General features: G+C 40.7%; 1 protein-coding gene across 1 annotated transcript; it reads left to right on the top strand.

The window, feature by feature from the left end:
- Nucleotides 1-11,099: 11,099 nt before the first annotated feature.
- On the top strand, nucleotides 11,100-13,089 carry LOC132405145 (D(1) dopamine receptor-like). Its single transcript, XM_059989848.1, has one exon. It carries the CDS (start codon nucleotides 11,171-11,173, stop codon nucleotides 12,533-12,535), a length of 1,365 nt encoding a protein of 454 aa, XP_059845831.1. The 5' UTR covers nucleotides 11,100-11,170; the 3' UTR covers nucleotides 12,536-13,089.
- Nucleotides 13,090-288,358: the final 275,269 nt, after the last annotated feature.

Here is a 288,358-nt window from a genome sequence, read left to right as displayed (position 1 = left end):
ACAGATTGCGAATAGTGGGGCCTCAACACCAGTCTCTGTGGCTCCACTCTAATCAAACGTAACTTCTCAACCTAAAGCTGAGCAGTATGTTCCTAATCTCCATTATTTGTCTAAATCAACATTCAGTACATTCTAACATTTTACCCCAATGCCATGTGCTCTAATTTTGTCTGACATCTTTTTAAAAGTCTTCTGAAAATCCAAAACGTATCATATAAGAACTCAAAAATATCAGAGTGGACCACTAGGTTCCTAATACCTGTCCTACTATTCAATGTGACCATGGTTAATCAACACCTCTTAATATCTGTAAAGGTTCTCAATCATCCAGGTCATTGTATATCAAGCAGTCGTAAATCAAGGCAACCGGAATTGCTGTGTTGTTATGTGCATATTGTTATCATCAATGAGAACTGCACAGATATGTATATTGGTGAGACAAAACAACCACTTCATAAATGGTTGGCCCAAAAGAGGAGGACTAACACCTCAGGGCAAGAGTTGACTGTATATCTAAACCTAAAGGACAAGGGATACTTCTTTGATGATAACAATTTGCACATTTTGGACGGGGAGGTCAGGTAGTTTGAAAGAGGGATTAAATAAGCCATCTTTGTCAAACTAGTGGCTCAAAATTGGTTATCCCTGAACAGCGGGGTTGGGGTATGGCACCACCTATCAGCTACTTACAATGCAGTCCTGACATCTCTACCCCGGAATCTCCACAACAGTTCACACCTCAGTTCATGCAGAAGTAAGAGTACTCTCATTACTTCTATGACTATTAATGATCCACAAATGATTGCTATACTTTTGAGTAACTCACAGAGTTTATAAGCTGGAAAACTACCTACCGTGGATCAGAACTGAAGAAGCCTCTCAGATGAATAGCAAAGCGGCTTCTAGATGACAAAACAAGTCCAGTTGCCTTGATTTACTGCTGCTTGAAACACCTCTAAAGTGCTAGTTCATCTTAATCCTCATTTCCACAAGACTGTAGACCATAAGACATAGGAGTAGAATTAGGCCAGTCAACCTATTGAGTCTGCTCTGCCATTCCATCAAGGCTGATCCCAGATTCCACTCAACTCCATACACTTGCCTTCTCGCCATATCCTTTGGTGCCCTGACTGATCAGGAGAAGACCAACTTCCGCCTTAAATATACCCATGGACTTGGCCTCCACCACAGTCTGTGGCAGAGCATTCCACAGATTCACTACTCTCTGCCTAACACAATGCTTACCTCTTTTCTAAAAGGTCACTCCTCAATTTTGAGGCTGTGCCCTCTAGTTCTGGATACCCCTACCATGGGAAATGTCCTCTCCACCCTATCTAGTCCTTTCAGTATTTGGTTGGTTTCAATGAGTTCCCTCTGTATTCTTCGAACTTCTAGTGAGTACAGGCCCAAAGCTGCCAATGCTCCTCATATGTTAACCCCTTCATTCTTGGAATCACCCTCGTGAACCTCCTCTGGATTTTCACCAATGACAACACATCCTTTCTGAGATATGGGACCCAAAACTGTTGACAATACTCCAAGTGCGGCCTGACTAGTGTCTTAGAAAGACTTAGCATTATCTCACTGCTTTTATATTCCATTCCCAATGAAATAAATCCCAACATCACATTTGCCTTCTTTGCTACAGACTAAACCTGTAAATTAACCTTCTGGGCATCTTGCATGAGGACTCCTAAATCCCTTTGCACCTCTGATGTTTGAACCTTCTCCCCATTTATATAATAGACTGCACTATTGTTCCTTTTACCAAAATGCACTATCATGCATTTCCCAACACTATACCATCTGCCAGCTTTTGCCCATTCTTCCAATTTGTCTAAGTCCTGCTGCAAACACATTGCTTCCTCAGCATTAACTACCCTTCCACCTATACTTGAAACATCCACAGTCTTTTCCACAAAGCCATCAATTCTATTATCCAAATTATTGACAAGGAATGTGAAAAATAGTGGTCCCAATACTGACTCCTGAGGAACACCACTAGTCACTGGCAACCAACCAGAAAAGCCCCCTTCTATTCCCACTCACTGTCTCCTGCCTGTCAGCCATTCGTCTATATGCCATATCTTTCCTGTAACACTATAGGATTTTATCTTGTTAAGCACCGCCATGTATGGCACCTTATCAAACGCCCTCTGAAAATCCAAGTAAATGACATCCACTGCCTCTCCTTTGTCCACCCTGCTTGTAACTTCCTCGAGGAACTCTAACAGATTTGTTAGGCTTTATTTCCCTGTACTGAAACCATGCTGACTTTGACTTATTTTATCATTAGTCTCCAAATACCCCAAAACCTCATCCTTAATAATAGACTACAACACTTTCCCAACCACTGAGGTTAGGCTAACTGGTCTATAATTTTCTTCCTTTTGCATTCCTCCCTTCTTAAAGAATGGTGTGATATTTCCTCTGGGAATATGTCAGAATCAAGTGATTCTTGGAAGATCATGACCAGTGTATCTGTTATCTCTTCAGCAACCTCTCTTAATAGCAATGACACTCAATCCTGCTTCCTGACAGTCACGGACCTCTAGCACACTGCTGGTGTCTTCCACAATGAAGACACATGCAAAGTACCCATCAAGTTTATCTGCCATTTCTTTGTACCCCATTACTACCTCAACAGCATCATTTTCCACTGGTCCAATATCAACCCTCACCTCCCTTTCACTCTTTATAAATCTGGAAAAACTTTTGGTATCCTGCTTTATATTATTGGCTAGTCTGCCCTCATATTTCATCTTTTCTCTTCTTACAGCCTTTTTAGTTGCCTTTTGTTTGATTTTAAACGCTTCCCAATCATTCAACTTCCCACTCACTTTTGCTACCTTATGTGGCCTTTCCTTGGCATTTATGCAGTCCTTAACTTCCTTTGTCAGCCACGGCTGCCAAGCCCTGCCACTTAAGAATTTCTTCCTCTGTGGGACTTATCTATCCTGTGCTTTGTGAACCATTTCCAGAAACATTAGCCATCTCTTCACTTCCATCATCCCTGCTAGTATCCTTCAGCACTGGGCAAGCTCCTGTCTCATGTCTCTGTAATTTCCTTTATTCCATTGTGATACTGATACATTTGAGTTATGCCTCTCCCTCTCAAATTGCAGTATAAATTTAATTATATTATGATCACTACCTTCTAAGGGTTCCTTTACGTTAAGCTCCCTAATAAGATCTGGGTTCTTACACAACACCCAATCTAAGATAGCCTTTCTCTAAGTAGGCTCAAGCACGAGCTGCTCTAAAAAGCCATCTCATAGGCATTCAACATATTCCCTCTCTTGTGATCTGATGGCAAACTGATTTTCCCAATCCCTTTGCATATTGAAGGACCCCATTACAATTATGTCATAACCTTTATTACATGCCTTTTCCACTTTTCTTTGCAATCTTAATCCCACATCGTGCCTACTATTTGGAGGCCTATATTTGATTTCCTTAATGTTGTTCTACCCTTACAGTTTCTGAACTCCACCCACAAAGATTCAACAAAGCTCTATCCTTATGTCACCTCATTCTAAGGATGTAATTCCATCTCTTATGCATTCTTTCCTGTCCTTTCAATACAAAATATACTTTGATATTAAGTTCCCAAGTATGGCCTTCTTTCAGCCATGACTCAGTGATGCTCACAGTTTCATACCAACCAATCTCTAGTTGCGCTATGAGTTCATCCACCTTATTCTGAATGCTACACGCATTTAAACACGACACCTTTGGTCCTGCATTCTTCGCCTTTTTGAATTTGCCTCTATGGTACAATTTAACTCTTTCCTCTGTCTGCATTTGTACCCAATTGTTGGCTTGTCCTTCCTTCCTTACATTTATGTTACACTCATCATCTACTTGTAAATCTGCTGGCTCATCCTCAGCTCTACCATAAAGGTTCCCATCCCCATGCCATAGTTTAAACCACTCCGAACAGCTCTAGTAAATCTGCTTGCAAGAATATTTCCTTTTAAATATCTATCAGTCTTCATCTTGAATATATCTAATAATTCGGCTTTCACCACTGTCAGGGACAGAGGTTTTCATTGATCCAACTACCTTCAGAGGGAAGAAATTTCTACATACCTCAGTTTTAAATGACTGACCCTTCCTTTTGTAACCGTGTCCACTCATCTGCGATCCTCTCACGGGTGCAATTATCTACCCTGTCGACCCTCCTAGTGTCACTATCTATTCTTCTAAACTCCAAAGGATCTGGACCCAAACTTTCTACCTCCTCTTGAAAGGATAAGCCTCTCCTCCCAAAAATTAGCTTGGAAAATCTCCTTTGAAATGTCTTCAATGCTGCAAAATCATTTTTTTTAGGCAAAGGGAGCCAAACAGTGTACAGATGTTGTGTTCCCATTTCTATCCTGTTTCTTACAGTCTCAGAAACCTCTGCCATATTTCATAGATTCATGTTGATTTTGCCTGAGCTGCCTTGGGATGTAAAGGGAAAAAATGTGTAGGAAGAGAATTGCAAAAGATTTTCTAATTATATTATTTTAGTGTTGGTGGGTGTGCTTCATGTCCATCAGAAAATTGAGTGGAGAGTGTAGCTTATTTACAGCAAATGTGAGGGAATACATTGAATATTGAGGATGACAAAAATGACAATGTTTTTGAGAATATTCATAACTGCTATGGCAACAATCTATCTCTCTTTACTAACTTCTTTAAATTTGCTGGGATCATGCATAGTACCATACTTGTTATCTTGTTTGTTGTAATGGAAATAGTTCCAGCATCTCCAATTTCTTAAATTTGTAGTTTCTCATCCCAGTATTCATTCTAGTGAATCAATGTTGGCTGACATTCCTGTTCTTTGTATAGTGGGCAACTAAAACCTTTCGGAGCATTCAAGAAAATGTAAGTTCATCTTTACATGAAGATCTAGCTTTTCCCGATAAAGACTCTGGGTTAATGAATTCAATAATTATGAGTTGGGTAAAAATTTCAACAGTACAGTATCACTTTCCTTATCAAGTTTTGAGCCAATTTACTTAAAATATCGTGGATTTTTCCTTTTAGATGATTTGAATTTGAATGTAATTTTGTGCAACTCCAAAATAGCTTCAGTAAGCACCTGGTTCTATTTCCACCTTCCCTTGTGGTTTAGTTGCCTGGAAATGGTGAAGTTGGTGATGTTCATTGAATGAGACCTGTTATAAGATTCAAATGATTTCAGTGCCAAAACATTGAACCCAATTACTTCCACTTAAGGTCTTATTTTGGTGCATTAATATTTTTCCTGGCACCATCCTTAATTAAAGTGGTTGCAATCCACAAAAAAATTAGGTAACAAAGTGACTTTATATCAATGTTGCTAGATGAATATATGTAATCAGTATTAATTGTCATATTGAGGAAGATGTAACTTATGATATCAGAAATAACAATATTGAAGCATACAATGCAAAGTAAGGCAGTCCAAAAGGTTAGAGTTTCCTCTCAGTTTTCCTGGTAGCTCTGCAGTTCAGCACAAAAGTTAAGTGTAAATCCTGCCTTATGCCTCAAAAATTGTATCACACTGTATTAAGCCATATGATATAGGAGCAGATTTAGGTCATTTGACCCATTGAGTCTGATCCACCATCCCTGCCTTCTCCCCATAATCTTTAACACCCTGACTAATCAGGAGCCTATCAACCTCTGCTTTAAATACACTCAATGATTTGGCCTCCACAGCAGTCAGAGGCAATGAATTCCACAGATTCACTAAACTCTGTCAAAAGAAATTCCTCCTCATATCTGTTCTAAATGGATATCCCTCAAAATAGGGGCTGTGCCCTCTGATCCTAGACTCACCCACCGTAGGAAATATCCTCTCCATATCTGCTCTATCTAGGCCTTTCAATAATCAATAGGTTTCAAAGAGATCACCCTACCCCCATTTTTCTAAACTCCAATGAATACAGGTCAGGAGCCATAAAACACTCTTCATATAGCATGTTAACCCTTTCATAACAAGAATCATTCTCATGAGCCACCTCTTGACCCTTTTCAATGCCAGCACATCTTTTCTTAGAAAAGGGGCCCAAAACTGCTCACAATACTCCAAATGCAGTCTGATCAATGTTTTATAAAGCCTCAACATGACTTATATTCCAGTGCTCTCAAAATGAATGCTAACATTGCATTTGCCTTTCTTTCCACTGACTCAACTTGTATACTAACCATCAAGGAATCATGTACAAGGGCCCTCAACTCTATTAGGATAGCCTTTGATTTTTGAATTCTCCATTTAGAAAATAGACTACACCTTTATTCCTTCCACCTAAGTGCATGACCATGCACTTACTGACACTGTATTCCATTTGTCACTTCTTTTCCTGTTCTCCTAATCTGACTAAGTCCTTCTGAAAACTATTTGCTTCCTCAACATTACTTACCCCTCCACCTATCTTCATAACATCTACAAAACTTGGTCAGAAAACCATGAAATGAAGCAGTCCCAACGTTGACCACTGCGGAAAACCAAAAGTCACGCGCAGCCTACCAGAGAAGTCCCCCTTTATTCCCACTCTTTGACTCCTGCCAGTCAGTTAATCTTCTATCCATACTCGTATCTTTCCTGTAATAGTACTGGCTCTTGTTAAGGCCATCTTGTCAAAGACCTTCTGAAAGTCTAAGTAAACAACATCCACTGACTCTCCTTTGTCTATCCTGCTTGTTACTTCCTCAAAGACTTCCAATAGATTTGCCAGGCAAGATTTCCCAGAAAGTCCAGCCATTGCTGTTAGGCCATTATTCCTGTCAGTGTCCTCATCCAATCAACTTTGGTCATCTCATCTCTCATGCCTCTGTAATTCCCTTTACTCCATTGTAATACTGATACATCTGACCTTTTCTTCTCCCACTCAAACTGCAGTGTGAATTCTGTCATATTATGATCACTGCCTCCTTAGGATTATTTAACTTAAGCTCCCTAATCAGATCTGGTTCATTGCATAACACCCAATCCAGAGTTGCCTTTCCTCGTGAGCTCAACCACAAACTGCTCGAAAAAGCCATCTCATTAGTATTCTACAAATTCCCTCTCATGGGATCCAGCATCAACCTAATTTTCCCAATTTACCTGCATATTGAAATATTGTTGAAAATCTTCCACTGATACACACACACAGCATAGTAGGGCTATTCAAACATGCTGACACAGCGGGCAGGCTGGTAAATCTACTCACTGGACCTACATCAGATTTACTGGTTGCAAGTACAGCAAACAGTTACAGTGGAAATGTAAGTAGGTGTTTCTATTATTTTATTAAGTTAGTTTAAAAGCTTCACCAACATTCAATTGATGGAAGATTTGACAGCTTGGAGCAGGACCTTACACTGAGTGAAAATTGTACTGTCAGACCAGTAGGCCATGGAGTGAGAGATGCCCTGAGCTGCCCTTACCCTTACAAATGAGTTGGATCCCACGCTCTCAGTAGAAGATTGTTTGAGGGACCATTGAAGAAAACCCACCAGTCTTGTCTGATTCTGCCTCATCTCTCATGCCTCAGTTATTCTAATACTTACACATACCATTCCCCACCAGCGCCACTTTCTCCACGGTCTCTTCCAACCTTACTTTCACAATCAAATCCTTTGTCCCTGGACAGTGCATTTCCTTATTTTGTGATCCATTAATGCTCATCCTCATAACCCTTTCATTTCCACATCTCTGGGTCAATGTTAACAATCCTACTAAAAAGCAAAAAAAGGTACTAAAAATCTGGAAATTAAAGAAAATGTTGATATACCTCAGCAGATCAGGCTGCATCTGTGGGGATAGAAACAAACCCATTGCTTCATCAGAAAATGATTTTTGATCTGCTGGGTATTTCCAGCATTCTCTCTTTTTTTACACTAAAACCTCAATTTTTATTTCCTTGTCTATTCATTCTTATTCTCCCTGTAGAAAAGATATTTGATCACTATTTTGTTTTTCCACAGGAGTTGCATAATCTTTGATTTTAAAGAAGTGTTGCCCATAAATGAAATCCTTTAATGTTGAAGAGGTATCTTCTTGACCTTTCTCCATTTACATTCTGAATAACAAGGCAAAGATATCCTTCAATTTTCTCAGGGCAGTTAATGGTGGCATCAATACCCGCCTTACTGTTAATGCACATATCAAGCACCAATATCAAATTAATTTAAAGGCAAGAAATATACAGCTGCTGCATTTTCATGATTATATCATAAATAGATTCCAGTAGTAACCTGTACTTATTAAAAAACATTGAGAGAAAAAAGATGAGTCCCCAAAACAAGGCAAAATAAATTTTTCATAATGTTTTAATCCTATGAGTTTCCGATAGTAGAATATTCAATTTGTGTTAGTATCAAATTACAAAGTCTTATTTTTAATTTTAGTTCAAAATAAAACAAACTTAAAAATTAAAAATGATCAATGGAGCTTATCATGTGAAAAGGCTGTGTTACTATTACTAGTATTTGTTGCGGGATATGATTTTGAAATCATTTACCTCTGATCAGATAAATTATGCATGTTATTTTTATAACAATAGATTTAAAATCTGTCAAATAAACTGAAACTGTTGCTAACCTATAGTAATTATTTTTCTGGATAAGAAAATTCCAAGGTTATTGGCAAAAGAATGAATTATTAAACTTGTTATCCCAAAAATTCTCAATATATAAACACTTTGTCCTTAGAGCTTTATCATAAATAATGTAATGTGGTGGCGGACTTGCAATATTCACTTCAGGGAGGGGGGGGGGTGGAATCTTGTGTTTCTTGCCCTTGTTGTACTTAGAATTAGAAATATTATAAAAATAAATTAAAAACTTTATTTGAAATAAACCAAACAAATGCAGTTAAGAGTCGTGATTGCACAATTCACAATATGGTCCAGAGAAGCTCGCAACCCGTGATTCTCTCTCTCAACCTCTGGAATGGGACAATCAATTTGGGCAGACTGTCCTTAAAGGTGCATGGTTTTCATAAAAAACAATAGACACAGCAAATATATTTCGTTAATCAGAAACACAAAGCAATAGTGCGAGTTATAAAAAAAATCAAATTGTTGAGACTGTAAACTAGAACGCTTTATGAAAGGACTGCTCTTTCAATCACAGCTTTTCTTGCACGTGAAAGAAAACGAAATACAAGTTGGAATTCAGACGAAGGCTTTGTGATCTGAAACGTTAACTTCGTTTCCATTTTCATAGATGCTATTTGACCTGCTTGTGCGCCCTGAATTTCTGGCTTTATTATTGACTGGCAACTTGTAAAATAGTCGGTGCATATTAAGCATGGTACGGAAATTTCAAGCGTAAGCTACTTTATAAATTGCAAACTGTTCCCCAACTGTATATAACGAATCTAGGAAAGGTAAGGTCATCTCGCCACATCACTGATGCCGTGACAAAGGAAAGGTGGTCACTCGAACTTTATAAAAGTAATTGCGTTAATAGAGGTTTGCCATACCTACTTGTATTCCGGAGTATTTGCTTACATGGTTAAGCTGTTGCCTTCATTATCACAAGAGATTCTGCAGATGCTGGAAATCTTGCAACACACAAAATGCTGGAGGAACTCAGCAAGTCGGGTAATATCTATGGAGGGGAATAAACAGCTATTGCCCTCCTCTTGACCGACAGGGTTGTTCAGTGATCCTCCTGCCACCTTCGCTGGTTGTAAGAGCCAATGAACTCAGTGTTTATGCATAGTCCCCGACCAGAAACGCCACTTTGCCTTCGAGAACATTGTCCGCAAACCGCTTGATGGCGCAACAAGATCGCGTCCGGTAATCCCAGATCTTAGGTCATTCATTATCGACGGAACTCGAGAAATAGATAAAAAGAGGTCGCAAGAGCTACTACGAGTCGCCACATTTTGTGAATGACGACACATGCACCAAAGCCGGCGACTTGACTGTGATGAAGATTTCTGGTGTCAGTGCTTGGCCGTGTGTGCTCCTCGACATAATTACAGGATATCACTAGGAGCTGCATTTTTCTCGACATGGACGTGAAAATCGCGACGACCGTGTATTTTCGCTTTAAAGCGAGTTTATACGATAGTGCTTAATGCATGGTCAACAGACACCCTCTCGGGAGAGAAGGGACAGAAGACTACGAAGTGTTTTTACGTAGGTTGGAGTACCTAACAGTTTTGCTTCCTGTGCAAACGCAGCCTAGGAAAACATCGGCGTGTCGAATCAAAGCTACACTGGAAAGATTAAAGGCACACATTCCGAATGGCGAGATGAGCGGGATTAACCGAATCACCGCGGATTGTACATTCCCCAACAAACTACTTCTGTTGAGAAGACTTCCTGCGTAAAGTTGTCTAAGATTTGGGATGTGGTGGAGATGGAGTGAGTATTATCTTTAAACACCATGCAAATGCTTCGTTACAAACCAACATCTTCAGTACATCGGAAATCTTTTCTGACATAGGATTGCCACCGTGAAACATTAACTCTGCCTTCCTTCCTGCTTAGAGGCTGTCCGACTTGCCGCGTGTTCCGAGCATTTTCGGCTTTCATCTTATTATAGCAGTTGTTGGGTGTAGACCTACCAGTGATCACAGCTGTAGTGCGAATCGAAGCGGATTGCTGTCTGGACGAAATTCATGTAATTTTATGGTTATTTAAAGGTTACATTTGATTTCTGATCTTTTGATATTTCTAAGGAAAGTCGAGTGAATGGCAGAGCGCAGAGTATGTGGACTTTTTTTTAATGCTGGAGGCGAGGGGAATCTAAATTGAGAAGTTCTGAGACAGAAGCTTTGAAAACTACAAAGAATCTCGCACCGCTACTAAATTAGATTTATACGCTCCGTACGATGCAAGAGAAGAAAAATAAATATGGACGTGTACAAGGGATCAATACCGTGTTAGTATGCAATATATAGGGGGTATTCTTTTCTGCAGAATTTTGGACTCCTGCACCTGGGAACGGTATAATAGTCATAGTTACTTTTTTCCCTCAGGCCACCAACGGGGAAGAAATGTTGCTGCACGTCGCGATTATGGATTTTAAAATAAAACTAAATCCGAATAAAATACGTTGACTAATAGTGGACCGAGCCACCGAGGGGTTGGTTTGAAGGTAGGTCTTTTTTTTGTTGGAAGTATGAAAGGACATTTTTCGGCATGATCGCATTTGTTAGGTTTAGTTGCGAAAGCCGATCACAGTTGGGGAAATGAACGAGGGGTCCTCCCTCCTTGGAGCTATGAGACTGAACACGACCGCCATGGATGGGGGCTCGAAGGATACTGAGAAGGACTCATCGTTTCGCGTGCTTACGGGCTGTTTCCTCTCCTTGTTGATACTTTCCACGCTACTGGGGAACACTCTGGTCTGTGCGGCTGTGATCAGATTTCGCCATCTCCGATCGAAAGTTACCAATTTCTTCGTGATCTCATTGGCTGTATCCGATCTTTTGGTGGCCGTCCTGGTGATGCCTTGGAAGGCGGTGAGCGAGATCGCGGGGTTTTGGCCCTTTGGATCTTTCTGTAACATCTGGGTAGCCTTTGATATAATGTGTTCCACAGCCTCCATCCTGAATCTTTGTATCATTAGCGTGGACCGATACTGGGCCATCTCCAGCCCATTCCGCTACGAGCGCAAGATGACACCTAACGTGGCTTTTGTGATGATCAGTGTGGCCTGGACCCTCTCCATCCTGATCTCTTTTATACCTGTGCAGTTGAATTGGCACAAGGCTAAACGCACCATAGTATTGGATTACAACACTTCTCAATACCCAGGGGAGAACTGTGACTCAAGCCTGAACAGGACCTATGCAATCTCCTCGTCTCTGATCAGCTTCTACATCCCCGTGGCCATCATGATCGTCACCTACACCAGAATATACCGGATCGCCCAGAAGCAGATTCGGCGCATCTCGGCCCTGGAGAGAGCAGCCGTGCACGCCAAGAACTGCCAGAGCAGCAGGAGCAGCGGCAGCAACGCCGACATCCAGCAACCCGAGAGCTCCTTCAAAATGTCCTTCAAACGAGAGACCAAAGTTCTCAAGACCTTGTCAGTCATCATGGGGGTCTTCGTTTGCTGCTGGCTACCATTCTTTATTCTCAATTGCATCGTGCCCTTTTGCGGGACCCAAGCCCATGCCAACAGCAAGGTGGCGCATCTGCCGTGCGTCAGTGGCAGCACTTTCGACGTGTTTGTCTGGTTTGGCTGGGCCAACTCCTCCCTCAACCCCATCATCTACGCCTTCAACGCCGATTTCCGCAAGGCTTTCTCCACCCTGTTGGGCTGCGACTCTTTCTGTAACAGCGACGCGGTGGAGACGGTCACCATCCACAACGGTGTGTCGGCCTATAACCCCGGTGGCTCCCTAGATAAAGTGGAGAACAGCGTCTACCTGATCCCCCATTCGGTGCCGTGCACTCAGGAAAATCCTATGGATCCCAACCGCTGCATAAAACTTTCCCCGGTCTCCCAACATGGGGCGGTCAGTCTTCTGTCCAGCAATGGAGAATATGAGACTGATGTGTCGCTGGAGAAAATAATTCCTGTCACTCAAAATGGCCAACACACCTGACGGTTTACAAACCAATACCAGGGAGGTGCCGCCTTTCACCCAAGAGGCAAAATACTGTACTTGCGAGCTGGTATTAAATTTAATAGACGTGGTTCACCTAGCATCCACAATTTGCAATGCACTGCTCTCTGTAGTTACTTGAAACAAGTTATATTTAACAGGATCGTTCTTTCCCCCAGATTCACTGATGAAGAGTAAACTGAATTAAATACTGCGGGTGTCTTCTGCGTCTAATTTCTCCTGGGTAGATTATTGTCTTTAGGAACTGCCCAGTGAGGGACTGAGATGACTTATTCAGTGCTTCGGTCCCATCGTACCAGCCATATTTCAAAATATTGTCCAGAATACTTGAATGGAGCCCTGCTTCAGGCGATGTCAATCGCTGTGGAATAGAGCTTGTACTGTATGTGGGCAGAAATCGGATTATAAATAACTGAAGCCTTTAATTGGGTTTCTGATAACCCCTATGCCCTTGATGAAATGGAGTTACACACTTTTATTTTCTTTTTATTCGAACACACCTAAAACTAAAGAATCTTAATTCTAAGATTAATATTTATAAAAGTCGGATATACAACTAAGTAACGAATACTCGAATATATTCTATATTCAAGATTGGAACTTGTTTATTATTTGGTTTGGCTGGCTGTTCCCATACACTCCAATAATAACAAATTCTTACACAGAGAAAAAAAACATACGAATAGTGCTAGTACTACGATGTTGATGTGAAAAAGGCTTTCGACAGTACTTTTTTCCCAAAGTTTTAACACATTGTACTCAAAATATAAGTATTTACTAACGGTTATAACGTTCCTGTACAACTCGTAATGGTACACATAATACACTAAATGTGAGGATATAGCTAGTATATAGATTTTTTTTCCGCTGAAAATTCCCATTACTTTAACTTGTCGAGGTGCGGATGGATTGTGTTGTCGGACTGTAGAAACCATTCTGCCCGTTTGTTAAACAGTAAATGAACTGCACATCTTTATGTGACGTGGTTTCTGTGCTCATTCCTATATCGAGATGTTATCGCACCAGTTCCAAGCATCCATTTGATATCCGATAATCATTGTTCATATTATATTATATAGTATATATTATCAAAATGCTTTTTGTTGCCCTTCAGTCTGTTTTCAATCATTACTCTTTCAATAATTAATATCTCTACTTCTTGCCTTCGCTTCCTGTAATAATATACCGAAGCAAAGAAATAGTACTACGTGGAAATTGTTCATTGTGTGCTGTTGGATTGGGTGCTGTGCGCACGCGTGGAAGCTTGGAACTGCGTCATGTATGATTTATTTGCTTACCTCAAAACTAGCTCTTTTGGAAAAAAAAAGTCACTGTGTGCCTGTGTCATCCTAACCTGAATCTGCAATCACCACGCACCCTGTTAAATCAAGAAACAAACATGGCTTAGAAGCTCAAAAGCCAAACGCACGGCGATTTCATGTTTTCTGATGTTTATGAGACTGTTTTGACTAGAGGGCTGAGCAATTCTGATACCGATAGCGAATGTACAACTGAATGTCATGTAATTAAATGTTTAATTCGACAACTGACAGCGGCACTGATCCTGTGTATTGTTAAAAGGCCAGTGTTTGGGAAACTTGGGCACGGTAGAATTATTGGTGCTGGAAATGTATTCGCTTTCTTGGCTATAAAGATCAATCGTGGTATAGGCCCGTCACGTTAGCATTTTAATACTTATTGCAAGTAAACAAAATCAACTTTAAAGTATCTGTGGTATGGAGCCATACAGTATCTGCCTTTTAAAAATGCCGGAATTAAATCCCTAGGACTTAACTCTCGTTTCTCTACAGGTGGTACGTTTCCAATAAAACATCACCCTCACAGACACCTCCAGATGCAATCTTCATCAACGGACACCATTCACTGCTGCAGGTTCAAAGTTTCTAGCCATTATTCTACAAACCATTTGCAAAACAGGGTATCAAAGTTAACTCAGTATGACAAAATTCCCACATAATCCTCATGTTTTCCATACTATTGATTTACTTACTATTTGCTTTTTTTACTGGCACAGTTTATCCTCTTTTGCATATTCATTGTTTGTCAGCCTTTGTGTCTGGTTTTTTTTAATTGATTCTGTTGTATTTCTTTACTATTACCTGCAAGAAAATTGGAACAAGTATGCACTTTGATACTTAATTTACTCTGATCTTTGAACTTTGAACATAACATTTGCATTTTGAAAGCAAGTCTAATCAGCTTGTACTCACCAACAGTCCGGTTAAACATCTGCCTTGACATCACCCACGTTCTCTAATTTAAAAAAATGCTGTCCAAGCATCCTATATGTGTCTCTGGCTTTTCTTTTTCAGGATATATGGAACTTACTTTGTCCATTCTCAAGTTCCCTCTTACATCTTTTATTTCAAGTTCATCAGTCTGTACTGGTAGCATTTAGTTTGTTTTGAAGTGTATAACTCTTGAACTTTGCTTTTACCTTAGTGTACTTGCAAGATTTTGCTTACTTTACACACTTCCATATTTCCACTTTGGAGAAAAGCTGTCTACTGACTTGAACAATTAACTCACTCACTCCATAGCTACACTTCCAGCTCAGTCCACATTCTGTAACTATAAACACAAGAGGGACTGAGGATGCTGGAGTCTGGAGCAGCACATGAATCAATAATGGATCTCAGCAAGTCAGATAGCATCTCGGGAGGGTCCAGATGAAGGATCTCAACCCGAAACATCATTTGTCCATTGTGCTGCACAGATGCTGTTTTGTGTGTTACTTCGCTTTCTGTAATTAATTTGCTCCATTCCCTCAGTTTTCCCTCTCCATTAAATGCATTCCAGTGATGCCAGTTATTACACTTTTGCTTCCCATATAGTTGCCTTCTATCTCAGTCAGTGACTGTTGTTTTCACTCTGGTTGATAGGGACCTTCACGTTCCATTTCCTAGCCCTTTGCTTTCCCCTCCTTCCAGTACCCATTGGGGTTCCCTACAATTATCTTCCATCCCAGCAGAACTATGTTCAATGGATCATCATTTCTGCCACTTCAATCAAAACACAATAGTCTCCTTCCTCCTATTTTAGCATTTCAACCAGTCTGTGATACCCCAGTCCATTCCCCCATCACCTCTCCAATGCCATGGAAACCCTCTTGTGGAAGAAAAGGAAATTCTGACTTTGCACTGATTTCCTCTCTTTTCCTACCACAAGGCCCTACACAGTTGTTGCAGGCAAAACAGCATTTAACTTGTATTTCTTCAAGCACAGGGTACGTATTCACTGCATACAGTATAGTCTTTCCTACAAATTACCAATTAGGAGTTAGTTTGCTGTTCAGTGTGCAAACCTCTGGTCACTTGTCGTTTTAATTCACTGCCATATAGGAATCTATTTTGACTTTTTTATCATCACTGTTCTAACTAAATACAATGTGAGCTTGAGGAGCACCATTTAACTGGACATTTCCCAACTTCACAGTCTCCTCTTTGCATTCTGTAACTTCAATTCATGGTCATGATATCTATGATGACAATTGCTCTGCTGTTGGTATTTGCACCTCATCTGAACCCTTTTATTTCTTTACCTGCACCATATCTTTCAACATTCTTACCCTTTATCATGGTCTTTCTCTTTTGTCATTCTGCCTTGCATCTAAATTCCTTATTACATCTTTATAGCTTTTCAATCAGGATGAAAGTTCATTCACCTCTGTTTCTTCAGTTTATTTTCTCATGGATCTGATTGCCCTGGAGTCTCAGCCTTTTTTCTTTTTATGTCTTTCCAGTAGAGGTCACTCTAGAGCAGTTGTGGATGAGGAACCAAGAATAATACTTTTGCTTTCCACTCCTGGGCTGCTGAGACCTGTTTAAGTGCCCATCTGTTATTCTGACTGAGATCAGCTAATTTAACACAGCTTGGGAATCAAAGCTGTGATCTTCTGGTTTGCCTAGATTAGTGCTGCACCAGGTAGTGCATTTACTTGCTGGGTCGGCACCCGAGCTTAATGCACAAATTATTTCTATTTTTAGTCCATTGCTGTGGTATTTTTGATGCTTTTGGTTTAAACATTGACATATAAATATATTATCAAATGGGATGGTTGAGGGTCCGATACAGCAAAGGAGATTAACTAAACTACATACACTCCTCACTAATGCATCGTAGGATAATTATTACATCTCTATAGCTAAATACTGAGCTCACATGTTCAGTTTTATTTAGTAATTCCTCCACTTACAAAGCACTGAATTTACTGGTCAATAGTCAGCAGTATGTATGACCTTAAAGGCAAAAAAGATAATTATAGTTTTCAAAGTTGTTTTAGTGATTATGGCATTTGCTCCTCACTCATTTAAAACACAGTCGCATATAAGATTTTCTGTCTGACAAGAGATAACTTTAACTTAAATAGTTAATTTTCTTTTTGTTCTACAGCTGTGCTTCCAGCTGCTGGTAACTTGTGTAGGTCCTGTGTTGACTGGCCAAAACTTCTACTTGTTACAATTACAGTAATAAATACTTTGGGTGTCAATTGAGATCCTGTCACTTGCTGTCAAGGTACAAGTTGGGAGAACATATACCATGCAAGCACAGTAAATGTTTAGGTTTAGTAAATGTGCTGGAGTTGTTACTGGTCCATCTAATATCCCCTTCAGGTTATCTCCAGTTTCCCTGCTTCCAGCTCCCCTCACCATACTATGATTGAAAAGTTGCAACGGAGATTCTACATAGACCTACTGTTTACCAGAAGGAAAACTAAAGCCTTGAAATTGATAAGTCACTATGCTTCCCTACAAATAGTCAACATGAATCCTAATATCTCAATAAAGTAGGAGGGGGAGTCATTTATCCACTAAATTACACTCATATTCTCTAACATACAATTTTGCACCTTAGAATGCTTGACAAGCTAAGACTTTGAGTGTAGTTCAAGCTGAGATCAGTAAGTTTTGGACAGTAAGTGAAGTAGCACAATGATTAGGAGGCACAGGATCAGCCATGATCTTATTGACTGGGGGCATGTTCAAGAAGCTGAATGGCCTATGCCTGTTTCTGTTTCCTAGGTTCTTGTGTTCTCACATTAACTTTTAGCTTAGCAATAGGGTGTCTCCACAAATAGCATAATTTAGAAGGAGACCTGCTCTGTACATACAAAGGTATGGGAGCAATCCTCACACTCTAGAATCTTTAAATGTCTTTATTTAAGAATCTTTAAATTATAATCTATAAACACAAATAACATTAAATAACAGAATTAGAAATATAAAAGGTTGAACTGACAATATGAAAGAACTGTATTGATGACTGAATAGAAGCATTTTGGGCAAATGGTTATATATCTATTGATATTAATTCAACTTCAGAATTTCATTGAACTCAATAGCCCCTCAATCCAATTTCCATTAGCATTCACAGTGTAAATAGAAATATTTGCCAATCAACAGAATTCAGGAAATAAAATGAAATGATAATATGCTACAAACTATAATTTTTGAGCAAGTTTGGCATTGAGCAGAATAGCTTTTTTCATCATCATCTTCCCCCTGCCTATTTCTTTTTCAAAATTATATTAGTAATTTTAACAGGAGCTTGGGAATATTTCAGAGTATGTCATTTTTGAAATGACAAAAGCAGGTATTAACTCAATGTTCACAAAGGGAAAACTGCAATGTACTTCTTCATTATACATTGGTCACTTTCCCAATCATTTAGAAATTCAAGAAGAGGCAAAACAAAACAAAAAAAAATCTGAGTCATTGGTTTATCACCATCATCATTATTATTATCTGCCATGTTATATGATGTGGGCAATCATAGATTTCCAAGAGCATGATTGTTCTTGGCAAATTTTTCTACAGAAGTGGTTTGCCATTCCCTTCTTCTGGGCAGTGTCTTTAGAAGGCAAGTGACCCCAGCCATTATCAATACTGTTCAGAGATTGCCTGTCTGGCGTCTGTGGTTGCATTATCGGGACTTGTAATATGCATCAGCTGCTCATATGACCATCCACCACCTGCTCCCATGGTTTCACCTGACCCTGATCGGGGGCCTAAGCAGGTGCTACACCTTGCTCAGAGGTGACCTGCAGGCTAGTGGAGGAAAGGAGTGTCCTACAGCTCCTTTTGTTAGAGACATACCTCCACCCAATGATTTTTAACATGCAGCTAAGCCACTAAGTCAGGATGTAAATATTTGTTTCACATCGGTGTGATGTTTCATTTTCAGAAGCACATGGCAGTGACTATTTGCAGTAGGGAGTCAACCTTAGAAAGTGCTTTTCCTCAAAATAAGCGAACCAAGGAACTGAGAAAAAATCATAGTAAAAAAAAACTGCTCTTGAAATGCATCAGCATTTAACAAAACGGAAGGAAACCTTCTCTGCACTAATTCTAACCTCACCATCAAACCTGCAGATAAGTGTGGGTGCTGTAGTACCTTGCTAAGGTCAGACACCTCCTCTTACTTACCCCTGAAACAGGACCCCACTAAAGAGCGCCAGGCCATTGTCTCCCACACCATCACCAACCTAATTAACTCTGGGGATCTCCCATCCACTGCCACCAACTTCATAGTTCCCTCATCCTGCACCTCCCCTTTCTACCTCCTACTCAAGATCCACGAACCTGCATGTCCAGTTGGCCCACTGAACTTATATCTGCACATCTCGACTCAGTCTTATCCCCCCCGGTTCAGTTTCTTCCCACCGACATCTGTGACACTTCATACGCACTTGTTCTTTTCAATGATTTCAAGTTTCCTGGCCCCTATCATCTTACTTTCACTATGGTGTCCCATCTCTTTACACCTTCCTCAATGCTCACTGTTTCTTTCTGGACACCAGATCTAACCAGTACTGCTCCATCATCACTCTCCTCCGTCTAACGGAACTTGTTCTCACTCTCAATAATTTCTCCTTCGGCTCCTCCCACCTCCTTCAAACAAAAAGTGTAGCCATGGGCACTCGTATGGGCTCAGCTATGCCAGCCTTTTTGGTGATGACATGGAAATCTACATTCCAACATCTCATACGCTACATCGACGACTGCATTGGTGCTGCTTCCTGCACCAATGAAGCACTCATCGACTTCATCAGCTTTGCCTCCAACTTCCACCTTGCCCGCAAATTCACCTGGTCCATTTCTGACACTCCCTCCCCTTCCTCCTCCATCAATGCTGACCTCAACTGCATCTCTTCTATTTCGGGCACGTCTGCCCTCACCTCATCTTCCCAGCACCCCACCAGGGATAGGGTTCCTCGCCCTCATCTGCCACTCCACCAAACTCCGCATTCAGCACATAATTCTATGGAGCTTCCGCCATCTCCAATGGGATCCCACCATCAAGCACATCTTTCCCTCCTACCCTCTTTCCACTTCCTGCTTTCAGCAGGGATTGCTCTCTACACCACTCCCTTGTCCATTTGTCCTTCACCACTGATCTCCCTCCTGGCACTTATCCTTGCAAGCAGAGCAAGTGCTACACCTGCCCCTACACCTTCTCCCTCACTACCATTCAGGGTCCCAAGCATCCCTTCTAGGTGAGGTGACATTTCCCCGTGTGCCTGTTTGGGTCATCTACTGTATCCGGTGCTCCCGGTGTGGTCTCCAATATATTGGTGAGACCCGATGTAGATTGGGAGACCGCTTTGCTGAACACCTATGCTCCATCTACCAGAAAAAGCAGGATCTCCCAGTGGCGACCCATTTTAATTTCACTTCCCAATTTCATTCCGACATGTCAGTCCCTGGTCTCCTCTACTGTTGCGATAAAGCCACACTCAGTTTGGATGAGCACCACCTTATATTCCATCTGAGTAGCCTCCAACGTAATGGCATGAACATTGATTTCTTGAACTTCCGGTAATGTCCCCTCCATTTTCACCATTTTCCTCTCTCACCTTATCTCCTTACCTTCCCATCACTTCCCTCTGGTGCTCCTCTCCCTTTTCTTTCTTCCATGGCCTGTATCTCCTTCAACAATCAACTCCAATCAACTTCCCAGCTCTTTACTTCACCCCCCACCCTCCACTACCCCTTTCCTGGTTTCATCTGTCACCTACCACCTTGTGTTTCTTCCTCCCTACCCCACCCCCACCTTCTTCTCTGACTTCTCATCTTTTTCCCTCCAGTCTTGATGAAGGGTCTCACCTGAAACTTTGTCTGTACTTTTTTCCATAGATTCTGCCTGGCCTGCTGAGTTCCTCCAGCATTTTGTGTGTGCTGCTTGGATTTCCAGCGTCTGCAGATTTTCTTTTGTTTGCAAAAGTAAATTTGATGTTTTAGATTGAAAACATTCAAATTCTACACTCAAAATGTGACTCTTTATTTCTACCTTAAATAGTTGTAGAAAATTCAGATAATGAATGCTGTTGTCACATTTCAGATCGATTCTCATTGATTATTTAACGTAATGATGACAAATCTTACTTGATTAGTAAGGGCATCAAAGGTTGCGGGTGAATAATAATAATAACTTATTTATTATCAAGCACTTTAAAGACTTTATTATTTATTTATAGAGCACTTTCAAATAGACCATGTAGTTCAAGGTGCTTTACAATGGGATAAAGAGCAAACATGAATATAAAAGACAAACATATATTAACTAAAAGGGAAGTTATATACCTAGGTTTTGAGCTGGCATTTAAAAGTGTCAACTGAGTCTGCATCTCTTTTAGTTTTAGGTATTGAATTCCACAGTTCAGGAGCGTACTTCAATCAGGTGATCTGTCAATTATCTTTTGAGGGAGACTGTTTAAATGTAAGAGACTGGCAGAAGACCTGATAGCTTGAGCAGGATTATAAAACAAAAGCGATTCTGTGTTGTACTCTGGTCCCAGATTATTGAGAGTTTTCAAACAAGGAAGAAAATTTTAAAAACAGTTCTAAAAGATACAGGAAGCTAATGCAGAATAGTTAGAGTGATATGCACTCTCATCTTGGTTTTAGTTAAAAGTCGAGCAGCAGGAGAAAACTAGAGAATGGGTTTGAGAGGGATACTAAATCAGCCATGATTGAATGGTGAAGACTCAAAGGGCTGAAAGGCTTAAGTATGGTCCTACATCTTAAGGTCTTGTGGTCTGACATAATTTTAACAGTATTAATTTTCTCAAATTTATTGTGCCTTTACTTATCGTAGTTAGGGATGAACAGTGCCTGCCATTTGTTAGACTTGAACTGCCTGATACAAGTTCAGTAACCATCCACCTTGCAGTTTCTGTAAATTAGAAGTTCAAAGTATGTGATACCCTCTGAGAAAGCAGCTGTGTTTCTCCTTTACCAATCAGATCAGGGTAAAGTACAGATCTTAAACTAGAAAGTATAAATTAGAATAATGAGTCAATTTAAAATCAAAGCAGAAGAGCGAAAGGAAAGAAAATCTAGATCAAGAATGAGTGAGAGGAAGTAGAGACATCAAGGTAAAATTACAGAGAAAGAACAATTTTTAAAATCTGAAAAAAAAAACTGAGATTCAATATTAAGAGGGATGTTATTTATCACTATGTAAAACTTATTCCATGTTAATAAGGGTACTTGGACAAAATGTACAAGCTCTACCTTACTGTGACAGTCAGTCAGTGTCTACTATGCAAATACAGGAGTCTCATATTATTGATGCAATTGGATGATGGTTAGAAAGTGAGTTATCACTTTTGTACAATTCATGGAGAAACAGAACATTTTGTACAGCAACTTCATGGCATTTTTTCAGTTAATTGGCAGTCCACATTGTTTAAAGTTGTCTGAGGGTTATTAGTCTCAACTTGAAGCTTTTATTGCATGAACAGAATAAAACTGGTCAGTTTTTTAAAAATTATCTCGGTTATCAAAGAAAGGAGAATCTTTTATAAGTAGTTGATCAAAAGAATATGTAAACTATAAGAGCTCCCTGGCCTCAACTATTGTGCAAGTTTGAATATCAGAAAATGTTGTCAGAGGACCAGAAAATTGTTTTTTTTCCCTCAATAGTTTCAAAGTTCGTCATTCCTCAGATTGTTAGATTGTTTCCTGACACAAAAGGTTATTTCTCAGAGTTAAGAGAACATCATTGCCCCTATCAAATTTTTGTCAGGTTTCTGCTGGTAAGAGTAATAATAGATCTGTGACTCAACCCGGCTGAATCCAGATGAAAGTGTTCTAGAGATTTTCTTCAGGATTGTGGCCAATTAAAATAATAATATGATTTGGAGCACTATCTTAAAAATGGAAAATTTTAATTATAATACAAAATGTAAAATTACTTGCATTTAATCTTTAGTGGGTCACAATACGTCACCAAGTGCTGAAATGTTTGAAACGAGTATTGAAGTGCTTCAGTGCTTCAGTTTTCAGTATTATAAACCATAAGACATAAGAGCAGAATTAGGCCATTCAGCCCATCGAATTTGCTCCACCATTCCAACATGACTGATTTATTAACCCTCTCAACTCCATTCTCCTGCCTTCTCCCCATAATCTTTGAAGCCCTTTCTAACCAAGCACATAACATCTTCCACTTTAAATATACCAATGGCTTGGCCATCACAGATGTCTGTGGTAATGAATTCCTCAGACACAGCACCCCCTGGCTAAAGATATTCCTTCTCATCTGTCTAAATGGATGTCCCTCTCTTCTGAGACTGTACCCTCTGGTACTAGACTTTAATTTATCTATCTAGGCCTTTCAATATTTGAAAGGTTTCAAGGAAATCCCTCCTCATTCTTCTAAACGCCAGCAGTACAGGTACAGAGCAATCAAACTCTCCTCATTGGGAGAATCATTCTTGTGCTAGTCCTCAACACTACCTGCCCATCCATCTAGACTTTGCATCATCCGCTGACTTGGTCAGAAAGCCATTAATTCCATCATCCAAATCATTGATATATAACATGAAAAGAAGCAGTCCCAGCACCAGCCCCTACAGAACACCACTAATCGCTGGCAACCAACTAAAGAAGGCCTGCTTTATTCCCACACTTTGCCTCCTGCCAGTCAGCCAATCTTTGATCCATGCTAGCTTCTTTCTTGTAATACCATGGGCTCTTATCTTGTTAAGCAACCTCATGTATGGCACCTTGTCAAAGGTCTCCTGAAAATCCAAGAACACAATATTCCCTGACTGTCCTATGTTTATCCTGCCTGTTATTTCCTTAAATAATTCCTACAGTTTTGTCAGGCAAGATTTCCCCTTAAGGAAACCATGCTGATTTTGGCCTATTTTATCATGAGCCTCCATGTAATCCAAAACCTTACCCATAATAATAGATGTTAACATTTTCCCAACCACTGAAGTCAAACTAACTGGCCTATAACTTCCTTTCTTCTGTTTCCCTTCCTTGTTAAAGAGTGGAGTGATATTTGCAGTTTTCCAGTCCTCTGGAACCATTCCAGAATCTAGTATTCTTGAAGGGTCACTATTAATGCCTCAGCTACCTCTTTCAGAACCCTGGGGTGTAGTCCATCTGGTCCAGGTGACCTATTTACTTTCAGTACTTTCAGCTTTCCAAGCAGCTTCTCCTTAGCAATAGCAACTACACCCACTTCTATCCCCTGACACTCTTGAATTTCTGGCATTCTGCCAGTGAAGACTGATACAAAATACTTACTTTATACTTCTTTGCGCCCCCCCCCCCCCCCCACTACTACCTCTCCAGCATCATTTCCAGTGGTCCGATATTCACTCTTGCTTTTTTACTCCTTGTTTATCCTAGCCACCATTCAGAATGCATTGGTGCTCAGTAGCATGATTAACAAATACTGTAGCTGCTTGAGGAGAAAAACATATTTATTTCGATTGAAGGAATTAGGATGACTCCAAAAAAATTCTCCGTTGCATCCCATATTCCTCTTCAATGTTTTAATTTCTGGTAACCCTTTCTAGCTAAATTCTCTCTAAAGCTCTGCACATAACCACTTCGACCCTATGTAACATTTCTTTCAGCCCTCTTTAAGTTAATACAGTACTGTGAATTATCTCACTTCTTTACTGGCACCTCCCACAATGCGCAAGGAGCTCATGAACTTCTTGGCCATTAAAATTGAGAACTGGCTCTTCAGTTTTCCTGGCTTCCTCAGGATACTAAGCCAGACATCCTCTTTGTTTCTCCTGTTATAGAACTACATTTCTGCTGCCTTGATTCATGGGCTATCAGAGTTTATATTTGCGACCGTATCCTTTTCTTCACCAAACTTTTGACAACGCAAGATTTGTTCATAGACTTCTTGAATTTCTCTGAGGCTTCCTACCATTATTCAACTACAAGCAGCTTTTTGATGACATAATCTGTAAACACATTAATTTCCTTCTTTCCATAGTTAATCTGTTTGAATTAAGGAGGACTTGCTTTAATTCCAGTTCTATCATACTCCCAAAGTTTACCACCTCACATTTTTGAAGTTACATTCCATCTGCCGTTTCTCACCCCTTTTCAATAGTGTCACATAGCCTAAGGCTCCTCTCAACAACATCAACTTCTTCACCAGTCTTGCTTGTTCTTCAGCAAACCAATTTCAAGATTATTGGCTAATGTTCAAATATTTTCATGTTTTATTTGATTCACCTGAATGTTTTTAAACCCTGTCTAAATGCCAAGTTCCTCTTCTGTTTTGATTCTAGATCACTGTTCACCCTATTTTGCCTCTGTACCACATCTGAGCCTAATCAGTTTTTGGACATTTGTACTCATTAATTAATTTTACTTGTAATCTTTTTGTATTCAAACTTCGTTTTATGATTTAGTGCTTTTACTATAAACTTTTGGTCCCATCTTAAGCACCATCTGTCCACTTCTCTAGGAAAATTTTCACATAAGCTGAATGATACCTCACTTTTGTCATTATTTGCTGATTCACAGCATGGGATTATGATCTGGGACTAATATTTAGTAAACTCTTTACTAAAGTCAGTGCTCAAAACAATGATACTTTTTGAAATTAAATATATTGGAAAATTTTCTCTGTAATACACAACGAATACATGAACCTATTTAAATGGGGAAGATTTATAATTATGATTCATTTATCATATAGAAGCCACTTTCTTCCTTGGTACTTGCTGAAAGCATAATTTCAATATTTTATGTCAGAAATTTAGAATTTTGTACCTCTGTGCTTCTAACATGAAGAAGTTGATTGAAATTTTGCATTCTCTAGTTCACTAATTAATATTACAGATTCTTTATACCCACATAATAATTTTTAAAAGTTTACTAGGAAAATTGTCAAAAAAAAAACACCCTTGATTGGAAAATAATGGATGATTGGCAGATAAATTAAAAAACTATTTGGAGTATCGCATACAGTATCATTTCAGATTGACATATGAATGATACAGCCACTTAGTTACCTATATAGTGTACATATTATTGGAGCCAAATGAACTGAAAACCCCATAAATCCTCCCCTGTTGACTTGGCCTATTGATTCTGGCAGCTTAAGGGCTCTTGCTTCTTAAATTCTATATGCATCTACTACTAAGAGCAGTAAGCTGATTGCTTGCAGTATGTTTCTTGCAACCAAATTGTTCAGCCCTCATGCTGTCAAGATAGAGGAGAAGGGTAGATGCTTCACTCACTGTTCTCATGATTTATTTCCTGTTCCCATTAAAGACTAAGATTAATTTCTGTGTGGCATTATATTTTATTGGGATGGGAGTAATTTGCCTTTGAGGAGATCTCGTATACAATATTCTTGACACAAATAATGCAAATTGGATTGTAAGAGACTAATGTGCTCAAGGAATATCTTCAGCTAATTTTGCCTTGTTAGCTTGCACCCTGTAATATCATGTAAGAGGTCATTATGCAGCTGAGAAAAGCCAGTCTGGATAATAAATCCAGATATTGATTTCTGAAGAACACTTTCAGAGTATAAGAATTGGTCACATTGAAGTGAACTACAAATCATAGTTGTTAACCTCCATTTCAGCATTTCAGACTAATCTAATAAAGTTCTTTTGATAGGTTCTCTTGTGGATAGTAACATTTTTTGATTTGATCTTGTTATGCTCTTTCACGTCATCACTGGATTTGATTTCCTCAATATTATTCTTCTCAGACTCTATTCTTCAACATTTATAATTTCCAATTCATCCAAAATGTTATTACTTGCATTCGCTTATACTCACTCACCCAAACTAAAACACTCACAAAAAATAGCTGCTGTTGGAAACTTAAACCAAGACTGCAGGGCTTGAGTTGTAAAGAGAGAGTGGACAGATTGAAACATTTTTCCCTGGAACTTACAAGTCTGAGGGCTGACTTTATAGTGGTATATAAAATCATGAGGAACACAGATAATGTGAATAGTCACAGTCTTGGTTCCGGTGTCGGGGAGTCTAAAACTAGAAGGCATGTGTTTAAGGTGAGATGGGAAAGGTATATTTAAAAGGTACATGTACCTCCAAATAGTAGCCAAGATGTGTGGTTGAGATTGCAAAGGGAGCTGGAAAGGGCGTGTAATAAGGGTAATGTCACAATTGTAATGGGGGATTTCAATATGCAAGGGGATTGGGAAAATTGGGTCGGTGTTGGATCGCAAGAGAGGGAATTTGTTGAATGCCTATGAGATGGCTTTTTAGAGCAGTTCGTGCTTGAGCATACTCAGGGAAAGGCTCTTAGATTGGGGGTTGTGTAATAATCCAGATTTTATTGGGAGATGAAGGTAAAGGAGGCAGTAATTATAATATGTTTGAATCCATACTAGTTTGAGAGGGAGAAGTATAAGTCAGATGTATCAGTATCACAATGCAATAAAGAGAATTACAAATGCATGAGAGAGGAGCTTGCCCTGTTGGATTGGAGGGGGTTACTGGTGGGGATGATGGCAGGGCAGAGGTGGCTGAAGTTTCTTGGAATAGGTCATAAAGCGCAGAATAGATATGTCCTACAGACAAAATTGTTCTCAAAAAGCAGGGGTAGGCAATCGTGGCTGACAAGGGATGTTAAGGACTGCATAAAAGCCAAGCAAAAGTGAGTGGGAAGTTGGACGATTGGGAAGTTTTTAAAATACAGCAAAAGGCACATAAAAAGGCATAAGAAGGGAAAAGATGAAATATGAGGGCAAACTAGCCAATAATATAAAGCAGGTGTTATGAAGGTACCACAGCTCTGAGGGGCCGAAGGAGCGGGAGCAGCCCCCTCCTTCTGGAGAATCGCAAGATCGCTATTAATTCGGGACTCGGAAGTGAGAGACAATGCAATGGTTTTGACCATTTGTTCTTAGAGGCACCTGTGTCACGTGCATGTCCCGGCAACGTGACGACTACCATGAACATGAACACCCTCGGGCCATGTGGGGGTGGAGATTGCATCCCCCTACTTTGATGGACAGCCACAACTCTGCAAGTAAAGATAAAAGGGGACTGCAGGAGGCGGTACCCCCAGAGAGAGACGCTCCCAAAGAACTCGATCACTCAACGCTCCCGTGAGAGCTGGAAGCCACGCAACGCCACGTGCGCTCCTAACTCCTTTGGCCTAGGGAGTGGGTGGCTGATACCGAGAAAGACCTCGAACTAACAACGGGGAAAACAACGCTCCCCTGATTTAACGGAGTGGCTGTGTAAAGACCCGGGCAAGTTTTCTTTTCGTTTTCCACCAATCCCTCTAAAACACGTGAAACCCAGCGATTCCCCGGAAGGCAAAAGTCTGCAGACTCCTGAGTGACTTTTATATTTCCAACGGACAATATATTATCCCCTAGACAACAGTTGAGATTATTTCATAATGATGATTATTGCTATACCCACGTTTTAGATTGAGTTTTTACCGACATATATGATCTGAATGTTTGTGTTAACCTTGCTTTTTGTGCTCCCCTTTTGAATAAAACGTTTGAAAATAGTCCCATCAGACTCCAACGGACCTCTCTATCTTTGCTGGTGAGTTATCCAGTTACGGGCTACGTAACAACTTGGGGGTTCTCGTCTCGAGATTTGACACCAAATTGGGAGGCCAGTGAATCGGGCTTGCAAATCAAAAACGTGAATCTGGTTACGCGGGTAGCCAGACGGGAAACCAGCAAAGATGGACGTGGGTGAATTTATGGAAAACCCGACAGTGGGGGCTCTAGAGGCGGCCACCAAATCAGATTTGATAAATTTAGCGAAGGGGTTGAACCTCACAGAAGCGAGATCGTTCATGAAAAAGCGGGAGGTACGAAGGGCCATAACCCAGTATTACATTTGGAAGAAGGTGTTTGAAGCTGAGGTATTGGGAGATATCCCTGAAAAGGTACCATCAAGTGGGACGGTTCAGTTAGAGGTGGAGAAATTAAAGTTGGCAGATGAAATTAAGTTAAAAGAGCTGGAAGTGGCAGAGAGAGAGAGAGAGAGAGAGAGAGAGAGAGAGAGAGAGAGAGAGAATACAATTCACCTAAAGGAGCTAGAAGCAGACGAGAAAGAGAAGGAACGGGCCGGGAAAGAGAGGGAACGGGCTGAGAAAGAGAAACAGAGGCAACATGACCGGGAAATTGAGAAGATGAGGAACGAGCAAAGAGATCAAGGGTTAGACCAAGCAGAGCGCTTTAATGTTAGTAGGGAGTTGAGATTGGTGCCCCTGTTTGAGGAGACAGATGTCGATAGTTATTTCTTGCTTTTCGAAAAGGTGGCAGTAAATCAGAAGTGGCCAAAAGAGCAGTGGGTGGCGTTGTTACAAAGTGTGTTAAAGGGGAAAGCCCAACGAGCATATGCGGCCTTGTCCCTGGAGGAGGGAGGAGCGGAGAATTATGATGAGGTAAAGAAGGCCATTCTCCGGACTTACGAATTGGTACCTGAGGCCTATAGACAAAAGTTTAGAAATTTAAGGAAAGGGTGGAATCAAACATATACCGAGCTAGCCCATGAGAAGGGGGTGCTCTTGGACCGTTGCTGCACCGCAGAAGGAGTGGACGAGGATTATGGGCGTCTCAGGGAGTTACTTTTGATTGAGGAATTTACAAGTTGTGTTCCGGAGGAGATCCGGATGTATTTGACCGAGAGGCCGACTAAGTCGGTCTCAGAATCTGCTAGGTTCGCAGATGAATATGCCCTCACTCACAAGACAAGGTTTTCCTCAACAAAAAGTTACCCGAGAGACCGTGGGAACGGTAGGGAAAGCCCGCCGGCTAAGGTGGAAACTCAGCCGGGAGCTAGCCGGAAAAGTGAGAATACCAGGCCAGAAATCTGGAGATTTCCTGGATTGACCTGTTTTAATTGTGGGAAGGTGGGGCATATTGCATCAAAGTGCTCCGCTCCTAGGAGGGAGCCAGAAAAAGGGAAAGCAGCTATTCCTATAGGATGTATCGCGTCGATTGGGAAATCGGCGAGAGGGCCCCTGGTAGATGGACTACAGGAGGGGCGTGAGACATTTAGTTCCGAAGGAACTGTGTCCCTGGAGGAGGGAGGCCCACAAATTCCAGTACGGATCTGGAGAGACAGTGGGGTTGAGCTATCATTGATTAGCCGTAAAGTGCTCGAGTTTGGACCTCCGACGGGAGAGGTAGCCCTGAAAGGCATAGGAAAAGGGACCGAAGTGGTACCCTTGCATAGGGTCATTCTAGATTGTGAGTTGGTGTCGGGACCAGTAGAGCTGGGGGTCCTGCCGGAGTTGCCGGGGGAAGGCGTGGATGTCCTTCTGGGGAATGACCTAGTGGGAGGGAAAATGGGAACAGCCATGAAGCTGACAACCCAGCCTGCGAGGATTGAGGCCCCTCCCTCAGATCTGAAGGTATACCCCGCCTGCACGGTCACTCGCAACATGTCGAAAAAGACAGCTGAGAGAGAGAGCAGATTAAATCCGGCCGGTTTTGATTTGGCCGACACATTTTTACCAACTCTATACCAGCGAGGGTTCGAGGAAGGTAAACCGGAGAGTAAGGAGGGGGAGAGAGAGTAAACAGGGGGAGGCAGACCTGCCCTTAGCCAGACGAGAGTTTGTACGGGAACAGGAATGTGACGAGGAGCTGATAGCCTTGAGAGAGTTGGTTCTTTCGGAGACCGAGGTTGAAACCGAGCCCGAAGGTTACTACCTGAAGGAGGGTGTGTTGATGAGGAAGTGGAGGCCCCCCAACGTGTCGGTCGATGAGGACTGGGCGGTGGTACACCAGATAGTAGTCCCGAAAGCGTATCGGGAAGAAATTTAGCTCATAAGGGACCGTTAGGTGGGCATTTGGGAATAACGAAGACAGTGGATCGGGTTCAAAGAGAGTTCTATTGGCCAAACCTGAGAAAGGAGGTTATTGAATATTGTAAAAGGTGTCATACCTGCCAAATGGTGGGTAAGCCAAATCAAGTTATCCCTAAGGCACCCCTACGACCCATCCCCGCGTGCGAGGAGCCCTTCTCCCGAATCATTGTGGATTTTGTGGGACCCCTACCAAAAACTGTGAGGGGGCGGCAGTATATCATGACCATGATGTGTGCCGCTACACGATTTCCAGAGGCTGTGCCTCTGGGTAATATTAGAACTGCTGTGGTGGTAGGGGCCCTCATCAAATTCTTTACCACAGTGGGGCTGCCTAAGGAGATACAATCGGATCAGGGGAGTACCTTCACATCTACCGTATTTAGGCAGATGATGACCCAGCTAGGGGTAGAACAAATTCTACCCTCCGCGTACCACCCAGAATCCCAAGGGGCGTTGGAAAGGTTCCACGCTACGCTAAAGACCATGCTTAAAACTTATTGTTAGGAGAACGTTCGAGACTGGGATGAGGCTTTACCCCTTCTGTTATTTGCCATCAGGGATACAGTCCAGTGCTCACTGGGGTTCAGTCCGTTTGAGCTCGTTTTCGGTCACAGGCCCAGGGGCCCTCTAACCCTCCTGAGAGAAAAGTGGTCTAGCCCGACCGTTCAAGTCAGTGTGATCGACTATGTTCTGAAATTCCGGGAGAGGCTGCATAAAGTACGCGCCTTGGCAAGGGAAAACCTTAAAGATCCCAAAAATGAGCCAGTGGTATAACCCGAAAGCGAGAGAACGAGAGTTTAACGTAGGCGACAAGGTTTTGGTCCTATTTCCGGTAGTTACCCATCCCCTTCAGGCGAGGTTTCAAGGACCATATACCGTGCGTAAGAAAATAGACTCGCTGAATTACGTGATTGAAACCCCCGATCGGCGAAAGCCGACCCAGTTAGTTCATGTGAACATGATGAAAAGGTACCATGACACCCCCTCCGCGGCGGTTGGGGCGGCCATGAAAACCGATGAGGTAGGGGGGGATGGTCAGGAGGGACCAGAGCGGTTTGAAAAGATAGGTATAGTCCCCACCAGATTGGAGAACTCTATGGTATTGGCAAGCCTTGCGGATAAAGTTAGACACTTACAGCCTGAACAGAGGGAGCAGATAATACAGCTCATTCACCGGCATGCAACTTATACCCAGATGTTCCCCGAAGGTGTAGTGGGACGCAACATGATGTGATAGTTACCTCAACTCAGCCCATAAAACAGGCACCTTATCGTATGAATTCCGAAAAGAGCCAGCTAGTAGGGAAGGAGATTGAACATATGCTAGCTGCTGGGATAATCAGCGAATCCTCTTCCGCGTAGGCTTCTCCTTGCGTGGTTGTCCCAAAACCGGACGGTACCATAAGATTCTGTACCAATTACCGGAAGGTCAACGCGGTCACCCAGACAGATGCTTACCCTATTCCCCGGGTGGATGATTGCATTGACCAAGTGGGGAAGGCGAGGTACATCACAAAAGTTGACTTGCTAAAGGGGTACTGGTGTGTTCCTTTAATGGACAGGGCTCGAGAGATTTCCGTCTTTGTCACCCCGTCCGGGTTGTACGAGTACAACGTTATGCCGTTTGGGATGAAAAATGCACCAGGGACATTTCAGCAGATGATAGACGCTGTGATAAAGGGATTAACCCACACCAAGGCTTATCTTGACGATGTGATAGTGTGGAGTGACACCTGGGAGGAGCACCTGGAGGCCGTGGAAAATCTGTTTACCCAAATGTCGACAGCCCACCTTACAGTAAACCTCACCAAGAGTGAATTTGGTCATGCCACTATCACCTATTTGGGGTATGTGGTGGGAGAGGGGCAGTTGGCTCCTGTGCAGGCGAAGGTACAGGCTATTTCTGAGGTTCCTGTAAAAGGGCTCTGAGGAGGTTTTTGGGCATGGTGGGATACTATCGGAAATTCTGTAGAAATTTCGCGGACATTGCTCTCCCCCTTACAAAACTCCTGCGGAAGGAGGAAAGATTTGAGTGGGGTCCCTCTTGTCAGAGTTCTTTTGAAAAGTTAAAAGCCGTATTGTGCCATCACCCGGTGTTAAAAGCACCCGATTTGTTAGCACACTTCTCCTTGGCAACGGACGCCAGTGATGAGGCTGCAGGAGCGGTCCTCTTACAGCAAGCAGGGGATGGAGTGGAGCACCCGGTAGCATATTTCTCTCGGAAGTTCAATGTACACCAAAGGAATTACTCTACTGTAGAAAAGGAATTGTTTGCACTTGTGTTGGCGATACAACATTTCGAAGTGTACATTTGTCCCGCGCAAAAACCCCTAGTGGTCTATACCGATCACAACCCGTTGGTGTTCCTGGCCAATATGAAAAATAAAAACAGGAGGTTATTGAGCTGGAGTCTGATGCTGAAGGAATTCAATATTAAGATACAGCACATTAAGGGGAGTGATAATGTGCTAGCGGATTGTTTATCTAGATGCTGAACAAAATGTGGAACTGTATGGCTCTGTAAAAAAAAACAAGCTTGGGTATTGTAAAATAAAACCCTGTAAGACACTGTACAACTTCGTTTTTTTAACCGCTGGTAAAAAAAAAACGCTGTTTAGAGGGGAGGTGTTATGAAGGTACCACAACTCTGAGGGGCCGAAGGAACGGGAGCAGCCCCCTCCTTCCGCAGAATCGCAAGATCGCTATTAATTCGGGACTCGGAAGTGAGAGACAATGCAATGGTTTTGGCCATTTGTTCTTAGAGGCACCTGTGTCACGTGCATGTCCCATGAACATGAACACCCTCGGGCCATGTGGGGGTGGAGATTGCATCCCCCTACTTTGATGGACAGCCACAACTCTGCAAGTAAAGATAAAAGGGGACTGCAGGAGGCGGTACCCCCAGAGAGAGACGCTCCCGAAGAACTCGATCGCTCAACACTCCCGTGAGAGCTGGAAGTCACTCAACGCCACGTGCACTCCTAACTCCTTTGGCCTAGGGAGCGGGTGGCTGATGATACCGAGAAAGACCTCGAACTAACAACGGGAAAAACAATGCTCCCCTGATTTAATGGAGTGGCTGCGTAAAGACCCGGGCAAGTTTTCTTTTCGTTTTCCACCGATCCCTCTAAAACATGTGAAACCCAGTGATTCCCCGGAAGGCAAAAGTCTGCAGACTCCTGAGTGACTTTTATATTTCCAACGGACAATATATTATCCCCTAGACAACAGTTGAGATTATTCCATAATGATGATTATTGCTATACCCGCATTTTAGATTGAATTTTTACCGACATATATGATCTGAATGTTTGTGTTAACCTTGCTTTTTGTGCTCCCCTTTTGAATAAAACGTTTGAAAATAGTGCCATCAGACTCCAACGGACCTCTCTATCTTTGCTGGTGAGTTATCCAGTTACGGGATACGTAACACAGGATACCAAAAGATTTTCAGTTATATAAAGAGTAAAATGGAGGTAAGAGTGATATTGGACCACTGGAAAATGATGCTGGTGATGTAGTAATGGGGGATAATGAAATGGTGGATGACACTTAATAAGTACTTTGCATTAGTCTACTCTGTGTAGGACACCAGCGGTATGCCAGAGGTCCATGTGTGTCAGGGAGCAGGAGTGAGTGTCATTGCTATTACGAAGGAAAAGGCGTTAGGCAAACTGAAAGATTTTAAAGTGGATAAGTCACCTGGACCAGATGGACTATGTCCCAGAGTCCTGAGAGTGGTTGTTGAAAAGTTAGTGTATGCCTTGGTTATGATCTTCTAAGAATCATTTGTTTTTGGCGTGGGCCCAGAGGAGGGGAAAATTGCAAATATCACTCCACTTTTTGAGAAGGGGGGAAGGCAAAAGAAAGGAAATTATAGGCCAGTTAACCTAACAGTGGTTGGTGAAGTGTTGGAGGCCATTATTAAGGATGAAGTTTCGGAGTACTTGGAGACTAATGATAAAGTAACTCAAAGTCAGCATGGTTTTTATAAATGGAAATCTTGCCTGACAAACCTGTTAAAGTTCTTTGAGGAAGTAACAAACAGGGTGGCCCCAGGAGAGGCTGTGGATGTTCAGAGGGTATTTGATAAGGTGCTTCATATATGGTTGCTTAACAAGATAAAATCCTATGGTGTTACAGGAAAGATACTCACATGGATAGAGGAATGGCAGAGGCAGTTAGTTTGAATAAAGGGGGCCTTTTCTGGTTGGCTGCCAGTTTCTCAGGGGTCAGTATTGGGTCTGCTGCTTTTCACATTGTTTGTCAATGATTGAGATAATGGAATTGATGGCTTTGTGACAAAGGGACTTAGGAGTCCTCGTGCAAGACTCTCACAAGTTTAATTTACAAGTTGAGTCTGTGGTAAAGAAGGCATATAAAATGTTGGCATTTATTTCATGGGGAATGGATATGAAAACAAGGAGATAATGCTGGGGCTTTATAAAACACTAGTCAGGCACACTTGGACTATTGTCAACAGCTTTGGACCGCTTACCTCAGAAAGGATGCATTGCCATTGGACAGAATCCAGAAGAGGTTCACGGGGATGATTCCAGGAATTAAGGGGTTTGGCAGCTTTGGGCCTGTACTCACTGGAATTTAGAAGAATGCGGGGATCTCATTGAAACCTACCGAATATTGAAAGGACTCAAAGGTGGATATGGAGAGGATGTTAACTACGGTGGAGGTGTCCAGAACTAGAGGGCACAGCCTCAAAATTGAGGGGCGATCCTTTAGAATGGAGGTAGGGAGGAATTGTTTTAGGCGGAGAGTAATGAATCTGTGGAATGCTGTTCCACGGATGGCTGTGGAGGGCAAGACGCTGGTTATACTTAAAGTGAAAATTGGCAGTTTTCTGGTCGGTCGGGTCATCAAAGGGTATGATGAGAAGGCAGGTGTATAGGGTTGAGTAGGATCTGGGATCAGCCATGATGAAATGGTGGAGCAGACTCGATGGGCTGAATGGCCTAATTATGCTTCTATGTATTATGGTCTTATGGCCTAAAAGAGATCAGAGGAGCAACTTTATCACAAGGGTGGTGTGTATATGGAATGAGCTGTCAGATGAAGCTGCAGAGGCAAATACAATTACAAAGTTTAAAAGACATTTAGACAGGTACATGGATAATAAAGGTTTAAAGGGATATGGGCCAAATGCAGACAAATGGGGTTAGTTCAGGTAGACAACTTTGTTGGAATTGGCAAGTTGGTACAGCACAGAAACAGGTCCTTTGACCCATGTAGTCCATGCCAAACTATTTAAGCTGCCAAGTCGCATCAACTAACATCTGAACTTCAGCCGTCCGTACCCTTGCAATCCATGTACCTATCCAAACTTCTCTTAAACATTGAAATTGATTGCACATGCACCAACTGCGCAGGGAGCTTGTTCCACACTGTCATAACTCTCTGAGTGAATAAGTTTCCCTTCATGTTCCCCTACACATTTTACTTTTCACCCTTAACCCATGACCGCTCGTTGTAGTCCCACCCAAACATAGTGGAAAAGCCTGCTTGCATTTACCCTATCTATACTCTTCATAATTTTGAATAACCTCTATCAAATCTTCCTCAGTCTTCTATGGTTCAAGATATATGTGTACAAGATAACGAGAGGCATTGATCGTATGGATAGCCAGAGACTTTTTCTCAGGGCTGAAATGACTAACATGAGAGGGCACAGTTTTAAGGTGCTTGGAAGTAGGTACAGAGCATATGTCAGGGGTAATTTTTTATGTGGAGAGTGGTGAGTGTGTGGGATGGGCTGCCGGCAACGGTGGTCGTGGAGGCGAAAATGATAGGGTCTTGTAAAAGACTTCTGGGTGGGTACATGGAGCTTAGAAAAATAGAGAGCTATTGGTAGGCCTTGGTAGTTCTAAGGAGAGGACATGTTTGGCACAGCTTTGTGGGCCAAAGGGCCTGTATTGTGCTGTAGGTTTTCTATGTTTCTGTTTCTATAAAGCCCTAACTTATTCAATCTTTCCTTATAACTCAGGTCCTCTACTCCCAGCAACATCCTTGTAAATTTTCCCTGTACTTTTTCAACCTTATTTACACCCCTCTTGTATGTAGGTGACCAAAACTGCACACAATACCCTAAATTATGACTCACTAATATCTCATACAATTTTATCATAACATCTCATCTCCTGTACTCAATACTTTGATTTGTGAAGGCCAATATACCTAAAGTCTTCTGTAGGACCCAATTTATCTGTGCCGCCACTTTCAATGAATTCTGGATTTGTACTCCCAGATCACTTTGTTCTACAGCACTCGTCTGAGCACTACTGTTCACTGCGAAGACCAACCCTGGTTGCTCCAATTGAAGTGAATCACCTTGCACTCGTCTGCCACTTTTCAACCCATTTTTCCAGCTGGTCCAGGTCCTGCCGGAAGCTCTGATAGTCTTCTTCACTGTCCACTACATCCCCAATCTTGGTATCTTCTACAAATTTGCTGATCCAGTTAACCACATTATCATCTGGATATAGATGTCAAACCACACCAGACTCACCACCAATTCCTATGGCACTCCACCAGTCCCAGGCCTCCAGTCAGAGAACCAACCATCTCCTACCACTCTCTGGCTTCTCCCACGAAGCCAATGGCTAATTGAATTTACTACCTCATTTTAACTGCCAAGCCTTTGAATATTGTTGATCAACCTCCCATGTGGAACCTTGTCAAATACCTTGCTAAAGTCCATGTAAGCCATATCCACTTCCTTACTTTCTTCAACTTTCCTGGTAATTTACTTGAAAAACTCTAAAAGGTTGGTTAGACACAACCTACCATGCACAAAGTCTCCTGACTAACCCTGATCAGTCCCTGTCTCCAAATACTTACATATTCAGCCCTTTACAATACCTTCCAATAACTTTCTAACTACTGATGTCAGGCTCACCAGCCTATAATTGTCTAGTTTATTATTAGAGCCTTTCTTAAATAGTGGAACAACATTAAGATTCTCCAATCTTCTGGTATCTCACCTGTCACTAAAGATGATTCAAGTATCTCTGCTAGGGCCCCTGCAGTTACCACACTTGTCCCCCACAGAGTCTGAGAGAATACCTTGTCAGGCCCTTGGGATTTATCCATCCTAATTTGCCTTAAGACAGCAAACAGCTTACCCCCTGTAATCTGTATGGGGCCAATGACCTCGCTGCTGTTTTGCCTTACTTTTATAGCTTCTGTGCCTGAGTCTCAAATACAAAAATCCATTTAAGATCTCCCCCATCTGTTTTGACTCCTTGCATAGATTACCACTTTGTTTTTCCAGAGGACAATTTTGCTATCCTTTTGCTCTTAATGCATCTTTAGAATCCCTTGGGATTATACTGCACTTTGTCTGTCAACCTCATGCTTTCTTGTAGTCCCCTGGATTTATTTCTCAAGTCCTCTTGCATTTCTTATATTCCATAAGTACCTCATTTATTCCTACCTGCTATGCATCTCTTTTTTTTTCTTAACTAGGACCTCGATATCTTTCGCAAACACAGATTCCCTAGGCCTGTTACCATTACCTTTTATTCTGACAGGCACATATAACCTATATACTCTCAAAATTTCACTTCTGAAGGCCCCCTACCAAGAACATCTTTACCAAAAAACAGCCTGTCCCAATCCGCACTTGCCAGATCATTTCTGACATCAAAATTGGCCTTTCTGCAATTTAAAATCTCTCAACCTGTTGACCAGACCAATGTTTTTCCATATTTACTTTGAAACTAATGGCATTGTGATCGCTAGATGCAAAGTGTTCCCCTACAAAAACTTCTATCACCTGTCCTGTCTCATTCCCTAATGGAAAATAAGGTATTGCACATTCTCTTGTTAGGACTTCTATGTAGTGATTAAGGAAGCTTTCCTGAACACATTTGACAAACTCTATCCCATCTGTTCCGTATACAGTAAGGGAGTCCCAGTCAATATGTGGAAAGTTAAAATCACCTGCTATAACAACCATATATATTTCTTGCAACAGGCTGTGATATCTACACAGATTTGTTTCTCTAATTCTCTCAAATAGTTGGGTGGTGTATTATACAGTAGCTATAAAAAATAAGCCCCCCCAGAAGTTTTCATGTTTTATTGTTTTACAACGTTGAATCACAGTAGATTTATTTTGGCTTTTTTTGACACTGATCCACAGAAAAAGACTCTTTCGTGTCAAAGTTCATTTCATAGCTTGTCACACCAGACAGTCACCCATTCTTGTCTGGCGCGTAGTGTCAAGATTAGTCTTCTTTCGGATTAACCGGGTCATAGTATAAATGTTCCTGACTCGACCCTTGTTTTTTGACTAGGCCGAGTGGCTAGCTCAGCACTCAAAATGTTGCAGATGGAAAGTGTGACCGGGGAGTGGTGGGGAGTGCTGACTGGGTGCAAACTTGGGAGCCTTCGCCGAATTAAATCTACAGTGATTCAATGTCGTAAAACAATAAAATGTGACAACTTCCAAGGGGGGGGGGGTTGAATACTTTTTACATCCATTGTATAACCCAATTAATGTGCTCATCCCTTTCTTAATCTTTCTTATTCCTTAGTTCTACGCATAAAGCTTCACTGGTTCTCCAGTTTTTCCTGTCTGAGCACTGCTGTGACATTTCCCTTAATTAGTAATGCCCCTCCCCCTTTAATCTCTTCCACATTGTCGTGTCTAAAATAATAGAACCTAGACATATTGAGCTGTCAGTCCTGCCCCTCCTGCAACTAAGTCTCACTAATGGCTACAGTACTGTAATTCCATGTGTTGATTCATGCCCTGAGCTCAACTGCCTTTCCTAAAATACTTGTTGCACTGAAATATGCACAGCTCAGAACATTAGTCACACCATGCTCAACTTTTTGATTCCTGACCTTGTCTGAGGTCCTAACAGCATCTGTATCCTCTATCTCTCTATTATCTGTTCTGGCACTTCGGTTCCCAACCCCCTGCAACTCTACTCTCGTTTGATTATCAGTATGTCAGTTTATGATTTTCCAATATACCAGACTGTTTTTATGGTTCATGGGATATTCACAGGGCTTTAAAGCCATCACAGCTATTTTCTCATGTTGACACTATCTAGATGATTCAATGTTAGAGTGACGCCCACTTCACATAATCACATATCATGCTGATCAGGTGACTTGTTTCCAATTCTTCTGTTGTTGTGGGGTAGATTCTGAAATTACAGGAGACTCTCAAGTACACTACCAATGGTTATGTTAATGAAGAGTCATCCAGTATAAGAGGTTGGTTATGACATATATCAACTCTTGCCTGAGAAGCAACTTGGATCCATTCCAATTTGCCTACTGTCATGATAGGCCAACAGCAGAGGCTATTTCATTGTCTCTTCATTCAATCCTGGAACATTCAGACAGTGAGGATGTATACAGCTGAATACTCTTCATTGACTGTAACTCTGCATTTGATACTATCATCCCCTCAAAACAAATCAATAAGCTCCAAGTCCTAAGCCTCAATACCTCTTAGTGCAATTAGATCCTCAAATTCTCAGACCCCAGTCCATTTGGATTAGCAGCAACATTGCTCCACCACTCTTCCTATATATGGGTGCACCAAAAGTTTGTATGTTTATCCCCTGCTCTACTCACTTTATACTTATTACTGTGTGGCTAGGAAACAGCTCCAATGCCATATTTAGTCTGCCCACTCCTCCCTCCTTCTTTTTCCACTTACCTCCTCTGACACTTTTAGTCTGGATGCAGGGTCTGGACCAGAAATATTCACAATCCCTTTGCCTCCATAAATGCTGCCTGTCTTGCTAAGCTCCTCCAGCAGTTTGTTTTTATTTGATTCAGCCTACAACACTTGACCCAGAAGCCACTGTTTTACTGCCTTTGAAACATTGAATTTCCTTCATGTAGTGCTGTGTGATCAATTTTCCATGTTAGTAAAATGGTTATCCTCATGTCAAAATGAATTGAAAATTATTTGAAAACTAAAAGACAAAATGAAATAGTGTGAGTATGATTAAGGCTGCAGATCTAACATGGATTCAATGTCAAAATGACTTTAAAAGATTAACTGATAAAATACAGGCTTTATTTTTATTCCTTGTACATTGAAATATACAGTAAAAGAAGTTATTAACCAAATTAATCAATTTGTAGTCAGAAATGAGTTATTAACTTCTGGTGGGTCTCCGATATTATAAAATATAAGTTATTTGCATTAAATCAGAACTGTGATTTAACTGTGATTTTTAACTGTGTTGTAATTTATATGGTTCTATTCTTCAGTGTCATAGTGCAAACAATTTATGCACTAATGATTTATCAATAAATGCATGTTTGACATTTATACACGAAAACTGGACATTGTTTGAATCTACCAACATTCAGGATAGTGAAGGGTCCAATACATTCTTCTATCATCCTCACTAAATTCATTGTTGGGCCATTATATTAACCAATCTTAGCTGAAATAGCAGGCTTTCTTCTGGTTGGTAAGGTGGTGAAAATAAAATGCTGGAGCAGGAACATGAGAAACATCAAAAGCTGGTACTTCAGTGCAGCCCGGAGGGAGGCCCATCCTTTCAGACTGACTTTAAATCAAAGCCTGCCTCTTAGATTTGATAATTCTGAGGTGCTGTGGTGTTACTTAAAGAGAATATTAATTTTGAGCTTATCTAAGTCTCCATATACTATTCTATTTCATTACAATTTGTAATAAGTTGACAAAAGTATGTGATAGATATGTGTGTTGCTAAGGTAAAATGCAGATATAATTTCCTAATAAAAACATTTTGGCAGTTTCTCTATATTATGTGTGATAAAGTTTGAAGCTTCAGCTGTTACATCCTCACGAAAATATCATCTAGCTTCATAGATCAACATTGCATTAATAGTTGGCATCAATGCTGACAGTAATTTGCAATGCAAAGATTTAAAAAACAGATAAAACTCTCATTTCTCAATAAATCAATGCATTAATTACAGCAACAAATACTGGTAAGTAACTACAAGTTCATAATTTAACCTAGTGATTTACAAAGGAGGGTGTTGAGATAGATAACATAAAATGTAAAGGAAGACTATTGTTTTATCATCATTCTCAAATATGTGTGGTTTATTCCAATCTGCATGTCCTTTATATAAAATAAGTACACTTAATACAGACATACACTCAGTGGCCACTTTATTAGGTACACCTGTGCATCAGCTCGTTAATGCAAATATCTGTGGCAGCAACTCTATGCATAAAAGTGGACATGGTCAAGAAGTTCAGTTATTGTTCAGACCAAACATCAGAATGGGGAAGAAATGTGGTCTTAGTGACTTGACCGTGGAATGATGGTTGGCACCAGGTTTGAGTATCTCAGAAACTGCTGATCTGGGATTTTGAAACACAGCGGTCTCTAGAGTTTGCAGAGAAACATCCAGTGGCAGCAGTTCTGAGGGTGAAAATGCCTTGTTAATGAGAGAGGTCAGAGAAGAATAGCCAGATTCGTTCAAGCTGACAGGAAGGTAACATCGACTCAAGTAAGCACGTGGTACAACAGTGGAATGTAGAAGAACCCTCTGAATGCACAATGCATTGAACCTTGAAGTGGATGGGCTACAGTAGCAGCAGAAGACCATACTGGATTCTAGTCCAGACGCCACTTTGCATTCCTGTATCTACAGTAATAAGGTGTCCACTGAGCGTAAGACCACATACATTAGTTTATTTAATTTGTTTGATTTTTTTTGTACTTTAGCGAGTTGAAGAATGCAAGACAATATGATAAGTTGAAGAATCCTAGGGAAAGTTATTTTATATGCAAGTTATGTCTTTTTACTATGCATTAGACTTTTAGGGCAACTTGTTTCAATTTATGTTTATATACTGACAAGTGATTTCTGTCTTTTGATAAGTTGTTACACTATACTGGTTGTCTTTTTGTTTGTTCAGGCAATATTGTTAAAGTGAAATAAAAACATTCTTGTAGTGTCGTAGACAAAGGTTATTTATTGATTGACTGGGGCTTCCAGAGTTTATTTAAGAATGCATGGATCAAATCTGGCAGGTTATATTTACTCTGTGTTTGGTTAACTTGGTTAATATACCTTTTTATATTTCAAATGTGATTAAATAGTTTTAGTCATTGTTATGTTATATTCTTCTGCTCCATCTTCCTTCTAAAGAATATAACCCAAAGCAAAATAACTCTTATTTTTTTCATTTCTCCAGTATTCTATTTAATGGTTTTCTAATGGCCATTCTGCCATCCTAATATTTACTTTTATTTGTGTTGTGGTGACACACTTTCTACGCAGGCGAACTGGCTCACAAAATGGCGAGTGCGTCTGCAGAGAGGCCAGCCCCAAAGTGGCGCTGGGCCTTCTTCACCAGCAAGGGGAGAAAGCCCGCGCATGGGAAGAGACTTTTGTAATGCACCTCTGACGTCATTTCTGCCCAGAGAGGGTGGGAATGGGACTGTGTAAAAGCCAGTGCCGCGAAGTTTGAATAAACTAGTCTGGAGTACAACTTACAGACTGCGTGTTGTTATTTCTAGCTCTGTGTGTAGCACATCGCTACATTGGCGACCCCGACGGTCCAAACGGGATTTGGACCAAAGATGATCGACTCTTCATCTGTTCACGCAGTTTTGCTAAAACTGTCAACTTTCTGGATGCTGCGACCACGTGTGTGGTTTGACCAAGCAGAAGCCCAGTTCCAGATTTGGCAGATATCTTATGATTCCACGCATTACTATTACGTGGTGAGCTCCCTTGACCAGGAGACAGCTGCCCATGTTAAGGATTTCATATAGTCACCCCCAGAAGAAGGCAAATATGCAGCCTCAAAGGGATAGGGACCTATATATAGACCTTTGGCCTCTCACAGAGTGAGCAGGGTGCCCGCCTGCTACACCTGGATGGTTTGGGAGACAGGCCACTGTCAGCATTAATGAATGAGATGCTGGCCCTGGCTGACGGACACAAGCCCTGCCTCATGTTCGAGCAAGCGTTCCTAGAGCGACTGCCCGAGGACACATCTGCTGCTGGCCGACTCAGATTTCAGTGACCCCTGGAAGGTGGTGGCCCGGGCAGACGAGCTGTGGAGAGCCAAGAGGGAGAGTGTGGCATCCGTCAGTCAGATTACCAGGCCACGCGCCCAACAGCAGACCAGACCAGGCCCGGCAAGGGGGGCGCACGCAACACAGAGGCATGAGTGAGGAGGCCAATGAACAGTGGTGTTTCTACCACCAGCAGTGGGGCACAGAAGCCCGCTATTGTTGCCTGTCCTGCAAGTTCCCAGGGAACGCCAGGTCCAGCCGCCACTGATGGCTATGGCAGCTGGCTACCAGGACAGCCTCTTGTATGTCAGGGAGAAACAATTGGGACGCTGCTTCTTGGTCGATACCGGAGCAGAAATCAGCGTCTTACCCCGACAGGGTACGACACCCGCAAGAGGAAGCCAGCACCCACCCTGAGGGCCACAAACAGCAGCACGATACGGACCTACGGCACCCACACAGTGCAGCTGCAGTTCGGCACCAGCTGGTTCACGTGGAACTTCACATTGTCCGCCGTGGCCCAACCACTCCTGGGGGTGAACTTCTTGCGAGCTCACAGCCTGCTGGCCGACTTGCAAGGGAAAAGACTGGTACATGCCGAGACTTTCCAGACATTCTCCCTGGGTGAAGCCAAGTTGCCGGCCCCACACCTGGACTCCATCACGCTGTCGGACAACGAATTCACCAGAATCCTGGTGGACTTTCCATCGATTCTGCCACTGCAGTTCATGGCAGCCATGCCCAGACACGGGGTACAGCACCACATCCCGACCCAGGGACCACCCCTCCACTCCCATGCACGAAGGCTCCCCCCGGAAAAGCTCCGAGTGGCGAAGGAGGAGTTCAAGAGGATGGAGGAATTGGGGATCATCCGGCAGTCCGACAGCCCATGGGCCTCCCCCCTGCACATGGTGCCCAAAGCAGCCGGGGGTTGGAGACCATGCGGCGACTACCACAGACTGAACGAGGCTACCACTCCAGACCGCTACCCCGTGCCACACTTACAGGACTTTGCAGCAAACCTGCATGGGGCAAGAATCTTTTCCAAAGTAGACCTCGTCCGGGGATACCATCAAATCCCGGTGCACCCTGAAGACATCCCCAAAACAGCACTCATCTCCCCGTTTGGTCTGTTCAAATTCCTTCAAATTCTGTTCAGCCTGAAGAATGCAGCACAGACGTTCCAGCGGCTAATGGATCCAGTGGGACGTGACCTGGACTTTGACATCCTCATAGCCAGCAGTAGTCGTCAGGAGCATCTGTTCCACCTCCGCCAGCTCTACTCCCGCCTGAGTGATTTCGGCCTCACGATCAACCCGGCCAAATGTCAGTTTGGACTCGACACCATCAACTTCCTGGGCCACAGGATTACCAAAGACAGGGCAACACCTCTGCCCGCCAAGGTAGACGCGATCCACCCCTTCGCCCGGCCCAACACAGTCAAAGGCCTACAGGAGTTCATTGGTATGGTGAACTTCTACCAACACTTCCTCCCCTCAGCAGCCCGTATCATGCGCCCTTTGTTCACCCTGATGTTGGGTAAAGGCAAGGACATTACTTGGGACGAGGAGGCCACGGCCGCTTTCGTTAAAGCCAAGGAAGCCTTGGCAGATGCCGCGATGCTGATGCATCCCAGAACAGACGTTTCAACCGCCCTCATAGTGGACACATCCAACACAGCAGTTGGTGGAGTGCTGGAGCAACTCATCGAGGGGCACTGGCAACCCCTGGCATACTTCAGCAAGCACCTACGACCACCCGAACTCAAGTACAGTGCTTTCATCCGGGAGCTGTTGGCATTGTATCTGGCAATCCGGCATTTCAGGTACTTCTTAGAAGACAGGCTGTTCACCGTGTTCACGGACCACAAACTGTTGACCTTCACATTCAAGAAAGTGTCTGATCCCTGGTCGGCTCGCCAGCAGAGACATCTGTCCTACATCTCTGAGTTCACGACGGACATCCAGCATGTCTCGGCAAAGGACAACTTCGTGGCGGACGCACGCTCCAGACCAGCTATCCAGGCCCTATCCCTGGGGGTGGACTATGCAGCACTGGCAGAGGCACAGCAGGCAGACGACGAGATGCCCAGATACAGGACTGCAGTCTCGGGTTTGCAGCTGCAAGACTTCCTCGTAGGCCCAGGTGAGAGGACCCTCCTGTGTGACGTGGCTACCGGCCAACCTCGCCCCATTGTCCCAGCAGCCTGGTGGCAGCGAGTTTTCGGCTCCATACACGGTTTGGCGTACCCATCTATCAGGACAACTGTCCAGCTGGTCTCCAGCAAGTTCGTGTGGCACAGACTTCACAAGCAGGTCAGTGAATGGGCTAGAACGTGCACCCAGTGCCAAACAGCCAAGGTGCAGCGGCACACCAAAGTCCTGCCGCAGCAGTTCGAACCCACCCACCGGAGGTTCGACCACATTCACGTGGATATCGTGGGCCCCCTGCCAATGTCGCGAGGAGTGTGGTACCTCCTAACTATGGTAGACTGGTTCACGAGATGGCCAGAGGCGGTCCCGCTCACCGACACATCTGCCGATTGCTGCGCCCAAGCACTGACTGCAACCTAGGTAGCACGCTTCAGGGTACCGGCCCACATTACCTCCGACAGAGGCGCCCAGTTCACCTCCAGCCTATGGTCGACTGTGGCCAGCCTGTTGGGAACACAGCTACACCACACAACTGCCTACCACCCACAGTCAAATGGACTAGTGGAACGTTTCCACCGCCACTTGAAGTCGGCTCTCGTAGCCTGCCTGAGAGGACCTAACTGGGTGGACGAGCTTCCCTGGGTCCTGCTTGGAATCCACACAGCGCCCAGAAAGGATCTGCACACCTCGTCAGCTGAGTTGGTGTACGGCGCACCCCTGGTCGTCCCAGGAGAGTTCATACCAGCCCCAAGGGGGCAAGAGGAAGAACCCGCAGCAGTACGCGAAAGGCTCGGCAACCTGGTCCCTGTACCGACTTCATAGTACGGACAGATCCCGACCTGCGTACACAAAGACCTGCAGAACTGTAAGTTTGTATTTGTACCAAGGGGTGCACACTGGACATACAGCGGCCATACAAGGGGCCATTCAAGGTGATCAACAACAACAGGTCCACATACGTTCTGGACATTGGGGGGAAAGAGGAGGTTTTCACGGTGGACCGACTCAAACCAGCCCATGTGGACTTGGCGCAGCCGGTCGAGGTTCAGGCACTGCAGCGCAGAGGCAGACCGCCCAAACAGAGGCTGATCCAGACTGTGGACATTGGGGGGTGTATCGCCGGTTCTGTGGGGGGGGGAGGTTATGTGGCGACCCACTTTCTACGCAGGCCATCCGGCTCACAAAATGGCGCGCTCGTCAGCAGAGAGGCCAGCCTCAAAATGGTGCTGGGCCTTCAGACTGTGTGTTGTTATTTGTAGCTCTGTAGCACATTGCTACTGTGTCAATAAAGAGTGTTATTTTCTTGTTAATTCAATTTCACTCTTCCACTTTGCCTTCCTTATTAATTTTTGTATTTCTGTCTGAACCTCTTTGTGTTGTCTCTTCACTGCCATTTATTCATGGAGCAGTTTGTTGGCTTCCCTTGCTTGCAGTGTCAGATTTAAAAAGTGAGTGGGGCTTGTTGACACTTCCTGCAGAGCTTGAGATCATTTGTGTTACTGGACAATTGGAAATGGCCAATAACAAGAAGTTAGGTTTTACTGGAACAGCCACAGCCATTGTTGAATGGGACAGACTTAAAGTGGAGATTTAAGACTTTGGCTCAAGAGGTTTCAGCAAGAGAGGCAGAGGCTAGGTTGAGGTTTCTGTCATGTTTCTCCTTCTGTCTTTATTAGCTCCTAGCTAGAGTAGTGAGAGCTGATCCAAGAAAAATGGTGTGCTCCTCTTGCAACATGTGGGAGATCTGGAAGATCGCCAATGTTCCTGATGACTCTGTCTGTGAGGAGTGCATTTGGGTGCACCTTTTTGCAGACTGTGTTAGGAAACTGGAGCTGGAGCTGGATGTCTTACAGATCATTTGGGTGAATGTGGAGTTCAGGGATAGAAGCTACAGGAAGGCAGTTAAAACGAAACTTCATGAAGCAGGTAGCTGGATGACTATCAGGAAAGGGAAAGGGAACAGGCAGATGCTGCAGAGTACCCCTGTTGTTATTCCCCTTGATAAAAAGTATACCGCTTTGAATATTGTTGGGGGGCAGGGGGAATGACCCTGTAGGGGAGAGTTGTAGTGAACAGGTCTCTGGCACCGAGTCTGGCTCAGAGCAGGGGAAAAAGAGGCATTTCAATAGTTAGTGGAACAGATAGGAGATTCTGTGGACATGAAAGAGACTGCTTGATGGTATTTTTGCTCCCAGGTGCAAGAGTCAGGAATGTCTCAGATTGGGTCCATAGCATTCTTAAGGGGAACGGTGAGCAGCCAGACGTTGTGATGCATTTTGGTACTGGTAACATAGGTAGGAAAAAAGATGAAGTCCTGAAAAATGAATATAGGGAACTAGGTAGGAAGCTGAAAAGCAGGACCTCAAAAGTAATAATCTCCAGATTGCTGCATACACCATGTGTCAGTGAGGGTAAGAATAGGACGTTAAGGTGGATGAATGTTTGACTTGGGGCAGAGTTTCACATTTGTGGATCACTGGGATTTCTTTGGGGGTGGTATGACCTGTACAAGAAGGATGGGTAGCACCTGAACTCGAGGGAGACCAATACCCTTGTGTGAAACAGAATGATAGTTCAGACGTTGAAGCATTTGGTGTAAAGGTAGATGCAACATGTGCTGAAACTGTGAGGAAGGATGGGCAGTAGAGTATTCTGTTGGGAGTATCCTGTACTGCCCGAAAGGCAACAGACACACTGAGGTGCAGATCGGGAAGCTGACATTGGAAAGATGCAAAAATAACAAGGTTATTGTCATGGGTGACTTTCTCTTTTCGATATTGATTGGCATCTCCTTAGTGCAAAAGGTTTAGATGGGGCAGAATATGTTAAGTACAAACAAGACGGATTCCAGACCCAATTTGTAAGCAGGCTGACTAGAGGTGTGGCCATACTGGATCTAGTACTTGGCCATGAAACTAGTTAGGTGACAGATCTCTCAGTGGGTGAGCATGTCAGTGAGAGTGACCACAACTCCTTGACCTTTACCATAGTCTTGAACAGGAATAGGAGATGATAGTATGGAAAGATGCTTAGTTGGGGGAGGATGAATTATGATGCTATCAGGCCAGAACTTGCAGCATAATTTTGAAATAGATTTTCTCAGGGGAATACACACAGAAGTGTATTTAAGGAGCACTTGCTTGGGTTTCTGGATAGGTCTGCCCCACTGAGTCTGGAAAAGGGTGGGAGGATTAAGGAACGATAGTTGACAGGAGATATGGAATATCTAGGCAAGAGGAAGAAAGAAGCACTCTTAAGGTTTAGGAAGCAAGGATCCGACAGGGCTCTGGAGAGTTATAAAGTAGCCAGGAAGGAGCTTGAGAATGGACTTAAGAGAGCTAGAAGTGAACATGAGAAGGCCTTAGCAAGTAGGATTAAGAAAAACAACAGGCATCCTAGACATATGTGGAGAATAGGAGGATGATTAGAGTGAGGGTAGAACCGATCAGGGATAAAAGAGGAAACATGTTCTTGGAGTCAGAGGAGGTAGGGCAGACAATGAATACTTTGCTTCAGTATTCACTAGTGAGAGGGACCTTGATATTTGTGAGGATGGCATAAAACATGTCAACATTAAGAAAAAGGATGTGCTTGACTCTTGAGAAACTTTAGGATAGATAAGGTTGTAGCGCCAGACAGGATATATTGTATCATAGCTTACTATGGGAAGCCAAGGAAGGGATTGCTGTGACTTTGCTTCCTACTGGCCACAGGATTTTCCTTTGAGCAAGTGGAAGGGTGAATAGTATGTTTGCAGATGACACGGCGGTCGGTAGCATTGTGGGTAGTGTAGAAATTTGTCTTAGATTAAAATGAAACATTGATAGGCTGGGCTGAGAAGTGGCAGATAGAGGCCAACCTGGAAAAGTGTGAAGTGATACAGTTTGGAAGGTGGAACTTGAAGGCACAGTACAGAGTAATAGTAGGATTTTTAGCAGAGTGGTGGAACAGGGGGACCTTGGGGTCCATGTCCATAGATCCCTCAAAGTTTTCATGCACGTAGATGAGGTGGTTAAGAAGGCGTATAGTATGTTGGCCTTCATTATCCAGGGATTAAGTTCAAGAGCTGTGAGATAATGTTGCAGATCTATAAAACTCTGGTTAGTCCACAATTGGAGTATTGTGCTTGGTTCTGGTTGCTTCATTATAGGAAGGATGTAAAAGCTATAGAGAGGATGCAGAGGAGAATTAGCAGCATGCTGCCTGGATTAGAGAGCACATCGTATGAGGATGAGTGAGCTAGAGCTTTTCCCTTTGGAGCAAATGAGGATGAGAGGTTATTTGATAGAGGTGTATAAGATGGTAAGAGGCATAGATAGAGTGGACAGCCAATGCCTTTTTCCCAAGGCAGAAAGGGCTAATAAGAGAGGGCACAGTTCTAAGTTGACTGGAGAAAAGTATGTCAGAGGTAGGTCAGAGAATTGCGAGTGTGTGGAATGAGCTGTCAAGAGTGGTGGTAGTGGCAGACACATTAGAATCATTTAGGAAACTCTTAAATAGGCACATGGATGATAGAAAATGGAGGGTTATACAGGAAGGAAGTGCTAGGTTGATCCTGGAGTATGTTAAAAGGTCAGCACAACAAATTGGGCTCTAAGGGCCTGTACTCTGCTGTGCTGTGCTATATTCCATGTTCTATGCTTTCCCTTAGCTCATAGTGGATCACTGGTATTTTGTTTGTTTCTGTTTATTAACTGAATATCTTTCTCATAGGGCTTCTTGAATGCACTTTTGGATAATTCTAGCTAACATCATTGTTTATCAATACTGTTTGTCCACTTGTATATTTTCTATTCTCAACCTTTCAGAATTTGCTTTCAGATTCTGAGTGTCAATCTCATTGAGGATCTAACCCAGACCCAACATATTGATGCAGCTATAAAGAAGACATGGTAGTGGCTATATTTCATTAGGAGCTTGAGAAGATTTGTTATGTCTCAAAAAACACTCAAAAGTTTCTGCGGATGTACTGTGGAGAGCATTCTGATTGGCTGAAACACCATCTGGTATGAGGGGAAGGCGCTATTGTACAGGATTGAGGTAAGCTGCAGAGAGTTGTAAACTTAGCTCCATTGTGGGCACTAGCCTCTGTAGCAGCCAGGACATCTTCAAAGAGTGATGCCTCAAAAAGGTGACATCCATCATTAAGGACCCCATCACCCAGGCCATATCTTGTCCTCATTGCTACCATCAGGAAGGAGGTACAGAAGTGTGAAGGCACACACTCAATGATTCAGGAACAGCTTCTTCCCCACTGTCATCCATTTTCTGAATGGATACTGAATCCATGGACACCACCTCTCTACTTCTTGTATTTCCATTTTTGCTTTACTTATTTAACTATTTTATGTATATTTACTGTAATTCAGTTTTTTCTCTGTTATTAAGTATTGCATTTTACTGCTGCCACAAAGTCAAAGATTTCACTACGTATGCCAGTGATATTAAACCTGATTCTGATTCTGATTCTCATCTGTAATCTGGGTATTGCCATACTTGCATCATTCGCAAAGACTTTCCTAAAGTCTATTGTATGATATTGTGGTCATTATTGCCCAGATTTCATCCCCCATCCCCAACCACCAATTCTCTTTTCTATTGTTATTGATTCCCCATTATTAGGTCTGGAAATAAATCTTCCCCATGAACAAATTCAATTAGAAAGAAATTCTAGGGAAAATTTGCCCTTTTATCTATCTTATCTGGCCCAAAGAAGTCTTTTGTCTACTTAATGAGGATGTGACTAAACACATTGATGAAGGAAGAGCAGTAGATGTAGTGTATATGGATTTTACCAAGACATTTGATAAGGTACCCCATGCAAGATTTATTGAGAAAGTAAGGAAGCATGGGATCCAAGGGGACATTGCTTTGTGGATCCAGAACTGGCTTGCCCACAGAAGGCAAAGTGTGGTTGTAGACAGGTCATATTTTGCATGGAGGTTGGTGACCAGTGGTGTGCCTCAGGGATCTGTTCTGGGACCCTTACTCTTCGTGATTTTTATAAATGACCTGCATGAGGAAGTGGAGGGATGGGTTAACAAGTTTGCTGATGACATAAAGGTTGGAGGTGTTGTGGATAGGGTGGAGGGCTGTCAAAGGTTACAGTGGGACATTGATAGGATGCAAAACTGGGCTGAGAAGTGGCAGATGGAGTTCAACCCAGATAAGTGTGAAGTGGTTCATTTTGGTAGGTGAAATATGATGGCAGAATATAGTATTGATGGTGAGACTCTTGGCAGTGTGGAGGATCAGAGGGATCTTGGGGTCTGAGTCCAGAGGACGCTCAAAGCAGCTGGACAGGTTAACTCTGTGGTTAAGAAGGCATACGGTGTATTGGCCTTCATTAATCATGGAATTGAACTTGGGAGCCGAGAGGTAATGTTGCAACTATATAGGACCTTGGTCAGACCCTGCTTGGGTACTGTGCTCAGTTCTGGTCGCCTCACTACAGGAAGGATGTGGAAACCATAGAAAGGGTGCAGTGGAGATTTACAAGGATGTTGCCTGGATTGGGGAGCATGCCTTATGAAAACAGGTTGAGTGAACTCAGCCTTTTCTCCTTGGAGCGACGGAGGATGAGAGGTGACCTGATAGGGGTGTATAAGATGATGAGAGGCATTGATTGTGTAGATAGTCAGAGGATTTTCCCAGGCCTGAAATGGTTCCCAGAAGAGGACACAGGTTTAAGATGCTGGGGAGCAGGTACCGAGGAGATGTCAGGGGTAAGTTTTTTACTCAGAGAGTGGTGAGTGCGTGGAAGGGGCTGCCGGCAATGGTGGTGGAGGAGGATACGATAGGGTCTTTTAAGAGACTTCTAGATAGGTACATGGAGCTTAGAAAAATAGAGGGTTATGAGGAAGTCTAGTAATTTCTAAGGTAGGGACATGTTTGGCATATCTTTATGGACCGAAGGGCCTGTATTGTGCTGTAGGTTTTCTATGTTTCCATGTTAATTAGCAATGCCAGCTCTCCACCCCACCCCCACTTCAGCCTTATTCTCTGCAGAAAATCCATCACTCTCTGACTTAAAAAGAATGTTTTAATCCAACTCACATTTATTTGGAATGTGAGAAGAAAGTATGAAAACCTGGGGGAAACCCAGATGATCATGAATGTGCAAACTCCACACTGATAACGCTAAAGGTCAGGATTGAACTCAGGTCATGGCAGTTGGTCTTCAGGCTGTGCCACTGTGCTCTTCTTGTTTGAATTCTTTTTCCTCTACCTAATCCCTAGCTGGACTGTTCATTCCTCACATTAGTGAGACAGATTCCCCTCTATATGTGGGAACCGCAGTCCAGATGGCTTCAATGTCAGCCAGTCTAAACTTTTAAAAGGGTCCAATCCTACTTTCCAACTCTTACTTTTAAACACCTCCTCTTATTTTCCTCACACTTTTTAAAAATGTCCTGCTATTTTTAACTTCTGTTCCTGATTATATCTGTAACCATGTGCAATAACCAATCATAGATGTTGATTTGTTCCTTTGAACTACATGCAAAGCATCATTTGCTGTAGGGAGAGTTGAACTTGTTTATAGCAGCACCCCCCCACCCCCCAGTTAACTTTATACTGCCTTTTCATTTTGTGTTCTATAACTGTTTATTACCTGTGGATTTATGATGCATGCACATGTGCAAGTCTCTTGAGCAAGGTTGACAACATCATTCTGTGCTGGGGTGTTCAAGTCTGAGGTTCCCAGCTGCTTCAAAAGGGCACCAGTTCTACCAATGCCCAAGAAGAGCAGGGTGAACTGCCTCAATGACTATCACCCAGTAGCACTCACGTCTGCAGTAACGAAGTGCTTGGAAAGGTTAGATATAACTACAGTTACCTTCTGCCTGAGCAAGGGCCACATTGTTGGGTTCACAGTGTAATTCGTCTTCTGCCTCACATACAGTGGACACAATCTCACTGGCTCTGCACTTGGCTTTGCAACAGCAAGACATACATCAGGCTGCCGTTTATTAATCACAGCTCAGCTTTCAACCCTGTTATCTCCATCAAACTTCAAAAGCTGGGCATCTGGAACTACATGTGAAACTGGATCTTTAACTTCCTTATTGGGAGATGACAGACAATGCAGATCAGTGATAATGTCTCCTTCTCACTAACAATCAACACAGGTCCACCTGTTTGCTTAGCCCACCGCTCTACTCCCTCTACACTCGAGACTATGTAGCTAAGCACAACTCAACACTGTAAAATCTCATATGGCAACGAGGATTTGTACAGAATTGAGATAGATCAGCTGGTTGAGTGATGATGCAACAGCAGCCTCATATACAATGTCAATAAGACCAAGGAGCTGATTGTGGACTTCAGGAATGGGAAGACAAGAGAAGACACACCTGTCCTCATCAAAGGATCAGATGAGCAGATTCAAGTTCCTGCACATCAGCAAATTGGAGGATTTACCCCGGGCCCAGCATATTGATGGAATAACAAAGAAGAAATGGCAGCAGGTCTTCTCCAATCAGAGTTTGAGGGGATTTGATATGTCACCCAGTACTCTTGGCAAATTTCTATAGATGTACGGTGGAGAGCATTCTGTTAGGTTGCATCACAGCCTGGTACAGAGGCTACAATACACTGAATCGCAAGAGGCTACAGAGTGTTTAGACTCAACAGTACCACATTGGGCACAAAGATCCTCACCATTGAGGATATCTTTAAGAAGCAGTGCATCCATCAATAAAGACTGTCACCATTTGGGACATGCCCTCTTCTTGTTACTGTCATTAAGGAGGAGGTGCAGGAGCGTGAAGACTTGCACTCTGCACTCAAAGATTTAGGAGCAGCTTCTTGCCCTCTGCCATCAGATTTATGAATAATGAAAACTACTCCATTATTTCTCTTTCGCACTGTTTGATTATTTTCTAATGTATAGTAATTTTTATGTATTTGCATTGCACTGCTGCTGAAAAACAACACATTTTGTGTCATATAGGGCAGTGATTATAAGCCTAATTTTGATTCTGATCATTAAGATTTGTCCAAGCATTTATATATTTACTGGTGACAAACTGGCACTTGTTCAACTGCTCAGCAAATTTTGAGTCCATGGCAAAATTCCTGAATTTAATGATATTTGGATAAAAAGGCTAATGGATCTAATGTACTTTCACTAATTTATTTAAATAATCTGGGTTAGAAATTATTAGGTGTATCTATCTTTGAGAAATGAGTCAACTGTGTAAGATGCAAGATTTGAATGTTCCAGTTGTTAAATTCTAATACTGCGGATGATTTTCCAACTCTCCATCTACTGTTCTGGCTGAAGTGCACAGCATATGTACTGAACTCTGTGAGATATTCACTGCTGTTCCATTTGGTTGCTCAGTTTATTATAGCATTCTCGGCCATAGGCTAACCACCAGGTTTTGAGATTCGCTAAGATTGTTCCAACTCCTCAAAAAGTGATGTCATTCAGCAGAAGCATACGGGCACTGGAGAGGAATGCAGGTAGTGGCTACAAATTTAGGGTAGCCACAGAGCTTGAATCCCTTCTGTTCTCTCTCCTGGCACAATGACACTCTGGGTTTGGAGTTGACCAATAGTCGGAAAGGTGCTCAGGGACATAAGCCAAAATCCAGGTCAGTTTAGGGCCCTAAAATCCTGAATGAAATAAGATACAAGGGTACCAGAGTCAGAGACATGTTAGGCTTAATTTGATTTTCTTGGTTTCTTTCCAGCTTTAGAACTTGAGCAAGTCTGAACTTGAGGGTACAGTAGGACTGCATGTACACCATTGTGTTAGATTACTGGTGGCCACAGATCTCTTCTAGGTGTACTTAAGGTTTAGGAAGCTAAACTCAGACAAGGTCCTGATATGTGGATAGTCCATTAAGAGGAGAGGCCATACTGGACCCGGTGCTGGGTGATAAGCCTGGCCAGGTGAATGATCTTTCAGTAGAAGAAGAGTTAAGGAACAATGATCACAACTCCTTAAGTTTTAAGATAGTTATAGATAAGGACGGATTGGCACTGAATGCTGGCTGGGATGACGGCAGAGCAGACGTGGCTGAAGTTTCACAAGGCGCAGGATAGGTATGTCCCACAAAAGAAGAGGTTCTCAAATGGCTGGGGTTGGCAACTGTGGCTGACAAGAGAAGTTAAGGGCTGCATAAAAGCCAAGGAAAGGGCATATAAAATAGCAAAAGTGAGTGGGAAGTTGGATGATCGGGAAGCTTCTAAAATGCAATAAAGGCAACTAAAAAGGCTGTAAGAAGGGAAAAGATGAAATATGAGGGCCAACTAGATAATATAAAGTAGGATACAAAAGTTTTTTTCAGTTATATAAAGAGTAAAAGAGAGGTGAGAGTTGATATTAACCACTGGAAAATGATGCTGATGAGGGAGTAATGGGGGACAAAGAAATGGCAGATGAACTTAATGAGTACTTTTGCATCAGTCTTCAGATGCAGTATGTGCCAGAGGTCTGTGAGTATCAGGGAGCAGGAGTGAGTACCATCGCTACTACAAAGGAAAAAGTGCTAGGCAAATTGAAATGTCTTAAGGTGGTTAAGTCACCTGGATCAGATGGACTTCATTGCAAAGTTCTGAGCAAGATTGCTGAAGTGATAATGGATGCATTGGTCACGATCCTTCAAGAATCACTTGATCCTTGCATGGTCCCAGTGGAATGGAAAATTATAAACGTCACTCCGCTCTTTGAGAAGGGAGGAAGGCAAAAGAAAGGAAATTATAGGCCATTTAGCCTAACCTCAGTGGCTGGGAAAGTGTTTAAATCTAATATTAAATATGAGGTTTTGGGGTACTTTGAGACTAATGATAAAATAAGAGAAAGTCAGCATGATTTCTGTAGAGGGACATCTTGCTTGAGAAATCTATCAGAGTTCAAGGAAGTAGCAAGTATAGGGAATAGAATAGGAAAATAAGGAGATAATGTTGAGTCTTTATAAGATATTAGTCAGACCGCACTTGGAGTATTGTCAACAGTTTTGGGCCCCATATCTCAGAAAGGATGTGTTGTCAATGGAGAGAGTCCAGAGGAGGTTTGTAAGGATGATTCTAGAAATGTAGGGGTTAACATATGAGGGTCTTTTTTGGTAGCTTTGGGCCTGTACTCACTGCAATTTAGAAGAATTTAGGGATGGGGGGCAGGGGGGGTGGATCTCATTGAAATCTACCAAATGTTGAAAAGACTAGATAATGTGGATGTGGAGAGGATGTTTCCAGTGGTGGTGGTATCCAGACTAGAGGGCATAGCCTGAAAATTGAGGGGTGTCCTTTTAGAACAGAAGTAAAGAGAATTTTTTTTAGCCAGAGAGTAGTGAATCTGTGGAATGCTGTGCCACAGACTGTGGTGAAGGCTGAGTTCGTGAGTATATTTAACGCGTAAGTTGATAGTTTCCTAATTGGACAGAGTATCAAAGGATATGGTGAGAAAGCAGGTGTTTGGGGTTGAGTGGAATCTAGGATCAGCCATGATGGAATGGCGGAGCAGACTCAATGGGCTGAATGGCCTAATTCAGCTCTGATGTCTTATGGTCTAAGGATAAGCATGGAACTTGTAGAAGAGTATTAAATTGAGAAGTGCAAATTATAAGAATATTAGGCAGGAATCAGCGAGAATTGTTGAGAACAGCTACTACTGGACAAGTACACATCTGACACGTGGAGAGTGTTTAAAGTCCATCTGATCCAGTAAGAAGGAATGACAAGGATGGCAAGGTACAGGAGCCTTGGATGTCAAAAGTGGTGGTCAATATAGTCAAGAACAAGAAGAAGGAAACATTTGTGATGTTTAGAAAATTAAATTCAAACAGATTGCTTGAAAATTATAAAGAAGCCAGAAAAGAACTCAAGAAAGGAATCAAGAAAGCCAGGAAGGGACATGAAAAATCCTTGGCAAGAGGGAGTAAAGGGAATCCCAAATTATTCTATACATATACCAAGAGAAAGAGTGTAACTCCACTGAAGGAGGGAACATGTGCTTGGAAGTGGAGGATGTGGGTGAGTCCCTAAATGAGTACTTTTGATCAGTATTTATCAAAGAAAAGGATGTGGATAATATGGAGATCAGTGTGGAGGTTGCTCATAGAAGACAGAAGATTGTGGTCAATGGGACTTACTCTGGCTGGTGGTCTGTGACTAGCAAGGGATCTGTACTGAAACCTTTGCTGTTTGTAATATCTATAAGTGACATGGGTAATAGTGTAGTCAGGTGGATTAGTAAGTTTGAAGATGGTATGAAGATTGGTAATGCTGTGGATAGCATAGTGTAGAAGACTGGAAAAAGATACAACTGGATAAGGATCAGTTGCAGATATGGACAGAGAAAAGGCAGATGGAGTTTAACCCAACTAAGTGTGATGGGTTGTACTGCAGGAAATCAAATGTTAGTGGCAAGACACTTAACAATGTTGATATGTAGAGGGATCTTCAGTCCAAGTCCACATAGCTACTTGAAAGTGGCTACCCAGCTGATAGGATGACTAGAAGGCATGTGGCATGCTTGCCTTTATTAGTCAAGGAATGGTGTTCAAGAATTAGGAATTTATGTTACGGTTATATTAAGACTCCAGTTGGGCTGCATTTGGAGTATTGCATTCAGTTCTGATCACCCGATTATGTTCAGAATCAAATTTATTAACACTGAGATATGTCATGAAATTTATTGTTTTGTGGTGGCATAAAATATACAATAAATTATAATAAAAACATAGATCAAAGTTAAATTAGTAGTGCAAAAAGAGAGCAAAATAGTGAGGTAGTGTTCATGGGATAATGGAGTTCAGAAAGCTGATAGCAGAGGGTAGCAACTGTTCCTAAGGTTGTAAGATGGAGATGAATTAGGCCATTTAAACCATCAAAACTTCTCCATCATTCAATCATGGTTTCTTTTTCTCTCAGCCCCATAACTTTAATGACCTTATGCTTCCTGATTAATAAGGGCACCAAAGGGGAGAGGGCAGGAAAATGGGTTTGAGAGGGATAATAAATCACCCATGATGGAATGGTGGAGCAGACTTAATGGCCTAATTCTGCTCCTATGTCTTATACTCTTCAAATCATTGTACCAATGATTTGAATGACAATAAAGATGCTGTCATTTGCAAGTTTACAGATGATATCAAAATTTGTGGAATTGCCTGTCATAAGGAAGGTTGTCAATGGATATAGCAGGATATGGATCGTTGGAAGTCTAACCTGGACAAGTGTGAGGTGGTGCATTTCAGATGTCAAATGCAAGATAAAAATATACAGTAAATGGCAAGACCGTCAGGGGCATTGACATGCAGATGAATTTTGGAGTGCAAATAGGTAGGGTGGTAAATAAAGCATACAGTTTACCCGCCTTGATCGATCGGAGCTCTGAGAATAAAGGTTGGGAAGTCATATTAGACCATAAGATGATAAGACATAGCAGCAGAATTAGGCCAGTTGGTCTATTGAGTCTGCTCTGTCACTTAATCATAGCCAAATTATTTAACCTCTCAGCCTCATTCTCTGGGCTTCTCCCTGTAACCTTACTAATCAATCTCTGTTTTAAATATACCCAATGACTTAGCCTTCACAGCCATCTGTGGCAATGAGTGCCACAGATTCACAACCCTCTGGCTAAAGATGTTACACCTGTCTAAATTTTGGTTAGGCAGCTTTTGGGGCTTTGTGGACATATTGCAGGAAGGATGTGTAGCCTTTGGCAAGGATGTTCAGGAGCTACACCTGGATGTTGCCTGGATTGGAAGGTACTAGTTAGAAGGAGAGGATGGATAAACTTGGATTGATTTCTGTGCAATGTTGGAGGCAGAGGAGTAATGTAATAAAAGTATGATAGGCATAGTTAGTCCTTTCCCCAAGACAGAAATATCTAATACTAGAGAGCATAGGTTTAAGCTGAGAATCAGAATCAGAGTTAGAATCAGGTTTAGTATCATTGGCAAATGTCATGAAATTTGTTTTGTGGTAGCAGTGCTTTGCAATACATAATAATAAAAGCTATAAATTATGGTAAGAAATATATATACAAATATATATAAATTAAATTAAATAAGTAGTGCAAAAAGAGAGAAAGAATAGTGAGATGATGTTCAGAATTCATTGTCAATTCAGAAACCATATGGAAGAGGGGAAGAAGCTGTCCTGAAATGTTGAGTGTGTATCTTCAGGCTCCTGTACCTCTTCCTTGATAGTAGCAATGAGAATCCCCTCCTTCTAACTAGTACCTTCCAATCGGTGATGAATGTCCTTAATTATGTATACTGTCTTTTAATAGCATGGTGTTTTGAAGGTGTCCTCAATGCTGGGGAGGCTAGAGGATACGAAGGAGCTGGCTTTCTGCAGCTTTTTCCAATCCTGTGCAATTCCTCCATAACCGGATGGTGATTCAACCAGTTAGAATTCTCTTCACAGTACATCTGTAGAAATTTGCGAGTGTCTTTGGCGACATATGAATTCTCCTCAAACTCCTAATGAAGTATAGCCGCTGATGTATCTTCTTTGTAATTGCATCAATATGTTGGGCCCAGGATGGATCTCTAGAGATGATGACACCCAGGAACTTGAAACTGCTCACCCTTTCCACTGCTGATCTATCAATGCAGACTGGTTCTCCCTCAACTTCCCCTTCCTGACGTCCACAATTAATTCCTCAGTGCAAGAATGTTGTTGCAATACCACTCAGTCAGCAATCTGTCTCTCTTCTGTATACCTCTTTATCACCATCCAAGATATTGCCAAAGTAGTGTCATTGCCAAATTTCTAGATGCTGTTTAAGCTGTGCCTAGCCATACCATCAAGGCTGTAGAGAGAATAGAGCAATGGGCTAAGCACGTATCCTTGAAGTGTGCCAGTGTTGATTGTCACTGAGGTGGAGATGTTATTTTTAACCTGCACTGATTGTGGTCTCCCATTGAGGAAGTCAAGGATCCAATTGCAGAGGAAGGTACAGAAGCGCAGGGTTGGAGCATGTTGATTAGAACTGGGGTTGTGTTGAGTGCTGAGCCGTAATCAATAAACAGCAGCCTGGAGCAGGTATTACTGTTGTCCAGGTGATCCAAGGTGGGTGGAGAGCCAGTGAAATTGCATCCCCTGTAGACTTATTATGTGTAGCCAGTTGGTCATGTCATGGCATCAGCACAGGTCTTCGGGGCAAATGCTTCTGAGTTCAAATCCGACTGGCTCCTTGGACACTTTCCATCTGTGCTGGGTTGAATTCGAGCTAGGAACTCGGCATTGTAAAAACAGACAGATGCTACAGGATGCAACCACAATAACAGACCTGTTGTGGTGAAAGGCACATTGTAGTGGGGCCAGGTCCAGGTCCTAGCTTACGGAGGACATTTAATTGGAATTTATTAGGCAGTTTTTTTTTTGCACAGAGGGGCAAGGTGGTAGAAGCAGATATGATAACAACATTTAAGAAGCATTTGGACAGGCACACAACCAGGTCGGGAATAAAGGGATATGGACCCTGTGCTGACAGATAGGATTCATTTATTTTAACATCATGGCAGGTGCAGACATCATGGGCTAAAGCGCCTGTTCTATTGCTGTACTGTTTGATGTCTACAATTACAAATACAGTTTTGAAAAGTTGTTCTAAAGAACTTGTACAGTAATAATTGGCTGAACAGTTTTTATCTCCACCACACCTTCCCTCTCAGATGTAACTCTTGTTCGTAACAAGCTGGTGTAAATGAATGTAAGTGCAGTGATTACAGAGGACAGACAGGGAGGGAGTGCTTCATCTTTGATGAGTGGGAACACTCAACGTGGTTCTGGAAGGAAAGCGTGATGAGCTAGCTTTTATATTTTTTTCTGAATAGCTTTGAAAATATAAAATGTATTTTTTGAGTAGCTTTTAGAACTGGTTTGGGTTGCTAAGAACTGTTCTGGGAAGTACAAAACTTCATTAAAGCAAAGAAAAATTCTCCTGCCTGGGTGAGCCTCGCAATCTCTCACTTACTGATTTGATGATCTGCACCACACACAAAATCATTCGATCTTGACTTGTGTGTCAGATGATCTTCTTTCTGTCTCATTACTCTCCAATGTAATGATCAATTTTACTTAGTTTCTTCTTTGATTTATTTTTCGGTTGATAATTCTTCTGGTACTTTATCTCTTCTCCCCCCCCCATTGTAAAGATGGATAAAAAATGCTCATTTAATATACTGCTTTATTCTTATTGTCTGTAATAGTCTTACAAGTGCTTATCTTTAATGGGTTTATATACCCTTTTCCCATTGTTACTCTTAATCTATTTATGAAAACCCATGTTCTTAGCTAAAAAATTACCCACAACTGTTTCTCATCTTTTTGCAACTTTTATTACTTACCTGGGAGCTTTTTTGTAGCTCTTTGACTCCACTGGATTCCCAGTTTACCCTCCTTCAAGCTTAAAGTTTAAAAGATTAGTTGCATGCAGACTAGTCAATGACGAGATAAAGAGATCCACCTTAGTCAAGTGGCCTAGATTGTCCCGTCAATGTCAGAAATGTAAATAATTGGGACATAGAAGTCAAATTTGAATGGATATGTATTTGATACAAATGAATAAGAAAATGGTATTTGGTTTAATGCGTAGTCGCACTACGTAACATTCAGAAAATTATTCATGCAGATACTCCATGGAAGAAAATTATTTAGAAAGCTACGAGGATCTTCCATTGCACAATAATTATCATATGACAAGCTTCGTGGATTACAGAGGTTCTTTCAGTAGGCAAAAAGTTATATATAAGTATTATGAATGCAGGCATCTTAAAGAATATTATGGGCTGCATTTATTGATTAACATTTAAAGAACTTTAAGCTGACTACTAAAATAGACTTTTTGAGTAAAGGAAAGCTAATTAATTTTATCGTTATACTCAATTTTTAAGCATGCACGTTGTCACCTAGGCCCTTTTGTAAAATCCCAGGCGTTTAATGTAACAAATACATGAATGTACAGAGGAAGTCCTAACATTCAATTTAAGATTTGCAAGGGTGTTACATGGTTGCTGCAATAAAAGGATTGTAATACTCAACCAACCTTTCCCATTGAAAAATGTTGCTGGGTGGTTCCTGGGAGATATTATCTCACACCAGTTACCACATTCATTAGCCACTTTTATTAGATACTTCTCATACATAATAAAATGGCCACGAGTGTACGCTTGTGATCTTCTGCTTCTGTAGCTCGTCCACTTCAAGGTTTAACTGTTGCGCTTGCAGAAGTATACTTCTGCACACCACTGTTGTAATGTGCAGTTATTCAAATTCCTGTCGCTTTCCTGTCAGTCTGGTCATTCTCCTCAACACACACTGCACGCCGGAGGAACTCAGCAGGCCAGGTAGCAGCTATGGAAAAATGCACAGTCGATGTTTTGGGCTGAAACCCCTCAGCAGGATTGGAGGAAAAAATGCTGAGGAGTAGGTTTGAAAGGTGGGGGAGAAGGGAGAGAGAAACACCAGGCGATAGGTGAAACCTGGAGGGGGAAGGATGAAGCAAAGAGCTAGGAAGTTGATTGTGAAAAAGACAGAAGGTGGGTGGGAAGGTGATGGAGAAGGGAGAGAGAAACACCAGGCGACAGGTGAAACCTGGAGGGGGAAGGATGAAGCAAAGAGCTAGGAAGTTGATTGTGAAAAAGACAGAAGGTGGGTGGGAAGGTGATGGGAGGTGATGGGCAGGCAAAGAGTTAACATGAGAGAGAGAAAAGGGGATGGGAAATGGTGAAGGGGGAGGGCAGGCATTACTGGAAGTTCGGGAAATTGATGGGGTTAATGAAGTGGCGAATGGAACCAAAGGGTTTCGGTCCGAAATGGCGACGATGCTTTTTTCCATAGTTGCTGCCTGGCTTGCTGAGATCCTCCAGCATTTTCTATGTTGCTCAGATTTCCAGCATCTGCAGATTTTCTTTTGTTTGGTCATTCTCCTCTGAACTTCCTCATTAGCAAAGTGTTTACACCTACGGAAATCCTGCTGACTCGATTTTTTTTTGATTTTCGCACCATTCACTGTAAACTCTAGTATGAATATCCTGGAAGATCAGTTTCTGAGATACTCAAACCACCTTGTATGGCACCAACAATCATTCCATGGAGAAAGTCACTTAGATCACCTTTCTTCCCTATTCTGATGTTTTGTCTGAACAACTCTTGACCACACCTGCATGCTCTTATGCATTGAGTTTCTGCCACATGATTGGCTGATTAGATTTTTGCATTAATGAGCAGGTGTACAGGTGTACCTTATAAAGTGGACATCGAGTGTATGATTCTTTCATACTTCAGGTGATAAAGTTCTCCTCAGAATGAACTTGTGATGAAATAGTGCTAAATCAGTAAATGCATAATGGATGATAGGATTGCCTCACTACAAGCATACTAACAGGAATAAAAACTCATTACATAACAATGTATGTAACATATACATGAAATTTATGTAACACTAAAGAAGTAGTATGAATGCTTTTAGAGTTATTTTCTGGTCTACTAGAATGTTACATGAACATCCCATTTTTACAAATAAAGATTACAAATTCGTGGGAATCATTTTGTCATTGATTCTGCTCATTCATTTTTACAAATAATTCCATTTTTTGATAATATTTTTTGTTTGGAGAAAAAGACAGGGAACGATAATCAGAAAGTAATTTCATGTTTATGTCTTCCTATTTATTCTAACATTATAATTATGGGACACCCAAATTTATGAGCTGGACTAAATAGGAAATTCAAAGTATTATCTACATATATTCAGGTCACTGGAGTTTTAGGTATTGCCTTTTGCCAATGCATCAATTGGTTAGTGACATAAATGAATGGATCACTGCATTAAAGCAATTTCTGGTTTAATAACTCAATAGCTGTGTCAGCTGATTTAATTTGTTTATTTGCTAAAGAAATTAAACACAAAGAAGGGATTTAATAAAGTGACCCATGTAAATAATGTACCCAACTCTGTAGATGGTGTAATATGTAAATTTCCATCTGTGACGCTACTGCCAGTAGCCCTGTATACATTAATTATAAAAGCTATCATTTAATTGATTCTGCCAGATGTGCAAAGCCAAAGAAAAGCTGCTTAATGTAATAGTCTGATGGCCAAAGACTCGTTTGTCAGACAAATCTTTATGGAACACAATTGTTTTGTTAATGGACCACATGGATAGCCTTGTCAATTTGTATTATTTTCTCCCTGTAACAAATACACCTACATTTAAATTATATTCTTTCTAAAGCTTGAAAAAAATAGAAGTATAACTAGCAGTACTGAAAGGTGCATAAAGGAACAAAAAGATCATAATTGTATCATGTCATCGTTGTTAATTGTATAAACTGGGTTATGCTGTACTGAATGTGAAAAGAATGATTGCAGTCGGGGGTGAACTGATGTGTAAAAAGTCAGGTCATTTTTCTGGGGACGACAAGGAAAGGAGGGTGTTGGTTGGGAATTGGCACAGCATGCATGAAAAAATAACAGATGGTGAACATTTGCTGCTCATTCTGGTCTCAAGTCCTTTGAATAATTGTTGTGGAGATTATTGAGGAGCTATTGATAATCTACAGTTACCCAAGAACAAGCCACTTTTTCTTTAACACGGGTGCTTGTTGAATAAGGGACTGTTCCACGAAGTGCTACGGATAATTTACAGTGAGACCTATTTTCAGGAACGTGCATTTTTTCTGAGGTTATGTCAACATTTTCCTGTTTCTGAAACTGTCAAGATAATGTTCAATGATAATATTCATAAACTGCAAGACGATTCCACTGGTGGTGGGCATATCTCCTACATCAGCAGCTTATAACCATATAACCATATAACATATAACCATATAACAATCACAGCACGGAAACAGGCCATCTTGGCCCTTCTAGACCGTGCCGAACCCTTAATCTCACCTAGTCCCACCTACCCGCACTCAGCCCATAACCCTCCACTCCTTTCCTATCCATATACCTATCCAATTTTACCTTAAATGACACAACTGAACTGGCCTCTACTACTTCTACAGGAAGCTCATTCCACACAGCTATCACTCTTTGAGTAAAGAAATACCCCCTCGTGTTTCCCTTAAACTTCTGCCCCCTAACTTTCAAATCATGTCCTCTAGTTTGAATCTCCCCTACTCTCAATGGAAACAGCCTGTTCACGTCAACTCTATCTATCCCTCTCAAAATTTTAAATACCTCGATCAAATCCCCCCTCAACCTTCTACGCTCCAATGAATAGAGACCTAACTTGTTCAAACTATCTCTGTAACTTAATTGCTGAAACCCAGGTAACATCCTAGTAAATCGTCTCTGCGCTCTCTCTAATTTATTGATATCTTTCCTATAATTTGGTGACCAGAACTGCACACAATATTCCAAATTTGGCCTTACCAATGCCTTGTACAACTTTAGCATTACATCCCAACTTCTGTACTCAATGCTTTGATTTATAAAGGCCAGCGTTCCAAAAGCCCTCTTCACCACCCTATCTACATGAGACTCCACTTTCAGGGAACTATGCACAGTTATTCCTAGATCTCTCTGTTCCTCTGCATTCCTCAATGCCCTACCATTTACTCTGTATGTTCTATTTGGATTATTCCTGCCAAAATGTAGAACCTCACACTTCTCAGCATTAAACTCCATCTGCCAATGTTCAGCCCATTCTTCTAACCAGCATAAATCTCCCTGCAAGCTTTGAAAACCCACCTCATTATCCACAACACCTCCTACCTTAGTATCATCGGCATACTTACTAATCCAATTTACCACCCCATCATCCAGATCATTTATGTATATTACAAACAAAATTGGGCCCAAAACAGATCCCTGAGGCACCCTGCTAGTCACCGGCCTCCATCCCGATAAACAATTATCCACCACTACTCTCTGGCATCTCCCATCTAGCCACTGTTGAATCCATTTTATTACTCCAGCATTAATACCTAATGACTGAACCTTCTTAACTAACCTTCCATGTGGAACTTGTCAAAGGCTTTGCTGAAGTCCATATAGACTACATCTACTGCCTTACCCTCGTCAACATTCCTCGTAACTTCTTCAAAAAATTCAATAAGGTTTGTCAAACATGACCTTCCACGCACAAATCCATGCTGGCTACTTCTAATCAGATCCCGTCTATCCAGATAATTATAAATACTATCTCTAAGAATACTTTCCATTAATTTACCCACCACTGATGTCAAACTGACAGGTCTATAATTGCTAGGCTTCCTTCTAGAACCCTTTTAAAACAATGGAACCACATGAGCAATATGCCAATCCTCCGGCACAATCCCCGTTTCTAATGACATATTAAAGATCTCCGTCAGAGCTCCTGCTATTTCTACACAAACTTCCCTCAAGGTCCTGGGGAATATCCTGTCAGGACCCAGAGATTTATCCACTTTTAAATTTCTTAAAAGCGCCAGTACCTCCACCTCTTTAATTGTCATAGGTTCCATAACTTCCTTACTTGTTTCCCACACCTTAGACAATTCAATATCCTTCTCCTTAGTGAATACCGAAGAGAAGAAATCATTCAAAATCTCTCCCATCTCCTTCGGTTCCACACATAGGTGACCACTCTGATTCTCTAAGGGGCCAATTTTATCCCTCACTATCCTCTTGCTTTTAGTATAACTGTAGAAACCTTTCGGATTTACTTTCACCTTATTTGCCAAACCAACCTCGTATCTTCTTTTAGCTTTTCTAATCTCTTTCTTAAGATTCCTTTTACATTCTTTATATTCCTCGAGCAATTCCTTTACTCCATGCTGCCTATATCTATTGTAGACATCCCTCTTTTTCCGAACCAAATTTCTAATATCCCTTGAAAACCTTTAACCTTTCCTTTCATCCTAACAGGAACATAAAGATTCTGTACCCTCATAATTTCACCCTTAAATGACCTCCATTTCTCTATTACATCCTTCCCATAAAACAACTTGACCCAATCCACTCTCTCTAAATCCCTTCGCATCCCCTCAAAGTTAGCCTTTCTCCAATCAAAAATCTCAACTCTAGGTCCAGTCGTGTCCTTCTCCATAATTATATTGAAGCTAATGCTATTGTGATCACTGGACCCGAAGTGCTCCTCAACACATACATCTGTCAGCTGACCTATCGCATTCCCTAACAGGAGATCCAACACTGCCCCATCTCTAGTCGGTACTTCTATGTATTGTTGCAAAAAACTATCCTGCACACATTTCACAAACTCTAAACCATCCAGCCCTTTTACAGAATGAGCTTCCCAGTCTATGTGTGGAAAATTAAAATCTCCCACAATCACCACCTTGTGTTTACTACAAATATCTGCTATCTCCGACTCACGCGCCCCATTAGGTGGCCTATAATACACTCCTATCAGTGTTACTGCACCTTTCCCATTCTTCAATTCCACCCAAATTTTTCCCTAGAGGAGCTCTCTAATCTATCCTTCCAAAGCACCGCCATAAGATTTTCTCGGACAAGCAATGCAACACCTCCTCCTCTGGCCCCTCCTACTCTATCACACCTGAAGCAACTAAATCCAGGAATATTTAGTTGCCAATCACACCCTTCCTGCAACCATGTTTCACTAATAGCTACAACATCATAATTCCAGGTATCAATCCACGCTTTAAGCTCATCCACCTTTCTTACAATGCTCCTAGCATTGACATAGATACACTTAAGATACTCTCCATCTCCTCCTCTCTTTCCATCCCTAACAATGCATTCAAATTTATTATCCTTTTCTTTCTTCTCCCCTACATCTTCGGGCTGAGCGCATCTCTTCTCCACCACCTGCCTTTCCTCCCTCACACACTGTCTATTTACTTGCTCCACTGGTGAACTAACCTCCTCTCCCATAGTCTCCTCAAATAGTCTCCCGCCCCCCCATCTTACTAGTTTAAAGTCCGCCCTGTAGCCCTAGCAAACCTCCCCACTAGGATATTGGTCACCCCACGATTCAAGTGTAACCCGTCCTTCTTGAACAGGTCACTCCTGCCCCAGAAGAGGTCCCAATGATCCAGAAACTTGAATCCCTGCCCCCTGCTCCAATCCCACAGCCACGCATTCATCCTCCACCTAATCCTATTCCTCCTCTCACCGTCGCGTGGCACAGGCAGTAATCCCGAGATTACTACCTTTGCGGTCCTTCTTCTTAACTGCCTTCCTAACTCCCTACACTCTCGTTTCAGGACCTCTTCCCCTTTCCTTCCTATGTCATTGGTACCTACATGTACCATGACCTCTGGCTCTTCACCCTCCCACTTCAGGATATCTTGGACGCGATCAGAAACGTCCCGAACCCTGGCACCAGGGAGGCAAATTACCATCTGGTCACCTCCACAGAAACGCCTGTCTGAGCCCCTGACTATTGAGTCCCCTATTACTATGGACCTCTTTCTTCTAACCCTACCCTTCTGAGCTACAGGGCCGTCCTCTGTGCCGGAGGCTCGGCCACTGTCACTCCCACCAGGTAGGCTGTCCCCCCCAACAGTACTCAAACATGAGTACTTATTGTCAAGGGGTACAGCCACTGGGGTACTCTCTAGTACCTGCCTCTTCCCCTTCCTGACTGTAACCCACCTATCTGCCTCCCGTGGTCCCGGAGTGACCACCTGCCTGTAACTCCTCTCTATCACCTCCTCACTCTCCCTGACCAGGTGAAGGTCATCGAGCTGCAGCTCCAGTTCCCTAACTCGGTCCCTCAGGAGCTGCAGTTCGGCGCACCTGGCGCAGATGTGGATGTCCGGGAGGCTCGGAGACTCCAGGATCTCCCACATCCGACACCGAGAACAACAAGCTGCCCTCACACTCATACCTCCCAAATAACTGAAAATACAAGAACTAAAAGATAAGCCTACTGTGCCCTCCTCCGCCTAAGCCCTCTGAGCCCAAGCCCTACACTCTGCGCCCGGCTCACTCCCAAGCCCTACACTCTGCGCCCGGCTCACTCCGCTGCCCGCTTCTTAAGGCAGCATTCTTTATATACCTTCCCTCCTTCCCGGGCCTCCTTCACGTGCCTGCGCAGTCCCGCCTCTCAGAACTCCGATCTGAGAAGCAATTAGACAATTTGAAAATGGCCGCCGCCGCACTTCCTCTCAAGCCTCACTGTCCTCTTCCAAAAGAGAACTACCCCACTCAGTATCTCCTTTATATATCTTCCCTCCTTCCCGGGCCTCCTTCACGCGCCTGCGCAGTCCCGCCTCTCAGAACTCCGATCTGAGAAGCAATTGGACAATTTGAAAATGGCCGCCACCGCACTTCCTCTCAAGCCTCGCTGTCCTCTTCCAAAAGCTTGTGGACGCCTCTTCCAGCTTGTGGACGCCTTTAGCTATAAGGAATTTATGAAGCCTTGGCAACACTCAGGAACCAGCACCAAAGAAAGGGAAGAAGTATTTGAGAGGAGGGAAAAAGAGATCAGGCTAAGCCAGGTATCTTTCTATTTGCCCCATTTCCACTCTTCCTCACATATCCTGATCACCATACATAACATTCCCAAAAAAGAGAGGGAGGGTCAAAGACTCCAATACCTTGCATGAATGTAGTCAGGCACAATCTTGGCATGGGAAAGGAAACAGGGAGATGACTGGCTCTCTTCCAGCCCTGCATACAAATATACTGCATCTGCAACTCTAGCATAGACCTGGTAATTCAACAAGCACATATGTCCACTCCCTGTTTCTCTGTTCACGTGTTCAATACACTACCAATTGTGGCTGCAGCTGTTAATTTTGCATAAAACCATGAACAGGATGAGAGTGAACTTGAGAGAAGCCCTGCTTAGTGAGTCCTTGAACCTACTCAGGGGTTAATCTGAATCAACACCTGAAATGGAAAGCTAACTTTAGTTGCGAGTTTCAACATAAATATATTTGGATGTCAGATATAAAGAGGTAGTGAGGGTGGAGGGGTGATAACGATAACAACAACAACAACAACAATAATAATAATAATAATAATAATAATAATAATAATAATAATAATAATAATAATAATAATAATAATTTATTGATCCCAAATAGGTAATACTGTTGTTACAGCAGCAATGTTTAAAAACACTTAGCAGTGCACTTAATGAATAATAAATAGGAAAATAATAGTGTAAAATAGTACTAATATGAAAATAGTGTACCAATGTGCAATAATATGCAATAATAATGTTCAAAATATTAAAGCAGAGACTACTGTACTATGATGAGTTGCACAGTTGAAACAGTATTTCTCACAAAGTTACCTTTCTTGGATGAAAGGTTATTAAAAGCAACTTAAAAAATTCTACTGTGTATTTATTTACCCTGTTTAGCCCTGGTCAAATAGGATTTAGTTTATTTAGTGGTGCTGCCAGGTCAGGACACAATGGTCAGTCCTCATGTCCTGTGCAGGGCATGCCTTATTCTGATTGTCGAAATTTGCTTTATTGTGATTGGTTAGATTAGAAGTTGCTGCTTTTCCCATTGGATAACTTCCTGGTGTCCAGTTTCAAATATCCTGAGTATGTAGAAAGCATGTGAAGGAGGTTCTCTCACTTTGTTTAAGGCAAGTGGTGCACATATCCATTGGGAAAGTATATGCTCTGCATGTACCTTCAGCTAAGTATATTTGTTGAATATACTTATGTTTGTTGAATATTCAGCTTTATAGTTTCTGTAACTTGGGGAACGTAAATATTAAAAAATTTACTGTTTGTAAATAAATGATTAATATGCCTATTTGCAGTCAGCATTTCCTATCTTTCTTGCTGGACCCACAAACCTGATACAACATTACATTCTGGTGCTGCAAGTAGGGTACGAGCAGAAATGTATTTCTTTAAAAGGTTATTTAAAGGAGTGGACCCACTGTTTGGGAGATACAGAGGCCCAGGGTGGACTGATAATAGCGCAGGCTTTGGAAGTCTCGCTAACCTACTGATGGGTTATGGGATGCCGGTAGATTGGTCAGACCAGTTAGATTTTGCTGAGGTTGAAATGGGCAACACATTGTTTCCATTCTTAAGTCATTGGGTTTTCCCAGAAGTAAGGATAGCCGATGGGATGCTTTCTGGCTGTTTGTGGTGATTGTAAGACATCTGTATAAAAAGATAGTGGATCTTAAGAATGAAATGCAGGATCTCTGTCAGGGCTGTATTATTCTTGGAGAATCACTGTTGATGGTTCAGAGTAGGGCGACAAGGTAGAGGATACAGATATTGAGATAGCTTGTCAGCTGATGAAACAGCAGAACTTCCAGATGCGTCAAGCTGGTTGGCAGCCTGACCCTGTTAAAGTTCGAGCCATGAAAAGGTGGGCTGATGATCTACTGTGAGGCTGGGAGATGGGGATCTCTGGCTGGTTAATGAAAATGAGGGAGAGAAGATAGCGTGGACATCTTGGTTTAATCCTCAAGAAGCTCACCTTCTACCTTACAGGTTTGAAACAGGCCAGGCCAGTGATCACACATTCCCACACCCACCATGAGGGGTGGGGGGGGGGGCATTGGTCCTCGGCTTCTTCTCAGGAGGGAGAGGGGGAGGATGCTTAGGAACATGTGGGGGATGGTATAATGGACACCTTTGAGACAACAGAGCTTAGAAAATTCTCTGCTAAGGAATTAGCAAGTTAGGGGATAAGCATAGACAACAGGCTGGGGAGTCTTTAGCCGCATGGTTATCGAGGAAATTAGATAAGGGGGTATTGGAGTGATCCTATCTAACAGGTGCTTTAGGGAGCCTATTGTGAGGTGTGACTATGTGCATCAGTGTGTGTGTGTGTGTGTGTGTGTGTGTGTGTGTGTGTGTGTATGTGTGTATGTGTGTATGTGTGTGTGTGTGTGTGTGTGTGTGTGTGTGTGTGTGTGTGTGTGTGTGTGTGTGTGTGTGTGTGTGTGTGTGTGTGTGGACTTTGCCTTTAAGAGACACTGGATGTGTTGGGATCTGCCCAGTTGTTTTTTCCTCCTCAGTTGTTGTCTTGTTAAGTTTGCTATTTCTCTGTAAGAAATTAACTGTCTGTTTTAAGTTTTTGCAGTTCCACATGAAGTTTTAGAAGAAGAGGAGTACAGTCTGGCCTTAGTGTTTTGTGTTCTAATCTGTTACTTTGTTTCTTATGTTTAGTTAGTTTCCTTTTTTCTTGTTTTCTTAATCTGTTACATGTTTACTGTGTTCTAAGTTTCTACTTTTTATTTGTTTCCCCATGCAATTGGTTTTAGGGATGACTCGCTTTTCATACTGGCCATATGAAATTTGGGTGGATTTAGTAGAAATCCGAGCAACTTTATTCTAGATATGAGATGCCCACATTTCAGAGGGTATTTAGCATTTTGGGGAGCAATTCTAGTAGTTCTATTATTTTTGTGATTTCTAAATACCCAGTGACTAATCACGAACGACTGCATTTTGTATCTCCCTGCATCACAGATTGGCAAAATGGTGGATGCTGATTTGTGGTGGGAGATCCTGCCTGGGATTCCTGGGAATGGTGTTTGAATTTGCACACTGGCCCAGTGGGTCAGATTGCTGAATTTGTGTGAGATCTCCTTACTACATCGCAGAAGGGATGCCACTGATATTGATCCCTTTGACAAGGAAAAGATGGTAGGGGGAAATTATCTGGCTTCTCAGGTTTTGACATTCTGTTTTGTGGGATCTGAGAGGATTAGTTTATTCCAGCCAACCCCAACCCAGAGTACATTAGCAGTCTTAAGTGACTTGAGCCTTAACAGCCATGGTGGAGTGAGTACTTCAAGGAATGGATTAACCCAGGTTAATTAAACCCAAAGATTTCATGTTAAAGAGTTCCACCTATGAAAACAAAGTTTATCAATTTAAAAAAAAGAACTTGGAGAAGAAAAGGCTATGCGAGAACGCAGCATGGCAGACACAGCATGGTAAAGCAAGAGAAATACAGCAAACTATTAGAAACTAAAGATATAAACTGTTAAAAGTGGAATTAATAGTGAGTATCACTACCCTACTTGAAAACCTCAGGGTAAAACCCCTGGAGAAGAGATGATAATGATAAAAAATCTGTTAAAGCTATGGCTATAGCAAGCAGCAGCTGTAATGAGACAATATCGACAGAGATGACTGTCCAAGATCTCTACCGTGTAACTGGGAATTAGTTCAGTTAAATCACACCAAAGGATTTGGTGAGTTAAAACTTTCACTGTTCCGAGTGTATACATTTGTGTGTGAAATATGTTCAGTAATGTAACTGAGAAATGTTTGGAAATGAGAATGTGATATTGAGTTATTTTGAACTAGAAAACAGAATGTGTATAAAATCCTACAGAGTGTAATCCTGTTGTATTCAGGTCAGGTTTTTTTTTGTGTAAGTATTGTGAATTGACTTTCTGTGGATGATCAACTATTTCATCCAAATAAACGAGAAACTAGACGACGAGCCACCCAAGATTACTTGCTGCATGAGCAACTGCTGGTTTTCCATACAACCTTGCCCAGGCCTGCACCATGGAGCGGGCGCAGATCCATGGTCTCGCAAGACTAATGGATGCCACCACCAGTCGGAGTTGTAAGTCTGATGGGATGGTGTGGCTCAAGGGACCAATAAGGTCTACTGTACACTGTATCCTTGAATAAATAAATAAATAAATAAATAAAGCTTGGATGCTGAAGATCATTACTGGGGTTCTAATTATTCTGCATGGAAGAAATCTACTAGACTCCCAATGAACAAACACAAAAATGTTTATTTATTTAAATATGTTTGTTAGGTGTGTTCAGGAAGATTTCTTGACACAATATGTAGATAAACCTACAAGAGGAGAGGCTGTACTTGATCTGGTATTGGGAATTGAACCTGCTCAGGTGTCAGATCTCTCAGTGGAAGAGCATTTCGGAGATAGTGATCACAATTCTATCTCCTTTACCATAGCATTGGAGAGGGATAGGAATAGACAAGGCAGGAAAGCGTTTAATTGAAGTAAGGGGAAATATGAGACTATCAGGCAGGAACTTGGAAGCATAAATTGGGAACAGATGTTCTCAGGGAAATGTATGAAAGAAATGTGGCAAATGTTCAGGGGATATTTGCATGGAGTTCTGCATAGGTACGTTCCAATGATACAGGGAAAGGATGGTAGGATACAGGAACTGTGGTGTACAAAGGTGGTTGAAAATATAGTCAAGAAGAAAAGAAAAACTTACAAAAGGTTCAAAAAGCTAGGTAATGATAGAGATCTAGAAGATTATAAAGCTAGCAGGAAGGAAATTAAGAATGAAATTAGGCAGGCTGGAAGGAGCCGTGAAAAAGCCTTGGTGGACAGGATTAAGGAAAACCCCAAGGCATTTTACAAGTATGTGAAGAACAAGAGGATAAGACGTGAGAGAATACGACCAATCAAGTGTAACAGTGGAAAAGTGAGTATGGAACTGGAGGAAATAGCAGAGGTATTTAATCAGTACTTTGCTTCAGTACTCAGTACGGAAAAGGAGCTTGGCTATTGTAGGCATGACTTGCAGTGGACTAAAATGCTTGAGCATGGAGATATTAAGAAAGAGGATGTGTTAGAGCTTTCGGAAAGCATCACGTTGGATAAGTCACCAGGACCCGATGAGATGTACCCCAGGCTACTGTGGGACGTGAGGGAGGAGATTGCTGAGCCTCTGGTGATGATCTTTGCATCATCAATGGGGACAGGAGAGGTTCTGGAGGATTGGAGGGTTGCGGATGTTGTTCCCTTACCTGGTGAGTCTTACCTCAGTTGTTGGTAAGTTAATGGAGAAGATCCTGAGAAGCAGGATTTATGAACATTTGGAGAGGCATAGTATGATTAGGAATCGTCAGCGTGGTTTTGTCAAGGGCAATTGAATTTTTTGAGGATGTGACTAAGCACATTGATGAATGTAGAGCACTAGATGTAGTGTATATGGATTTCAGCAAGGCATTTGATAAGGTACCCCATGCAAGGCTTATTGAAAAATTAAGAAGGAATGGAATCCAAGGGGACATTGCTTTGTGGATCCAGAACTGGCTTGCCCACAGAAGGCAAAGAGTGGTTGTGGACTGGTCATATTCTGCTTGGAGGTTGGTGACCAGTGGAGTGCCTCAGGGATCTGTTCTGCAACCCCTACTCTTTGTTATTTTTTTAAATGACCTGGATGAGGAAATGGAGGGATGGGTTAGTAAGTTTGCTGATAACACAAAGGTTGGAGGTGTTGTTTATAGTGTGGAGGGTTGTCAGAGGTTACAGCGGGACATTGATAGGATGCAAAACTGGACTGAGAAGTGACAGATAGAGTTCAGCCTAGATAAGTGTGAGGTGGTTCATTTTGGTAGGTCAAATATGATGGCAGAATATAGTATTAATGGTAAGACTCTTGGCAGTGTGGAGGATCAGAGGGATCTTGGGCTCCGAGTCCATAGGACACTCAAAGCTGCTGTGCAGGTTGACTCTGTGGTTAAGAAAGCATACGGTGCATTGGCCTTCATCAGTCGCAGGATTGAGTTTAGGAGCCGAGAAGTAATGCTGCAGCTATATAGGATCCTGGTCAGACCCCACTTGGAGTACTGTGCCAGTTCTGATCACCTCTCTACAGGAAGGATGTGGAAACCATAGAAAGAGTGTAGAGGAGACTCCCAAGAATGTTGCCTGGATTGGGGAGCATGCCTTATGAGCTGAGTGAACTTGGACTTTTCTCCTTGGAGTGACTGAGGATGAGACGTGACCTGATAGAGGTGTATAAGATGATGAGAGGCATTGATTGTGTGGATAGTCAGAGGCTTTTTCCCAGGGCTGAAGTGGCTAGCACGAGAGGCACAATTTTAAGGTGCTTGGAAGTAGGTACAGAGGAGATAACCATATAACAATCACAGCACGGAAACAGGCCATCTCGGCCCTCCTAGTCCATGCCGAACTCTTAATCTCACCTAGTCCCACCTACCCGCACTCAGCCCATAACCCTCCACTCCTTTCCTGTCCATATACCTATCCAATTTTACCTTAAATGACACAACTGAACTGGCCTCTACTACTTCTACAGGAAGCTCATTCCACACAGCTATCACTCTCTGAGTAAAGAAATACCCCCTCGTGTTTCCCTTAAACTTCTGCCCCCTAACTCTCAAATCATGTCCTCAAGATGTCAGGGGTAAGTTTTTTATGCAGAGTGGTGAGTGCGTGGAATGGGCTGCCGGTGATCGTGGAGGTGGATGTGATAGGGTCTTTTAAGAGAGTTTTGGTCAGGTACATGGAGCTTAGTAAAATAGAGTGCTGTGAGTAACCCTGGGTAATTTCTAAGGTAAGGACATGTTCAGCACAGATTTGTGGGCCAAAGGGCCTGTATTGTGCTGTAGGTTTTCTATGTTATCCAATAACGTGAATGTACATTTACCTGTAAGAATGAGGGGAGATCCAGCCCAAAGGGCTTCAACCTAAGTTGTTCCCAGATTCCAGTGTGTTTTCCCCTGTTTTGTTTTCTTGCGTACCTCTTCCGATGGCCTTGCTGACAGAGGTCTGCAGCAGGCAATGGTGTGCGCAATAAGCCTAGGCTGTGGAGCTCCTCTGAAGTCCAACAGCTCACCAGCAAGGTGGAATTGCTGTGCTCTGTATATTTAAAAGCCAGCAGCTTTTTCTGATCCTAACAAAGACGTACGGGACATGGACAAACTGTTACATCTGGAGACAAAGTGATCACTGCATCTGAATGCACCGCCACCTTAGACTAGAAGAGAGTAATGTTAGTGTGAGGAGCAGTACATCACAGTGTTCTTAGATGAAGTTTTGCTTGCACTTCAGTTCTGTGGCCTCTGAGGTGACTGATGAGGTAAACATGGACATCCAGGTAGGGCAGGACGTGGTTTGAAAGGCAGTGGTCTCCTTCCATCCCTTATTTTGAATTAGTGTAGGCTCCCATCACACGGTCTCAAAGTCTTATCCAAAATTCTCTTTCCCTTAAGTAGTAATAGGCTTGGGATTCCCAGGAGTTGTTGGAGATGTTCTACTTTTTGAAGGATGTTTTTAGAATATCCTTGGAACTTATTCTCTGTCCACCTGTAATAAAGTTCAAAATAGAGTGTTTATTTCCAGGAGTCTGTACTGGGCATGGGTAAATGAGACAGACTGGTGTACTCAATGTAATTAGGGGTAGAATGGTAGAGGTCAACAGCTTGCTGTCCATATTGTACTGCCTTGGCTTGAGTATCTAGACAGCTAGGATGTAACATCCCTGAACAATGGAGGCTTTAATTAAGTGGTGGAGATATTGACCTGGAAGAGATGCTAATATTGATTTGCTTATCCTATCTGTAAATTTAGATAATTTTGCAGGACTGGCAGTGAAGGTATCTTTCCAATGCATTGAAATGCTTGTTATAGTTTCTCAATGCCTCAGTAGAATACAGGAGAATAGATTCCTCTGTTGCCTGGCAAACCAGAAGTTTTAGGCTGGGTTGAAGTCTTAGTCTTCAAACACCCTTTGTCTTGCTGTCAAATATCTATGTACAAAAGATAATGATGAATATCATCATGTTTGATGATTTTCACTGAGAAGAGACTCCCTACAATTAGTATACATCAGGCAAGGAATTGCCTGTGACTTGGAACTTGCCCTCTGAACACTCTTGTATGCAAGCGTGCCAGTATGCTGCAGATTTACTCCTGAGGTTGGACTGACCATGATTCTGCAGATTCGATTGAACAGGTTCCTACTGAAGGCCTTTTCTTTGATCAACAGGTAATGCACAATGTATGCAGATGTTCTAGTGTGTTCACCTTTCCCAATCCAGTAAGGTCAAGAAGCGGCTTGGTCTGAATCCAGGAACAGCCAAGTCTGCTCCTGAAGCTCAGTGCCATCAGGAAGCTGCTTCTCTTGGTCAGCAGAGGCTATAGTTAATCTGTGGCCAGTTACAGACTCCAAAATAACATCTTTGATATGTCCACAGTTAGTTTTCTGACTTCCTTCTGTCATGTGCCTGACTCCAGAACTATTTTGTAATCGTATTGTTATCTGACAGCTTTATTTTTGTTTACAAAGCAGCGCACTATCCTGTATAGTATTTAGCTAATTAAATAAGTTGGTTTATTGGCATTCCATTTCCCATTTATTGTTTAAATGCAATATATACCTAAATTTTGAATAAGAAATATGTTTTAACCGATGTTTTGATGTCAGTTAAAATCAATATCTGTACCCGGCTAGAAGCCCGAGAAGAGTTTATTTGTCATATACATCAGGAAAGCACTAGGTACTTTTTCAAGAAATATTTAATCCTATCCATCTAACTAAACTCGTTGATTTATACAACTATAGAAAATTATTCATGCAAATGTGTTTAATGCGTGGGACGGCGAGTCTGTCGGGACCTTGGGGACTTGTGGAAACTGTGGTGATTTTTCTTTCGAACTCAGTCCTTTAACATCTTGGATTATTTTTACTGTGCCCATAGTCTGTTTTTTTAAAATCAATTATGCTATTGTTTGCACTGTTGTAACTATGTGGTTTTGTGCAGGTCTTGTAGCTTTATTTTTTGGTCTTGTTTTTGTCTAGTGGATTTGGAGCTCCTTTCCTGGGAACGCGCTAGACGGTAGCGTGATATTAATACGCAGCAGCCTCTCCGGACTTTGGATTGGGGATTGCCAAACGTTATGTGGATTTTCTGGTGTAATCTGTTTTGTCAAATGCTTTTGTGATATCATTCTGGGGGAATATTGTCTCATTTTTAAACTGCATTGCATTTGTGGTTTCTAAATGACAATAAACTGAAATCTGAATCTGAATAAAATTGTATTCAATGCACAATGAATTGCCTCTATCTATGCATGTTCTTTTCAAATAGCACATATGAAAAATTTTCTTTTGGGATATTTTATCTTTTTAGAAAATACACACAGTCCTATGCAAATTTGTTTTCCTAAAGAGATACAGGACAACACTGCAATGTAAGGCAAACACTGGAACTGCAATATCTGCAGGCTCTTAATTGATGTTCTAACTAAAGGCAGTTGTGATTTCTAGGTTGCTTGCTAATTAACCTTTTAATGAACTCCCCCAGTGTGTTTATCAATTAGACTTTATTTTTGCCTCAAAGGGATATATATGTAAGCACAAGCCACAACATAATAAATAGAATTTTAATGTTCCTCTCTCTGAAAAAAACATCCTCTGGCATACCATGAGTAACTTCATAAAGGATTTGCAGGTTAAAAATAGAAATCCAGCTTGTATTCTGTTTTAATTGTCATACGTGGAAAAAAAAAGCATCAATTTGTTTTGGCATTTGGTACCATAAAATGTGTGAACTCTGAGTGACGTAACAAGTAGCATTTATAAAAAAGCAAACCAAATGCCGTATTAACCTTAATCTCAAAGGCAATTAGATTCTTCACAGTGCCGTTTGCTAAAAAAACCCTTTTTAAGTTTAGATGTGACACTGCTTCATTTCAGCATTTATGTAAAACCTATGGTGCTTACAAGTCATAACCAATTATTATAATACCAGGTACAGTTTATGAATGTGGACAATAGCAGAGAAGACTGAATAAATTGCATTAAGTCTGTGTTTGGTGTGTACCCATCATGGTAGATAATTGTTATGCTAGAGTTATTTCTTTAAGAAAAAGCAATGGTCAATTTGAAGACTTTGTAATTTACTTATCTTTGGTCAACTTAACTGCAAGTTGCAAGTAACTACTGTTATATGGATCTGAAACACAATTAATTGCACTTGAAAGGTGTCATTCAAAGGAGATCTTTGGAGTTTGATATCGTTGGAATGCTCTGAACAACACTTGGGTATTATTAGATAATCCAGTCAAACTTCATGAAATATGTAATAATATTTTTACACTATTCAATCTGACATGACTGCCTGTAAGAGTTTGAATGCTCTCCCCATGACTACCTTTGTTTCCTCTGGGTACTCTAGTTTCCTCCCATATTCCAAATGTGTATGAGGTAATGTTAGTAAAGGGCAGGCTATGTTGCTGACACTTGCTCCCAGTACATCTTGGACTATGTGTTGGTCGTTGACTGAAATAACACGTCTCACTGTATTTTTTGGCGTACATGTACAAAGCTAATCTTGGAATCTTCTATTATTGGAATGTTTTTGTATGCCCAGATCTTCTTTATTAAAGAAAAAATTAATAAAACATTATCTAATATTTCACCATATTAGAATTTGCTACAAATTAGTCAACCATCTATCTTTCTGCGCAGTTTCCAATTCCAGAGTGATTTATTTCAAACAATCAACATATAGAAGAGACTAAGACAGAAAGTAGGGAGAAGGAATTCCATATAGCATCCAAACACTTTTATGCATGCATTTCTCAAATTGTTCTAGCTGGCCAGGAAAACGTAACTTTTGAAGATTGAAGGACAGACATGAAGTTAGTCATCAGTAAGCAAATGAATTTCAGATTTACAAGTAGAGAATGATGGGCATTGGATATATAGTTTGTATTGTGAAGTACTCTATGTATTGAGGACTTAATAAAATGGTAGCATTTGAAAATCTAATTGTGCTTACTGCTAAGCCTGAGTTGAGGGTTTTACCAGAACACGATAATAGGAAGAAGAATGTTCTGTGAATTGACTTCAATGTAAATGTTCGTTCATTTTACACTGGCTCCACTCTGGGTTTTCCAGAGGGAAATGCTTACATATTCAATGAGAAGCACAGTAGTTTGTTTGGCATTTTGAAAGATTTGTTGTATTATTTGTCCTCTGCTCTGTTGCTATTAGCCTGTAAATTTTCTTTTTTAAGTGTTTATGCTAAAGTTTAGAATTTAGGAACTGCTGGAGTAAATCTTTGTTCTTCAGGAATGCTAGATTTAGCTAGCATTCATTTTCAAATCTGGCAGGTTATGTGATTTCTATGATCTTACAATTAATTTGGAATTCTGAATGTTTGTTCTATCATTTATAACTTGTACACAATATTTTTATGAGTGATGATCTATGAGAGATGAAACTTCAAAAGAAAATTCACTGGTAACCAGATTTTCAATAACATCACTGTTCCTACTTCTTCTCCAGGGGATCAGCTAATTTTTGCTAAAATTTGATCATTTACGATGACCAATTACTCTACCAATTGGTGCATCTTAGGACCGTGGGAGGAAACTGGAGCACCTAGAGGGAATCTGCCTGATCTCAGGGAGAATGTATGAACTCCTTACAGGCAAGGGTGGGAATTGAGACTGGGTCACTGATACTTTACAGTGTTGTGCCAACTACTATACTACATTGCTGCCACATGTGGACCCCAGGTTGGAAACACTTGCACTAGAGGCAATTTACAGATGCCAATTAACCTACCAGGCCCCATGCTCTCTAAGATATGGGATGAAATTGGAACACTGGTAAGAAACTCTTCCATTCATAGGGAAAACATGTAAACTCTACCCATCCATTAAAGGTAGGAAAATAGGTTGGAAGTTCAGGGTATTTGAAAATGAATTAATGGATGATTATTTTTTTTAACTCCCCAGCCTTTACACTCTGGTAGTGTTCACTATTTGTTTTTTAATTTTCCTTTTGAAGGAAGGCACAATTAACTCCAGACATATGATTTTTCTTACAGTGATACCTTTCCTTGCTGTTCCATGCATATATTCCTGTAAATATGTCAAACAAAAAGCAATTAATCTTCAATACGGTAGATTTCAGTTAATTGGCCTATCAGTTAACTGAGGCAGCTGTTTATTTGGGACAATTTTTGAAGAACAAAAACAAATCAAGAAAATAGCTCGGATTCCCTTTGTTTATTTGGGACACTATACCACTTAATTGGGACAGGAAACTGTTGCAGAACATTTTCTAACTTGTGTCAGTTGTGTATACATCGTTTGGCAGTTAGCCCCTTTTAAAACAGTTTTTAAATAATGCAAGTTGCCTGTTAGTGTTCAAAAAGCAGTGACTTTTATCACTGATAGTTGGCAAGTAATAAACAGACAATTCAGAACTGTTTTGCTCACCGTGGTTTCAAGTATTCAGGCTTGGAGATACCTGAACTGGCTGGGAATGAAAATGAAACAATTTCACGATTTCAACAAGTTAGGAACTACGAAGAGTTTGAAGGCATTGACAATCATCTTATATGTTATAATGAAAATGAAGATAAGGAGGGTGTAATCATTGAAGGCACAGTTTGAAGGAAATCCGCTATCTGCACTAGGTGTCTGCACTGATCTTGTTCATTAACAGCCAATGAAAATAATGTCAGTGTATGTTAATGAATTTTGACTGATAAACATTGATAACTATTAGGAACTAATATATAGCTTTATAGTACTATAGTAGTTTTGGCAGTGTTCTAATTTATTCTGTACTTCATTTAAATACATAATTTGTTTCTCAGTTAAATGGTAGTTGCTCTTTTTTATACCTTTTTAATTATTTGAATGAAACTTCAGTTAATTGGGACAGCTGCTTAATTGGCCAAAATGTAGTCATCCGGATTATGTCCTAATTATCCACTGTATATGCATTATACTGGCTGTAAGAAACTCGTTGAGCATTCAGAACAGTAGAAATATTGAAGAATTTTCTTCAATATTTCAAATTCAGCTTTAATCCTAGGTTTATATTTCAATCTTTATTTCACTTCCATAAAATTGCTTGGAAGCTTGAACTCAAATGAAGACCTTTTAATTTATGGTTTTCTTTTAACTGAGAATAATTCTCTGTGATTTGCTGCTCAGCATGTATGATGGCATCAGTGTTAGTGATCCACAATATTGGTATTAATTCCAAACCACATTGGTATACAGCTAAACCTCTGGTATGTAGTCTGCTAGTTCTGAAGGCAGGTTTCTTCAAGATCAGCAGCTAAACCTGTTCCGTGCATTGCTGAGAATTGCAGAAAAATTAGTTCTCTTCTGTTTAATTTCTGTCTGTGTAATACATAGAAGAAAATAGTTTCTTAGCTAATACACTATCATTTATTAGTAGAATGTAAATATAACAATATAAATATTTTGCAGACTTGATTTTACAGGCATTAAGAATACTTATATTACAAGAATGTATCAACAGGAGAGTGGAAAGACAATATTGTAACATTGAGAAGACCAAATGATTTTGTTTAATTGGTGCTCATTTAGACTAATTAGTGAGCTGGTGACTTTGAAGTTTAAAAGTGGTAATATTTGCTGATGATTACGTTTTTGCAATGTCTTGGTAAATAAATTAGGCCCAATATGCATGGAGTAAAACCAGATTAACTTTCAGACATGGACTGACTAATGGCAAGCTGTGCCAGTAAGTCTCACCCCTCAACATTTAATGCTGAATCTCCTACTACCAACATCTTGAGGGTAAAGGTTACTCAGAAGCTTAACTGGATAGATAGTGTGACTAGAAGAATAAGTTAGAGGCTGAAAATTCTTCAGTACATGATACCTCTCCTGAAACACTAAAGCTCCAAAGCCTTTCTTCCTTTTACGAAGTACAAGTCACAGTTCATTTTGTATGAACATCATTTCTTTATGTAAGCTGTTTTTTTTAACCATTTCTGTGCGTGGGTTGATTTAATCAGATTTAAAGCACCTGTTGGAAAAACATTCATCTCCATCCACTCTTTATTTATCCTTAAAACAGCAATATCTTTTCCACAAAAAAAGCTAAATCTCAATTCAAAAACACCCCGAAAGAATGTCTCCATCTTGGGTGATTTTTGAGAATTTGTTTACTTTGCTGCATAGCTGTGCCCACACACACATTAGAAAGAGTGTGAAAGAATAATCTCCATTTAACTGAAAGATTGCAATGCCAACAACAATCTACAAGTTAAGTACCCTTCAAGAGAATTCTGCTTGCTTGACTGCCTATCCTCTAACCTTTCAATCCTCCCACAACTAGTGAACTACAGCTGTTGTATGTATAGTCTACGAGATATATTGCAACACACACAAAATGCTGGAGCATCTCTGGGGGAAGTGGGGGAGATAAACAATTGGCGTTTCAAGTGACTTTTCATCAGGACTGCAAAGGAAGCGGGAAAATCAGAATAAGATAGGGGAAGGAGTACAATCAGCACCAAGATGGTAGGTGAAATTAGGTGAGGGGGAAGGTGGGTGGGTGAAGTAGGGAGAATGAAGTGAAAGCTGGAAGGTGATAGGTAAAGAGGTAAAGAGCTGAAGGAATCTGATAGGAGGGGGCAGTGGACCATGGAATAAAGGGAAGTAGAGGGGATGCAGAAGGAGATGATGGGCAGGTGAGGAGAAGAGAAGGGTTGAGAGGGTACTTCAGAATGGGGAATAGATAAAGAGAGAAGAAAGGAGTGGGAAGAAATCATGAGAAGTTGACAAAATAATGTTCATGCCATCAGGATGGAATCTTCCCAGATGGAATATGTGTTGTTATACCTCCAACCTGTGATTGGCCTTATTTGGGCAGTAGAGCAGGCCATGGACAGACATGTCAGAATAGGAATGGAAGACAAATTGAAATGGGTAGCCTCTCCTATATCCTGCTATTTTCAACAGACAGAGCAAAGGTGCTGAACAAAGTGGTCCCCCCAATCTGCGTTGGGTCTCACCAATGTAGAGGAGGCCACACCAAGAGCACCGGATGCAATACATTACCCCGGAAGGCTAGCAGATGAAGTGTTGCCTCATCTGGAAGGACTATTCGGGACACTGAATGGTGGAGAGTGAGATGTAGCACCTGTCCCACTTGCAGAGGAAGGCTAGTGGAGTAGAATGCATGGGCAAGGGATCAGGTAGAAACTGATCCCTGCAGAAAGCAGAGACTGGCGTAGGAGGAGGGAAAGATGTGTTGATCATCATACCCATCCCACTGAAGATGGTGGAAGTTACGGAGAATGATGTGTTGAATACAGAAGCACGTGGGGTGGTAGTTAAGGACATAGTGGAACCCTCTCCTGTTATGAAGATGAGAAGATGGGGTGAGGACAGATGTCTTGAGAAATGGAAGAGATGTGGGTGAGGGTAACATTTTTGGTAGAGGAAGAGAAATTCTGAAGAAGTAGGACACTTCAGATGTTCTGGAATGGTGAGACCAGATGTAGATTGGGGGGCTACTTCGCTGAGCACCGTCACTGCATCTACCACAAGAGGTGGGATTTCCAGGGGATACCACTTTCAATTCAACTTTCCATTTCCATGCTGACATATCAGACCATGGTCACAAAACTTTCGGGTTGAAGGAGTAACACCTCATATTCCATCTGGGTAAACCTCCACCTGATGGCATTAACATAGATTTCCCTAACTTCCAGTAATTTCACCCCACTCTCCATTCTCTTTGCATTCCACATTCTGACTCCCTTCTTACCTTTTCTCACCTGCCTATCACCTCCCTCTGGAGCCCATTCTCTATCTCCCTGTCCTCCTATCATATTCCTTCTTCTTCTGCCCTTTACCACTTTCACCTATCTTCTCTCAGCTTCTTACTTCATTCTCCTCTCCCCCACCCACCCACCTTCCCATCACCTGGATTCACCTATCACCTGTCAGATTGTACTGCTTCCCCTTACCCAAACTGATTATTCTGGCTACCTTTTCTTTCCAGTCCTAATGAAGGGTCTCAGCCCAAAATATTGACTGTTTATTCTCATCCGTAGATGCTGTCTGACTCACTGAATCCCTCCAGCATTTTGTATGTATAGCTCTGGGTTTCCAGCATTTGCAGATCTTTTGCATTTAAGCTATACTGCAGCAATTTTCCAAGACTCCTTCAACCCTCAGCCCATGATATCTGACACCCAGAAGAACAAGGGGCAAATGTGAACATCAGCACTTTCATCCTCTCCTCCAAAGTCGTGCACCACTCTGTCTTGGAAATAGTTTGCTGTACCTTCATCATTAATGGAGCAAAGTACATGTTCTTTCATGATTAATAATTGAGTAATATGTGCCAGATTTACCAGTGACACTATATTCCTTGAATAAATAATAATAATGATTTGTTTATTTTGCATCATAAATTGTGTTCCTCAAAAGATCCACAACAAAAAGTTTGTACAAGCGCTTTGATATACCTGCCATCAAATGTATTCTATTGTCATGAATTAATGATTATATTTTGTTGGAAGAATAAATAAATAATAAGGATATATATAAACTAGCAGTTTGCTTGCACATGTAATATAGATAATCTTTATTAATTTGTTTCATAAGACTATAAGATATAGGAGCAGAATTAGGTCATTTGGCCCAATGGGTCTGATCTACTATTTCATCAAGGCTGATCCATTTTCCCTCTCAGCCCCAACTCCTGCCTCCTCCCTATATCCCTTCATACCCTGACTAATCAAAAATCTATCAACCTCTGCCTTAAATATGCTCAATGACTTGGCCTCCACAACCACCTGTGGCAATGAATTCTATAGGTTCAGTGCTCTCTGGCTAAAGAAATTCCTCCTCATCTCTGTTCTAAAAGGACGCCCCTCTATTCTGAGGCTGTGTTCTGGGACGCACCTTGCATTAGGTGATCTAATACCATTAGTTTCATGGTAATTGTGGAAAAGGATAGTTGAGATTCTAAATTGGAGAAAGGACAATTTTAATGGTATGAGAAAGGATCTGGCAAGTGTGGACTGGTATAGGTTGTTTTCTGGCAAAGGTAATTGGTAAGTAGGAAGTCTTCAAAAGTGAAATTTTGAGAGTACAGAGATTGTGTGTTTCTGTTAGAATAAAAGGTAAAGATAACAGGTTCAGGGAACTTTGGCTTTCGAGAGATAATATGCCCCTGGTTACGAAAAGGGAGGTGCATAGCAAGTATAGGTAGGTAGGAAGAAATGAGGTGCTTGAGGAGTATAAGAAATGCAAGAGAACGTTGAAGAAGGAAATCAGGAGGGCATGAGGTTGTTCAAGCAGACAATGTGAAGTAGAGTCCTAAAGGCATCTAGAGATATATTAAGAGCAAGAGGTTAGCAAGTGACACAATTGGTCTTCTGGAAGATCAGAGTGGTTATTTATGCATGGAGCAGAAAGAAATGGGGGAGATCTTAAATGGATTTTTTGCATCAGGAGACAGACAAAGTCTACAGATGTGAGGCAATGCAACAGTGTAGTCATGAACCCCATACAGATTATGCAGGAGGCCATGCTTGCTGTCTCGAAGCAAGTTAGGGTGGGTAAATCCCCGGGGCTGAACAATGCATCCCCTCAGAAATTGCAGGGGCCCTAGCAGAGATATTTAAAACGTCCTTAGCTACGGGTGAGGTGCCAGAGAAGGATAGCTAATGTTGTTTCGTTGTTTAAAAAAGCTTCTAAGAATAAGCCAGAAAATTGCTGGTGAGCCTGAAATCAGTAGTGGGAAAGTTATTGGAAGGTATTGTAAGGGAAGTGATATATAAGTTATATCTGCTTGTCCAGCAAGTGAAAGGGAAATATGTTTAGGTAAATATGCCTGTTACAGCTAATTTGCTGGCAGATGAAGAAGATATGACGTGTGGATTTGAGGATTTCAATGGTGCCAGGACATGGTGCTTCATTAAATGTCAACCATGAAGCATAGACAGGAGTGCTGGGGATATGGTACATTAAGCAGTGTGAGAGGCTTATGCTACAATATGTGGAATATGGCATTTGTAGACATATTCACTAACACATGACTGAGGTAATTGAAGTTCCTGCATGACAGCAGCCAGGTTCTCAAGATTTGATTTTTGGCACTGGCTTCAGTCTAGTCCCAGAGCCTTCACTGTGTGTGTGTCTGAAAGTCTCTATGGGACACATCACCTCTTCTGTCTCTAATGTAGCTTGAAACATGCTTCTATCCACCGAATTACCAGGGGCTTTCTACCAAACTGCAATCATCCCTGTAAGGAATTCTAAAACCTGCTGCAGTGTACTTTCACCTTTAAGAGGTACAGATAGGCATTAAGCAGTGCAGAGAAACCCAAGTAATTATTGAATCACAATATTGGTCTTTTCTATCAAACTGAGTGGTTATTGTTGACTGGGGGTGTTGAAAGCCTTAGGAAGATCAGGGAGGATGAACTGATTGCACTCGGTTAAGAGGACTAAAGACTGATTTCTACTTGTGCATAGGGGCTATATAGCCCTGATTTTCACTTCTGCATCACTCTACGCCATAGCAAGCATGTGTTGGTGTGTGCCAAAACACTAGTTGGTGGTGGGGATTCTATGCCACTAAGAAGTTTCTTCGTGAGAGACATGGACGAGGAAATGCAGTTCAAACATTTTCGCATGTCGGCAGGTAGATTTGATGATTTGGCCTATCTATTTTGCATCAGTGTACAGACATGGTGGAGAAGAAGCAACTGGAAATGTGATGCTACCAAGCGGACTGATAACAATTGTTGTGGTCTGCGTTGTTGCGACACGTGAGTTACTTTTTGGAGAGGTGCACGTCACTCTACGGCGTAGGGTATGAGGTACTTACGGTATAGATGCGACGCACAAGTATAAATCAGTCTTAAGGTTAATCACATATAACGATTCTCACGTTCAGTTTTTAGAACCGTGTTTGAGCTGTGAAGCATGAATTTGGAGCACCACTGGGATTTCTTTTGCTTGGGCATTGTGGATTCTTACACTTACTCCTTTTAGCCTTGTACTAAGTGAAACCTGGATGACGGAAATTCTCAGTGCTCATCAAGTGTATAGTGTGGTATGTATAGGAATGATTTAACTGATAACAACAGCTCTTAACAGGTGACCTGCTACTGAGGCGTGATGCAATTTCTCAGCAGTTGCAAAGGGTCAAAGATGAGAGGTAGGCTTGTTTAACATTCACCAGTACTAGCTAGTGGTCCTGTGAAGAACACTTGCTCTTTTGCTGACCAGGGATCAAAAAGGTTAGTATAAAAGCACGACGAATTAAGATGACAGAGAATAAATTCTATCCCAGGCATTGCAGATAAATCAGGGACTTACTAGGCTACCAGGGATGTCCAGTATTATTATACTGATGTTCTGTGATTTTACAGTGTGGGTTTATAAGCCAGATTAATTACAGTTTGTGAATATTCATAGTGGGAAAATGAATGACATATTATAAACAGTTTTATCACGAGCTTCCTCAGGTTGTAACAGGCTGGTTAATTCCTTTGCACTTCAATGTGTTTAGCCTTGAATCTATTAATTACAACAAGCGTTACATGGTATTTGAATATTGCATATTTTAACCAAACTGGTGGTTGTTGACCTCAGGACCTGCTGATACAGAACTCTTCAATTCATCCTTTTTATGTAAAGCTCCAGACAGAAAGCTGCAGCTGAAACGAGGTAGCACTTGCATTTTGAAGGCACTCCAGATGTCAGAGCCAGCAAAATCATATGCCTTCAATTTTTTTCTATTTATAATCCCACTTAAAATACAATTTTGCTTTTAGCTGTGTATGTTCAGGAGAGGAATGAAAGTAAGCTTACTTCAATATTTTTGGGCAGTATGAACGTTGTTCAGTAAAATTATTTTTTTCATTATTTATGTAATCTTTTATTATGCTTATATGCACTTGAGTAACTCAGAGTTGACTAACCTTATAACCATTTTGTTGAACTAAATTCCAAGTGTTCAATGAAGTGAATTGTAAATGTAATTTGCATGTTTCCTACAAAGTGATACTAAATCTACTTTCTGCAGATGAAGTCTCATTCAGTAGACTTGACACCATGCTGTGACCAGATAGTTTTAATTCCTGATGAATGAGTGCTTGTTTATTCAGACATAAAGCAACAATGGAATTCCATTTAGTTTAAATAAGCAGGTTTCTTTTAAACTCTGTTAACAGCAGACCGCTGCAAATGTTAGTTATTCTTTCACAAAGGTTACAGCACTTTCATAAAAGCAAACCATGTTTTATATGTATTCTGCCTTTCTCTGTATTTTAGACTATTCTATCAACTTTGAAACACATTGTTGATTTAATGCTGATTTGTTTATCTGGAGGATTTCATGTATCTGGTAGTTTAAAATAAAGGGTCAGAGTTCGCAGCAAATTTTTAACAAAGTCTAGACTTCATGAAAAATAATAAAGGAACAAGATATTGGAGGCTTTGAAGAACTAAATGGGCCGGTTGGGGGCAGGGGTGGATTTGCAAAATACCCATCCATGCTTGAGAAGGGTTTATTGTTGAGATGATGGTCATTGATTTGGTTTAGCACAGTTCAGGTTCTGATTGCTCGAAATGTAGAATACTTCAATAATCTAGAAATGTAGATATAATGGATCCAAAGTGTAGATGAAATATTACTTTTAATCAGTTAAATTAACATATCATCTGTGGAAAAGCAATGCATTATCACTGCCAAAATAGTCTTATCATCACTAACAGGATAATTTTGGTCAAAATTTAGCTAATTAATTAATGCATCAGGAGTTCTATGGTAGAAATTATTTGCTTTCTCCTCTGAATATTTCAATAGCCTTTCCAAATACGATTGAAGACAGAGGTTTCTTTTGTGTACCCATATCACTAGATACTTGGATAAGGCAAAACCATATCAGAGAGGACAAAAAACTATAAACAGCTAGCATGAAGAGCACTAAACTAAATTTAGTTTATACATTAAGATATGGGACACACTCAACTTCGCCAGTTTCCGGGGTTTAGATGCTCTAACTCTCCGGAGTACAGAAGGGTTCAGGACTGTCCCACTCATTGGCAATCATATTTTGCGTGTGAAGAATTCATTATTTAATGAGCACCTGAATGCTCAATCACATATTCTACTTGGATTATGGTATAACGTCTTGTTAAATTCTCAGTTCTCATTTCAATCTAGTATGATGTCTCAGTTCCAGTCTCGGATACTGCAGCATCTGGGTCCGAACCATCCTTGTCAAGGTCCCTTGTCACAGTATGATTGAGCCACCATGGATGCAGTGTGGTATTAGAGGCTCACGGCAGCTGTAGCCAGCCGCAGCGACAGGATTTCCAGACAGAACCTGGAGATATTCACCTCCAGGCCGCCGCCTACCAGCTATCACAAGGAGGAAGCTAGAGTCGCCGGGGTGAGGCTGTCGGTTTCTCTGCGGGGACAGTACATCTTCTGACCCCGGAGAGGTTCAACGGAGACCCGCGTTCTTGCCGCGGCTTCCTCACTCAATGCTCACCGGCGTTTGAGCTCCAGCCATCTTGGTTCCCTTCAGAGCATGGAAAAGTGGCCTTCATCATCTCTCTCCCGACTGGGCTACCACACCTTTGAAACGAAGGTCAGAGATTTGCGTGTGTTTGGAAGAGTTGGCCACCATGAGAAAGATATTTTATCATCCCTTCGGCACAAACAAAGCCTTGTACAGTTCTGTTAAAGCTGCATCAGGGAAGTCGGTCAGCGGCCCACTACAATCGAGTTCTGAACTTTGTCCTAAGAGAGTGGTTGGAATGGGGAATCTTGGCCACTCTGTTGTTTTACAGACTCTTGGAGAAACTAAAGGATGCCCTTGCCTTGGGGGAGCCAGCAGGGACTTAAAGGTCCTCATCAAGCAGTTCATCTCTATTTGCCTTACAATCATCTTGAACAGCGCAAGAGGGACCACATCACATGGCCAAAGAGGGCTTGCCTAAGCCTGGCCTCAGCTCATCAGTTTCACTCATTCCCCCAATCTCAGACCATGACCAACCTGTCTCCTATTTGGGACTCTGTTGAGCGCATGCAGATCAGTTGCACAACGCCAACAAGAGGTTCCAGCATCAGAATCAAGGCTGCTCAATTTACCATGGAAAAGCAGGTCGCCTGTGGGCCAAAAGTCTGAAGCTGCAGCCACCTGGGAAACTGCTAAGACCGTCCATTGTTGGGAGGACTGTGACAGTAGCACCTACCATCTCCAACCAATGGACTTGGGTGTCACATTGAAGGCAGAGATCTCTTGGGGTAACAGAAGACAGGTGGAGGCTTTTTTGGACTCTGAGGCAGCTTGCAATTTCCTGGACTTGGGGACCACCCATCAGCTCGAGCTGCGAGAGTTGAGCGAGTCTATGTCTGCAACTGTCTTGGACAGCCATCCCCCGGTTCTGGGCAGATTCAGCACCAGACTTTGGTCTTGCAGATGAGGATTGAGGATCACATGGAGGACATTAGTTTCTACAATCATTGACTCACCGCTCAAACCCCTGATCCTGGGATATCCTTTGCTGTCTCAGTATAAGCCTTTTGTGAAATGGAGGGAGGGGAAAATCATTAGTTGGTCCAGTTATTGTAAGAGGTATGTTTGCAGCATGGTGTTCCTAACCCCAGACTCTCCGAAGACCAATGACAGACTTCAGTGTGAGGTAACTTGAAGCCTAGGGGGTCCAGCCGACAGGTCCCGAGGGAAGAGTTCTTAATCACAGCCCCTTGGAACCTGTTCCTGGAGTGCAAGGACCATCTGATACACCTTGTTGTCATCACCCGAGGATGTGACAGAGTCTAGTGAGGCTAGGCAGGAGACTCAGAGGTCGGTCAAACCACCCATGCCACCTACGAAGCTTCAGGAGTTGTCCTTGAACGAGGGTTCAGCAGAACATGTTACACCCAGACTTGTCGAAGTTCCCTCCAAATACAAAGATTTGGAAGGGGTCTTCAGCAAGGGAAAAGCTTTGACTCTTCTACCACATGGACCCTATGACTGCTATAGATTTTCTGCCTGGCACTTGTCGTCCACGTAGTCAATTATATGCGTTCTCAGACCCAGAGAGAAGTGCAATGAAGGTCCAACAATACATGCAGGCATGAGAGGTGTGCGCCTGGAACAAGGAGTCCCATACTCAACCTCAAGGGCTCCGCCATCCTCTTCCTGTTCTGGATAGACCAAGGGCGCAAATCTCTATGGGCTTTGTCATGGGTCTTCTGCCTTGCAAGGGGAGAACTGTCATCATGGTAATTGTCGATTGGTTTTCAAAGGCCTGCAGATTCATTGCCTCGGACAAGCTTCCATCTGCAGTGGAGATGGCTGAGATTATCCTGACCAGTTCTACAGAATCCAAAGTTTTCTGGTGGACATAGTCACAGTTCATTGTCCACAGTTCACATCACATTTCTGGAGAGCATTCTGTAAACTGATTGGGACAACAACAAGTCTCTCCGCTGGGTTTTGCCCATAGTTTAACAGCCAGACAGAGCGGGTCAACTAAGATTTGGAATAAACCATAAGGTGCCTGAGCTAATGAGTGCTGCAACTATTTGATGTGGGCAGAGGCTGCCCACTACACCTTACAGCGTTTAGCGCACAGGAAATCTCCGTTCAAATGTCAATATGGGTATTTTCTGCCACTCTTCCTCTAACAGGAGGCCGAGGTTGGGGGTTCCTGCAGTAAAAGAACTTGTCCAATGCTGCAAGCTAAAATGGACTAGGGCAAGGGAGGTCTTGCTGGCCTCTACCCAGAAGGTAGAAACCAAGGCTAATTGAAGGAGAACACAGGAACCTGCCTGCAGCCTGGGCAACACGTCTGGATATCTATTCAGGATTTACCTCTCTGGGTGGAGTCTAGAAAGCCGGCACCAAAGTTCATCGCACCCTTTAAGGTCCTCAGGAAAGTAAACCTAGTGCTCCTTGCAGCTCCACAAGACCCTGAAGATCAATCCCAGCTTTCATATCTCTGAATTAAATCTTGCCAGCACCTGCCCCTTGACCCCACTGTTACCTGCCCCATCACCACCTAGGTTTGTTGATAGGGAACAGGTAAGAAGACTTTCATGGTAAGAAGACTTTCGGACTCACGTACTTTTTGGGATGTTTGGCAATACCTTGTGGACTGGGAAGGATTTGGGCCCAAAGAGAGGTGTTGGGTGTCTGAAAAAGACATCTTGGATCTGATTCTCTTCCACGATTACTACCACCATATCTCCCAGCAGGCAGAGCCATCAGGAGCGGGGGTCCTGTTATGAGATGCACCCAACCACACCAGTTTCCGGGGTTTAGATGCTCTATCTCTCCACAGTATGGATAGCTGGTGCAGCCCCTTTAAGAGTTCAGGACCATCCTGCTGATTGGCAATCATGTTTTGGGCACCAAGATTTCAGTATTTCAAGAGCACCTGAACAGAGCCTCAATGCTCAGCTATAAATTCTACTTGGATTATGGTATAATGAAGCTTGCTAAGTACTCCATTCTCATTTCAATCTAGTATCCTGTCCCGACTCTAGCCTTGGGTTCTCCAGCATTTGAGTCCAAATCATCCTTGTCAAGGTCTCTCGATACACATTGTTTGAGACTTGAAAGGATTGAGTGCTACAGAAGGACTATAGTGTCTTGGAGAATTGTTTTCAGTAATAATACACCAAGGTTAAAACATTTTAACCACAATGATAATCTGACAGGCAAATCACTTGCATTTTATGGAACAATTGTACTACTTCCTCTACCTCCTGCAGCCATTTTCATTCTATTAATTCTCATTGTAAATTAACCACACTTAGTTTATTTAACAACTCTTTTTTCACGTTTTATCAAAAATGTTTAATCATGAAGCTTTTTAAAATACTGTAGATAGGACAATATCAAAGGTAGATGTTAAAATGCTAATAGGGTGAACTGTGATTTCTGCCTGAGGGTAATGGAATACTGTAACCTGAAATATTGATTATTACTGAGTCTGGAGAGAAAGTGAACCTTTAAATACCCTTCAATTAAACACTGCATCAGCATTTTAACACATAGAGGTGACATACTTGAAATCCCAGAAGGAGAATAAGGTTAAAATGAAGGACTAAAAGCTCCCTCAAAGCATTGCAGCTAACTAATTTAGGCCTCTAACTCTGTCACCCAGTTGTCATTTAATTCTAAATGTGGTAGAATCTAGGCTGTAGCATCAGCATTTCTGCCCTATATTTCAGTACCTTTGCCAAGGATACTCTGCATGATAAGACCCCATCATGCCCTGGCTCAGCCACGTAGATAGAAAACTGCAGAGCAGTGAACATTGCTAACAGGAGTATGATCTTGAGAAATAATTGCTTGAGAGATATGGAGTTACAAACACATTCTCAATACTGGGACAGGGATACTTAATGGTTGTCAGGAATTAAAATAATAAGAGCATCAATTCTATAACTAGTTAAAGTTACAGTCTATTCTTTAGGCTCATCAGGCTGTTGCTTATGCCGGTTTCCGTTGCGTGAAGCGACTGAGAGTACGAGACCTCCACCCCCCACCCCGCCCCCACAGATAGGATGCCAGTATATCACGAGGTTAACCCCCAGCATTTTGCCGTTACCAATTTTCAGCTGGGTGGTCTGGAGCATTGTGTGGTTAAGTGCCTTTCTCAAGGACACAACACGCTACCTTGGCTGGGGCTTGAACTCATGACCTTCAGATTGCTAGTCCAAGCCTTAACCATTTGGCCACGCGCCACACAATTCTATAACTATACCGATCAAATTCTGGAAATTCTTTGTTAACTCTTATCTGCAGGGTTAAGCACTCACTTTACATGTCAAACCCCAATTGGTTTGAGACTTTCTAATCTAGCTGTAGCTTGACAGAGCAGGATATCAATTAATTGTATTTATTAATAGCTGAATGTTGGTGAATATCAGGTGGCAGGAGAGATAGCCTCCTGAGATTTTTATTGTAAATATGTCCAATTAAATAAAATCCAGTTGTGACATTAACATGATACAACCATTCTCAACGTTCAGCATCACTGACACTATACTGATAGTTGTTTGACCAGAAACCAGAAGAACAGATCAAACTAGTTGAACGAAATTTGGATTTAAGTTGGAGTCATAGAATTATTTGCACAGGAAGAGGTCTTTCAGCCACTTGAATCTGCACCATCCTTCATTCCAGTTTTCTTATCCCCCTCATATTGCCATCAGCTCACATCACTTCTCTGGCAACTTCTAGCTTCATTTGTCACTGGTTTTACTCCAACTTTTTACCATGTTCTAATCTGACCAAAAATGAAAAATCAAATCTAAAAAAAATCTGTAGGATTGGAAAGAGGAAATAAAACAGAAATTTCTGGAATTATTCAGCTGGTCAGGCAGCTGCTGTAGAGGGAGAAACAGAGACCTATTGAATCCATACAGAGATATGAAACTGGACTTGGGTCAGTCTCCTTGAAGTATTCCATCCAAGACTGCAGGAAACACATGCACAACTCGTCAAGTCAAATTTATTGTCATTTACAGGTATACAGGTATATAATATCATATGTAACCAAATAATGTATATAGAAACAAGCCAACGTTTATTCAAACCAGGGTGTAAAGCTTAGTAGTACATTTAACACAAATAGCACACAGTAACTTATGAAGGTAAGGATAAAATCTAGAGAATCATACATAACAAACATAACTTTAATACTAAATACTGTAAAGTACAGAGCAGGTTATCCAGTGACACTTCGAATACAATGCAGCAGGGAGTTCAGAAGCCCAATGGCCTGGGAAAGAAACTGCTACTCATTCTAGCTGTTCTTGTTTTTATACATCATGGTATCCTGCCTGATGATAGAATGGTAAAGAGGATGCTGGATGGATGGATGGGATCCTTAATAATGCTAATGGCCCTGTGTATTCAGCGCTCCTAATGGATGTCCCTGGTGGATGGTGTGGAGACCCCTAAGATTCTCTCAGCTATTCTCACTGTCCTTTGTAGGGACTTCTGGTCCAATGCTCGACTGCTCCCACACCAGATGGAGATGCAACTTGTCAGGAAGCTCTCAATGGTGCTCCTGTAACTCTTTACATAATGCACAGTTTGAATCTTTTGATCGTTACAAGCTGGTTTGCAAATCAGGCTAAAATAGTTGAAGAATTCACTATGCACCAAATCTGTGTGTTATATTCTCCAGCCCTTTACCTCTTCCACCACTCAACTTCAAAGATCTTTACTTCATCAGCCCCTCCCCCACCTTCTTTTCCTGACTCCTTCCCCCTTCTTGGCAGTCTGAATGAGGGGACTTGGCTGAAATTTTAATGTTTATTCCCATCCATAGCTGCTGGCTAAACTGCTGAGCTCCTCCAGCCCATTATGTGTATTGCTCTAGATTTCCAGCATTGGCTGTACCCCTTTTGTCTATGTTATATTATTATTGACTTGATTTGGATAAGCTTGAAGCCTGAAAGCTAGGGCACGTGAATATTTTTTATCAGTAGGTCCATCTTTATTCACAATTGTTAATAACTCATTCAAAAATAGTGTACAAAACTGATGAACCCTATGTTTCTACAATTTTCATCTATATAGTGCCATTTTGGGCATTATCCAGATATGTATCTAGGTCTTTGCTTTTCTTGGCAAATTTCATGACTTCTTTATTAAGCATAAATGAAATTTTTAAGAGATATTTTTGCCTGAGGTCAATGATAGTTGTTTCATTCTATTTATAATTGGACTTGAAACGAATAACATTCTATTTAGTATTTAACAGAAATTTGGACAGTATCTAAGATCTAGCATTGTTAGGATTATCTTGCCTTTATTTATGATTCCTCTTATCACCCTCAGCTATTTAATCACTTGTGGTAGCCAAACATTCACAGCAGATTACTCTCACCAGCCCACTTAATGGCCTACTCTACAGTCCGTGGGTACACATCAGGAACTCATCAGTGGGCAGTCTGACAGTTCTGTGCACTGAAATTACTAAATGTCTCTCCAGAGACCAGTGATTGATTAAGCACAACAGGGGGGCTCTGTTTTATCTTTAGTGCATATTACATTTCCTTAATAATTTTAAGACATTTTCTTCCTATTTTCTGAGAAGATTAAATGTAGACTGCACATTTAAGCAGTTTAAGTAAATGATTGCTTTTCTTTATCATGCTATCCTGTCATGTTTGAACATCCTTATTTAACTAGAGCATTCTGAGTCTATTAAAATCCAAATTAATATTTTGTGCTTTGTTTATCCTCTTGATCCTAATCCTATAATGCATTGATTGCTGTACCTAGTTATTTACAGACAATGAAGCTCAGAATCTATCATCGTATTATCAATTGTTCATCAGGAGCAATGGCAAAATATTATGAGAATTTAGAAAATGAATAACTTTAGACTGAGATTTTCCACATGGTGGGTTAAAAATTGGAATGCATTTCTTTCAGAGTTAAACAGGTGCTAAGTGCACCAGTTTAGTCGTGCTTTGTGTGCATTGGCATAGATTCCATTGTCAAATTCGACAGCCTGTTTTAACAGAGAAGTTTTGTAGAAATTTGGAATAGCTTTCCCAATTGAATTTGTATACTGTACTAGCCTTCTGAATTTAGCAATTAATTAATCAGTTTCACATAATCAAACAACCCAGTCTTTCCATTTCACATTTCCAGCATTCATGCTTTCTCATCTTTTGATAATTTCAGATAATTATTCATTTCCTATCTGCATCTCATCTGCAGATTATTTACTCATTTCTTCACCATTCTCTTTCACATCACTCTGATTCAAGCATTTTCCAGAAAATGTGAGGAATTCACAATAATTCTTCTATAAAATTACTTTCATTAGGGAGAGTATAGGTACAGATACTGGTAATCTCTACAGCCAGCCTTGCAAAAAGATGACAGCCATGTCAAAATTTATGAGTATTTCTGATTAAGAACTCTATCAAATTGTAACAAAGAGTAAACTGCCTACTTCCTGTACATACCACTCAATTTAAGAGCTCTTCTAACAGTGTTTTCAATTCCATTAGAAAAATTATTAACTCATCCTTTCAAACTGGATTTTCTCCAGATGCTTTCAAAACTGTGGTTGTCAAACCACTACTTGAAAAGCCAAACCTTGACAGTGAAGTACTAGCTAACTACAGGCTTATATCACATCTTCTCCTCCTGGGCAAGATTCTTGAGAAAGTAATTTTCAACCAACTCTAAACTTTTTGAATGAGAACAATATTCTAGGAAAGTTTCAGTCAGGCTTTAGAGTAAACCATAGCATGAGATGGCGCTTACCAAAATTGTCAGCGACCTTAGTCTCAGCGCTAATGACAACGGGGTCTTGGTCATAACTCTGCTAGATCTAAGTGCTGCCTTCAACACAGTTGACCACAACATTCTCCTAGAATACCCACCTTGAAAACTAGGTTGGCCTCTTTGGTGGTGCCTTTAATTGGTTTTACTCATATATCTTAGAAAATATTTTGTCTGTCTTGAGACCAGTTTTCTAAGAGATATGGTGTACCTTTTGGCATTGCTACAGGAAGCTGTCTTGGTCTCCTACTCTTACACATGCTCTCCTTAGGAGACATCATTAGAGATCACCAATTCTGTGCTGTATCTCTAAACAAAATAAAGTGAAATAAATAAATATCCTGACTACCACAGCTATGCAGATTGGCACCCACCATTGAACTTGATGTTGATATGCTCTTATCTTCACTGACTTCTAGTATGGCAGCAATAAACAAATGGGTGAGCCATAAGTTTCTAAAATTAAATGACAGTAAAAGATAAAAGAGATAAGCCTCTAGATAAACTTGGGAATTTGGCTCCCCTTGTAAAATCAGAAGTAAAAAGCCTGTGTTTTATCCTTGATTCAGATTTGAATTTTAAATCCTCCATAAAGAAAGTGACGAGATCATTTCTACACTTAAGAAATATTGCAAAAGTGCATCTGTTTCTGTCACATAATGAAGCTGGAAAATGAATTCAAGCCTTTATATTGAATAGACTAGATTACTGCAATGCACTTTTTACTGGCCTTCCAAAGCAATCTATTGACAAACTTCAACTCATTTAGAGTGTGTTGTTAGATTTTTAACTAACAGCAGGGTGAGGAAACATATCACTCCCATACTAACTACTCTGCATTCACTTCCTATATCTTTTAGAAACAATTTTAAAATGATCTTGTTTTTAAAGTTCTCTGTGGTCTGAAACTGGAGTAAATCACAGAATCATTTTTGTTTTATAATCCTGCTTGAGCACTCAGGCCTTCTTCCATTGATGCCTTAAATTTAAACAATCTCTCTCAATAGATAGTTGGCAGGTCATTGTTTTTGAATGATGCCCCTAAACTGCAGAACTTAGTACCTAAAGTATAAGGGTTACAGACTCATTTGACACTCTTAAATGGCAGCTGAAAACATATGTATATAATCTTGCTTTTAACTAACATCTTTGTGTCTTTTATTTTCATATTTGTACTTTATCCCAGTTGAAAAGCACTTTGAACTATGTTGTTTGCATAAAAAGTGCTCGATACATGAGTTATTATTTTTATTGTTGTTGTTACTGATTTCATCATTTAATCATTCCTGTCATCACAGATTTTACTTTGCCCCTCTCCATTTTCTATACACATTAAGACAATTTATTCTTGTATTTCCTCAGTTCTGGAGAAAAGTCATTTACTATTAAAGTCAACATAATTTATTTTCTCCACAGGTGCTGTCCACTTGATGAGTATTTCCAGAAATTCTTTGTTTCATAGTTGTCTCATATTTCCTGTACCTATTGTATTTTAATTTTTTGACTAACTTTTTCATCATCATTATTAGTGGGAAATCTTTTCTGCTGCTGAATGAATTTTTTTTTTATGAGAAGATGTTTGCTGGAATAGTAAATTCAGAAAAGGCAACACTGGTATTGAATTGGAGTTCCATATTGATGGTCAATATGATCTACCTCCTGTATATATTTCTGGCAAATGAAATCTGTGCACATTCCCCATCGTATTTCCAATGTTGCACATATACCTGGCTCAGGCACTATCCAGGAACAAACCTTGTTTGCTAAGTACCCGGAATCCATATTTTTTCCTGTCTAATCTTTTGCCTATACTTATTATAATGAAGTATTTTGCCTTGGTTAATGTTTGATTTTTTTTCTCTGCATATAAGTGAAGTACAAGTGAAGTTTGAGATTTCAATTTTCCTCTGATGTTATCACTGGTTCTAAAAAATTCCAACTGAATCAAATAATTCCACTCAGCAAAACATATTTTTTGTCCCCCACATCATTTACTTAACTTCATTTTTATTAACTTTCTGCATGTTCTGAAGTTCTGCTTCTATTTTTTTTTGCTGAATGAACTGTAAGTTAAAGTGCTTTGAAGTCATGTACCAATTTGTTGGCATTTAGTTTGTGATGTGATAGGCTATTGAAATAGAATTGCTAAAAAATACGTTAACTGAAGTTAACTATTGATTATGAAGTACAGAGGCTTACGTGAGAGTGTATATTGTACACAGGCTTCTTCCTTACTGATTACTGAGTTCTACAACTAATTGGTGCTTTAGACATGCTGAAGTTTGTATGATGTAAAGTATGTTAAGATCTAAGAAATGTTATCAGGATTATTTCTTAATCTCCTGCTGTTTAGATTCAAGATTTAAAACTGTTTAATGTTATTTCCAGTATACAAATGTAAATGAGAACGAAACAGTTGATACTCTAGATATGCTGCAGCACCACAAAAACAATCAGCTGAAGAACACAATAATAATAAAAAATACAATGATAATAAAACACAAGAAATATAAATACATAAGATAACTTTAAAACATTGATTGATTATATGTCCATGAAGTGACACTAGGCATAGGACTGTCCGTACATAAAGTGACAAACAGGAAATGATAAAGTAGTCAAGACGTACAAAAAGGCTGGATGAACTCAGCAGGTCGGGCAGCATCGTCACGAAGGGTCTCGACCCGAAACGTTGACTGCTCATTTCAATGGATGCTGCCCGACCTGCTGAGCTCATCCAGCCGTTTTGTACATCTTGATTTGACCTCAGCATCTGCAGTGTACTTTGTGTTTAATGATAAAGTAGTGGTGGTTGGAAGTATGGTGGAGATTTGATCAGCCCTACTGCTTGGTAAAAGTAACTGGCTTTGAATTTGATGATCCTGATGTGGATGCTATATAGCCACATCCCTGATGGGGTGGGATCCTTCATGATGTTGCTAGCCCTTTTCTGGCATCGTCTTGTATATATATATATCCTTTATGGTGCGTAGGCTGGTACTGTTGATGTGTTGGGCAGTTTTGTCTACCTGTTGAAGAGCTTTCCTGTCTACTACAGTGCAGTTTCTGTACCATCCAGTAATGTAGCTTGTTAGGATCTACTGCACATCTATAAAAGTGCATAGTCCAGATCTCTTCAACTTCCTCAGAAGGAAGATGCTTTGGTGAGCTTTACTCATTGTGTCGAATGTGTCCTGAGATCACGAGAGGTTGTGCGAGATGGGCACTGCCGAGAGTTTGAAAGTACTTGCATTTTCCACTGGTGTGCTGCTGCTGTAAAGAGTTGTGTGAGTGGTGCGAGTTCTCCTGAAGGCGATAATCATCTCCTTTGCCTTGTTGACATAGTGGAAGAGGTTGTTTGCCTGGCACCAGGCCTTGAGTTCTTCCACTTCCTCCCTATAGTCTGTCTTATTGTTGTTGGTGATGAGCCCTACCACTTGGTGTCATTGGCAAACCTGACAATGTGATTACTTTGGTGTTTGCCTGTGTAGTCCCGTGTGAGCAGAGTGCACAGCAATGGGCTCAACACACAGCCTGGGAGAGCACCTGCATTGAGGGTGATGGGGAGGGAGGAGTGGTTGTACACCCTGACTATCTGAGTTCAGTGGTTACGAAGTCCAGCACCCAACTGCACAGTGGTGTACTTACACCAAGGAGTAGGAGTTTGTTCACAAGGTCTGTGGGATAAGAGTGTTGAATGCTGAACTAAAATCCAGAAGCAGCACTCTGACAAGTTTTCTAGGTGTGTCAGGGCCAGGTGCATACTGTTGAGGGTCTAATGTGGCAGGAATGGAGTTTTTGATGTGTGCCACTCAACACACTCCTGGTGATTGGTGTCAGTGCTACTGGGTGGTAGTCAAGTTCTTTGGTACAGGGATGATGGTGGCTGATTGGAAGTAGAGAGAGTAGGAGGGCTTTGGCTCACCAGGGCTTCAGCGATAACCAGTCAAGACGAGGTAAGTTACATGTGAATAGGAAGTATGTCTGTGAGGCTGGTGTTCTGTACTGCGTGTCAGATGTGGAATGTCCGGCAGCTCCCAGATTCCCAGATGGCCACATCTGCACCAGGTGCATCAAGTTGCAGCTCCTTAGGGAACTGGAGATGCAGCTCAATGACCTTCGTCTGGTCAGGGAAAGTGAGGAGGTGATAGAGAGGAGCGATAGGCAGGTGGTCACTCCGGGACCTCGGGAGACAGATAAGTGGGTAACAGTTAGGAGAGGGAAGGGAAAGAGTCAGATACTAGAGAGTACCCCTGTGGCTGTCCTCCTTAACAATAAGTACTCCTGTTTGAGTTCTGTAGGGAGGAACAACCTCCCTGGAGGAAGCAACAGTAGCTGCACCTCTGGCAGAGTCTGGCCTGTGGCTCAGAAGGGTAGGGAAAGGAAAAGGATGGCAGCAGTGATAGGGGACTCTATAGTTAGGGGGTCAGCCAGGCAATTCTGTGGATGCAGGAAAGAAACGCGGATGGTAGTTTGCCTCCCAGGGGCCAGGATCCAGGATGTTTCTATTCGTGTCCACAATATCCTGAAGTGGCAAGGTGAACAGCCAGAGATTGTGGTACATATTGGTACCAACGACATAGGTAGGAAAAGGGAGGAGGTCCTGAAAACAGACTACAGGGAGTTAGGTAGGAAGTTAAGAAGCAGGACCACAAAGGTAGTAATCTCAGGATTGCTGCCTGTGCCACGTGACAGTGAGTAGAGGAATAGAGTGAGGTGGAGGATAAATGTGTGGCTGAGGGATTGGAGCAGGGAGCAAGGATTCAGATTTCTGGATCATTGGGAACTCTTTGGGGCAGGTGTGACTTGTACAAAAAAGAGGGGTTGCACTTGAATCCGAGGGGGACCAATATCCTGGCAGGGAAGTTTGCTAAGGCTGTTGGGGAGAGCTTAAGCTAGAATTGCTGGGTGGTGGGAACCGAACTGAAGAGACCGTAAAACGGACGGTTGGCTCACAAATAAAGGATGCTTGTAGTGTGAGAGGGAGGATAGGCAGGTGCTAGAGAAGGGATGCGCTCAGACTGATGGTTTGAGATTTGTCTATTTTAATGCAAGGAGTATCATGAACAAAGCGGATGAGCTTAGAACGTGGATCAGTACTTGGAGCTATGATGTTGTGGCTATTACAGAGACTTGGATGGCTCAGGGGCAGGAATGGCAACTTAGAGGGCAGGCTTTGGATGTTTCAGAAAGGACAGGGAGGGAGGCAAAAGAGGTGGGGGCGTGGCACCACTGATCAGAGATAGTGTCACGGCTGCAGAAAAGGAGGAAGTCATGGAGGCAATGTCTACTGAGACTCTGTGGGTGAAGCTAGGAACAGGAAGGGGTCAATAACTCTACTGTGTGTTTTTCAAAGACCACCCAGTCATGACAGGGATATTGAGGAGCAGATAGGGTGACAGATTGTGGAAAGATACAATAATAACAGGGTTGTCGTGGTGGGAGATTTTAATTTCCCCAATATTGATTGGCATCTCCCTAGAGCAAGGGGTTAAGATGGGGTGGAGTTTGTTAGTTGTGTTCAGGAAGGCCTCCTTGAGGAGAGGCTACAGGAGAGGCTGCACTTGATCTGGTATTGGGAAATGAACCTGGTCAGGTGTCAGATCTCTCAGTGGGAGAGCATTTTGCAGAGAGTGATCACAATTCCACCTCCTTTACCATAGCTTTGGAGAAGGATAGGAACAGACATGTTAGGAAAGCATTTCATTGGAGTAAGGTGAAATATGAGGCTACCAGGCAGGAACTTGGAAGCATAAATTGGAAACAGATGTTCTCAAGGAAATGTACAGAAGAAATGTGGCAAATGTTCGGGGGATATTTGTGTGGAGCTCTGCATAGGTACGTTCCAATGATACAGGGAAAGGATGGTAGGATACAGGAACCATGGTGTACAAAGCCTGTTGTAAATCTAGTCAAGAAGAAACAAAGAGCTTTTGAAAGGTTCAAAAAAATAGGTAATGATAGAGATCTAGAAGATTATAAGGATCACAGGAAGGAGCTTAAAAATGAAATTAGGAGAGCCAGAAGGGGCCATGAAAAGGCCTTTGTGGGCAAGATTAAGGAAAACCCCCAAGGCATTCTACAAGTATGTGAAGGGCTAGAGGATAAGACGTGAGAGAATAGGACTAATCATGTGTGACAGTGGAAAAGTGTGTATGGAACCGGCGGAGATAGCAGAGGTACTTAATGAATACTTTGCTTCAGTATTCACTACGGAAAAGGACTGTGGTGATTGTAGGGATGACATACAGCGGACTGAAAAGCTTGAGCATAATAGACATTAAGAAAGAGGATGTGCTGGAGATTTTGGAAAGCTTCAAGTTAGATAGGTCATTGTGACTGGATGAGATATACCCTAGGCTACTGTGGGAGGTGAGGGTGGAGATTGCTGAGTCTCTGGCAATGATCTTTGCATCATCAATGGGGATGGGAGAGGTACGGAGAATTGGCAGTTTGCAGATGTTGTTCCCTTATTCAAGAAAAGGAGTAGAGATAGCCCAGGAAATTATAAACCAATGTGTCTTACTTCAGTGGTTGAAGTTGATGGGGAAGATCCTGAGAGGCAGGATTTATGAATATTTGGAGAGGCATAATATGATTAGGAATAGTCAACATGGCTTTGTCAAAGGCAGGTCGTACCTTATGAGCCTGATTGAAATTTTTGAGGATGTTGCTAAACACATTGATGAAGGTAGAGCAGTAGATGTAGTGTATATGGATTTCAGCAAGGCATTTGATAAGGTACCCCATGAAAGGCTTATTGAAAAAGTAAGGAGGCATGGGATCCAAGGGGACCTTGTTTTGTGGAACAAGAATTAGCTTGCCCACAGAAGGGAAAGAGTGGCTGTAGATGGGTCATATTCTGCATGGAGGTCGGTGACCTGTGGTGTGCCTCAGGGATCTGTTCTGGGATCCCTTCTCTTCGTGATTTGTACAAATGACCTGGATGAGGAAATGAAGGGATGGGTTAGTAAATTTGCTGATGACATAGAGGTTGGGAGTGTTGTGGGTAGTGTGGAGGGCTGTCAGAGGTTGCAGCGGGGCATTGATAGGATGCAAAACTGGGCTGAGAAATGTCAGATGGAGTTCAACTCAGATAAGTGTGAAGTGGTTCATTTTGGTAGGTCAAATACGATGGCAGAATATAGTATTAATAGTAAGACTCTTGGCAGTGTGGAGGATCAGAGGGATCTTAGGGTCCGACTCCATAGGACACTCAAAGCACCTGCGCAGGTTGACTCTGTGGTTAAGATGGAGTATGGTGCATTGGCCTTCATCAACCATAGGATTGAGTTCAAGAACCGAGAAGTAATGCTGCAGCTATATAGGATCCTGATCAGACCCCACTTGGAGTACTGTGCTCAGTTCTGGTCACCTCACTACAGGAAGGATGTGGAAACTATAGAAAGGGTGCAGAGGAGATTTACAAGGTTGTTGCCTGGATTGGGGAGCATGCCTTGTGAGAATAGGATGAGTGAAGTTGGCCTTTTCTCTTTGGAGCGATGGAGGATGAGAGGTGACCTGATAGAGGTGTATACCGTAAGATGATGAGAGGCATTGATCATGTGGATAGTCAGATGCTTTTCCCCAGGGCTGAAATGGCTAATATGAGAGGGCACAGTTTTAAGGTGCTTGGAAGTATGTATAGAGGGGACATCAGAGGTAAGATTTTTACGCTTACGAGAGTGGTGAGTGTGTGGAATGGGCTGCTGGTGACTGTGGTGGAGGTGGATACGACAGGGTCTTTTAAGAGACTCCTGAATAGGTACATGGAGCTTAGAAAACTAGAGGGCTCTGCATAACCCTAGGTAGTTTCTAATGTAAGTTAATGTTTGCCACAGCATGGTGCTATAAGTTTTCTATGTGTCTATGTTTTTTCTACATAAGAACATAAGAAATAGGAGCAGGTATGGGCCTGTTAATCCTGCTCTGACATTCAACAAGATCATGGCTGATCTGGCTGTGGATTCAGCTCCACCTACGTACTTTTGCTCTATAACCCTTAATGCCCCTGCTATGTAAAAATCTAACTGTGTTTTAAACATATTAAATGACTCTCTGAGTAGAGAAATTCACAAATTCACTACTCTCTGGGAAAAACATTCTCTCCTTATTTCCTCCTATAGCTAGATGTAATTCATTGGATTGAACATATAAGTGCGTGATAGTAGTTCATTTTACTCTATTTTAACTGATAGGAATATATTTAAATAATTGGATGAGTTAGCCTGAGGGGCCTGTTTCCTTGCTGTGTTACTCTTTATTCATTTAACGAGCTTTTCCATAAATGTTTTCTTCCTATAAAATATTTTGAAATTCTTTAAATTAGGTAAATCCTTTTAAATTGATTTTGAATGCCTTGATGATCTTGAAATTTGGAAACAATTAGGAAGGCATTTGGCACAGGATGCAAAGCAGCAAGCCTGGAGCTCGACTAATCTTGTGGAGTCGCAATAGGTTAGTAACTGGACAGAGTCAGGTTATTGAATGACTAGCTTTTCTGAGCTTGCTCTCCTGATTAAAATATCAGCTCTGGATGTTTATGAGGAGGCTTATGCCACGTTGACTAGGCTGTGGGTGACTTTGCTGTGTTGGAATTTGGTGTCCAGATTGATGTTTATTTTTACATCTGGCTCATCATTTTTTTTTTGTCTAAGTCTAGTATTTTGCAGCAATCCTTTCAGAAGGCAGTTGCAAGCCAACTTCCGCTTGAGTTAGATGTAGGCCAAAATGAGAAGGGGTAGCATGACCTTCTCTGAAGAATATCAGCTCAACTAATTTTCCTATGGGACTCATTTTCAATTTTTATTAAAGCAGTTAAATTTTTATTTTATTAAAACAGTTATTTAATTAAAAACAGTTAATTAAACTGTTTTGTTAACTGTTTAATAAAACAGTTAAAAAACTGTTCTCCAACAGCTTTTTTTAAACTGTTGGCTATCCAACAGTTAAATTTTATTAAAACAGTTAAATTTTTATTCGATGTTACACTATGCTGAATATGATATTCACCACTTTAAAATGGTAGCTTTGCAAATTTAAGTTATCTCTTTGTGTTTCTCAGTGAGAAAAGTCTGAGAGAGCAGAACAACATTTTATTTATTTTTGTGCTATGACAGACTGACAGACCATGGTTTGGTTTCCTTCTCCCCAGAAATGCCCTGCAGTTTTGTTGGCTTATTTCCCCTGTGATAAATCAAATGTCTGATAGCTACTGTGATATTATTAAAGATAACTACATGGTCCTCCAGGCAATTTAGCAGGCAAAGAGATCCTATAATGTTAATAGAATACCCTTTTTCATTTCTGGACTAGTGGAGTAAGGTGCATTTATTAATAATGTTATATTCTATTTGAAATAATTTACAATTGGTGAGAGGTTGGCCTACCCTATAGATACTTTGACTGCTTTAAGTGAGCACGACCATAACGTTATCTTATGCACTCTGTGGAACAATAGAGTCTGTATCTGGATATTGTTGGCAAGCTCAGTCACATTACCCAGTCCCATCTTCCTTGAGCTGAAGCGGTGGACAGACTTTACAAACAGCGGTAGTTGAAGTGGTTAATCTATTGTAAGGGAATTCTAGAATTTTGGTTAAGTGTTGATGATAGGGCAGTCTATCACTTTGATGAGTGTTTGCAACTGGTGATGCCCTCACTGTTGTTGCCTTTGCCCTTCTTGTTGGAAACTCTCATGGGTTTTGGAGGTGCTGTTAAACAAACCATGTGAATTGGTTTAGTAATTTTGTAGATGATACATGGTGCCGCCAGGAAGCACCAGAGGTGAAGAAATGGAGTATCTATGGCAGTGGAAAAGCGTGTTGATGAATTGAACTGCTTTGCTCTGGATGGTGTCAACCTCAAGTGTTTTTGAATCTGTACACATCGAGGCAAGTGGGAAACATTTCATTGCAACACATAAGGTGCTAGAGAAACTCAGCAGGTCAGCTGCAGCTAAGGATGGAAATGGGCAGTTGATCTTTTCAGTGAAAACTGTTCATCTAGACTGCAGGCTAGAGGAGGGATAGCAAGTATAACAATTGGAGGGAGGGAGTGGAGCAAGAACTGGCAGGTGAATGCAGGGAATAGTGTTGACAGGAAGATGAGGGAGGAAGGAGAGCAGGAATGGTGTCTGAAGCTGGTTGGTGATAGGTGGAAGTGAGAAACTACTGCAGATAATAGAACTTGATAGGAGAGGAAGATGGAACCTGGAATAAAGGGGGGTGAGTGGGGAGGGAAGCCAATTGCTTCAGATTTCAGCATCTGCAATCTCAATGTTTAATGTTCTCTTGTTGGCATAATATTTGTGTGGTTGGCCTTTTTAAATTTCTAGTCATTGTTGATCCTCTGGGAGTTGATAATTGGGGTTCAACAATGACACTGTCATTGAATATCCAAAGGGAAGATGGTAATCCTTAATACATATAATCTGACAAGCATCCATCTGAAGTATTCCTTGCAAGTTTGTAGTCTTGGCCTGAATGTTGTCTAGGACATGCAACATGCCAATGTTGACTGATTTATTGTATCACGTGTTATGAATGGAAAAAAAATGTTGTGTGTTCATCAGTGAATATCCTCACCAGTGATCTTATGAAGAGGACTGTTGAAGGGTTACAACTGCCCTGAGGAATTCTTGCAGTTGGCCGTGGCGTGTGATGATTGTCCTCCAACAAACAAGATATCATTATATGGATTTATATACTGTGCATAAGATGCATAACCAACCTCCTGAGTCACTCCCTAGATTTCCATTTCCTAAGAATCAGAGTAATGGTACTGGCATTAAACAGCTGCATAGCCCACAGCAGGAAAGATGATTGAAATGACTTCTTCTGCTACCAAGAAAAATCCAATTTCAAATTTGTGCCTTTCCTCTCTAAAATTTCCTTCAATTGACAAAAGGTCACCTCTTTGGATGCAATGTGTGGATAAATGGTAGTTAGTACCTTATTAAGTCTAAATGAGCAGGAAGTTAACCTGTTAATTTACCATGTGAAATAGTTCTCCTTGTGGGCTCTGGACTGAAGGATCCCTGGCATGTTAAGGGTCATGAGTTGTAGATTTCCCCTGTTACCATGGCTTCACTTCATTCACTGCTTGGTTTAATGCATTTGAGATCACTGGTGATAAAAAGGCATAGCAAAACAGCTTTTTTCCAGAGAATATTATAGCTCACTGTGCTCATTCAGCAGCTGCTTCACATTTCTAACACTTAATTTGCCCTTCTTTGGTTATTTTTAAAGACCTTGGGATGGTTTTTTTTTTACTTGTGTTCTGTGCATCCTACTGATGGAAATATGCTGATGTATTCAGAGCAGATTTATAACACTATTTTATACTGATTCACATTCAGACTTGGATTTAGTTTAGTTTGTTGTCATATACATCAGGGTGCAATGGAACTCATTGCTTGTGTCAAGCTCAGAGAGTAAACAGTATAAATAGTAGAAATAAATTCAACAATAAATACAGCGACAAGCGCATAACAACGGAATAGTCATAGTCATACAGGCTCTTTGGCACAATTCATCCATGTTGGCTGTGTTGCCTACATTTGGACCACAGCTCTCTTTATCTCTGCTATCCATGTACATAGCTAGAGGGTTTGTAAATATCACAAATGTGCCTGTTTCAACCACTGTTTCTGGCAGCTCATTCCAAGTATGCACCACCCTTTGTGTGAAGCTGGTGCCCCTTTTAAATCTCATGTAATCTTATGTACCTCTGTAAGGTTACCCCTAAATCTTATGCATCCAGGGATTAAAAGTTAAAAGTTGTTAAAAGTTGTGATAAATTCTATATTGACAATATTCACTGCCATACCTTCATCTTCTCTCTTGGCTACCTCCTCCTTCTCCAACCTCTCCTTGCAACTTAGGATCCAGTCCAGGCAGCATCCTTGTAAATCTTTTCTGCACTCTTTCTAGTTTAATAACATCTTTACTCTAACTGAGTCACCAAAATCCATGGGCAGAGTAGGTGAACAAGGGAGACTTAAAGCAATAAGCAAATGGAAGCTCAAGACCATCATATTCCAAGAGAGCTTTTGGCTTCTCCAGTGTAAAGAAACTGAACGTTACAAGTACTGAACATAAATCATTAAACTGGATGAACATGTGTTTTGTTATTCCATCTGGAATGGATGTTTGGCTCTCTGCTTGGTGGGGATGAAAGATGTGAAATGGCATTTGCTATGTCTCCAGCAGTTTCATGGGCAATGCCATGGGAAAGGGAATGGCTGCTGGATGGAACCAGGGCAATAGCCGAGGCAATGAGTCTTCCAGAAATTTGGAAGGGAAAAGAATAGGAATATGCATCCACTGAAATCAATGCATGATGGAGCACATAAAGGCGCCCAACCCACTAGCTATCCAAGTAAGTATTTTGCTAGTCAAATAGAAGTAGTGGAAGGGAAGTTCACACAATATTTTGAATTAGCAATGAAAGTAAACCAGAACAAATATGACAAAAATTATTATCATAGTTCATTGGTCACAAAGGGAAAGAATTATACTATACAATAAAACCTTCAAATGGCCCCTTTAAAATGAAACAGTTGAGTGACCTGCTTTCTACACTCAACTTAAAGGAAGAAAATAATTTATTGTCACAGAATTGAAGGGTTCATTCATCAAAAGTTGGATATTTAAGACATAGGAGCAGAATTAGGCCATTTGGCCCTTAGAGTCTGCTGCACCATTTCATCATGGCTGACCAATTTTCACTCTCAACCCCAGTCTCCTGCTTTTTCCCCTTATCCCTTCATGCCCTGACTAATCAAGAATCTATCAGCCTCTACCTTAAATATACACACTGGGTGGCAATAAATTCTGTAGGTTCACCACTCTCTGGCTAAATAAATACCTTCTTATCTCTGTTCTAAAAAGATGTCTGACTGTGTGCCCTCTGATCTTAGACTACTCTACATTGGAAATATCATCCACTCTATCGAAGCCTTTCAACATTAGATAGGTTTCGATGAGGTCAGCCCTCATTCTTCTGAATTCCAGTGAGTAGAGGCCCAGAGCCATCAAATGCTCCTTAAATGATAAGTCTTTCAACCCTGGAATAATTCTCGTGAATTTGAAGAGTCCGGCAGTGTAATTAATTTCAGAGAAGTGCATATAGACAAGATTCAAAGGAGCAGGGATATCCAAGGCCTGGCCAGTAATATGGAATGGCTAACAAAAGAAAGAATCTGCAGCGAAGTACAAGACAAAAATCAGAAGAGATTAAAGTTCTGCCAAAGTCGTGTAGATGTTGCAAGTGTTGTGGACTCTAACATAACTAGCAAGAAAAGAAGAGCTCTACAAATGCAGAAAGGTGGATTGGAAAGCCATTCCTGTGAGCAGTGTGTAATGGAATATACATTGAAAGCCTATGCTGTGGACAAGATGAGGTATACAAAGATGTAGAAAGGGTCATTTTCACAGTAGCAGTTGATCTCAATGAACCAGGTGCAGTTAAGGTCAATGTGGAAGGAACAACCCTTAAATAAATTGATTTCAAGTTGTTGCTGCAATGCCACCCATTAACCAGTGACTTTTTAACTTGTCTTAGGAGCATCTGAAGCACGCTTTTCTGAAGCACGCTATCAGTCTCAAGATGGTGCTGTTAAATCAACAAATCTGTGTGTACCATGTTTAAGAAAGTGACAGTGAAGACTGGAAGGTGTTATTCTCTGAAGATAGTGAAAGCACAGAACCAGAAAGGTATAATATGGATTTCACTGTAATGGAGTGGAAAAGATATCATGCCATCACTCGGTTGTAGTACAGTCTGGCAGATGAAGTAGCTTACTGTGCACCCGCTAGATGATCATGAAATTCTCCTCAATGCAAGCAGTCACATTGGGTTCATAACTACAAGTGAATATCTGACGTTCCTGAAAATCAATAACCACAAGTACAAGCAGTGCACTGCTCTCAAGAAAGCAATCCCATTGGTCCCATTGTTTCTTCTTTAATTCCGGTGACATTGCAACTTATATGCTTATGTTCTTCAATTCTCTTTCCACTTGCCTCCATGAGAGGTTACATCTAGTAGTGATTATCCTGTCAAGAGACCTTTGGAACGTGAGGGGAAACTGGAACACCCAAGAAAAGCTCACATGATCACAGGGAGAATGTGAAAATTCCTTACAGGGAGCACCCTTTTTCATGATTAAGCCTGGAAGTCTTAAGCCAACCCAGGGTTTTGGAGTAGTGACAGGTGACAGTATTAACTGGTTCTTCTTGTTCCTCAAATGACTGGGAAAACTCTTGTAGTATCTTACTTAGAGGAGATCGAAAACCAAGCCTCCCATTTTCTTGCATATTCAGCCATTTGGCAAAGGCAATCAAAATGATCATGTTATGGTGCAGATACAGTGTTCCTTTGAGAAGTAAAGTAGCAGTAGGCGATAGTGAAGGCTCTAGCTGAGAACCTGCAATCAGCAGGAGAACCACTGACCATGTATAGAAATCATTCAGAAGTGAAGGCAGCTTGAATGGAGCATTATGAATATGAGGCTTTAAAAGATGTTAAATGTTTAACAGTGTATGAAGTTTAGTTTAATGTTGCTAGTAGCAGATTCTGAATAACTTATGTAATTGTAGAAGTTGCAGTAGGACAAAGTGAGACCTTTGAAGTGAGACCTCTGGAGACATCTGTGCTTGCTACGGACCAGATAGAATGTACTCAAGCCAAATGAGTGAAGTCTCTGTAGTGAGACTTTTCCAGAAAGGTCTTCCTGACATGGAGTCACTTTACACAATAGGGGTTCCATAGACAGACAAGATAATAGGAGGATGTGAAACATATCCAACAATTAAGGGTCTATTGTCTTTCATCATCATTATGTGCCGTGTCATTATGACATAGGCGATCATGGTCTCATGACTATGATTGTTCCTGGCAAACTTTTCTACAGAAGTGGTTCGCCATTGCCTTCTTCTGGGCAATGTTTTTACAAGATGGGTGACCCCAGCCATTATCAATGCTTTTCAGAGATTGTCCGTCTGGCTTCAGTAGTCGCACAACCTGGAATTGTGATATGCACTAGTTTCTCAAACAACAATCCACCACCTGCTCCCATGCCTTCATGTGACCCAAATCAGGGTCTAAGCAGGTGCTACACCTTGCCCAAGGGTGATTTGCAAGCTAGCAAAGGGAAGAAACACCTTACACTGCCTTTGGTAGGGATATATCTCCACCCCACCACTCACTATTTTCTTTACTAACTTCAACATATCATTGACCATCAGATCATAAGACAGAGAAGCAGAATTAGGCCATTTGGCCCATCAAGTCTGCTCCACCATTCAATCATGGCTATTCCTTTTTTCCTCTTCTCAGCCCCACTCTTTAGCCTTCTCTCAGTAACCTTTGTTGCCATGTCCAGTCAAGCTCTGCCTTAAAATACACTCAACAATCCGGCCTCCACAGCTGCCAGTTGTAATAAATTCCACAAATTCATCACCCTCTGGCTAAAGAAATTTCTCTGTGTTTCTGTTTTAAATCGATGCCCCACTATCCTGAGGCTATGCCCTCTTGTCCTAGACTCCCCCATCATGGGAATAATCCTTCCCACATCTACTCTGTCTAGGCTTTTCAACATTTGAAAGGTTTCAGTGAGGTCTCCCTGATCCTTCTGAATTCCAGCGAGTCCAGACCCAGAACTATCAAACATCCCTCATATTATAACCCTTTCACTCCCAGAATTAAATTCCTCTGAATCTTCTCCAATGCCTACCCGTCTTTTCTTTGATGAGGAGCCCAAAACTGTTCACAATACTCCAGGTGAGGCCTCACCAGTGCCTTATAAAGCCTCAGTATCACTTCCCTGCTCTTGCATTCCAGACCTCTTGAAATGAAGGTTAACATTTCATTTGCCTTCCTCACCACAGACTGTACCTGCAAGTTAACTTTTAGGATGTTCTGCACAAGGACTACCAAGTCCCTCTGTATCTCTGATTTTTGGATTTTCTCCCTGTTTAGAAAATACACTGCACATTTATTTCTACTACCAAGATGCATGATGTGCATGACTATGCATTTTCCAACATTGAATTTGTTTTGCCACTCTCTTGCCTATTCTCTTTATCTGTCTAAGTCCTTCTGCAGCCTACCTGTTTCCTTAACACTACCTGCCCCTCCTTCAATCTTCATACTATCTACAAACTTGGCAACAAAGCCATCTGTTCCATTATCTAAATCATTCATGTACAGCATAAAAAGAAGTGGTCCTAACACTAACCCCTGCAGAAAACCAATAGTCACTCGCAGCCAACCAGAAAGGGGTCCTTTTATTCCCACTCACTGCCTCCTACCAATCAGCCAATGCTCTAACTATGTCAGTAACTTTCCTGTAATGCCATGGGCTCTTAAATTGGTAAGCAGCCTCATGTGTGGCACCTTGTCAAAGGCCTTCTGAAAGTCCAAATATACAACATCCACTGCATCCCCTTTATCAATCCTACCTGTAATCTCCTCAAAAAATTCCAACAGATTCTTCAGGCAAGATTTTCCCTTAAGGAAACCATGCTGACCTTGTCCTATCTTGTCACCAAGTACTCCAGAACCTCATCCTTGACAATTGACAATCTTCCCAACCAAATTAGTTTAAACCCTTCCCTCCAACTCCAACAAACCTACCCATGAGAATATTGGTTCCTCTCTGGTTTAGGTGTGACTCATCACTTTCAAACAGGTCATATCTCCCACAGAAGAGATCCCAATGATCCAGGAATCTGAAGCCCTTCCCCCTGCATCAGCTTCTCAGCCATGCATTAATTTGGCAAGTCATCCTGTTTCTACCCTCACTGGTGCATGGCATAGGCAGCAATCCAGAAAATACTACCTGGGAGGTCCTGCTTCTCAGCTTTCTACCTAGCTCTCTAAGTTCTCTTTTCAGAACCACTTTGCTTTTCCTTTCTATAGCATTGGTTACGGTATGTACCAAGACATCTGGCTGCTCTCCCTCCCTCTCCAAAATGTTGTGAACGCAATCTGAGACATCCCTGACCCTGGTACATGGGAAGCAACATACCATTTGGGTGTCCCATTCACATGCACAGAACGTCCTGTCTGTACCCGTGACTATTGAGTCCCCTATTACTACCTCTCCCCTCTTCTCCCTCTTTCCCTTTTGTACCATGGACCCATGCACAGTGCCGATTACTCGGTCTCCATGGCATTCCCCTGAAAGGTCATTCCACACAACAGTATCCAAAGCGTTATACTTATTTTTGAGGGGAACGGCCACAGGGGTGTTCAGCACTAACTGCCTACTCACATTTCCATTTCTCCTTACAGTCGCCCAGCTACATGCCTACTGCAACTTCAGGGTGACGACTTCCCTGTAACTCCGATTGATTATCTCCATACTCTCCCATACAGGTTGAAAGTCATCCAGCTGCTGTTCCAGATCCCTAACACGGTCTTTAAAGAGCTGCAGCTGGATTCACTTCACACAGATGTAGTTCCCTGGCGACTCTGGGTCTCCTAGGACTCTAAATTCCGGCACGAAGAACACACAACAGCCATTTACTACACTAGGTACAGTAAGAGAAAAATAAAGGAACCTTAACAGAGGCTTACCCATAGCCAACGCCTCTTTCGAGCCTAAGCTTCTTTTGAGCCAAAGCCTGACACTCCTACTCTCATCACTGGCCAACTTCCAACAATGGCTTGTCCATACTTTTAAACAAGCGTCGCTGACCTGTGAGAAACTTCGTTGCTGTGGTCTGCTCCTGCCGTTAACTGGGCCGTTAGAATGAGCCTGCAAAGTTCTCCTTTTAAACAAGCATCGTGGGCCTGCGAGAAATCCCGTCACTGTGCCCTGCCGCTGATTGGGCCGTTGGAATCATTGGCTGTCAGCTTGAAGTTTCAATTGCCCTTAACAACTCCATTGTGAATGGTGATTTATTTTGAGAGTAATGAATTCAAACATATACAATTTGCAGTAATCAATATCCATAATTGATATTCCAGTTCCGTGTAAAAATAGTAGTTTTCTGTTCAGACCAGAACAGTGTGGGTGACAGGACCACGTTGTTCTCCTTGTGCACAAATAAAAAGAATGCTTGAGTCATAAGAGTGTGTGTGTTCAGGGCCCAGTTATTTTAGTTATTTTATTTTATTATTGGTGATGACATTTAATTTGACAGTAACTTGGAGTTTCACTGAGGTGTCTAATCCTTGGCTTTGTTATACAGGAGAAAGGAATTCAGTCCCGGTAGCCAATCGATCCTAAATCCTAGGGGGCTCCTATTTGAGCAAGGGACAGATCCTGCTGCTGGGATGTAAATTTCCTTACGTGTGGAGTAGTCAGGGTACACCACCTTAGTCACTGAAAGAGAAAAAGAGTAATGTGAAACAAACAAGGATGAGGTCACCATGGGCTGAGTTGGAGTTCCACATGAAATACCAAAAATTCACTGAGCGTGTTGCTTAAAAAGAAAGGAATTCCAAAATGTGTCTGTGTGTGTGTGTGTGTGAATCATAGCATGTCCCAGACACTAAAGAATTCTGCTTGTGTGCATGTTTGTACATTATGATCCAGGAAGCATTACATATATTGGGAAGCACAGTATATTGTATGGTGAAATGCACTAAGTGAGTGTCTGCAGATGTGTTGTTAGAGAAAGGAAAAGGTGGGAAGACTGTAAGGTGGTTTGCGTTTGTTCAACAGAAGGAAGAAACTTAGAAATAGTTAGACCAGTCCTTTAGACAAAGTAGAGAAAATGAGTAAAAGCTGGAGATGGAAAAGATACAAATAGAACAGGCAAAGATGATGGTAGCTGCTTTAAGGGGAAAAACAACAGCTAAATAAATAGTACGAGAATCTGAAGATGAATTAGATGACATTTCCAATTCTCTGTATCCCCAATTACTATTACTACAGAGCCCATAACAGGGGCCACCTCTCAATTATCCAGGATTGTTAGTGCTAGCTAGTGCTCCCACACTTCCTGTGGTCTGCAAGTGAGGAAATCAAGGATGTGGTTGGACAAGGAGGTATTGACGCCTAGAATTTGGACCTTTTTATTAGCTTTGAGAGGAGGATGGTACTGAATAGTGAGCTGTAGTTAATGTAGAGCATCCTGATGTATGTATCAGGGATAATGAAATAACAAAATGCTTGCTTGCTCAAGCGTCTGAAACACCGTGGGTAAAAGGAAGTAATGATGTTGGCTGAGTACTTCCTGCAGAATCTTTTGAAGTAGGATTGGATTTGGCAAAACCCCTCCCATGCAAATCTCAGTAACTCTTGAACCCAGAAGCAGCGAATGGCATTAAGCCTGTATTAGATGATTTCTACAAAGGGGTATTGTCATTCCAATGGTGAGTCCATGTAATACGCCTATTGCCAGGGTGGAAGCTAGCATTTTGTCCAAGAGTTCAGGACTGTTAATGAATCTATGATAGCAACCTATCCCAAAGTCCCAAACCCAGCTATGATCCTCAATTGTATTCCCGTTAATACTAAATAAAGTTGTTGACTTATGTGGGCATTATTTTCAATCCCAATTCACTCAAGTTCCCAATATTTGTTTGCTTTTACTGACAATATACTGTTGCTGGAGCTGCCTCCCACAGGGATATACTGAGAGCCCAATGGTCTTTTCCTGAACTCAGATGGAAATACATCTTGACAGATGTATTCACATCTGAATTCATGCTGCTGTAATGTGTAGAATATCTGTTTTTATGTTCCTCGGATCATGAAGCCTTTTTTACGTGACTCCATAATCCTTATGCACACCCTGGCTGACAAGCGCCACAAAGTGTCCAGAGAAAAACTGAAGCTTTGTCAACCCAAAGTGCATTATTTATGTTGAATCATGAGAGGGGCCCTTTTATTTTCTGACAAAAGGGTGAAGGCCATTGTGAGTTTGCCTAAATCAGTTCTCAAGAAGGATCTTTTCCACTTCCTTTGTTTGACTGGGTATTGCCGACAGTGGAATTTAAACAGTGCTAAACTTCAGGACTTTTACAGATCTGATATTTGCCCTGTCCCTCAGGCTCTCAGATTTTAATAAGTCTTTCCATCCGTTTGTGCTCAAAGCCTGAGGTTTTTCTCAGGCAGCACCTACTCAATGACGTGGTGACACCTATTGTCTGGTAGCCTATTACAGTACTCACCTGGAGCCTGTAGCTCAAGGTTGTCCTGGTGGCCTGAAAGTTGTGGCTGCAGATGACCATGACATATACGCATCTCCAAATCTGACCTTGGGCTACCCAGTTGTGTTATACATACCCCATGCTGTCTCTGATTTACTTAATCTAACATTTAACAGCTGCCCAAGTAACTCGTTACTGGACAGCTTTGCTGTCTGACTAGAACTAGGGGACATTGCCTCAAGATTCGGGGAGAAGATTTAGGATGGAGATGAGGAGAAACTGTTTTTCCCAGAGAGTGGTGAATCTGTGGAATTCTCTGCCCAGACAGAGTTAAGACACAGTTAGATAGATTTTTACATAGTAGGGGAATTAAGGGTTATTGAGAAAAGGCAGGTACATGGAGCTGAGTTTACGGACAGATCAGCCGTGATCTTATTGAATGGCAGGGCAGGCTCGATGGGCTGGATGGCCTACTCCTGCTTCTATTTCTTATGTTCTTATGTTCTGACATCCCTTCCCATTACTATCAGCATCAAAATGGTGATATTCCACATTGTAATCATTCAAAATCGATTGGCATTAAACGTATTGTTAGCCGAAAAAGGTGGTACTTGTGCTCATTGGCTGTGAGTATTGTATGTACTCTACATCACTACTAATACGTCCGAGAATATCACCAATTTAGCTGTGCACAACTGAGTAGAAGCTGATAAGGTTAGGGGGATTGAGAGAGAGCTGCACACTCCACTCTCTAAATGAGAACCCTTTAGTTGGCTACACTCTTAGGGGCTGGGACAACTTCATTGTACAGTGGGCAATGAGACCTGTATTTTTATTAGTTGTCATATTCCTTTTAGTCTCTTGCCTGAGATTTTACTGGGGAATGTTAGCCTGCAGTGCAGCTGCCTCCAGCATGATATAACAGCCAATTGTCTGTGACAAAACTGTCACTGAGTTTCAGAGACTCTGTGCTACTAAAATTCAGTAAAAATGTATGTTGTCCTCAGCAGGACAAAGAGGAGGGATTGTGGAAGTTGCCGTTAGGCATAGAAAGCCTGGGGCAATTGTAATGAAGCAAGACCTTTGAAGTGAGACGGCCAGAGACACCTCTGCTTACCAGATAAATTGTGGCAGTGTGTATTCAAGTCGAATGAGTGAGGCCTCTGTAGGGAGACATTTCCGGAAAGGTCTTCCTAAAACATGGTGTCCCTTTACACAAAAGGGGTGCCAGAGACTAGCGCGAACAGAGAAGGATGTGAAATGGTAGTGAGGCATAGTGCAGTGGTTGTGAAACAGGATCTGAAATGGTAGAGTAGTGGTGAGCACAATTCTTTGCTGTACAGGTAACACGAGTTCAATTCCCGCCGCTGCCTGTAAGAAATTTGTACGTTTTCCCCGTGACTGCATGGGTTTCCTCCGGGTGCTCTGGTTTCCCCCCAGTGTCCAAAGACATACCAGTTGGAATTGGTCATTGTAAATTGTCCTGTGATTAGCCTATGGTTAAATTAAAAAAAATTATTGAGTTTTCAAATGACTGCAAAAGAAAGAAAGAAAAATTATCAACCCTTCCCCCCTCCCCCTAACATATCCCTATAGAGAGAAAGAAAAAGAAAGAGAAGAAGAAAGAAAGAAAGAAAGAATGCCTGGATATCAGAAGATCCCCACAGGCTCCACGAAGTTCATAATAGCTTTAGTATATATATTTATTTCTTTCCCCAAATAACCAATAATTTTATCTTCTGAGCACCTATATATTCAATCCTGTCTTTTGTAAATAAGGGTGCCAAATTTTCAAAAATGTTTCATATTTATCTCTTAAATTATAAGTAATTTTTTCAAGCGGAATACAGCTGAAAAATTTTGTTCTTCCAACGATGTATACTTAAGTATGAATCTGATTTAAGTAACTGCAATAGCCTTTTTGGCTACTGCCAATGCAATTTTTGAGAATTCTTTCTGATATTTATTTAATTTGGGTTTCGGTTTTATCTCTTCAATATCACCTAATAAAAATAATATTGAGTTATGTGGAAGTTGTGTTCCAATAATTTGTTCCAGTAAAACTCTTAAATTTGTCCAAAAAGGTTGAATTTTAGAACAAGACCAAGTAGAATGTAAAAAAGTACCAATTTCTTGATTACATCGAAAACATTGATCAGATAAATTTGGGTTTAATTTATTTATTTTTTGTGGTGTAATATATAATTGATGTAAAAAATTATATTGCACTAATCTTAACCGGACATTTGTTGTATTTGTCATACTGTCAACTTGACCAACTTGTTTCTTCAATTTTAATATTCAAGTCAGTTTCCCATTTTTGTCTTGACTTATGAATTCCTTGTTTAGTTGCCTGTTTTTGAATCAAACTATACATACAAGAAATAAATTTTTAAAATTTTCCTTTTTGAATTAAAGTTTCTTTTTCGTTAGGTTTTGGCAATAACATTGTTTGACCCAATTTATCTCTTAAATAAGCCCTTAATTGGAAATAACAAAAAAGAGTGTTGTTTGATATTTTGTATTTCTTCTTTAATTGATCAAATGACATTAATATACCTCCTTCAAAACAATCTCCTATATATCTAATCCCTTTTTGAAACCAATTATATAAAAGTTGATTATCCATTGTAAAAGGAATAAGTCTATTTTGGATTAAAGATCTCTTTGCTCATAAAGAATTCCTTATTTCATTATCAACATTTATTTTATTCCATAGATCAATCAAATGTTTTAATATAGGAGATTCTTTCTTTTCCCATATCCATCTAGATTCCCATTTATATATAAAATCTTCTGGTGTATTTTCTCCTATTTTATCTAGTTCTATTCTAATCCATGCTGGCTTATCTTTATCAAAAAAAGATGCAATAAATCTAAGTTGATTTACTTTATAATAATTCTTAAAGTTTGGAAGTTGTAACCCTCCTAGATCAAATTTCCATATCAATTTTTCCAAGGATATTCTTGACATCTTACCTTTCCAAAGGAACTTCCTCACATATTTATTTAACTCTTGAAAAATCTTCTGGGGTAGTTGTATTGGTCGTGTTTGGAATAAGTATTGTAATCTAGGGAATATATTCATTTTTATGGCATTTACTCTGCCTACTAATGTTATTGGTAATATCATCCATTTATCAAGATCTTCTTGAATTTTTTTCAATAATGGTAAATAATTTAATTTATATAGGTTCTTTATATCATTATCAACTCTTATACCGAAATATTTTATACCATTTATCGGCCATCTAAATTGAATTATTAATCGACATTATCTATAATCTCCTTTAGTAAGAGATAGAATTTCACTTTTATCCCAATTTATTTTGTAGCCTGATATTTTCCCATATTCTTCCAATCTAGAAGATAATTTATGCAGCAAATATAATAAAGCAGAACATTGTCAGCAAATAAGTTAATCTTGTATTCCTCCTGGTTAACTCTAAAACCCTTAATATCTGGGTCCGTTCTAATTAATTCAGCTAATGGTTCTATCGCCAACATAAATAAAGCAGGTGATAATGGACAACCTTGCCTAGTTGACCTTGTTAACTGAAATGGTGTTGAAATTTGACCATTTGTTATTACTTTAGCTTTGGGATTAGTATTTAAGGTTTTAATCCATTTTAATATGGATACTCCTAATCCATATTTTTCTAATACCTTAAATAAAAAATCCCATTCCAATCTATCAAATGCTTTTTCTGCATCTAAAGCAACTACCACACTCATTTCCTCCCTCTTTAGTGCCAAATGAATTATGCTAAGTAACCGGGTTACATTATCTGCCAATTGTCTATTTTTGATAAATCCCGTTTGATCCATATGTACTAATTTTGGTAGGTATTTAGATAATCTACTAGATAAATTTTTTGCTATTATTTTATAGTCAGTGTTTAACAAAGAAATAGGTCCATATGATGTTGGCTTTAAAAGATCTCTATAGTTTTTGGCAATACTATTAAAATAGCTGTCGAAAAAGGTTCTGGAGGTTTATGCATTCTTTCCGCTTGATGTATTAACTCCATAAAAGGAGGAATTAGTAAATCTTTAAACTTTTTGTAAAATTTGGGCGGAAAACCATCATCTCCTGGGGATTTATTACTCTGAAGTGATCCTAGAGCTTCTTCGACCTCTTTTAATGTAAAAGGCATATCTAATCCCATCTGTTCTTCCGAATTCAATTTTGGATGAGTTATTTGTGATAAAAACCTTTCTATCTTGACATTATCATTTTGTGATTCTGATTGATAAAATTCGGAATAAAAATTCTTAAAAGTTTCATTAATTTCTAAAGGTTTATGAGTAATTTTGTTTACACGTGTTCTGATTGCATTTATCGTTTTGGAAGTCTGGTCTGTTTTTAACTGCCAAGCAAGCACCTTATGTGATCTTTCACCTAGTTCATAATATCTCTGTTTAGTTCTCATAATTGCTTTTTCTGTTCGATATGTCTGAAGTGTATTATATTGTAACTTCTTGTTAACAGGTTGTCTTTGTTTTTCTTCTGTCAAATATCTTTGAGATTCTTTTTCTAATTTTGTAATTTCTTTTTCCAATTGATCTATTTCTATCATATATTCCTTCTTAATTTTAGAAGTGTAACTTATTATCTGGCCTCTCAAATATGCCTCCATTGCTTCCCACAATATAAATTTATCATCAACTGAATGTGAATTTGTATCTAAAAAAAACTGAATCTGCTTTTTCATAAAATCACAAAAATCTTGACGTTTTAATAATATTGAATTAAATCTCCATCTATAAATCGATTCCTATTTATCTATCATTATCATTGTAATTATCAAGGGAGAATGATCTGACAATATTCTTGCTTTATATTCCATATTTTTCACTCTGTCTTGAATATTCATTGATAATAGGAAAAAATCTATCCTTGAATAAGTTTTGTGTCTATTTGAATAAAATGAGTAATCTCTTTCTTTTGGATTAATTTTTGTCCATATATCAATCAAATTTAAATCTTTCATCAATGATAAAGTTAATTTTGCTACTTTTGATTTTGTGACAACCTTTGTTGATCTATCTAGAACTGGATCTAGACAAAAATTAAAATCTCCACCTATCAATATGTCATGTGCGTCAGCCAAATTCAAAAAGACCTCTTGTATAAATCTTACATCATTTTCATTTGTTACATAAATATTCATAAGAGTCCATAGTTCAGAAAAAATTTGACAATGTGTAGTTACATATCTCCCTGCCGAATCAATTAATACATTTTGTATTTTAATTGGTAATGTGTTATTAACCAAAATTGCAACTCCCCTCGCCTTTGAGTTAAATGAAGCTGCAATAACATTTCCAACCCAATCTCTTTTTAATTTCTGTTGTTCTATCTCTGTTAAGTGTGTTTCTTGTAAAAAAAGCTATATCTATTTTCATTTTCTTAATGTATGTTAAAATCCTTTTTCTTTTCACTGGTCCATTAAGCCAATTAACATTAAAACTTAAAAAAATCAGTAAATTATTCATTGTTTTTAATAGGGTTACTCCAATCTATAATAATACCTAATCTTTCAACTTTCGTGGTACCTTGGGGAATCTTTTTAAAATTCTCCATGTTGCTATGTGTCTCCCCACTGATCATCCAGGCAAAGAAAGGATGATAGAAGAAAAATAGATTATAAAGAAAAAAACAAAATATCCCCCTACTAATGTTGTGGATAAAAAAGAACACAACATTACCCCCCTCTGTTGTACGGGTCGTGGCAATCACCATGATTACACACGTGAATCCCATAGCAATCGATCCGAAGTTCCCCCAGCTCCCCCGCAACACAAAAAAGTATATATATGAGAAAAAGAAAAAAACATCACTACTCTCAATTAATATTTCTCAAATTTTTACCTTTCTCCCCCGTATCATATAATTAAGAATATCTTTAAATATTCTCCTGTCCTTAAATGTCCATCAATTCCATTCCCTGTCCCTGTCTTCATCTTTAATCCATTTCGCTTTTAAATCTTTGGGTGTAGTTAGCGAATATTTGGGAGTTTTTGTGCAAACTCTTCCACGTCTTGATAATCAGTAAAAAATCTTCTTTTTCCATCATCCAAAAAAATTATTGCCGGGTGACACATTATAAATTTATAACCCTTTTCCCATAAAACTGTTTTTGCTGGGTTAAATTCCTTCTTTCTCTTCAAAAGGCAATAACTTATATCAGGATAGAAAAGAACTGTTTTCCCTTCTATCATCAATGGCCCATTTCTCTTTCTGGCACATTGGGCAGCCGCCTTCAGGATCTTTTCTTAGTCTTGATATCTTAAGCATTTTATCAAGATTGATCATGGATTTTGATCAATTTGAGGTCTTGATCTTAAGGCTCAGTGAGCCCTTTCAATTTCAATTAACTGAGTTCCTTCTTCCATTTCCAAGTTTTCCGGGATCCATTTTTGAAAAAAATTTATTGGATCCTCTCCTTCTATACCTTCTTTAAGTCCAACAATCTTAATATTATTTCGTCTGCTAAAATTTTCAAGCATGTCCGCTTTTTCCAACAACTGTTTTCTTTCTGATGTCCAGGCAGAAATATTATCTTCCATTTTATTCATTCTTTCAATGATGTCTCCCTTTGTTCCTTCAAAGTCTGTAATTCTCTTATCCATTTTGTCCTGTCTTTTTATCATTTCGTCAAACATAATCTTCAAATTTTTAATATCTTTTTTATTGCTTTTAATGCATTTAATTTTTCTAATTTATGCATTATTTGCATCAAAGTTTTTCCTATATCTCCAGAAAAACTTTTACCTCCATCTTCATCTGATTTATCCAGAGAATCTGAATCTACCTCAGATTCACTTTCACTTCTGGTTTCGATCGTAACTGGGATTTGTAGTTCAGGATGCTCGCGTTTGCACATGCTTCTTCCTTCACTTTTGCACAATTCTTGTTGGTCCTTTTCTTTAGAAATGGTTGATGTTGCCGCAGTTACCTGTTCTGTATTGCCGGAGGTAAGATGTACTTGAGCCCGCAGTTCTTTCGTGGCGGCGGGCCTTGATTCTGTTCCAGCTTGCGTTGTCTTCAAGGTAATAGTTTTCTTCTGCTTCTGTTTATGAGACATAGTTTGAAACAATCCTGAGTAGTTTATAAGTAACTTTTAGAAAGTATTTACTAACTTTTCTTCATTTAAACATCAATGTATTGATTCTTTATGAGAGAGCTGGATTTCCACGTCTCGATCCTACGTCATCATGCGACGTACCCCCCCAGCCTATGGTTAAATTGGGTAATTGCTGGCTCAAAGGACTGAAAGTGCCTACTTTATTGCAATCAACCAATCAGTAAGTAAATAACTAAATAAATAAATAGATAAATAAATAGAATATCCAACAACTAAGGCTCTATTGTTTTTATGGACTTCAAGATACCATTGGCTGTCTGCTTGAAGTTTTGATTGGCTTTAACTCAGGATGATTGATCTTGTGAGTAAAGAATTCAAACATATACAATTTACAATGACTGATAAGCCAATTCTGTATAAAGAAAGAAGTTTTCTGTTCAGACCTGAACAGTGTGGGTGACAGGACCACGTTGTTCTCCTTGTGCACAAGAAAATAAAAAGAACACTTGAGTCGTAAGAGTGTGTGCGTTCTGGGCCCTGTTATTTTAACTATTTTGTTTTATTATCAGTGACCACTGTTACTTCAACATAACTTTGAGATTGTTTTCAAGTTTCTTCCAGGTCCATAATCCCTTCTGACTGAACTTCTGTTTTGAACTTTGAAGGAATTTTTTTTGGGGTTTGCAGCCTTTCCCTTTGAGGAGATTACTATGCATACTATAAATTATAGCTACTTTCATAACCCATTTTGGCATCACATTTTGAAGAACTATTTAGCTGCGTGAAATGACATAACATTATGTTTGTGATGGATGATTTCTTGAGTAATATAGTAGAATACTGCCACTATTGGATAGAGCTGCACTCTTCAAATTCAGTGTTTGGATACTAGGGGGTTGAGAATTTCCTGCCATTGTGATTAGGAGTTTATAAATAATTTTAGAAATTAATAATTGTTTCAAGTGTTTTCACTGTGGCGAGAAAAAGTCTCAGACATTTTATACAATGAATTTGGTTAGGAAATTGACAAAGAAGGCCATTTCAATTATGAAAAACAATATTAATGCTATTTCTTCATAATGGATTCAGGTCATTGTCATTAACAGTTAATAGGTTGCTCTGTCAGATTGGATTTAGTTTTATGTTTGGTAAAATATCTGAATCTATTTAGACATGGACAGGTGAGGGCCTGTAAGAGCTCTGCATTATTATGGATGTTGTGACTGCTGAAGTTGCAGGATTCAGTGAAGCAATTCATGCACACATCAAGGTATAATGGTGTAATTCATCCTGGCATCAAGTCTCCAGTCGATTCCAATCCAGGGACAATGGCTATAGATAACTAATATCAGATTATCAGCTGCTGGCAATTGGATCAGAAAGGTAAACATCTGCGATTTGATACAACTTGTAAGGAGCAACATTTCTCTAATATTAGCATGAACCTATTTTCATCATTCTTCAAAGTGAACATTACTGTGGTATGGATGCCAATTTGAAAATCCTAAAAAGCTTTTGAAGTCTTGAATTAACAGAGCCACTGACACACAGCTTTAACACAGGCTGCATGCTGAAATTCAACCTGATCTGCATTTTGTAATCTATGAAGGTACTGTCTGGTAACACAAGTATGGAAGTGACTGGTCAGCAAAGAAAATAAAATTACTGATACTGCATGTTTACTTTGGATATGTGTGATATATTTGTTCTTCAATGCTATTATATAGTTTCCAACTATATTTAGTGTCTCTGAGGACTCTGCAGTTATGCTTATATCTATTAATACAGCTACAAACATAGAGTAGGCATTTGCTAAGCACAGGGTTCGATAACTGGAAACATACTGCAACATTTTATGCATTTTTAATGCATCTTTTAATTTTCTTTTACGGATATGAACATAGTTTGATCCATCTTCACGCAAATAGCAGATTTACATTGACAATTTGACTGATCAATAAGCTTAAGCAGGCATTAGGAATTGTTATGTATAAGGAGAGTTAAATAAATGCCTGTGATTTTCAAGAAACATTTTGTTTCGATTTAAGTAAACAGCCCTGTTGATGCTCCAGTTTACAATTCCTGCAATCATGAAGATTAAAAAAAGTAACATTCATTCTAGATCTCACAGTGCAAAAATAATCGTTAATCTAGGATCCAATGACAATGTTTTATTCTTTTAAATGTGAGTACTAATTCACATCCTTCCACACCATTAGGCTCAATGTAACCTCAAATGCAATTTAGCTGTAATCAGCACTCTCCACTTTGACAAGAAAGATTATTGAAAATTTTGAAAGAAACAAATGCTATATATTTAATCCATCATGATCTCAGACTATCTCAAACAGATTTGCAGCTAATGAAATACCTATGAGGTAAAGCCAGTAGTACATCTCAGTATATGCAGCAGCCAATTTGCACAGAGTGTTATAATAACCAGTTTTTGTGATGCTGATTTGGGTGAAATATTGGTCAGGATCTTTCTCTCTTTTTAGGAATGCTTCCTACTGAGTCATGACTGGCATCATTATAATTCTTATGGCGAATTTAAAGAAATACAATCTTGCGATTACAGCTTTCCACCTCGTCATCCCAGTGCTCTCTCACACTGAACTTTCATCTGGAAAAAGCACTGAGAGTACTAAAGGGATAAGATGTGTCCTTGCTGGAGGCTTCAATAAGCAACAGGCATTGGTTGAAGCACCTCTGAGCTAGCCGAGTCTTGAAGGAAAGATCAAGCCGGTGAAGGGTGGTGAGGGTATCAACATGGAGGAAATGCCTACTCAGGTTCATGCACTCCAGTCGATCTACTTCAGATGCATCCGTCCATGACTTACCATCATTCCTTTCGGAAGTCAATTTTTGACTTTCACACAGAGACCACTCTCTGATTTATTGAGCGTTAGTGTCTTCAAAGTAAATTCAAAACAAATCTAGTGTCTTAGATTTAGATAACTATAAGGTGCCATTTGCAGCAACAGAATTATATTCCTCCCAGTCTGTAATCTCACAATATGCTTTATTTTTCATACTACCATATCCTTCACACTACCATTGCGTTTTAGTCAGATGATCAACTCACCAGGCAGACCTGTACATGAGATGCCAACAGTATGAAGCTATAATACAGGATTTCCCTGACTAATGGGAGAAGGCTTCAAGAACATTCACATCCTTGTTGATGGTGGAGTTCCTTATGAGTTAAAAGACAAGGTCAAAATATTTTCAACCACCTGCAACTAGAAGAGCCATGAGAAAGATCAAACCTATTCTCTGTTGTGGATATACAGTAAATACATGATGTAAACATATCCCCAACTGCTCTAGAATATCCTAGATCATGAGAATGCAGACTGAGGAGGAATACAGTATAATTCTGACACTGAGCAATTCATAGCATCTCATGATTGCCCAGTTCTAATTCACTGGACTTTTTTGCTTTTACCTTGGTACAAGAACAATTTAAGAGTCTAGCGCAGAAACAGGCCCTTCTGCCCAACAAGTAAATACCGCCCTTGCACCTCTCTACACCATTTCCATCAACTGCATTGATTTGTGCTTCACCTGCAACATCGACACACTTTCTACATTGACCAGTTCACCTGCTATTTTCCCATCTCTCCTTGTGGCTGATTACTCTTGCTAATTATTTGTTTGCTGATAATATCTCCTCCTTGCTGACGATCAACACTAGCACACCTCAGGAGTGTGTGCTTAGCCCACTGCTCTACTCTCAATATACACATGACTGTGTAGCTCAAATAACATCTATAAATTTGCTGATGATACAACCATTGTTGGTGGAATCTCAGATGAAGATGAGAGGATGTTCAGGAATGAGATATGCCAACTAGTGGAGTGGTGTTGCAGCAACAACCTTGCACTCAATTTCAGTAAGACAGAAGAGTTGTTTGTGGACTTCAGGAAGGGTAAGATGACGAACACATACCAATCCTCACAGAGGGATCAGAAGTGGACAGAGTGAGCAGTTTCAAGTTCCTGCATCTCTGAGGATCTAACCTGTTCCCAACATATCGATGCAGTTACAAAGAAGGCAAGACAGTGATTATACTTCATTAGGAGTTTGAAGAGATTTGGTATATCACCAAGAACACTCAAAAACTTCTATAGATGTACTGTGAAGAGCATTGTGACAGGTTCCGTCACTGTCTGTTATGGGGGGGGGGGGGTGGGTGTAGCTACTGCACAGGACCAAAAGAATATGCAGACGGTCATAAATTTAGTCGGCAATTCAGGAACATCTTCTTTCCCTCTGCCATCGGATTCCCAAATGGACATCGAACCCATGAGCACTACCTCACTTTTAAAATATATATTATTTTGCATTATTTTTAATCTATTCAATATATGTATCATGTAATTGATTTATTATTTTTTTTTTCTTCTGACATTGAACTGTTGCTGCTGTGTTAACAAATTTCATAATATATGCCGATGATAAAAACCTGATTCTAATTTGGATTCATCTGAGGATAGCATATCTGTCTGGAGTTATTAACCTTCTAGATCACTGTTAGAATAAACTACCTCACAGCATTGCAGTAGAAATCTTAGCCAGAGCATTACACTTATTTGCTCTTTCATTCTGTCTGTCCCTGCTCCTAGATGACCCCACATGGTCCGCCAGGCCACTACCCTTTCATGTCTGGCTGAGCCTCCCCCTTCCTATTCCTTTAGACATCTGCCTGGGCTCCTGCTGCATCCAGCACCCCTTTGCATTTCCACTCTGGATCATCCTGCTACCTCTGCACTTCTCTCTGATGTTCACTAACTCTGCACCCTCAAAGTCCAGAGTCGCTTCACTCTGCTCAGACTGTTCACTTTACTTGGTGTGCTGCCTCATTACTCTTCACTCTCCACAACCCATTTCTAGTCACCCTGCTCCCCCTGTGGCCAATTTACTGCTGAACATCCCTCTCTTTGTTTCCTAATCTCTCTGTTCATCCCTGTTTCTGGTTTGCTAGGCCAACACCCTTTCACACTCACCTAGTTCTACCCTTTCTGCTCCCTTTCACGTCTGCTTGGATCCAATGCCAGTTTGCCATTTCCCTGATGGAGCATCCTCCTACCTGGGACACTGACTCATCCCCCTGCACCTCTTCACCTTCTGCAGGCCGCCTCCAGTCACTCTGCCCTCCTTGCTTCATCCTGTGGCCATTTACCGTTGCGTTTTTGTTCCGTAGATTCCCTTTTGCTCTGTCTATTCCCTGTGTCTGGTTTGCCCTGCTCAATCCACTAAGCCATGAGCAAGTCAGGACTATCCAAGACCCAGAGTTGAATAAAGAAGATGCTGTCATTTTCTGATTTTAAATATTCCCTGCATTAATCACTGCTCGAAAAGGGTTCACAGATAGGTGTGCTGCTAATACAATCTCTTTCCGAGAGTGCCATTATAGCTGCCATGTGATTTCAAGAAATGGCTGCATATACTGGACAGCAGTTACATCCTGACCAGAAACACAAACTACTTTGCCACACAAGACTGAACAGATGCAGTAGCAATATTGATACCTACTCTACAACTGAGAAAATTGCCCACAGAACAACTCCAACTGGATTCAGGGTATATAAGGGTAACTATAACTGATGTGGAACAATAAACTGCACTTGTTGGAAGTCCAAAGTAAACCTTAGAAGGTGCTGGAAACACTCAGCAGGTCAAGCAGCAATCAGTGGGGAGATAAACAAAGTTCATGTTTTGTGTCAAGTACCTTAATCAGAAATGGAAAATTACTAAACTACTGCAGAGCAAGGGAAGTGGCAGAGAGGACAGTGGGAATGTTCTTTAATCAAGTGCAGACAAATATTGTCGAGTTAAGAATTAGTTTAAAAACCAGCAATGGGAAACAGACAGACTCTGCAACCAAACAGATTACAGAGGAGGAGGAATTTGCTGTCCTGAGGCAAATTAGGGTGGATAAATCCCCAGGGCCTGACAAGGTATTCCATTGGACCCTGCGGGAGGCGTGCAGAAATACGATTTAAGATTTTTAAATTATCCTTAGCAACAGGTGATGTACCAGTGGATTGGAAGAAAGCCAATGTTGTTCATCTGTTCAAGAAAGGCTTTAAAAATAAAGCAGGAAACTATAGGCCGATGAGCCTGACATCAATAGTAGGAAAGTTATTAGAAAGTGTTCTGAGGGACCATATATATAGGTACTTGAATAGACATGGACTGATTAATGATAGTCAGCATAGGTTTGGGCATGGCAAATCATTTCTAACCAATCTTAAAGAGTTTTATGAAGAAGTTACCAGGCAAGTTGATGAAGGCAGGGCACTGGATGTTGTCTACATGGAGTTTAATAAGGCATTTGACAAGGTCCTGCAAGGGGTAAGAAGGTTCCGTCACTCGGTATTCGAGATGAGGTAGTAAATTGGATTGGACATTGGCTTTGTGGGAGAATTCAGAGAGTGCCTCTCTGACTGGAGGCTTGTGACTAATGGAGTGCTACAGGGATCAGTGTTTCATCTGTTGTTGTTTGTCTGGATGATAATGTCCTTAACTGGATTAGCAAATTTGTGGATGACACCAAAAACAGGGGTGTAGTTGACAACAAGGAAGACTATCAAAGCTTGCAGCAGGTTCTGGATCAGCTGGAAAAAATGAACTGAGAAAATGGTAGTTGGAAGATAACAATACAAGTGCAAGGTGTTCCACGTTGGATAGGACCAGCCAGGGTAGGCGTTACACAGTGAACGGTAGGTCACTGAGAAGTGTGGTAGAACAAAGGAATATGGGAATACAGGTCCATAATTCATTGAAAGTGGTGTCACAGGTAGATAGGGTCATAAAGAAAGCTTCTGGCACATTGACATTCATAAATCAAAGTATCGAGTACAGGAGACGGGATGTTATGTTGAAGTTGTATAAGACATTGTTGAGGCCTAATGTGGAGTCTTGTATACAGTTTTGTTCACTTACCTACATGAAAGATGTAAATAAGGTTGAAAGAGTACAGAGAAAATTTGCAAATATGTTGTCAGGTCTGGAGGAACCGAGTTAAAAGGAAAAATTGAATAGGTTAGAAATTTATTCCTTGAATGTAGAAGATTGTGAGAAAATTTAATGGAGGTATACAAAATTATGAGGGGTAAAGACTGGGTAAGTGCAAGCAGGCTTTTTTCACTGAGGTTGGGTGGGATACCACCTGAGCTCATCGGATAATGGTGATAGGTGAAAAGTTTAAAGGGAACATGAGGGGAAACTTCTTCACTTAGAGGGTGGTGAGAGTGTGGAATGAGCTGCCAGCACACGTGGTGCATGAAAGCTCAAATTCAACGTTTAGGAGAAGTTTGGATAGGCACATGGATGGTAAGGGTATTGAGGGCTATGGTCCCAGTGCAGGTCAATGAGAACAGGGAGTTTAAATTGTTCGGCACGCACCAGATGGGTCGAAGGCCTGTTTCTGCTGTCTTTTTCTATGACTATGGCTCTATGTTTGTTTTCTTACTTTTCCTATTCTGACTTGAAATTCTACCTCTGATTTCCTTCCTTCTGATGTTGTCTGATCTGCTGAGTGCTTTCAGCTTTTTCTGTTTTTGTTCTGGTCATTTATCACCCCACTAGCCTGCCTCAGATTGACACCAAACAAATGAATGGTAGCCTTGACAATGGTTTAAAATGACACTTACCCACCGAAGATCTACCTGATGAAGCTCAACTTAGGTTACAAGAATCTAGATCTCATTATGACCATAAGCCATGGGAACAGAATGAGGACATTTGGCCCATTGAATCGGCTCCACCATTCTATCAGGGCTGATTTATTATTTTTCTCTCAACCCCATTCTCCTGCTGTCTTACCATAACTTTTGACACCCTGACTAATCAAGAAACCATTAACCTCCACTTTAGCTATATGCAATGACTTGGCCTCTACAGCCATCTGTGGCAATGAATTCCACAGATTCCCCATCCTCCGGCTAAAGAAATTCCTCCACATTTCCATTCTAAATGAACGTTCCCTCTATTCTGAGGCTGTGCCCTCTGCTCCTAGACTCCCCACTGTAGGAAACATCCTCTCTATCTCGGCCTTTCAACATTCAGTAGGCTTCAATGAGATCCTCCGGTGAGTATAGGCCCAGAGTGCCTCATACATTAACCCTTCCATTCCCAGAATCATTCTCATGGACATATAACAACAACAACAACAATAATAATAAATTAATATATAAAATAATTAATATTATCATAAAATTCCATTCTAGAGTATCCACTTCTTTATTCCCAAGTTTCTTTCAGTTCTGTTTGGAATCCCATGGCTCATATCCAAAGGCGTAATGGCAACAAAGTCACTAACAAATCAGCAGTTTTCTTTCAAACTGGCTGCAGACCTGGTATTCTGTACATTAATTATTTAAGGAGCTTCTGCTTTCCCTCTGCACTTGATTTCAAAGTGTGAGTATTTTGGACTAAGAAAAGAAAATGCTGGAAAGAGCCTTTTGGGCTACATAGACTAAATTTTGCTTTGCACTATTATTTTAGTCAGTTTTGGATAGACTTCATTAATTGTTCTTATCTCATTCATCTGTATCAAGTAACAAAATGGAAAATGATCCTGGAAAGGGCAGTGCAGCACTATTCTGCTTTCTCATTCCTGTTTACACACCAGTGACCATTAGTCTTTTACCTTTATTTAAAATTTTTGTCCACCTCCGACTATGTGCAGATTACTATCACAATGAGATCTTATCTCCCCTTTCTCTGGTGTTTTCTCATTTCCTGGCTGCCTCTGTTTCCAACTCTGCAAAAAGTCCTGGCCCATTTCTGATGCTCCTTCTCTGTCATCCCGTTTTTCTCTCAATCCCAATCATTCTTCCAACCCCAACACAACTCCCATCCTACCCAATCCTATCCTATATCCTCCAGACTCTGTTTAGCCTCTTGCTGTCTGGGCTGCTTGCTACAGTGCAAAATTAAAAAGAAGTGGCTCCCCATGTATACTGGAGGCAGAGATAAAGGGCTTCAAATCCTATTCAATAAAATACAGCACAGCTTGGATAACTGTTCCAAGGATCATACATTGAACAGTCTTAATAAGAATCTGGTTGTGGTGTAACACTGTATGTAATTCATTTGTTAGACATAAAATATTGAAACAAATGATGTCATTGACTTGATGGCCAGATGGCCTAATTTTGCTTCTATGTCTTATGGTCAAATAAATCTCAGAGAGGCAAATCTATGGATCCAAATCAGTTTTTCTGCTTGTTGTTAGACTTTTATGTATTCTCAGAAATTATAGTACCAGTCTTGGGAATCTTTCAAGAGTTACAGTATAGATGTAGCAGGTATTAATATAAATAGGAACCAACCGATTTTCCAAAAGCCTTGTATAGTACAAGCAGTAATCATTTTTAAATTTAGAAAGTGCCTACAGAGTACAAGCTGCTAGCTTACAGTGGAGAGCTGACTGCTCACGAGTGATGATTTGTAAATGAACGTAACTAATGAGACTGGTCTCATATGCGTCAATCAAACATAAGACATTGGGGCTATATTAATTGGCTTACTTCAAACCAGGCACCAGCTAAGTTATTTTGATGATGATCTGAGAGTACAAAAGTACTCTCATGAAGATGATCCCACGGATGGTCTTCTCGTGGAGGATCATTGTTTTCTTCAGACTGACCGTTAACCCTAAACGCCCTTGCAGCCTTGGCAAACTGAGTACCTGCAGCTTGTAGCGTGTCCTCTGAGTGCATGAGAAAACCACAGGCGTCCGCATATAGTAGCTCACAAATGGGCTCTTGCATTGTTTTTTTTGGGCGAGAAGGCAGCTACTCTCAAACAATGCTCACCAATTATCAGCCTTCCGTCCTCGCCTCCGTGCAACACAGCACTCACTAATTATCAGCAGCCTCCATTGTCTCTCATCAAAAACTGAGAATGGACTGAACACTACTACCTTAAAAATAGCCCGACTACACACTGCCATATTGGGCTGAGAGACCTATAATGAGATTGCTAACGGCTCTGCTCCGTCACTGCCCACCACAGCGAGCGCTAGCATCATGCACTGTGCGTTCAAAAAAACGATGTATTTTTTAAAATCACGATCTCTCTTGGAACCCTGAGCAGCGTCTTACAGAACCCCAGTTGAGAAGCCCTGGTTTAGACTAGCCATATGAAATACTTTTTCCAAACAAAGGTGTCTGAACATTCAGGGGTATATTGTCAGTTACACCGTGCTCCAGTTGAAAATACTGTATGTACTTCAATGGAACCATTTGTTAGACATAAAATATTGAAACCAATGCTGCCATTGAAATTATATTGAATCACCCACTGTTACCTGTTCCTGAGAGTATAAATAAATTTTGTACTTTGAGCTTGGAAGATTCTACTGAGAGGATCTCCAAGAGAATATTTGATCGTCATGATGAATAAAGACTTTCATATCTACCAATTTCTCACAATTACAATACCATATTTTCAAGATTTGCTCCAACCCAGTGAAAACACAAAACTGATTTTTATATATGGTAAGAGAACTATAGATTTTTAATTGATATTTAAATATTATTCTGTTTTTTATAATCATATAACCATATAACAATTACAGCATGGAAACAGGCCATCTTGGCCCTTCTAGTCCGAGCCGAACGCTTACTCTCACCTAGTCCCAGTGACCCGCACTCAGCCCATAACCCTCCATTCCTTTCCTGTCCATATACGTGTACAATTTTACTTTAAATGACAATATCGAACTTGCCTCTACCACTTCTACTGGAAGCTCGTTCCACACAGCTACCACTGTCTGAGTAAAGAAGTTCTCCCTCGTGTTACCCCTAAACTTTTGCCCCTTATGTCCTCTTGTTTGAATCTCCCCTACTCTCAATGGGAAAAGTCTATCCACGTCAACTCTATCTATCCCCCTCATAATTTTAAATACCTCTATCAAGTCCCCCCCAACCTTCTATGCTCCAAAGAATAAAGACCTAACTTGTTCAATCTTTCCCTGTAACTTAGGTGCTGAAACCCAGGTAACATTCTAGTAAGTCTTCCTATACTCTCTCTATTTTGTTGACATCTTTCCTATAATTTGGTGACCAGAACTGTACATAATACTCCAAATTTTACTGTTTAACTGAGTTATGAAACCCTATCCATTCTGAGTTTCAGTAACTCTTTGAGTAGAAAGAAGTAGCCTGGAATCATTGGACTTGACTGCATTTGGGAGAGTATTTGGGCTATTAAAATTCGATTTTCAAATGTGATGCCTTGATAAACTTTTTTTCCCCACAGCTCATACCTAATTACGAATGAGAATAACTTCAAATTATGATACTATTAATGAGACCTGAAATGCTGATATAACAAATAACTCGGTGAAAGTTTACTTGACTTACTTGTTACATTAACATTCTGGTGAGGGACAATGGCACACTGCACTGGGACTTCGAATTGTCCTCCTGTTCAGGTACTGCCCAGTTCTCTACTTCCTGAAAAATTATAACTTTATTACATTTGATTTTTGAAGATGTGATTTTGGGAACAGATCAGCTAAAATTTAGTTTGTATGCTGATAACAATGACTATTAATTGAATCTCCAAATCTTTTTCAAACACAAAGGACTGCATGCATGTCACTACATACAATTCTGAGATTCTTTTTCTGCGGGCATACTTAACAAATCTTTAGAACAGTAACTGTTAACAGGATCTGTGAACTGTAAACATCATGAACTGTAAACAAACTGTGTGAATGCTGATAATAAATAGCAATAAATAATGAGTGTGAAAAAAAATACAAGAGTCTTCAAGTGAGTGTAGTTCATCTATAGAAGTTTGGCAAGGTTTTTGATGACATGCTGAATCTCTGCAGACTCCTGAGGAAGTAGAGGCACTGTTGTACTTTCTTCACGATTATATTTATCTATATGATGGGCCCAAGCCAAGTCCTCTGAGATAGTGACACCCAGGAATTTAAAGTTACTGACTTTCTCCACCCCTATTCTCTGATGATCACTGGCTCATAGACCTCTGGTTTCCCTCTCCTGAGGTCTACAATCAGTTCCTTGGTCTTATTGACATTGAGTGAGTGGTTGTTGTTATTACATCACTCAGCAAATTTTCAACCTCTTTCTCTACTTCATTTCTGGCATAACTGAAACTAAATTGCTTAATTTTCTCAGTCACAGTCATAGTTTGCATAGCGTTTCAAACTGTGATCATGGAGATTCACACAGAAGCAAGTTGCATTTATTCAGCACCTTCAACATAGCATGATAAGTCCCATGACATGTTGAAGTTTTATCAAATGAGCCACATGTGGAAATTTTAGGTCAGATAAGCAAAAACTTAAAAATGGATTCTGAAGGTGAAAAGGAGGGATGGAAAGACTGAGGTGCCCAGGGAGGGACTTTCAGATATTTGGGCCTTGGCAGTTGAGCACAGTCTGATTAAAGTGGAAGCAATCAAAATCAGAGGCATCCAAGGGGCAAGACATGCAGAGCTTAGATATATTTGATGGCTTTAGGGTTGGAGAAGATTAACAGTAATATATTCAGACAGAATTTTAGATACTAATAGAATCAAAGGACATGGGTTTAGGACTGGAAAACGATGCTGAGGTAAATGATCAGCCGGAATCTTTTTGAATAGCAAAGCAGGCACAAGGAGCTAAATGGCTTACTCCAAATTGTCTTTCCTATATTCTATTGTTTGCCTTTTTGAATCTGAAATGCATGATTTTACACACTCCTTTCAGATTACTTTTTCTGAGACTAACTATCTCAGGGACCATAAGACCACCGGACCTAGGAGCAGAAATAGGCCATTCAGCCGATCAAATCTGCTCCACCATTCCATTATGGTTGAGTTATTGTCCCTCTCAACCCCATTCTTTGATGCCCTGATTAATCAAAAATCAATCAACCTCCACCTTAAGTATACCCATTGACTTGGCCTCCACAGCCATCTGTGACAAACAATTCCACAGCTTCATCACCCACTGGCTAAATAAAATTTTCCTCATCTCTGTTCTAAATGGACTTCCCTCAGTTCCTCAGTTCTGAGGTTGTGCCCTCTGGTCCTGGACTCCCCCCACTATAGGAAACATCCTCTCCATATCCATTCAACCCAGACCTTTAATTATTTAATAGGTTTCAATGAGACCATCCCCCACCCCCGCATTCTCCTCAACTCCAGCAAGTGCAGGCCCAGAGCCATCAAGTATTCCTTATATGTTAACCCTTTAATTTCTGGGTTCATCCTCTGAACCCTCTTCAATGTCAGCGCATCTTTTTTTAGAAAAGGGCCCCAATACTGCTCGCAATACTCCAAGAGCGGTCTGATAAGTCACTTATAACGACTGTGCATTACATTGTTACGTTTGTATTCTACTCCTCTTGAAATGAATGCTAACATTGCATTTGCCTTCCTTACCATCGACTCAACCTGCAAGTTAACCTCTGGAGAAACCTGCATGAGAATGCTCAAGACCCTCTGCACCTCTGATTTTTGAATATTCTTCCCATTTACAAAATAGTCCATGCCTTTATTCCTTGTGCCAAAGTGTATGACCATGCATTTTCCTACATTATATCCCATCTGCCACTTTTTTGCCAAGTACCTATATGTCTTAGTCCTGGAGACACCCTGATTTCTCAACACTACCTGCCCTTCCATGTATCTATGTATCATCTCTAAACTTGGCTATAAAGCCATCAATATCTTCATCCAAATCATTGACATACCACATGAAAAGAAGCAGTTTCAACACTAACCTTAGTGGCACACCACTAGTCACCTGCAGCCTACCAGAAAAGGCTCACTTTATTCCCACTCAGCCAATCTGCCAATCTTCTTCTCATTCCCATTTTACCATGGGCTCTTATTTTGTTTTGAAGCCTTGTCAAAGGCCTTCTGAAAATCCAAATAAACAACGTTCACTAACTCTCCTTTGTCTACCCTGCCTGTTATTTCCTCAAAGAATTGCGACAGATTTGTCAGGCAAGATTTCCCCTTTACAAAACCATGCTGAGTTTGGCCTATTTTATCATGTGCCTCCAAGTACTCAGAAACTTCATCTTTAATAACAGACTTTCCAATCACTTTCCAATCACTGAGGTCAAGCAAATTGACTTATAATTTCTTTTCTTCTGCCTCCCTCTTTTTACTTCAGGTTATCCACATAACTGAAGTCCCCTGTTCCTACAATCTTCATAAATTGTGGTGCCCAGAATTGGGCAAAATACTCCATCTGTGGGTGAACCTGTGTTTTCAAAAGATTCATCATAATGTCTTTGGTCTTTTACTGTATTCCTCTATTATTGAAGCTCTGATCATATATGATATTTTAACCACTTAGAAGTGTCAAATTCTGAAAAGACAAGGGACTGCAGATGCAGGAATCTGGAGTGACACACAATCTGCTGGAGTAACTTCCACGAGTTAAGCAGCATCAGTAGCTGGGCACTGCTTGACCCAATGATTTCCTTCAGCAGATTGCATGTTGGATGTGAAATATTAGCTGTTGGTAAGAAGACTGAGAAGAGATAATATAAACCAAGGGGTGCAAGATCAGGGAAATCTGGAGATATGCATGGTTTATTGAAAGAGCAGGTCTGTTTGAAAACGTGTAGAAAACTTGTTTGTGTTGTTAGCTTTTCCCTCATCTTCAAAATATGTGACTTGAAGGTGAGGCAACAACCCTAGGTGTCTGGAGGAATCCATGTGCTCTTCCCCCTCTGCACAGAAACTGCACAGGTTCTAAGCAGTGTCTCTATTAGCATCATTAAACTACATGAAACAGGCCCTTCTGCTTACTGAATCTGTGCCAGTCATCATATATTATTCTTGCAACATTCTCATCAACATCTCATAGATTCTAACACTCACTTGCAAACCTGGGGGAATTTATAGTGACCAATTGACTTAGGGGTGTATCTTGGGGATGTGAAAAAGAACAAGACCAGTTAATGGAAACCTATGTAAAAAATTGCAAACTCTACGTAGTCAACATCCTAGGTTAGGATTGAACCTTCATTATTGGCAACAACTTTACTTGCAGTGCCATTGTGCTACACCATTGTTGAGAAAGATCATTATTCAACCATCATTATCATATCAGTTAGTCAGAACCAACTTACACATTGCATAATTATTTGTTTCTTCAGTCAATTAAACCTATTATCTTATGATAATTGAGTTATGTTTTGAGTTTTTTATATGCTGCATAGGAGACTAACCTACAATTTTCAAATATTTCTTGAGACTTTTTAGACTGAACATTACAAGTACATAATTATGTTCATTTCTCATTTCAGATATTTTTCTAAATAAAGCTTTTTGTAGAAAAATGATAGCAATAGTTATTTAATCTTTTTTATGAAGTTTTCAGTTTGGCATCATAACATTTATTATTAATGACTACTGAAAGGCATTTCTTAACAGATAATTAAATTCATTATCAGAAAATGCGAAAGATAAGCCTGCAAATTTACAGAAGCTTACCAAGGCTCTTTTGCTGTAAATTTCGTGTTTACTTAGGAAGCACAATTATAAAGATGCTCATTAGTTTTCTTCAAGCTGAACAATGCACATGAGCACCAGATTTTAATTTTCTTTTGAAGTGTAGAAAAACTGGTGAAGATTTAGAAACAGTTTGAAAAGCTAAAAGTTGTAAATGCCGAAAATTTCAATCAGTAATAGCACCGTCAGTCAACATCTGTGAAGAGGGAAACAGAGTCAAGATTTTTAAGTTGAACTTGCATCAGAGCTGGAAACTGAAGCGCTTACATTCTGTTCCTGGGTTATGAACATCCCCACATATGAATGAACTCCTATATTATTAAATTCAAAATTTTGACATACTAATAATCTTTGTTCCAATGAATGGCAGAATGAGTTTCCCCTCACTTTCCACTTTCAGGACTTGCTTCTGTAAGATCAGTTTTATGTACTTTGATACCATTTATTATAATACTGTGGTGGTATGGTTACTAAATTGAGTGATTTCTATATATTTTCAAACACAGAAAAGATCATCTGGCGGATGTCTGTAAAAATGGAACCTGTTCATTTCTTGGGGCAGCCTGAAGATTGGACTTCATTGGAGCAGTATAAGAAGCCAAGGGGACAAAGGTTAGAATGAGAGTTGGATGGAGAGTTAAAATGATGGAATCTTGAAGCTCAGACACACCCTTGCAGGCTGAATGGAAATGTTTTGCAAAACAATCTGTATTCACTTTCTTTCATGTCATGGCGACCATTTTCTGCCTAATGAATCAGATGAAGTTTAAGCAAAGTTGTCTGGTGGGATGGAATATGAAGACAAGGGGAAGCCCATCCTTGGTCTTGGAGTGGGAGGAAAAATATGGAAAATGGAAGAAAGCATTCAATTTCCAACATTTCCTAATTCTCATAAAAGCTAATAGATTGAAAGGTTACCTTTCCTTCTTTTTAGGGGGCCAGTTGCCCCCTGGGTAAGCAGGTCAGCAAGTCTGGAGTTTGAGGCCTGAAGCTTGGGATCTTGTCATTGGTGAATCTGGAGATTGAGGGCTGGAGATTGGGGTCTTTTAATCAGAGAGTCCTGGGGTCAACACTGAAGAGCAAACCCTAAAGGTCAATTGGAAGTCTAAAGTTGAGACCTAATGGTCAAAGCCCAGTGTGTCTGTGAGCCTGCAACTCCACTGGGGAAGTCATAAGCCCATTGTTTACAAGTCTGTGAGTCCAGTGGAGGCTGCAGGCCTGGACGTGGTGTGTCTTGGGGTTGGCGGACTGTCTGTGTGTATGTGAATGTGCGTGAGTGGGTGGGTGGATAGATGGGAGGGAGGAGAGGGGCTTGTTTTGCTGTTGCTGTTGTTGTGCTGAACATCGTGGGCATGCTATGGTGGTGACTCTTAAAGGCTGCCTTTAGGTTGTGTTGGTTGTTAACACAAATGATGCATTTCACTTTATATTTTGGTGTGCATGTGATAATTAAATGAATTAGAATCTGAATATCTCTCCACAGATGCTGTCTGACCTGGTGAGTATTTCCAGTATTTTATGTGGCTTTTCCTCCTTGACTGTCTTTCTTTTCCATCAGATTTGGATAGAGACTTCCATCAGAAGTCTCTATTGTTCTGCAGAAGCAGTCATAGGCAGACTAAATTTATTTATCTATCTTTTATGTTTTAATGTTGCAGTGGTGGACTTGAATTTTGTCCAACAGACTTTTCCCAAGATTTTACGATTCATGTTTGGCTGAATAGAGATATTTATCAACTTTGTTTTCCTATTAAGAAGCTGATAAAACAAATATAAATTCTTGTCCAGAGTAATTGAAACAAACTGAAGTTTCATATAACTTCTTGAGTAAACGGATAGACTGCTATCTGTTACTTGCACAAAATGAAGCTTTCCCAGACTATATATCTGGATAAACAATAATGCTGCATTCTACTTCTGGCTTTCAAATGTCTGAGTATTATTTTGCATTACCAGAAGCTCATGACCCAAGAGAGAGTAAAGCTCCTAGTACAGTTTATTCTGTTATAACTGTTGCACATTATCTCTGTTTAGTGATTCAATTCATGATCTAAGTTTCAAAAACGTAATGTTTGCAAAAATGTAAATGCATAGTACTGAAAAGAATTTATTGATGGGCAATTGGGAGATAGGTTAAGAATCCTGATTGTTACCATAGTTTCTAGCTAATGAAGAGATTACCAGGCAGCCAGACAGGAAAGGACTCAAGGATGTGTTGAATAAATGCAACAGGTCACTGACTCCTTGGGGAAAAGGAATCTTAAGGATGGTAATCAGAACCTTGAAGCTAGGCATCAAGAAGGCACAAAAGGCTCATGTAAAGGGTAGAAGGAGTGCACCAGTTCACAAATTACCTATCCACCTGCCTTGTCAAGGCAACTCCTCCTCTATCCACAGAAGACTTTGTCATTCCCACATTGATCTTGAAGTACCCAACTGTTTCAAGCAGATTTCACTCATAATGGTGACCAAGAAGTATGTGGTAACCTGCCTTAATGACTATAATACAGTAACATTTACAACCACAGTGATGAAGTGTTTTGAGAGGTTGGTGATGAAATATCAACTCCTCCCTGAGATGTGACTTGGAGCAACAGGTCCACAGCAGATACCATCACATTGGCTCTTCACTCAACCCTGGAATATCAGGACAGCAAAGATGCATACAACAGAATTCTCTTTATCGACTCACCACAGCATTCGGTACCATCATCACCCAAAGATTATCATTAAGCCTCGACCTTGGCCTCAATACTTCCTTTTACATTTGGATCCTTGATTTCCTCACTGTAGATCCCAGTCAGTTTGGATCAGCAACTAAACCTCCTCGATAATCTCTGTGTGCTTAGCCCCCTGCTCTGCTCACTTTACACTTAAGACTGTGTGGCTAGGAAACAGCTCCAATGCCATATTCAAATTTGCTGATGACACCATTGACATAGACCTAATCAAAGGTGGTAAAGAATCAGCATATCGGAGGGAGATTGAAGACCTGGCTGAGTGGTGCCACAACAACAACCTCTCACTCAATGTCAGCAAGACAAAGGAGCAGATTATTGACTTCAGGAGGAGGAAACCAGAGGTCCACGAGCCAGTCCTCATCAGAAGAGCAGAGATGCAGATGGTCAGCAACTTTAAATTCCTTAGCAGAGGACCTGTCCTGGGCTCAACATGAAAGCGCAATCATGAAGAAAGCACTACAGTGCTTCTGCTTCCTTAGGAATTTACAAAGATTTAGTATGACTGCTCAAATGTTGACAAACTTATATAGATATGTCATGGAGTATACACTGATTGGCAGCATCACAGTTTGGTATGGAAACACCAACACCCTAGAACGAAAAATCCCACAAAAAGTAGTTGATGCACCCCAGTCCATCATGGGTAAAGCCCTCCCTACCATTGAGCACATCTACACGCAGCATTGTTACAGGAAACTTATGTGATTTTTCATGTATTGCACCACTGTATTACCACCACAAAACAACACATTTCACCACATATGTCAGCCATAATAAGCCTGATTCTGATTCTATTTCCTCATTTGCGAGTGGCCATCTGTGGAGATGATGATTGTTCCTGTTTGTGGTTATAACTAAATTGTCAGATTGTTCATTTTTCAAAGGATTCCTGTACATATGAGACACACTATACACAGAAGCCTTAAAACAGAGTGCTTTGGGCAAAACCACTGGTCTTAAACATCTGCTTCTTCAGCTCTGTCCACAGCATGTAGTTGATGAGTTCCTCCCCATCTCCTTTGTATTGTGCAATATTTTATCCTGCAGAGGGGAAAGGGCAGAATTAGGGAATGAGTTCCACACTGGAACGCAAAACAATGTGGAGAGTTGAATGGATGGTGGTGCAGATTCTGCAAGTGCAGAGACACAAGCCCATGAAGAAGGAGAGACAGGAAGAGCTGGGCAGTGAGGAAGGTGTTGCGAGAGAAAATGATTAAGTTGTCTATTGTTTTATAAAAAAGATGCAGTTGTCAGATATAGGCAGCTACTCGAAGGTCAGAACAATAAAAATTAGACACAATCTTATATTATGACATCTAGCAGCAGCTTTTGAAGGAGTACAGGGGAGTCTGAGCTTATTGTTGACATTTACTAGTGTTACGAAGCCCCGTAACTGGGTCACTTACCAGCAAAGATAGAGAGGTCCGTTGAAGTCTGATGGTACTATTTTTAACAGTATTTATTGATAAAGGGGCACAAAAATAAGATTAATGCAAACATACAGATAATATACGTCGTCAATACTAAATCTAAAAGCGAGGGTATAATAATAACCAATAAGAAATAGCTCTATCGCTGTCTAGGGGATAATGTATTGTCCGATGGAAATATAAAAGTCACTGTTAGTTCGTTCAAGCTGCAGCGTTTTGGGTTTAAGAGAGAGACGGGTTAAACTTGCCCAGGTCTTTTATGATGCCAATCCTTTGAGTCGGCAGTGGTGGTGGGGAGTTGGTTTCCCCGTTGTTAGCTAAAAGCCGTTTTCCGTGGAACAAGCCACCAGTTCCAGGCAACGGAACTGAACGCACGTGGCCTCCTTCCAATGACTTCGCTTCCGCTATTACCGGGTCGCTAGCGTTTCTTCTGGTGCGTCTGAGGGACTGTTCCCACAGACCCTCTTTTATCCTGACTCGCAGGGTCGCAGATGTCAATCAGGTTGGGGTGAGGCAATCCCTCCCTCAACCAGCCCACTTTGCCTGAGGGCTTCCACGTAGCACAGTATTGCAATACACAAATTCGTCTTCCAGAGACAATGGCCATGTCCCGTAGCTTTATATCACCGGGGGAACGAGACATTCCGCACGTCTCCCTCTCATTTCCTGGGTCTCCTGACCCAACCCAATAGTGATGTTGCGATTCTCACAAAGGAGGGGGCTGCAGGCATAACACCCCCTTTCTTCAACGCATTTTTACCAGCGGTTAAAACGAAGTAGTACAGAGTCTTACAGGATTGTGGAATCTAACACAATACAAAAGCTTTTCCTTTTTACTACAGAGTAATACAGTTATACATCCAATTCAGCATCCAAACAGTTAACGATTACAGTGCCACTTCCTTTAATATCTTAACATCTTGTACCTTACTAAAGTTTTGTAGCATCAGACTTCAATTTAATAACCACCTATTTTTATTTCCTCCCTTCAGCAACAAAGCTAAGGAGTTGTGATCTTAGCTTACGTGCATCTACAAAAGTTTAGATAAATACTAATCTTTCGGTCATTTTCAAACTTAACAGGCAGGCTTCCATGGGGTTGTCCTTATTATTCACATGCTTTGTCGAAATCCTGTGCAACTGGCTTTGCTATTTAAAAATGGCGTCCCCATTAACCGTTGCCTCTTTTCCGGTTAGTTCCCACGTGGGGAGCTTGGGTACTTTGGCGAAATAAACTCTCTCCCGCTTTTTCCATAGGAATTAGTTTATCAACACCATGTCCCAAACTTAGACCATCTTCTGAATTTCCACCCAATTCTTTAATGTTACACAGGTGGCTAGCCCTCTCTTCAGGACCCTTCAGGCTATTAGTATTCAGTTTGAACTTGTTGTTCAAGCAGCATTTCAAATTCTCCCTTTTCACACCACACTCTGAATAACAATAGCACGCCCCCCCCCACCCCCCCCGTCATCTCCCAGCTTAATCTGTAAGCCATCCGCAGGGTTTAAAATTTCTTCATTTGATTTGGGAACTACATATTTCCCGTTTCCTTCAATAATAATATTTATCTCCCCATTTTTGAGCTCCACATTAACGTTTAACACACCTTTGAGCACAAACACCTGGGAACTCTCACTTCCCACTATTACCAAGGTTAACCCTTTCTTCACTGAACCAAGTCTATCTGACCCACGAGGATGGTCGTCTCGTTCCAATGAATCAAATACCTCAGACTTTTTCTGAGCTCCGTTACCAGGTTCAGTATCACGTGCATTCCCATCTTGGACACACTCAAACGGGACATTGGCCTCTTCCAGGCTTTCAATACCTGTACCCTTTTCAAATTCTAAGTTCTCCTGATCCTCCCAGTTACTCTCTGGGCAACTCCCTTCCAGAGTAAACTCAACCCCGTGGGCTGAAACAACCTCATCTGCCAACCCAGCAGACTTCTTCAAGGCAAGGGCACCCTTTTCATCCAGGACTGCCCTCATTTCATTATCGGGAACACCTTTAGAATTTTCAACTTCTTCAAACAGTTCTGCCAAACCAGACAGATCATCCATGTCCAACTCTGGACCTCTTAACCGTTCTATCGGTTCCTCATCTTTATTTTCTGCCTCTAGGACCTTTCTCCTCGCTAAGGGCAGATCTAACTCCTCTCCCTTACCCTCTTTCACTTTACTACTCTTCGTTTTACCACCCTCTAAACCCTCGTGGTACAGGGCCAGTAGAAACATCTCGGCCAAATCGAAACTGGCCAGATTTAAACTGCTCTCGTTCTCAGCTGCCTCTCTCGACAGGCTGTGAGTGACCGCGCATGCGGGATAGATCTTGGAATCTAGGGGCAGGGCACCAGCACTCACCGGTCGGCTGGCCAACGTCATGGCTGCCCAAACCTTACCACCTGCCAAATCGTTACCGAGAAGGACGTCCGTGTCAGTTCTCAGGAATTCTGATTGCACCCCTATTTCAACGGGTCCAGATACCAGCTCACAATCCATAATGACCTCATGTAAGGGCACCATTTCTGTCCCTTTACTTATTCCCTTCACAGCTACCGTTCTCGTCTTGGGGCCAAACTCTAGTACCTTACTGCTGATCAATGACAGCTCAGCCCCCGTGTCTCTCCAGATCCGTACGGGAACTGGTGTGTCTCCCTCCCTCACAGACACGGTTCCGTGTGACAGACAAGTTTCAGACCCTTCTCGTACTCTGTCTACCTGGGGCTCTCTTGTTGATTTACTGATTACCACGGCACATCCGATAGGGACTGCTGCTTTCCCTTTTCCTGTCTCTTTCCTCGGAGCAAAGCACCGAGATGCAATATGCCCCACCTTTCCACAATTAAAACAGGTCAAGCCCAGAAATCTCTGGCCGTCTGGCCTTGCCCCCTCAACCTTACCATTAGCTCCCGGCGGGACCTCTGCCTCAGCCGGCGGACTTTCTCGATCATTCCCACGGTCTCTCTGGGAACTTTTATTTGAGGAAAACTTTGTCTTGTGGGTTAAGGCATATTCATCTGCGAACCTAGCACATTCTGAGATGGACTTATTCGGCTTCTCATTCAAATACATCCGGATATCCTCCGAAACACAACCTTTAAATTCTTCAATCAGAATTAACTCCCTGAGATGCCCATAATCCTTTTCCACTATCTCTGCTGTGCACCAACGGTCCAAGAGCACACCCTTCTCATAGGCAAACTTGGTATATGTCTGATTCCACACTTCCTTTAAATTTCTAAACTTTTGTCTATATGCCTCAGGTACTAGCTCATAACTCCGGAAAATGGCCACCTTTACTTTGTCATAACTCTCCTCCTCTCCCTCCTCCATGGCCAACGCCGTATATGCCCGCTGTGCCTTCCCTTTTAACACACTTTGTAACGGTGCCACCCACTGACCTCTGGGCCACTTCTGATTCACTGCCACCTTTTCAAAAAGCAAGAAATAACTATCAACATCCGTCTCCTTGAACGGAAGTACTAACCTCAACTCTCGACTAACATTGAACCGCTCCTCTCGGTCTGACCCCGGAACTCGTGGCTCCTGCCGTTACTTCTCCATCTCCAAGTCATGTTTCCTCTGTTTCTCTTTCTCAGCTGCCTCCAGCTGTTTTAACCGCATTTCATGCTCTCATTTCACCTCTAACTCCTTTAGCTGGAGCGTATACTCCCTCTCTCTCTCGGCTCTTTCCCTCTCATTCTCGGCTCATTCATTCTCCTTCTCAGCTGCCTCCAGCTGCTTTAACTGAATTGCATGTTCCAACTTTAATTTCTCCAACTCTAACTGAGCCGTCCCACTATCTGGTACCTTTTCAGGGATATTTTCGAATACCTCAGCTGTAAACACATTCTTCCCAATATAATACTGAGTTATTGCCCTTCGCACCTCCCGCTTTTTCATTGACAACCTCACCTCTACGCGGTTTTACCCCTTTGCCAAACTTATTAAGTCTGATTTGGTGGCCGCCTCTAGCGCCTCCAGAGTCGGGTTTTCTATAAATTCACCCACGTCCATCTTTGCTGGTTTCCCGTCTGGCTACCCGCGCAACCAGATCCAAGTTCTGGACTTACAAACCCGATTCACTGGTCTCCCAATTTGGTGTCAAATCCCGAGACGAGAACTCGCACTTTGTTACGAAGCCCCGTAACTGGGTCACTTACCAGCAAAGATAGAGAGGTCCGTTGAAGTCTACTATTTTTAAAAGTATTTATTGATAAAGGGCACAAAAATAAGATTAATGCAAACATACAGATAATATATGTCATCAATACTAAATCTAAAAGCACGGGTATAATAATAACCAATAAGAAATAAACTCTATCGTTGTCTAGGGGATAATGTATTGTCCGATGGAAATATAAAAATCACTGTTAGTTCGTTCAAGCTGCAGCATTTTGGGTTTAAGAGAGAGACGAGTTAAACTTGCCCAGGTCTTTTATGATGCCAATCCTCGGAGTCGGCGGTGGTGGTGGGGAGTTGGTTTCCCCGTTGTTAGCTAAAAGCCGTTTTCCGTGGAACAAGCCACCAGTTCCAGGCAACAGAACTGAATGCACGTGGCCTCCTTCCAATGGCTTCGCTTCCGCTATTACCGTTATTATCACTAGCATTTCTTCTGGTGCGTCTGAGGGACTGTTCCCACAGATCCTCTTTTATCCTGACTTGCGGGGTCGCAGATGTCAATCAGGTTGGGGTGAGGCAATCCCTCCCTCAACCAGCCCACTTTGCCTGAGGGCTTCCACGTAGCACAGTATCTTCAATCCACAAATTCGTCTTCCAGAGACAATGGCCATGTCCTGTAGCTTTATATCGCGGGGGGAGCGAGACATTCTGCACGTCTCTCTCTCATTTCCTGGGTCTCCTGACCCAACTCAATAGTGATCTTGCGATTCTCACAAAGGAGGGGGCTGCAGGCATAACACTAGCTACCTACTTGATCAGATTCTGCAAAAACTTTAAGCGTAAAATAGTGTTTTTTCAACATGAAATGTCTACTTTAATCTGATTATTTGACCTGATTCCCCAAATAGGTTTGAAGGACTGGTCCCATATGTTGAGAGAGATTGAGAAGTCCTGTGCTCAGCTTTGCTGCGTACTTGAGATAATTGAAGCATTTATTGCATTGGATACAAGTTTTGTGGAGAAATGCTCACAGATCTTCATCTCTGTAATGTATAGATCTATTTCCTTTAGAGCAATGATCCCCCTAGACTACGTATTGATCTGTTGTCTGCGCATATGCTGTTGTTTACGCATGTGCCCTGCTCTCTCTCTCATTGCAATGTTAATACGCCAGTTAAAGCCATCTCCCGTGTGCCTGCTTTTAATTAATTAATGTGTAGTTGGGCACAGACTCAACAAGTTGGCGACAAGTATGAATCTGAATGTCAGAAAATATCACGGACAGCACTGAAAATTATGGGATGAAACAGCGAGAGATAACCCGCAAGAGAAAACCATCTTGGATACTAACAAAGGAATGTGTGAGTAACAGTGAAAGACACGCTGAATTTAAATTGAAAATAACATGGCAGGAAAAGCTGATGAATTTGATAGCACTAGTGAAGACTGGTAGTTGTATACTGGGTGGGTTGAACTCTATTGTAATGTGAACAACATGGAAGAGCAAAAGAAAGCCCGTACACTCATTAGCTTAATGGGCCCAAGAACTTACAGTCTCTTACACAACTTAGTAACCCCTGAAAAGCCATCAGGCAAGATGTTCGACAAAATTGTTACAATTTTACAAAATTACTTGAGCCCTAAACTGCTGGCAATAGCAGATAGATATAGATTTTACAGAAGAAATCAGTCAAGAGATGAAAGCCTTTCTGAATACATCGCAGAAATGCACAAACTTTCCCAGTGCTGTGACTTCAGAGATGGATTTTCTGATGCATCAAGGACAGGCTTGTATGTGGCATGCATAGTTTAAGCACTCAGACGAGGCTACTGGCACAAAGAGACCTAACGTTAGAATGGGCATTGACCATTGCAATATCATTAGAAACTGCAGTAAAGGATGCAGCAGAACTACTGAAAAGGAGGTTCGAATGTGAAATGGACAAAATGTCCCTGAATGATGCAAAAAGCCAAAAATGTTAATGATGTGGCAATCATCCCATGATGCCAATGTCTGTTGGTTCAAAGAAGAAGTCTGCATAAAGTGTCACAGACAAGGTCACTTAGAGAAAGTGTGCAAGGCAGACAAAAAACACGACTGAGGGAAAAGTCTCAAATATAAAACTAAGCAGATACATAAAGTTACCGAATGTAAAACAGAATCAGACAACATAGAGTCTGAGAAAGGTGAACTGTCATGCCTAGAACTGCATTGTATAGCTGAAGCAGATCACAAAATAGTCTGGATCACAATAGAGGTGTAGGGTGTAAAGCTGAAAATGGAGCTGGATCCAGGGTCAGCTTTATCCATAAATCCAGAGGCTGGCACTTACTCGAAGCTCTTAGTGTGGCATCAACAGGTAATGGCAGCCTAAATGGTAGCACTACCCAGGGGTTGGCACCTCTGCTCAATGCTGATGAGAAGGTGTTTGAGAAAGGGATTAGTAAGCTCAAAGGTAAGACCAGAATTGAACTAGATGAATCAGCAACACCAAGATTCAACAAAGCATGTCCAGTGCCTTATGCCCTACGTCCTAAAGTGGATGATGAATTGCAGAGCTTGGAGGCATCTGTAATTCCCTCCTAGGTTGAGTGCAGTGATTGAAAGTGCTCAAGAAAGGGAAGGCTGGAGCCATTGTGGGGATTTCAAGGTGAGCATCAGCCCAGTACTGCATACTGTGTATTAACCCCTGCCACAAATAGAAGATATTTTTGCATCTTTGGCATGCATGGAGAGGTTTTCAAAAATTAACTTGTCACAAGCCTATCTGAAAATGGAGTTTGAAGAGTCAAGCAGGAAGTTCCTCACAATCAGCACTCACAGGGACTGTTCCCGAATAATCGTCTTACCTTTGGTGTTGCATCAGCTCCAGCAATTTGTCAAAGAGCAATGGACGAAGTGCTCCACGATATCCCAGGATCACAGTGTTACCTTGATGACATCATCAAGACTGGCAAAAATGCTGAAAAGCACCTCCAGAATCTTGTGAAGTGCTTACCAAACCGAGTGAGTGTGGTCTGTGTGCAAAGAGAGAGAGTTTTTCAAGAATGTTATCTCATATTGTGGACACGACATTGGCAAGCATGGCTTACATAAGTCACAAGAGAAGACTAATGCAGTGCTACAGGCACCCAAACCAGAAGATGTGTCACAACTCAGGCCTTGTAAATTACTACCACCGGTTTGTCCCAAACATTGCTATATCCATTGAATGCATTATTACAGACAGGAGAAAAGTGGGAATGGTCAGAAAGGTATGATAAAGCATTCAGGGAGACAAAGAGACTAATATCATCCGATGAACTGTTCACCCATTATGACCCGTCCCTGCCCATCAGCTTGGGAAGGGTGTGTCCCCTTAGGGCATTGGAGCCATTTTGTCACAGAATATGAAAGATGGATCTGAATGACTGATTGTGTTTGCTTCAAGATCACTGACATGTGCAGAACGCAACTTCACACAGATCGATTGAGAGGCCCTTAGTCTTGTATGGGGAATAAAGAAGTTCCACCACTACCTCTATGGACAAAGGTTTATGCTAGTGATGGATCACTTGCCCCTTGTGTCTATTTTCAAACCGAGGAAGGGAATTCCAGTGATGACTGCTACCAGGTAACAGCTTTGGGCACTATTCCTAGGAGTGCACTCATATGACATAGAATTCAAGGAAACATACATCAGAGCAACGCTGATGGCTCGTCACTGGCAACTGAAGAAGAAAAACCTTCATGATGTGACCCAGTAGAGGTGTTCTACTTCGCATTGGTGGACCAGTTCCTGGTCACAAATTCTGAAATATAAAGGGAAACAAGAAATGACTCGACATTGTCAAAAGTCTATGAAATCTCCATGCAAGGATGGCCAGCTCATGTAACCCTATGTTTCCAGAGTTCTCAATGAGACAAAGAATGCTGATGTGTGGATCTCTTGTAGTGGTTCCCTCTAAACTGTGCACCAGAAAGTTCGAAAATCTGCATGAAGGGCACCCCACTGTAGTCAAGAGCTACATGTGGTGTCCAGGAATAGATAAATAGATTGAAGATTTTGCCAAAAGTTGTTCGAGATGCCAAGAAGTTCAAAATGCACCCCCACAGGCACCATTACACCCCTGGGAGTGGCTGTCATCACCACGGTAAAGAGTACATATTGACCTTGCTGGGCCATTCCTGAACTCCATGTTCCTGATTGTTGTGGATGGTCATTTGACATGGCTGAATGTTATACCGATTAAGTTAACTACCTCAGCAAAGACTGTCTCTGCCCTGAGAACTATTTTCTCCAGAAACGGCTTACCAGAACAAATTGTGAGTGACAATGGATCACAATACATGTCAGAAGAATTCCAACTATTCATGAAGGAAAATGGCATCAGACATTTCAAATCAGCTCCCCACCACCCAGCAATGAATGTGTTAGCTGAAAGGTTTATCCAAACCTTCAAGAAGTCAATTAAAGTGGTGGACAAGGAGAACATTTCTCTACAGCACAAGGTGGACACTTTCCTTTTTGTGTATTGGAACTCTGTTCATGCAACAACAAATCAAGCACCTGCAGTGTTGCTCATGAACAGGATTCTGAGATCTTGCATAGACCTCCTGAAACCAGCCCTCCAGAGGGAAATACAGAATAAGTAGTTTGGTCAGTTGCCAAGTAAAGCAGCAAGGAGCTTCAAGATTGGACAGGAAGTCCTAGTGCTTGATTACCAAGAAAACAAGTGGACACCAGGTAGGATAGCTGAAGAACTGGACCACTGATGTACACAGTGGATGTTGGAGATCAGATATGGAAACATCAGGTGGACCAGATACTGGATGTTTAATCCAAGAATACTCCTCAGTCAACTGCACCCAAAAAGACAGACATATTATAGTCACCAGACTTAACTCTCAGTTAACTCTCAGTGATGATGTCACTGACATCAACCAAGAACATTGTCTTTTACAAAACACCTATCCAACTTCAAGAGAAGAGAAGATGGCGGCGCAACAGCAGCGCGCAGCGGCCGCTCCGGGATGAATATCTGTTATCTGTCAAGTAGGATGCCATGTCCAATCCTGATTTGATGGAGACAACGTGATAAGCACAGAGGAACATCTGGTGAAACTTCTGACGTGCCTGTTTCGCTGCCGCTGCTACCGTGCGATCGAAAAATCTCCAGAGAGGAAGGCCCCGAATCCTCAGCTTTGCCTTTTGCTCGGCGGCCAGGGCCGGGGTTGAAGCGCTCGGCAGAGATGGTGCTCGGTGTCGGAGGGCTGGTTGGAGGCTCGAAGTTTTTGGACGGACTCGGAGTTGGCTGTGGTCGGGTGCTTCCAGAGTGTTGCATTGGCAAGGCTGCGGCACTGGAGGTTCATGGCAGGAAGAGATTTTCTTCCTTCTACCGTCTGCGTGAGATGATGGGCTATCGAGGACTTTGAGACTTTTTTTTACCGTGCCCATGGTCTGCTCGTATCAAATTACGGTATTGCTTTGCACTGTTGTAACTAAATGTTATAATTATGTGGTTTTTGTCAGTTAGTCTTGGTCTGTCTTGTGTTTCTGTGATATCATACTGGAGGAGCATTGTATCATTTCTTAATGTATGCGTTACTAAATGACAATAAACGAGGACTGAGTGTCCTCATAATCTAAATCTAAAATCTGATGCCACCGCACAGGTCTGGTGGTGCTACCCTAAAGAAACAGAGCTCCACCCAAAAGACTGAATCTTTAGAACTGTGAAGCTAGCTGTGGGCTGTTATTGTGAAAGCATGTTTACGAGGGTGATTGATAAGTTCATGGCCTAAGGTAGAAGGCGATGAGTTATAAACTTCAAACTTACAGCACAATCACTCAAGAAGCTGACCTGCATGTGCATGTAATGAGAGCTGTGTAACTCATTCCTTCTACCTTAGGCCACGAACCTATCAATCACCCATCTGTGGACACTTTCTGGAGGTCCAAGATCCGTATGCTCCACGACCACTGGACTAAGTGTGTAAATGTAGGAGGGGAAACTATGTTGAAAACATAGTTGTGCTAGGTTTTCTAAAATAGAGTCCTTCTACTGTGGGCCACGAACTTATCAGTCAACCCCCCCCCCCCCCCCCCCGTATTTGGAATGTGGGTTATGAAAGGGAAATTGAATGTTTTTTTCATATACAGTGTTATGTTGCATTAATCTAAAGGGGGAAGAAGTGTAATGTGTGGATTTATTTATTTTAGAGCAATGATCCTCCTTAGCACTACGTATTGATCTGTTGTCTGCACATGCGCATTGTTCTCTCTCTCTCCCTCCCTCCCTCCCTGCAATGTAAATACACCAGTTAAAGTAATCTCCTGTGAGCATGCTTTTATGTTATATATATATATAGTTGTGTACAGGCACATCAATCTCCATCTTACATTTGCGACATGACTGCTATGTAAGCTATGATCTTAATTGACCAGTCAACAGTAGACCCAACATCAGTGTAGACAGCTGTCAGTCTTTGTTGGCACAATGCTGCACCTCACTTCTAGAAGGCTTCCCACTAAAATAGAATTGATCGACAGGACAAATGCAGATGCAAGGTCACCCCACCTTCAGGTCACTGAGCTACAGTGTGCAGAGGATGCTTGCGTATGCACAAAGTGAGAGTTTCATGTCATCATTGATTAGTGGACCATACATTTAATATCTGCAGTGCAAAGTAAGTGTATTAACCTGAACACATTTTCACCTCGTCTAAAAGTAAAATATAATGTAAGTCCATAACATGCATTACTTTTTGTACAAGAGACCTGTCAACAAAAGCAAATACTCAGCATTACCTTTAGAGTATCATTACAGGCTCAGGGTATCTAAGGAAAAGAGTGTCTGAAAATCAAGACTTTAAACCTCATGCACCACTTCAGAGTAATAGTGATCTTTGCTCTTCTATGTATTTTCTACATTTGGTGCCTTAAAGCATTGGAGGGTTATCAGCAAAACTGTCTCTGAAGAATGTTCCAAATCCACTGACAAAATTAGTGAACCAATGTTGACATTTTCCATCATTAAGTCTCAAACTTTACTGAGCAGTAAACACAAAATGTTGGAGGAACTCAGCAGGTCAGGCAGCATCTATGGAGAGAAATTTTGAGCTGAGGACCTTCATCAGTCCCAATAGTCTTGGTCCAAAATGTTAACTGTTTATTCCCATCCATAGATTTCCAGCATCTGCAAAATCTCTGGTGTTTCAAATTTTACTTAATTGGCTTGATGGCCAGGCCAAAGTATTTACAAGATTCCTGACCCAGACATTTGATCACAAACTTTGTGGCAAGAGGTGACCAAGTGGACAGAGGAAACTTTCCAAGTATGTTCTCAAACCAACCACCTCCCGAAAAATATTTCAACTTATGAGATTCAAAATGGAGAAGAAGCAGATGGAACACCTTTGAGAACTTCGGTCCATTTGCTGGGTGTGCATAGATACAGCAATGCACCATCTGTGAAAATATCCATCCATTCATACATTATACAGTCTCTGCCCTACCTGTGAAAGAGACTGGAACCCCACATTAGCTTCATCATCCACTTAAGAATCAGAATAGTTACAGAAGTGGAATAGAAGCAACCATCCTCAGGGCTGTGAGATTACTTCAGGGAGATGATTGCATTCACAATAGCCTCTGCGATGTGTCTTCTTGCCTGGTGAATTTGATCACAAGGGACCCTGATGTCATTGTTTTCTTTACCCTGAAATCCTGCGGCTAAATTAGGGAGTTTTTAGAGAATATGGGGTCAAAGAGCAGTGAGGCTGTCTACACGAAGGGTCAGAGCCGACTCTATTTCCTGAGGAGACTGAGGTCCTTTAACATCTGCCGGAAGATGCTGAGGATGTTCTACGAGTCTGTGGTGGCCAGTGCTATCATGTTTGCTGTTGTGTGCTGGGGCAGCAGGCTGAGAGTAGCAGACACCAACAGAATCAACAAACTCATTCGTAAGGCCAGTGATGTTGTGGGGGTGGAACTGGACTCTCTGACGGTGGTGTCTGAAAAGAGGATGCTGTCCAAGTTGCATGCCATTTTGGACAATGACTCCCATCCACTCCATAATGTACTGGTTAGGCACAGGAGTACGTTCAGCCAGAGACTCATTCCACCGAGATGTAACACTGAGTGGCATAGGAAGTCATTCCTACCTGTGGCCATCAAACTTTACAACTCCTCCCTCAGAGTGTCAGACACCCTGAGCCAATAGGCTGATCCTGGACTTATTTCCACTTGGCATGATTAACTTATTATTATTTAATTATTTATGGTTTTATGTTGCTATATTTCTTCACTATTCTTGGTTGGTGTGGCTGTAACAAAACCCAATTTCCCCTTGGGATCAGTAAAGTATGTCTGTCTCACAGTCTGTCTGTCCTTTCCCAAAATGCCATGATGTTCTTCATCTCTACCACAGAAAATTTACTTCAGAATTTGAAGGGAACGTAACTTCACATTGATGAGCAGATTGCTGCTTGATTGGGCTTTTGTTACACAGATGGAGAGTGCATTCTGTAAATGAGTCAACATGCTAACATATTAGATGGGGAGTCTGCATGAAATATGAGGTGGAGGAATTGAAAATATATTGAGTTTGTTTGTTGAGGTGGATTTCAAATCTATTTCACCATTTTATTTCATAAAGCTCATCAAGGGCAAATGATAATTTCAAGTTCCAGGAAGTAGCACAGGTTCATTAAAAGGAAACATTTTATGTTGTGCAACACCTTTCTGAGAATATACATATTTTGTCGTAAATTATTTAATATTCATGAGTTACCATTTGGATATAAGGGAGGTGAGGAAGTCCAATACAATGCATCAAGTAAAACTGAAGATCAGTTTCAGGCTTATTCTCTCCCGTTCATGTTTATTTTGTAGATGATAAAGTGGATCATGCACAGTTTGGATGACAAAATAGATTCAGGGCAACTTGATCCAGTCTGGTTCTTATTCATGTCAGTGAGTTAGAAAAATGAAGTTGCCTACAGAAAAAAATTGCAAACAAAAACTTGTGTGAACAGTTTGCCTGCTTCAGTGATACTTCAAGATTGTTCATTTGTTGCATTTTGGTGCTTGGTGGTTGCTAATTATTAGGTGTTTGTTGATTTCCTGGAGCATGCTGAGCTTGTTGACTTCATTAACTTTGCCTCAAACTTTCACCCTGCCCTCAAATTTACCTGGTCCATTTTTGACACCTCCCTCCCCTTTCTTGATCTTTCTGTCTCTATCTCTGGAGCTGGTTTATCTATAAGCCTACAGACTCTCACAGCTACCTGGACTATTCCTCTTCCCACCCTGTCTCTTGCAAAAATGCCATCCCCTTCTCGCAATTCCTCCGTCTCTGCCGCATCTGCTCTCAGGATGAGGCTTTTCATTCCAGGACAAAGGAGATGACTTCCTTTTTTAAAGAAAGAGGCTTCCCTTTCTCTACCATCAACTCTGCTGTCAAATGCATCTCTCCCATTTCACACACATCTGCTCTCACCCCATCCTCCCACCACCCCACTAGGGATAGGTTCCCCTTGTCCTCACCCACCATCCCACCAGCCTCTGGGTCCAACATATAATTCTCTGTAACTTCCGCCACCTCCAACAGGATCCCACCACCAAGCATATCTTTCCCTCCCCTCCTTTCTGTTTTCTGCAGGGATCGCCCCCTATGCGACTCCCTTGTCCATTCGTCCCCCCCATCCCTTCCCACCCATCTCCCTCCAGATACTTTATCCTTGTAAGCAGAACAAGTGCTACACCTGGCCTTAGACTTCCTCCCTCACCACCATTCAGGGCCCCAGACAGTCCTTCCATTCCCATTCTGATATGTCTATCCATGGCATCCTCTACTGACAAGATGAATCCACACTCAGGTTGGAGGAACAACACCTTATATACCGGCTGGGTAGCCTCCAACCTGATGGCATGAACATTGATTTCTCTAACTTCTGTTAATGCCCCCCTCCCCTTCTTACCCCATCCCTTATCTATCTATCTATCTATTTATTTATTTATCTATCTATTTATTTATTTATTTATTTATTTATCTATCTATCTATTTATCTATTTATTTATTTATTTATCTATCTATCTATCTATCTATTTATCTATCTATCTATCTATTTATCTATTTATTTATCTATCTATCTATTTATCTATTTATTTATCTATCTATCTATTTATTTATCTATCTATCTATCTATCTATCTATCTATCTATCTATCTATCTATCTATCTATCTATCTATTTATTTATTTATTTATTTATTTATTTATTTATCTGTCTATCTATCTATTTATTTATCCACCCATCCTTTTTTTTCTTTTCTCTCATTTTTCTCTCTGTCCCTCTCACAATCACTCCTTGCCTGCTTGCAATCTTCCTCTGGTGCCTCCCAGCCCATGATCTTCTCCCTTCTCCAGCTGTTTTGCCAATCAGCTTTCCAGCTCTTGGCTTCATCCCTCCCCCTCCTGTCTTCTATCATTTCGGATATTCCCCTCCCCCTCTCACTTTCAAATCTCTTACTGTCTCTTCTTTCAGTTAGTCCTGACAAAGCATCTCGGCCTGAAACGTTGACAGTACTTCTTCCTATAGATGCCGCCTGGCCTGCTGAGTTCCACCAGCACTTTGTGTGTGTTGCTTGAATTTCTAGCATCTGCAGATTTCCTCGTGTTTAAATTTATTATAGTTTATTCTGCCTACTTAACTTTCGCTCTGATTGGCATTGTTGGAACAGTGATAGAAGTGGCAAGTATAATTTGGTGCTTTTCAATGAAAATTAAATCCAATTAAGTTGGCTGTGCATTTGAAATACTTTGATGTGTAATGAATACATTCATCATTCAGTGTGAGGGGACCAGCTGAAAAAGCACCGATATATTTATAAATAAATTTTTAGGACATAATGTTCTATTGCTATGAGGAGGCTACTTTCTAGCTCATTGTTTAATACTTAACATGGTCCTGGATAAGCACCTGCACCAAACTTAACTACATTTACAGCTGGAGATGATATAACTGCTGCACAAATCTTAAGCTAAGTAAATTAACAATAACAGCCTTGAATTTCAACCATGATCTACTTTTACTTAAGTTGAGAGTTTTCAATAACATAATAATTCTTTCATTCTCTAAATTATGAACTTAATCCTGCATACTCATGGTCACTTTGGTCAATTCACTGAAGACAATTGACAAAGATCCTCTGGTGATTGATCTGGTCACCCTGATTACTCTCTCTCTACACATTTCCTCAGAGTAAAAAATTAAAGCTTTATTTTATTAGTAATACAAGAGACTGCAGATGCTGGAATGGAGGATACTGGAGGAACTGACCAGCTGTATAATTTCATTACATCCCGTACAAAGTATCAGCTCAGAAAAGGTGGGTTTATTTACTGCTGATGACAGTGTGGCTGATGAACCTATTTCATTCCTTTATTTTTCTCATCCCTTTCCCTACCGATGTCCATTGGCATCTCAGTTGCCTTCTCTGATTATTCCTCATCAAACCTCCAACTCTCCAGAAGCCTCTCCCCATAACTCACAGTATCCCCTTCACATGCATGTCCCACGGACTCTTTCTTTGTTATCCTCTGTCCATTTCCCGGTTATCTTTTCTTCTTCAATTACTAAATTCACCCAACAATGTATTTTCTTAAGCTCAACAATGGAGCTTATCAGTAAAGATCTTGGAGCATGATAAGCTTTTGTCAGTCGAAGGATTGACACAAAACCAGCATGTACATCAACAATGTGCCAATCCTTGTGTATAACCATTTTATTTTAGAGTTTTGATATTATTTTGACTGCTGCATTTTCATGCTCAGGATATACTGGAACATTAATATTCAGGAGGAAACTTATGAATTTACACAAATTCATTTGCACTTCAACTAAATACCTATTATATTTGCCATTTAAGAATGCAAATGTGACATTTAATTGTAAAGTTCTCTGATATTCCGCATAATATTCTATAGAGAATCAGTCCTTTTCATGAGAAGGACTAGAATCAAGTTTTATTTTGAGGTATTTTAAATTTTCTGGCTTGTTCATGCACTTAAATCAGCTAATACATTATTTCAAGAATGTTTATCAAGTTAGTTGCTGGGCCCAGGATGCCTTCAAGGAGCAGTGTCTCAGAAAGGCAGTGTCCATAATTAAGGACCTCCTAACTCAGGGCATAACCCTTTTCTCACTGTTACCATCAGGTAGGAGGTACAGAAGCCTGAAGGCACACAGTCAGCGATTCAGGAACAGCTTCTTCCCTTCTGCCATCCGATTCCTAAATGGACATTGAACCAATGAATACTACCTTGCTTTTTAAAATACATATTATTTCTATTTTTGCACGATTTTTAATCTACTCAATATACATATACTATAATTGATTGATTGATTGATTTTTCTCTCTCTCTATTCTATACTATGTATCGCATTGAACTGCTGCTGCTAAATTAACAAATTCCACGACACATGCCAGTGATAATAAACCTGATTCTGATTCTAAAGGTGGCCCCATGAGATCCAGATGATCTGTTTCCACTGTGATGAGCGGACCGGTGAGACCAATGTGACCATAATTTGGTCAGAAACTGCCTTGCGGGATGGGAGGTTTGAGAGCTTGTGAGGTAGATTCTATGTACTCCTGATGCTTAGACTTGAATTTCTCATTGGCATCTCTAATGATCTCACTGCCACCATCATGTAGAAGGGACAAATGCCTCAGGACTCTCACCACCAGGTTCAAGAACAGTTACTACCCCTCAACCATCAGGCTCCTGAACAAAAGGGTTAACTACTCTCATCTACGTCTGGTGTTCCGACAATTGATGGTCTCACTTTAAGGACTCATTATCTTGTTATTTCATGCTCATTATTTACTGCTATTTATTTATATTTGCATTTGCACACTTTGTTGCCAATTGACTCTGTTTACAGTTACTGTTTTATAGATTTGCTAAGTATGCCCATAGAAGAAGCATCTCAGGGTTGTATGTGGTGACATGTATGTACGCTAATAATAACTTTGAACTTTGAAATTTACTTTGAACTTTTTTCCTGCCATCTTAACAGAGAGAGACTTCCCCTCGCCTTTACCTACCGCTCCATGAGCTTCTGCATCCCTTTACAGAGAGATCTTGATCATGCTGGATATGATCCTGAAGGTTCACTTCTCCTTTCCCCTTCATTACCTGGGGTCCATCCGCGGATCAGCCCTCCCTTAACCGGCTCCACCTATCACCCACAGGCCTCTGTCTAAACACTCAGCCTTCTGCCTCCCCACCTGCATCCATCTGCCCACACCCACCACACCCACCCCTTCCGGTTCCACCTACACCTACTATCCTCCATCGCAACTCCTCCCCATAAGTGCTGCTTGTTCCACTGACTTCTTACAGCAGTTTGTAATTTGCAGTATTTGGATCTCATGAAATAGAGCTAGTGATCTAAGAAATTGGCTGGATTTTAATTGTCATGGTAGTCCTTTATAGAGAGAAGATTTTGATCATGCTGGTTATGATCCTAAGGGTTGAATTAGGTGTTGAAATAGGTAACAAACTGAAGGGAAACAGTATAAAATAATGAGCACAATGTAGCTGAGAAAAGACCATGCCAGTTCGGCCAACGTTGACATACGGTGAAAACAATGCACTTCGTAAGCAGCTAATTCTATGAATGCCTGTGATCCAGAAACACAAACCAATTGTGTGTGAAGTAAAATGTCCATTTTTTGTTTGAGGCTGTCAGAGAAATTGTGACCCACAAATGTATTGACTTTCTTCAAAAAAGTCACCATGTCTGAAGATATCGAGTGTCCAGCCAGACCTTGGAATGCATTTGACAAGATGCCTAGAGGAAAGCTTTAGGAATGTAAAGGCTTCTGAATTAAATTGCAAAATAACAACAGTTACTTGGTAGAGATAATCAAAAGCAAAGATGATAGCAGATAGATATGGCTCAAGGTGGGAACAATGGCTGGCAGAGCTCCACAGGATGCTTCCCCTTAATCATTACCTTGAGGCTGTTGCTGGTGGCTTCATCACATCAGTGGATGACACTAAGCTGTATGAAAGGGCACGCACAGCTGAGGCTCTCTGCAGGCAAAGGGCTTGTGAGGATTTTAGCACAGAATACATTTTTTGAGACAGAGCAGAAAAGTCGATGTTGTAAGAAATGCAACATTTCACTTAAGGATATAATTATTAATATAAAGCCACTTCTTTCTGATGGTGGATCGAAGGCTTTGTGCTAACAGATATTGTTATTTTTTAAATGGGCGCCGTTGTTGCCTGACTCTAAGATGGAGGAAACTGTTTGTCTTCGCCTGAGGAAAGATAGCTTTTGTGAACATTAACTTAAGGAATAATTAATTAAACTCCTAATTGGTAGTTCTCAGAGTTTCCCTCAACTGTTAGTACAAAAATGTAGATCCCGCTGGTCATTTCTTCAGTTGGAGAAAAGTACCTTCAAGCTTCATTTTCTCCAAGGCATTTTTTATTCCAGGATTTCTTCAACTTTATTGGAGTTGAAGGTCATGGTCTAAATCGTAGGATTAAAGGACTCCAGGATTACCTTGGCTTCAGCTTTATTTGTTGCATGTACATTGAAACATACTGTACAATTGAATGTGTTTTTACTTCAATGACCAATGCAGTTCAAGGATCATGCTGAAGCAGACCTGCATATGTTGCCACACTTCTGGCACTACCATTTACTAACCCTAACCATATACCTTTACAATGTGGGAGGCAATCCACGTAGTTATGGGAAGAATGTACAAATTCTTTAGATAGTAGTGGGAACTACAGACAGCAGCGGGAGTGGAGGAAATGTTCTTCCATTAAAATCCAGAGTTAATTGGGAACACCTCTTTTATGGTAAGTCCAACATCAGATATGAGGAGGGTGTTTAAAGATCAGTTGCATAGAGTACAGTTGCAGGGAAATTGCTGGAGAAATTTTTTAGAGATAGGGTATATGAGCATTTGGAAACTCATGGCTTAATCGAGCTCGAGTTCTGTAATTAGTGGTATTCCACAGAGATCCGTCCTGGGACCTATGCATATACTGATGTATATAAATAACTTGGATGAAAATGTAGTTGCAAACACGAGGAAATCTGCAGATGCTGGAAATTCAAACAACAACACACACAAAATGCTGGTGGAACACAGCAGGCCAGGTAGCATCTATAGGGAGAAGTACTGTCGACGTTTCAGGCTGAGACCCTTCGTTAGGACTAACTGAAAGGAAAGGTAGTAAGAGATTTGAAAGTAGTTGGGGGAGGGGGAAATGTGAAATGATAGGAGAAGGCTGGAGGGGGTGGGATGAAGCTAAGAACTGGAAAGGTGATTGGCGAAAGTGATACAGAGCTGGAGAAGGGAAAGGATAATGGGACGGGAGGCCTCGGGAGAAAGAAAGGGGGAGAGGAGCACCAGAGGGAGATGGAGAACAGGCAGACAACTAAATATGTAATTTAATGGAACATTGACTTCTCTAACTTCTGTTAATGTACCGGCTGGGTAGCCTCCAACCTGATGGCATGAACGTTGACTTCTCTAACTTCCATTAATGCCCCTCCTCCCCTTCTTACCCCATCCTTGACATATTTAGTTGTTTGCCTGTTCTCCATCTCCCTCTGGTGCTTCCCACCCCCTTTCTTTCTCCCAAGGCCTCCCGTCCCATGATCCTTTCCCTTCTCCAGCTCTGTATCACTTTAGCCTATCACCTTTCCAGCTCCTAGCTTCATCCCACCCCCTCCGGTCTTCTCCTATCATTTTGCATTTCCCCCTCCCCCCACTACTTTCAAATCTCTTACTATCTTTCCTTTCGGTTAGTCCTGACAAAGGGTCTCGGCCCGAAACGTCGACAGTTCTTCTCCTATAGATGCTGCCTGGCCTGCTGTGTTCCACCAGCATTTTGTGTGTGAAAATATAGCTGGCTGAGTTAGTAACTTTGTGGATAATACTAAGATTGGTGGAGTTGTGGATAGTGTAGAAGACCGGCAAAAAATATGGCACAATGTAGATCAGTTGCTGATATGGGCAGAGAAATGGCTGATGGAGTTTAATCCAGATAAATGTGAGGTTTTGCACCTTGGTAGGGCAGTACACTGTTAAGGCCATGATCCTCAACAGTGTTGCTAGGCAGAGAGATCTTGGGATCCAGGTTCATAGCTCCTCGAAAGTGACTACACAGCTTTGGAGAGGGTGCAGAAGACGTTTACCAGGATGCTGCCTGGTTTAGAGGGTGTGTGCTATCACGAGAGGCTGGAGTGGGGATTGCCTCTCATAATCTTATAAACCTCTATCAGGTGTTCCCGCTCAGCCTCTGCCGCTCCAGAGAAAATAACTCGTTTATCCAGTTTCTCATGATAGTACATTGCCCTCTAAACCGGACAGCATCCTGGTAAACCTCTTCTGCACCCTCTCCAAAGCTTCAACATCCTTCCTATAGTGGGGTGATGATGGGCACAGACAGAATAGACAGGGAGTATCTGTTTTCCAGGGTGGAAATGTCTATTACCAGAGGGCATGCATTGAAGGTGAGAGGGGTTGGGTTCAAGGGGGATGTAAGGAGTAGGCACTTTACTCTGAGAGGTATTTTACTATACGTGGATGCCTCGTATAGTGGTAGGGGCAAATACATTAGACACTTTTAAGAGACATTTAGATATGTAGATGGATATAAGGAAGGTGGAGGGATATGGGCATTGTGTAGGTAGGGGGAATTTGAGGTTGGATGTTTTTAATTTTGCTCTTTAACTGGTTAGTTGGCCTGCCTGTGCTGTACTGTTCTATGTTCTATCATTGTGAATGCTGAAAATCTCACTACTCTAGGCCCATGTAGATTGACTGCAAATAAATGATTCTAGATTTATAGTTACCCAATGTACTGTGGATCAATCATTATACGTGTAAGAACGAGTCAAAACAAAAATGTCTGAAAGCACTCAACAGGTCAGGTCGATCCTGTGGGACAAAGAACTGAATTAACATCTCAGGTTGAAGGCTGTTATTCAGAACTGGGAAAGAGATTGAAGAAATAGTTTTAATTCACAGACAAGTCAACGGAATGACTATAATTCATTGATCTGGTAACACTGGCCTCGCCCTGTCCATCCATTCCTCCCACCATTTTAAGTCTGCTACTTAATATTGCCTTTTATTTTTCTCTTTTCCTGTTCTGATGAGGGATCTTTGACCAGACACTTTAACCTTGTTTCCCTTTCCACAGATCAGATTTGCAGCATCTGAAGTTTATTTGATATAAATGTAAGAAGATTTATATGTAATTTATATTAAGTGTACTCTATGTATGATTTATATTCATGTCGGAAGGTTTGATATTCTCAACCTTATGCATTTAAAATGAATCTTGCTGTGTCATTATAAGGAATGTATTTTGTTGAATTTAGACTCATCAAAAAGATTACTTATCTCCTCTATTCAAAAAATTGAAAATCCCATTGAAATTAATGAAGTTTCAGATCCTGCACTTCTTTTGACTTGGCATGGATTTGATTTCCCATCCTGACGTCCAACACTGGACTTCACTGCTGGGCTTAATTTCTTCAGCATTACAGCAAAGGAAAAATTATGGCAGCAACTACCACCCAGAAAAATCACAGACTTACACCAGATCTACTTCAGTCCAGAACTCTGCTCTGTCTGAATGATGCTGCCAGTAAATCTGCCCATTATCAACACTTCTGATATTTACAATGATTTTTTTTTATGATCAAAGGAAGCACCTGAACATTTTGTGGAAACAGAGTTGCTACTGTATAGATGACCATTCAGCCCATCAACACCCTGTCAGCATCTAACGTTTAACAATGATTAGCTTTGTAAGCATATTAGATTGGATTTGGACTTTGGTAGATGAGGGTAAGAAGAATCTCCACATTCATTCATTCATTCATTCATTCATTCTTCTCCCAACTTGAACACAGGCTACTTGAACTCTTAGATCACCTGCATGGTTCTTACCTGTTTTTTGAAACAAGCAGGAGGCCGCAGCTGGTTACTTAGCGTAGGGAAAACGTCAAAGAACAGGATGTCACCAATTGATACAAAAGGATGGCCAATTAACAAGACAATTACTTACTTCCATGCTCCTTTGGATCATTTCCAACCAGCTGGAAAATGTTTTAACACGCTCTTTGTATGTTTCCTACTTTCTTTCATTTTCCACAGTTTTTACCTTTAAATCTGCGTTAGTCGGCTGAATGTGAGCCCCTACCATAACAGTAACACAATTTATTCAGCCGGGCAGGTTTTTCTTTTGATGTAGTAATTTTGTTCACACCCTTTTTCATCTGCTACTACAACTCAATTGTGTCTCTGGCTGCTGTTTCTATTGATACAGCGATTTCAACTGCATTTTTAAGTGTGAGTTGTACTTCAGTTAAGGCCTGTTTTTGAGTGCTTTCTTGCAAGATTCCACAAACTAAATGATCTCTCAGTGCATCATCATCTTAGTGCATCACTGCACTAAGAATGCTCTGGCAACTTCTTTGCAGTTAGGAGCAGTACAACTTATACGCAAACACTATGCCCTTCCACCAATTACATTTAGTAACACTAGCTTCTCATTGGCTATTCCATTTGCTTTAAAATCTTCAAACATGAGGAAATCTGCAAATGTTGGAAATTCAAGCAACATACACAAAATGCTGGTTGAACACAGCAGGCCAGGCAGTAGTTATAGGAAGAAGTACAGTCGATGTTTCAGGCCAAGACCTTTCGTCAGGACTAACTGAAAGAAGAGATAGTAAGAGATTTGAAAGTGGGAGGGGGAAGGGGAGATACAAAATGATAGGAGAAGTCAGGAGGGGGAGGGATGAAGCTAAAAGCTTGAAAGTGGATTGGCAAAAGGGATACAGAGCTGGAGAAGGGAAAGGATCATGGGATGGGAGGCCTAGGGAGAAAGAAAGGGGGAGGGAGCACCAGAGGGAGATGGATAGCAGGCAAGGAGTGACATCCACTTTCCAGCTTCATCCCTCCCCCTCCACATTGTGGGTTCATTTTAACCTTACTCGTTCCCACTGTCTTGTTTTGTAATTCCAAAAACTGATCAAATGAAAAACATGGGACGTCCGGGGATATCTCCTGTATTCCTAATTTTTTCATTTAGTGAGGCACGATCTTATGATTTTGTGGAGTAATGACTCATCTCATTCACATACTTTTATATATAGTCCCTAATGAATTATGTAAACAATAAAGAACTCTTAACCAAACAATGTGCTTACAATATTACTGAAATATTAAATACACAACAGAGTCTACCATGGGTATAATCAGGAATAACCATGGGCTCAGTGAAAAACAGTCAGCAGGCTTAAATTTGGCTACATTCCCTGAAGCATTGATAACACTTTGACTGATAGGTTTGGCAAGAGAACCCAACAACCCTTGACAGATTTCTCACAGGAGCTGGACAAGGGACTATCTATTTTTCCACTTTGGACAGTTAGGATCAGTAGTCCTTTACTTCCTACCACGTGTAACTTCAGTAATTAGTCTGCTACATGTAAGAGATTAAATACATGGAATAGTACCTTAAGTTTCACTAGTCTTCTTTAATTGCTATTTTCATTGTTGGCATCAAAATCACCCAATTTTGTTTTTCATTTTAAGCCACGGATCCTTATTCATTCTCAAGAGGAAAACAGAATTTAGTGTGATATCTAAAGTACAGTCATGCACCATATCACTTCCCCATGTTTAATGCACGAGCCTCTAGAATGGAGTTTTGAACTGGATGGAAACTTCCACTGAAAAAAATGAACGACAACTTCTAACCATCCAGACTTAATTAATTCAAAATTACACATACCACATGATGATATACTGCCTCTGCAAACACAATGATGTCACTGACAAAACGCTGAAAACGTTAACTAATTGTGTGGATAGCTGGGGGCTTTTCCCCAGGACTCAAATGGTTAACATGAGGGGGCATAGTTTTAAGATGGTTGGAAGTAAGGACAAGGGGGTTGTCAGAGATAGGTTTTTCACACAGCGAGTGGTCGGTGTGTGGAATGCACTGCCAGTGACGGTGGTAGAAGCGTATACAGTAGGGTCTTTTAAGAGATGCTTAGATAGGTACATGGAGCTTAGAAAAACAGAGGGCTATGTGGTAGGGAAATTCTAGGCAGTAGGTTACGTGGCTGGCACAACTTTGTGGGCTGAAGGGCCTGTAATGTGCTGTAGATTTTTATGTTTCTATGTTTCTACTTCAGAACTACTTTATCTGAAAGATCCTTAAATTAACTCATGTTAAAAATGCTTCCTATTGAAATATTGTTATTTGATTCACACTGTATTATTAAAACAATAAGTAATTAAGCATGAATTCTGAGTGAAATTGAGCTTCAGTGGGTGAAAGATACATTCAGGAATAGATGACTAACAGATATCTAAGAGCATCTTGAGAATATTTACCACAAAGGATTGAGAAAATAAGCAGATTTATATACAGTGCCTTATAAGAGTATTTAGCCCCTAACCCTTTGTTCACATAAACACAGATTAAAAGCAGGGATTTGATCAATTTAGCTGAAAATTTTTATTTATGAATCACATGCTCCTTTTTTCACAGTAGAGACCAAAAACAGGGAGAATTGTAAAGCATGAAAAAGTTCAAAACTATAGTCTCAGTATTCACCCCATTTTGCTCCGTACTTAGTTAAACCACCTCTTGCAATTATCACAGCCGGTAGTCTTGTTGGATAAGTCTCTATTAGCTTTGCACGATGTGATAGAGCAAGATTCGCTTATTCCTCTTTGCAAAATTGCTGAAGCTGTGCCATGTTAGTTGGGGGGCAGCAGTGGACAGCAATCTTGAGATCTTGCCAGAGAAGTTCGATTGGGTTAAGATCAGGACTTGGACCTTAATTTAGCCTTCATTTAAAGCCACGCCATGGTTGCCCTGGCAGTGTGCTTTAAGTCATTGTCCTTCTGAAAAATGAACTTCCTCCCCTGTTGAAACTTTCTGGCAGAGTTTTATCCATAATCTCTGTATTTAACAGCATTCATCTTCCCATCAATCCGGACCAGATTTCCAGTCCCTGCAGCTGTAAAGCAGCCCCACGGCATGATGCTACCTCCACCATACTTTACATTACAGTGGGGATGCTGTTATCTGGCTGATGCACAGTATTAGATTTACACCTCACATACACCTTAGTGTTGAAGCCAAGATGTTCCACTTTAGTCTCATCCAATCACAAGACCTTCTACAACTACAGTATCTTCTAAATGATGCTTTTTTTAAGCCAGGGTTTCTTCCTTGCCACTCTTCTAGGTATACCCTTTTTTGGCAAGGCCTTGGAGATTGTGGAATCATGAACTTCACCTCCCGTTGCAGCCACCGACTTATGCAGGTTATTCTGAGTAATTGTTGGCATCACAGCAGCCTTTCTTACAAGTGCCATTTTTCTCTGGAAGCTAAGTTTAGAGGGGTATCCTGACTTAAGCAATGTGGCTGTGGTTTCATACTTTTTCCATTTTTTTAGGCGATGGACTGCACTGAGCTCAGAGGTACGTTTAGACCTTTGAAATGGTCTTGTATCCTTCTCCAACTTTGTGCTTCTCTATTCTCATTTCTCTGACATGTCTTGAATGCTCTTTTGTCTTCAGTTTGGTTTGGTCTGCTGAAAATCCACCATACTGTTGGACCTTACAGGGAGAGGGGATATTTATTCTTACGAATTCATTGAAAGCAGGCGATCCTCCAATTTTCTACATCAACAAATTGAGTGAGTTGGTAAGGTATTACATATATTGCATATGAGGAAAGCTAGCATAATAATTACAAAGGGAATGAAGATATTTTCAGCCTCACAATTTTAGTTCTGTAACACTTGAGGTGCCCAACAGGGGCCGCTGACAACTCTTAAGATGGGTAGAGATCCTCATCCCTAATCACTAGGAGGAATATCTATAGGATTACTAGACACACCTGAGACAGATTGAGAGGTGTTTAAGGCTGGTGGTTTCATCTACCAGTTGCTTTGTCTTGATATTTGCTCTGCTTGTTAAAATCAGTGGTTAGTCATTTTCTGTGAAATTCTCTGCTTACCTCTGTTGGTACTGAGAAAGGACTTACATGGGATCTAGCTACTGAAGACACACCCTTTGATATGTGGACTGATTGCCTGATTTTCTCCTGAAGCCTTGGATCTTGTCAAGCAGCTTATCTGAAGCCTTTTTGTTATTTTCCCTGTGAACTCTTGAGTTGTCTGTGTAGTTCGAATCTGAACATGGGAATGTGACAAGACAGTTGTACTGAGTGCTTCTGACTGTTGAATTAAAGTTGGAAGTCATTTGACCAACACTATTGTTGTCTCTGTCCGCAGTTGTGTTCAGACCTGCTTGTGTTTGTGCAGCTTGTTTGATCTGCTTGTGTAGGTTCTTGATTATTAGTAAATTGTTGACAGCTTTTGGAATTTTACTTTGATATGGTGCATAACGTATTGAAGATTAGCTCAAAAATCTGACTTCAATATATTTTAAATTTAGAATATGAGACAGTAAAATGTGAAAATAGCTGTGGGGGCTGAATACTTTTTCAAGGCACTGTGGGTAAAAGAACAAATGGATAAAGGAAGAATATGATACGACAAATCTTGCAGTAACAGAAAAGCAAGGAATAAATAGCTGACAACTACAACAACTAGAAAGTTTGCAGCCAAAGACTGAATCTGCCCTCCTCAGCCTATCTAAACATGAAATAGATTTTATTGAACTGATTAAAACAGGCTCGGGCATGTATTCCCTCTGTTGCTCAATCTCTACAGGTTAGAAAAGGCAATTAATTCAATGAATTTGAAAATACCTTGCTTCTCCCAATATGTTGGAAATTAATTATGTGAAACCTCATAAACTTAACTTATTACTGCAATTAACTAACTTTGTTTTTTTATTCAGCTGCAAATTAAAGAGACATGTTATCAAAAACTGGCAGAGAATTGCACTGGTACAAATCAGATAAGGGGACAATCTTAAAATGCTCCACAAACACTAAATTGCTCATAGCATTATTAAGGACCAACATCTGTAAACTGATTTTACTGAGGTTAGTTGTGAAATAAATAATGGCAATGGGCACAATAAGATCGTTAGCATTTACGAGAACAAACAAGCAGGCTTTTAGATTAATATCTCATTAAAACATAACGTTTCTGATAATGCAACACATCCTCAGCAGCTTTGGAGAGTGAACCTGGATATACTACTTCATCCATAAAATCTGTTACGGGCAATGAATGTCCCATCACTAAATTTGATTTGCATTTGTAGGGCAAGAGATTGCTGGAAGCCTCAGTGGTTGTTCCATTGAATTTACACCATCTCAAAGACTCCATCACTCTCCTTCTTAGGAACATATTTAAACTCTATGGTGCCATGTTTCCGACTAGTCCACTGCCTTATTCTCTAGATTCTTCTTTTGAGATGCTCTTTAAAAAATTTACTACAAAATACAGTAGGCACTGGAGATTTGTCCATCTTAATATACCTGGAGTTTGCAAATACCTCCTTTTCATAATCAAGACTCTCTAATTATTACACAAACATGAGGAAATCTGCAGATGCTGGAAATTCAAGCAACACACACAAAATGCTGGTAGAATGCAGCAGGCCAGGTAGCATCTATAGGAAGAAGTACAGTCAACGTTTCGGGCCGAGACCCTTCGTCAGGACTAACTGAAAGAAGAGATCTCTTTTTTCAGTTAGCCCTGAGGAAGGGTCTTGGCATGAAACATTGACTGTACTTCTTCCTATAGACACTGCCTGGCCTGCTGCATTCTACCAGCATTTTGTGTGTGTCACTAATTATTACCCTAATTTCTTTGGCATCCATGAAATTTTCCTTACTAAACACTGAAGAAGTATAGACATTAAAAATCTCTGCTACTCCAGCAGTTCCACATGTAGCCGGCCCTGATTGTCTTTAAGAGGACATAGCCTTCCCCTAGTCATCCTTTTACTGTTAACATAACTGAAGAACCCCTTGTGAACATTTTTAACTCTGCCTGCCAAACCCTCTTTGTGCCCTTCTGATTTCCTTCTTAAGACTGTGTTTTATATTTATCAAAGGATTAATTTGTACCCCACTACCTAAACACTAGTATAGTACCTTCTATTTTCCTCATTAGACCTTTTGTAGTCTCATCAGCCAGGGTTCCCTTAACTTGGTATATCTATCCTTCATCCTAAAAGGAACATCTATTTTCAAATTCTTTGACCCTTTTAAAAGCCTCCTTCTTGCCAATTGTTCCTTTGAGTCATCCAAAAGATCCTTGCTAAACCCTGCATAACACCCTCAAATATGACCCTGCTCCAGTTCAGGACTTTCACCTATTGACCTGTTCTATGTTTTGTCGATACCTATTTTAGAACTAGCAACATTGCGGTCACTGGGCCGAAACTGTTCTCCAACTGCTACTTCAGTTACTTGGTCAAGCTCATCCCCTTGGAGGATGTCCAGCATTGCTTCTTCCTGAGGAGGCTTCGCTATATATTGCATGATGAAACTACCTTGGACACACCACACAAATTCCATGCCATCCAGGCCCTTTGCACTCAGCCTATCTAGCTGAAATCTTCCTTTGAAAAACAAATGTTCTCACTAGGATCTCCCTCTGGATCAAGTGCAACCCATCCCTTCTGTATAGGTCATGTCTATCCTAGAAGAGATCTCAATAATCTTGAATCTCGCGCCCCCACACCAGCTCTTCTTTCATACATTTATATAGCCTGTCATTCTATTCATGGACTCAATAGCACATGGCACCAGGAGTAATTCAGAGATCACTATCCTTGAGGTCCTGCATTTTAATTTCCTGAGCTCCTATAATTCTAAATATCATTACTTCCTTGTTACTTAGTTCAACATCACAGACAAATGGGATGTTTCTGGTCTTGAGCCTTTTATATCCAGCTCGTCACAGCAGCCACAGTAACCAGCCATTCTTTTATCCATGGCCCTCACTGGATCTTGAGAGCTTGCTAACAACAGGAGTGATTTGACCTTGCTAAATCTGGTAAGAAAGACCTACATATGTACCTCTTTCACATACCTTTATGGCTAACCTAAAGACTTTAGATCCAGGTTTTTAGATCCTTGCAGTCCATGCGTAAACGCTTTGAGAAATTCTGTCAATGTATCAAAACGTACCAATCTACTCTCAGTGGCCACTTTATTAGGTACACTTGTACACCTCGTTAGTATGACTATCTAATCAGCCAATCACATGGCAATAACTCAATTTATAAAAGCGTGCAGATCTGGTAAAGAGTTTGTTTTTCAGACCAAACATCGAAATGAAGAAGACATGTGATCTAAATGACTTTGACTTTGGAGTGATTGCTAGCACCAGACTGGATAGTTTGAGTATCTTAGAAACTGCTGATCTCCTGTGATTTTTCACACACGACAGTTTCTAGAGTTTACAGAGAATGGTGCAAAAAACAAAAAAAAAACGTCCAGTCAGTGGCAGTTCTGTGGATAAAAAGCCTTGTTACTGCAAGAGGTCAGAGGAGAATGGCCAGTTTAGTTCAAGCTGGAAGGTGACGGTATCTCAGATAACCACGTGTTGCAACTGTGGAGTGCAGAAAAGCATCTCTGAATGTACAGCATGTCGAACCTTGAAGTGGGTAGCCTACAGCAGCAGAAGATTGTTGATGTGCAGTCAGTGGCCACGTTGTTAAGGTACAGGAGGTATCTAATAAGGTGGCCACTGAGTGTATGATCTCACAATATCACGTACTACCCCATGATGGGATGGATCAGTGGCACGGTAACAAAGCAGCTCGCGCAGTGCTATTACTGCTCGGGGCATCGGATTTCAGATTTCAATTTTGGTATCCTCTGTGAGGAATCTCTGAACACCCTTGTTGTGGAATGCATTGGTTTTCCCCAGTAGCTCTGGTTTCCTCCCATAGTCCAAAGACATAACCGGTAGGTTAATTGGTCATTGTAACTTGTCCTGTGATTAGGTTAGGGTTAATTGGGGTTGTTGAGGGGTGCTGGAGCAGTGAGACTCAAAGGGCTGGAAGGGCTGAATTGCTAAATAAAATAAATTAGTGCTCATCTGTGTTCAAACCTTTTTACAGCATACAGTACACTTTAAAGGCTTACAAAATTATTTTACTCGGTAACTTTGCACCAGAACCACCTGAGACAAAAACTAGGCTGAGAGGCTCAATGAATAAACTTAAAATATGGCAATATCCTTGAATATGACAGAACTTGTGACCAAAATTAAATATCAAACAGGAGCAAATCTGGGGATGATGCTCTGATGTCTGTTTTGATACAATTGTGATTTGCTGATGGAATGAGATATTGATTTTCATAAATCTCCAGATTTAAGTTCCATATTCACTGGACAGAGAGGGAAGAGACAACTATGATTTTTGAAGGTGATGTATGAAGTGTAGTGAACCTGAAAGCATCATGGGCCTCGAGATATGGATGTCAAATGCTAAAGCAAAGACAGATTGGGAACACTCAAACCAGGACTTAAGGCCATAAAAAAAAATTCCAGGGATTTTGACAGCCAGAGCCCATGGTAATCTCTGACACTGGAGTAGGTGGATATAATGCAAAAGAAGATGGATTACAGAGTGGAACACTTTGAGGAATAAATAGGAAAGAAGATGGCACCAAAGTTAATAATCCTTACTTTTATTGAATTAGTAAAGATTTGTAATGTTTTCTAAACCTAAAGGTTCTTGATTCAAGCCTTGCTCTGGAATGTAAGCATGTAATTCAAGCAGTTCTGAAGAAATGCTCCTATTTTCTATTTGCTAGATTTTGTCTGAGGAGTTCATAGTTCCATAACTGTACACTAGGGTGGGGGATAAAACAAGGAATTCTCCTTGTGGCAGATGAAAGATACGTATAATTGCTAGTTAGTTCTTTGCAACATTTTTACTTGCACGCAATAACCATTATGCTGCGCACTCATCAGAGGCATTGACCTTAATTAACAGTAATTGAAACACTTTGCCTCCGAATACTGTAACAAGGCAATTCAGAAATACAAATACTATGTTGCCAAGTCAATGCTAAAAATATACATTTCACTGTAGGCATAGAAAGTCTTTGCAGGAATTTTCCATGCTTGAGTGCAGGTCTGTCTAGCCCAGCACTATCTCATGCAGGTAAAATAGCAAATTTTCTTAAATGTACTGATTATTAATTGATAATTAACTGTACATTAATTGTACTGATAATTATTTTTTTTAACAAGAGTAACACAGCTGGAGTAAATTATCATTTATAAATTTCAAATTATAATACTTTAACAATTTTCATATTTAAATAGTTAGACCCCATTTTCAGATGATACAAAGTCATTGATGGAACTTTTCCTGAGAAGCTGCCTAATCCTAATACAAGTGATTCATTCGAATTCATATTAACTGGGTACATTTAAGTTGACCCAGCTTCTTGCTTCAGTCAGGGATCTTTGCTTTCTTGCTGACTATCAGTTAATTATTTCAGGAAAAGCTATATTTATAACATGTGACAAGGGGTCCTGCTAGATTCTAAGAACGATAAGAGGGTAAATGACAATGTTGATTATAGGTAATGTTATAGTTTCAAAATATTTTAGTATATCGTTTTATGACTAAATCTATTTGGTTTCAGATAAGGAACCAAGGCATATAAATTCAACAATGTAGTGTTTGTTTTTTTTTTGTAAATGGGAATGGAAATTGTGACGAAAGCAGGGCTGCTTCCTTAGGAGTCTACGGAGGTTTGGAATGACATCTAAAACTTGACAAACTTCTATAGATGTTTAGTGGAGAGTGTATTGACAGACTGATCGTGGTGTGGTATGGAAACACCAATGGAAAGTCCTGCAAAGGGTAGAAGGTACAAGAGCATCAGGACTCGCACCACCAGGTTCAAGTACAGTTACTACCCCTCAACTGTGAGGCTCGTGAATAAAGGAGATTACTACATTCCATTGCCCATCTATAGAAATGTTCCCACAGCCAATGATCTTACCTTAAGGACACTTTACCTTGTTATCTCATGCTCTTGTTATTTATTACTATTTATATTTGCATTTGAACTGTTTGCTCTCTTCTGCACGCTAGTTGATCTTTCATCGATCCTGTTACAGTTACTATTCGATAGATTTGCTGAGTATACCCACAGGAAAATGAATCTCAGGGTTGTATATATGTGTACATGTGAGATATATGTACTTTGTAGGGACTCCTTAATTTCATTATGCAGAATTCACCCAGACTGTCTGAGCTTTGGTGTGCGGTTGGCTGTGATCTGGGGTCAAAGTGCACCAGACCACGGCTTCTCACCCTCAGGTCAACAGTCTGTGCGTTTGGTCCTGCCGCTTGATGAAAGCTGTTCTCTGTGCATGCCTCAGTGATGGTTGTTGGGTGGACAGACTGCCGGGGTCACGTTGGGCCTGAGGATGGCCCCTAAGGCGAACCTTCAGACCCCTTCTGCAGAGCTTGTTTTCAGGCAACCCCTATGGGTGCCGGGAGAGTTTCACCCAACATCCATGGTCCCATGGTCTGCTTCATGGCAGCAGCTGGCTTTTATGATGGTGCCAAAACTTTTGTTCCAGTGCCCACAATGCAGCACGGTCTGTCATGGTTGAACCTGTTGCCAGTGAAATATCTGCTTGTGCATCATGCTAAATCAGGGTCCTCTGTGGCCGCCTTATGATGGTCTGTTCTACATGTTGGAAGCAGGGGATAAATTTTTTACTCTGGACTTCGGAGGTATCCTGGACAGTGTTTCTGTCGATCATCTCTTTCTTTTTCAATCTTTTTATTGATTTTCACATATACACAAAAAAAAATAACATAGTAATAAGTAAATTATAAATACAATAGACTTGAAATCACATTGATAAGATAATAATATCCTACTAAACATCAACAAAAGAAAATACCTTAATCAAGTCCACATGATTATATGAAAAAAAAACAAATAACCATTAAAAAAGAAAAAAAAATATTAAAAAATATGTGAGAAAAAATATATATTAAAAAAAAATAAAACACTAAACTAAACTAACATAGGCAATAATAACAGTTTACAAGTATAAGGTAGTGTCAAAGAACTCCGGAACTCCATACCTGAACATGAATAAGCAGAAAGGTCCGGAGAAGGCCAAATTAATTCATATGAAAATGTCGAATAAACGGTCTCCAAGTTTCTTCAAATTTAATTGATGAGTCAAAAATAGTGCTTCTAATTTTTTCCAAACTCAGATAAGAAATAGTTTGAGAAAGCCACTGAAATGTAGTAGGAGGATTTACTTCTTTCCAATTTTGTAGTATAGACCTTCTGGCCATTAATGTTACAAAAGCAATCATTCGTCTGATTGAGGGGGAAAACTGATTGCCATCTTCATTTGGTATACCAAATATTGCAGTAATAAAATGAGGTTGTAAATCTATATTCCAAATTGAGGAAATAGTAGTAAATATATCCTTCCAATAATTATGTAAAGTGGGACATGACCAAAACATATGGGTCAATGAGGCCACTGCTAAATGACATCTGTCACATAGAGGGTTAATATGAGAATAGAATCGAGCAAGTTTATCTTTAGACATATGAGCTCTATGTACAATTTTAAATTGTATTAAAGCATGTTTAGCACATATAGAAGAAGAATTAACCATTTGCAAAATTTTTTCCCATTTATCTGTTGATATGTTATATTGAAGTTCTTTTTCCCATTCTTGTTTAATTCTAACTGATATTTCTGGTTGTATCTTCATAATCATATTATAAATAAAAGCTACTAATCCCTTCTGACAAGGATTTAAGGTAAAGATCAAATCTGTAGTGTCCATCAAAGTTGAATTAGGAAAAGATGGTAAAACTTTATGTAAAAAATTTCTAATTTGTAAATATCTGAAAAAATTAGATTTAGGTAATTCAAATTTATTAGAAAGTTGATCAAATGACATCAAAGTATCTTCAAAAAAGAGATCACGAAAACATTTTATACCTTTCCTTTTCCATATGTTAAAAGCTTGATCTGTCCAGGAAGGTTTGAAAAAGAAATTAAATAAGATAGGGCTATCAAGAACAAAGTTTTTCAAAATAAAGAACTTACGAAATTGAAACCAAATTCGTAATGTATGTTTAATAACAGGATTAAATATTTGTTTATTAAATTTAACTAAATCCGCAGGAAGACAAGAACCAAGAACAGAGAATAGAGAATATCCCTTTACCTCATTACATTCCAAATTTACCCACTGTGGGCACAGTGGTGAATCCAAATCTAATTTCCAATACAATAAATTACGAATATTATTTGCCCAATAATAAAATCTAAAATTAGGTAAAGCTAAACCACCATCTTTTTTTGATTTTTGTAATTGCTTTTTACTTAACCTAGGGTTTTTATTTTGCCACACAAATGAAGAAATTTTTGAATCAATGCTATCAAAAAAAGACTTAGGAATAAAAACTGGTAGGGCTTGAAATAAATATAAAAATTTCGGTAAAATCATCATTTTGACAGCATTAATCCGACCAATTAATGATAAAAACAAGGGAGACCATCTTGTAGTAAGTTGATGAATTTGATGAAGCATAGGTAAAAAATTCATTCTAAATAAATCTTTATATTTCTTGGTAATTTTTATACCTAGATAAGTGAAGTTATCAGTAACAACTTTAAATGGTGTCCTATCAGTCAATAAAGTTTGTGCATTTAAAGGAAATAATTCACTCTTATCTAAATTTAGTTTATAACCAGAAAAAGTACCAAATTGAACCAACAAGGATAAAATAGCAGGAATAGACCTATCAGGGTCAGAAATATATAACAGCAAATCATCAGCATAAAGAGATAATTTATATAACTTCTCATTACGGGTAATACCAAAAATATTAGGAGATTCACGAATAGCAATAGCTAAAGGTTCTAATGCAATATTAAATAATAAAGGACTTAAGGGACAACCCTGTCTCGTACCACGAGATAATTGAAAAAAAGAGGATCTGTGGTTATTCGTAAAAACAGAAGCAACAGGTTTATGATATATTAATTTAATCCATGATATAAAATTAGGACTAAAATTAAAATTTCTCAATGTATTAAATAAATATATCCATTCAACTCTATCAAAAGCTTTTTCAGCATCTAATGAAATAACACATTCTGGGATTGTGGGTGGTGAAGTATGAATTATATTAATCAATTTTCTTACATTAAAAAAGGAATACCGATTCCTCATAAAACCAGTTTGATCTTCTGAAATAATCTGAGACAGTACTTTTTCTAATCTAATAGCTAAAATTTTTGTAAGAATCTTAGAATCTACATTTAATAATGATATAGGGCGATAAGATGTACATAAAGTAGGATCTTTATCTTTTTTAAGAATTAGAGAAATATTAGCTTCATAAAAAGATTGAGGTAATCTCTTCTTAGCAAACGCATCATTAAAAATTTCACATAACCAAGGAGAAAGCAAAGAAGAAAAAGTTTTAAAAAATTCTACTATATAACCATCAGGACCAGGAGCCTTCCCTGAGTTCATTGATGAAATAGCCTCTCCTATTTCCACTATAGAAATAGGAGCATCTAACAGACTATGATCTTCATCAGTCAGTTTAGGAATATTCAAATTGTTAAAAAAATTATCTATCATGGACTGGTCACCATCAAATTCTGAATGATATAAAGATTTATAAAAATCTTGAAAGGTATTATTAATTTCTTTATGATCAGTAGTTAAATTACCGTCTAATTTGCGAATTTTAATAATTTGTCGCTTAGTCGAGATAGCCTTTAATTGATTAGCTAACAGTTTACCAGTACGGTCACTATGAATATAAAATTGAGCCCTGGTCCTAATTAATTGATTTTCAATTGAAGAAGATAATAGTAAACTATGTTCCATTTGAAGCTCAACTCTCTTCTTATAAAGTTCTTTGGTAGGAGTCACGGAATAAATCTTATCAATTTCCTTAATTTTATCCACCAATAAAGCAATATCTAAATATCTTTGTTTTCTTTTACCAACAGAATATGAGATAATTTGACCACGAATAAAAGCCTTAAAAGAGTCCCAAAGTATTCCTCTGTCGATTTCTTCAGTACAGTTTGTAGAAAAGAACAAGTCAATTTGCTGTTTTATATAAGTAATAAATTCTGGGTCTTGAAGCAAAGTAGCGTTAAGTCTCCAAGATCTGGTGTTATTGGAATAGTCCGAAATCTTAATAGATAACTTCAAAGGTGCATGATCCGAAATAGTAATAGAATCATATTTACAATCAATAACATCCGTTAATAACCGATGATCAATAAGAAAATAGTCAATTCTAGAGTAGCTATGATATACATGTGAAAAAAAAGAAAATTCTTTATCTTTAGGGTTCAAAAACCGCCATATTTCTGTAATTCCCGAGTCAACCAAAAATGAATTAATAAGTAGGGCTGATCTATTCGGAAGAGTGCGAATAGGTTTAGATCTATCCATCGAAGGATTCAAACAACAATTAAAATCTCCACCCATTATCAACATATATTCATTTAGATTAGGAAGAGAGGTAAATAAACGTCTAAAAAATTCAGGGCAATCAAAGTTTGGAGCATAAATATTAACTAGAACAACTTTCCGATGGAAAAGTAAACCAGTTATCAACAAAAATCTACCCTGTGGGTCAGAGATAATTTCATGATGTGTAAACGATATTGAGGGATCTATAAAAATAGACACACCCCTAATTTTGGCGGTACAATTCGAATGAAATTGTTGACCCTTCCAGAACCTAAAAAAACGTTGATTATCCTCCCTCCTGATATGGGTCTCCTGTGCAAAGATAATATTAGCATTCAGTCTATGAAATACTTTAAATATTTTTTTGCGTTTAATCGGATGATTTAAACCATTAGTATTCCAGGAGATAAAGTTAACAGATCTATCCATCATACCAATATTAATTGTGTGTATCATAAAAGGTTAAAAAGACACATAACCCACAATTCAGGAAGGAGGAAAATTGATTCAGGAGCAGCCGGAGAACATGACACCTCAACAATATTAGTAATTTAAAGTCGGCCCATAAACTAAAAGCAAAAAAATAAAAAGCAAAAGCGTGAAAAAAGATCCCTACCCCCTCCCCCCACCCTTCGAAAGAAAGCCAAGCGGCAGGCGCATAATCTAATACTAATATTACCCCCATTTCAAGATGGCAGCTCTATAAAAAAAAAGATTAGAAGAAAACTATATATCACCCAAATTAAAATATAGAGTTGCAAAAAAAAAATATATATATCAATCAGAATAATAAAAAAAAACTAATATAATACAACAATCATTAATAAAAAAAAGGTATAAACGTCAAAATTTAAAAGTGTAGTATACCTTTAAAAAAAATCCCATATTCAAATACAAGATGACGTTTCAAGAGCAAAGACTTATGGGAAGAAGAAACGCCATTTTGAAAAAACCATATTACTAAATACAAATGTGAGTTCAGCAATCTATTAAAAGACAAAATAACATTTAAAAAGAAAGGGATATAGTACAGTACAGCATATATATAAAAAAAACTAAAAGTCCAAAACATTCGTCCCATATCTGAGTACAGGCAAACAGATAAATGCTTGTAAAAAAAAACAGAATCTTACGGGAAAAATAAACAACTTAAAAAAAAAGATAAATCATTAATGCAAAATATAAACATATATAACCAAAACAGAAAGAAAAAAAAGAATATTATCAAAATTAAAAAAAAACATCTATAAACAATGAAGCTAGTAAAAAAAACCGAACCCATAGATCAAAAAATAAAAAGTTATAACCCAACTTCATAGGTTAAAACTTAAAATAGGAAGATATCCTCTCTCCGAAAAATCTTCCACATAACACATAGTTCAAGTTGCAGTAGAAGATCGAAATTCTCCAACAAATTTCTTCGCTTCTTCCAGAGTGTTGAAAAATCGTTGACTGTAGTCGGGCAGCACGATTCTAAGCTTTGCTGGATACATTAAAGCTTGTTTAAGTCCGATGGAATGAATCTCTGCCATCACTGGTTTAAAAGCGATCCTGGCTCTCATTACTTCAAAAGAATAATCCTCGACTATTCGAAACTGAAAGTTTTTGTAGGAAATCATACCTTTTTTACGAGCTAATCGAATTAGAAGCTCTTTCTCACGAGGATAATGAAGGCGAACAATCACCGCTCGTGGTTTATCAGGCACAGACGAAAACCTCGCAACTCTGTGAGCGCGGTCGATAACAGGTTTAGTTTGCAAACCCTCATCACCGAAAATTTCCCATAGTAAATTAGAGAAAATCTGTCGATCATCTCAAGCCTGCCCATTTGGACCTGGGTTCACCAGTGGAAGTGGCACAGCCCCCACGGAGAGGCTGGCCTCCCACCTCCAGACCTTCTGACATTGACTGTTCTTCATCCCCAGCACCTGCCTGTGAAGGCAGGAGTAGGTTCAGCCAAGTTCTGTGGGCCCCTGCTCATTTGACTTTGTCTACTAGGGGAATTTCTGGGGGGATGTTGTGTAGGGACTGCTTAATTTCATGAGGCAGAATTCACCCAGACTGTTAAGGGTTAAGTTTGCCGTGTATGTTACGTGTTACGTTATATATTATTATGTTATGGGGGTGGGGATTTTTCTTATGTATACATACATACATCATCATTTGTTCAGGAGGGGAATAAAATGTACATTAGAAGGAATTGCACTTGTGTCGATTTTTTGTTGACACTCCTATAACTTTACTAATAAAATTAACTTTGAACTTTGCAATGTAAAATCAGTTGCTAAATATGATCAGCACATTCCAGTGCTCATTGAGTACACTGAAAATTTGAATTATACTTCAGTGCAGATGTAGATTAATAGAGATTGCACAAGTGGCATCAAATGAATGCAATGGTTCTTTTCCATCTCTGTACAGTAATGGGAAGACAGCATTTCCTCACTAGGAAAGCCTTATTGCTTTCAGAGAGTCCAACTCAAGCATTACTCCGAGAGACAGTTCTTACTTGAGATGCTTTTGGGAAATCCACCTCAAGGAATTAATGGCCATGGGATAGATAAATAATTTTTGTAGGTAAAGTTCTCAACTTCCTTTTAGGGGGCATGGGGAATGATGGGGCAAGAGTATGATCTGATCATTACAACCCTTGTCTAGATATTTATTTATACTATCACCATTTGTGGGAAATCTTACTGGTAAGTTACGATTATTAAAACACATCAGGAAGGAATTTCAATGAATAATCAGAATAATTATCAAGGAGATATTTAAATAGGCAGAGATGCATTACAAGAAATAAAACCATAGGCAACATTAACTTGAAAATATACCTTAAATGTCCCTTTGTGTGTACTTTGTAGTTAGGTCAAAAAATGGAATACAGTTTGGAGGCACAGAACATCACTTTCAAAGTGCAAAGTAAATTATTATCCAAGTACATATAAGTCACTATATGCAACCCTGAAATTTATTTTCCTGTGGGCATACTTAGCAAGTCTATAGAATAGTAACTATAACAGGGTCAATGATAGATCAACCAGTGCACAGCGGACAACAAACTACGCAAATGCAAATGTAAATAAATAGCAATAAATGAGAACATGAGATAATGAGATAAGAAGTCCTTAAAGTGAAATTATTGGTTGTGGAAACATTTCAATGATGGGGCAAGTGAAGTTGAGTGCAGTTATCCCCTTTTATTCAAGAGCCTGGTAGTTGAGGGGTAGTTCTTGAATATGCTGGTGTGAACCCTGAGGCTCCTGCACCTTCTACTTAATAGCAGCAGCAAGAAGAGAGCATAACCTGGAGAGTGGGGATTTCTGATGATAGATGTTGCTTTCTTTTGACAGCCTTTCATGTACATGTGCTCAGCGGTTGGGAGGGCTTTACCCATGATGTACTGGGTCAGATCCACTACCTTTTTAAGTATTTTCCTTCAAAGGCATTGGTGTTTCCATACCAGGCCATCATGTAACCAGTCCATACACTCTGCACTACACATTTATAGCAAGTTTTAGATGTCTCTGCAGGCTCCTAAGGAAGTAGAGGTGCTGTCGTGCTTTCTACTCAATTGTACTTGCATGCTGGGCCCACAACAGGCCCTCTGAAATAGTAACACCCAGGAATTTAAAGTTGCTAACCCTTCACCTTTGATCGTCCGATGAGGACTGGTTCATGGACCACTGATTTCTCTCTCTTAAAGCTACAATCAGTTCCTTGGTCTTGCTGATATTGAGTGAGAGGCTGTCATGACACAACTCAGCCCAAGTTTCAAACTCCCTCCTATATGCTGACTCTTCACCACCTTTGATTTGGCCCACAACAATGGTGTCATCAGCAACTTGAATATGGCATTGGAGGTGTGCTTAGCCACACAGTCATAGGTGTAAAATGAGTAGAGCACAGGAGCAAGAACACAGCCTTGTTGTGTATCTGTGCTGATGGAGATCAAAGAGAAAATGTTGTTGCCAATCTGAACCAACTAGGATTGACAAATAATTGACATTATTTTGTAGAATTTGAGCACCACTAATTGGGGATGAATTTGGGAGCAATAAAATGTTATCTGAGAAAAAAAAATTAAGCCTATTAAGGACCAAAAGTAAAACATTCATGAAAAGAGAGATGCCTTGACTAAAGTATTAAATTGATTTTTTGTATATGAGGAGGAATGTCTTCACTCTTTGTAATTCTCTACCCTAGAGAACTGAATGCTTATTAACTGAGTCTAATCAAAACAGAGGATTCTAGATTGTAGATGTTAAGCAATAGTGCAGGAAAATATAATTGAGATCTGTCATGATCTTATTGCATGATGAGACTCTTTCAAAGGATCAAATCAATGTTTTAGGCATGGGTGAAGGAATCACATTATAAAGTTTGTGGGCAATACAGAATTAGGCGTCACAAAAGATAGTGATGAAGATGGTTGAAGGTTTCAGGATGACACTCGTGAGGAGATCACTCCAGGTTGAAAATCTAAGGGTGAAATCAGGAGAAATGCTATCAGCTTCAGACTGATCTACCTGGCTCTATGGTTAAAGGTAATTCAATAAAAAAATTAAAAGGAATTGGATGGCTTCTCGAGTATTTAAGAAGTTGTGCACTTTTAAAAAGTTGATTTGAGTGTAAGACTCTTTCAAACAGCCAGCAAAGATAGGCTGCGCGATCAGTTTCCTGATATGTTGACATTTTACGATTTTTTCAATGTTTGACTGTTTACATTTGCATTGAGTGATTCATGGCCTCATGACACAGCTGATCTTTCTTTGCTTAGTATTTTGAGCAAGAAGTTATTTTTTTATTTCAGTAACATTGATTATCCTAAACCATTCCCAGTCCAATGTTGAACTCTTGATCTGGTATGGTCACCAGTCTTACTGATCTTGCATCTCAGCTTTTTTTTAAATATTGCAGACAGAAAAGCTCTCTTTATTGATCATACATAATGGATGAGCTGATCTTCATTGTCTGTAAAGGAGATCTATGTTCCTGAATGATAAACATCTTTAAAGAAAGTGCTGTTGATATTTCACTCAGCCAATAACTGTAGTTGCTGGAATGCTAGTTGCTATCAGTTTCTGCTAAATAGTAGTCCATAGATGAAATAAAAATTCCAATGGATGCTCAACAGTGCAGCTTTGGAAAGCTTAGTTTCAAGCTGATGAGTCATATTTCATTTGGCTGAAGGCCTTTTGCTTGATTTCAGACCCACTATTTTCAAATTTGCATTCAATTCTCTGATCTTTGGAGAAAATGCTCTCCTGCTCCAGGTGTTCACATTATAGATGGAATTAGAGTCATAAGCTCACAGGGCACAGAAATAGGCCCTTTGGCCTAACAGCTTCATGCCAACTGAGATTTCAGTCTAAGGAAATTCCATTTGCTCATGTGTGGGCTATATCCCTTTCTAGACCTTTCTCTTCCATGTACCTGTCCAAGTGCCTTTTAAAATTGCCTCAAGCACTATCTTTGGTAGCCCATCCATATACAGATCAGTTTCTGGATGAAAAAATTGTCACTCAGGTTTCTATTATATCTCTGCTTGTCACTTTAAACCTACACCCTCTAGTTCTTGATTCCACAACATTGGTGAAAAAGACTGTATATTGACCCTATCTAAATCCCTCCTGATACATTCCATAAAAATACCTCTCATCCTCTTACACTCCAATGGATAAAATCCTAATATGTGGAAGTGTGCCTACCAAAGATATGAGATTTCTATCCTGATCTATTCAGAAGATTTCAACTTTCCACTCATCAACTTTACTACTTTTAAGTGTCTATGCTTCTACTTTGGAAATAACAGAGAGATTTAAACAAGTTAGATTTAAATTTCATCAAAATTTTGCTGCCTCATGCTTTGAGATAATATAGTGATATCTTACTTATTTCATGCATGTGTGTGTGTGGAAATCTATGTGTGTATGTGAGATGTTGGCTGATTCAATAAGAATTATAGCATGTGATCGTGCCAAAGTATTTCAGAGTAGAAGCTTCCAGATACCATCTCTCTGACGAGGAAGCCAGTAGTAAAAAATGCTGTTTTGTCCTATGTTATCTCTGTTATTCAGTTTATAACAACTGGCTATTTGCCAGTATCCCAGAAAGTGAGCAAGAAAAGAGAGAGATTCAGGCTGGAGTATTCAATGTAATGAATTGCAATTTTATTGTCCCATTCACCTGCTTTATGGTTCTGGATAACATCACTTCATGTTATTAGCATCAGCATATGCATGCAAGTCTTCACTTACCTTGGAGTATTGGCTGAGGCCATTAACTTGCAGTGAATTATCACAAATAGCATGGATTTAGTCAGAACAAGCCCCCTCCATACAGCCTCCCTCCCTAAATGCCAGAATCCATTTCTCTTTGCACTTAACTCACAACATGACTTTCCTCTCAACTTTCAATATAAACAATCTATTTCTTTTTCCATTTTAATCAGAATCTTTTCTAACTCTGGTTCCTTTTTTTGAGCTATTTAGACCATGCAGTCTCTGAAATGCTACAACTAAACTCAATTTCCCACCCTCCCAGCAATAGCAGCTAACTCTCAAAGAACTTTCCATTGTAAACCTGCCTGGAATATTGAATCACCCCATCCTCATTCCCAGAAGTTATGACCAGCTGCCTGTAGGATCATATAGATCAATGTGAATCCAATCAGTTCTCCAACAAAATCTTTTTTAATATCAGTGTGGAGTACTTTTTCAATTTCCTCCACATAATTCATTATTGTGGATCCAGACTCAGGATTTTTTTTTGTGTTAAGGGTATTCTGCTCCTACCAGCAATCACTGAGCAACACAGGCTGCTGCTGGTTTCAGTTCCAATATCAACAATAACTACCTTCTTACAAAACATTGCAATTTTTACTCTGAGATTTTATTATTTGAAGGCTGACTTTCAATAATTCATGAAAGTTGTTAAGAGTACATGAATTATATTAGTGCTACCACATGGTAAACTGATATTAGATCAGTCAAAAAGTTTCATATTTTAGAATTACCCTTAGTTCTATAATTCTAAATCATTTGTTACCTTGTGTATAATTTAGCTCTTTGTGCTCTCTGTATTGATTTTCTGCCCGAGTAATCTGCTTATGACAGGAATGATTTTAACGTGCTTTAAATGCGTTGGTTAGAATAAATAGGAGGACTGATTTAATTGGCTTGCAGCAGAATAAGATTTTTCATCCTCCTGCTGAAAAAAATACACTGGAGTTGATCCAGTTTGAGACCCCTCCATTGGCGGGGGTCAGCCATAGATCAGCCCAGCTAGCTATGTGATACACAAGCCAGAGCAGTATGATATGGAGAACAATCTGTTGTCCATGTAGCAGACTCCCCCTCTCCATACAGCTGATAAAGCCAAAGAAATGGCAGAGACCGATACAGTTTGGCACCAATGTCAATCACAGGAGTTGCCAGTTAATGTTGAAAACATAGGACTGCTTTAGGGACTCAAACAGTGGATTTTTCCTTGGGGTTTACTCCTGAATGCTTCCCCATGAATGGGTATAAACACAAGGCAGTAGAGATTTGAGATCAAAATTTTCCTTCCCCTAGATGAGCCGCCAATCACAGCTGTCGAGACCCATCTGCCCAAAGGTGACTCATTTTAAGGCATCGTTCCTGTCAGTAGAAAAGGTCCTGCTGGGCTTAGTAGCTAAGCCACACATGATGACCAGGAGTTGGACTTGGTTGTTAATGGCTATTTGAGATGCATGCCATTTGCGAGTATTCCATAGGTAGTGGGAGCTTATCCCCACTACTTCCCCTACCTATAACCAACCATAAAGAACAATGATCCAGTTACAAAAAATTAATGATAAAGCAAGTTTAAATACACCATACTACCTAATTTAAGCATCCTAATTAATAATTTTTGAGATAGAAAAAAGATTTCTTTAGATCAGTCATGAATAAGGTGAAATTAGTAGCTCAGATTTAGGTTCTAACTAGATCCAAAACTTTTAAGAGTCTGATGCACAGCCACTATTGTATAGTCTATCACGTCTTATGACTTTAACCCCCAAAAGCAGAGTAACTTATGTTTTATCAGAGGCTCACGCTACAGTGAGCAGTGAAGTGTTATGTAAATGCCACTGAAAAGATTAGAGATACAAGAATTACATCAGATTTTAACTTTGGAATGTGAATCTAAATGTGATTTACTTTCTGTGCTATCACCAGGTGCAAAAGTGACACTGACAGATTATCCTTGCTTTGTACAGGATAAATTGTCACCTCAGGGTTTCCATTCTGCACCATCTCTTTCTTTTCATAACGACAAAGAGGATTTCAGCCTCATGGGTACCAATCAAAATCCATTTAATATACACAAAAATAAAGGAAGCAAAGGACTAAATAGGTTGAGTGAAATCTAGAGATTTAAATGGATACTCCTACGCTTACATTATGGTGAGAGACATCCCTCAGCTAGCCTGTCTCTGACTCAATAAGCTGTGATGCTGAGCAAATTGAATAGAATGACAACTAACTTGATAAGTGTTAGGAAATGCGTCTTTGGAGTAATTAACTTTTTCCAAACACTTTTAAAAAATTCTCTTTAAATTCTCTTGAAGCTTGAGGAAATAGCAATAAATGGCATTTAAAATACCTGGCAGATTCTAATGTATAGAGATATAAAATATTAAAAAAGTGGCTTCTTCTGTTTGCAATTTTAATCCAAATGGACACCAGAAAATGCCTGTCATCAGCTGGGAAAATTAGATGAGAAAGTTGGCTTCTTACAGTTTCAGATATGTTTTTTTTCACAAAGGTAGATAATTCACACTGAAAACAAGAAATCATCAAATGGGCAAAGAGCAGTGGAAGGACTCAGTATTTTAAGCTTCTGGTTGTGTTGGTTTAGCGGCACCTATTGCACATATGGAGGTCTGCATGTTGAAAGCATTTGAATGAACTGATCTCAAAATGGGGGAAATGGGCTCCAACATTGGAAAGAACATAGAACATTAATCAATACAGAACTGCATAGGCCATTCAGCCCAGAATGTTGTACCAATCTTGATACCGATTTATATTAAATCACCTCCTCCTCTATATCAACCTTTATTCCCTTCATATTCATGTGTTTATCTTAAAGCCTCTTAAACTCCACCAAATTGAATGATTCCACCACAGCTCCTGGAAACCCATTTAGGACACCTGTCTCTCTCTGTGTGGAAAAAAAACATGCCCCTCATATCACCTTTAAACTTCCTTCCTCTAACCTTTAAAATATGTCCTCTGTTGTTTGACATTTCTACCCAAGTGATAAAGATTCTGAGTGCTTACCCTATTTAAGCCTCTCATATTGATATAATCCTCTGTCTGTACCCCCCTGAAACTCCAGCAATCTAAGGAGAAGAAACCAAGTTTGTCCAACCTTTTAGCTGGTACCCTTTAATCCAGGCAGCATCTTGGTAAATCCCTTTTGCATCCTTTCATGATCTCTACGTGCTTCTTATAATGAGGCAACTAGAGCTGCAGTTTTATATAGCTGCAGCCTGACTTCCTTATTCTTAATCTCAACAATCCTACAAATTCCATATGCAACACACACAATTCTGCAGATTTCCAGCATCTGCAGAAATGACTGTGTTTAGCATTCCATATACTTTCTTCACCTCATTATACACTTGCATATGTGCTTTCATTGAACTATGGACCTGGACCCAAGATCCCGTTGTACTTCCATATTATTAATGGACCTAAATGTATAGTTTCTTCTTTCATTTGACTTCTGAAAGTACAACACCTCATACTTGCCACTTCTCTGCCCATATTTGTAACTGATCTACATCCAGCTGTATTTTAGATAGTCCTTTACATGGTTCACAACTCTAATTATAGTATTATCTGCAAAATTGCTCATCCACTCATCTGCACTTTCCAAGTCATAAACATGTATCACAAACAGATGCCCCAGCAGTGATCTTTGTGGATCATGAGCCTCCAGATAGAATACCAACGTTCCACTCCTACTCTCTGTCCCCTATGAATAAGGCAGTGCCAAATCTAAACTTACAATTCATCCAGGATCGCATACATCTTTAACATATAAATCAATTTACTATGAGAGGCCTTGCAGATTCCAGGTAGATGATGTACACTGCTTATACTTCATGGAGCACCTTTGCCACCTCCTCAAAACATTTGTAAGGCATGATTGGTTAGGCTAGTTGCTGAAAAGCATAGCCTTGTTCTTCCTGCAGTTGACTCTTGCCTTCGATATCAACTCAAACTGGTCACAGATGCCATTCAATCTGTGCAATGACCGTGGACCTGAGCAGAGGATGCTGATGTTAACCATACAGGGAGATCTGGACTTGTGTGTTTCCAGTGCCTGGTAACAGTAGCCTAGTAGTCTCTTGTCCTGCCAGAATGAAAGGGACGCACCAGGAGTGGTGGGAGCTGCTGGAGGACAGCTGATATTCACTCTGTGCAGATGATCTTGGGAAGATATTGTAAGGCGTTAACATATTGGATGGCACTTTTTACACCAAGTATATTTAGAGATGCCGGTTTCATCTCCATGTTCATGTTTATAAAAGCAGTTCACTATCAATCAGCTCGAGTCCTCACACTCCCATGGAGCCTTGGTGAACTGCTGCATTGCTTTTGGGCTCTGGCACTGGGAATGGTCATGCCAGAGTGAAGTGATGATGGTGGAGTTGCTGGGGGGGGGAATAATCAGTCTGTGTTCTTGTTACGATCTCTGTATCTGATTGTTTTGCACCCTCCATTGACTCTGGGAGCTAGGGCCGGCAGGCTGAAATTTTCCCTTGTCTGTATTGGTCTGTAAGCTCACCACTTCTTTGTCCCCTCCACTTAGACACTTCCTCTGCCTGAATTTCATATTTGCCTCATCCTCCGATGAGGAGAGGCTGCTAGCGTCTGTCCTTTGAAAGGCTCTTATTATTACTTTTACTCTCAAGAGCACATAATCATCTAAGAAACGATTTCATTCTGAGAGTAAAAGTTATGGGAAGGGAAGGGCCATGCAACAGACAGATGACAGTAACCCGGCTGCTTCTGACTCTTCCTTTTCACCACCTGCCATTCCCCTTTTTGTTCTTCTGCCGGTCCCTCTTTGACTCCTCCTCTTGGGAAAGAGCCTGCGGCCTAGTGGCTGGGGTTGGGAGTTGAGGTCGATGGCCTTTCCTCAGTCCCACTCTCAGTCTTCCCTGGGGTGCCTGCCCTGGTAAGGGGTGAGTCAGCATTCATTCCTCTGTGGGTTGTTGGTGTCAGTTCTTCCTCTTATTGCTTTGGCATTAGTACAGGCACATTTTGGGCAGGCTTTGTAGAGGTGGCCTGCCTCCTCACACAGTGGCAACTTCTGCTTTTTCTGCAGTTGTTGCTCTGGTAGCCTTCCTCATTGTAGCTCCTGCAGATGACTGCGCTGCACTGGTTGTCGCCTGTCTAGGTTTGTCACAATTATGACAATTATGGGTTTTGCTGCATAAGCCATGTCCCCACAGTTTTCTCTGATGGCAAGCACTACTGGAGGGTGGAAGGTGGCTCCATTTGCTATCACCCACCGTTAGTCAGACTTTCACCTGCCAGTTGTTGGTCCAAACACCAACCAGGTCCTTGTTGTCCACAAAGCTTCATCCTCCCTTGACGTAACAAACTAGGAAGGTGAGGACATCCACAATAGGCTCATGTAGGTTAAACACACGGACATTATCTCACACTCCTTGTAGCTGGGGGAGGGCGAAAAGTGGGTGAACCATCAACAGTGAGAGTGGAGCTTCAGTTTCCTTCTCCCCAGAAGTCCTGTAGTGTCTCTGTCATCCTCTGGGAACTTGAAGATAATATTAGTTAGCAAGTCCTGGGTGCAGAAGATGCCCTTCCCTCAAGCTTGCTCCATTTCAGCAGGACCCTGTTAATGACAAGGTCCCAGGTGAAGGGGTTTCCCTCAATTGCCTCGCCTCATCCCAAGGTGCTCATCACCGCAGCACTCTTGATGGAGCTGGTTGGTTACAGCAGTTTTAATTGCTGTAAAGAAATGTTAGATTGGTTTCCTAATCAGCATCCCGACATCAGCAGGTTAAGCTGTCATCAGGCATTCACGTATTTATGAAGAGTCAGCATTGTCTTTCTTCTAAATTCTTGACTTCAGAGATCACCCACAAACCCATCATTTAGATCAACCTTCATGATTCCTGTCCTAGGGAAGCAGTGGCAATGAGTGAGAGTGAGTGAAACTTTCTCTCCAGGAGATCTGCTGTGTGAATAAAGACTTCTACTGTCTATCTCACAGTTACAGCTTCTGTGTGAAGGGAGAATGAGACTCTCTCCAGAAGATCTGATGTATGAATAAAGTTACAGCTTTTGTGTGACTCAGTTTGGACAATCACAACATTTGGAAAGACCATAGACTACCTGGCTGGATGATGGGAACATTTATTATATTCTACCTATCTGTCTCTCTTACACAGAGTTTGAAGTTGAGTCAGACAACCAAAGCTGAATGCAGATGAACACTGTATGTTCTAGTACATGGGGCAGATACAAATTAGATCACAATGGAGTCTCTACATTCTGAGGAAATTTAGTACAAGAAACCTTAATTTGTGATGTAATCCTTGAGTGCCATGTGCATTGATTTCCACTCTGATGATCCACAAAGACATCGGTAAGGGTGTGTATCAAAATGGATTTGATCAGCTGGGGATCAGCCTGTAATCTGTTTTTTTTTGTTTTTATATGGGTGACAGACTTCCCCATAGCCGGCTGACACGGCCCCAGTTGGCTGTATTGCTAAAATGGAATATCCAAAAAAGCCTCCTCAATTGAGACATCAGCAGTAAGATTCAGTATTCCAGGCATTATATCCAAGATGGCATGACATCTTACATCTTACATCTTAGTGATGATTTGCGGGCAGCTCACAAAATTACTGGAGATTCTACTAGGCATATACTTCTGAACTATGATCACTGCAATCGCAACCTGTAATTTTCATTTAAGAAATGAAATCTGAACCATCTGAACGAACAAAACAATTTTACGTTCCTCTGAAGGATTTGACGAACTTGACTCTCAGGAACGCAGTATGGCAGCTTGAAGCGGACAAAGGTCAGTCATCGCCCGGAGAGGGAATGCCAGCGTAGACTTCAAGCCAGATTATAGCATTGAGGCCTGAGAACAGACAATGAACTGGTGTTCAGTCCCACTACACTGTACCTGCCAAGATCCTCCACCTGAGCCCATCCAGTTGGCATGTATCTGACCTATCTCCTTCTCTTCTTACTACAACCATCAGGTGGAAGGTGCTGGAGTCTTGGGCCCCATACAGCCAGGTTCGGGAATAGTTGCAGCCCTACAACCCATCTGGCTCCTGGACCAGTGTGGATGGTTTCAGAACTGACTTCACAGCCTGTAGACTCACTTTCATAGAGTCTGCTTTTGTTATGTATGTTTTTTCATGGATTCTATTGTTTTTTCTATTTTCCTGTGGGTGCCCACAAGAAAATGAATCTCAAGTCTGGAAATGGTATGCGTACTTCAATAATAAATTTACTTTTAACTTTGACGTTTGATTCAGGTTCAGCATTCCTTCAAGTCAAGTCAAGTCAAATCAAGTTGCTTTTTATTGCCATTTCGACCATAAACTGCTGGTACAGTATACGGTAAAAATGAAACAACTTTCCTCCAGGACCCTGGTGCTACATGAGACAACACAAAACTACACTAGACTATGTGAGACAACTCAAGGTTACACTAGGCTATGTAAAACAACACAAAAACTATACTAGACTACAGACCTACACAGGACTACATAAAGTGCACAAAACAATGCAGGGCAGTACAATAATTAATAAATAAATAAATAAATAATAAACAAGACAATAGGCACAGTAAAGGACAAATCTCAATATAATAAATGATATAGATGTCAGTCTAGACTCTAGGTATTGAGGAGTCTGATGGCTTGGGGGAAGAAACTGTTGCACAGTCTGGTCGTGAGAGCCCAAATGCTTCGGTTCCTTTTGCCAGATGGCAGGAGGTAATTTGAAAAGTCTCTGACCAATTACCTCCAAAACATCAGCTGTGGAACCCCAGGAGCCAACACACTTGACCACTGTTAACCACCATCAAGAACACTTACTGTGCCATCCTACACCCCACTTTAGCAAGCCTGATAACCTGTACTTCTACTCTCAACATACCGGAAGAGAATGAGGATGGCAGCTCCAGTGTTGAGGACTGTGAAGATATGGTCAAGGGAGGCAGTGTTCTTCAGGACTACTTTGAATCTGTAAGATGGAACTCAAGGATTCATCTTTGGTTCTGAATGAATACAACATAGTTGTTAACGACTTCATCAAGACCTCCTACATGAGTATGTGCTTTTGAAAACATACCAGATATACGCAAACAAGAAGCTGTGGATGAACCAGGAGATTTTCAGTCTGCTGAGGGTTAGACCTTTAGCATTCATGAGTGATGATCCAGAAATATACAGCAAGTCCAGGTACAATCTACGGAAGGCTACTTTAGGAGCACAAAAGCAATTCGGATTGAAGTTAAAGACAAATTAGGAAGCATTTCAAATAAGGCAGGTTTTGCTGATTCAGTGATTATCACCCAATTGCAATCACATCACCTGTGGTGAAGTGCTTTGAGAAGTTGGTCATGGCTAGAATTAATTTCTGCCTGACCAATGCGTGGGCCTGCTGCATTTTGCCTACTGCCACAACCATCTACAGTGGATGAACTCTCCTCGGTCTTTCACCACTTGTACAACAGCAAAGTCAGGCTGTTGCTTATTGATTACAGCTCAGCGTTCAACACCACCATCCCCTCAGTACTAATCAACAAGCAACAAAACCTGGCCTTCTACAGCTGGATTCCTTCTTTCCTTATCAGTGTGGGTTGGAAATAAAATCTTCTCCTCACTGGCAGTCAATACAGGCTTACCTCAAGGATGCATGCTTAACTCGGTGCTCTCCTCTCTGTACACTCATGCCAGTATAGCTACGCACAGCTTCTTGCTGTCTATAACTTCATCAATGACACAACTGTTGTTTGCAGAATCTCAAATGGTAATAAGCGGGAGTCATACAGGAGTGAGATAGATGAGCTGGTTGTGTGATGTCGCAACAACAGCCTTGCACTCAACATCAGTAACACCAAGGGATTGTTGTGAACTTTGGGAATGGAAAATGGGAGAACACAGAGCAGTTATCATCAACAGGTTAGGGAAAGGATGAGCAGCTTCAAGTTCCAGGGGTTCAACATCTCTGAAGATCCATTCTAGGCCCAACATATTGGTGCAATTATGAAGAAGCCAGCGGATATATTTCATTAGGTGTTTGAGGAGATTTGCTATGTCACCGAAGAATCTAGCATATCTGTACAGATGTATGTGGAGAACATTCTGACTGGTTGCATCACCATCTGACATGGAGGTGCAATGCACTGGGTCGGAAAAAGCTGCAGAGGGTTGTAAACTCAGCCGGAGCCATTGTGGGCACCAGCCTCCCCAGCATCGAGGGCATCCTCAAAAGGCATTGCCTCAAGAATGTAGCGTCCATCATTAAGGACCTTCACCATCTAGGACAGTGGTTTGCAAATGTATTTGGGTTATTGTCATCTTGACTCCCAGGCCACTTCCCCAGGGCCCCCTTTCAAGCTGTTATTTAAAAACTATAAGGGATTTTGATTCATGATGCATGGTGAAAGAAAATAGGAAGTGCACTTTCAAAGCATGACAAATAGTTGCAAAAATTATTCAAATCTTTTTAATGCTACAAATGAAATTATTTCTTTATTTCATTGCAGTAAAATCAATTTTCATCATCAATTTTAGAGCACGATGTATTAGTAGTCCAACTATTCCCTACTTCAGAGCTTTTATACCTTTCAATATAATGGATGGGCTTGGTGCAGCTTCTCAGCATCAGACTGAACGTCACTCAGAAAGTGTCTCAGACCCCCATGTTCAGTCATTTGCATTCTGTTTTGTTAGTTCGAAAGAATTGTTGACTGCACTGAAACCATGCACCACTAAATATGATATTGAAAAAGCAATAAAGAACATCTTGACCTTTTTCTACAGTACAGGATAGCATTCATAGATTTCTTTCTGCAAACAAAATGTTTTGATGTGATTTTTGAACCTTGTCTTCAGCTCAAAGTTATTTTATAGCGAGATCACAGCAGGCTAGGCAGCATCTATAGGGCGAAGCGCTGTCGACATTTCGGGCTGAGACCCTTCGTCAAGATGTGGGGTCTCAGCCCGAAACGTCGACAGCGCTTCTCCCTATAGATGCTGCCTGGCCTGCTGTGTTCTACCAGCATTTTGTGTGTGGTATTGTTTGAATTTCCAGCATCTGCAGATTTCCTTGTTATAGCGAGATCACTTCTTCTTCCATCTTTCCTGTTAATTCCTCATTACAAGTGTTCTGGAATACATTTATTGTACAACATACACACTGGTTGCTTGGTGTATAGATCCATATTTCACACTGTACTGCTTACACGTCTTTTTCATTTGGGCTGCTTCTGCCGTTTTCATTATGGATTAGCAACAATGGCCAATCACTGATTGTTTAAATCCAACTTCAAGCATTGCTATCAATAAAGGTGAAAGTCATGATATCATAAAAACTAGGCAAACCCTGACTCTCTGCCTGAAGGTACATAAAGTGGGGCAGTGATATCTCAGTTGGGCCGTGAGCAAGAGAAATGTGGTCAAGGCGATTCAAAACAATCAATTATGAGGCACTGAGGATCAAGTGTGTATAATAAGTAATTAATTTCTTAAATTAAGCCTGTAATCCTTTAGCTGCCCTCCTTGCTACTGAGCACCCCACCACCCCCTTTATTTTTATCATCCCCTTAGAAACTCCCTCCGCCCCTATAAGGGTGATATCACCTAATTTGGATTTCTAATCTAATCCTAGCCTAGCTCATGCTCCCTTCTCATTATTATAACCAGGAGGAGGTACGGGAGCCTGAAGACACGGGAGCCTGAGGTATTCTGTACTTTAGGAACAGCTTTTTCTCCCTCCCATGGATGCATGAACACAACCTCATGATTTTGCTGTTGCTTTGCGCTATGTTTGATGAGGGATCTATGAATGGTGTGAACCCACATGCAGAGTAAGATCCAGAATTTACTCAGACTCAGGCTCAAAAGTAAACAAGACAACACAAATAAAATCAAAAGGTGAAATCAAAAACAGCAGTACCAGAAATGGAACTCCTACAACCAAGCACTGAAGGAAAGTTGCAGGAAATAAGTAACAGTCTGAGTCTTAAAGGGACAGCGGCAGCTGACCGTACCCTGGGGAGCTTGGATGTCTGCCACTTTTCAGTCGGGACCATGTCAATATGAATGTATGCATGTATGCAATCCTATGGTTTTCTCATTTCTTTTAGTTTAATTGAGGTTCCTAGCTCGGAACCTACAGACCTCAATTCATATTGGTATCTAAATGGGAGTAGTTAAAGGAACATTGTGTGAATAATTTCACCAGCTTCCACTTTGATTACTATTAGTAATCAGGACACAAATGATATTTGTTGAATTCTTGGTACAAACTAATTTGGATTATGTTGCAATTATAAAATTCCATAAGTTACTGGTAATAGTCTAGACATAGAAATTCACTTTAATTTTCATTAAAGATATTCATTAATAAAATGATTTTTCATCGGAGTGTTAGTTCAGTACCTATGAACAACTTACTTTTCAGAAAGTGAAAATCATTTTACAAATCTATACCATGCCATGTAACAGCTTCATTGCCATAACTTTTTATTTATTCATCTTTCAGGATCTGACCTCATCAAGACCAGCAGTAACTGGTCTTACAAAGTTGAAAGTGAACTGCCTTTTTAAACAGCTCCTTTCATTTTGTTGAAGGTACCCACAATGCTGCTGGGTAGACAGTTCGAGAATTCAGAACTAGTGGTGAAGGATCAGTCAGGTCATTATGTAACTTGGACGGCAACATGCAGTTCGTGCTGTTTCCCACTGCCCTCCTGCAATTGTCCATTTTGTAGGCATCTGGAAGTGCTGACGGAGTATCCTAAGAGAGTAATTGTAGTGCATTTTGTAGACTATTCATATTGCAGCCATTTTATACTTGTGTTAGAGGGAATGAAGATTTGGGGTGTTGGTTGACACACTAATCAAGCTGTCTGATTTGTTCTGGAGGTTGTTACTCATCCTATGTGTTGGAAGGATGTTCATCAGTGCAAGTGAAGAGTATTCCATCATGCCTCTGACTTGTACTTTGCAAGTGGTTCAATGGCTTGGGGTATCAGGAATTGCAGCATACACAACGTTTCACTTGTTCCTAAAGCCACTCTCTTTATGAGACTGATCAAGTTGTGTTTCTGGTCAGTGTTGGCCAGGGATTTTAATGGTGGAGGACTCTACTATAGTCAGTGATGAAATTGTCTCTTGTTGGAGATGGTTATTGCCTGGCACTTGCGTTCTTACCATTTAACACCCATGCCTGATAATTGACTACGTCTTGCATACTCCCATAGTTACAACTTCTACAAATGTACCATGGAGAGCATTCTGATTGGCTTCATCACCATCTCGTATGGGGGTGAGGTGAGGGGGTGGTGTCCACTGCACAAGATCAAAGTAAGTTGCAGAAACTTGTAAAACTAGTCAGCTCCATCATGGTACTAGCCTCCGTAGTGTCCAAGACATTATCAAGCTGCGGTGTCTTTGGAAGGCTGCATCCATCATTTCCCCATCACCCAGGACATGTCCTCTTCTCACTGTTACCATCAGGAAGGAGGTACAGAATCCTGAGGCACACACTCAGTGATTCAGGAACAGCTTCATCCCCTCTGCAATCCAGTTTCTAAATAGACATTGAACCCACTGACACTACCTCACTACTTTTTAAAATTTTCATTATTTTGCACTACTCATTTTAACATAACTATTTAATAGACATATCTATACTTGATGTAATTTGGTTTTTCCTCTATATTTATTTATCATGCATTTCATTGTACTGCTGTTGTAAATTTAATAAATTTCACTACATGTGCCGGTGATATTAAACCTGATTCTGATATAGACATGGGCTGCTTCGCCTTTGGATTTATGAAAATAATTTAATGTTTTGAAATCATCTAAGTGTCCCCACACGTGACCTTCTGACAGAAGGAAGATCATGGTGATGCAGCAAGAGAGGTTTGTAATAGACACTGCCCTGGAAACTGCTGGAGTGCTGTCCTGGGGCCCCACTCGTGCTTTGGTATGAGATATCACTCCAATCTTTGGACGATTTCCCCCCTGATAGCTATTGACTCCTTATGTTACACTCTGACAAATGTTGCCAGTATGTCAAGGTCAAAAGTGATCAGTTTCATAATAAAATCACTTTTTATTAGAATGAAATATTTTTAAAAAATCTATCAGTAAACATACCTAGTTTTAAGCATTTCTCAAAGCCCTGAAAGCAAATGAAGTTACTGGGAATTAAAACAGAACTTTCTAAAAAAAACTTAGAAGCCAGACAGAATCAATGGAAGAAGATCCCTCATCAGAGTTCTGCTGAGCATTATCTTTCATTTTTTAATTCCAGCATCTACAGTTTTTATATTTTTAGTTACCAGGGTTTTGAAATGGATGTTATCTCAATCTGGGAAAGTGGACAGGCTAGATTGCAACACAATGGTTTTTGAGCATATGCAAAAGAACTGTGGAAACCTGAAGGGTCCAGGATCTCATTATCCTGAAAATTCCAATGTCTTTTGCACTAGTTGATTGTTTTCAGGTGAATTAGGTGCCAAGTGGAAACTGCAGGCCTATGAAAATGATATAACAATATTGAAAAGGCATTTGAACAGGTACTTGGTTAGGAAAGGAGCGAAGGGACACAGGTCCAATGTGGATAAATGGGATTAGCAGAGACAGTGTGGGAGAACTGAGTGAAGGGGCCCTTTTCTATTCTGTATAGCTCTATAACTCAATATAATATTCTTCAGGAAGTTAAGTAGCTAGGCTGATTAATTTCACAGATGATTCAAATGTGTACACATTAAGTATGTCTATAAATATTATCAATAATTACGTATGAAGTGCAGTTTTGCTTTGTGTTTGAAGACATTTGCTAAATTTCAGTTATTTTCCAGGCATTTATAATTTGCTGATGAAGATGAAATTAATGAATTTTTTTTACAGATGGTGTGATGTTTGCTTCCAGAAGTTGCTGGTGTTTAATTGAATTCATTCTTCCCTCTGCCAGTGAAATGTTCCCCATGCCACTGGCTGCAACACAAGCCCAAAGCAGGATCGACCCACCCCTGTGCTTAACAGTTGGAGAGGTGTTCTTTTCATGGAATTCTGCACCCTTTTTCTCCAAACATACCTTTGCTCATTGCGGCCAAAAAGTTTAAAGGAACATCTAAACAAGCCTGGTGCATTTTGGAAACAAGTCCTGTGGACTGATGAAGTTAAAATAGAGGGAAAATGAATTCAATTATATACCAGCAAATTCTGGAAGCAAACATCACAACGTCTGTAAAAAAGCTGAAGATGAAAACAGGATGGCTTCTACAACAGGATAATGATCCTAAGCACACCTCAAAATCCACAATGGACTACCTCAAGAGGTGCAAGCTGAAGGTTTTGCCATGACCCTCACAGTCCCCCGACCATCGAGAGTCTGTGGATAGACTTCAAAAGAGCAGTGCATGCAAGATGGTCCAAGAATCTCACAGAACTAGAAGCCTTTTGCAAGGAAGAATGGGCGAAAATCCCCCAAACAAGAAATGAAAGACTCTTAGCTGGCTACAGAAAGCACTTATAAGCTGTGATACTTGCCATAGGGGGTATTACTAAGTACTGACCATGCAGGGTGCCCAAACTTTTGCTTCGTGCCCTTTTCCTGTTTTGTTATTTTGAAACTGTAAAAGATGGAAATAAAAAAGTTTTCTTGCTTAAAATATTAAAGAAATGTGTCATCTTTAACTTTATGCCTTTTGGAAATCAGTTCATATTTTACTCACTTAGCTATTCACAGTAACAGAAATTTTGACCAGGGGTGCCCAAACTTTTGCATGCCACTGTATAACAAATTTGATAACAAATCTGATAACAAATTTACCTTTAACTTTGAATTTTTCAGTAGTTCAAACCAAAATACTGTAGACACTAGAAATCTGAATGCTAAACAGAGAGAATACTGGAAAAATACAATATTTTAAAGGTTCATTTCTTATCAAAGTATCCAACTCTGAAATTCTTCTTCTCCAGGTAACCATGACACCAAGAAAGAACAGCAGCATCATCATCTTCCCGCACAAAAAAAATGATCAAAAATGGAACAGGCACGTTGACCCCCAAATCCCCTCCCTCGCACAGGAAAAAAGAGAATGATCAGGTGAAAAACACAGATACAAATATACCATTAGACTGAAAAAAAGTCCACAGTCCAGGTCCACATCCAAAACACAGAAAACCTAGGCAACATTCTCCCTCTCTGCAGAGCTATCTCACCAGCAGCAAAAAGGCAGCCTTCCCTCCCCAGCAGCAGAGCAACCCCCCAACGCCAAAAAGGCAGGCGGCCACCATTTCAATGATCTTTCATCGCTTTAATTACCAAAATGGCTCGTCGAACAATGGCTCGCTGCCTTCTCGCCGTGAGGTTCCCTTATGTTGCCTCTGCCTCCCAGAATCCCCTCAGGAACTGCCCAGACAATCTCCAAACTACAAATCACAGGCTCCAACAGCTCCAGAATCACATTCAAGATGAAAAACAAATGTGAAAGATATAGAAGCAGTGAAATATATGGTTCCATGACCTATCTAGAAGATGTCGACCAAAAGAGCATTGCATGCAGGCACCATCTTGACCAAAAGACCGGACGTTGTCAGGCAGTACTTTTGGAGAGAGAAGCAGTGCTTACACTTTTAGTTGGTTTAGATATCTCTAATTTTCTCTTCTCCAAGTTCAATTTGTGCGTGTGTAACTATCCTTCAATATGTGAATTAACTATAAATATTCAGACTTATAAAATATGTATTCTTCACATCAGCGGGTGAGATTTGTAGAAGATATTATTTTGGCACAATTTGTTGATACCAGTTTAATTGACACAAAAGTTACAGAATTTTAAAGACAAATTACATTCAGCACATTTCAAGTCCATTCAACTTGATTTCGATATCGGAACAGGCTATGACCGTGCTGCAATGTTAGTTGTTCTGCTAAAATGATTCACTGCAATTCTCTAGGTAGCCTTTGATAATTACTCTGGAATTGAATTGTTGGCTGCAAGGAAACATAATGGTTTTAATTTTTAAAGAATTTTTAAGAAAACTAACCACTACAAAATTGTATCTAATTTAATAAAACTGGTAGTTCAAAATTTGTTTATTTAATAGTAATTAATTGACCTCGCAACTAAAAACATTTATTAAATGTGATGAATCTTTTTTAGATTCAAATGTTGCAAAATTAGTAGAATTATAATCAGAGCCATGCTTATTATCACTGACATACATTGTGAAATTTGTTGTTATGCAGCAGCAGTACAGTACAAGACATAAAATTACTGTGTTGGAAAAATAAATAACCTATGCAAAAGATCAGAAACATAGAACATAGAATGTAGAACATTAGAGTACAGTCCAGGACATTTGGCCAGGATGTTGTGCTGACCTTTTATTCTATTCTAATATCAATCTATCCCTTCCCTCCCACATGGCCCCCCATTTTTCTATCATCCATGTGCCTATCTAAGAGTCTCTTAAATATCCCTGATCTATCTGCCTCTAGCAGTGAATTTCACCCATCCACTGCTCTCTGGATTAAAAAAAAAACTTACTGCTGACTTCCCCCTTGTACTCTCCATCAATCAAATTAAAATTATGACCCTTCTTACTAGCCATTTCTGTCCTGGGGAAAAAGTCTCTGGCTGTCAACTTGTTCTATGCCTGTCATCATCTTGTACACCTCTATCAAGTCACTTTTCATCCCCCTTCGCTCTAAAAAGAAAAGTCCTACAGAGGCTCACTTAACCTGTCCTCATTAGACATACTGTGCAATCCAGGCATCCTGGCAAATCTCTCTGAAGCTAAAGCTTTCTAAAGCTTTCACATCCTTCTTTCAAACCATCCTTCTTTCTGAGGTGACTAGAACTAAACACACATTTCCAATTATGATCTAACCAAGGTTTTATAGAGCAGCAACATTACCTTATGGCTCTTGAACTCCATCCCCCAATTAACAAAGGCCAACACACCTTACACCTTCTTACCAACCCTATCAACTTGCGTAGCAACTTTGAGGGATCTGTGGATATGCACCTCAAGAACTTCCTGTTTCTCTAAAGTGCTAAGAATCCAGTAATTATCTCTATACAACACACACAAAATGCTGGTGGAACACAGCAGGCCAGGCAGCATCTATAAGGAGAAGCACTGTCAACGTTTCGGGCTGAGACCCTTCGTTTTGTGTGTGTTTGAGTTTCCAGCATCTGCAGATTTCCTTGTGTTTGCTCTTTAAATTATCTCCATATTCTGCTTTCAATTTCGACCATCCAAAATGTACTATATAATTTAAGAGACTCTTAGACAGACACATGGATGATAAAAAAATGGAGGGCTATGTGGGAGAGAAGGTTTAAGTTGATCTTAGAGTAGGTCAACACAGCAATGCAGGTGAAGAGCCTGCACTGTGCTTTAATATTTTATGTTCTATGTTCAATGTAATTTATTTGGAACGAGGTAGTGCTCATGGATCACTCAAAAATCTGATGGTGGAGGGGAATAAGGTGTCCTTAGAATGTTGCTTGTAGATCTTCAGGCCCCTGGACCTCCTCCCCTATCATGTAATGTGAAGAAGGCGTGTCCTGGTCGGTAATGTCTTTAATAATGAACGCGGGATTCTTGAGTCTTTGCCTAATGAAGATGCCCTCAGTGGTGGGGAGGATTGTGCCCTTGATCAAATTGGCTGAGTTTACGACATTTTGTAGCCTCTTCTGATCCTGTGCTTTGGAGCTTCCAGCCCAGGCTGAATCCCCTCCACCATGCACCTATAGTAATATACAAGAGTCTTTTGTGATCTCCTCAAACTGCTAATGAAGTAGAGCTGCTAGCACACCTTCTTTGTGATAACATCAGTGTGTTGAACTCAGGATAGATCCTCTGAGATGCTGACACCCTGCAACTTGAAGCTGCTTTCCCTTTCTACTACTGACCCCTCAATGAGGACTGGTGTGTATCCTCCCAACCTCCTCTTCTTAATTGGATAGTTGCAAATTAGTCTGAGCTAACATTTATGTTTAAAAAATTCAAAATGAGTGCAATTACACTAGAAGCTCTTACTGTGTAAAAGCAGAATATCTCGCTCTCACCATGGGACCATGCAACATGTTAACCATCCAATTTTGCTTTTAAAATATTATCTCTTCAATTTTAAAGGGCAAGTCAAAATGTTATATATAAATTTACTAATAATGATTTGACTGTGATATTAAAACACTGACACTAAACCAATAATAAGTGGTTCTTGAAGTAATTTAGACAGCTCCAAAATTGATTGCCTATAAAACCAGACAGACTGATTCAAATCAAATCTCTCAATACATACAGTGCAATCAATTACTGTGAACAGCTTCTGGCAAACAGGAATCAAACAAGGGCTTTGCTTACATAAAAGCTTGGAAGTTACCAGATGTTTACAAGGTCACAATTCCCATTATAACTTGCCTTGATATAATGTTATGTTCAGTTGGCTTTTGCATCCAGGATTAGTTTAGTATTACTGTTACTATTATGCTGGGTTAAGATGATGCTGGTGAAGCAGTGACCACTTTCTGGTGGGAAACAAAGCAAGGAAAATTACTAAATACTTTATTAATCATATTTTTTCTAGTAAATGATCACTTCAATCAATAGCCCGTAAGCTCTCTTTTGGTGATGAGCTTTTGAACTGTCTGTACTGCCTGGCATTTTGGTAGTGAGAACTAAGGTCTCAAAGGTGCAGGACGATTGTGGCAAGGCATGCATGGGCCAAGTTGAGCTGGCTAGGCCCGGGCATGAGAGCGGGGAATGTACCAATGTTCGGCCATTGCTGGTGGTGATTCGATGCAGCAGAACCGAGGCAAGTTAAGCGGAGTTGAGGCAGGGTCGAGGCAGAACCCAGACCCGGGAAAGAGAAAAGACCTGAGGTTTGGTTGATTTTAGCAGTGGGTTGAATTGGAGAGGTCGGATACAGGCCGAAACGAGACGACTGGGCCCAGGCTTGAGAGCACATCAAAGCGGTAGAGAGCAAGGAATGGCTCAAGGTTTGGATGATTTAAGCGCAGGCCCAGATTGAAGTGGTCAGGGTGTCACGGCTGGAGGGGAGGGACAGGCGGGTTCAGTTTACTGCTCTGTGAGATTTACCCATCTCTGTGCTGAACTGAGGCTGCAGTGGTGACTGACTTTGTGACTATGGGCTCACTTTTGTGAACTTCAATTATTTACTTACCTTTATTGTTTGCACAATTTGTTCTTTATCTATCCATTGGGTGGTGGATGATCTTTTTTTAATGGGTTCCTTTGGGTTTCTTTGTTTTGATGCTGCCTGTGCGGAGCTGAATCTCTAGGTGGTATATAGTGTACATACTTTGATAATGAATGTACTTTGACTTTGAGATTAAGGTATGCTCAGAGCAGTTGTGCACTGGATTTCTTACACTTCTATATTCATCAGCATTGTGAGTGAAGGTGAAGTGGGGTCTTCTGTGAACTGTTCAAATAAAGCAACTCGTGCTTAGGCATTAAGATTATATTTGGCTCTAATCTAATCTCCAACTTCTTATCTTTTTTTTATTTTTAACAACGGAACTGGGAATTTGGCATGTCCCCATCAACCCTTACCAATTTTTATTGATGCATTATCGAAATAATTCTATCTGGATGCATAACAGCTTGGAATGTCAACCCCTCTGCACATGACTGCAAGAAGCTGCGGAGAGTTGTTGGCAGAGTTTAGCACAGCACAGAAACCAGCCTCCCCTTCATGTATACTTCCTGTACTTACTACTGTCCCCGTAAACCAGCCAGCATAATCAGAGATACCGTCCACCCTGGACCCTGGAAGATACAAAAGCCTGAAAGCTCATACCACCAGGCTCAAAGACAGCTTCTGTTCCACTGCGGTCAGACTGTAGAATGACTTCTTCTCTGATGAAATGGACTTTTGACCTCGCAGTCTACCTCGTTCTGATCTTGGACTTTACAGCTTTCCTGCACTGCACTTTCTCTGTGGTTTATTTACTCAGCAGAATAGACCCTTCTGGCCGTTCAAGCCATGTCATGAACCCCCGTCAAACCCGATTAACACTAACTTAATAAGGGACAAATTACAATGACCAATTAGCCTATCCGATATGTCTTTGGACTGTGGGAGGAAACCGGAACATCCTGGGAAAATCCATGCATTCCATATGGAGGATGTACAGACTCCTTATAGAACAGCGCCAGAATTGAACTCTGTAACGGCCTGAGCTGTAATAGTGTGGTGATACCTTGGAGCCTGTAAACTTTTACACTTTATTTGCATTAATATTGTTTTACCTTGTTCTACCTCAACACTCTGTGTAATGGTCCGATCTGTATGATCAGTATGCAAGACAAACGCTTCACTGTATCTCTGTATGTGATGATAGTAAATGGCATTGAGTAGTGTAACACTGTTTCAGACGAAAGCTCCAATCCAGAAACTGTGCTGATATTTGCCTATATTCAACTCAAATCCTTGAACTTCTGACATCTAGAAACAAATTAAAATCTATCAAAGCAGAATTATTCCCTAAGGCAGACAAAAATGCCCAATGTTTACACTTTACACGTAAAATGGGTGTAACGTTATTACGGCGCTGGTGACGCGGGTTCAATTCCCGTTGCTATCTGTGAGGAGTCTCTACATTTTCCTCATGGTTGTGTGGGTTTCCTGTGGGTGCTCTGGTTTTCTCCAGCATTCCAAAGATGTAGAGGCTACTATATTAATTGGCTGCATTGGTATAATTTGGTGACGTGGGCTCACTGAGTTGGAAGGCCCTGTTACCGTGCTGTATCTCCAAATAAAAATGAAATTAAATAAATGCTGTGGTTGTTAAGTAATTAAAGAAGATCTAAGATACTCTCGCAAACATAACACAAACTGAAATTTGTTTTCTGTTGGTGTACACTGTATTCCCAAGGGCTATTAGAGCATTCAGGAACTGATTTGCTTGAAAGATCCATTTGTTTAGTGGATAAAGGACAGTGCTAGACCAGTAAACACAGGCTCTGCAGCTGAAGCTTGCCTAGAGCCAGCCACGTCACATCAATGCTATATATAGCACAAGAGCAAAGAGAAATTCAGGCGTGAGAATTCATTCCATGGGTCACTGAATGTGAGATCACAAGTTAATCCAAAGAAATCTCGGAACAACTTAACAAAGTACTTTGCATTCTTATATCCCTATACTCCCCCCCCCCACTGCAAAATTAACCACTTTCATCTTAATTAGATGTTGAAGCCCAAATATTAATGAGGCAAGTCATTGTGTGCTGAACCGAATATATGGCATTAGGGCAGAGACCTATATTTGATTGCAAAGCAATTAAGTATTAGTTTGTAGGACAGGGAGATAACAAAGGAATTTATTTTTAGTTTTCACATGGTAATTGCAAATTGAATCCTTTGTTTTTAATTTTGCTGATTGAACATTAAGCCTAATTCAACGAGAGCCACATCTCATTGATTTTTAAGGGTCACTGGTGACACCTGAAGACTGTAGTATATTCCCAGGAAACATTTTCACACGTCATTTCATTAATCCAGAGTTAAAGTTAAAGTTCACAGTATACTGAAAAAAAGATTTTACTAAATGGAGGAACTGCCCCTACTTTTTAAAAAAGTAAGAAGCATTTATTTGAGCTACTAAAAGAATTGATATGCAGGTAGTTTTTGTGTCAATGCATGACTACCAAGCACATCATACATTTTCCAATGATTTTCATGCTGTTAAAATTGATATTTTTCATTTATGACTTTTTAAATCCCCTAACTAGTCATCCAACACTTTAAATTTTAATTGGTTGACAATGTTATCTTAATTAATATTTCAACTATGTTGAGATGGAGAATTTAGATTTAATCCCTTTCCAGCAAAATGAACTGATTTGAGGAAGGTAAACAAGGGAAACACTAGTCACATTGGGAAAATAGGGAAGTGTTTCCATTAACAGATTCTTCCAAGAGCAGCGACCACAGGCAAAGCATAAGGGGGGAGGCGATGGAAAAGTTTTACTCAGAGTTGGTAGGATTAGAGTTCACTGCTTGTCATGTCTGTGGGAACAGAATTGACGTTTTTTTTAAAGCAATTGGACAGACATTTGACAGAGCGTCATTTGTAATATATGTGGAAAGAGCAGGATATGGAACTGAGAGGATTGTTCTGATAAGAGCCAGCAAAGCCTTGGTGGGTCAAGGAGTCACGTTCCACACCACAACAATTTTTTGATTTGATATTTAGAAATATTTTTCTCTCTAAGGCCTATGCCATTGTTTTCATACTATTTAGATGTATAAACTGAATGTAAAGCTACATTCAGCTGAAAGATGACACAAAATTACATAGTTTGCAAGTGCCTTGATTGGCCCGACTTCTATGTAAAATAATGTACGTGTGTAGAGTGCAACATAGCATCTGTATATTCCTGTGCTGCCATGGTACCCATCTAACTTTTGAAACCAAACATTTTTTTTTCACTTTATTACTGTGTCTACAGAGAGTCCTATGTAGTTCATTTCTAAACAGTTGGACTTGTAAGAAGAGGTAAACAAATATCAATACTTTAATAGCAGGGATGCATTTGTTTCTTTAAGTACCTGTACATGTGACTAGATGGTTGTTTGTAGAAAAGGAGAAAAGACTTCCATTTGCAGCCATTTTCCCTGGAAATGCTGAGATGTCATTAGGACTTCCAGCCCAAGAAACCTCTTCCTGTCTTGGACCTCAAGTAATGCAGAGGTAACTGTTGTGATCTTCCTCATGCAAACATATATTTGTATTTCTTGGTTGTTTCAATATATTTAAGTACCTGCATTTTACTGGATTCCAGTTTGAATTCCAATTCAAAATAATCACAGATATATTCAGCTACTTTATATGAAAATGCTGGTCGGACAAATTGTAGTATTTCAGGTAATGACTTATATTTAAAGCTTACTAAGCCAATGCTATTTGAAATGAGGTCTAAATTTTTCAAATGAAATCGATTTCCTGCCTTTCACTGAATGTGGATAACATGAAATCTTACTCTTCCATCTCCTGCTGAGCCATATTGAAATCCCAATGGGTTCCAGCTTCTGGGATATTCACCTAACCTTTGAGTGATTGCTTCCTGTGAGACAATGAACGGTGTACAATCAATCAAATTTGATTACATTAAATCCTCAGATGTAGTTATTGCTTCATGGTTATGTGAACTTGAACCACTTACCTTTTATGAAAAAAATAACCCTTTAGAATATATGTCAAACAAATGGTTTGCACATGAATTGAGACTTTGGATAAACCTGAAATCATAGTACATTGCTGAACATTTTAAAAAAAAATTTCTCATACCAAGGCTGGGTTGTAGACATCCCAAGTAGTGTCTCACAGTTACTGCCTGTTTATGAGCCGGGCTAAATCTTTATAACCTCACTGCTCCCAGTGGGTCATTGATGTCATTGCTGTGGCCCTTCTGTGAGAGCCAATGTGTTGTGTTAGGAATTAAGGACTGATCACTGTCCAACATTTGAAGAAAATTAAAAAGGATTAAAATGGTTATAAGTTAAAAATAATTAAGAAAATTAATATGCATTGAAATAAAGACATATTAAATAAAACATATCCAAATTTACCTTTAAAGTATAAAGCCTGAAACAAGTGAATGGTCTGTGCAACAAGTGCCAGATGTGGAGGGAATAAAAGCGAAACAGTGTAAACACCGGAGAGCCTGCAGATGCTGGAAATCCAAAGCAACACAGAAAAACACTGGAGGAACTCAGTGTATCTAGTTTCTCAGCTCAGGAATTCATGGAAGCTGTCAACATTGGACTCTAATGCCAGGGATGTAGTGCAGTGGGATAGTTGCACGCGTGAGGCCCTGGGTTCAATCCCCAGCATTTCCAAGATGGCTGCTGTGAATTTTGAAAACTTTGGGGAAATTCCCAGAGAGGCACAGCCAGATATTAAAGCAATGTGAGAGGGTAGAAGTGCTCATGTCTGACCATCAGTGCATTCTTAATTTTCTGCACAGGCGTGGAAATCTGGAGCACGCTGACAAGTGCCCTCAGTCAGCTGGTGGTCCTCTAATTGACCTAACTGAATTAGTGTGGGGAAATTGGCTCCTCTGTATTCATTTGCCCAGGTGTGTGTTGGGAAAAGTGGCAAATTAGCATCTGTAAAAAAGGCCCATTTTTACACTGAGACCCGATGGAGAACTTGTTGTGATGAATCTCCAACTGCCTTTAGGTCAGCTCCATTGTGAAGAAGGCAGAGTAATACTGTGAGTAGAGCCATTGTCTCACACTTCCAGTGACCTGTGGAGTTTTGTATATTCTCCCTGTGACTGCATGGGTTTCCTCCTGGGTGGATTGCAGATTGGTAGGTTAATTGGCCATTATAAATTGCCCCTGGTGTGCAGTTGAGTGGCAGAATCTGGGGAAGTTGATGGGAAGGAGGGTAAATAACTTACCATGAATATTGGTGGAATGGGATTGCTCTGTGAGCTGGCAAAGACATGAAGGGACAAATGGCCTCCTATGTTATCAGGGAAGATAGGAATAAGAGAAAGCAACAAGGGAAAAGCAGCGTGGAAGTTGTGTTGAAGTACGTATGCAGTGTTGATGTGCAAGTGAGAAATATTTTATAGATGGAGGAGCTTGTAGCTTCCTCCTGTGATGTGAATGAAGCTGAGACAAGTTAAGCATTGTAAACTTACACTTGGTGCAACCATTGAATGTCAGTGTTGGTTCTCGGTAGATCAGAGAGTTGGTGTTAGTTCCACTGTCCAGAGTAAGACGCAAAAATATGTGATATTTTTGGAGTTGCCTGCATCGGGGCAAATAGATACATGGGTAGTTTTCTTTAATGTCCTCAGGGTTTAAAATGAAACTTCTCCCACATCCCTGAAGGAGCAGTTGGTCCTCACAGTAAGGAGGTGACGGTGTTGCTGCTGAATTGGCAGCTTCCCAATGCAGCCGCAACCACAGCAATTTAGAGACAGGTTGATGCTATTTCCTGTGTGGGAAAAGAGCACTGGTCAATTGGTAAATTAAATTATCATTGTCATACGTACCATAGTATAATGAGAAACACTATAACAGAGCACTGACGTAGTATAAGAAAATTTGTGCGGATGTAGAATTTGGATTTAAAAGAGTGGAACAATTATAACAAAAGTAATGAGTAGATCTGCAGAGAGCACACTCTGGCGTCAAGTGTTAAAGAGAAATGGCATGTCTTCAATGATGTAGGTATTCCTTGCCAGATGATTATGTTTGTGTCAGCATAACTCACATTTTGAAATTACAATCTAGATGTTAGCAAGTTCTGGTAGCACTGGGGTGTAGAGTCATAGGGAAGGAATGATTATGTCACAGTGGCCATACACTCATACAGAACAGAAACAGGTACTTATGGCCATCTAAGAGCAAACTGACCAACAACCCACTTTCACTCATCTATTTTATTCTCCTCACAATTTCATCAGGTCAAAGTTCAAGGTAAATTTATTATCAAAGTACATGTCTGTCACCTTGAGATTCATTTTCTCACAGGAATGTGCAGGAAAATAAAGAAATACAATAGTTTATGAAAAACTATACACAACAAAGACAAACATCCAATGTGTAAAAGAGGACAAATCATGCCAGTAATTCAAAAAATAAGTAAATAATATTGAGAACATAAGCTGTAGTGTTCTTAAAAGCAAGTCTATAAGTTGTGGAGTCAGTTGAGCTTTGAAGTGAATGGATTATCGACATTGGTTCAGGAGCTTGATGGTTGTTGGATAATAACTGTTCCTGAATCTAGTGTTGTGGGGCCTAAGGCCAATGGCAGTAGCATGAAGAAAGCATGGTCTTGTTGATGAGGGTCCTTGATAATTGATACTGCTCTTTTGTGGTCATACTCCTTGTAATGCGCTCAATGATCGGCTCTTCCCATCATTCCTGTGCGGATACTCTTCCCAGATACTACCACTCAGTTTTTAATTAACTGGATTCAGTACAGATGCTGTGAAAAAGTTAATTAACTGGACTGAGTATGGGCTCACTTTGGTGGTAATGCACTCATTGCTGTGCAACAGGGAGTTTAGTTCATTAGCTTACATCACTTCACTTGGCCATGGTTTGCTTGCCACGTTGACAACCAGCAATATGACAAATGACGAATCAACAAATAACTGGTTGCACTCACATGATCACATGCTCAACTATTTCACCTCAGTGTCTATTCCTAGCTCAAGTCAATAGTTAATTCTTTGTGTTCATTATCAAACAGAGGTGCCGTGAACTCCACTTACGACTTGCTGCCTGGTCACTTACCATTAAGTCAAGCTGAAGGTTTCTTCATGTGGCATCCCTTACAGGGTATGTCATGAAGCAATCATGCGTTCCTTTTATTAATTCAGACTCTAGGCCACTTCAGCAGTCACCGTTTATCTCTGGTTGATTGAAATTAATGTAACCTTGCTATTTTCACAAATCATTGCTACGTCTCAATATTCTGTCCTCAGGTTTGTTCCCTTTTCGTATGGCTTGGAGCAAACCCTCAAGAATATTTAAACTCCCCGCACAGACAAACCTCAAGTAAGGTTGGCTTCTCGTTCGCCCTTTCTTAGAGAATTGATTTTGTTTATCTTTGACGTATTTCTAAGATAAATATTCTGTAATAGCTTTACCTTTTTAAATACCTTACAGTTTACTGAGTGGTTTTCATCTCCGTGCATTCACTGGGTTAATCATATATCATTAATTCAAATCACTTTACTGTTTCCCCTTGCTGTAACTGTCTCTGCATTGACCATTTTATGCTTCATAATGTCATCAGTGCTCATATATATCTGATGACTGAATCCAAAAGACTTCTTGATTAAGTGAATTTCTTCCGGACTATTGAATAACATACCTTATTAAAACAACTTTGTGTTTTAAAAATTCATTCACAGAACATTGTAATTGTTGTCCCTTCCTATATATTATTGTTGACACTTGCTGACCAGGAGAAAGGTGCTCTCAGCATTGCTAGAATGCCTATAGTCCAGGATATTTATTGTTCCACTCATAATGAAAGCATACTGATAATTTTCCATTTTTCACAGGGACTTGGAGTTGACAATGTTGTGCCTCTGCTATGCTATCTTCTCAGGTGGTGGATATTCTGGGTTTTGCAGCTGCTGAAGAAAAGGCTTAGCAAATTTCTGTCATGGATCCTACTCACTGCAGCCAATTTATTTTGTTGGAGGTTAAGAATGCTTTGGGTGGTGACTTACATTTACATAAATGCTGTTGATTTTCTAGACTGATGCTGTAGCTGGATGCGACCAGTCAAGCAGAAAGTATCCATAACCTACTGGACTGTGCTATCAAGTTGGTGTAATGCACTGTAAGGTTTCACTGCTAACATAATGGCCGCTCTGTAATGTTCCACTGCTAAGATAATGGTTTCTCTGTAGCATCAATGTTTGGGTTATGACTGGAGATAACAGGGCCTTTGGAATGTATATTAGCTACTGAGCGGGATGTTGTTCTTTCTTGTGGGTCTGGGAGGAGGGATTTTGCAGACTTTTGTCAAGGAGAGATGAAGAGAGCGGACGCGAATGGAGAGAGTTGGTAGGCTGCTGGACGGAGTGGACTGAGGAGTGAGGGTCGGTTATGCTCAGAGGAGGTCGACAGGAACAAATGGACAAAACCTTGACCTCCAACGTTTGTGCATCAGACTGTTTCATGAGAATGAGCCTTCTTCTTTTTTTTGTCTCTTTATTAACTATATAGTCAAAGTAACAATTAGAAAGCTCAATCATTTAATCGCATATTGTGTACTATTTTTTATTTCGTGGTACTGATTTGTAACAGAGGACACATCGCACTGCGTCCACCCAAACAAAATTTCTTCAGTTTGGCCGGGCCAAAGGTTATCATCCCCTAGATTAAGCCGCTAGCCGAACCGAGGGTTACGTTGGTAAGAACACCTTGGAGGCATTAATTTTGTCTGTGCCTAATTGTACAAGGATACTCTGTTAGGAGGCATTCATTTTGTCTGTGCCTAATTGTGCCAAGGACACAATGTTAAATCATAGCGAGAGGAACGATCTGATTAATCAAAGAATTTGCATATGAGTTGCCAAAATGTAGTTAGTGCTGTGAGCTTCCAACACTTTACCTCCTGTAGATTTCTATAATCTGATTAGAAGTTTAATTAGTCATGACAGAAACTAGATATATTGACCCTTATTCCTAGTGTTATGATATCAGTCATCGTGGTTGTTCTCATGCCATCAAGAATTGTCAACAAATTGGATTTTCAATTAAGTTGTGATTGGAATAAGTTTTTAAAAATGTAACTATTGATGGCTTTGATAATCAAATAACAGTGACAAATAGACATTCTGACCACATGGAATCATCAACATCAATCAGTCAAATTGTTCTTGATTGAAATATTTGGCTGAGATTCAAACCTCAGTGCTAGCATGAACCAAGAGGAGGAATCTAATATCCAATGTGACAAGAAAAACCTTCCTTGCAGAAACCTGAGACTAATGATGTTGCAACTCATAAATGTAGGTTAGGTAAAGTAAATGAAGCAAAAGCTTTTTTTCAAAAATTGTGCAGATGGCCACATTATGCAAGATTTCAGAGCTGTGGTTAGCAGCACAGGAGCACCTCAGGGGACTGTCCTGTTCACCGTCTACACTTCGCATTTCAGATACAACGGAGTCCTGTCACCTGCAGAAGTTTTCGGACAATTTGGCAATTGCGGGCTGTATCAGCTAGGGTCAAGAGGTTGCATACAGAAGAGTGGTGGACAATTTTGTTGAGTGGTGTGGGCTAAATCACTTGTAGCTCAACATCACTGAGACAAAGGAATTGCTGGTGGACTTCAGGAAGGTGAAAACACCCTGCATTCCCATTTGCATGAAGGGAACGGAAGTGGATGTCATTCAGGACTACAAATACCTGGGAACTCATCGGGACAATAAACTGGACTGGACTAAAAATACAGGGGCTCTGTACAAGAAGAGCCAGAGCTGACTGTACTTCCTGAGAAGGCTCCAGTTATTTAGCATCTGCAGTAGTCTGCTGCAGGTGTTCTATGACTCAGTGGTGGCCAGCAGTCTATTTTACACTGAAGTCTGCTGGGGCAGCAGGGGGAGAGCAGCTGATGCCAAGAAGATCAATAAGCTCGTCAGGAAGGCTGGTTCTGTTCTGAGGCTGGAACTGGATTCCCTGGTGGTTGTGTCTGAGAGAAGGATGCTGCAGAAGCCATGAAGCATTATGGACGATCCCTCTCACCCCCTCCATAACATACTGGACTAACAGCGGAGCACCTTTAGTAACAGACTGATTCCAATGAGGTGCACCACTGAACGCCACAGGAGACCCTTTCTCCCTGTGGCTGGAAGACCCTGCAACTCCTCCTCCTTAAGTTTATAAGTATATGGTTTAATTGCACATCTGTATTTTGCACTATTGTTTTAATGCACTTTTTGTATTTTCTAGTAACTCAATGCTTACATTTTGCATGTTGAAGTATATATTTTTGACAGAGCAACCTTGCAACAATAATTTCCTTCAGGATAAATAAAGTTTTATGTTATCTCATCTTATGATAAATAACATCATAGTTTACATATCAGTAAAGAAAACATGAACATTGGGTTTATTAGATTGAGGAGATGAACTTTCTGTTATTTATTGATTTTGTTCCTGATCTGTTTTCTTTATTGCCTTGGTCATTCTCTCTCTCTCTCTCTCTCTCTCTCTCCCTCTCCCTCTCCCTCTCCCTCTCCCTCTCCCTCTCCCTCTCCCTCTCTCTCTCCCTCTCCCTCTCCCTCTCCCTCTCCCTCTCCCTCTCCCTCTCCCTCTCCCTCTCCCTCTCCCCCTCCCCCTCTCCCTCTCCCTCTCTCTCTCCCTCTCCCCCTCCCCCTCCCCCTCCCCCTCCCCCTCTCCCTCTCCCTCTCCCTCTCTCCCTCCTGTTTGCTTCTCTCACTGTATTTCTGATCTTTACTTTTCGAATGGGAGGTGATGGGTGATGTGAAGTGGTGGAGGAAAGAGTTACCAAAAGTTACAGGCTGACTGGTGCGGTAGAAGCTTTGAAAACATCAATTTACTGTATATAAATCAAAAGTAGGAGAAAGACAGTCGGCTGTTCTGGTGTCTAATATTAGCAAATATGATGTAATTATAGAATCAACTCTGCACTCATCAGTACTCAGAGTTACTATCATCCCCTTGCTCACCAGGTATCTATCCACCTGTACCTTAAACATTTCAAAGCTCTCCTTCCATTATCCTGTGATATAATTCTAAAGACACATACTCCTGAGAATAAACAACTCACCTTAGTGAGTTAAATTCACTTCAGTGAATTTAGTGTCTTAAATGGGTGAGCCCTAATCATTAAATTGTGATTTGTGAATCATGGCTTTCTTCAACATCTCATTTCTATGCTCTCGCTCTTAGCACTTCACGTACCCAGTTGTCATTCAGTGGCATTCTCCTAATGCCTTAATTTCATTACTTATTAAAATTACTACCACTCTCTATCCTTTGTGCTAGACCAGCCCTTTTCCCTTTGAAGTATGCACTTAACCCTCATCAATTCCACATGCAAAATGTTGGAAGAACTCAGCAGGTCAGGCCGATTCTACAACGGGAAATAAATAGCCAACATTTCAGGCTGAGACCCTTCACTGAGATTGATGAAGAAAGAGTCTTGGCATAACAGATCTACTATTTACTTTCTTCCACAGATGCTGCCTGACTTGCTGAGCTCCTCCAGTATGTGTTGTTCAAGATTTCTAGCATCTGCATATCTCTTGTGTTTCATTGGTTCCTTCTGCTTGTTCCTTTGTGGCTTTGCTGAATACCTATTCACTCTCTTGTCACCTTTCCACAGAGTGGGTCATAGAGACACCATGCCAACTTCGGAGACTCAACCCTTTATCTACTGCCTTTCTCCACATCTTATCCTCCCTCTGATTCGTTTCTTCAAAAAGACTTTCCTGATGTTAATAATCAGTGCTCTTTATAACACACACACACACACACACACACACACACACACACACACACACACACACACACACACACACACACACACACACACACACACACTTTCCACTACATACCCAATAAATTTTACCAAAAGAAACTTTTTAAAATAGATCCTCTAGGCTTCCTTTGCAAAATAATCTTCCAAAGTTCCTCATCATCTCAAAGCTAATAATCTGTAGAAACTTCTTTAAACACTGAGTGTTTGCCATGACAAGTCAATTCCAATTATTTGTAACTTGCCTGATATTGGTATTTGAATACTTGGCAAAATTTTCTCATAAACTCTTCATTAAAAGATTTAACTTTATCCTGTCCAAGGATTGATGTGTCATCCAATTTATTTAATCTATTAATGCTATCTGTTTGCTCTGTGTTCCACTAATTTACTGTATGTTTTTGACACAGCCCAATCAATTCAGTTTCCCTTCATATTGATTATCATTTATACAGGGACTACAGCATTTGACATGAATCTATCGGACGTAGTTCCTTATAGGTTTCAGTTTTTTATCTAAGTAGAGGTGGTGTCCAGGTGTCTGGAGAGAGGGAGAGTGGTGGAAGACAGCTTTTTAGTCTGTCAATTCTAATTTGGAAATTTGTCAGCTATGTCAAGTAGGCTTTTAAAGAAGATTTCGTACAAACTTAATCTATCTTGTGATCCAGCAAGATGGACTGTACTCTTCTTCTTTATCTTGGAAACTTGTAGGCATGCTACCAAAGGCTGGTTTTAACAAATGTATCACACACAAAATGTTGGAGGAACTCAGCCGATTAGGTAGCATCTATAGAGAGAAATAAACAGTCAACATTTTGGGCCCAGACCCTTCATCAAGATTGGAAAGAAAAGGCTAAGAAGCAAAATGTGTTAAAAGACAATAGACAATAGGTGCAGGATTAGGCCATTCGGCTTTTCGAGCCATCACCACCATTCAAAGTGATTATGGCTGATCATCCACAATCTGTACCCTCTTCCTGCCTTCTCCCCATGTCCCTTGACTCTGCTATCTTTAAGAACTCTATCCAACTCTTTCTTGAAAGCATCCACAGAATTGACCTCCACTGCCTTCTGAGGCAGAGCATTCTATAGATCCACAACTCTCTGGGTGAAAAAGTTTTTCTTGAACTCTGTTCTAAATGGCCTACCCCTTATTCTTAAATTGTGTCCTCTGGTTCTGGACTCCCCCAACATCGGGAACATGTTTCCTGCCTCTAGTGTGTCCAATCCCTTAATAATCTTATATGTTTCAATCAGATCCCCTCTCATCCTTCTAAATTCCAGTATACAAGCCCAGTTGCTCCAATCTTTCAACATATGACAGTCCCGCCATCCCGGGAATTAACCTCGTGAACCTACACTGCACTCCCTGAATAGCAAGAATGTCCTTCCTCAAATTTGGAGACCAAAACTGAACACAATACTCCAGGTGTGGTCTCACCAGGGTCCTGTACAACTGCAGAAGGACCTCTTTGCTCCTATACTCAACTCCCCTTGTTATGAAGGCCAACATGCCATTAGCTTTCTCCACTGCCTGCTGTACCTGCATGCTTACTTCCAGTGACTGATGTACAAGAACACCTAGATGTTGTTGTACTTCCTCTTTTCCTAACTTGACACCATTCAGATAGTAATCTGCCTTCCTGTTCTTGCCACTAAAGTGGATAACCTCACATTTATCCACATTAAACAGCATCTGCCATGCATCTGCCCACTCACCTAACCTGTCCAAGTCACCCTGCATTCTCCTAACATCCTCCTCGTATTTCACACTGCCACCCAGCTTTCTGTTATCTGCAAATTTACTAATGTTACTTTTAATCCCTTCATCTAAATCATTAATGTATATTGTAAATAGCTGTGGTCCCAGCACTGAGCCTTGTGGTACCCCACTACTCACTGCCTGCCTTTTTGAAAAGGACCCTTTAATCCCTACTCTTTGTTTCATTTCTGCCAACCAACGTTCCATCCATGTTAGTACCCTAACCCCAATACCATGTGCTCTAATTTTGCCCACTAATCTCCTATGTGGGACCTTATCAAAGGCTTTCTGAAAGTCCAGGTACACTACATCTACTGGCTTTCCCTTGTCCATTTTCATAGTTAAATCCTCAAAAATTTTAATCAATAATGATTTTACAATATGATCAATGTATCATTCTTCTTGACTTTCACATTTTGGCCATTTGGGGTGACTTCATCATTTTCCATTCGACTTAATGCTGGGTCTCAGTCTGCTTGTCTGTTTCTAAACACATTCACATGGCTCAAATGTATTCCTTTGACTTTGTTTTGTTCATATATAGAGCAATGTTATTTAAAAGGCAGTAATATCATTCACGCAGAAGGTTCAAATGCAGCAAGTATCTGAGATGCTGTGTGAATTAATTTTGCAAAAACAACATTCTTGTTAAAAATCTGAGCTACCTATTTTTACTGCAAATGTCAAATGTGATGAGACAGCACAGCTTTTATCCTATCATCTTCCCATTCTTTAGTGTGATATTTACACCTAACTGTATACTGTATATTGTCCTATTGTAGGAATATTATGGGAGATAACAAAGAGTCTAGGTGTGTAGGTGATGGTCGTTCTGTAAGTATATGCAAAGTATGTTAAATATGTTGAATAATCTGTTCAAGACACAGAGAATAGGCTCCACTGTGCCACAAGGAATCACAGGTTTTGGTACCCTGTCGCTTTGTATTGATCTTATGTTAGATGCAGTTCTAGTGTTAGGTGCATCTTGTGTCAGAATATTATTATTTGAAACTCTGGAAAAAAACATTACTGCCAAAGTATTTCTTCAGCATCTTTCTTGTTTTGTACTTTAAGAGATTCTCTATCAGATTGCCCATAGACATTCTACACCACACAAATATCAGTCTGCTGCCAATGTTGATCATGCTTTAACCACAATAAATTGTGGCATGACCTCCAGTGCAACAAAAGTCTGATTAGAGAAACATCCTTGGCCATATATTACTCCTCATCCGATACCCATGACAGTCCAATTACTTAAAAAGAATGGAAGCTCATGCCAATTTTTATCAACCCAAGGTGGCCTATTCAAATAAATATCAAATTTATTGTTTTCCCATTCCATTGTACAAAATGAATCATTTGTATCGTTACCAGCAAAGTTGTTATATTGACAGGCGCAAGACTGCAGATGCTGGAATCTAGAGTAACAGACACAAAGCTGGAAGAATTCAGAGGTTCAGCCAGCATCTATGGAGGGAAATGGACACTCAATGTATCAGATTCAAACTCTTCACCTGGACTGTTGACATCCTGGTATTTAAAAACAAACAAAAAAAGAGTATTGTAACAGGTTAACATCCAATGTTGATTATTCTGACTGATTAATAAATGAAACCTCTTAATCAATAACTAATGCTGAAATTACATAAATGATGTGTTGGCGCGTCTAGTGATCTGAAGGTTGCTAGTTTGAGCTTTGGCTGAGGCTGCGTGTGTATCCTTGGGCAAGGCACTTAACCACACATTGCTCTGCGACAACACTGGTGCCAAGCTGTATGGATCCTAATGCCCTTCCCTTGGACAACATCGGTGGCGAGGAGAGGGGAGACTTGCAGCTCGGGCAACTGCCGGTCTTCCATAAAAAAATCCTTGCCCAGGCTTGCACCCTGGAAACTTTCCAAGGTGCAAATCCGTGGACTATCGAGACTAACGGAGGCCTACACATACATAACTGACATTTAATTTTCTTGGTTTTTCATATAATAAGAAATTTATTGTCCAAAAAAAAGTCAGGAAGTGACACAAATATAAAGCTTACTTATAAATACTATTATTTGCCTTTGTTACCCGGAAAGCCCATAGCCTTTGTCAAAGCCTCAGCCCTGATCACCAGTAGGCTTTTTCACCACAGTGTCTGACTGGCAATGGAAAGTCGATCTTGGCAAGCAATCAAAGTTCCCTGACTTCCTAAGGCCTGACATGGGGCCATTCTGTCAGAAACCTCGATGCAGGTGCCTTGGGAAGACCAGATTGAGGAGGTGTTTGAATGTAAGAAAGCCAAATACCAGGAGCTGGTAGAGCAGTGCCAAAGACACGGCTGGAGCACACGTTGCGAGCCTATACAGGTGGGTTGTAGAGGTTTTGCTAGCTGCTCGCAGTGCAGAACCTACTCTCTCTTAGGCATTACAGGGGCTGCAAAGAAAAGAACCATTTGGGACCGTCACAGAGACTCCTGAGTGAGCCTACAGATGGCCGTAGATCAGGAGATGTGACCTGTGGACTGATGCTGCTGGAATCCAAGCCAGAGCCTGATCAGCTGTGGCTGGATCACCTGGGTAAGAGTGTCTGATCTTCAAAGACCCAAAACCCCAATGACCCCAGGTTACATCACTGATCATGTGTCCCGGTGCACCCCAGGACATATCTTAGCAACAGGAATAACTGATATATAGGAAACAGAATAAGATTTATAACACAGCACATACTCATTTCTTGTTTTGATATGTTTACCTAGGTTTCTGATACGTTCTAGATTAAATGGTTGTAGCATGTACAGTATGTTATCTGCATACAGCAGTTTATGTGGTATACTTGGGGTGAATGCAACTTTTAAAGGACTAAAGGGGGCTTTGTAATTAAGAAGGGAAGGAAATATTAACCCTGACGGTTAATATTTAGGGAGTATGCATGTGTTTGCATTGTTTATATAATGAGTGACATTATTCAATCCCTATTTGTCAGTCGCACTGTTAGAAATGTGTGTGATGGAAAATGGCATGCAGTTGTCTGCAGACAAGATACTGTGTCTCTAGAGGCAATAATTTAATATTGAAATCACAAGCAATGTACAATGATTGATTATGTACATACATAGAAATAAATGTTAATTTAAGGTAATTAGTGGAGAGAAGTATACAAATTTATCAGATGATTACTCACCAGTCCCCAACTCACCATCAGGTTTGCGAAAGTAGTATTGGTCTTGTTGGTAATGTTCAAAACAGAAAACACTTAACAGAGAGAGGCACAGTTGTAGCTCACTCAAGTTACTTTGAATTTGAAAGAGGGAACCTGTTGCTTGTTTGAATTTAGCCTCTACGCTCTTTCAACCAACTCAGTTTAAAAAAGACCAGTTTAGCAATGTGCTGAGTAAATTCTTCCCTTCCCACAATGTGACGTATCGTGGTGACCATTTTGATACCTGCTGCTCACTCGATGCAATCAAATAACTCTGAAACCTACAAGCAACCACAGCATCCAGATACCGACTTAAGGAAGGAAACAAGGCCACTCCATTGTCATTTTGGTTGGAGATTGAAGTTGTCTTTTTGGTTCATCTATTTGTTACACTAAGCTGAAGTGATGTTACCAGAGCATTGCACTATCCCCATCCTGTCCGTTGTAATTTAAATCCAGAGAGTTGTCAGTCAAATAAGGTTTTACGTACTCTATTTAATTAAAAGAACTCAATCTCATTGAATTAATTTTGACATGATTGAGAAGGCTGCTAATTAATTGAATGAGGAGTTCATTTCTTTCTTCTGGTTATTTGCTCTGTATAACTGATAGTGAAGTTGTTATTGTACTCTTGAATAGGTCACTCAATCAATGAATCCATTCTACAGAGTGGATTTGAAAATGATGATGTTAGGCACTTCTGCCGCTTGATTTTGATTGGATGGTACACTGAATAAGTCTCATTGCTGTTTCTGAATTTTAAACCATTATATTTAAAAAAAACACAGCAATCCCATATTAAAGCTACCATTACAATTGGTTGGATAGTGGTGAAATAAGATCAGTGTCACGTTTCTAAATTTCTCACTGTAGCTCAGTTTATGCTGATCACAGTCATGCTCAAAACTTAATCCAGGTTTTAACACTGTATTTACAGTACTGTAGATCATTAATAGTTCCAAGATTTCTCTAATGGCTGCTTTAAATCTACTAAGCATTCTTTCATAGTAGGTATAAATATCTATGCTTTCGATTTCTCAAACATCAGTATTAATGTAGGTATTGCTATTGATCTAGATGAACTATTCAAGATAGTAATATTACTGAACTACAAAACAATGCTGCTATTTGAAGTACATTGTCTTTTTTGATTAGGGCTAGTCCCTCTCATTTCAAATCAGGCACCATGTTAAATAGATGAGGGTATTTTAGAAAATTTGGTTCAGTTTCAGAACAAAATGTAGATGTATGATCAGTAAAAGATCAATTAGTTACAGCGATTAATGTGAATTTGATCTTTATTATTGACACAAATTTACAGTAATTATGTCAAAATATTTTAGGGCTACAAAACACCTTTATTGTTTAATGCAAATAATTTTCAGCTGATTTTGAACAGGGGTACAATGTTATTATGGTACAACTGTTAAGACTTTCACAGATCCTTTGCAGATAGATGAAAACCCACAATTAATAAAACTGACCTAATCCAACAAATGTAAATGTTTAACTATTCTGGGTAGGTGCAGCTAAAATCGCAGGCAAATAAAACCTCAGAAACACAAAAGGATTCTGCAGATGCTGGAAATCTTAAGCAACAGAACGCTAGAGGAACTCAATAAGCTGAGCAGTGTCTATGGAGGGGAATAAACAGCCGACAGTTTGGGCTGGCTCCCTTCATCGTGACCAGAGGGGAAGGTGGCAGAAGCTAGAGAAGGAAGGCTGGGGGAGGGGAAGGAAGGGAGACCAGATGAGGCGGGTTGGTGGGAGGAGGGATGAAGGAAGAGGCTGGGAGGTGATTCTGTCGGCGGAACAGGTAACGAGCTGAAGAAGAAATAATCTAATAGGAGAGGACAGTGAACCATGGAATAAAGGGAAGGAGGAGGGGAACCTGAGTGAGGTGATGGGTAGGTGAGGAGAAGAGAAGGGGTGAGAGGGGAATGGAAAAAGAAAGGAGAGAGGGAAATGGGGAGAAATGACCAGAGAAATTGATGATCATGCCATTCCAAAATATCCCCTCTTTAGATGCTGCCTGACTTGCTCAGTTACTCCAGCATTTTGTGTATATTAAGTAAAACATCTTGGTTTTAGAAATGCAACCACTGCATAGTCTCTCTGGTATCTGCAGCCTTTTGAGTTCAATCGTTTGTCTGAATGTATGGTAAATTTGTGATGCAGACATTAAAGACAGAAAATGCAGGAAATGCTGAGCAGGTGGGCAGTGTCAGTATGGAGCAAGGTTCAGGTCAAAGTCATTAATCTGAAACATTAACTTTCTCTCTCTCTCTCTTTCTCCATAGATACTTTTTAATCTGTATCTGCTTTATTCCACAACATCCACGTGGTTAAGTTTTGACAGATAACTTCAGGAACTATGAAGATACATTGAAAGAGGCAGAAATAATGATACATTATCCCAGTTCCTGATGCTCAGAGCTACGTGTTGTATGGTTGTTTCACTGTACGCTCGATGTCATCCACCAGATGTAAATACATTGCAAAGCTGATTTTAATTCTTGTTTGTGATTCTTTGGTTAATTTGTCCTCGAAAGTTTAGCATTTCATGGCACACTGCCTTCATCCATCATCACAATTGGAAGTGTCCTGTTTTTACTTGCTGAAAGAATAGTTAGATCGTAGAAACTGCATATTCCTGTCTCTCCTTCCTTTGTGTTACTTTGAAAGGGTGTCATTGAGCTGCAGAACAGTCTCAACTCTGGGTCAGTGTAAAAAAACTCATATATTATCCTGTCGACAAGAGCCAAGGTGAGGCCTCAGCGAGGTAGTTTTTAAAACTTAATTCCTTTTAAAAAGCATCACTTGCAGCATCTTTCCACCTTAGTCCCATATGTTAAGTGTTTTCAAATACTGTTACAAAGAGAGACTAGTTCTCATTCATGTCTTAGTGTAAATGCATAGTGAACAATCACCAGCAGCAATTTTCAGTAACCTATTACCAGTGAGCATCTTATGGGGATGTGGGAGGAAACAAGAGCAACTGGAGGAAACACATATAGTCTGTGGGAGAACTTGCAACACATATAGCATTTCAAATCAGTATGGTACCCAGGTTTCTGGCTCTGTGATGCTACAGTGCTGCCCACATTTGGCAGGATAAACTATTTTTAAGTGATCGATGATTATGATACACCTTCTTTCATAAAGCTTCTTGAGTTATGGTGTTCTCTATTAAAGGGACACTAATCATTTACTTGTGAGTTTAAATCTATTTTCTTCTTGTTAATTTCAGAACTGGTAGACTCTCCACCAGTTTACATCTCCTAGTTTCACAGGATGCAGGTTGTTCAGCTTTGCAATTCTATTATGTAGATACTATTTACACAAAGACAATATTCATATTTTATCTCACTACTTCTATTTCATTATGCAGAAATATGGTTGCCAGGTTACAGAGCACACTGTTATTATGCCAGACGGTTGCATTTTTCAATGTTGACAGTGCTGATTTCCACAGAGGATTTATCAAAGGTGGCTGCCATCTCTGACACTGATACACACTGCTCTCAATTGTTTGAACTGACATTACTATTTATAAAGTATCTTAATGTTTCAGACTTATATTGACAGTAACTGGCAAAAGTTATGAGCAATTTAAATAAAAGGAAACAGTCCTGCCGAAGGGTCCTGGCCCAAAATGTCTACTGTACTCTTTATACTTTACTTTACTTTTATTGTCACCAAACAATTGATACTAGAGCTTACAATCATCACAGCAAAATTTGATTCTGCGCTTCGCGCTCCCTGAATTACAAGTTGATGCTGCTTGGCCTGTTGAATTCCTCCAGGATTTTGTGTGTGTTGCTTTTTATCAAATAAGGGGCAATGCTCAAGGAACAAAGATCGTTTATCAGGTATGCATTTAACAGTCCTAAGGTGTGTGCTAATTGTTTTAGGGACTAGGAAATTGATTCAGAATCCACCAACGAAAAGGTGAAAATGGGGTATAATGATTTGCTGTAAAGCTGTGATAGCAAGAAAAAATGTGAAGCAATTAGCAATAAAATCAGAGGCAATTTATTACATAAGACTGCGAAAAATCAATATGGGAAAAAAATCAAGGTTTGAAGGTTTGAAGTTAGCTTCTAGAACAAAACTGAGATTCTGTTCTTGAGCTTTGGATTAAACTTTGGGGAATAATGTAAAAAAACCACAGGATAGATCACATCAGTAACATATTTCAGTGCATTCTGGTTAATTGGGACACATCAGGACCAGTACAATTTGGCCCAATTATGTGGTTGCCCCAATTAGCTGAAGTTTCATGGAAATAGCTAGAAAAGATATAAAAAAGAAAAACTACTGCTTAACTGAATAACAAATTACAAATACAAATACTTTATTGACACCAAACAATTGATACTAGAGCGTACAATCATCACAGTGATATTTGTTTCTGCGCTTCGTGCTCCCTGAAGGACATATCGAAGTAAATATAATAAAAATTTACATTATAAATCATAATTAGAAAATAGAAAAGGGAAAGTACGGTAGTGCAAATCCGGCCCAGATCCAGGTCAGGATCTGTTCAGCAGTCTTATCACAGTCGGAAAGAAGCTGTTCCCAAACCTGGCCGTATGAATCTTCAAGCTCCTGAACTTTCTCCCAGAGGGAAGAGGGACAAAAAGTGTGATGCTGGGTGGGTCGTGTCCTTGATTATCCTGGCAGCACTGCTCCGACAGCATGCGGTGTTAAGTGAGTCCAAGGATGGAAGATTGGTTTGTGTGATGCGCTGGGCTATGTTCACGATCTTCTGCAGCTTCTTCCGGTATTGGATAGGACAACTTCCATACCAGGTTGTGATGTACCCTGGAAGAATGCTTTAAATGAAATATAGAATAAACGATAAAACTACAAAAGCTACCACAGTACTCTAAAACTGTATGAATTCCTAATAGTGATTGACTGAGGAATTCATTCAGGTGAATATTGACATGTTCTTTTGATCAATTGTAAATAAACAAAATCAGGCACCTAGTGGGCTGCCTTCAGACAGGGCTTTCGCCAACTGTTGTTCCTCTCCGCGGTTTGTGGCGCATCAGCAACCTTGCCGTTTCTTTAGGATTTATCTGTTTTTTACAAGGCCAAGTTACTAGCTCAACACACAACCCAGCATGGAAGGACAAGGAACTGGCAAGATTTGAATCCAGGAGCACTCGCCTCAAAGTCCAGTGTTGCTGCCACTACACCGATGGCCTGATTCTCGACAATTGCATCCTCCAAATATTCATTTTAATTGTAACATTCAAGATGATTGTTGATACCTTCAAATTCTTTGTAGTTCCTAATATGTTGAAGTAGTGAAATTATTTCATTTTCACTCCCCGCCTTTTCTGGCATTTCCAAGCCTGAATGCTTTGAACCTCAATGAGCAAAACAGTTCTGAATTGTCTTACTGTTTAATAATTACCAATTATCAGTGACACAACGCACTGCTTTTTGAACAGAAATTCGTAAGTAACACTATTTAAAAATTGCTTGCTCTAAGCATTGGATAGTGTCCTAGAGTGACAGTGTGCATGCAGCTGATGGTAGTTAGAAAATGTTTTGGCAGCAATCTTGTGCTCCAATTAAGTGGCATAGTGTCCCAAATAAATGAAGGAAATCCTGGCTATTTTCTCTATTTTTTTTTCTTTAAGAGTTTTCACAGATAAGTGGCTGTCCCAATTCAGAATCAGAATCAGGCTTATTATCACCGGCATGTGATGTGAAATTTGTTAACTTAGCAGCAGCAGTTCAATGTAATACATAATCTAGCACAGAAAACAAATAATAAATAAAATAAAAAATAATAATAAATGAACAAGCAAATCAATTACATATATTGAATAGATTTAAAAAAACATGCAAAAACAGAAATACTGTATATTTAAAAAAAGATAGTGTTCAAAGATTCAACGTCCATTTAGGAATCAGATGGCAGAGGGGAAGAAGCTGTTCCTAAATCGCTGAATGTGTGCCTTCAGGCTTCTGTACCTCCTGCCTGATGGTAACAGTGAGAAAAGGACATGTCATGGGTGTTGGAGGTCCTTAATAATGGACGCTGCCTTTCTGAGGCACTGCTCCCTGAAGAGGTGAGTACTTTGTAGGCTAGTACCCAAGATGGAGTTGAAGAGTTACAACCTTCTGCAGCTTCTTTCGGTCCTGTGCAGTATCCCCTCCATACCAGACAGTGATACAGCCTGTCAGAATGCTCTACATGGTACCACTACAGAAGTTTTTGTGTGGCCCAAACTAATTAACTAATGGCTCAATTAACTGCATCTATTCAAACGTTTATACCATTGTTTGCTTTGCAAAGGTATAGTGGGAGAAGAACTCGGAAAGTTAATAGCGATGTGAGTAGATGTGAGTATGGAGCAGGATTAGTAAATTTACGTATGACACAAATGGTGATGGTATTGTAGATAGTGAAGAGGGTAGTTTTAGAATGATACTGACCAGCTGTTAAACTGGGCAATGCAATGACAGTTGGAATTTAATCATGATAAGTGTGAGATAATGCATTTTCCTGGTAAGTGTGAGGTGACATTTGGGACATCTAATAAAGATAGGACAATAGAAGATATATTAGGGAATTTAGGGCTCTGGAGAGAATGAGAAGTCATCCATAGATTCCTAAAGTTGGAAGAGCACATTAATAATGTGGTGAAGAAGGGACATGAGGTGTTTGTTTTTATTAGCTGGGGATAGAATTTAGGAATATGAGGATCATTGTGCAATTTAGTAAACCTTTGCTTTCATCATAACTGGACTATTGTGTGCAGTTCTGGATGCCACATGAGACGAAGAATGTGATCAGAATGGTGTGGAAGCAGAAGAGATTTATCATGATATTGCCTAGAATGGAACATTCAGTCATGAGAGAAGACTGGATAGTCTGGGCTTGCTTTCCTTGGAGTGGAGGAGACTGAGCAGGTTCTTGATAGAGATGTACAAAATTATGAGAGGAGGAGATCAGGTAGATGAAAAGAAAACCCTTTCCCATAAAAGACATCTAAACCAATGGCCACACGTTTAAGTTGAGGAGTTAAAAGGGGGAGTGAGGAAATTGAAGAAATGCTTCCTCATCCAGAAAAGTGAAAAAAAAAGCCCTGGAATGCATTGCCAAAGAGGGTGGTGAAGGTAAGTATGTGGACAAGTACATAAATGCTCTTTTTCTCTGCGCCTTGGCTAATGAAACCAAGCACCCTACATGCTATCAGACAGTTCTAACTTTAAGCTTCTTTGTCTTTGTAAGGGGTAGTTAATCTGATCACAGCTTCCATTTTGACTAATGCAGTCTCATCCTATTAGAGACATTCCCTTTGTTCCACTCCTGTTTCATTTTTAACTCTCTCTGCTCCCTAAACACGGTTGTTTTGTCTCTTTCCCAGTTCTGATAAATGGTCCTGCACCCAAAATGTCGGTTGCTCCTCTTTTCAGAGAAGTCCAACCTGAGGAATACTGATGAAGGGTCTTGGACCAAAATGCTAACTCTTTATTTCATTCCATAGATGCTGCCTGATCTGCTGAGTTCCTCTCACATTTTGTGTGTGTTGCCTGACCTGCTGAGTGTTGCAGTCTTTTTGGTTTTCATATATAAAATATTTCAATATGCATCAGCAACTTAATTGTAACCCATTCAAACTTGTTTTACTTTGTCATGAAAAAGAACATGGGATTTATTTCAATCAGGCAGACAAATGTACAGATTTTCTTTCAGATCTTCATCAGCTTTGAGGATAAATGGATACTTGTATCCAATTCAGATAATGCCAATTTTGTATTCTTCAAGCTGTGTTATAAATATTTTGGCCCAAGTATTGAAGAACGCCTGTTAAGGCATTGTGGATCAGCCAACATTTAAATATTCCACACCAAGATTTTGCTATGCTGAAGCTAAAATGTTGCATGTTATTTCATAGAATTTACAAAAGCTAAACTTTTTTTTTTGAGTGTCTCACATTGTGGAACATCCTGGTAGAAAGAGGAGGAGAAAATGGAATCAAAGGGAGGGGAGACAACCTTATCCCAGAGGCCAAGAAACTGATTTGATTCAGTGAGGAATGATGTACAAAGATGGTCCAGTTTACCATATAGGGCATTACAAAGGTATTGTGTCTTTGTGTTTCCTTGGCTCTGAAGATGACAGTAAACCTGTAGATTTATTTGCTGCTGCAGGAAACAATATGAATGACATCACACAAAGCTGCTTGAGATGACTGATAAAGATACTCATCCAAAAAACTGTGCAATGAGAAATTCATCGAAATAGTGATTCATATTGAAATAAATCCAGAGCAAACAATCACCTTGATGCAGAATTTTGGTGCCTGTCTTAAATGTTGTCTTATTTATTATGGTGTTTCCATGAGGTGCTGCATCACAGGCCCCTGCTTAGGTGGTGGATGGTGGCTGTGTCCTTGATGAGGCCTGAGGAGCGGGTTTGTGAGTTTCAGAGGTTCAGACCTGAGATAATCTGACATTATACCAAAGCAAATTACCAATGGCTGAATCTGCTTGGACACCTAGTTCTAATGCTCCAGAGTGCATATTAATTGAGTAGTTGCTAGGGTTATAATCAGATGTGATTTTATTCTGCAAGGATAACTCATTGGTCTCCATTGGTCTTACATGCTTCAACCAGATCAGAGAAGGATTCAGGTAGACTACAATTCAATTGGAGCCTCTATCCATGCTTTCCTCTGACTTGACAAGCTACTGCAAATGCAGAAATCCTGATTCTGACTGGCACCCAAGTGAACTTAGATGGAAGTTGCCAAGGGTGGTCTCAGATCTCCAGAATTGAAGGTCCTGCCACACAATGCATGGAACTGACTGGATTTTCCAGTCACTTGGAAACAAATTAGAAACAAATATCTGTGTTGCTTGGCTTGGTGTGTCAGATGTGGAGGACTAGATCCTAGAAGGCCATGCCACTGGAGCAGAACAATTATACCAGCTCGTTTTGGACAGCTCACTCTGTACCAGTAGATAACTGTACCAATAAAAAGGAAGGATGTAATGTTGACACTTTATAAGGCACTGGTGAGTTTCACTTGGAGAATTGTGAGCAGTTTTGGGCCCCTTATCTAAGAAGGGATGTACTGACATTGGAGAGAGTTCAAACGATTCTGTGATCATATAACCATATAATCATATAAGGCTTATTATATAACCATATAACAATTACAGCATGGAAACAGGCCATCTTGACCCTTATAGTCCGTGCCGAAAGTTTACTCTCACCTACCCCATTGACCTGCACTCAGCCCATAACCCTCCATTCCTTTCCAGTCCATATACCTATCTAACTTTTTTAAAATGATAAAATCGAACCTGCCTCTACCACTTCTACTGGAAGCTCGTTCCACACAGCTACCACTCTCTGAGTAAAGAAATTCCCCGTCGTGTTACCCTTAAACTTTTTGTCCTTTAACTCTCAACTCATGTCCTCTTATTTGAATTGCCCCTAATCTCAATGGTAAAAGCCTATCCATGTCAACTCTATCTATCCCCCTTAATATTTTAAATACCTCTATCAAATCTTCCCTCAGCCTTCTACGCTCCAACGAATAAAGACCTAACTTGTTCAACCTTTCTCTGTAACTTAGGTGCTGAAACCCAGCTAACATTCTAGTAAATCTCCTCTGTACTCTCTCTATTTTGTTGACATCTTTCCTTTTATTCGGTGACCAGAACTGTACACAATACTCCAAATTTGGTCTCACCAATGCCTTGTACAATTATGAGGAGTGTTTGATGATTCTGAATCTGTACTCACCAGAATTCAGGAGAATGAGGGAAGATTTCATTGAATCCTATTGAACGTTGTCAGGCCTCAATCTGGTGGATGGTGAGTACAGGTTCCTTATGATGGGGGAGTCTAAGACCAGAGGATATGTCCGCAGAATAGAGGGGTGTCCATTTAGAATGGAGATGAGGAGGAATTTCTTTAGCCAGGGAGTGGTGAATCTGTGGAATTTGTTGCCACAGGTAGGTGTGGAGGCCAGGTTATTTGGAATATTTAAGGCAGAGGTTGATAGAATCTTCATTAGTCAGAGTATGCAGAGATGCAGGGAGAAAGCAGGAGGTTGGAGCTGAGAGGGAAATGGATCAGCCATGATGAAATGGCTGAGCAAACTCGATAGGCTAAATGACCTTATCCTGCCCCTTATTCTTATGGTCTTACATCCTTGCCCTGCCTTTACTCTGACTGACCTGTGCTTCTTGAATTATCCATTGGAAATAATTGTAACTTCTGCTTGCAGGGCACATTGTGTTGATTTCAGAGCCAGGCTTCGCAAGTGATATGGAAAATAAAGATACACATTCTGAAAAGGACGCTTCAACTTATAACCTCTAACCACTATTGACATATTTTGCCAGGTGCTCTGCATTTGTTGGGGGAGAGAAAGGTTTCCTTCCTCTTTTGAGATCCCTCACCAGAGCATCCATAACAACACTGAAGAAATGAGTGTGCTGACAACAACATTCATTGAGAGGCTCTGCAGGTGCAGAAGGCACCTTTCCTTTGGAAATGTAGGAAGCTCTTACATCATAGGATGATTGATGAGTTTTCCTGCACCTCTGCTGGCCTGGCTGTCATCAAAGGGCAACATTCTGAAGAAAGCCCTTCAGCCTCTGCTCTCTTTATAGGGTCAAGGTTACATTCACTCTCAAATTCTTCCCCATAAAATTATTCCAAGCAGCGACAACGACCTTTGCAATGTCTCCTAATCTGCCACCTGCAGTTAATCAGAGAATCAGATAGGTACTGTGCTGCAGAATGAATAATTTCATCTGTTTGATTTCAGTGAGAAGCACTGCTGGCTTTCCATGAGTGCAGGCATTTGTTCACTACATTCCTTTTCTCATAAGGACTATCATAGAGAGTCTGAATCTCTTATTGATAGGAAAAATTCAACTTTCTCAATGTATAGCTTATTGTGAATAATTAGAAAAATTTCCTTATGGTGAATATCATGACTTGTAGAAGCACAATAAGCCCTTCATCCTGAGAGCATATGGTCAACACTGCTTAGGGAGATGGATGTTGGGGAACAAAGGCTTATGTCTATTTATGTGGCTGCTCACACCAGTGTGTTGTTCAATTTCAGCAGCTGAGTGCAGGTCTGAGCACCACAGAAGCACTAGGATGGTAATGGGAAATACCAATGGCTTTGAAAACAGCAAAACTAGCAGTGGACTGGACAATTTTCATGGATTCATCTCGGAGTCTGAATGAACACGCTACAGTTATGAACACACCAGCTGTATCTAGACCTATGTGGATGGGGATGTGCCTTTGGGCACACTCAAATCAAAAGCCGTGAATGCACCAGGAGATTCGTGGATTGCTGAGGGCCAGATCTGTAGCATTCAAGACTGGTGATCCAAAAGTATAAGAGATGTCCAGGTACAACCTATAGAAGGCTATTTTAGGGGTCAAAGAACAACTCCAACTGAGGTTAGAGACAGAATTGGATACATGAAATCTCTGGCAGTGTTTGCAGCTCATTACTTCCTCCAAAGTAAAACCTAACTCCGTGAATGGCTGTGATGCTTCACTCTCAATGCCTTTTATGAAGACACTAAGAACATAAAGCCTTAAGACATAGGAGCAGAATTAGGCCATTTGGCCCATCGAGTCTGCTTCATCATTTCATCATGATTGATCCAATATTCTTCTCAGCCCCAATCTCCTGCCTTCTCCCTATATCCCTTCACTCCCTGACCAATCAGAAATCTATCAACCTCCAGCTGCCTGGGGCAATGGATTCCACAGACTCACCACTCTCTGGCCAAAGAAATTCCTCCTTATCTCTAACATTGCATTTGCCTTCCTCACCACAGACTCAACTTTTGCACTTCAGATTTTCAGAAGGCCTTTAACAAAGTGCCACACATGAGGCTGCTTAATAAGCTACGAGCCCATGGTATTACAAGAAAGATTCTAGCATGGATAAAGCATTGGCTAATTGGCAGGAGGTAGAGAGTGGGAATAAAGGAAACCTTTTCAGGTTAGCTGCCAACGATTAATGGTGTTCTGCAGTGGTCTACATTGGGACCGTTTGTTCTTATGTTATATGTCAATGACTTGGATGACAGAATTGATGGGTTTGTTGCAAAGTTTGTGGACGATACAAGGATAGTAGGAGGAGCAGGTAGTTTTGAGGAAGTAGGGAGGCTATAGAAGGATTTAGATAGATTAAGAGAAATGGGCAAAGAAATGTCAGATGGCATACCATGTCAGGTAGTGTATGGTCATGTATGTTGGTAGAAGAAATAAAAGGGTAGACTATTTTCTAAATGGAGAGAAAATTTAAAAAATTTAGGTGTAAAGGTACTTGGGAGTATTCATGCAGGATTCCCTAGAGGTTAATTTACAGGTTGAGTTAGTGTGTGGAAGGCAAATGTGAAATTTGCGTTCATTTCAAGAGAACTTGAATATAAAAGGAAGGATTTAATGTGCTTTTAAAACATTGGTGAAAGTCTTGAAGTATTGTGAGCAGTTTCTGGGCCCTTTATTTTAGAAATGACACTGGAGAGAGTTCAAGGTAGGTTCACGAAAATGATTGCAGGATTGAACGGCTTGTCATATGAAGAGCGTTTGATGGCTCTGGGCCTGGAATTCAGAAGAATGACTGGTGACCTAATTGCAACCTATCAAATGTTAAAAGGCCTCAATAGAGTAGATGTGGAGAGGATGTTTCCTTGGTGGGAGAGTCTAAGACCAGAGGACACAACCTCAGAATAGAGGGGAATCTGTTTAGAATGGGTATGAGGAGGAATTTCTTTAGCCAGAGAGTAACGAATCTCTGGAATCCTTAGCCACAGGAGGCTGTGGTGGCCAAGTCTTTACTTATATTTAAGGTAGAGGTTGATAGATTCTTGATTGGTCAGGACATGGAGGCATACAGGGAGAAAGCTGGAGATTAGGGCTAAGAGGAAAATTGGATCAGCCATGATGAAATGACAGAGAAGACTCAATGGGCCAAATGGCTTAATTCTCCTCTTATATCTTATGGAATCCATACTGAGATACCTGAAAGGTTTACTGTAACATCTCTATGGATGAATGGCATTTTGTTTAAAGAACTCAGACCTGTACATAGGATGTAGCTTACTGGGAGAGTCTCCAATCCAAAGGTGCAGAACATGATGTGAAGATTACTCTGACATATATTTTGGAACATGGCATTTCCTTGAACCTTATTTGATTGGTGTGGGGCTTTTCATTTCTGGATGTGACTACTGTCACCAGCTCTTCTCAGACTCTGTTTATGGTAAGCTGAGTGAGATTCCAATTCCTCCTGGATGTTCCTTCTGGTACCTTGCTGACACAGTGGAGTGATGCCAGGTGTCTGCTGAGACAGGAGTGAGTGGCCAGTTTGATGGACATGATCAGTTGATGGATGGCTGGTACCCCGGATGGGGAGATAAAAGATGAGTCTGCTGAGACACAGGCCATTAACACAGACACAGGACACAGAGCCACTGGACACTGAAAGAGTGTTGTGCACCCACAGGAAGGTGGGAGCTTGGAGGACCGATTCAGGGGAATCAGTCCGAAGCTCACAGTGTGTGAAGGCAGGCCGGTGGGGGCTTGTGTGTGTGTCCATCCTCACCTGGGTGACGAGTCCACCACTGAAGAATGGCCTAGCCGGGAATGGAAGGGTCATAATCGATGACCACAACAGTACAACGGAACATGAAGACAACGGAAGGTTTGCCTGCTGCAGCTGCTCATCTCTCACTTACTCTCTCTCTCTCTCTCTCTCTCTCCAACATTACAACAGCAACTACCTCAACCCAAACTGAACTGAACTGAACTCTGCATTATCTTAAGACTATTCCTTTACCCCTAGATTATGATAGAGTTTGGTTTTGGTTCTTATTCCTACACTTCTGTATTTATCATTGCTAACCTGTTTTATATGTATATTTGCATTTTTGACACTGTATTACTTAGTTTACTAGTAAACACCTTTAGTTACAGTATCACCAGACTCCAACATATCCTTCCATTTCTGCTGGTCTGGTAACCCGGTCATGGGGTACGTGACAAATTGGGGCCTCGTCTCGGGATATGAATTTCAAATCCTGATGACATTCATCAGGAAGGAGGTACAGGAGCCTTAGATCCAACACCACCAGGATCAGGAACAGTTATTACCCTCCAACCATAGGGCTCCTGAACCAGAGTGGATAACTTCACTCACCCCAACACTGAACTGTTTGTGCCACCTATGGACTCACTTTCAAAGACTCCACAAATTATGTTTTCAATATATATTTATTTATTATTATTATTATTTTGCATTTTCTTCTTGTATTTCATGATTTGTTGTCTTTTGCTCATTGTTTGTCAGAATCAGAATCAGAATCAGGTTTATTGTCAGCGATATATGACGTGAAATTTGTTAACTTAGCAGCTGCAGTTCAATGTAATACATAATCAAGCAGAGAGAGAAAAAATAAATAAAATATAATATTAAATGAATAAGTAAATCAATTACATATATTGAATCGATTTTTAAAAATGTGCAAACACAGAAATACTGTATATTAAAAAAAAGTGAAGTAGTGTCCAAAGATTTAATGTCCATTTAGGAATCAGATGGCAGAGAGGAAGAAGCTGTTCCTGAATCATTGAGTGTGTGCCTTCAGGCTTCTGTACCTCCTACCTGATGGTAACAGTGAGAAAAGTGCATGCCCTGGGTGCTGGAGGTCCTTAATAATGGACGCTGTCTTTCTGAGACACCGCTTCCTAAAGATGTCCTGGATACTTTGTAGGCTAATACCCATGATGGAGCTGACTAGATTTACAACCTTCTGCAGCTTCTTTCGGTCCTGTGCAGTAGCCCCTACATACCAGACAGTGATGCAGCCTGTCAGAATGCTCTCAACGGTACAACTATAGAAGTTTTTGAGTGTATTTGTTGACATGCCAAATTTATAGGAGGATATGTTATCATCAATTGTGCCTGTCTTTTGAGTGCCGTTTTTCAGTGATTATATTGTGTTTCTTTGCAGTTACTGTGAATGCTCACAAGAAAATGAATCTGAGAGTAGTAAATGGTGACATATGTGTACTTTGATGATAAATATACTTTGAACTGAATGATGCCTCTGGAGCTAAAATTCTGCAAGACACCTGCTTGTGCAGTGTGGTGGAAAAGCAATTATTCCTTTGGCAACATGTTGATAAAACACCCAGTTTGAAAAGATTTCTCAAGACCTTAGGCCATACAGGTTCAGCGGGCCAGATGGCCTACTCCTGCTCCGATTTCATATGTTCTTATGCATGTAGCTGCTCCCTCAAGTGACAGATATTCAGCATTTGTTCTGATGAATGCGGCCTCTGTTTCATTAAAATGAACAATTCTTCAAATCGAAACAGTTGCTGAAATGTGAGCCTATTTAAACATAAATATCAAGAATATATATTGGGAACATCTTACAATCAAGTTACTGATGGATCGGAGACTACCTAGATCTGAAAGTACAGGGGAAAGCTGGATGGGATTTGCTGTGTTCAGGATGAAGGAGAGGAGTTGATATTTATAAAGGCCGCAGAGTGGAAGGCCAGCAAGAGGTCATTGGGATCACTTCAGCCCATATTTGTTCTGGAATCATCCATATTTACATTATGTTTTTAAAACCAAGCACAATGGTGTGAAGCAAGGTAGTCCAAATATTCTTTTAGATTTAATAGGGAATACAGTGGATTCTGGTTAATTGGGACAGTTCAGGACCAGTCCTTTTTGGCCCAATTAAACAGCTGTCCCAAATACCCAGAGTTTCATAGAAATAGTTAAAACATAAAAAAGAGAAGCTGCTGGTAAACTGAATCATGATTTGTGTATTTAAATGAAATACAGAAAAATTAGAACACTATCTCGACAGTACAGTAAAACAGTACATTATTTCCCAATAGTTATCGATGGAGGAATTCATCAGCCATGTTCTTTTGATTGACCGTAAGGCTGATTTATACTTGTGCGTTGCATTGATGCCATACCTACGCTGCACCCTATGTCATAGGGTGAAGTGCACCTCCCCAGAAAATAACTCGCATTGCGGCAACGCAGACCACAACAACTGTGATTGGTCCGCTTGGTAGCATCGCATTTCCTCCTTCGCATTTCCGGTTGCTTCTTCTCTGCCATGTCTGTACACTGATGTAAAACAGATGAACCAAATCATCAAATCTACCTGCCGACATGCAAAAATGTTTGAAATGCATTTCCTCGTCCTTGTCTCTCATGAAGAAACTCAACACAGTGGCATAGAATCCCCACCACCAACTAGTTTTTTGGCGCACACCAACGCATGCACGCTACGGTGTAGAGCGATGCAGAAGTGAAAATCAGGGCTATGGTGTAGGCTGCGGTGTAGCCTTTAACTAACAAAATCAGCGCAGACACTTGGTAAAGATAGTGGATTGCCTTCTTAGCAACACATACCAAATGCTGGGGGAGCTTAGCAGGACAGGCAGCATCTACTTTTTTCCATAGATGCTGCCTGGCCTCCTGAGTTCCTCCAGCATTTTGTGTGTGCTGCTTGGATTTCCAGCATCTGCAGATTTTCTCTTGTTTGTGGATTGCCTGTATACAATTCTTTAGACCAGGGGTTCCCCACCTGGGGTCCACAGACCTCTTAGTTTATGGTAGGGGTCTATAGCATAAAAAAGTTTGGGAACTCCTGCTTTAGATAACTGCATCCTTGGGATCTTCACTTTCATTATAACATTCAAGATGATTGTTGATAACTACATAATTCCTAACTTGTTGAAGTAGTGAAATTGTTTCATTTTCACTCCTGGCCATTTCTGGCATCTCCAACCTGAGTCACGGTGAGCAAAACAGTTCCAAATTGTGTTACTGCTTATTTCACACTATCAGTGACAAAAATCACTGCTTTCTGATCACAAATATGTAAGTGATGCTATTTGAGAACTATTTGCTCTCAGCACAGCGTAGTGCCTAGTGGCAATACAGCGGGCAGGCGGCTGACGCTAGTTAGAAACTGCTTGGCAGTGGTCTCCTGCCCCGATTAAGCAGCTATTTTAAAAGCAAATACTCTGAGCACAGTGTAGTGTTCAAGTGCATACAAGCACACAACTGACCTAAGCTAGGAACTGTTTGGCAACAGTCCCCTGCTCCAATTAAGCAGCATATTGTCCCAAATGCACTAAGAGAATCCCAGCTAATTTTGCAATGTAGTTTTTGTCCTTTAAGAGTTGTCCCTGATAGATGGCTGGCCCAATTAACCAATGGCCCAATTAACCGGAATCCACTGTAACGAACAAACTGAATTTGGGAAGACTTTTTTCTAACGCAGAACTATGGTACACTACATTTAATAGATGTGATACCTTTTAACTGGTGTACTGTGATTCTCATTCCACCAAGGAGCAGTTATACAGTAATATGACTGAATCTGCAGATGCTGGAAATAAATAAAAACACAAAATGCTGGCAGAACTCAGCAGGCCAGACAGCATCTATGGGAGGAGGTAGTGACAACGTTTCAGGCCGAAACCCTTCATCAAACCCTCCTGATGAAGGGTTTTGGCCTGAAACGTCGTCACTACCTCCTCCCATAGATGCTGTTTGGCCTGCTGAGTTCTGCCAGCATTTTGTGTTTTTAGTTATACAGTAGTGACAGATTACCTACCAAAGATACGGCAGCAGGAGCTCATCAGATCCAAAAGGCAGATGGAAGCAGGTAGAAGTTACAGTCGCTAAATATGTTCAAAATGTGACTTTGTTTTTGACTCTGGCCATGTACTCCAATTATTACTGACTTACGTTAATAAAGTCATTTGTCAAAATGTCAGATAATGGTTTTCTATACATAATTGCTTATTAGAATAGTATTACTTGTGTAAATATGAATTAGCTATCTCCTTCTTAGGGAGATTTGGCATGGTGGTAATCACCACTGGATCAGTAATCCAGAGACCCAATTATACGCTGGGTTCATGAGTTCAAATCCCACTAGGGCAGATAGTGAATTTGAATTCAATAGAAAAAGTTATCATGATTACCAAGAAACCACGTTGATTGTCGTAAAAGCCCATCTGGTTCACTGATGTCCTTTAGGGGAGGAATCCTGCCGTCCTTACCCGGTCTGGCCTATACGTGACTCCAGACCCACAGCAATATGGTTGACCCTTAAAAAAAATAGGGACGGGTAATAAATGCTAGCTTAGTTGACAACACCTACATCCCATAAATGAATAATAATAAAAAAGAAGTCACTCAGGATCAAGGATATCTTGCTTCCACTCTGATTTTGTGGGTTCTGAGCTTGTCAGTGAATGCAACATAGAACTTGTGGACCCTTTCACAGGTGGGTAGGTGGTAGTGGACAGTTGTGTGGGTAATGGATCACTAGTGTGGTGGTCTACCCCTGCTGTTATTTATACTGGATATCTGCTGCTTCTTTCACATAGCTTTGAGATTTTCAATGCTGCTTTGAAAATTGCTTCTCCATTTGATTTCATGCCAAGTTAACCAGAATAATCCCTTTCCCTCCCTCCTTTAGAAGCAGATTTGTGCATTCACAGATAGCAGCTAACACAATTTCCGGCCTTGGTCACATGGCGATGAGGGAGGGAAGTGGAAAAAAAGAGGAAGAAGCAAAGTTGAGGATGGGAATGGGAAAATGAGGAGGGCATCTTCACTATCTTATGATCTAATTTCTGACTATGAATTGCAAATATGAACTATCCACTTTAATGACAGTGTGATGTCTGTGAAATGCAACAGGGGAGTGACTTAAATGACGTTGTCTCATTTTTTAACTGCATTGTATTTGTGGTTTATAAATGACAATAATCTGAATCTGAATCTGAAAGGAAAGTTACTGGAATTCAGAAGAATAAGAGGAAATCTTATAGAAACACGTAAAATTATGAAAAGGGTAAATAAGACAGAGGCAGGAAAGTTGTTTTCATTGGTAGGTGATACTAGAACTAGGGGACACAGCCTCAAGATTCAGCAGATTAGATTTAAGATGGAGATGAGGAGTAACTGCTTTCCCCAGAGAGTGGTGAATTGGTGGAATTCTCTGCCCAATGAAGCAGTGGAGGCTACCTCAGTAAATATATTTAAGTCAAGGTTGGATAGATTTTTGCATAGTAGGGGAATTAAGGGTTATGGGGAAAAGGCAGATAAGAGGAGATGAGTCCATGGCCAGATCAGCCATGATCTTATTGAATGGTGGAGCAGGCTCGATGGGCCAGATGGCCGACTCCTGCTCCTGTTACTTGTGTTGAATCATGATGAATCATGGGAGAAAATGCTCAACCCAGTTTTCCAGTGGGTGTGACTTCCACCAAGAGATAGGTGCAAACAAATAGAAAATGCTGATGTGTCACTTACTTGTGAAATGCCAGGACAGTTTCTCTTGGCAATTCAATTTTACGTGTCCACGAATAACCCAGAGCTGGAATTCTCTTGGTTCAGGTCACTCACCGTTTCTTCCTGTCTGTGTCAGAACTGGCCATTTCTGCCTGTCATCGTTTAGGATCAGTTTTCCCTGCTGTATTTCTGTATTTCCTGCATCCTTGCCATTAACAACATTATGAAACAGGCAAAGAGGGGGGTGAGTCGAGTCTTTAATGTTGGTGGGGAGTAAGCGTGTCTGTCCCTAGTATGGTGGAAGAGCTATCTATTAGTGGGGGAAATGAGAGAAGTTTATCATTGGTAGGAGTGGAGGAGGATTTGCCATTGGTGTGGAGAGTGAGAAGAATCTAACATGGCTGACAGCGAGTGAATATGGGAGAAAATGAGAGAAGTGTGCCTATTGGTGGCACACCCAGTCACAACAACCACTCCAGCTCGAACTCATGCTGGAATTTGTTCGTCCTTTACATCATTCTTATGGTTGCAAGACACTGCTGGATATTAAGAACACCAAGCGCTGTAAGCCTAGCTCACAAGCTAGTCGCTGGATAGCAGATTATCTGTGCAGCATAGGCTTATTGTATACCAGGTCATCGCCTGCTACAGTCATTTCTGTGACGTCAAGCACATGAAGTGCATGTGGCAGGGCATTCAGACCATGACAGACTACAAGTCCTGGGCGTTGATGACAGTGATGGCTCTTTTCCTGATAAGCTGAATGCCTTTTACACATGGTTTGATATACAGAATGATGAGCCATTGAGGAAGGCCCCCCAATCTCCCTGAGGAGCAGGCACACTGCCTGGCCTTAGCTGATGTGAGGAAGACCCTAGCCAGGTCCAACTCATTTAAAACTGTGGGGCCTGATAATATATGTGGTTGGGTGCTGAGAGACTGTGCAGCCCAGTTAACAGTGGTTCTAACAAACATTTTCCCTATCTCTCTGGACAGTTTACAGTCTTCACAGGCAGCTACCATCATCCTGGTGCCCAAGAGGGTGATGGTAATCTGCCTTAACGACTACCGTCCCGTGACACTGACCTCAACAATAGTGAAGTGCTTTGAGCAGCTGGTTATGGATTGTATTAAATTCCATACCCATGCTACATTGGACCCTTACACATTTGCTTATCACTCAAATTGGCCCATTGACAATGTCATAGCCTCTCCTCTCCACTCTGTCTTGACCTGCCTGGAAAATGGTGTCTCATATGCCAGGATACTGTTTTCAGCTTCAGCTTGGCATTTCATATGACATTCCTCAGAGGTTGTTGGGTAAACTGTCCTCATTGGGTCTCAACATCTCTCTCTGTAACTGGATCTTGGACTTCTTGACAGATAGACCATCTTCAGTCCTGTTGGCAGAGGCATCTTTAGCTCTAGCACGCTGAGCACTGGTGCCACCCTGGGCTGCGTGCTCTGCCCGCTGTTGACGCATAACTGCATTGCGAGACCCACTTCAAACTGAACCTTCAAGTTTACTGATGACACAGCAGTGGTCGCCAGTGTCAGCTACGATGATGAGATGCCGTACAGAAAGGAGGTGGAGCAGCTTGTGGAACGGTGCGAGCACGACAACGTGAGTCTCAACATGGACAAGAGTGAAGAGTTGATTTTCTTTGTGTACTTTAGGAAGGTGCCGGCCGAACACTCCTCACTGCACATAAACGGCTCCTCTGTGGAGAGAGTTAGGAGCACCGAGCTTCTGGGAGTGCACATAGTGGACTATCTCACCTGGTCCCTGAACACCACCTCTTTAGTCAGGAAAGCGCAGCAGCATATGCATTTCTGGAGGAGACTGAGGCAAGCAAGGATCCACATCCAAATCTAACCAATTTTTACAGAAGCACCACTGAGGGTGTGCTGGTCAGCTGTATTGTTGTCTGGTACGGAACTGCAAAGCATCTGACCACAAAAGCAAGCCAGCTGGTGGTGTAGTGGCATCAGTGCTGGACTTTGGGGTGGAAGATCCTGAGTTCAAATCCAGCCGGCTCCCGTGCACGCTTTCCATCTGTGCTGGGTTGAGTGTCAAGCTGGCAACTTGTCCTCGTAAAAACAGATTGCCTGCTACAGAAACATAAACAGCAAAAAAAAAAAAAAAAAAAATTGATGGACTGACCACAAAAGCATACTGAGGATTGTGAGGATTGCTGAGACGATTATCAGGTTTATTAACTTGTTTATTAGGAGTGCTGCATATGCAGGGACCTTAGCATTGTCAATAATCCATCCCCTCCCTTCTCCATCTGTCCCACAATCTTGTCCCAAAATTTGACCCCTTACCATCAGACAGGAGGTACCATAGCATAAGGACAAAGACTGTTAAGATGGGGAACAGCTTGTTTCCTCAGGCCATGAGATGACTAAACTCCCCGCCACCACCAAGGTCTTGGCACTTATGAAGTGCCCATAGCTTCATACTGTTTACTTTTCAACTTGTGTTTTAAATGCACCTTATGTGAAATATAAATCTATTGGAAAATATTTTAGTAGTTATTCATTTATTTGTAGTAATGTTACTTTATGCGCTGTGAGTGAGTTATATGCGCTGTGTTGTGAGCCTTGGTCCAGAGGAACACTATTTTGTTTGATGTTATACATGTATACTGTTAAATGATAATAAACTTGAACTTGAAAAAAATTCAACAAAAACTTGAAAAAAATAGTGAGGAAAGTTAAGGAAGTGTGTTGTTGGTGGGGAGGGTGAGTGGAGTCCATCATGGCTATTGAAAGTCTGGGGCCTCTGCCACTGGTAACTAAAGCTATAAGAAGGGAAAAGATGAAATATGAGGGCAAACTAGCCAATAATATAAGGTAGGATAGTAGAAGTTTTTTTGGTTATAGATAGAGCAAAAGGGAGGTGAGAGTGATATTGGAACATTGGAAAATAATGCTGGAGAGGTAGTAATGGGGGACAAAAAATGTTAGATGAACTTAATGGGTACTTTGCATCAGTCTTCACTGTGGAAGACACTAGCAGTGTGCCAGTGGTCTGTGGGTTTCAGGCAGCTGGACAGAGTGCCATTACTGCTGCAAAGGAAGAAGTGCTCGGCAAACTCAAAGGTCTGAAGGTGGTTATATCACCTTAACCAGATGGACTGCACCCCAGAGTCCCGAGAGAGATTACTGAAAAGATAATAAATGCATTGGTCATGATCTTTCAAGAATTACTTGATTCTGACATGGTCTTGAAAGACTGAAATTTTGCAAATGTCACTCCGCTCTTTAAGAAGGGAGGAAGGCAAAAGAAAGGAAATTATAGACCAGTTAGCCTAACCTCAGTGGCTGAGAAAGTGTTGGAGTCTATTAAGGATGAGGTTTTGGGGTACTTGGAGACTAATGATAAAATAAGTCATAGTTACTGTAAAGGAAAATCTTGTTGGACAAACCTGTTAGATTTCTTCAAGGAAATAACAAGCTGAGTGGACAAGGGAGAGGCAGTGGATATCATTTACTTGGATTTTCAGAAGGCATTTGCTAGCATGCCACGTATGAGGCTGCTTAACAAAATAAAACCCTATGGCGTTACAGGAAAGATACAGGCATTGACAGCGAAATGGCTGACAGGCAGGAGGCAGCGATTGGGAATAAAAGGGGCCTTTTCTGGTTGGCTGCCGGTGACTAGTGATGTTCCTCAGGAGTCAGTATTGGGACTGCTACTTTTCACATTGTTTGTCAATAATTTGGATAATGAAATTGATGGTTAGTGTGAAAGTTTATGGTTGATACAAAGATAGGTGGACGGGTAAGTAGTGCTGAGGAAGCAATGTGATTGCAGCAGGACTCGGACAAATTGGAAGAATGGGCAAAAAAGTGGCAGATGGAATACAGTGTTGGGAAATATATGATAATGCATTTTGGGAAAATAAGCAATAGCACAGATTATTATCTAAATAAGGATGTTTAAATATCAGAGTTGCAGAGGGAGTTAACAGTCCTTGTGCTAGACTCCCAGAAGGTTAATTTACAGGTTGAGTCTGTGGTAAAGAAGGAAAATGCAATGTTTGCATTCATTTCAAAGGGAATAGAATATAAAAACACTGAGATAAAGCTGAGGCTCTATAAGATATTAGTCAGACTGCACTTGGAGTATTGTCAACAGTTTAGGGCCCCATGTCTCAGAAGGGATGTGTTGTTATTGGAGAGAGTCCTGAGGATGATTCTGGGGATGAAGGTTTTTTGAAGAGCTTTTGCTAGCTTTGGGCCTGTACTCATTGGAATTTAGAAGTATGTACAGGGGGATCTCATTGAAACCTGCTGAATGTTGAAAAGACTAGATAGGGTGGATGTGGAGAGGATCTTTCCTCTGGTAGGGGTATCCAGAACTAGAGTGAACAGCCTCAAAATTGAGGGATGACCTTTTAGAACAGAAGCAAGGAAGAATATTTTCAGCAAGGAGGAATATTTTTAGCCAGAGAGTAGTGAATATGTGGAATGCTTTACTACAGACTGTGATGGAAGTCATGTCTGTGGGTATATTTAAGGTGGAAGTTGGTAGTTTCCTGATCAGTTAAGGCATCAAAGGATATGGCGAGATGGCAGGTGTATGAGGTTGAGTAGGATTCTGGATCAGCCATGATGGAATGGCGGGACAGACATGATGGGCTAATTGGCTTAACTCTGCTCGTATGTCTTATGGTTTTATGGTATAGGAGGAGATGTCATTTCACCATGGGATGAGGAGTGAGAGGGTTCTTCCTTGGTAGGGAAGAGGGTGATGTTAAGGTTGGTGAATAGAGTTAGATATTTTGGAAGTGAGATGGGGTTGGGGCAGCAAGAGGTGAATTAAACACTGCAGAATGAAAGGGATATTGCTTGGCATTTGTGAGATCGAATAGCATATGAGGGGATATCAGGTATTGTAGGATCTGAAGGAAAATGGAAGTGCAAGGAATCAGTTGAGGAAAGTGTAAAGCCAGGCGATGTACCGCACAGGATGACAGCCTTTGGATAATAACAAGAATGAATCATCATAAATCAATGCTTCATTCTTTGTTACTGTGAATAGGCTGATTTTTTATGCTTTTGTGTGCTTTCTGTGTTGCAGCATATATCATTAGGAACATCAGTCAAAAGTGTAACAACTGCATTTTGTATTCTTTAGAACAGACTGTGATATACAACCAGCAGTATGATTTTCATTCAACGTTAGAGAACATATTACCCCTGGCAATTTCATCTTCACATTCCCAACAGGAACAATTTTCTCCATTAGAACTAATCTTTATTTTAACCACAAGGGAAAATTAAGCTTGAGCCATAAATAAATTAAAATTAATATGGCTTCATTTATGAAATATCTGATTGCACTAGCTGCATTTATGCATTTCTCATGTCCTCGATCTCCTCAGTAATTGTCAATTCCCTGGCCCTGACTACCCCCCTTTCACCATGGATGTTCTGTCCCTGCACACTTCTATCCCCCAACAAGGTCTCAGAGCTCTGTAGTTCTTTCTAAGAACCAACCAGTTCCCCTTCACCACCACTTTCCTTTGTCTGGCAGAATTGGCCTTTGCCCTCAACAATTTTTCCTTTGGCTCCTCCCACTTTCCCCGGATTCGAGGGTAGCCATTGGCCCCAGTGATGCCTGCCTCTTTGTTGGCTATGTAGAAATGGTCCACACTCGAAGCCTTCCCTAGTATTACTCCCCAGCTCTACTACACTGCTGACTACCTTAGTGTAGCTTCATGCACTCATGCTGAGCTCATCAATTTCTTCAACTTTGCTTCTAACTTTCACCTTGCCCTTAAATTCATTTGGTCCATTTCTGACACCTCCTTCCCTTTTCATAATCTCTCTGGCTCCATCTCTGGAGACAAACTGTCCGTAAGACCATAAGACGTATGAGTAGAAATAGGCCATTCAGCCCATTGAGTCTGCTCTGCCATTCTGTCATGGCTGATCCCAGATCCCACTCAACCCCATACATCTGCCTCCTCATCATAACCTTTAATACCCTGACTAATCAGGAAACAATCAATTTTTGCTTTAAATCCACCCATGGTCTTGGCCTCCATGGTTATCTGTGGCAGAGCATTCCAGAGGTTTACTACTCTCTGGCTAAAGAAAATTACTCCTTCCTTTGTTCTAAAAGGTCACTCCTCATTTTGAGGGTGTCCCTCTAGCTCTGGACACCCCCACCATAGCAAACATCCTCTCCACATCCACCCTATCTAGTCCTTTCAACATTTGGTAGTTTTCAATGACATCCCCCCTTATTCTTCTAAATTCCAATGAGTACAGGCCCAAAGCTGCCAAACACTCCTCATATTTAACAACTGAAATGCCCTTCATTCCCGGAATCATCCTCATGAACCTCCTCTAGACTCTCTCTAATGACAACGCTTCCTTTCTGAGATATGAGGTGCTAAACTGTTGACAATGCACCAAGTGTGGTCTGACTAGTATCTTGTGAAGGTTCAGCATTATCTCCTTGTTTTTATATGCTATTCCCCTTGAAATAAATGCCAATATTGCGTTTGACTTCTTTACCACAGACTCAACCTGTAAATCAACCTTCTGGGAGTCTTGTATGATGTCTCCTAAGTCCCTTTACACTGTTGACAGACACCCTTTATAAACCTACAGATTCCCCACGGTTATTTTGACTATGCCACACCCTTCCTGACTCCTGTAAAAACGCTATTCCTCTTTCTCAGTTCCTTCGCCTCTGCCACATCTGCTCCCAGGACGTGGCTTTCCTTTCAAGGACGTCAAAGATGTCCATCTTCTTTAAAAAATGGGGTTTCCCTTCTTCCATTATTGATGCTGCCCTCACCTGCATTACCCAAAGATCTGTGCTCACCTTGTCCTCTTGCCGCCTTACCAGTGACAGAGTTCCTCTTCTCCATACCTACCACCCCATCAACCTTTGCATCAAACACATCATCTTCCACAACTTCTGCCTTCTCCAAAGGGATCTTACCACTACACATATTTTTACCTCCCCCCACCACTTTCCATAGGGATCACTCTCTCCATAATTCCCTTGACCATTTGCCCCTCCCCATTAATCTCTCTCCCGGCACTTATCCCTGCAAGTGACCAGGTGCTACACCTGCCCATTCACCTCCTCCCTCAACTCTATTTAGGGCCCCAAACAGTACTTCCAGGTGAGGTAACACTTCACCTGTGAATCTGCTGGGGTCGTCTGCTGTTTCCTGTGCTCCCAGTAAGGCCTCCGCTACATTAGTGAGATCTGTTGTAAATTGGGGGATTGCTTCTTCAATCACTTCTGCTCCATCCGCCCAAAGTGGAAATACCCAGTGACCAAACATATGAATTCTGATTCCCACTCCTGTTCCAACATATTGGTCCTCTCATGCCAGGGCGAGGCATCCCTCAGTGTGAAAGAGCAACACCTAATATTTTGTCTGGGTGGACTCCAACTTAATGGTATGGAATCAATTTCTCCTTCCAGTAAAAATAATTTCCCTCCCCTTCCCTTCCCTTCCCTTCTCCTATTCCCAGCTCTGGCCTTTTACTCCTTTCACCTGCCTAATGCTTCCCCTGGATCCTCACTTTCTTCCCTTTCTCCCATGTTCCACTCTCCTTTCCTATCAGATTCCTTCTTCTCTAGCCCTTTGCCTTTCCCACCCACCAGGCTTCACCTATCACCTTCTAACTAGCTTCCTTCCCCTCCCTTCACCTTTTCTGGTATCTTTCCCCTATCTTTTCAGTCCTGAAGAAGAGTCTCAGCCCAAAATGCCAACTGTTTATTCACTTCCATAGATGCTGTTTGACCAGCTGAGTTCCTCCAGCATTTTGTATCTGTTGCGCTGGATTTCCGCATCTGCAGACATTCTGGTGTTTAACAAAATTTTCTGTCAGTTGAGTTTCTTGGAATCAATTAGGATTACATACTTTCTGCAAAAGTACACCGACAATTTAACATCAGAATTACAACCTGAAGAAATATTGCAGTCACAGGAGCGATAGCAGATGCTACAAATCTAGAACAAAACACTATACATTAGAGAACTCAGCAGGGCAGGCGACATCTATGGAGGGGAAAGAAACAATCAGCATTTCAGGCCAAGATCCTTTATCATGAGTGACTGCTTAGAATAATACAGCTTTTGAATCAGTAACTGGATGACTGAACTATGAATAAACTCTTGGCCAAGTATTTCTACACAATACCTTTAGTAAAACTTCTAATGTTGGTGTAAATACTGTCGCATATTGTGCAACTTGAAATGCAGATTGAACTCATGACAACTTGAACCTATGTGAATTTTATACAGTCATTTCAAAAAAATCATGAAAAGTTGGCTGTTCATCATTGGAGTTTTCTGATAATTGCTCTTTTCTGCAGGTCTTCAAGAAGATTGAATTATTTAAAATCATATTTATTTACATTTTAAAACTTATTAAGAAACTATTGGATTGCAATTTAACTAGAAAATAATTTTGCTTAATTTGGTGATTGAGTATCACAAATAACAGATGATCCTCTGTATTAAATTTTTAATTTTTAGTAATATGCCTACATTCCATTTTGTGATATGCAAATTAACCCATGTAAAAACTCAGTGGACCTGAATGCAATTTGGTAGATGATTTTTCATGTAAAATGGAAAACTGAAAATTAGTAACCTCAATGTTTGATGTTTTATATGAGTTACATTGAATATGTGTAGATACTGCAGTTACCAATTGGGTAAACACTGAGATAAACCAATATGTAAAAATCCAAGATTATGTACTGTCTAACTTTTATTTCCCTAGATAAATTAATTTGGTGCATTAACATTTTTGGTTTTGATAAGAATAAAATGACTTGTACTTTCATCTGCTTTCAATGTTTCAAAATACATTTGTTATCAAGGTATGCACGGTATGCAGAATACAACTCTAAAATTTGTCTCCAGCTGGCGGCTATGAAACAAAGAAGTACCATGGAACCCGTTCAAGAAAACATCAAACACCCAACACACGGAAAAAGATAATGGCTAAAAGCAAGCAGGCACATAGAATATCGAACATCAAACTAGAGTCCACTAGTATTCAGTTTAGTTCAGTTTGGCATTGCTCCGCTAACCCACTGCAGGCCGCAGGGCAAATCATTCTTCACTGAGATACCCTGACCGTAATGATCACCCCAATCAAACCGCTCAAAAACAGCAAAATAAAGGAGTATCCAGAATCCAGAAACAACGCAACATGAACCCCAAAGTCCTCCAAAATGATCTAATTATCTGAATAGACAGGGTCTGATTAGGAACAGTCAGCATGGATTTGTGCTTGGAAGGTCATGTTTGACAAAACTTATTGAATTTTTTGAAGAGGTTATGAGGAAAGTTGACAAGGGTAAAGCAGTGGATGTTGTCTATATGGACTTCAGTAAGGCCTTTGACAAGGTTCCGCACAGAAGGTTAGTTAGGAAGGTTCAATCGTTAGTTATTAATATTGAAGTAGTAAAATGGATTCAATAGTGACTGGATGGGAGATGCCAGAGAGTAGTAGTGGATAACTGTCAGGTTGGAGGCCGGTGACTAGTGGTGTGCCTCAGGGATCTGTATTGGGTCCAATGTTGTTTGTCATGTCCATTAATGATCTGGATGATGGGGTGGTAAATTGGATTAGTAAGTATGCAGGTGATACTAAGGTAGGTGGCGTTGTGGATAATGAAGTAGGTTTTCAAAGCTTGCAGAGAGATTTAGGCCAGTTAGAAGAGTGGGCTGAAAGATGGCAAATGGAGTTTAATGCTGATAAGTGTGAGGTGCTACATTTTGGTAGGACTAATCAAAATAGGACATACATGGTAAATGGTAGGGCATTGAAGAATGCAGTAGAACAGAGTGATCAAGGAATAATGGTGCATAATTCCCTGAAGGTGGAATCTCATGTGCATAGGGTGGTGAAGAAAGCTTTTGGTATGCTGGTCTTTATAAATCAGAGCATTGAGTATAGGAGTTGGGATGTAATGTTAAAATTGTACAAGCCATTGGTGAGGCTGAATTTGAAGTATTGTGTACAGTTCTGGTCACTGAATTACAGGAAAGGTGTCAACAAAATAGAGAGAGTACAGAGAAGATTTACTAGAATGTTACCTGGGTTTTCAGCACCTAAGTTATAGGGAAAGGCTGAACAAGTTAGGTCTTTATTCTTTGGAGCGTAGAAGGTTGAGGGGGGACTTGATAGAGGTATTTAAAATTATGAGGGGGATAGATCAAGTTGACGTGGATAGGCTTTTTCCATTGAGAGTAGGGGAGATTCAAACAAGAGGACATGATTTGAGAGTTAGGAGGCAAAAGTTTAAGGGTAACATGAGGGGGAATTTCTTTACTCAGAGAGTGGTAGCTGTGTGGAATGAGCTTCCAGTAGAAGTGGTAGAGACAGGTTTGGTATTGTCATTTAAAGTAAAATTGGATAGGTATATGGACAGGAAAGGAATGGAGGGTTATGGGCTGAGTGCGGGCCTGTGGGACTAGGTGAGTGTAAGCATCGGCATGGACTAGAAGGGCCGAGATGGCCTGTTTCCGTGTTGTAATTGTTGTATAGTTATATGGGTAGAGAGTCCTTAGCCTCTCCGATCAATCCTTGCAATGTGAATCTCAAGACTTCTGCACTTTCTTCCAACAGCGACTAATGATAGGGAGAGGAAGGTCAGTCAAATGCAGACAGACAGAGCTGAACACTCACCCATCCTCTGCTCTCGCCCTCATCAACTTCAACCTTGCTCGATGCTTCAGTCGGAGAAAAGCAATGGCGTCTATTGTGGGCTTGTGCCGTTGACGCCTCAATCAGACAGAAACAATGGAGTCATAATGTTCCAAACAATTTCAGAACCTAGTTACTTAAAAAAATTGGCTATTATTTCCGCAACGAAATGTAGCAGCTATTTTTCCTCGTCTTTAACCAGTTTATTTGGTGGCGTCATTAGAAAGTTTAACTTGGAAATCTGAACTCTCAGTTTTTCTCTGAATCACAGCAGAATCACACTTATTAAACAGTGTATGTAATCAGAGCCATGGTTTAAAGCTACGTGTGATATACTGTAATTCTGGCGTTTGAATCCCCACTGGCAAAGAGTTTTATGATTAAACCAAGCAAATAATAGCTAATAATTTGTGAAATTCTATCTGCTGTTTCTTGTCACTGTAGCCTTATCACCTAGCAGCAATGATAGGCCACAAACTTTTCCCTCACGATTTTGGACTATTATCAGTTCAAAGACATCTGGAATGCTTCCATGTTTTGAGAAAGAGTTTTAGCCGGAAACATTAATTTTTATTCCCCTCCATAGGCGCTGCTGAGTTCCTCCAGCATTTTGTGTGTGTTGTTTGTGTTTCCAGTTGCTTCCAACTTGGAGAATAAAAATGACACATCATGTTCCTTACAGGGTTTAATTCTTGTTTTGTCTTTAATCCTGGTTTGGCTGACAAGCAAGAACATGAAAAATGTAATAGTAATATATATATTGCATCTGCTACAAGTTACATGAGGTGCAGTAATGTCTTTTGAAAAGGATTTTGCAGAATATAAGGTACAACATTTTGTTTAATGATTTCCCAACTTTAGAATTCTAGTGGAGCTAAGTCAAGCTGCTGTGAAGGAAAAATACAGGCAAATAAATGTCAAATCAATAGTTAGGTCCTATTTGAACACATGGTCTAGTTTGAATATGCTGCTTTGTAAAAGAGGGTAAAACCATGGGTACAATGCAGGTAAGATTCAGGGCAACACACACAAAACACTAGAGGAACTCAGCAGGTCAGGCAGCACCGATGGAAACGAGTAAACAGTTGACGTTTCAGCCCGAGACCCTTCTTCAGGGCTGAGAAGGAAGGGTGAAGATGCCAGAATAAAAAGATGGGGGAAGGGGTAAGAGGCCCACTGGAAGGTGATAGGTGAAGCCAGGTGGGGGGAAAATCAAGAATCTGATAGCAGAGGAGAGTGGACAATATGAGAAAGAGAAGAAGGAGGGAACCCAGGGTGAGAAGATGTGAAAGGTCAGAGTGGGGAATGGAGGAGAGGGGAGGGGGGAAGGGTGGAAAAATCGATAGTCATGCCATCAAGTTCAAAGATACCCAGATGGAATATAAAGTGTTGCTCCTCCACCCTGAAGGTGGCCTCATCTTGGCAAGAGAGGAGGCCATGGATCGTCAGATCTGAACTGGAAAGGGAATCAGAGTTAAAATGTTTGGCCAACGGTAAGAGACTTCATCAGGAGCACCGGACACAATTCCTACATACTAGGAATGAAAAAAAAAATGAATTGTGAGGAAAATTAGGAGTAATAAGAGCTTCCATATACACATGGAAAGTTAACAGGAAATCTATTAGGTTGTTATCAGTTATGAAAAATCTGGATAAATTGAGAAAATAGCTTTAATTCACAGAGTTACTAACTCAAAGAGAAGTCTGTATTCAACAGCACCTTTCATAACCTTAGGAGATAATAAAACGTTCTGCAAAGCATGAATCCCTTATATATAAGTAATTGCTATTACGACAGAAATTTAAGGCTTTTAATTGACAAAAAAATTAGTGATTTGGTACAAGCAGTTTTTTAAATTCCAGGAGCAGTTACCAAAAAAAAAATCACAGATGCAAAATCTGGATTAGTTTTAAAAAGTAAATTGAATCATTATTTGAAAAACTAGCAAGACCTGTGGTTCAAGGTACCCAATAGTCATTTCAGGAAGTGGGCACAGATGGGACAGCAAAGTGGTAAACAGAAGAGTTTCTACAGATGCTGGAAATCCAGAGCAAAACACACAAAATGCTGCAGAAACTCAGCAGGTCAGGCAGTAGCTATGGAACAGAATAAAGAAGGTGAGCAGCGTGAGGTCACAGTCCATGTCGATATCAATGACATAGAGGTTCTGCGAAGTGAGGTCAGGGAGTTAGATGCTAAAATTAAAGGACTTGATCTCCAGGGTGGTGCTCTCTAGTTGAGAGGTACTGCAAAATCGGCCTCTCACTCATTGCCAACAAAACTAAAGTGCTGATTATTGAGTTCAGTAAAGGGATAGAGGGTGTACTAACACTTGTGTACATTGGGAGATCAGTGGTGGAAGTGTCAGCAGCTTTTAATTTCTAGGCATTAACATATTGCATGACTTGTCATGGGTCTGGCAGACAGACTCAATTACAAAGAAAGTGCACCAGTGCCCTTAATTTCTTAGGAGGTTAAGGTGATTTGACTTGTTATCAAGCACTCTAATAAACTTCTACAGTTGTAGTGCTGAAAGTATCCTGACTGATTGCATTGACGTCTGATATAGCTATTTGTATGTACAGTGTCATGTATTACAACTCCAGAAACTAATCAAAAGAAAACACAGCAACCATGATGAGCTTGTCCAGTTAGTATCTATTCTTCTTAGTGAGATGCCCACATATGACGTGGCGGCATAATAATGTATGCCATTCACGTGCTTATATACAACCCATATTGAATTATGTAAACAAATAAGGAATATTTAATCTAACAATATATTTACAATATTACTGAAATATTAAATGCACCGCACTCTTCCGTGCTTAGTTACAAACTCTAACTCAATATAGAATACAACTTCTGGACATCATGAACACTACATGCCTAGCTACTTGATCTGCTGATCTGTCCCAAACATCAGACAGAGCTTCAAGCCAACACTTTCATTTTGACCATGCCTAGATGACTGGCATGTAGCTCTTCCAATGTTTTAGCTCTCAAATTGGATGGTACAACAACCTTCAATCCCCACAAAAGGCAAACTCCATCAAGAGCAAGTTCATCCCAGCACTGGTAAAATAGGGTAACTGGAATTTCTGCTGCACATTCCACCATTTTGGATTGCCATGTGGACCTGAGACAATGTGGGGTATTCTCTTGTTTCCTTTGGATCTTCTCTGCTGTAGTAGGGAGACTCTTGATTTGCCTTTGGGAGAATATGTCAAGAGGAGTATCCTCTTTTGTAAATTTTTTAGGTATTTCCTTTTCCAAGGGTGAATGGGACAATCCATCACCATTTCCATGATTAGTTGTCCTCTTGAATTTTATCTTGTAATTGTGTCCCCCAAGAAATAGAACCCAACTCTGCATTAATGCTGCTGCTGTTAGTGGACCACCCTAGTGTGGATAGAAAATGGACACTAGTCGTTGATGATAAGTAATGATTTAAACTTTCTGTTGTGCATGTACTGGTTGAAGTAAATCCCAAACCAGGCTCAAGGTCTGTCTGTCAACCTGTGCATAGATTTTCTCTGCAACAGTAAAGGAAGGTGATGCAAAGGCTATGGAGGAGGTCACTTCCATCAGTCATAACATGTGGCATGTCTGCACCTATAACATAAGGCAAGATGTCACAGGTAAGGTTTGCTGGATGGTGTGGATCATGAAGTGTCAGTATAGTTTCTGATGTAACCATTTCCTTTACCTTTGGAAAGCCACCTCACACTGCTTTGACCATTGCTATTTCTTCCCAATCTATAGCAATGAGTTCAGTGGGTGGAGAACAGTAGCCAGGTTTAGCAGGAACCCGTCATAGTAATTTACAAATCCTGAAATGGGCCATGTCCTTTGGCTTTGGGGCATGCATCACTGCTTGGATTTTCTCAGCCCACTTGAGTAATCTCTATGCTTGGTTTAAAGAATTCACACTTGTTGCATTGTGCTCTAAGACCATAGTCTTCTAATTCCTTTAACACTGTCTTGATATTTTGGAGGTGTTTCTTGCCAGTAACAATGATGTCATCTGTAACACTGAGTACCTGGGCATCCTTGCAGTTCCTGTTACACAGCTTTCTGCCAGAGTGGAGGTGCAGATGCTACTCCAAAAATAAGCCTATTATAATGATAAAGCTCCTTGTGAGTGTTTATGGTGAGAAACACTTTGAACTCTTCTTCCATCTCCAACTGTAGGTAGGTCTCATCTAAGTACCAACCTAATGCTGCATGCCCACTTCAAGGAAGCAGGATTTGGTTAGGGATGCAGTTAACCAGTTGCTAACTGATTATGTGTTGTAGGAACATTTTCCCTTAGAGCAGACAGTTATGTTCTGCCTTAGAGTCTTTGAAAATTCACTGTCAATGCAGTCAGATGACCAGCATCAGCACAGGGAAATTCTAACAGTGATTCACAATGATTCACTGATGTACAGGCAGCTATCATCAGTCAAGCTAAACAGATTGTTGATCATGCTGGCACATCCTTTATCATGCCATGTGACTAACTGTGACACACAGTAACTGGGAAGCATCCATCTTTATGGTGGAGTATTAGTGAATGCTGCTTTCTTGTCTGGCCTGCTGTTGCCATTTGCCAGTAGGTCTCCATAGGCTCTGCATTGCTGGTGGGTATAGATCATGTGCATTTGCAGGGAGAATGAATTGGGAACATCAAAATGAGCTTAGAAGAAAAAATTAAAATATAATAATAAATGCTTCAGTACACAGTTGAAAAGGCTGGGACCTAAGTACTAGTATTCAATGTATATTCATTGTCAACTATACAAGGTGATGGGCTTGTGGTGAACTACATATACCTGTCTGGACACGCCCCCCCCCCCCCCCCCCGCTGACTGCTCCCGTGGCTCCTCCCACAGACCCCGGTATAAAGGCGATTGGAGACTGAGCCCCGGCCTCAGTCTCCAGGATGTAGTGTGGTGATCAATTGCTGCTTGTTCTTTCTTCCAGCCAATAAAAGCCTATATCTCGCCTCATGTCTCGGAGAGTTATTGATGGTGCATCAGGGCTAAAACTTTCTGAAGACCAGAACCATGCACAAAATGCTGAAGGAACTCAGCCGGTCAGGCTGCATCTATGGAAAGGAATGAAGAGTCTACATTTTAGGCCAAGATTCTTCATTAGCACTGAATTACACTGTGGCCTGAATGTCCGTTTTTACACGAGGAAATCTGCAGATGCTGGAAATTCAAATAACAACACGCACAAAATGCTGGTGACGAAGGGTCTTGGCCCGAAACGTCGACAGCGCTTCTCCCTATAGATGCTGCCTGGCCTGCTGTGTTCTACCAGCATTTTGTGTCTGTTCTTTATTGCTTTCTGTAGTGTTTTTAGTATTTCCATAATATTTGAGTAATTATATAAGTATATCATAGTTGTATTGTATAGTACAATTAGTCATTGTAAACATGATACCTAGAGAGCAATACATTACATATTTGAGTTGAAATGCATCCTATGTTGAGTTCAAGTTTATAGTTGAGTAGCGAGGAGTTTAGCATATTTAGTATTTCAGTAATAGTTGAGTAATATTGTAAATATATTGTTTGATTAAACATTCTTTGTTAACATGATTCATCATGGGTTACTTTAGATGTATGGGAATGGCGTACGTCATTATGGTACCACATAATGTGAATGGCTTGCTAAATGGTAAACTATGCACATGAGTATCCCACAGCTTGTGTGCTTTTCTTTCGATTAGTTTCTGGAGTTACAAAGCATAACACTTTGCATAGAAACTGCCTGCCCTGCTGAGCTCCTCCAGCATTACTCCAGAGTTCCAGTACGTGCAGAATCTCTTGTGTTTTTTTTGAAGAGCCAAACCTCTTGATTGCTCTCTGTTTGGAGCATTATCTTTCTGAACTCTGCCCTGCTTTGGATGGGGAGGCTTTGTGCAGAATCTTGTTGATCTGTCGGCCCCTTCATTTGATTGGAGGACAGCTATTTTCTAAGTGCTTTGGAAGGTCAGATATGTTGAGAAGTTTGCAACCACCCATTGACACATGACACGTGACAGAATGTTTGCTGGTACTGAACATTCATTTTCAGCTGTTTCAAGGGTGAATTCGCTCCAGCACATTCACACAATTCATACTGCAAAGAGGGTTTTGCCCTTTGGATCCTGAGTTACTTTTCAACAAGCTCACATCTTTGGATCCACATCGCGAGGAATCTAAAGCTTTTGTGATAACTGCAGGCAGTGAATTAGCTGAGAGCAAGTTCTGGGCCAAATATACTCCAACTGATTTGCTTAGTTTTTTTTTATTATTTATGAAATTGCACCTACTGGGCAGGTTGTTTAATTTTCTCAAGACCTCTCAATGTTAAGAATGGCATCAAAATAGGCAGACATTTGCCAGATCAGATCTGGTCTACTCTAAGCAACACACACAAAATGCTGGAGGAAATCAGCTGATCAGGCAGCATTTAAAGAAATGAATAAAGAGTTGATGTTTTGGGCCAATACCTTTCTTCAGGACTTTATGGTTATGTGTTTCTAGTTTATGTTTACACCTTTACTGCCTGTTATGAATTGCTCATGGAGTTTAGCAATGACCCTATTTTTTCTGTTTTAATGGCTCTGTGATATTTCATCCTCTGCTGGATACGTGCCTTCAGCTCTTCTTGGGAACTTGCCTTTGGTGTCATTTTTGTCTACATGGCTTCCAGCTCCATTTTGAGGCCTCCCTGTGTGGACCGACTGAGGATCCCAGGTACCTACATTCGATTGACTGCTTCTCCAACAACTTTTCCCTTTGAATTGTACACTTTGCCCTCTCCACTATGCAGAGATACCAGAGAGCCCTGTCTTACTCTCTGCCACAGCTCTTGGCCTCTCTCTCCTCTGAATGCCATGGACCTCACAGATGTTTCATCCTCCACTGAATCCAAGCCTTCAACCACCAATTATTCACCTTCCTTGTGTCCAGGAAGGATCAGAAGATTGCACATCTCCAGACTGGTGCAGAACCTGCTGACTTCAACTCCATTTCTGATGGCCCTGGATGAGCCCAGACTGTGATTCCTCCACCTCCTGCTTGGAAGTCAATTCGATTGGACACCCCCAGATGATTCCAGACCATGGATATAACTGTTGCTAACTCCATTTCCAACAAATTATTTGGCATTTAGCTCTTGCATCAGCCCGGATCTTGGTACCATCTCCTCCAGGCTGAGACCTTCCTCATTGCCACTGAGCTCTCGGGCTCCCTTTCCCCACCACCGTTCTCCAAACCCGGGTCTCTCCCCTGTCATCTCTTAGGTCCTCATAGCTTCAATCCTCTTCCCACTCTACGTTACTTGACACCCAAACCACTTCCCTGCCTCCGACACGAACAACTTTCCTCCACGCTCTAATCTCAGCTCTAATCCCTGTCAGGTCTTCATCATTGCCTCCAAACTTCCTCTCTCTTCAACTTGAGGGTCTGAGTTTGACGAGTTAGGAAAGCTTGAATCGGTTAGGACTTTATTTCCTACAGTGTAGGAGAATGAGTGGAGATTTGATAGAGGCGTACAAAATTACGAGAAGTATAGATAGGGTTAATGCAAGCAGGCTTTTTCCACTGAGGTCAGACTAGAACTAGAGGTCAAAGGTTAAGAGGGAGAGGTGATATACTTCAGGAAAAGCTAATGGAGAACTTCTTCATTCAGAGGGTAAAGAGATCATAGTACAAGATACCAACAGAAGAGTGGATGCGGATTTAATAGAAATATTTTAGAGAAGTTTGGATAAGTACATGGATGGAAGGGGTATTGAAGGGCTATGGTCCAGTTGCAGGCTGATGGGACTGGGCAGAATAACAGTTTAGCACAGAATAGGTGGGCTGAATGGCCTGTTTCTGTGCTGTAGGAATTTTTGACTCTGTGATTTTATGACTCAAGATCAGAAAGTGCTGGATTGCTCAGTCTGTTGGTAGTGTGGGTAGAGATAGATAGCCAGCTAATGTTTTAAATTAATGACATTTATTGTAACTGACGATGCTCTGATGAAAGTTCATGATCTAAAGTGTCACTTGCACTTTTTTCTCCATAATTGCTACATTTGTTGGCAAATATCTTCTTTGGTTTACCTTAGGTACCCTGCATCTTAGATTGAACAACAGGCTGAATGCAGCCTACGATGGCTGTTATATTAATTTTATTTAGAGATACAACACAGTAACAGGCCCTTCCAACTCAATGAGCCCACACCACCCAATTACACCCATGTGACCTGTATATTTTTAGAATTTGGGTGGAGTCCAGAGACCATGAAGGAACACCATGTGGTCATGGGAAGAACATTAAAACTTGTGACTGGATCAACTTGAGAAAATAACTTGTTGCTAGGAACCAGGAGATGTAATACAGATAAATGAAGCAAGGCAAAGGACAGTCATTGAAAATCAATGAAAATCGATTGATTTCCAAAATCAATGATATTGGAAATCAGAAATAACATTTAAAAAATGCAGGAAATACTCTACAGCATAAGTTTCAACATAAGCTTGAGGAACAGCACCTCATCTTCCAGCCTTTGGGACTCAATGTTACATTCAATGATTTCAGGTAACTCACTTTTCCTGTCAGAGATCACTGAAGGAGAAAGAATTTGGGTGAGGGTTGAGCTTGAGGGACTAATGGTGCTGGGGCTGGCAACTGGTATTTTGGTTAATGGTCAATGTTATGGGGCCTGCATGCAAGCGTGACTGGTACCTTCCGCGAAGGAGACTGTCCGAGTTGGGTTCTTGGAGCAGACTCCACAGATAATGCGACGGGTCCACCTGAAACTGGCATACCCCTCTGGAAGGTATGAGGGTCATGCTTGGGCTTTCACTAAATGCCACTTCCCAAAATGAGGTATGCCATCTGTTAACGTACCAGATGCTTGAACAACCTGACGCCAGAACCATGGCTTTCACTCAGTTCAACTAAGTTGCTGGTTCCCAAAGGAATTTCATGTTTGAAACACAAGAGCCTGGTGACCCACACTCAGTGATACAGGGACAGCTTCTTCACCCTCATCATCAGATTTATGAATAGTCCATAGATACTACTTTATTATTCCTATTTATTTTAATAATTTATAGCAAATTTACATCTTTGCTCTGTAATGCTGCTACAAAGCGACACATTTCTCATCATATAAGACTGTGACAATAAAACCAGATTCTGATGTTGATTATGTGCGACTCAAAACACATGGATGTAGCCACTGCAGCTTGAACGTTGGAGTTCAGAGGTCAATCTCAGTGTCCTCCGTAAGGAGTCCGTACATCCTCCCTGCAGAATGTTTGGGATCCCACCCCCCCCTCCGAGTGCTCCAGTTTCCTCCCACAATTCAAAGATGTACTGAGTAGTTTAATTGGTTATTGTAAATTGTCCCATGATTAGGTTAGGATGAAATCCTGGTTGTCAGGTTTTGATGGGGCAGAACAGCTTGAAGGGCTGGAAGGGCCTACTCCGTGCTCCATTGCTAAATAAAATAAATAAACAATAGTAGAATGCAGAGCAATTTTACAGCATAAACGGGAGAAGAAAATACTCTGAGGACACAACCACATGACTCACTGAAAACAGATAATGCATAGATTAATAAAATTAACACAATATAACAACACAGGATCATGTATTTAATTTTAGAAGGACAATAACGAAAAGTAGTTATCTTGCTTTGAACCTTGATTTCGACCACCAGTAGTTATTTCCATAATATAATAAAGAAAAGGATGTATAGAGACTGTGGCATTAAGAATTGCAAGAGAGAGACCAGCTGAGTGGACATACTTAATAGGTAAACGTGGAGTAGGCTGGAGTTCACAAAGGAGAAAAGCTCAAGGATGATCTCATAGAGGACTTAAATGAATGGAAATGTTTGATAGAATAGACATAGAAAAGAAATGCTTCCACTTAAGGGTTGCCTTAAGTAAATATTAAAATAAATGCGAGTCATTAATAATGAGTGGGCTTAGGCAACACTTACTTCACCAAAATTAGTAAGAAAGTGAAACATGCTGCTATACTGAGTAGAGCCAAGCAGTCAGGTACAGAGGCATGGGTTATGGGCTGAATTAGGCAGACTTTCAGTTGTTGGAACGAATCATTTACAGTGAAGAATTTTAGCTTCTTCATTCCTGTAGTCACTATTTGCAAGGCTGGTCAGGGAATATTCACGCACTCTCTATTTTACCTACCCTTACAGCTTTGCTAGAAAACCAAATGGTACACGTCACACTGGTTGCGATCCTACACTTGCAGGCTGGATTTATGTCAACCTGTGCCCTGACAGGAGGTGAAGAAATACTGCCGGCTGCTCTCCATTTTTGTTGGGGTTAGGTATGATATTAATCTCAGAGCAGCAAGCAAATGCCTGTCAATGGATGCTTGAATGCTGAAGCCAGTGCTGCAACAGAAAGCAGAAAGGGCCAGAAGTATAGCAGTGTGATTTCTGTTGCTCCTTTTCTCCCAAGCCAGCAACATTGGGCAGGATAGTGGGAGAGCTGATGCCTAAAAATCTTTTAAAACCATGGATCCTCCAAAGTGTGACATGTGCACCTGAAACAGACATTCATTTAAGTTTCATTTAAATTTTGATGCATTTTAAGTTTCCTTCAAATTCTGCTATGTCACTACTATTGAACTGAAAGAAAACAAATATTAGTGTAGGAGACAGATGACATATGGTGCACCATCTTCCCTCTTCCCTTCCTCCCCAGCCCATTGGCTTATGCTTGAAGCTGTCTCTCTCCTGGGCAATCTCCATTCATTTCAAAGCCTTAGCTTACTGCCAGTGGAATATTTGCATTTGATTTAGGTTTAGCCAACCATCTTTCAGACCTGCTGAAAGAATTGTGTTCTTACTTGTGTAATACAGCATATTCTGGGTATGAGTGTGTGTGAACGCAGCTGTTGGCACAGCCGTGTCCTGTGGTGCTTACTTCCAACTGAGAAAGTTAACTGGAGAAATTATTTGAATTTCTAGAATTCATGTAAAATATGCTTTTTATTGCAGTATTGAAGACTAGTCTGCTTCATTTTCTATATAGTGAGCAGCTATGCCCCAAAGGCTGAGCATTTTAATAAGTTTAATATATTCATTCCAATTGCAAAAAAATTAATATTTCAGGCACCACTGCCTGGGGAGTAATGTGTCAATTATGTTACTTTCTATTTTGTGCATTCACCTAGTGTAATCTTTCTGAAGATATCAGTCTAAACTAAAGCAGAAACAAACCCATATGAAGTTTACTCAGTTAAAAGTAATCTCCCCTCGATTCTGTCAGCTCTCTGGAACAAGTTTGAAAGACTTAACATTTTAATGCAGCTTTGAATATATGATGATTAATACAAAGTTTACGTCTGTTGGATTGACAGAAAAGAAGATGGGAAAATGGTAAAGTAATTTTAATGCCCAGCTTCTTCTTGAGCACCTTTTACTGGAGGAGGAGACAGCTGACGTTAAGTAAGCATGTTAGGGTCTGTATTCCAAACTAACAAAAATCCAGCAGGTTCGTAAAATGGAAAGAAAACATTGCAAGTGCTCGAAGTAATTTAAATCAGGCAGCATCTTTGATGAGAATTCAGAATTAGCATTTCAATATGATAAACCCAATAGATTCTGCAAATATGAGTAAGTCTGCAGATGCTGGAAATCCAAAGCAACACATGCAAAAAGCTGGAGGAACTCAGCAGGTCAGGCACCATCTACGGAAGTGAATAAACAGTCGATGTTTTGGGCATAGATCCTTCTTCAGGACTGAGAAGGGGGAAGATGTAAGAATAAGGAGGTAGAGGGAGGGGAAAGAGGCTAGCTGGAATGTGATAGGTGAAGCCAGGTGGTGGGAAAGGTCAAGGGCTGGAGAAGGAAGAATCTGATAGGAGATGAGAGTGGCTTCCCTTTCTCATAGTGTTCACTCTCCTCTCCCATCAGATTCTTCCTTCTCTAGTCTTTGAGCTTTCCCACCTACCTGGCTTCACCTATTACCTTCCAGCAAATCTCCTTCCCCTCCCCTCACCTTTTTATTTTGGAATCTTCCCCTCCCCCCTTCCTTCTCAGACCAGAAGAAGAGTTGCAACCCAAAACGTTAACTCTTTTCCATGGATTCTGCAAATGCTGGTAATTCACAGTAATGCACTCAAAACAGCAGAGGAACCTAACAGGTCAGGCAGCATCAATGGAGGGGAATTCTTAAAATCCTTAGATTCAGTGTAAGTTCCATTAGATTGGAAAATAGTGGGCGTAACTCTTTTATTTGAAAATGAAGACAAAAACCTGAAAATAAGTACATCTGTTAAAGGGTAAATAGCAAGCTCCTTGGAAGAAATCACAGTAGTCAAGTTGTCAATATGAGGGATCAGTGCAGTTCTTTGAACATGTGCTATGAACAAGAGAAGGTTAAGAGTCTACTTCAGAGTATTTTGGTAAACACAGATGTAATTAAAGGTTAGCTGGGTAACAGGAAACAGAGTAGGCATAAAAAAGTCTTTTTTTCAGGTTGATGATACACAGCTAGAACTATGCCACAAGAATATATTTAAACAAAGTCATTATGGATTCATGAAAGGGAATAGTTTTTCATTAATTTACCAGAGCTCTTAGAGGAATAGATAAAGAGGAACAATAGAGATGAGGTGCATTTAGACTTTAAGAAAGCTTTCAATAAAATCCAACACAGGTGTGTCAAAATGTCATGAGTAGATGCAATTAAGGATAATAAATTGGCATTGATTTGGAGCTAGTTAACAGAAAAAAATCAAACAAAGTTATAACTAGGTCTGACCCAGGTTGATAGGACTAATTCAGGGATTGTATAATTGGATTCCTCAACAATTCACCATCAATATTAATGATTTATCTGCAAGGACCAATGTCATATTTCGCATTTGCTGATGAAACAATTTCAGATGGGAAGGTGAGCACAGAAGATGTAAAGAGGCTCCAAGATGATATGGATACACTTAATGATTAGGTGAAGGCATAACAAAAGGATAATTATGTAGAAAAATGAGAGTTCACCCAGTTCAGTGAACACAGCAGAAAAGCAGAGTCTTTTACAAAATCATAATAGAATACTCAAAGGGGACTGGGTCCTTTTGCACACAAATAATTGAAAGCTAACATACAAGTACAATAAACATTGAAAGACAAATTACATTTTAGCCTCTTTTTTTGTAGGGTCTGAGTACAGGCTTAAATATAACTTACTGTTATTATATAAGATCATGATAGGACAGTACCTGGGTACTATAATACAGTCTTGCTCACTGTACTTGGTTTGAAGCTACAATCATATTAGATGTATTTTATTGAATGGTTGGGTGGACATAGGGTCACAGGGCATTACAGCACAAAACATACCCTTCAGCCCATCTAATCCACACTGACCTGTTTTTCTATGTAGACCCATTTACCGACTACCGGACTATAGCCCTCCATGATATTTTCATCCATTTACTTATCGAAACTTTTCTTATATGTTGCAGCTGAACCCATACCCACACTTCCACTGGCAGCTTATTCCGTACTTGCACCACCCTCTGAGTGGAGAGTGAAGAAGATAGAAGATTGGTTGACTGGCAGGAGACAAAAAGTGGGAATAGAGGCGACCTTTTCTGGTTGACTGTTGGAAACTACTGGTGTTTTGCAGGGGTCTGATTTGGGAACACTTCACATTACATGTCAACAATTTGTATGATGGAATTGATGGTTTTGTGGTCAAGTTTGTGGATGATACAAAAATGGGTGGAGGAGCAGGTAATATTGAGGAAGCTGGAAGACTGAAGAAGGATTTAATCATATTAAGAGAATAAATGAAGAAGTGGTAGGTGGAATACAGTGTAGGGGAGTGTATGGTCATGCACTTTGGTAGAAAGAATAAAGGCACAGACTTTTTTCTAAATGGGGGGCAAATTCAGAAATTGAGGTGCAGGATTCATTAAAGGTTAACTTGCAGGTTGGAATAAGGAATACAAATAACAATGTTAGCATACATTTCAGAAGGACTAGCATTTAAAAGCAAGGATGTACAGTGCCTGTAAAAAGTATTCACCCCGCCTGGAAGTTTTCATGTTTTATTGTTTTACAACATCGAACCACAGTGGATATAATTTGGCTTTTTTGACACTGAGCAACAGAAAAAGTGTCAAAGTGAAAACAGATCTCTACAAAGTCATCTAAGTAATTAATTACAAATATAAAACGCAAAATAATTGATTGCTTAAGTATTCATCATCCTTTAATATGATACACCAAATCATCATTGGTGCAGCCAACTGGTTTTAGAGGTCACATAATTAGTTAAATGGAGATCTGTTTCTGGAGACCTCTGTGCAGTCAAAATGTTTCAATTGACTGTAGTAAAAATAAACCTGTATCTGGAAGGTCGAACTGCTGGTGAGTCAGTATCCTGGCAAAAGCTACACCATGAAGTCAATAGAACACTCCTAGCAACTTTGCAAAAAGGTTATTGAAAAGCACAAGCCAGGAGATAGATACAAGAAAACTTCCAAATCGCTGAATATCCCTTGGAGTACAGTTAAGTCAATCATCAAGAAATGGAAAGAATATGGCACAGCTGTAAATCTGCTTAGAGGAGGTCATCCTCAAACAATGAGTTACTGTGCAAGAAGGGGACTAGTAAGGGGGGCCATCAAGAGACCTATGACAACTCTGGCAAGCTTCAGTGGCTGAGATGGAAGAGTATGCATACAGCAACTGTTGCTCGGGTGCTTCACCAGTCGCAGCTTTATAGGAGAGTGGCAAAGAGAAAACCACTGTTGAAAAATAAAACACACATGAAATCTCAGCTAGAGTTTGTCAGAAGGCATGTGGGAGACACTGAAGTCAGTTGGAAGAGGGTTTTATGGTCTGATAAAACCAAAATTGAGCTTTTTGGTCATTAGACTAAAGGCTGTGTTTGGCGTAAGCCATACACTGCACATCATCAAAAACACACCATCCCTAGCATGAAGCATGGTGGTGGCTATATCATGCTGTGGAGATGTTTCACTGCAGCAGGCCCTGGATGTCTTGTGAAGGTAGAGGGTAAAATGAATGCTGCAAAATACAGAGAAATCCTGGAGGAAATCCTGACACAGTCTGTAAGGAACTGCAACTTGGGAAAAGATTTCTTTTCCAGCTAGACAATGACCCCAGCATAAAGCTAAAGCTACATGGGAATAGCTTAAAACAGCAAGTTAATGTCCAGGAGTGGACAAGACAGACTCCAGACCTTAATCCAATTGAGAATTTGTGGCTGGACTTCAAAAGGGCTGTTCACTCATGATCCCCATGCAATCTGACAGAGCTTGAGCAGTTTTGTAAAGAAGAATGGGGAAAATTACAGTATCCAGATGTTCAAAGCTGATAGAGACCTAGCCACACAGACACAAGGCTGTAATTGCTGCCAAAGGTGCATCTACTAAATACTGACTTAAAGGGTGTGAGTGCTTACGGAATCAATTATTTTGTGTTTTATATTTGTAATTAATTTACATCACTTTGTAGAGATCTGTTTTCACTTTGACACAAATTAGTTTTTTTCTGTTGATCAATGTCAAAGAAAGCCAATTTTATTCCACTGTGATTCAATGTTGTAAAGCAATAAAACATGAAAAGTTCCAAGGGGTGTGAACATTTTATAGGCACTGTAAGGCATTGGTCAGACCACGCATGGAGCATTGTGAGCAGTTTTGGTCCCCTTATCTAAGAAAGGGTTTGCTGACATTGGAGAGTATCCAGAAGTAGTTCATTAGAATGATCCCAGGAATGAAAGGAGGAGCGATCGATGGCATTGGGTCTGTACTCGCAGGAGTTTGAGGGGGAATCTAGAGTTTGAAGAGTGAGGGGTGATCCCATTTCATTCTCTTTTGTTGTGCGAGGGGAGGGAGTTTTTTTGTTCCATTTTGTGTGAGTGGATCAATATTCTGGTTCTGTTTTGCTGTACGAGGGTAAGCAGTTTGGGGTCGATGTCATGTTCCCTTTTGTGCGAAGGGAAGGGGTTTGGGGTCAATGTTCCGGTTCTGTTTTGAGCGAGGGGAAGGGGTTTGGGGTCAATGTTCTGCTTCCGTTTTGTGCGAGGGGAAGGGGTTTGGGGTCAATGTTCTGGTTCTGTTTTGTGCGAGGGGAAGGGGTTTGGGGGTCAATGTTCCGGTTCTGTTTTGTGTGAGGGGAAGGGGTTTGGGGTCGATGTTCAGGTTCTGTTTTGTGCGAGGGGAAGGGGTTTGGGGTCAATGTTCCGGTTCTGTTTTGTGCAAGGGGAAGGGGTTTGGGGTCAATGTTCCGGTTGTGTTTTGTGTGAGGGGAAGGGGTTTGGGGTCAATGTTCTGGTTCTGTTTTGAGCGAGGGGAAGGGGTTTGGGGTCAATGTTCTGCTTCCGTTTTGTGCGAGGGGAAGGGGTTTTGGGTCAATGTTCTGGTTCTGTTTTGTGCGAGGGGAAGGGGTTTGGGGGTCGATGTTCCGGTTCTGTTTTGTGCGAGGGGAAGGGGTTTGGGGTCGATGTTCAGGTTCTGTTTTGTGCAGGGGGAGGGAGTTTGGGGTTGATTTCTTGTTCTGGTTTGTGCAGTGGAAAGGAATTTCGGGATCAATTTTTTTGTTCCATTTTGTGTGAGGGGAAGAGATTTGTGGTTGATGTTCCGTTTTGTGCAGGGTGAGGGAGTTTGGGATCAATTTTTTTTTGTTGCATTTTGTGCCGAGGGAGTGGGTTTGGGGGTTGATGATTAGAATACCATTCCTTTTTGTGCATTGGTGAGTTTTATGTTTCTTTCTGAACAATTTTCATGTTCTTTCTTTATTTCATGACTATCTGGTGAAGATGAATCTCAGAGTCGTTAACGGATACATACTTTGACAATAAATTAACCTTTGAACCTTTTGAATAGATCTCGATAAAGTGGACATGGAGAAGATGGTTTTCCATAGTCAAGGAATCTATGACAAGACAGCAAAGCCTCAGAATATAAGGACACCCCTTTAGAACAGAGATGAAGAGAAATTTCTTTAGTCAGAGAATAGTGAATCTTTGGAATTCATTGCCGCAGATGGCTATGGTGGCCAAGTCATTGGACATATTTAAAATGGAGGTTGATAGGTTCTTGATTAGTAAGGGCATGAAAGATTATGGGGGAAGCTAGGAGAATGGGGTTGAGAGGGATAATTAATTGGTCATGATAGAATGGTAGAGCAGGCTTGTTGGGCCGAACAGTTTAATTCTACCTGATGTCTTATGGTCTTGATTAGTAAGGATGTTAAAGGTTATGGGGAGAAGGCAGAAGATTAACAGAATAAATCAGGCATGATGGAATAGTGGAGCAGACTTGGGCTGAATTGCCTAATTCTGTTCAATATCTTCTTTTATAATTTTTTTATTGAAGTTCATCATCAAACAAACATTTCCATAAGATGGATTTCAGACATTGTACAGATATATCATATAATCATATATATCACAAATCTCCACAAAGTATTTAGCTGAGGTATACACTCATAGAAAAGAGTGGAAAGAAAAAACAAGCAAAAGGAAAGAACTATGTACAAGTAGGGAGTGATCTTTTTTTTTTACAAAGATTCATTGATTTGTGAGAATAAAATTAGGCCTATGAGGCATTATGTGGTTAAACCATTTTTCCCAGTATGAATCAAATTGTTCCAAATTGGATAAAATTCTCTTACATTTGATTGGATTTAATAGCCCATTGACATTAAAAGAAATGAATTTTACCTTGTCCTTAGCCATCTGTATTTATCTGTCAATGTACCATTGAAATTAGAACAAAACTTAATCAATCTACTCCCTGAACAAATAAGAACCAAGAAACGCAAATAACAACAAAAATGGCAACAAACATGTGATTGTAAGGCTGACGACTCTAGTAGATGACTAGTAGATGTATATATATATACATACACACACACATTACATACACATTTATACATTCTCATTTTGGTGGGGAAAAGGAGTAAGTGAGAGAATAAAGAATAACAGCTAAGTAACATAAAATCCACATTATAATAAGTACTTCTCGAGATAGGTATATCACCGTCTACTTATGCTTCCATTTAGCTTCTCAACATTTTTAAAGTTAGCCAAACCTTATGGCTCTTCTGAAGGGGGTGAGGACTATCTTTGGGAAACTCCTGGTCTCTTCCTGATATACTTCTCTCGGCCTCCTCCCGTCTCCTGCCTTCTCGATTCTCGCACTATTTCCCAAGCGGAGCGGGATAATTCCTCAGCCAGGCTTTCCCTCGTTTTGGTCATGCTGACGGGCAACCCTCTGGCCTTCATGTCTGTAGTCGCCTCTTCCACCACCTGGTACAACCACATCCCATTCTCATAAAACACTCGAAGTTTAGCAGGGTACGGAGTTTGAAATCCAATCTTGCTTTGCTTTAGTACTCGCTTTACTTCAGAGTATTCTTTGCATTTCTGCAGGACCGTGGGGTGGGGGGGTGGTGGTAATCTTGGTCAAAATATATTAACTTATCATCGTAAAACACTCTCTTCTTACCCCAGGCCCTTTGTAGAATCTGTGCCTTGGTGCTGTACCGCAGGAATTTTATTATTATTGAGCGTGGCTTTCTATCCTGGGTAGGTTTTGGGACGAGCACGCTGTCGGATCTCTCGACTTCCAGCTTCATAACTGAGGGAAGATCCAGCGCGTCCCACAGTCACTTTTCGACAAACTCTGTCATAGACGAGCTCTCAGCTCTTCCAGGAACATTGTAGATTCTGATATTTTTCCGCCGTGAGCTTCCCTCCAGATCAAGCAGTTTACCTTCTTGGTGATGTATGATTTTTATTGTCTTGCTCAGTATCCGTTCCACGTTTTGAACACGATCTTCCGCCTTCTTAATGTGAGTCTCTGCCACCGCTATTTTTTGATTAACGCTGGCGATCTCTGCCTTAATATCACAGAGCTGCTGCTTTATATCTTTCTGGACCCCCATTATTTCTTTCAGGATTTCGAAGATATTCACCACTTCGACTGAACAAGGCCCGGCAGCCGCCTCACTCGCACGCGGTCGGGCCGGAGAGCCGCTCGCTGCACTCCTCCCGGACGCAGGCTCCGCAGTGTCGCTTTTTTAATTTCCATTCCTTTTCTCCATTATTTCCCCTCTTTTCAGTTCAAATATTTTTCAAAAAATATTATATTTGATAGGATAATGGGGCTTAATAGGTGTTTTTCCGGAGGAGCTTGTGACTTAAGCTGCCATTCTCGAAGATGATGTCACCGGAACTATCCTGTTCCAATATCTTACTATCTTAAAGTTTTAAGTTTCCCCTCAGGTTCCCCTTTAATTTTTTACCTTTCACCCTAAACATGACTTCTAGTTCTCATCTCATTCGACTTCAGGGGAAAAGGCCTGCGTGTACAGTATTAACCAGATCTATACTGCTCCGATTTCAAACCTCCGCTGCCTTGCGGCTATACCCGCTCACGGGAAAGGCTTTGGGAGTAAACCTCGAGGAAAAGTCCGGAGTCGGAGTCCTGAAGGCGGCTGACTGCTGTACCCAGCGCCGGCACGGCAACTCCTGTGATGCTGCTGGCACCAAACTGTACTGATTTTCGTCGTCGCTTTGGACCTGTCACCAGCATGGGGGGGGGGGGGTCCCACTGCACGGGCAACAGACGGATCTCCATATCAACTCTGCCCTGGCTTACGCCCTGGAGAAGCCACTCCCAGTGACTACCAGAGGTGCAGTACCCATGGTCGACCATGACCAACGGAGGCCACACACACATATACTCCTCAGAATCGTGCATGCCTCTATACTATCTGCTTATTCTCCAATGCTCCAGGGAATAAAACCCTATCCTATTCCACTTTTCCCTATAACTCAGGTTCTCAAGTCGCCACAGCATCCTTGCAAATTTACTCTGCACCCTTATTGATTTACTTCCCAGAGAGAGGTGAGCAGAAGTCACACAACACTCCAAATTTGGCTTCAAAAAAGTCAAGATTGCAACACCTGTACAAAATGCTTTGACTTCTGATGACCAAAGTGTCAAAAGCTCTTGTTATGACCCTTATCTTCTGTGACCCCACTTTTGAGGAATTATGGATCTGTATTCTCGGATCCCTCTGTTCCACCACACTCTTCAGTGCCCTTCCATTCACTCTGTAAGACCTATCCTGGATTATCCTCTCAAAGTGCTGTTACGAACTCCGTAACTGGGTGACTTACCAGCAAAGATAGAGACGTCTGTTGAAGTCTGATGATACTATTTTTAACAGTATTTATTAGTAAAAATACACAAAAATAATATCAATGCAAATATACAGATAATATACGTCAGCAATACTAAACCTAAAAGTGCGGGTATAATAATAATCAATAAGAAATAAGCTCTTTCATTGTCTAGGGGGTAATGTATTGTCCGATGGAAATATAAAGTTCTTTGCAGTTCACACAAGCTGCCGTCTTTTGTTTGTTGCTGTGTTGCAATTGTTGGAGAGAGAGAGGGAAAGAGAAAAAACTTGCCGGCTTTCCTTTATGATTTGGATCCGTCAGGTGTCTCGTTGTCGTGGCCGTTCAAGTGTGACCTCTCCTTTAGCTAAACCATTCTTCCGTGGTGAGCTCGCCACCCAGGCAAAGGGAGGACGCACACGAGCCCCCACCGGCTTTCGCTATAAAACGCTGTCACGGGATTTCTAGCGTTTCTCCTGGTGCGTCTAAAGGGGTTGTTCCCCAGACCCCTCTTTTATCCTTACTCACAGGGTCTCAGATGCCAATCAGGTTGGGATGATGCAATCCCTCAACCAGACCACTCTGGTCATCCCCTGAGGGGTTTCAATGAATAGTACAGTACTCAATACACAATTCCTTCTCCAGGAGACAATGGCAGTAATTAGTGGTTCCGTTCCACTGATGTCAGGAGACAATCCAAACCTTGTGTATTCTGCGTCTCTCTCTCTCTCTCTCTCTCATGATGTGTATCTCTCTCATTTCCTGGGTCTCAGACCCGAAATAATAGCGATCTTGCAATTCTCAAAAAGGAGGGGGGCGACTTTGTACCCTTCGGCCCCTCAGAGTTGCTCCACCTTCATAACAGTACAACACCTTATACTTGTCTGCACTAAGTCCCATCGCAGACGTTCAGCCCAGTTTTTCAGCTGCTCCAGATCTCATTGCAAGCTTTGATTCCCTTTCTTGCGGTCCATCATGCCCCCAATCTTGATGTCATTCACAAATTGCTGATCCAGTTTGCCATGTTATCGCTGAAATCATTAATAGAAACGACCAACAATGATGGACCCAGCACCGATCACTGCGGCATGCAATTAGTAACAGAGCTCCAATTATTGGAACAGCCATCTACAACTACTCTGTCTTCTTCAGCTAAGCCAAAGCTAAATCCTATTTATTATTTTATCCTGAATGCCAAGTGATTTAACCTTCTGCGCCAACCTCCCATGAGTGACTTAGATAAAGGTTATGTTAAAGTTCATGTTGACTATTTCTATTGTCTTTCCTTCATTAACCTTCTTAGTAACCTCCTCAAAAACTATATGTTTGGCTAGATATGATCTGTTCCACACAAAGATCTATCCCCAGTCAGTCCTGACTATCGAAATACTTATAGTATTCATCCAGTCCCTTAGAATATCTTCCATGATTTACCCATGAATGATGTCAGTTCATCTGCCTGTAATTTCATGATTTTAACCCGGAGAACTTCATCCTGCCTGTAATTTCAACCCGGAGAGGTGTGAGGTGGTACACTTTGGAAGGACAAGCTCCAAGGCAGAGTACAAAGTAAATGGCAGGATACTTGGTAGTGTGGAGGAGCAGAGGGATCTGGGGGTACATGTCCACAGATCCCTGAAAGTTGCTTCACAGGTAGATAGGGTATTTAAGAAAGCTTATGGGGTGTTAGCTTTCATAAATTGAGGGATAGAGTTTAAGAGATGCAATGTAATGATGCAGCTCTATAAAACTTTGATTAGGCCACACGGAGTACTGTATCCAGTTCTGATCGCCTCAATATAGGAAGGATGTGGAAGCATTGGAAAGGGTACAGAGGAGATTTACCAGGATGCTGCCTGGTTTAGACAGTATGGATTATGATCAGAGATTAAGGGAGCTAGGCCTTTACTCTTTGGAGAGAAGGAGGATGAGAGTAGACATGATAGAGGTGTACAAGATATTAAGAGGAATAGACAGAGTGGACAGCCAGCGCCTCTTCCCCAGGGCACCACTGTTCAGTACAAGAGGACATGGCTTTAAGTTGAGGGGAGGGAAGTTCAAGGGGATATTAGAGGAAGGTTTTTCACTCAGAGAGTGGTTGGTGCGTGGAATATACTGCCCGAGTCTATGGTGGAGGCAGACACACTAGTGAAGTTTAAGAGACTACTAGACAGGTATATCGAGGAATTTAAGGTGGGGGGGGGGGTTGTATGTGAGGCAGGGTTTGAGGGTCAGCACAACATTGTGGGCCGAAGGGCCTGTAATGTGCTGTACTATTCTATGTTCTATGATTTATCCTTAGATACTTTCTTAAACAACGGAACAACTGCTGTTATCCTTCAAAGTTCAAAGCAAATGTATTAACAAAGTACATACCTGTCACTATATACAACCCTGAGATTCATTTTCTTTCAGGCATACTCAATAAATCCATAATAGAACAATAACCAAAATAGAATCAATGAGAGACTGCATCAATTGGGTATACAACCAATCTGCAAAAGACAGCAAACTGTACAAGTATAAAAGGAATGAAATAATAAAAATAAATTGATAGGCAACAAATATTGAGAATATGAGATGAAATGTTGTTGAAAGTGAGTCTATAGGTTGTGGGAACATTTCAGTGATGGAGCAAATGAAGTTGAGTGAAGTTATCCCCTTTGGTTCAAGAGTCTGATAGTTGAGGGGTAATAACTGTTCCTGAACCTGGTGGTCTGAGTCCTGAGGCCCCTGTGTCCTCTTCCTGATAGCAGCAAGAAGAAGGTAGAGGAAGTGAGCATAGCCTGGGTGATGGGGGCTCCTGTCGATGGATACTGCTTTCCCGCAACAATTCTTGGTGTAGTTGTGCTCAGTGGTGGGGAGGGTTTTACTTGTGATGGACTGCGTTGAATCCATTACATTTTGTAGGATTTTCCACTCAAGGGCATTGATGTTTCCATACCAGGTTATGAAGCAGCCAGTTAACATACTTTCCACCACACATCTGTAAAAGTTTGTCAATGTTTTAATGGCACATCAAATCTTCACAAAGCCTTAAGGAAGTAGACGTACTGCCATGCTTCCTTCGTAATTGCATTTACATGCTGGGCCCAGAGCAGGTCCTCTGAAATGGTAACACCAAGGAATATGAAGTTGCTGATCCTTTCCACCTCTGATCCTCTGGTGAAGACTGGCTAATGCACCTCTGTTTGCTCCTGAAGTCAATAATCAGCTCCTTAGTTTTGGTGGCATTGTGAGAAGGTTGTTGTCACCTCTGAGCCAGATTTTCAACCTCGCTCCTATATGTTGATTCATCAAACCCTGCCACAACTATTGAACATCCTTTGTTGATTGAAGTTTAGTCCAGAATTGCCACTTTGCCCATGAGGTAGCTGTACAGAGATCATACCTAGACCTCTTGCAACTTACTACGTTGCCAGACCTGAATGTCACTGATCTGGCCCTTAGCAGACTGTGGATCTCCTGTACTTCACCTGTGGCTAAGGACATTTTAAGTATCTCTGCCGTTCATCTTTTTTTTACCCAGGGTCTCAATATGCATTGATAAACCAAGGTTCTGTAACATTGTAGGCCTTGTTTTTTATTCTAACAGAAACATGCAAATTCTGTTCTCTTCAATATTTCACTTTTGAAGACCTCCTTCTTCCAAGAGCACCTTTACTGGAAAACACCCTATCCCAATCCATGATATCTTATGATGCCAGCAAAGTTGACCTTTCTTCAATTTAGATTCCCACCCTAGGGTCTATTCCAATCCTTATCCACAATTATCCTGAAACTAATGGAATTACGATCACTAGATCCAAAGTGTTCCCTTTCAACATTTCTGTCACCTGCCCTGTCTCATTCCCTAAGAGGAGGTTATATTACCACACCTTCTCTAGTTGGGACCTCTGCATATTGATTAAGGAAACTCTCCCAAACAGATAGGAATTTGACAAACTTTATCCCATCCAGTCTTTCTACAATATGGGAATCCTAGTCAATGTGCGGAAAGTAAAAATCATCTACTATCACAACCTTATTTACTTTGTAACTATACATCTGCAAATTTTCTCCTTTAAATCCTGATGGCTATTGACAGGTCTATAATATAATCCCTTTAGCATGGTCATCCCTTTCTTCTTCCTCAATTCCTCCCATATTCCCTCAGTGCATGAGCCTCCTACTAAATCTCTCTGAGCACTGCCATGGCATTTTCCCTGTTGAGTAATTCATCCCTTCCCGATTAATACCTCCCCTGCTCTCTTCTCTAAAATAACAGAACCATGAAACTTTTACTTGCCAATCCTACCCCTCCTGCAACTACATCTGACCAATGGCTACAACATAACAATTCCATGTGCTTATTAGTTCCATAAAGCTAGTATTTTGATTTCTGACTTTGCATGTAGACTTAATATCTACTTTCTCCACAACTACTCCACTGGCTGCTCTGCACTCCGGTTCTTAATCCGCTGCAACTCTGATTGAAACCCTCCGAGCAGCACTAGCAAACCTTCCCGCAAAGATATTGGCTTCCCTCTTGTTCAGGAGATGAGCCAATGAGTCCTCACTCCAGCACCATCTCTTTAGCCACTGTTTCTGGTACTCCTAGCATTTGACATTTGCAGAAGACCTGAGATCACCATCCTGGAGGTCTTGTCATTAACTTGGCACTTAACTCCCTGAGCTCACTTTGTATCACTCTTTTTGCCTATGTCATTGGTACTAATGTGGACCATGGCCTCTGACTGTTCACCTTTCCCCTTAAGAATGCTTTGGAGTTGCTCCAGGATGTCTCTGACTCTGGAACCTGGGAGACAATATACCATCTGGGAGTCCTGTTCTCACCCACAGACTGCCTGTCTGTGCCCATAACCAGTGAGTCCCCTATCTCCATTGCTTGCTTCTTCTTCCCCCTTCCCTACTGAGACACAGAGCCAAACTCAGTGCCAGAGACCTGACTGCTCTGACTTTCCTCTGTTTGTGGAGCTGAACAGCGTTCTCCTGTTCCTGACTGACATTTACACTCGATCTAAGTAGATTGTAAATTTATGAAGCTGACTTGTTGATGACAAATAATGAATCATGCCAATCCAGATAACACATGTATTTAAAAACAAATAGCTTTCCCAAAGTTACAATGGTTTTCTGCATGAACATCTAATCTTGAAATGAAACAAAAATCTTTGTTTCCCATTTCAGATTTAAAACTAAACTACCGAAAAATGGTAGAGATTTCAGTTAAGATTAAGTTGGATAACTACTTTGCATGAGGTGCTTATACTGTTATTAAGAACTACAATGAAATGCTAACTAATCATGAGAACTGCAGGATTATGCAAAATGATTGATAGAATAGATCCTGAAAGGCTGTTTTGCTTAATTGGAGAGCCCAGAATTGGCATATAGTGCCAGGATAAGGGATCAGTGAAATGTACGCCTTAGATTACACACAATAACTCTTCAGAATTTATCTTCTCAAAGCACTATGGATGTTTGGTTATGGTTGTGCCACTGGCCGAATCAAAGATGGTGATGAATCAGCACAGAGGAGGTTAGCTGGAAATCTGGCTGAATGGTGCTGCAGCAACCTTTCACTCAATGTCAGCAAGACCAAAGAGCTGGTTATTGTCCACAGGAGGAGGAAACCTGAAGTCCATGAGCCAGTCTCATCAGCTGAGCAGAGGTGGAAATGGTCAACAACGTTAAGTTCTTTAATGTTATAATTTCAGAGGATTTGTCCTGGGTTCAGCATTTAAGTGCTATTACAAAGAAAACATGGCAGTGCCTCTACCTTTTTAGAAGATGGTGAAGATTCGGATGTTAGCTAAAACTTTGACAAACTTCTATGCATGTGTAATGTAGAATATACTGATTGGTTGCATCACAACCTGTTGTGGAAGCATAAAAAGTGGTGGATACAGCTCAGTTTATCACGGGTAAGCTCTTCCACCATTGAGCACATATGCAAGGAGTGATATCTCAGGAAAGCAGCCTCCATCATCGAGGACTCTCACCTTCCAGGCCTTGCTCTCTTCTAACTGCTGTCACCAGGAAGGAGGCACAGTAGCTTCAGGACTCACACCACCAGGTTCAGGAACAGGGATTCAGGAACCCCTCAACCATCAGGCTTTAGAATCAGAGCGGACAGTTTCACTCACCCCAACACTGAAATGAACACATCCTGTGGACTCACTTTCAAGGTCTCTGCATCTCATATTCACGATACTTAGTGCTTACTCATTCTTCGTGTGTTTGCACAGTACGTTGTCTTTTGCACATTGGTTATTTGTCTGTCTTGTGTGCCATTTTTACTGATTCTGTTGTGTTTCTTTGTATTTACTGTGAATGCCCTCAAGAAAATGAATCTTAGCATACGGTAACATACATAAACTTTAATAATAAATTTACTTTGTACTTTGATAGAGATATAGAATGATGGGCAGACTGAAGGGGCTTTCTGCCATCCTTGTTTTATTCCTTATGCGTTCATGTACATAATGTAATACAGCAGCAATTGGAGCAGAACTGATAAATTATATTCTTAGCCACCAACAACAAGAAGCAACATCATATGAGAAGTATATTGATTATTTGACAGTGGGAAATGTTTCACTTTTTAAAAAGCAGAGACTTATCATCACCTCAAGTCTTTTAAAAAAATAAAATAACTTAATAGAACATTAAAGTGATAACTGACTGCGTTCTGCTCAAGGTTCGAATTCTTTATCTCTCCCAAGGAACAAGAAAATGGAATTTAATTGCCCACATCCATCAGCTTTGACAGTATACAGTTTTATTTGAATGTAGAACTGTTTGTGTAAATTAACTGGATGTTTTACTTGTGTAATGTGAGGTGTTTAATGTGATAGTGATTTGTCTTTGAAAATATAAGTACCTTTCTAAATTCTTTCAAAAATTATTTTTATAATTTATAATAATTTTATGCCCAGATGCTACAAAATAATAAATTTTGCATCTTAGAAGTCAATGATGATTCTGTTGTTCCAAATTTCTTTAGTAATCTGGAGTCCATTCTCTTCATTACTGGTGTGAAATACAGCAACAGTGGTTCGGTGTGTTTATCTTTAAAAGAAAATCAGTTTCCAAAAGAAAAAAATAGCCTAATCATTGCAAATACCAATAATTTTCATGCTATTAAAATTTAAGGGATTAAACTAGATAGAACCCTCTCTTTCCCATTGTCAGTGAGTGCAGGGATTAATTTCACGTGTTGCTACATACTAGCTATCCACTAATTTGCTTTTTGGGTGCAGCCAGAGCATACCTAATTAAGTGACCAATTTAGTGAATGGCTTGCAGTAAGTGCAGCTATTCTCATTTTATTATGGACAGGAGCATTATACCTGCAGCAGATATTGGCAGGTTTTGGGCATTCATTCTGACCAATGGTCTTTGAAGAATATCATAGCACAGGGGGCACACATTCTCTAGTTTTTGGACGAAACAACATTGACCTTGGCAGAGAGAAACAATAGCTCATAAACTGTTACAGATCCCCATGAGAGAAGAAAGCTGTGGCAGCCAACAGTGGGAATTAAACCCTGTGAATCTGATCGCAGTTCTGAAAGATTTTCAATAACCTAGTAAGTGTGGTCAAGCTCAATGAAGGTGTTTCAGCTTCGATATCCCATGTTGGGTTGCGGTTGGGGAGAAGTTTGGCAAAAGTTGAATAATGGGAAAGATTGGGCGCATAATGGAGAGGAGTAAAGTGCTGGGTACATTCACAGAGTTCCTGCATATTTGAGGCATGACTACCCTAATCGTGGCTGAGCAGCTCAGCGTTCAAGTATTCTGACCTCAACACAATGTGAGTACTGTAAAGGCAATTGATGTAAATTCATGCTATGGGAAAACTGGAAATACTGTTGAGTGCATGTGCTCAGGGTGAAGGAAATGCATTCTACTCTGGATCAGAGGTTAGAAACTCCTAGATGTGATGGCATTTGTTAGTCTTGCAAGACCATAGATCTGTGTGTGGAAAGTCTTGAGTGTCCTGTCCAGAGTGCTGGCCTGGGCAAGGTTGTATGGAAGACCAGCAGTTGCCCAAGCTGCAAGTCTTCCCTCTCCATGCCACCGATGTTGTCCAAGGGAAGGGCAAGAGCCGATACAACTTGGCACTACTGACGTTGCAGGAGTTGCCAGAGTGAGATTGAAGGCAACGTCGGACTGCCTTAGGGACTCCAGCTCCAGATTTGTCCTCAGGGTTTACTCCCGAAGCCTTTCCCATGAGTGGGTACGGCCACAAGGCAGCAGAGGTTTGAAATCAGAGTTGTCCCTTTCTTAGATGACGAGCTCTATCTACCCGAAGCACTGGTTTTAAGGCACCAGGAACCGCCTTCGCCCCTTCTCCTGTCAGTAGAATCAGTTCCGCCGGGCTTAGAGGCTAAGCCACACGAGAAGGCCAGGAGTTGGACTTGGTTGTCAGAGGCTATTTGGGGTACACACCGTGAGGAGCACTTTCAGGTAGTGGGAGCTTGTCCCCACTATCACCCCTCGGCTTCACAACCTTGGAACCGTTCCTAGATGTATTGGTGCTATAAACCACAATATTCCAGATATCACCTACATTTCTGGACCAGGAACGGTGAGCTGGATTCTATTAGATTTGATACATTTTTAGGAAGAACGCTAAGGTGCAGATAGCTAATGATTAGAATGGTCCCGAGGATGAGGTATTTGTGCAATGAGGTTAGATTTGAAATGCTAGAGTTGTTCTGCTGGGAACAAAGAAAGCTGAGAGGAGATTATATATGCAGCTGTGTATAAGGACATGATTCTCTTAAATTGAGTGGATAGAAGGAAGCTGTTTCATTTAGCATGGATCATTAGACACAGATTTAGTTAAACCAGTACAAGTTTAACTGTCATTTAATGATACAGCTAAATAAAACAGCATTCCTCTGAATCCAAGGTGCAAAACAGAATACATACAGTCTCACACAGTACACAACATATAGTACATATAGTTAAGATCGCACATACAGTCACAAAAAAGAAATAATAATATACACCCGGATGCCGGAGTGGCAGGGCCTGAAGATCGATGATGCTTGGGTTGTTGGCCTGGAACTACATTTCTGTAAGAGCAACCACACAGCAGTTCCTTGTCATGCGCCAGGCAGCTACAGACGTGCAATCTAGCCTGTCTTCCACTGAGAGACCACTGGAGGTAGCACTCAAGGGATGGGCTAGCCTTCAACTCAGCACAGAATCCAGCGCACCCACCACACCTCTGCTTTCCTCACACTGCCTCTGGAGTCTCTTCACAAGGCAGCTGCAACATACAATTCCACAGCACGAAAACTTGATTCAGGCAACAACTGAGGGCTATGCAGCTCCCCTGCCATCGATCCCAATCTCACCAGAGAGCCATTGAACCAGACTTGCAATATTCTACATTACCAATGTCCAGTAGGGTCTTACGATCACAGGAAAAAATGCCCAAAACAATTATTTGCATCATTTGTTGGACTGCACTCCACCTGCTTCCCTAGGTGGCTGTAACAGGGGATGTCATGGAACTCAACAAGTGAAGACCATATTCAGTGAGGCAGACTTGCTATACTTGGTGTTCTTAATATCCAGTGGTGTCTTGCAATCATGAGAACGATGTATAGGTCGAACAAATTACACCATTAGTTGGACCCGGAGAGGCCAGTGCAGCCAAACGCACTGCCATATTATCAGAAATTAACATATTAAATAAAAACAATAGGGCTGTATGAGGAAAATCTTTTATGCTTAGAGATTAGGCTTTAGAATTCACTGCCCACAGCGGGGGCGGGGCAGGGTGGAAATGGGATTAATCAATTCTTTCTAAAGGCACTTGGGAGAAATAGTTTTCAAGTCCCTAGGAAAAAGTGGAGGAAAGTGGCTAAGGGAATTCTAGGAAGCAACGTAAATTCAATGAGCTGAATATCTTCCTTCTGTTCTCTAACTATTTTATGGTTCTATAACTTTAGCAGCCACAGGCAGTACAATTTTGGTCTTGCTTAGGGTACCTATATAGCTCCTTGCTACCTTTCCATCACCTACACGAGACACCAAGAGTCTGTTAGAATATTCTCTACTCTACTGATTGAGAGCCTTGCTGAAGATACATTACACCATTCAGGAGATAATTAGTAAAAGAACATCCAACTTACCACAGTGGATGTTTACTGCTTTCGTCACCATGCAATGAGGCTGCAAATTGAGCCATCAAACCATACCTACATGGATAGTGATCTCCACTCTCTGGCACAAGGGCAGTAGATACCTGGGAAATAACACTTCATCCAAATGTCCCTCCAAATCACACTTACTCCTAACCCAAGCCTATATTTCAATTCGTTCAGAATCACAGGGTTAAAGTCTTGTGCTCTTTATTCAATAACAAACTGGAGGCACCTAGTTTCTTAAGATTGTCACACCGGTGAGAGGGGTGGGGCAGTGGGGAACGGTGGCGGGGGAGGGTGGGGATAAGAACCCACAAACTCTTAAATTCTCCCAATGATGTGCATCTCAAATAGCCTCTGACAACCAAATCAGCTCCTGGCCTTCACGTGTAGCTTAGCTCCTAAGCCTGGTGGAACTGTTTTTACTGACAGGAGAAGATGCAAAGGCGGGTTACTAGTGCCTTCAAGCTACTCCCTCTGGGCAGATAGGGCTTGTCAGCTGGAATTGCAGCTCATCTAGCAGAAGTAAAACTCTGATCTCAAATCTCTGCTGCCTTGTGGCTATACCCATTCACGGGGAAAGCTTTGGGAGTTAATCGCGAGGAAAAATTTGGAGTTGGAGCCCTTAATGCAGTCCTACATTGAGTTCAATGCTGACTAGCAATTCCTGTTGTGCCACTGGTGCCAAACTCTATAAGTCTCTGCTGTTCCTTGCGTTCAACAGTTGCACGCAAAGACGGAACCTGCACCATGGGCAACAGCTTGCTCTACATATTGAACTGTCCCTTTGCATACTAGCTTGCGCATTGACTGAATGTAGACAGCTAGGATGCAACATACATAGTTGACCCTGACCAATGGAGAGGCTGTGTGGTAGCACCTTCACTATATGAATTGTAAAGCACCAAAGACAGCTCTCTATCACCACAAGGATAATTAGGGACAGGAAATATGCTAGCATAGCCAGAAAGCCTATAATCTGTGAATGAATGAAGGGATTGTCATTGAAATGTCAATATAAGTTTAGAATTATGCATGCACAACAAATTAAAATAGGCACATTTGTTTATTAATTCTTTGAATTTGTAATAAACACTACTTTTAATTAATTGCGCCCAAAGGCAATTCATCAATTACACAAACAGCAGCCACAAATCTTTTGTTACTCTGCTATAAAAGAATCACAGAGGCATGAAATATAAAACAAAGTTACAGACACTATATTCATTCTAAATCCATCAATGTCTGATGCAAAACAATAGTTTTGTTTTATATTTAATAAAATAAAAAGCTGAAAATATAGCTAGAAACAATTCAACAAAAATAGCATATTTTCTGTAAATCAAGTTAATTTAATACATTGCAATATAAACCACAGGTTTGAACAAATTCTGTAGAATTCCTTTGAGATTAGGATAGTAGGACTGCACAACATCTAATGGATATTATTAGAGCTTCAGAAATATTTATCAAAACATGTATTTGAGCTGCCAGTTTTGTAGTGTATTTAATATTTCAGTAATACTTGAGTATTATTGTAAATATGTTGTTTGATTAAGCATTTTTTGTTTGTTCACATAATTCATTACAGGTTATATGTAAGAAGTATGTGAATAGCATACGTCATTCTGACACCAGCTCGTATGTGAGAACCTCACAAAAGTAAAGCTAAGTGGAAACATTTTCCAAGACTCCTGCATTTTTCTTTTGATTAGTTTTTGGAGTCACAACACATGACAGTGGCAATGAGTAAGTTGTAAAATAAACTTGAGATGACTACCTACCTGTTGAAGCACAGCACATTTTTTTTTCTTCAGAAGGGGAGAGAGAGGTGCTTGAGTTAAGAAAAATAGTGCAAAACATATTTCAAGGGGAGAAAGATGGTGGGGCTCGAAAAGTAGGCTGAGAACAGACAAAATTCATGAGTACATAGACTGTGAGTACTGGGTAGTAATAATAAAGAAATTAAAAAACACAGAAATGGCCAGATTCATCGGAATGATAGATGCATTTGATTGCACAACAGATAACTGGGTGATGTATGAATGAATGAGCAGTATTTTGAAGGAAATAAAAATAGTCAATGAAAAGTGAGTGCAATGCAAAAGCATACAGTTGCATAGAAGCTTGACTGCTTCAACCAAACCAGCTGGAATGAGCTTAGCTGATCATGTGATAATAATGCAGCAACATTTAGAACTAAAATAATTGTTGACCGCTGAATGCTTTAAGTTTCTAAGTGAAATCAAATGGAAGGAGTTTCTATTTCAGCAAACATGGCTGAATCGAAGAAGTTGTCTGATTATTGTCAGTTCAGTGATGGGTTTTGTGATGCACTGAGAGATTATTTAGTTTGTGGAAACTTACAAGAAAGCACACAAAAATGGCTCCTAACTGAAGCACGACTCATATTTTAAAGTGCAGTTGAAATCACAGTATCAATGGAAACAGCAGCCAGAGATGCAACTGAGTTGCAGTCAGGAATGAAAATGAGCGTGAACAAAATTACAATATCTAAATATAAACCTGGCTGGCCAATCAAATTGTGTTG

Source organism: Hypanus sabinus, chromosome 15, assembly GCF_030144855.1.
Source record: "Hypanus sabinus isolate sHypSab1 chromosome 15, sHypSab1.hap1, whole genome shotgun sequence".
In the NCBI taxonomy this organism is placed as follows: domain Eukaryota; kingdom Metazoa; phylum Chordata; class Chondrichthyes; order Myliobatiformes; family Dasyatidae; genus Hypanus; species Hypanus sabinus.
Note: the sequence above shows the minus strand (reverse complement) of the source record. Positions and strands in the feature narration are given on the sequence as shown.

Excerpts from the sequence above, each read along its gene's own strand:
- LOC132405145 (XM_059989848.1), top strand. The coding sequence starts at position 11,171 with ATGAACGAGGGGTCCTCCCTCCTTGGAGCTATGAGACTGAACACGACC.